The 288,358-nt window shown below is 41.0% G+C and overlaps 1 long non-coding RNA gene across 4 annotated transcripts; it reads left to right on the forward strand.

Moving 5' to 3' along the window:
- Positions 1-51,270: 51,270 nt before the first annotated feature.
- Positions 51,271-211,968, forward strand: LOC311525696. 4 transcript variants are annotated; one of them, XR_014712837.1, is made up of 6 exons: positions 51,271-51,380; positions 63,438-63,522; positions 97,669-97,778; positions 201,374-201,408; positions 210,369-210,475; positions 211,346-211,968. It is a non-coding gene; the product is annotated as an uncharacterized lncRNA (long non-coding RNA). The 4 variants fall into 4 exon arrangements; XR_014712838.1 differs by lacking the exons at positions 201,374-201,408; positions 210,369-210,475; positions 211,346-211,968 and adding an exon at positions 176,416-176,628; XR_014712839.1 differs by lacking the exons at positions 201,374-201,408; positions 210,369-210,475; positions 211,346-211,968 and adding an exon at positions 137,361-137,490.
- Positions 211,969-288,358: the final 76,390 nt, after the last annotated feature.

The raw sequence follows: 288,358 nt of genomic DNA on the forward strand, positions 1-288,358 counted from the left end.
GATGGACTCAAACCGCATGGGATGGGATCCTGCCCCCCACGGCACAGTATGTCTGTGTCTATATATATTTTTATATATATATATGGATTGAAGGGTAGGTGTGCATGATAGAATGGCTTTCAATAGGGCTTTACATGAGTGCAGGGGTCAGCTCACAAAGTCATTTGTAGTATCAGGTCTTATTTGTGTAACAAAAGTCAGCAACTAAAATGATCAGAGATGCAATGGTGTTATTTTAATATTTTTAAAATCTATTACCCGTATCCTGATCGTGCAATCTCCTTTTCCCAGGGAACTCCCATTGACTTTGGTGAAAACTCTGCATGAAGGTCCTAATCCAAAGCCCACTGGGAGTTTTTCCACTGACTTTGATAGGCTTTGGATCAGACTCTGGAAGGGAAGGTGGGGCTTGTGGGATTGTTCCTATAATGGATATTTTATTCTGTGTGGAGAGGAAGAGGGGGTTGTAAACATTTAACTTACTTAGAGTTTGAGCTTGGGTTGATTCAAGGTTTAGGACATTTCTTATTTTAACCAAAAACCTTTATCTTTGTCCTTATCTTTCTTTTTAATACTTGGATGTTTTTATTGAAGTTTTCCTCCACTTGGCTGATAGAACTTCTCATGTCTTTTTGCCCTTTTTTCCTCAGTAAATTTTTGATGCTGTTCTATAATCCTGCCTCTTCTTGCATTTCAAAGTAGCTGGCCAGGTGCACAGGTGGGGATAAACTGCCTCACTAAAAAGTGTGAATTAACTCACAATTTATTCTCTGATCTGGTCCTGTGCAGTGCAGGGGCACACTGCCTCTCACTCAGCTTGTAGTTACAATCTAGCCCCGTGAAGTCAGTGGAGCTACATGTGGGCCCAATCCTGCACTGGAATCCACTAGTGTGCACACTTCCACTTGTGTGGAGTCTGGGATCTCCAGGGACTCAAGAATCTTCACCAGCAGATTGAGATGCAGTCAGGGCTAATATGAGTCAGGGCTTCCAGGGTCAGTCAAATTTTATTTGGTCTAAAGACTTTTTATTTTCCCTATTTACTAGAAATACTAAGACAATCAATATTTATTAGTGTCCCTCAGACACAACCACCCTCCTTACACCTGCTTATTTGTCTTATTACCCTGTTCACTATTTCCTTTACATGTATGAAAATCCTCCAGTCCTCACTGAGTTTTAGGAAAGTTTTGGGTGCTGTGAGCATGCCAGATTGGATCTTTCAGTTCTGAGTTTCAAAATGCTTTGAAATCAATGAGCAGTGCCAGTAAGATTTGGCCCCAAATTTTTAGAGCTATACCACTATTTATAAACAAACAAAAACACAGTTAATGTGTTACTACTGTTCTTACTTATTTTGTATTAAGATGCATATATTTCCACAGGTATATTTACGTACATATGTATGTATATGCCCTTTACTCTTTACATACCTGTATACTACAGTATGTCTGTTCCCAGAATCTGAAAACTATATTTAGTACCGAACTGTAAAAGAAGAGGTCTGCATTTCCTTTGATCTCATACTTTGCTCACATAAGATAAAAAAACATAAAAGCCAAAGACAGACAAACAGGAAAAAGGTAAGCCAATTAAATGTAAAATAAAAGGATCAAAACTCTTCAACACTGGAATCCGGAGAATGTTCAAGAAGTATAAAACAAAAATATAGGCAGAAATGGCCTTTGTGAATGAGAATGTGATGCATAGGAGAAGAGTAATATTAAAACACAATTTTGGTGAAAACACCGAGAAATAAAATAGAATGGTGACTACTGCTCCCTCTTTTGTGAATATACAAAGATGTCTGTGTACAGATATAGTCACTGATTATAATTAGTTGAAGATTTTATTTCCATCTTTTAAATGCAAATTAATGGTTTCTATGACAAAAAGAGTCCTTGACACCTCTTGAAGAAGGATTCAAGTAAAATGAATAATCAGTTGAGATGAGCAGCCAAAAGTTATAATGAAAAGATAGGACCCTCTTTCCAATAAAGCAGACTAACACTGTTGAAAGATAACACTAATTTCAAAAGACCCAATTCATTATGAATAGGTAAAAAAAATCTAATCATTTTCTAGTGAAATATAATGCTTGGGTGCACATGGTTGGAGTCTGGGTTTTCCAATGCTAGCTGCTCACTTCTCAATTATTACAGAGGACTTAATATTGATTAGTAAGTGCTGTACAAAAATCTAAATTATTGTAACATTGGAACTAATTCTGTAATCATGTCTTTCAAATACTATCATGTGCTTAAAAATGGACAAAAACCTGTGATTTAATTGCTTTTCTAGGAAGATAATTATCTTCATGGACAAGTTTAACTCATGTCTGATGCTCATTTGAATGAAGTATTTACAAAGCTTATTTTCTTATTTTGTTCTCTCTCTCGTATCTGGGGCGTGATTTATCTTTGTTTTTCTTTTTCTCATTTATCTGAATTTTTACCCCCTTTTTGTTTCACAGATGTTGCAGGCATTGTTGAACAAACCTCAGGTTCCAAAATGCACTGACTTAACTTCTTGTGCAGTTCTTGTTGGTTTCAATAGGGTATAAGTGAGTGCAGAAGTCAACCCTGTATGTTCTGAGGTTTGGATTGAAATGCTTAACTCAGTTTATTTCAAGGGCTTGATCTTGCAAAGTACTGAGCATCACTGACTTCCATGAAAGGTGAGGGCACTTGTTTGAGGAGGTGTTCAACAGTTTAGAGGGTTATTCCCCAAAACCTCATGAGCTTGTGCTTTCTTGAGAGTTTTTCAGTACTTCTGGGATTATGATAGGTTGAAAATACCACAAGACCATCCTTCCTATTAGTATTTAGGTATTGCTGCTTCTAGTCATGGCAAAAACCAAGAAGTGTGCAGCTAATATAAAAGAGAATCCAAAATGTTCAAGTTCATTCTTAATGTGTTTGATTTCTAGTTTCAGTCTTGGAAATGAAACAATGGCTCTACTTGGAAATGGTAATTATGTTGTTTCAAAAGGCTTTCCCTTTGCCAAGTCCAGTATTATTCAGTGGCTGCTCTGCATATTCACTGGCATAAGGTTTGTCAAAATACTTGGTCCCCTGGACTTTTTTGTCCCCCAACAGAGGGCAATCAAGGAGACACTCTTAATCGGGGAATCAAGACATATTGCTTTTGACAATGGTTTTGAATGTGACTATTCAGCTGGTAGTGCTGAACTGCGATTGTCAAGAGCCATAAAACTCTGTGTGTTAATATCATAGTTCAGTGAACCATTGCAGCTGTTACATATTTATATATTTTTTTAAAATACTACATTGTGTAACAGATCCACCTTTCTCTCTCCTAGAACATTTAGGGAAATAAGTATTGTTTCTCTTGACTGTATGTAATGATAAATTGCGTCACTGCCAAGGGATATTCCAGTGTTGAACACTGTGCCTTTTTATTGTCTACAAACATATGGGAGGCAACTAGTCAGTTGCTGAAAAATACAAAGGTTTAAATGCATTACTAGACTTAAACTAGTGCCCAAGAGAATGAAGTACAGTAGGCAGCAGACTGAATTATACTGTGCTGCTGATGTCTGTGTATTCCACCTTTGAAGGTCTGTGACATTCGTGACTGAGGGAGTCATTGCTTGATCAAACCACTCTAAGTTATTTTTCAAGTGAGATTTTTGTGTCCTACAATAATTTCAGCACAGCCCAAGCCAGTTCCATACTGTGAACACTCCAGTATATATACTGGAAAGACGTTGGGGTAAGACTGTGCTGCAGCTCTTACTGAACTCAAAGCCCAAGCTGGTGGTGGGGGTGGAGGGGGAAGTTCTGAAGTACTTGGCTGATCTTGGGTTGCTCTGAGGATTAGAAAAGCCCCAGCGAGACTGTAAATTATGGCAGCCTCCAAGCTGCAGTATGGCCCAGAAGCTCCACAGGCCTTTGCCGTGCAACCAACATCCTCCTCCAACTCTAAACCTGCACCTGGCATGCCCCCTGTGACTGGGCTTGTGAGGGAGTCCTCAAAACCAATCTTTTGGCTGACTTCCACCATGCCTGGGCCAGACAAATCCTTCCCTTTCTGGATATTGGATTTTTTAGGGTTCTTTATGAGGATGCAGCTCTTTTAGTGAGTGAGTGAGATAGATACCCTAGTTGCCTTCTCACCACAGGACAATGACATGAGATATAATGTAGTTTGGTTTGGTGTACCTGAAATACTGTTAGCATTTACATTTAATTTGTTTCATGACACATGCATAATAGTCACCCCAGTAGCAAATTTACAGTATGATGCAAACTGGGTTGGCCAAATTAACACACAGGTGTATTGAGTATCACTGTAAAGCAGTGCATTATATAAAACAATACCTGATTCAGTGGGCTACCCACATGCTTAAAATTAGGCACATACTTAAATACTTTGCTGAATTGTAGCCAAAGCCCCTTGATGGGACAGTGCCTGTAGATGGTTGGAGACAGCTCTTAGAACCAATTTGGGTATGGTTGCTGGTTCTTGGGTACACCAAATCCTTCCATAATTTTTATAAATTGAAAAAGAAATGACTCTTGAGAGCAGCAATGGCAACTGATACAATTATACTGATGAACTAGGAAAGCGAAACTGTGATGCGGTGATTTATGGACTCCTGCTTTCCTGGGATATTACAAAATGTGAGAAAAATCCCTTTATGACTATTAATCAGATTTTCTATGATAGCCATTTCTGGAGATGTATTCTGTATAAATGGTATCTGGGATGGCCCGATCTCTGCATGTCTGTCATGTTTGTTCATTTGACCTATTTGTTTTGGGAGTTACGGTGAATAATGAATTTTGGTGCAGGGTTTTCTTTTTTCTAACCTGCCTCTATTATCTTCTCTCCTATACTCTTTTGTTATAAATCAGGCATCAGATATTTATATAGTTGTTTTATTTATGTAATGTGTTCTCTCAGTACCCTATTTTCCACACTAGGAAAGATACATTTGCATTTTCGTGTTAAGAGAATTCAATGAAAGTAAAGTCAAAGAATGCAGATGTCTCTGTGGATGTAGCCCTTACTTTATTCATATCAGTCTAAAAGTTGTAAAGAATTTACAGTCATGTTGAATCTTTTTATTCACCTGTTATCTCATGTCTTGAATAAATTGTGAGCTCTGAAACAGGGACTGTCTTGAGTAGACTTATGTGTGTCTAGCACAATGGGGCTCTGATCATTGTTCAGAGTGTCCAGGAGTAGTCATGATCATCATCATAATAATAGTTCATAATTAGACCATTTTCTTCACGTTAGCATCTTTTTTCAAGTCCCATTGAGAATTCCTGGCCAGATGTCACAGGCTGTGATAAGAGGCATTGTGAGAATAATTTTCAGACTAACATCTGAAGAAACTGGGAACATTAGGGCAAGATGATGAGAAGGAGAAACCCACTTGCAAACCCGAACAAGGAGGAAGCAGTGGAAAGTATAGGTAAGTGTGGCTACCACATAGTAAAAATTATACACCTAGTTACTGGAAAACCTATTCATATTACACAGGATGAACAAACATGATGTGTCAGCAGTCACTCTCTGTCAGGGCAAGCCCTTTGCAGAGGATAGCATTGGTGGAATAGCTTCAGTACAAATAAAACAAGGTGAGGGATTATAAAGTACAAGCTGTGCTCTTGATCCAAGAAGATGAGAAACAACTAAGGGTACAAAATTTTGTCTGATCCTTTGTTTAACATTTAATGCTCTGTCATAAGATGGGAAAGTAAAAAATGAGACTTAGTTTAGGTTACATTTCCCTAGAATCCTTACTTAGGTCCCAGACCAGGAAAAATTCCTAATGACTTCAAGGAAAATTTTGCCTGGAAGACTGAGTCCTTTGTCTATGCTCTGATACTGTGTGTCTATCACTGGTGTCTCCCCGAAAATAACTAATGAGTGTGGTGGAGTATGTTTTACAGGAGATGAATTATTTGCTCGACAAGAGGGGGAGGGCAAAACTTGATGTTTCATTATGAATCAGGTCAGTTTCACTGGGTTTCCACTGAGATTAATTTGGAGTAATGGAGCTATCATGAAATTGAAATTCAAAGTGAGCTTCCCAGGTGGCTCTTTGCAAGATCCAAATCTAGCATGTTGCAAAGAGAAATGTATGAGTTTTGCACAGTTTTAGGGTTTTGAAGTTAATTTCAAAGTGTAGTCCCTTAACCAGATTATAATGCTGCTCTTTGTTTGTGCATTTACTTTTCTAAATTTTGGATTAGAGACTAGCTGGGCAGGCTAATTTATTTATTGGCATAAAGTTGTAAATACGAGCCATATGATTTGTCATTCTTGTTCCATTATATTTTGGGGTTAAAAAAACAAACAGATCTGTTTTGTAAAGTCTTGCCTTGTTTTTCCATTTCAGCCACACGGTGAATTCTAAAGACTTCAATCTTTTTATGTACAATTTAGGAAAAGGCAAATGCAGTTGGAAAATGAGAACACTTTGCCAATGTGTGTGAGATAAACATGAACAACAGTAAGTTAGCTCATTCATATAATGACACACCAATTTGTGTTTAGATACGAAGACACTCTGGTGTTGGAAAGGTCTCAAATAGATTGGTAAACTGATGATGAATCCTGAAAATGTATGATCCAATATTTGCATTTCACCTCCACACCTAACACAGAATGATATCAGAATTCAATAAAATCCACAGCAAAGTTGTAGTACCTCAAACTTGACTATAAAGGAGGCTTCTTATGTGCAATTTCACAATCACTCAATAGGTAAATTGAACATATTTGATTTAGTTGTGCCATTTTTAAATTGTGTTACCTGACAAATTTAGTACAGAATACATAATTAGATCATGCTAGGGTATTTATGATAACGAATGTTGCATTTGGAATACTTGAAGTCTCACGTTAGACAGGTATTTAATTTTTTATGGCTGTTTCTGACAGGTAACATTTTTTATCTTGCACATAAATCTGTCCAGGAATTCTATTTCTGCTCTCAGCTCATATATAGTATATTACAAGTTGATTTTTAACTTGAGGAGTTGAGCAAGTATTTTATTTTACAAACACATGAGGGAGTTTTAAAAAAAAATTCTGTCTAATTAGTTTCCTTATCATGCAACTTCATGTACAGTATAAGACAAGCCTATGGGCATACAAAATTATGGTTTTTTTCCAAACATCATTTTTTTCAAGAAACAAGAGACTTTTGAAGTACAAAGAAAAACTGTTTGTAATGTTTATTTAGGATTAATGGAGTAAAAATGAGTGAAATGGAAAAATCTGCCAGGTTTGATCGGATGAGTTTGACTTGGGTCTGTGTCTTTGAAATACCTTAGGCATATCATTTTCCAGTTTAATTTCAGTAGGTAGGAGAGAAGCTAAGAGCATGTGAAGACGACTATAAAGAGAGAGAGAATATAAGGGTCTAAACCTGATATGTTCAGAACACCTTTCTTTCTCAGGAGGTGGTCTGCACCTCCTGGAGTTGGGCCCCTTGGTAATGATCCTAAGTCGTACTAAACATCTCCTACTCACTTCAACACTCCTGTGACTCACAACTCCTGTTGATTTCTGTTGGTACTGTGGGTGCTCAGCACACCCCTGGACCATGCCTTTCTGGCCCAATTTTCAAAGTTGCTGAGTACTTGCAAGCACAACTGAAGTTCACAAGAATCAGGAGAGAAGCTCACAACACAGTGTTTATTACTAGATCTGCAGTGAAGATAATTCCCAACAGTTGGATTCATGGAGCCAAATTCTGCTCCCAGCTACACTTGCATAACCCTTTTTGGATATTGGTCTCCACCTTCCAGTCAGCAAAAGTGCATAAATGTAAGAAAATAATTTTCAGTCATTTTGCAGAAAGCCATTTTAAAATATCATGTAAAGCTTGGAGCCAATCTTTGAGGTGGTTGCTGTAACTGGGAACAAAAATGAGAAAGGAGGTCATACAGAGAGAAGCTGATCATTACATGTCCTTCTAGCTAGGAATGGCTTGACATGGTACCTTTGGATTCAACAACATAGCTCCTTATTCAGTCACAGGTGGGCAGTTCAGAACAGTGGAAGGTGATCCTTCCCTGCAACGGTTTAGTGTTCTGCCTCTATAGAGCTCCCATCCCTTGTAGGCCCAGGAATCAAGGGCCTGATCCAAAGTCCAGTACAGTCAATGGAAAGACTCCCATTGACCTAAGATTGGCTTTGGGTCAGGCCTCCAGGGAGAAAGGAAAGGGCTGACCTAGTAGCGAGAATTTTAATAAACTTCTCTTCCTTCAAAATGTTATAGAAGGCACACAAGTTTACCATTGGGAGTTTGAAGAGTACGCATACAGGTACATGGAAGAGTAGGATATCTAAAAATAAGTCTGAGAAGGAGAAGATTATATTTATTATAAAGCAATTGGGAAATGCTGTGTGTCTGTGAATCAGATACGAAATCTTTTTTCTTATCTGTGGTACAAATAGCTGGAGAAACACTGGGACTTCCTTCCCTGTGCGTTTTGCAGTCCAACCTGTAAATGGAAAAGTCTCTCAAACCCATGAAACAGTAACAAAACAGTGATATTACCTTTATAGACTAAAATGTCTTCATTATGTTTCACTAAATCAAATTAAAGCTTTTTTAACATGGCTTTAAAAAAAACCACCCAAACCAAAGGCAAAAAAACAATTAGCACAACTTCTCTGGGACCTTGAGCACAGATACTGTACTCTCCAAGATCCCATGCTGTCAGAATTTACTGCCCTTATAGTCTGAAACATGAATATTTTATTCTAAATACTTTGGTTAAAATCTGTATCTCACGGTATGGTAGAATTTAATGAACATGTTTTTCCCAATAATTTTATATCTTTTAGTGCTTTAGTGAAAAGGTGGTGGCACTTAATTCTCAGATGTGTCAAGTAAATGTATTGTGCTGATTATTTAAATTGTACTTTGAATCACTAGTGCCATATCTCTGCAGTTAATTAACAACTCCTGCATCTTAGTTTTTTCATAGAACAGTTCTCCTAGATTTTGTTTCTGAATTTTATAACTCTTCCACTCACCATTTCTTCAAGTTTCTAAGAATTGCTAAAAAAATTCAGAGGCAAACAATAGTGCGGAATGGTGACAGCAGACAGCAAATGGGTGGTGAAGGGGAGGTATAATGGGAATAGTTTCAAGGATAACTTAGCCATTAGCTGATGGAAAAATTGGCCTTCAAAAATATTTAGATGCTGAGGTGGGGATTACCATTTCATCCTAGTGCATAAGAAATAAGAAGTCCCATTTATTACTGGTAGGAATTATGGAGGACACCTTGCATGGTACACTGAGAATTCAAAGCTATAGCTGACAAAACCTCTCTGGGGAAGTAGTAGTTGCCCCTCACGTTTCTTTTAAACTTTTAAGGTGTCAGACCCGCTCCTGCAAAGCTGTAAGAATGAGAGTAATTTTACTGAGATGAGTAGTCCTATTTAAATCACTGGGGCTACTCACATAAATAAAGATACCGTTGTGCTTGAATCTTTGCAGAATCGGTCCCTCAGTTTGCGAGACTAAATCAGGGAAGTTCAGACTGCTTTGATTAAGTAACTTTAAATAACTGAATCCAAATGGAGCCTTCATTAATGGTATGTGGTGGTCTCTTAGGAGAGAATGAGTGAAATCTTGACCAAATTGTAGTCAATGGCAAAATTCCCATTGCCTTCAGTGGGGCACGGTTTTCATCCAGCATTTTTTGTGAGGCATTGGGTTGGTAGGCAGAGTGCCATTTGTCAAAACTTAGGGCGAGTTCATAGCTTGTGCTGCATAGCCTGCCTACCCTGAGGTACAGCATAGTGGGAAGAACACCTTCCAGTGCCCTCCCATGCAGGGTAGTGAAGTTGGCAGCAGGGATGGGGAGTGGGTGCAGCTTTGACATACCGATGAGCCTGCACAGAGGAGGAAATCTGGAGTAGCTCCTGCCTGGAGCCAGGTGGGAGCCAGCTCCCAGCTGGGACATCACTAATCACAGTTCAGTCTCTGGAGAAGTGCAGCTACCTGATATTTTTCCTCAGGGATCTTGGTAATGCAACCTCCATCCTAGAAAGAAGAACTGAGGAAAAAAACCCTAATTTCCAGTTAAATAAAAACCAGTTTGAAACAAAATACCCTGTTAAAGTAAACAAAAAAACCCAACTTAGACAAAACTAAATGCATCTCTATTATTCAAAGTCTATTATTCAATGTCCCAGAGGACATAGCAGGTAAGAAACAGAAGTCCAAACAGCTGCCTCAGCAGCTCAGAAAGTAAACAGCACATTCAACAAAACAAACTCAGCCAAAAATTTCAGCAGGTTGGACAGAGTGTTGGGCTCCTTTATTATTTAGAAAGATAACAGTCAATGTCGTGGTCACAAAATGTATATTGGAAATTGCTGAGAGGATAGGCAGGGACAGAATTGTTCTAACCCTCACATGCTCATCTCTCCAACCAAGACTCCCACTGTCCCTTGAGGCCTGATTCTGATCTCACACTTATTTTACACCAATGGAAGGACTCTATTAACTGAGTTACCTCTTATTCACATCGGTGTAACTGAGAGCAGAGTCCAGCATTGATTGCTTCTCCCTCATCTTGGAGAGGAAGGACTCACTAGGACTTAGGAGGTCTGGGTTCAAGTCTCAACTCAGCCACAGGCTTCCTGTGTGATCTTGGGCAGGTCACTTATGGTCCAACCAAAAGCACATTCAAATAAATGGAAAAACACCAATTGACTCCAGCAGGCTTTGGATCAGCCCCTCAGTTTATCTGGGCTTCAGTTCCCCTCTGCATAAAAAGGACGGTTGATAATACATCCTTTCCTCTACCCCCTGTCTGTCTTCTCAATTTAAATAATAAGCACGTAGGCCAGGGACTGTCTTTGTGTTTTTACTGTGCCCCCTAGACCAATATAAGCTCAGTGGGACTGGCGCAGAAGTCCGCCACAGCAGCTATGTCCCCCTAACATGCAGAGAGAATAGCTGGAGCAGGCGCCAACTCTGCCAGCATTATGCCAGCAAAGAGTTATTCTCCACTAGCAGAATGCTCTGCTAACTCTGACTTTCTCTGCTGGCCACTTAAGCCAGAATTAGGGCCCTTTCCATCATTCATGCAGCACATAGGAGCCTGAAGGAAAATAAGAATCCGGTATATTAATGGTGTCACTTGGGACCACACAAGTTGTTTGGACTGGTAAAACCTTTGAAAATTGGAGTACATTTTGTGCCAATAGCATGTGGTGATAGTAGCCACACAGCCCAAAATATTATGGACAAACTGTGGGCCATTGCTCAGAACAGTGAGAATTTGCTCATTTGAATGCTCAGCATATCTAATAATCAATCGAATTATTTTGGTACCTAAATGTGGACGTAGAGTCTAAATTCAGACCCTTATTTTTGAAAGTTTTCATAGAATCATCTAAATGTAGGGCTGGAAGGGACCTCGAGAAGTCAACAACTTCAGCCCCCTGTGATGAGGCAGGACCACGTAAAACTGGACCATCACTGACAGGTGTTTGTCCAACGTTTAAAGCTCTCCAGTGTTGGGGAATTCACAACCTCCCTTAGAAGCCTATTCCAGAGCTTCACTACTTCTGTAGTTAGAAAGATTTCCTAATATCTGACCTAAATCTCTGTTGCTTCAGATTAAGTCCATTACTTCTTGTCCTACATTCAGTGGACATGGAGAACAATTGATCACCATCCTCTTTATAGCAGCCGTCAACATTTGTGAAGATTGTTATCAGGTCCCTCATCAGTTTTCTTTTTTCAAGGTTAAATATGGCCAGTTTTTTCTAACCTTTCCTCATAAGTCAGGTGTCATGCTGACTTGTGTGGGACACAGCTAAGAGCACCAATCTCAGGTCAGACTGTGAAAATACAGGGCATGTACCCCAAACTGGTGGTATATTCTATCATAAGATTTCATCAAGCCAGTAGTAAATGTGTGCTTCCAAAATATAATACTAGTTAGTATGAAGACAATCCCCTTCAGGCCCTCTAGTCCCTCATGTACCACACAGACAAACCAGACTTCTGGGACAAATGATTATTAAAACCAGAAATCACATATATTAAGTTTTTCCAGTTCCATGGAACCAGACGCACACCCCAGGTTGAAAATATATTTCAGATCTTACCCACAGTGGTAGCCACAGTGGTAGCCAATCCTTTAGTAACTAAAAACTAAAAGTTTATTCATATAGAAAAAAAGGAAGAGAGTTATTAAGAGGTTAAAATGAAATCATAAACATTACAGATGATTTCAGAGTTGGTAGATCAGGATAATAGCAGTGATGTTAAATCTGCTAGTTTGCAATGAGTCTCTCTGGATCATTAAAAAAGATTGGGGGTCATCAATCCTTTGTTCAAAGCTTCCCTTTGTTAGAAATCATAGTCTGGAGATGTGGAGCAGGAATGAAGACAAAGAATGATGTCAAAGTATGCGATTTATACCCCTTAGTCCAGATGCAGGGAAAGTTACTGGCACAAACATGGAGTCCTTGGTCACATGTGCCTTGCTAAATCATGAGGCATTCATTGCCTCCATGCTGCCTGAAGAAACCTTGGGAGGGGTCCCTGGATTGTCCTTAATGGGCCATCAAGCTGGCTGGCTAGCCTTGATGTAAATCTGTTTTGGGGGTGTCACCCAGAGATACATCAGGTTTGAGATAAAAACACATAGCAAAGTTTCATAATATCATATACAATGACAATACAAGCATATAAACAGGATAATCATACTTTGCACACTATAACTTTTCCATTAATATCTTACACAACATATCTTGTACAAGATTTATCACAATTGTGCATCCGTGGTGATACATGTAAACATGGTCACCTTTCTTTTATATAGCATCACATCAGATGTTCTAAATCTTTTATCATTTTTGTTGCTCTCCTCTGAGCTCTCCAATTTGTCCACATCTTTCCTAAATTATGCAACCCAGAATTGGACACACTACTCCAGCTGAGGCTAATACACCCCAGAAATGATATTAGCCTTTTTCACAGCTGCCTCACATTATTGACTCAGACTCAATTTATAATCCACTATAACCACCAGATTGTTTACAGCGGTACTACCACCTGGCTAGTTATTCCCCATTTGGTAGTTGTACATTTGATTTTTCCTTCCTAAGTGAAATACTTTTCACTTGTCTTTATTGAATTTCATCCTGTTGTATTCAGACCAATTTTAAAATTTGTCAATATCATTTTGAATTCTAACCATGTCCGCCAAAGTGCTTGTAACCTTAATAATTGTTATGCAACTCAGTCAGCCCCTGACAAAACTCACATGGCAAAAAAATTCAATCATAATACCAAAAAGTAGGCCTGGCAACAACCAAAGAAAACCATAGAAGTATACGTGACAGACTTCCCCGGGGTGCAGTCAGGAACTGGGGTACTCCTGGCAAACCAATCTGGGTCCCCTCTCACACTGTGAGGTTGTGACAAGCTGCAGACCACTCCTGGTCCTGCACTTACACAAACCTTTACACAGGTGGGGACGCACCCAACTGCAGTTACACAAAGGCTTCTCCTCAACCACTCATGAGCTAACAATAAAGAGATTCCAACCAGCTCATCCCCGCAGCGCCACAATCTAGGACTCCAGAGCTGTACTGCCTTGCCCTGGTCAAAAATCTGGCCAGTATAAGTTTGTTACTCAGTCCGCCATTCCCTCAAAGTGGAGAGGACAATGCACCAGTTTTTGTCCCTGAGCAGATTCCCCAAGCATTTCTAGAAAAACACACTGTTTTAGGTAAAAAATACAAAACAGATTTATTAACTACAGAAAGTTAGATTTTACATGATTATAAGTAGTAAGTATACAGATCAAAGCAAATTACCTAAGAAATAAAACAAAATGCAATCTAAGCTTTATAAACTAGATAGGATTTGAATCAAGTTGTCTCTCACCCTGTTACCTAGTACAAGCAGGTTAAAATCATGAGTGGTATAGAGAAAGTAAATAAGGACGTGTTATTTATTCCTTATCATAATACAAGAACAAGGGGCCACCAAATGAAAATAATAGGTAGCAGATTTAAAACAAACACAAGAAAGTATTTTTTCACACAACGCACTGTCAACCTCTGGAACTCCTTGCCAGAGGGTTTTGTAAAGACCAATACTATAATGGGGTTCAAAAGAGAGCTAGATAGATTCATGGAGGATAGGTCCATCAATAGCTATTAGCCAGGATGGGCAGGAATGGTGTCCCTAGCCTCTGTTTGCCGGAAGCTGGGATTGCGTGACAGGGCATGGATCGCTTGATGATAACCTATCTGTTCATTCCCTTTGGGGCACCTGCCATTGGCTACTGTCAGAGGACAGGATACTGGGCTTGATGGACCTTTGGTCTGACCCAGTATGGCTGTTCTTATGTACCTATGTTACAGCTTTTGCATACATGGGCAGGAATTCTTCTGTCCTGTCTGGGACCCCCTTCCCCAGTTCAGTCTTTGTTGCTCAAATGTTGACAGGTATTGTGTTATAGGGCGAGTGAGACCCAGTGATGATGTCGCTTCACCCTTTTACATCTTCTTCCAGCTTGCTGGGAAGATCTTTTGCTGTGACATGAGTCAAACAGTCTCCACTGCTGTGTGCTAACTCTGAGAGGTTTCCATTGTTCACAGTTCCTGAGCTAATCCTTGTGAGTGTTTGTATTCTCCTCAATGGTCCATCAACACTGTTCGATCTTTTTATTGTTGTACCTGAAAGACTGCTTCACAACATGTTTCAGTGGCACATACATAATAAAACTTCGTAACTTCATATGCAATGACAGCACATACAACTTAACAGGTCATTAATGTTTAACCAATTAAAACTTTTAAAATGATACCTCACAAGGCATACTTTGTGCAAAACATATCATAATTATATCACCATGGTTACTATGGGGTACAAAGTGTCACTTTGGGGCACAGAGTATCACATCACAGAAGAATCAGAGGAACATGTGAGCAAACACAAGAGGGGGCCGTGCCATATTCTGTTTTCATAATTGAGTGGTGGCCTCATCTGCAGAATTCCAGATGAAATATGGATAGTTTTAGGGCTATAAATGCATGTGAATGAATGAGAATCCAGTTTTGCTGACTATCTGATCTTCCTTGAGGAAGGAAGGAGAAGGTTTCCTAGCTATTTATTGTTATTGTCTGTTAATATGTAAGCCATCCACATGCTATTATGGTCTGAAGTTCAAAAGTGAGATCTGGATCTATACTTCCAAATTTTCTGGGATGGTCAGATCTGGGGTTCAGAATTTCTACCTATCCCAGGTAGAGGGGCAATCTGTGGCATCTAAGTCAAGACCAAAACTTTTCAAAAGTTCATTGTGTTTGGAGCCAATGTTTTGGCTCTGGTATTGCTCTGGTTCAGAAGTTGTGTTAAGTACTCAGAAGTTCAGGTGCTTAGTTGAACTTATCTATACATCTTGAATCAGCAAACATAAGGTTGGAAATCTTGCAAGTGTGAGTTCGCTCATGAAATACCTAAGATTGTCACTGCCTCTCCCATCTGAAAAAGAAAAATAAACAGGCATACAAGAGAGATTAAAATATAATATTCTCTCTCTTTCATCTTTTTTTTTTTAAAATCCGGGTTCACCCTGCCACAAAACAAATACAGAAACAAAAGCTGAAGGTCCAGATTCTTTGTGCTGGAAAAACGCCATCCATTGTCTTCAGTGGAGTTAAACCAAAGCTTCATTGAGGACCAAATTATTTGCTGGTGAAACTCTATTCATTGACTTCCGTGTATGTCTACTAGCAAGGAATTTGGCCCTAAGTACAGATTTGGTTTATGAGGTAGATAATATGTACGGTCAGTTTTTATTTTATCTGATCTGGTTAGACCCCGTCCCCAATACTAATCTTATTAAAGTGTGCAACCACAACTACGAATATTGTTTTCTGCTCAATAATTTACGTTACTTCCATGCTTCTAATCTTACTTTTATGGTTGTATGGCATTTTGTTTTGTTTGTTTTTTAACTTTATATATACGTTTATCCAAGAAAACAGGAACAGTCATCTTAGTTTTTTCTCCTCAGCCTCTTGTATAGTTCAATTACAAATGTAGACATTTAACACTGAGTTAAAAAATAGTATTAGCCAATGTCTGCTCTAGTGCCTTTTATTATTATTTTTCTGTTTTAATTTTAAACCGTCCCTTTGAACAGCTGGAGGCTAATAGGAGCACAACTGACAAGAATTCAATTATCTCATTTAACTAGAGACCAGTGGTTGAATTGCTGGAAGCGTTATGTAGTAGCATTACAGTCCCTAAGCCTTAAACACTTCAAGATGAAATATGAGTAATCCTGTGCTATTTCCACTCTGTCTTAGATCTCTAGCTACAGTATTTTTCTTACAGCTTTCCTACTTATACCCATACTATTGGGGGAGGAAGAAGGAAAGAAAGATACAAATAAAGTAAAATAAGAACTTCTATCCCAAGTGGACTCTCCTCTGCCAAAGAAAGTCAAAGAGCAAAATATTTACATGCCTTAATCCTTGTGTATGTCTTGGTGTGCACATAGGATTCAACCTGAGTTTGGGGCAAAGGTGGCTGTCTGACACCGTTGCTATATTTGGGACTGCCAGGAGCCACTTTGCTGCCAAGTGTAAATTAAAGCAGCCTCAGCTTGCTTTGACTTACATTGTCAGGTAATTATCAGTGGTTCAGTATCAAACTGGGAGGACATATCTAGTGGGGTCCTTCAGGGGCCAGTCCTGGATCTGAGTACTATTCAGTATTTTCATTAATGACTTGGATAACTGAGTGGAGAGGGTGCTTATAAAATTAGCAGATGACACCAAGATGGGGAGGGGTTGCAAGCACTTTGGAGGACAGGATTAGAATAAAAATGACCTTGATAAATTCCAGAATTGCTCTGAATTCAATAAAGAGCATATTCAACAAAGTGCAAAGTACTTCACTCAGGAAGGAATTACCAAATGGGAAATAACTGGATAGGTGGTAGTACTGCAAAAAAAGATCTGGGGACTATAGTGGATTACAAATTGAATAAGAGTAAAAAATATGATGCAGCTGCAAAAAACGACAAATATCATTCTGGGGTCTGTTAGCAGGACTGCCGTATATAAGACAAGGGAGGTAACTGTCCTGCTCTACTTGGCACTGGTGAGGCCTCAGCTGGAATACTGTGCCTAGTTCTGGGGACCACGCTTTAGGAAAGATGTGAACAAATTGGAAAAAGTCCAGAGGAGAGCAAAAGAAGTGATAAAAGGGTTAGAAAACCTGACCTACAAGGAAAGGTAAAAAGAAACTGGCTATGTGTAGAGAAAAGAAAACTGAGGGTGGACCTGATCACACTCCTTTTTATAACAGCCCTTAAAGTAATTTGAAGACTTATCAATTTATCAAGTTATCAATTATTCTCCATGTATTGTGAATATAGAACAAGAAGTAATGGGCTTAATCTGCAGCAAGAGAGATTTAGGTTAGATATTAGGAAAAACTCTCTAACTATAAGGGTAGTTGAGTGCTAATTATGCTCAATCACCAGTCGAAATTCTTGATCTCGTGTTGTAGAATTAATCAATCCAGGTGAATGAATAGAGTATATTTACTAGAGCTGATTGGAAACTGGAAAAAAAATTTGGATGCATTTTTTCTTTTGAGATTTTGTATTCTTTGAAAAGATACTTTAAATTTCCATACCCAAATTCAGGGGAAGGTTTGGGAGTCAAGAGTGGAGCTAAAACACTGAGATTCTATCAGACTAGCTCCCACTGTCTAATCAAGGGATTACTCTATCGAAGTAACACTCCACTGCTAAATATAATTTTTCATCCAGGTCCCATTGGGCCAGTCTAGAACCTGAGTTTAAAGTTTTAAAATAACATTTAATGCTTGGTCTTTATTTGAACATTCCTCTAGCAAAAAATAAAAAGTCAACTCCAGATAACACAAAACCATACTGTACCCTATCACATTCCAGTGAGATAGTCTAGGAAGCTGGCAGTGCTGATAAAAAGTTACGCCTTCTCCTTACTTAAAAGAGGTGAACTATCTGTATAAATCTTTAGATGTGAAGGGTCACAAGGAGATGAGTTCTCCAGTGTCTCCGATTAAATACAATAAATTAGTGGAACTACACTGCTGAGCTTTAATCTTGCCATCTAAGAAAAGTTTAGGACTTGTGTGAGACTATGAAATGTAAATGAATTGCAGCCTCTGACAACCTTGAATCTTAGTTAAAAAAAATACGGTAGAGGAAAGCTTCAAATAAAGTTCCAAGAAGGCACAGGTGGAATTATGTGATTCACGTTCATATTAGAGGCAAGGTAATCTGCAGGAATTTCCTTGTATTGATAAACAAGAATAACGATCCCAGTCACAGCAGGTTGGTATATCAGAGGTATGCATGTGACTAGTTAATGACTGAAGTGCCTATATGTATGGAGACCCCCATACTCAAATACTGTGAAAGGGAGACCCTTACCACCAGCTAAAGTTCTGATTAATAAGGATGAGGGAAGAGAAGTGAGCAGCCCTGGTGCCCCCAGAACAGGTCCAAACATAGATTGGAACCAGAGCTTAGGTTGGCTGAGGGAGCAGTCCAAGTGCACAACCAGCCTGGCAGAGAGATCCAGACTCAATGGCGGGAGCCCTGGCAAGAACAGATGCCTGGTGATGCAGTGGAGACTGGCACGCATCTCTCCAAATTCACACCACACCCAAGCATCAGTGACCCTGGCAACAGGAAAAAGGTACCCTATTTTGGATTTAAGGGCTTGAGTCTGGAGTGTATTTTGGGCTATTTATAATTATATATATATATATATACATATATAAAAATATACAAACCATTACCTATATCTAGAAATATATACATATATATAAAACCTTATTATTGTGACGCGCGTGTTTCTCTGATTGCAAATGTTCCTGCCAGCATTACTCCTGAACTGGTGCATCTTAAACACCATCCCTTATTCTAGTCTTATACAGAGAGTTGAAAATTTAGTGTGGTCTGTTTCCAAGACAATACTAATCCCACTTCAAATCTAAAGGTTTCAGGTATAATTGAAATATCAAATTATTGTGTTTTATTTGTGATAGGCTAATGATTATATACATACACACACAGACACATTTGTGCACACTATTTATTTCTGTGTAAATTCCTGTCTTCCCAAAAGTAGGGGATGGAGAGAGAGATTTGGGCCTAATGGGAAGCAAGTGGGGTTTTTTCCACCCGGAGAAACATGCATTGGAAACTGGCAATAGTTCAGCACACCAGGATGGCTGCCCTATGTATGTATATAGGCACAATCTCACTATACCTCATATATACCTCACTACAGGACTGATGCTCAAGCATGCCTTGACTCAGGGGGGGTTGGGAGATGCAATGTGTTTTCTGGAGATGTATGTGTCTGTACCACTGTTCTCCATTGGAAGGAATCCAACCTAATCTAATATTTGTGACTGTCTTGCCTTCTATTGGAAAGTGTCTGGAGGGAGAATACAGGTGTGTGTTTAATACCCCCTGCCCTGTTTCTACCACCATCAATTAATGGACAGTGTCCTTCAACTCATATCACAAAGACCTATGTGGTCACCCTGGGTAGCTGTACATATGGCTACACATGTGTAAAGTACACTCACACGCTGAGAGAAAAGTACTTAAAGCTTAGACACTAGAAATCAATTAATAAGGACATGAACACTCTCTTTTTACATATAAAAGTGCAATATTTAGAGACATCTGAAGAAACATTCTGGTGCAGTCTCCCCAAATACCAATATATCCTTCATAACAACATCATCAGTCTCCAGTACAGCAGTGCTATGCCCTTGTATATTTTCAACAAAGAACACTTAGCTGTTCCTACTTCTGATCTTTAATATTGGTCTATTGGTTAATTTCATTTTTATTTCCTTTGGTTTTTAATTGCAGCATGTCCATCTCAGCTTTATGTGGCTGGGAATGCTATGAATGAGCAAAAGAGCACATAGTAATGCCCCCAAGCTGCGAACCCCTTCCAGGGAGGTTACATTTTCTTTGGAATCACTGTAGGCACCCAACAAGACAATGTGAATACGTGCATGCCAAAATACCGTTTAGCAGAGCACTGGAGACTAGCTAATTAGAGGTACTTGTACAGCCCACAAAGATAATGAGGCTCCGCCTCTACTAGGGTTGCCAACTTTCTAGTCTCACAAAACTGAACACCATGACCCCGCCCCTTCCCTGAGGCCCCACCCCCACTCACTACATTCCTCCTCCCTCTGTGACTCACTCTCCCCAACCCTCACTCACTTTCACTGGGGTGGGGCGGGGGTTCGGGTGTAGGAGGGGGTGAGGGCTCTGGCTGAGGGAGCGGGCTCTGGGGTGGGGTTGGGGATGAGGGGATTGGGGTGTAGGAGGGGGCTACAGGTTGAGGCAGGGATTTGGAGTGCAGGAGGGAGCTCTGGGTTTGGGGGGAGCTCAGGGCTGGGGTAGGAGGTTTGGGTGTGGGGTTACCTAGGCAGTGGGGTGTGGGGTTGCCTAGGACCCAGAAGCAGCCAGCAGGTCCGGGTCCTAGGCGGGAGGGATGGGGACAGGAGGCTCCACGTGCTGCTCTCACCTGCAGGCTCCTCCCCACAGCTCCTATTGGCTTGTTCCTGGCTAATGGGAGTGCGGAGCCAGTGCTCAGGGCAGGGGGCAGCATGCAGAGCCCCTTGGCCCCCCTGCCTAGGATCCAGACCTGCTGGCTGCTTCCGGGGCACATGCAGCATGATGTGAAGACAAGCAGGTAGCCTGCCTTAGCCCCCCTGCCTTAGCTGCGACACTGACCGAGAGCTGCCCGAGGTAACCCCAACTCCCTACCCCAGCCCTGAGCACCCCCAAACCCAGAGCCCCCTCCTGCACCCCAAACCCGTCATCCCCAACCCCAACGGACTTTCAATGACCCGGTCGGCAGTGCTGACTGAAGCCACCAGGGTCCCTTTTCAACTGCGTGTTCTGGTCAAAAACCAGACACCTGGTTACCCTAGCCTCTACGTCCATAGATGGGACAAACAGTGGAGCAGAAAGGACCTTACTACTTATGGAGGCATAAACCTGTCAGAGGACTTATTTTCTTTTGAGATTCACTCATCTACATACTGGTTCTTTTATTTCTTCTGATTGTCATTCCTCTCTCATAGTCCATGCCATCTTCTGACAGGATAGCATTCCCATTACACGTTGAGCTTAAAGAGGAAGGCAGAGCTGCTCACCCTACCTACCAGTACAATTCTGTAAGGTTTTCCAATGTGCTGCAGGATTTTTCCATTTTATTCCTAGCAACCTCCTCCAAGCAGGTGCTAAGTGGGCTCAAAAACTTTTTGTCCTGCCCCACTGTTGATTTATAGCATGTTCATCTTGGATTTCACATGGCTCCCTAATGAATATACATGCTGTGAATGAAAAGAGAACCAACTTTTGATTGCCAGTGATAAACATCTAGGTCAGGGATCGGCAATCTTTGGTACGTGACCTGCCAGGGTAAGCCCTCTGGCAGTTCGGGCCAGTTTGTTTACCTGCCACGTCCACAGGTTTGGCCAACTGCAGCTCCCACTGGCCGCGGTTAGCTGTTCCAGGCCAATGGGGACTGCGGGAAGTGGCACAGACCGAGGGATGTGCTGGCCACCGCTTCCCGCAACCCCCATTGGCCTGGTGAGGTGAACCGCGGCCAGTGGGAGCTGCAATTGGCTGAACCTGTGGACACGGCAGGTAAACAAACCAGCCCAGCCCGCCAGGGGGATTACCCTGGTGGGACACTTGCCAAAGGTTGCCGATCCCTAATCTAGGCCAAAGCTTTGAAAAATAGGTGCCCAAAGTTAGCTCCAAAATCCATAATTAGGTGCTGAGGTGTCACAAGCCCCACTGACCCCAGTGGGAGCTGGAGATACTTAATGCATTTTAAATCAGGCAACATTACTTACATTGTGAGCTCTTGGTGACAGGGACTATTTTTTTGTTCTGTTTCTGTTCAGTGCCTAACACAATGGGCCCTGGTATACGATTGGGATTTGTAGGTGCAGCCTCAATACAAGTAAATAATAATTATTAATAACAACAATGATAATATTGTAGGTGACTAAATACAGACTCAGGAGCCTAACTTTGAGCACCTAGATTTGAAAAGGCTGGCCCTAGGTCCTAATTCTACAGCACTATGGAAATGAATAGGGTTCAAAGTGAGTAGCAGCTACAGAATTGTGCCCCCCCAAAAGTAAAAGTTAGATGATCTTATTAACAAGAGAGAGTAGGAGTAGAAGTGTGTTTGGTTGATATTTCTCACCAATCTATACCAGCCAGCACAATATTCCTGTCAGGATATACATTGCAAGGACAGTGCCAATAAATCTAGATTGGCTCTCAGCCAAGAAAAGTTATCACTGAGCTCAAAGATCTTGGCTTCTCCTCAGGAAATAAAAAAGCCTCATTCTTGTACATTTCTAGCTGCACAGTTTACATTAAATTAAAATATATGTTTCATCCGTTTAGTAGACTGAATCATAAAAGCTGTATACTGCTGCACTTGCTCTTTGCTATGCATTTCAATAACAGGTTTGTGACTAGACCAGAATTTTAACTGCACTTCAAATATTTTTTTTTAATTCATTACAGATATTTTATTTATTTTTTTAAAGTTGGGGTAAATAGTGTATAAGCTTTTAATAATTTCTGTGAAAGAGGATTAAAGAGGAAAATATTGAAATTATATGTTTTCAGATTGGGAAGCATAATCATTTTGCCAGGACATGATTCAAATAACTGTCTAAATATTTGGAACATCTTCAAATAAAAATCTATCCAACCTGCTTTTGACATTCAAATTAATTTGAGCAGAAAATGTGACATTCAGTTCAAAAGAAGGTGTTAAACCACAGAGTACTATGCTTTTCTCTACCTGGAATTATGATTTATCATTCAGACAGACTTTTGAATGTTGGTGCATTTTACCAGCTGCTTAGCTAGTCAGTCTAAGCCATTGAAACAGAATGACAATAAGAACTGTGCAAGGCTGTTTACACTGATGGTGAAATCTGCAAAACAAAATAGATACAAGAACAAAATATGCAAATGGCAAACTTTTTTCACCTCAATGTCTTTCCCAATAGAAAATGCAGTGTCTGTAGCAGGAAATCCATCATTTATTCAATGAAAGACTCAAAGATTAAAAATTGTTAAATTCATGCAGTTTGCACTTGTGTAAAGCAGGATGTTGTCCCTTTAAGAATCTTAAGTATAAAGGATCATCCTTTCTGGTGACATCATTTCGCTGCACATGTGGAACAAACATAGGTTCTAAAGATTCCATGGCCCGACACCAGCCTTTACAGTTATCATAGGGGAGAGATTTTCTGCTATAAAACTTGAGCTACCTACCATATGAGCCAAAGGCAAATCTGTCAACCACATAGTTTACGTATGACCTGAGATGGATGAAGCAGGGGGGCAATGACTAGAGCAGAAGTGATAATGATTTCATGGCAATTCAGACCAATTATGACATAAAGAATATTTTAAATCCTGTGTTGTGGCTATAAAGGAAGCAAAGAAATGTTCCTTTGTCTTCACTATAGCATCTGTGCCATCTTGCACTGTGGAACTGTTCCAGGTGGTAGGTAGCCTGGTTAATCTGAGTTGTTCGCATTTAATTATGGTGTCAAGGTAATCTTGCTGGTAGGAATTTACATATTACTTTGATGGTAAACTCACTCACTCACTACTAGAATGACTTATCTGCATCTGTACAGACAGAGTAATGACACAAGGGGACAAATGCTGTGTGTTTTCTGCTTCGGTCACAGCTGGTATTAGCATATGTTGGGAGTTCATCACATTTTAAAGATGATCTGATCCAGCCACATGGCACTCAGCAGAAGATGTGACAAGGGGGAAGCAAAAGTGACTTTTAATCACCTATACACTTCTCTGGTCCTGGGGTCCACCCCAACCCTTAGGATAAGCTAGAGCAGACTCCAGGGATTCTGATAGCCAAGATGACCCCCTTTCCTTGGCCATGCTTCCCAGGTCAGGGCCTAGGAGTAGGAGGTAGCACAACAACTGCTGCATCACCCAGGGATTCCCTAAAAGAGAGACCCTTCATCAGCTAGCTAAGTTTCCTTTCTAGCCAGTGTGAGAGCCAGGATCTGTTCATAAAGCTCCAGCTGTTTTGAAGACTCTGGTTTCATGGATACACCTGGTCAGAAACTGAAAAAATATTATCAGCAAAAAAATTCAAAAGAAAACAAATTTGCAGTTTTTGAAAACTCATTCCCCACCCTCCTGCCCCAAAAAATGACACATTTGTGTTGTCAGTTTCTCCAAAAACTAGAAAAATGAGAAAGAAATGAACATTTTCTATGAAACTTTCCATTCCTCCTCCCCACCAGTAAAAAAAAAAAGCCATTTTTAATGGGAAATAATTCTTTGTTGAAAACTTTTGACCAGCTCTACTTTGCTATTTCCCTTTTGGTGTTTTCTGCCATTGTTTAGCTCTGCTTAGACTTGTACATTCCCCCTGCTCCACGTCCTGTTTTGTACATACCAGAGCAGTGTGCAGAGTTCTAGCACAAAATCTACCTGTGATAAATCTGACTAGGCAAAAATTGCAGAGGATTTTTTTTTCATGATATTTTTGGTTAGCAAATGCAGGAATTCTGACTTATGGGGAACTCACATTTCAGAACAGGACTATCTAATGGGAAAGAAATTCTGTTAACATCAAAACTCAGTAACTCCTAGCCACCCCATCCTGGAGAAGTGAGATGAAGCTAAGTATATATTAAAGATTACATAATAAAACCTGCTGCCATCAAACCCCAGAAACTTATTACTCACCTCCACTATTAGTAGGGATTTAGAGTTAAGACTTCACGCCATAAAAAGCTCAGATTTATTTAGCTTACTTGAGTCTTAAAGCTTGAGTGGGCTCCAATTTGGAGGATGTAAATTTTGCTTCCTTTTAAACGTAAATAATGATTCAATTTTTAACACTTGTCATAACCTTTCCACTCCTTGTGCATACAAAGTGCTGAAGTACACATACTCAGTAATGTTTCTAGTAGGATGCAGTTACTGCACAGCAACCTCAAGAGAGCTGTCCCTGTGATGGCAAATGCTTCCCTTGCACATTTCTGTCCATTTATAAATGAGATGTGAAAACAATTCCTGCTCATCTGCACGTTCCCAAAGAGACTCCCTTGTTAGTAAGCAATGGAATGAATGTGTGCTCAAGCCAGTGTTTCAAGGCAGTTTCCAGTACATTGGAAACGTGTTTGTAGGGATGGATGCCACTATTTAGAGAGTTTTAATGTAGAGATGCAAAAAATAAGGTATATAGAGAGCAGCTAATGTTTGATTCACATCACCCTTCTTAAACAAGGCAAAGGGGCCCCCTCCAACATAGGTAATGCTTGCTGGGAGACTAACATTGCCGGCCATTGGATGTCACTGTTGCTCTGCTCAACTCCTGCTTCTTAGCATATGCACAGCGTGCCTCAAGTGGCACATGACCAGGATTCATCACTGAATTTGGTCCACTGGTTAGATTGTTGGCGTCCCCGGCCCAGGCTGGGTACTGATGGGGAGTGCGACATAAACTCTGATCCATGCCCCCCAACTCCTGCTGAAAGAACATTTTCCTAGTGAAAATAGTGTTTCTTAAAGAAGGCAAAAGAGAGAGAAATTGGCAGTTGCAGTTTTTGTTTGAGCTGATCCAGGAAGAATGTGTCAGGTTCATCCCTTATGTACCTTGAAGCCAATTGCTTAAAGTAGCTTGAAACAGGACGGAGAGCTCTCACTGCATCAGCCCTGGAGGGGGGAGCTGTCCCCCATGCCATGGAGAAAAGGGGAAGCCCTCCATGATCCTTCAGCAGAAGAGTAGGGGGGGAGCTGTGCTTCTTCTCCATTCCCCGTTACTTTAATCCCTCCCTGTAGGATCCTGGCCTGACAGCTTGTTAAATATATATATGACAGGATCATTGCACAGGTGACATGGCTACAGACAGGGGTTGAAGTAAGGGGGAATGGAGATTGGAGGAAGCAGAGGGAGAGTTCTACCTCCTCCAGGACTGGTACAGGGAGGGTTCCCCTTCCTGTTACAATTTATTTTACTCTACTGGGAATTGATCCCTTCTGCCTGTTGCTGGCATCCCAGATGGCTATTGGGTTTACCCTTTTCCCAAAAGTGTTTGATGTTTGTGCATCTAGGCTCACTGGCTTTTCTTTCAGACTGGTTAAATGTTGTGCCGTGTGATTTTTCTGTGGCACTCTGATGCCTTCTATAGGTGCCTTGCAATCTGATCAAAGCATATAAACCAACAATAAGAGTCATGGGCATGTTAAAAAGAAAGCATGCCAGCAAAGAGTATCTCCTTTTTTTAAGGGCTTGTGTGTGTAGATTTACATCCCAAAAATTAGAGCTATAAGCAAATGCAATAGGTATAGACAAATCTGGGCTCTTAATACAGTTGGCTACATTTTCCTTACACTTTACAGTGGTGGCACTTCATTGAAATCAGCTTAGTTTCCCAATATATCTGAAAGGAGAACTTAGCCTATTATCCCACTACATCTTATTTGAAAAACGAATTCAAATTAGTTTGGAGAATTGTGTCTCTCAGGTAGGTTGGTAAATGAATATGTATGAGAAGGTGTCTAGTAGATCATTGTTAGGCCTGGTTTTATTTAACACCTTAATAATCTGGAACAGAAGGTAAACAGCATACTAAATAAATTCACAGATGATATTAAATGTTGGAAGAGCTGTGAATACGTGTGAGGTCAGATAATAAGAAAGAAAAGTAGAGAGGTTAGAAATATGACAGGAAATAAAGAGTCAGCCTGAAAGCATGCAGGCAAATATATTTGAGAAGCAGATATTTAATGGGAAGGAAGACAGCAATACTTTAAAGGAACTGGGAAGAGAGTCGATAGCATATTAAGTATTGAATTTAAAATGCAGAATGGAGGAAAAAAACTAATGGGCTTTTGGGAATTATACACAGAGTCATCAGGTCATAAATCAGGCAAATAATAGTCTTTTCTATAGCAATGAAGAAACCACCCCTACAATGCTTCCTTAACATTGCTAACTCTTGCAATTTTATGGCAAGTCTCACAATACTCTGGGTTATCCCCTTAAAGACACAGCTCTTAGAGTCAAATGATCACATGAGAATCTCAATTTTCATTAAAAATTAAGATTCTAGCTCCCTTAATTGCAGAGAAAAACTTGAAAATATGAATCCTAAAGGCTCAAAATCTAGAGGCTAATAAAAAGAACCCCAAGCTTTATATGTTTTAAGCTAGTCTCGTGATTTTTTGGATCCTGATATGTGAATTTTGAACATGTAGGATTGGCAGTACTGCTTCCTTCAGTTCTGGTCATCTCAACAATTGAAAGCTGTTGACAAATTGGAGGCAAGTCAGAAAAGATCAACAAAAATAATTAGGGAACTAGAAAGGTGAATTTCAGAAGAAAGAATTAAATAAGAGTAGTTAGCCCAAATTATGACTGTGGAGGAATATAATAACTATTTACAAGTATTTGAGAGGAATACACTTCAGAAAGGATGATAAAATGTCTAAAATGTCCAAGGTGGTAACTCAGAGTAATGGGATGACATTAAGCAATAGTTAATTTAGATGTAATAACAAGAAAACTTCTTTATCAAGAGGGAATGGTGAGTGGAGTAGACTCCCCAGGGATGCAATGGAATGACTGGCACTTAAAACTCAACCCTGAAGAGTATACTACTGGAAATAATCTGGCACGAACATGGAGATAGATGAGATGATGTCCTTTCTATTCCTAATTCTTGACTATGATGCTCTGAAGCTTTTGAGGTTCACACCTTACAAGTTGTCTTTCCTTTTTAGTGTCACACTGGTGTTTTTTCTAAAAAAGAAAGAACAAACCTTAAAATGAATATTATTGTTGAGGAATATAATGATACGTGAGAGGCCAGTAATCCAGTGCCAACAGGAGCTTATATATTAGAGCCATTCTTGGAAATATGTATTAAGAAATAGCCTTTAAAAACAGATGGATCCAGAAGTTAGAAAAGAGAGAGCTATCATAGTAAACTTACAAATTCAACTAGGCTTTCCAAAACTACATAATTAATTGGGAGAAAAGTGGCAATTCAAAAACAGTCTGGTAGAGAGACCAGATAATTGAAAACTGACATCTTGAGTCAATGGTGCAGCTCTACTGAGTGTTACTATCAGTATTTGATCTCAAAAAAGAAGGAAATAGAACTGCTGCTTTCTTTTATAATAAGAGAAGGTGGAGCTGAGGTGGGAGATGAAGGCTTATCCTTTTTTTTTGTAGAATTGTAGCTTTCACTGGCCTTGGTGTTTGGCATTATTTGTGTGTGCGTGTGTGTGTGTGTGTGTGTATGTATGTCCGTGTGTGTGGGCAGAAGAATGAAGGAAACTGTCTAACAGCTGAAGTTGAAGTCACCTGCTGTGATGGGGCTAATTCTGCTACCAGGAAAGTGGTACTGACTGTTGCTTAAGAGATGAACAAAATAGAAGATTGGGAAAAGAATGATACTCCAGATTCTGCAAACTGAAGAAGAAGGAGTCTGTGTGCTTCCCTACTCCCAAATTAATGATGATCACCATCTGAAACATCAAAGCAACACAAAGTATTGTGTCTGTAGGCAGGAGAGTAGGGAAGATGGGGTTTACCTTAGGGTATATAAGGTAGGAGCTGGACCAGAAAGCTTGTATATTCAGTTTTCCGATAGATTTAGAGTTATGATCTCTGAATATGTATAATACAAATATTAGCTCCCAACAGAAATTAGACTGGATGATAATCTATGGGCCACGAGTGTCTGTAGAAAAGACACACTTTGGTATATTTTTTATTAATGTGTTTTTGTGTTTATAACTTTTCTGTCTGACCAAATTTGGACAAGCAGTTACCTATATGCGTGATCATGTTTGAAAAGACCGGTTTCTAACTGAGATGGATGGTGTCTTTATCTGATTTAATCTGGAGCATCTTTGCTTTTGACCATGCTTATATGGTTATATATATATATATATGGTTTGTCATGCTTCATGAAGGGGTTTTGTCTCTCTCATGGCAAACACAATTGCAATTAATGTGTCAAGTAGCCTGTTGCAATGGTGTATGCATGTGTAAACAACAAAGATCCCACAGGTAAAGGAATGCATGCTGGATGTGGAGTGGTTAGGAAGGACATTTTGGTTGCACCAATGAGGATTGCACTCAGAGTTTAAGCACGTTTAACTTTCTGCACATTTGTAGTTCTGTTGAAGTCGGTGGGCTTATGCTTAAAGTTAAGCACATGCTTAAGTGCTTTATTGGGTTGGAGACAGGGATATTAATGAGTTGGAGCCATTTTATTGATTATTTATGGTTGTGTCAGATTCAGAAATTAAGGTGGCAAGACAGTGTCTAAAGGAATGACCTGAAGGGTTTATTCTTCTCAGAAAGGTTACAGAAGAGGGAGAAAGGAAAAAAAACCAAAACACCCAAGTAACTCCACAAAGAAGGATTAAAATTAATGACTGGTGCAAGCCCCCAGATTGAGATCTGATGTCAAACATCTCAAAAATTAGAGGGTTTCAGCCTGGAGTTTTGGTGCAGCCAAATGGGAGCCATTTGCAATATTCAGATTTTGCAATTGTCTTGAGCTTATCTGTAATGAGTATACTGAGGGAGAGGAAATGCAATGCAAAAACATTACCTACAGCCTACAGAAGTCAATGGGAGGCTCTTGATGCCAGTTGTATTGGGCTCATAAAGGTTCAAAGTGAGGGTGATCCAGTTAAATTAAATATTAGGGGGAGTTGAACAGTTGAAGGGAGTAGATTTAAAAAAAAGTGTTATACATACAAGATCAGCTTAAGATTGGCCTGTGTATATTATTAAAGCATCATGTCAATGCACAGTATCAGTGAAGGAGTAGGAAATGTTATTAAACTACAAGGACCTTTCTGCTGCTTTTACTGCTTTGCCAATCATAGGATTCACATAGGTACTCAGGCCAGGCTGAGGGCTAGATATTATTTAACAAACATTGGGGCAATAATGTTTCATGGTCACATATAGATACATCCCAGCCATCCGCTGACCACACATTTGTGGTATAGAGTGTAAAACTCTTAAGGGACAAAATCTGATCTTATTTATTGCTAAGACTTTGTCCCATTGTTTTTACCTTCAGATGAAGAGACCACTTCTTGGTTAGTGAAAGGATAGCATCGTCTGGCTCAGCCAATAAAGAGCATGTCTAAGATTACATTCTTCAGAAGGTAATGAGTTACATACACCCAAGCTAATAAATTAAAATCTATTCACCTGTTTTTTTTTGGCCAGCACTGGATACTCCGTACCCATTCCTCTCAGTGCTCAGCACAGACCTCTCTGGCAGTGTGGCATTCAAAGAAGATGATGCTGATGCATGAAACAAACAAATTGCTGGCTGTTGGGTCAGAAATTGCAACAACTCCTGATGAAAAATTGCTAGATCTATTTTATTTCAAAGCAACACAATACAGAGAATATCCAGTCTGAAACTTTAATATGAATAACCCATTCCTATTGATAATAAAATGATTTTTCTCCGTCTACATTCTTTAAAATCCAAATAACAGCATGCAAATTGAAATATGCACCTGGATCAGAATGCTGTCAGATAACAACTCTCACTCTTGAGGACTATTTGTAAGCATAGAGAAACATCCAGAAAGTCGTAATAAATTGCTGTGGTACGCTGTTCTGGCAGCTGTTAATAAATCAATATGAAGGGGAGTTCTGAAGGGCAAAATGTTGCTGTCAGTGGGTGTCCGATTTAATTTTGCTCAGAATTAATATTTGGGATATGATAAGTGAGCTGGCAGGAACAGATTTCATGATTAATTCTGTAGAGTCAAAAATGCTTTGATGGCACTTTAATAGCAGCTTCACTGATCTAAAAGTCTCTGAAACTAGCTCATATGCTTGAGTTCCCAACTCATATTATAATACCCTTTTTTGTTTGTTTATAAATAATAAATGAAATGTTAAAATAAATGTTAAAAAATGTAGGTTCAAATACTGCTCTCAGTTACACCCGTGGAAATACGATGTTGACTTTAATGGAGTTAATCTAGATTTACACGGGTGTAACTGACAGCAGAATTTGGTCCGGGTTTATGAACATTGCACCCCTATGGAGAACAACTAGGCCCAGATCTGCAGTGGAAGTTAGGAGCTTAAGTAACTTTGTGGGTCTGGACCCTAGTGACTTAGTGACTTGTATGCCTAATTCTTTCCGCACTCATCCCAGGGTAAATGAGGAGTCTATGGAGTTACGCTGGGGAAAGTGAGAGGGGAATCAGGGCCGATGTTTTGTTATTAAATAATATTTGAAGATGAATTTGTGAAAGATGCCTAGTTAAAGTAGAACTTGGAATGTATAGGATCCCTGTTGTTTTTAAATCAACCATGATATTCATAAATTAGCACTTGTACTTAGTAGGGGAGACATTTCATCCATGGAGTTGGACGACTTTGTAAACATAGTGGACAACACCACCATCCTGTCTGTCACTCAGGCCCATAACCTACATGTCATCTTAGAATTGAACCTCTCTCTAGGATCCAACATCCAGCTATGTTTAAATCTTGCTGATTCTTTCTTCACAACTGTAAGATAGAGCCTTTCTTATCCATTCACACAGCTAAAACTCTCATCCAGGCTGTAATCATCTTGCATCTAAATTACTGCAACATCCTTTTCTCTGGCCTTGACAAATGCAAACTAGCCCCACTCATATCCATTCAGAATACTCCTTCAAAGAACATTTTTCTAGCTCACCGCACTGACCATGTCTTGTCTCTTTGTATCCCTCCACTGCTTCCCCCTTCTCTGTCACATCAAACATAAACTGCTTGTTTTCACTTTCAAGTCCTGTCATCATGATCAATCCCCACACTACCTACTCTCACTATCTATTGATGCTTGCCTTCGAACATGATGCCAGCCTCCACTTCCCACTTGTTAAATTTTCAAACAAGCACCTTTGTGTTTTCTCCCATGCTGTCCCACACGCTTGGGAGAAACTTTCTGGTAAACATCTGAAAAGCCATCTCATTATCCACCTTCAATCCCCCCTCAAAACTTTTCTTTGCCATGATGCCTACAAAACAAACTTGACAACAGTTAGGCAGCTGGTGTGCTGAGGCCACTGCCTGTCATGCTGACAATACTGTATCATTGTTTGCTTGTATTCCCCTGTCAGTTTGTGTGTTTCTATCTGCTGTCTCTAGTTTTATATTTAGATTATAAGCTCCTTGGGGTAGGGACCATCTCTGTTTTTTGTGCAGCACCTAACACAATGGGGTTCTGCTCCATGATTAGGGCTTCTAGGTGCTATGGTAATATAAATAATAGTAAGGACTTACAACAGCCTTGTTAAATTCATGCCTTGGCACCAGGGGTGAAAGTAAAATGTGTCTCTTACCAGTGGGGGGGCAGCTTCCCCCCCTCCCCCTGGAAGGGGTGGGGCCTCGCGCAGAAGGGGTGGGGCTGGGAGTCAGCATCCCCCAGCCAGCCCGCCTGTGTTGCCTGGGGCTCCAGCAGTGATTTAAAGGGCCAGGGGCTCCAGCCGCTGCAGCAGTAGCCACAGTGGCCAGAGCCCCAGGCCCTTTAAAATCACCGGCCCCAGGGTAGCTCCTCCTTTTGCCCCCCTTGGCAGCAGCCCTGCCAATAGGGACCTGGCAGGGCCACCGATGGCATAACTGAGTGTTTTGAACACAGATATGGTGATTATTGTCATCAGTGGCACCTGATACCAAACGAAGTCTGACTGTGCCAAGTCAGATCACTTACATCATGCACAAGTGGGCAGAAAGCTGAACATATTTCTCAAAAAAGCATGATTCACACCCGGTCTATTTAGGCATGATGTTGGATAGAACTCTCACATATCATGACCATCTTACAAAGACAGCGACTAAGGTCAAAATACACAACAGCCTGCTCAGGAAACTGACTGGAATGACATTCAGCAGTTGAGTATTGCTCTCCACTTTGGGCTTGCTCATCTCACACAAAAATGATTGATATACAACTTAATTCCACCTTGCGTATTATTTCAGGCACACTTAAATCTACTCCTCTTCCATCTCATCCAGTTCTCTGCAATATTGCTCTGGCCAGTGTTCACAGAGAGGAAAGCGTAGCAAAGCTCCTGACAAAATTGTGTGATATGCTACATCCACTGTTAAAGACTTGTTTAATCTACCACATGGTTATCTGCCTTCATGTTGCCCATTGTGGATAAGTTTACTGGGTGAGGAATTTATGGTAGAGGATATGTGGTGAGCTTCATGGTTTGCAGAAAAAGTGACAAATAATTATCTTGTCTTGGACCTCACTCAGTGTCAACCTGGGTTTGATTACCTCAAAGGTAATGGAGCCTTCTGAACTGGTTTCGTATCGGACATGGAATTTGTGTTGCACTGGAGTTTCAGTGGTGTTTTAGAGATAATCCACTATGTCAACATGGGCACCCACAAACCACAACACATATTGTTGAGGATTGCAACATGACTGAACTTCCTGGAGGTCTTCGTGCCTTGAACATTGAGAGGAGCAGAGCAAGCTGAGTCCAATCTCACTTCCCCGATGCCTCTGTGTTCCTCTCTCCCTGCACTTCCTTCCTCTCCCTCTTTATCCTTCTGGACTGATCAGATGTCTCTTTTTCCGACCCAGCCTGATGATCTAAGTAGCTGCGTCAGCTTTCTCCGGAGAAACTAGTTGGTGTCGTAGAGATCAGAGTGCAGGTTCACCTGTTTGCTACCAGCACTCTGGCCCAAGCAATGGTGTAAAGGGTGGCATACACTGGTCAGAATATGGAAGTAAAGCAGTCAGATTTATTTGGCATACCTATAGAATTCTGAGCTCTTGAGATAGACAACATTAAAGAACTTTGGAAAAATAAAAATGAATCAATGGATTGTGTGTGTGTGTGTGATGTATGTACACATGAATATTTCAAAAAGGGAGAGAGAACACATTTATATACACACATTTATGCAATCCAGATGAAAATGCATGCAGATGTGTAAAACATAAAAAAGGATTAACTTCAGCAATGAAAATTATCCTCTTCATGTTTATGCATTTTTAAAATTTAGAATATTCATAAGAAACCCTGAAAAGTAGCCATCTTGGTTGCTGTATTTCCAAGAGGTTAGACTTCTTCTAATTAATGACCTAGGAGTGTTCGATGCATAGATTGCACTCTGTGTACTTGATTTGTGTCCTGAAAGTTTGAGGTATATGGTAGATGAGCAAAATGATTTTGAGAACATTTTGCTATTAAAATGTTATGTTCATTTTATCATGAAATGAACCAGTTTGATGGATTTGATATAATTTAACTCCCCTAGCTCATATCTATTAAAATTACTATTAAGGACCCAATTGTGCCTGACCCAGCATGGATTGGGGAGATGACATCTGCAGAAGCAATCTCTTGAAAGGAGGAGCAGGGTGAAGGCAGTGTCCTTCCTCTGCCATCCTCACTCACCAGCAGAGCTGGCCCCTGGCAGAGGGGAATACATACTGCAGGTTTTCAAAGACCATGGCTATGATTCCACTTCCTTTATGTTTCCAGAGCCGTGAGCCAGAGTCTCTGCTCGTGTAAATTAACAAAACTCCATTGGGTTAAATGGAAACTAAGTTGACTTATACTATTTAAGAATCTGGCCATTTTTCTCTGCCTCAGACCAGTGTTTCCACCAGCTCCCTCTAGGGTGGTGAAAGTCAGTTCCATTCCTAACATAGCCAGTTGCCAAAGATCCACAATCTGGCCCTGTAACTACAAAGACATCAGCAGTTTAGATCCTTCTGAATCACAGCCAAACAGAAGACTTCCACTATTCATCTTGCTTCATAAAACCATTAAGTAAGAACAATATAAAACAAGCAGCTGTATTGTCAGGCACCCAATCCCCAGCTGTCAGTCATGGAAAATGCATCATTAATTTCTGAGAGGTTTCTTTCTTGTATCTTTCAATGAGTGAAAAGGTGAAAATGAAAAATACATTCTCTTACATAACTGGGCCATTTTGATTATAAAACTAACCATAATTTTCTCCATGTTGCCACAGAAACAGGCTGTAGTACTCTGACTCATTCCATGAAATTAATGCAATCTTTTAATTTGAGACTGTTTGTTCGATGCAGGAACTTCAGAAGCAGCACTTTGATGTCTTTCTGTTGCCAAGGAAAAGCCTTTAATTAGGTCACCTAAACTTCATTTTCTTTCAGACTGTTCACTTTTACCGTTCCCTTTTTCTTCTGCTTCCTTTGATGTTTCAAATTATATGCCAGTGATATTTAAGTTTATTTATTATGCATTGGCATTAAACTTTTGCTATTAACATTTATTCATACCCCTGAAAATTGATTAGTTAATTAAGTATAGAAGGCCTCTTATGGAAAGCTATTCATTCATCTTTCATTTAGTATTCTACATACACACTGTGCAATACATACATATTTTTCAGCAATAATAGCTGTTACTTATATGGAATGGATTTTAAAACCTCCCATGTAGTGGCATTTAAAATTAAACTTTTCTTTTGTGCTATTAAGCCCATCTGTAAATTAAAATAAATTTTGACTAATTGAGTAAAAGCGATCAGCTTCCCAGAACTAAAGCTGCAAACTTCAATGTAGAAGCTTCAGACTAAATCTGGGTGAATGTTGTAATGATCATTAGTGTCACTAAACTGAGTGAATACAATTGCACTGTCTCTACAAACTGTTTGGGAGCATTCCGAGAGACAGGGTTTTGTTGACATGCATGTTTGAGGGAAGCTAGTATTCACCTGAGTAGATTTGTTCACATGTGGATACACATATTTGAGCTGGAAATGATACAAGTTACTGGCATCCAGTAAGGGAGCAGAAATAATACCAAGTGACCAGTCACATAGTTCTAATGATGAAATTCAGCCTGTACAGAAGGACAGCCCAAGGTTTATGCACCAACCACATCTCATTTAAATGCTCAAAGTAGGACTTTAGTGCATAGGCTTTGTGCAGGTGCCTTGCACTGGGTTCAGATTTACCCACAATGAATATGGGTTGAATTCTTGCAATTAGTAGTTTGTGAGCCACCCAGTGACTGAAGTTTATTTGCCTAAAGTATTAGCCAAACCGTTGAATTTTGTACCTGCTGCAAAGCATGCTGAAGTCAGTGGGAGTATATCCATGGACCGCTGTGGGATTTGGATCAGACCCTGTGTGAGCAAATTTATAAAAAAAACACTGTCTGTTCATGGGCAATGCATAAACAAAAGAAAGAACTAAATTCATCAGATAGATTGCTTACGGTGAATACTGTGAGTGCATAGGTGCTGGAACTAAGGGTGCGGGGCATACTGCCGCACCCCCTAGCTTGAAGTGGGGTCCATTATATATAGGATTCACAGTTCACTTCAATGGCTCTCAGCACTACCACTGTAACAATTGTTCCAGCATCACTGTGTGAGCACTTCCTGCGGGCCAAACCTTTCACTTTTCCAGCTATTCGTCCAGCGAACCAACCTCTCCGTTCTAGACCTGGCTGTGTGTCTCTGTGTCTGAGTGCACAATGTTTTGAGGTTGATTTTGCTGTGAGTTGCCACCCATACCAACATTTTCAGGCCTGTCTTTTTTGTGTTTGTCCTAGTTACTAACAGGAAATTTGCCTCATTAAATAAATAAATAAAATATAATTTTATTTCAGATCAGAACCACAAAATGAGCTATTTTCTTTTCTTTTATGATCAGGGGTGCTTGCTTTGTCACTCCAATTTTATATTGCATAGTTTTTTTTGCATCATGATACCATGATTGGAATGTGGTGGAGGTTTGTCCTGCATTTCGGTTTGTCAATGAGCATTTTGAGAAAGAGACCTGTTTTTTTTTTAAAAAGATGCTCAATTTTCACCATGGAGTCATGAAAGACCTTTTCATATTCCCATTCCTTCGCTCCCTCTTCCAGAGTGTCAATGTTCCCTGCAGAATATTCCTCATTGCTTCATAGATTTGAATAGCCCAGACAGATGGAAAGCTGGTGGCACTTATCATGAAATAAAAATGGAACAAAGAATAAGATCACAACATCATGTACTCTTGTGGAATAAGAGTTTTAGTTAGTGTGTAACTAGATGCAAGCAAAAAGAATTGAAGTGTTGTGTGTCTGTGGGAGTTACAGAGAAAGCAAGAAGAGTAAAGGCAGAAAGTATGATCATCAGCAAAGTGCTGAGGATGGTACTTCTATAGGAAATGTTTTTTAGTTTCTGAAAGCTACAGAGCTACAAAGGAGAGGAAAGGAGAATCCAATTAAAGAAAAAAAAAAGACACATTTTTTTATCCCAATAGGGTTCATGAGCCACCCTTGGGGAACTTTTGTTGACTGTACCTGACACTTGTTGCATAATTTGGTGCATTCTAAAAAGTGTGCTCTCCTCTGTCATTTTTATAGGACTCTTAGGGATCTGTGGCAGGAACGATTTAGTGGTACCCACTTTAAAAGGGGAACTCGGACAGAAGCAAGGAAATAAATACGAATTTGGTATCCAGTGTTAACAATTCTGTCCAGTACATCACTTGTGGATTTTGAAAAAGCTTGACAAGAGTTGTCCTTGCTTTTCTTCTCTAACATGCTTTGGTGATACTGCACAAATGCAGTCCAGTCATAGAAATATGGCTTTCTAAGTCCTAGAGTAAATTTTTGAAAAACATTCAATCTTGATTTAAAAATTGCCAATAATGGAGAATCCACTATGATCTTTGGTAAAAGTGCCAATGGTTAATTACCATCACTGATAAAAAATGTACATCTTATGTCCAGCCTAAGTTTGTCTAGCTTCGACTTCCAGCCACTGGATTGTATTTCCTTGTACCTAGCTGACCAAGAGATCCAGATCGTTCTGTATCAGTGACCTTTCTTCTTCATTATTTACCACTCCCCCAATTTTTGTATCATCTGCAAACTTTCTCAGTCACGATTTTGTTTTTTTCCAGGTCATTGATAAAAAAGAAAAGAAAAGCATAGAGCCAAGAACTGATCCCTGTGAGATCCCCCTAGAAAGACACCCGCTCAGTGATGAGTCCTCATTTACAACCATATTGTGAGGCCTATCAGGCAGCCAGTTTTTAATTCATGTAATGTGGGCAATGTTAATTTTATATCATTCTAGTTTTTTTTATCAAAATATAATGTGATACCAAGTCAAATACTTTACAGAAGTCTATTATATCAACATATTACTTTTATCAACCAAAGTTGTAATCTCATCAAAAAGTGATATAGTTAGTTTGACAGATTCTATTTTCCATAAACTCTTAATTGGCATACATGCATTACCTTTGTTTAATTCTTTATTATCTGAGATTGGTATCAGGCACTCCATTATCTTGCCCAGGACTGATGTCAGACTGACAGACCTATAATTAACTGGGTCATCCTGTTTACCCCTTTACCCACAACCTTAGCTTTCTTCCAGTCTTCTGGAACTTCCCCTGTGTTCCAAGACTTATTGAACATCAACATTAATGGCCCAGCGAGCTCCTTAGCCAGCTCTTTAAAAAGTCTTGAATGAAAGTTTTCTGGACCCACTGAGTTAAAAATGTCTAATCTTAGTAGCTGCTGTTTAGCATCCTTCTAAGATATTAGTGGAATGGAAAGAGTATTAGCACAAGCCACATGGTATTGATTCTGGTTTTTGGATGGCACGTGGTTAGGCGAGTTAGTAAAAAACATTCTGGTTTATTTGCTTAGAGGATGTGGCTGCAACAGGGAGAAGCTCTATTCATTGCTCTCTGGTGCAGTGAGGGGTTGGGAGCCACTTACTAAGTTGTCCCCATCATGGAAGAACAGCTAGGATATTATGAAATCTACCAGGAGTCCCTCCCTCCCATATACCTCCCTAACAAACGCTGAATGGAAGAGCGATTCACCCAACATAGACACCAGAGAGAGGTAGTGGACCAGTAGTCCTTCACTGTAAGAATGGGGTTTGTGTGGAAGCAAGAGACCCTGTAGTAGGTCAGATATTTGGATACTCATCCCAACTGTGAGTCTTTTAAGATTCCTGCATCGCTATTTTTGTAGAGAGCCTGGTTTTATGTGCAAGTTAGCTATACACAGACTGGATGACTAATAGGGCTGGATTGTCCATTGCCATGCACTTTGTGCAGTCATTTACATGTTTGCAAGGTGGGTGTAAATTGCTACCATTCAGATTTGTGCAGCGTCTTGTACCCACTTCATAGTTACTTGTCACAGGTGTGAGTAACTGTACCAGTATAAAGACAGTGGAAAATCTGGTCCATCCTTTTGCTATGGTGAAGCTGGCTTGCAGGGTGCTGTTACCTATGGTATGGTTAAGGTAAGACTGGTTTCATCAAGCTTATTCTTGCAGTTTGGCTATCTTAATGCTGGAATTTGCACTTTAAATGTTATTCCCATTGTAGTCATAATATAAGTTCAGAAGAATCCAAAATACATTGGATGTACCGATGGGGTCATGGTGGGAGACAAGGCTACATGCTAAAAAACCAACAGCAATAACTGTTAGTTCATATTTGCTTCACTTGCTACTGATAAGCTTAAGCAATTGGTATCTCATCACTAATAAATCACTGACAGCAAAGCATCAGTGCATCCGCACAACATAATAGTTCTTTCATCTTTCATGGAGCTTCTGTCGTCTAATTGACACCTTTAGTCTGCAGTTTTTAGAAAACGTGTTGCTCTTAATAAATGTTAACTAAGCATTAACCTGTCATTGATCTACAAGTGTGAACCAAGAGTGAAGCTGGCATGCTGTGTGGCATTTTAGACCTACATTTTGTGGCAAGACCCTCTGATTTTTGCAGCTGTACATTGCAGCAAATTGGGGAATATAGGAGCAATGTTTCCTGATTACAAAATAATTCGATAACGTACACAGCTTGTAAGTAGGAGATACAGTGCAGAGCAATTGGAGGGGCTTTCAGGAGGAGGTAGCTATGGGTTTTGCCCTGAGGTTTGCTGGAAAAGCGTTGCTGGTATAGCTACACTAGCAAACCCTCCTAGTGCAAACATAGCCTCTACTGGCAAAAATGTACTTTTGCCATTAGAGCATATACTGGCTCCCCAAACAAAATAAATAAGTTATACGAGTACAGCAGAAGAGCATCTGCGGCTTATAGTGGATCACAAACTAACTATGAGTCAAAAATGTCATTCTGTTCCAACAAAAAAAGCGAATATCATTTTGGATATATTAGCAGGAGTGTTGTGAACAAGACACAAGAAATAATTCTTCCACTCTCCTCAGCACTGATAAGGCCTCAGCTGAAGTATTGTGTCCAGTTCTGAGCACCACACTTCTGGAAAGATGTGGACAAATTGGAGAAAGTCCAGAGGAGAGCTACAAAAATCATTAAAGGACTAGGAAACATGACCTATGAGGAAAGATTGAAAATACTGGATTTGTTTAGTCTGGAGAAGAGAAGACTAAGGCTAAGATGATAAGAGTCATCAAGTACGTAAAAGGTTGTTATAAAGAGGAGTGTGGTAAATTGTTCTTCTTAACCACTGAGGATAGGACAAGAAGTAATGAGCTTAGATTGCAGCAAGGGAGAATGAGGTTAAACATTAAGAAAAACTTCCTAACCATAAGAGTAGTTAAGCACTAGAACAAATTACAGAGCAAGGCTGTGGAATCTCCCTCACTGTAGGTTTTTAAAAACAAACACCTGTCAGGGACGGTCTAGATAATACTTAGTCCTGCCTCAGTGCAGGGGACTGGATTAGATGACCTCTCAGGGTCCCTTCCAGTCCTACATGTCTATGATACTAGCAAAAGCATTTTTTTGACATAACTGCATCTCCTTTACAAAAATGTCATAAAAACTAAATCACACCCCGAAAGGACATGATGTTACTGACAAAAACTTGTAGGGTATATATACCAGGCCTGCTTCCCAGTGGCTCCATTGCTGTCATCAGTGCAGGAATTGGCCCGGGGGAGAGGAAAGAAGGAATAGTGTTTTAAACCCACACTTATATTGCTCCTTTGCTGGGGCAGCCAGCAAGCTTACTCTCCATGGTGTAAATTAGAGCAGTCTTCTGGGCTGATCCACCTTACCCTCAGGGGCCCATACCTCTCTCTTATCCTTATTTGGTCATTTACATTGCAGAGAATGGGACCGACGGTGAAGTGTAATATAGAAGGAAATAAGCTGTCTGCAGCTATTAAAAGTGTCCTGTTTTTCGCAAAGATTCATTCCACTTAACCACAAAAGAAAGGCTTTTAATTAGACTTTTGAATCCCATTAGGAAAAACAAATACCAATACTTAACTGCTCATATATGACATGATGGAAAATTGCTAACATAATTAGATTTTTAATAGTGTTAATGACTCTTGTATCTTATTAATAAGAAGTAAAGCTAATTCAATGCTATATGATGAAAAATTGCTACTGCCTGGTCTCCTATGGTTAAATCTAATACCAATCATGGCTATTTCTATAGTAAAAGATTTCAGTGTTAATTATGTCAGTTCATGAAGTCACATAGCACTTTAGTATTTTATATCATCCCAGCGTAATGGACATTTGACTTGAATATTTCCAACTGATTCCAGTTATCAGGCAGACTTTGGAGCACAGCAACTACTTTGGTTCCTGGGAGTATAAATTCTCCAGCAGAAATCAAGATACAGGTAAAAACAGAAGCCATGTTATAAAATTCTAATGGAGTCTACTGGAAGTTCTGTAAGGTGAGTCCAGGTGATGTAACAAGCAGACAAGAGACACATCTGGATTTAAGAGGGTCCATTAGTTGGAATAAGCTTTGGAAAAGCAGCCAACATTTTTGGAGCATATCAAAATCAAACAGGAACTCTGAATCTTTTGAGATTTGCCAACCACTAGTTTTGAATATTCTCGAGAAAATGTGTATGGAAATCACCTTGATCATATACTTCTAAATAAGTAGTAAGCTGTATCTCAAATTCCTTCACTCAAGGCCCTGAGAGGTACATAAGAAGGATGAGCAAAATAACTTTGCCATTGATTTTAGTGGGTTCTGGATCAGGCCCTCTGTGCTTTATCACTCATGAATATTCATACCACACTGGTTAAACTCCCGAGGTCCTGTCCCGTGCTCTATACAAAACCTGGGAAGGATTTTTTTAAGCAACATATCTCCTTTGGTTGTTCCAGGGTCTTAGTCAATAACCTGGAAGGAATACGAATATGTCCATAACATTCTGTAACACATTTATTTCCTCTGAAAGAAGATACAGGACACATGAAGTCGTCCAACGGTTATTACACACAGGGTCCACAGTCAGTCTTTACATACCATCACCCAACAATACATGCATTATTTTGTTTTGTAAAGTGGCAGTCCAGTGCAGCTGCAGCGATGGTCAGTAACTGTTTTTTCGTTTGTGTGTCAGGTTTTTGTTTGTTTGTTTGTTTGGGTTTTGTTACTCAGGTTTCTTTCCAGTCTAGCATCTCTCTTGTTCTAGCACCTATCGTCACTTCGACTGTATTTCTTTGTGAAGGAAATTGCATACTGGCCCTTAGGCTGCATTTCATTCTGGCATTCAATAATAATGAACAGTGTAAAGATCTGTAATCAAAAGGTAAACATTCCAGCATTGTGTACAAATAACTCCTCAGATATTTATCCTGAAAGACAGCAAGGTTAACATTACAGCAGGGAATGCTAGGGAAAACCTACCTGGTGGTAAGCAGACTCCTTTCTTTTGTTTTGTTTTGAACTGTGTCCTGAACATATTCAGTTCATTAATCTCTCAGCATAAAGTTAAAGCAGAAGTGAGGATGTTTTAACATGACAGTTCTCTAAAATATATTCACCTATTCAACCACTTCTCATCTGATTCCCAATTAAGCAGTGGGCATCTGAGTATTCGAAGGCTTTGTCTAAACATAGAAGTCATACTACTTTAGTTATGTTGGCGCAGTTAAAGTGGTATGGTGATGCCCCTAGAGTTGATGCAGTTGTAGTAAATCTCTATCCCAGGTTTGTTGACTTTGTCAGAAGTTTTTGAACATTTTCTATAGATCTGCATGAACTCAAGCCATGATTTCTTCCCTCCTCCTGCTCAATTCTAGTCAGGATTGGCATGCAACATCGTGCTGTCCACACCGGTGCTTTTGTCAGTGAAACTTATGTTGGTCAGCGGTGTGAAAAAAACCACACCGCTGACTGACAAAAGTGCTAGTGTAGACAAAGCCTAGGTCTCCTCACCTGTAGAGTAAGTGGGTAGGGAGTGGGATAGTGGTGGGGAGTGAGTTGAACTTTGCTCCACCCTCCTCCACAATATGCCAGACATCATATCTGAGCCTGTGTGGGGATGCTATAAATTGCTGAAGGTACAGGCCTAGAGCAAGTGGGGAAAGGGTGAGAATTGTGCATGGTGCTTCCCAAGGCTACTCCTGGGGTGGGGCAGTTTACACATCACCCCTTGCTCAGACTGGTGCCTAAAGGCACAGTCTTGCCAATAAAATCTTATTCTAATATGTTATTAGTGGCTTTTCTTTAAGGACTATTCTTTCAACAATGTTTCCTTTGCTTCATGAACTACCTGTTTTATTTTCTGTAAAGCACTGAGATACCATGGAGACAAGCACCTAGTACACATCAGACAGGCAGGCAGATCCGTCTATGGTAACTGCTTTACATAACACATCCAGCAGAAGCAAAGCAAAAGCTGTCAAAATAGCCAGTTAATTGAGGCCAATCAATTGTCTCAGGCAGTGGATATAGATGATTCTGTTATAAGAACAGAGGGATAAACTGGGAGTCTCTGAGAAATCAGAAATGACATGCTACCTGATGTATTGCCATGTGCCCTTTTGAAAATCAGAGAGATCGCTTGCCAAGATTTACTATTTGGTGGTTTAATTATTTTCCATTTCTCTAGCATGAGATGTTCTGAAAAACATTAGGTTTATCTGTTTCCTCTAGGTCAGATTTTACCCCATTACTCACCATGAGTATCACCTGTGCAATGAAGAAAATGGACTTTTTGGCATAAGTAAGTCTGGCAGAATCAGGCCCTTTATTTTTAGCTTGTCTTATACGGTGAAAAACCACTGAGATGAAAACATTTAATTCACGTGAAAACCTGTTGGTGACAGCAAAGTTACACTTAAGCAGCTGGTTTCAGAGTAGCAGTAAGCAGCATGCACTGACATATACAGGCAGCAACATGCTGATTTCAGCCTTGAACATTCACATGGAAGGATGGACACAGTTTAACAGATTTTCATTAAATTGCTTAATTACACTGATAACAAAAAGCACCTGGTTTCTTCCATTTATAAAGTAATAGTCTAACCCAATATCACCTCAGAAGTAAAACAATGGTGAGAAGAAATTGCAGGTGCCTGGAGAAAACAAATTGTGTTTCTTTCAAATAGGGGCAAAAATTCCTATGGATTAAAGAAGTAGGTAAAACCCTATATATTGTACTAATTAACTATGAACTCCCTTGCCAAATGCACCAGTTTGTGAATAAAAGGCCATATCAATACATGAGATGAGTCAGGGCAGGTGTGGGTATAGAATATCATCCAATGCTTCCAGCTAGAACAAACTCACTTGTTCCTTGAAGTTCATCTCAGTAAAGGATGGTTCTGGTTTCCCTTTGATCCCTGCATTACCCCAACTTTGACATAGCCCTAAAAGATCTGAGATGGCATCATCTAGAATGGAAGGATTCAGATCAGTTTGACTCTGTCTAGGCAGGATCTGGTAGAAGGGGTCTGACTGCAAGCTGTTTTTGACCATTTTATGAAAACGGAACAAACAGCCTTATTCCTGGTCTCTTCCCTGTGCCCTCTTGTGCTAGGTATTAGTGAACTAGGACCTTATGTATATCAGTAGGAGCTATTTTGTGGAAGATCCAGGCTAATGAGAGATTATGTGGTGGATTAGAAGTGGGACATAGCTGTATTGAAATGAGAAAATGGGTCATCATTATAGCAGTGCACTCTTTCCACGTTAACCACAACCCAAAACTTGAGTCAGATTCCAGGGTAAAATCCTGACCCCTCACTAAAGTCAATGGGAATTTTGCCACTGACTTCAGTGGCACCAGGATTTAACGCAAGAATAGACCTGGTCAGGATTTTTTTGGTGCAGCGTTTTTTCATTGGAAAAATGCTGATTCAATTAAACAAACTTTTTGGAGGGTAAGGGTCTGTTCTGATACACTCTTTGACTCAATGTTTTTGACTCAAAAATGCTTAGAAATTTTCAGATGTTTTGTTTCAACATTTTCAAAATAATTCTTGTTTTCTGGTTCAAATCAACTTTTCATTTAGAAATGTAAGCTAATTATAGTGAAAAACAAAAATTCAAAATTGAAACAGAATGTTTCAAAATTGTCAAAACAAAACATTTCAATTGATCGGAGCCAATTGTTTTTTTTCTTCAAATATTTGATTTATGAAAAATTTTGATTTTGACTTTGGTCCTGATGTGGGATGGGAATGTTTTTCAAAACCATGAAAATTTTCACAGGTGGGAAAACTTTCCTACCGCCCTCTGTTGCAGATCCTTTTGGAGAAATTGAACCACATTATAGGCTGTTTTGAACAAACCTGCAGACTATTTCGAGTGAGCCTGGGATGACTTTCAAGAGAATGTAGGAAAGTTTATGGTATTGTTTGGAAAGTATAGTAGCCAGTGGTAGCTGGCAGTTTTGCTCAAACCCAGAGAATCAAAGCAAAACCAAGGAAAAAGATTAGTACCACACCCCTGAATGGATACAGCTGAGTCTGATGCAGCACTACCTGTGGAGAATGTTGGGGATCTTGGCATTATTTTTATGAAATATGGGATTCACTTTCCCTATTTAATCTTGTTCTGCTTATTACCTCAAGGAGTAAACTTTATTCCCAAGACATTTGCTGGGAATGGGGAATGCTTAGTAGACTAGTTTGTGTTTTGTAGCCATGGCTGCGTTGCATGAGTGGACTACCAAAACTCATTAACATTTGAACAGATCTCCTTGGACAATACAATGGATGAGCTAAGCAATGGATTACCTGGTGGGGGACTTTGATCACCTGATGAGGCTGATCAGGTAGTCACCTGACAAAGGAATCCAAAAGTTATTTAAAAACAACAACAACACAGGTCTCTCACCAGCCATTTTAGAGAGAGATGAAGGAAGTTGGCTCCAGGAGAAAAAAGACATTCCATGTTTGAGTGAAGCCATGGGCTGCTGGGGAATGGGGGCTGGGCACTGTAGAAGACCCTGACCAGAGACTACTTAAGGGTAGCGAGGAAATGGAAGTCGAGAATGGCATGTAGGTGTTATTGTTTTGCCTAGACCTGTATATAGCCTGTTCTCTCTAAAGAGTAATTGTGTTACAAACCTTTCCAAAGCCTGTGTCTGTATGCTTCAATTAGTACATGTCCCTGAAGACATAAACTATAAACCAGAGTGCCCACAAGGAAAGAGTGTGCTTAAACAACTGGGGAGTCTGGCACAGGTGGCACTAATCTTAGGGTTTAGGCCAGGGATTGGCAACCTTTGGCCTGCGGCCCGCCAGGGTAAGGACTTGTGATACAACTGTTTCCTGAAAATTGCATCATAAGTCGAAAACGTCGTAACTCGAATTTCCCATAGGAACAAAGTCAGATTCCGCATCATAAAGTCGAAACTGACATTGTAAAGTCGAAACACGATGACAATTTATAAACATTGTAAGTGCCATTCATCGTAACTCAAATGTCGTAAATTTGAGGACTATCTGTATTTGGTAAACCAGGGCACTGCGCTCGTGTGAGGATGAACTAGCTTGATATACCAGGTTTCTATATATTCTGATTTTTATGAGCTACCCTGTACCACAGGGACTCAGTGCATAGTAATAGTGTTGTGGTGGTTGCTATCTCAGGAAGGAAATGTGAAACAAAAATAACCAATTTACTGCTCCTTTGCTGCAAGGGGTAGAAATTTTGAATTTTGGAAACTTTTGACTGACATGTTTTATTCTTCCTTCATTTGTCTGATTTTGTTTAGACTGTAAACTGTTGAGGGAAGTGTTCTGTCTTATAAGACTGTAAACTCCATGGCTGCCTAATGGGCTGGAAAGTAGAACTGATCAGAAAATGGTAAATATTAAAAGCCCCACTTTTTAAATTGTTATTGCAGAAATGTTCTGGGTTTTTGGGAACAAAAAGCCAAAATTCTGGGTGTTTTCAAGATTAATTTCTGCTAAAAATTCAGATAAATCAAACTTTTTTTCAATTTCTTGTTGCCTAAATTTTCACAGGATTAATTTTGACCGGCTCTGTTAGATCGTTCAAATCAAATGATAATAACATAAATAATGATTATAGCAGATTCAGTGAATAGTTGCCTTGATGTTTTCTATTGCCTCAGTTTTGAGTTCTTGCAGAATGGAATTACATGTCTTAGTTGCTTTTCATTTTTGCAAGGGCACTGTCTGAACAGTTACAATTCTGAGTCTTTGCTGCCTGTGTTAGCTATTTTAGCCCTTTTTAAAGCACCCTATAGGAAAGGTTCGTTACCAAATTTGTCAAGCACTTTCTATCTAACAAGCTTTTCTTTTTACTGGATTTCTTGAGAGTGCTGAGGGTGACTTTTTTTGGTGATTGATTAAGGACCTTTTAAAAAAAGCACAAAGTCTCTTTCTGTCTCATTATTTACACTTGAGAAGTGGTTATTGTTTTTCCCCCCACACAGTTTGAGGCGGATGAACTGCTATTTTACTATCAGTTCAGCTTTTGTAATTACAATGGGATTTAGTAGTTATGGTGGGGTGAGGCTCAGGGCAATGAGACTAAGGGCCTGTCTATATGTACAAAGAAAAGGAGTACTTGTGGCACCTTAGAGACTAAGCAATTTATCTGAGCATGAGCTTTCGTGAGCTACAGCTCACTTCATTGGATGCATACCGTGGAAACTGCAGAAGACATTATATACACACAGAGACCATGAAACAATACCCCCTCCCACCCCACTGTCCTGCTGGTAATAGCTTATCTAAAGTGATCATCAAGTTGGGTCATTTCCAGCACAAATCCAGGTTTTCTCACCCTCCGCCCCCCCCCCCCAAACTCACTCTCCTGCTGGTAATAGCCCATCCAAAGTGACCACTCTCTTCACAATGTGTATGATAATCAAGGTGGGTCATTTCCAGCACAAATCCAGGTTCTCTCACTCCCTCACCCCCCTCCAAAAACCACACACACAAACTCACTCTCCTGCTGGTAATAGCTTACCAAAAGTGACCACTCCCCCTACAATGTGCATGATAATCAAGGTGGGCCATTTCCAGCACAAATCCAGGTTTTCTCACCCCCCCACCCCCATACACACACAAACTCACTTTCCTGCTGGTAATAGCTCATCCAAAGTGACCAGTCTCCCTGCAAGGTGCATGGTAATCAAGGTGGGTCATTTCCAGCACAGATGCATCCGATGAAGTGAGCTGTAGCTCACGAAAGCTCATGCTCAAATAAATCGGTTAGTCTCTAAGGTGCCACAAGTACTCCTTTTCTTTTTGCAAAGACAGACTAATACGGCTGTTACTCTGAAACCTGTCTACATGTACAGTTCTGCAGTGGTGCAGCTGCAGTGTGTCTGGTAAAGATGCTCTATGCCAATGGGAGAGAGCTTTCCCATCGGCATAATAAAACCACCTCTGCTAGTGGCAGTGACACCGTTTATGTCGGTGTAACTTATGTCGCTCGGGGGGTGGCTTATTCATACCCCTGAGCGAAATAAGTTCTGCCAACATAAGCTGTAGTATGTACATAGCCTTATAGCGGGAGAAGGGAAGTAAACAGATCTGTTAGATTTCAGAGTAACAGCCGTGTTAGTCTGTATTCGCAAAAAGAAAAGGAGGACTTGTGGCACCTTAGAGACTAACCAATTTATTTGAGCATGAGCTTTCGTGAGCTACAGCTCAAGTTTGGCTTAGGTGCTTAAAAGTACCACTTTTACCAAGACATACCGCTGTTAGCTCATATAGATGAGGCAGCTTTCTCGGAATGAGGCTGACTGATGGAAGGAGCTGAAGACATTAAACAGAGGTGAACATAGATGGTTGACTGGAATTTGTATGACTAGCAAATCCAGCTGGCCATGTCTAATACCATGATGCTATACCTCTTCACATCCTCTTTTGATGTGACACTAGACTACATAACAGAATGCAACATAATCTAGCTGATTGCATCAGGAATAGGAAAAATCAACATTTTCTGTCTATCAGTTTGGATAGCAAATCCCTTATCAGCTCTTACAGTGTTTGTAAGCAGGTTACAAGGGTAAGTGTCCATAGTTTGCCAGTTCAACATGTCTCTGCTGATAACACCAACTAGCATATTGTTAGCTCTGTGTAAGAGAAATAACTTACTAGCAGTTTTCTCTCTACATTAGAGCACTGCATCTTAAGCTTGAGGTAGAAATGCAAACGAAACACAGATTGGTTATAGGTACATAAGGAAGGTTTATACACAGTAGCCCAAATTCAGATGAAATGGTTTAACTCCCTGGGGCAAGTTTTGGCCTCTGCTATGACCCCTTTATAAAGGCCCCTTAGGGAATTCCCCCCAGGTCAGGGGGAACATAGGGCAGGGAATGCCACCCATCAGAGTTCTGCCTGTTTATCCAATAAGGGAACAGGAAACACGCCATGTAATTTAGGTGACTGTGACAGATAGGTGTTCATCTGTCAGTCTGTCATATGTGATAGGGAGCAAAATAAAGTTATGAGGGAACTTTAAGAAAATGCAGATCCAGTCTTTCTCAAGACAGACAACAAATTGGAGTTAGGACGACACCTCCAGTAGGACAGTTAGCATGAAAAGCATGCCTTAGTTATGAATCAGGTTCAGACAACCTTGGAGGGGTGATGTCCATTTGGAAATAAGATGCAAGCGAGAATTTCTGTGTGTCCCCAACTTCAAAAGAACTCTTTAAATTGTGTTCCAGGAAAAACAGGAATGATAACAGTTTATCCAAAGCAGCAAGTACAATCCTGAATGAATAGGGAAATATACAATAGACATGACTTTGGAGGTGGTCATATTCTGTTCTAAGGGTGCATATGAGGGAGGCAATAGCTTGTAAGTGAGTGGAAAGTGTTATATTAAAGAACCTGAGAATATAACTGAGGAACCCCAGAGAGCAAGAGATGAGAGATCAACTAAAAGCAATGAATATGGCATTAGTCTGGGGATCAGAAGACTCGGGTCCTGTTCCTGTCTCTGCTGCTGACCTGCTGTGCAATCTTAGCAAATGTCTCAGTTTCCTCAGGACATAAACTGGCAAGGATACTTGTCCTGATTTGTGAAACACTTTGAAACCTTCAGATGCAGAGGTTATAATGGAGTAGGGTGACCAGATGTCCCAATTTTATAGGGACAGTCCCGATGGGACTTTATCTTATATAGGCGCCTATTACACCCCACCCCCTGTCCCGATTTTTCACACTTGCTGTCTGGTCACTCTGTAATGGAGGGTGGGTTTCTAACATGTTGTCCTGCCTGTAGATCAGCTGTGAAAAGAAGAAGCGAAGGAAAAGATGGACATACTTCAAAAGTGTAAAACATTTCTTGTGTCTTGTAATGACAGAGTCTGCATGTTTGGGTTAGCTTTTTCAGCGTTTCAGAGCACAGAGGTTATGTAGACTGTTGCATTTTGTTGTTCTAATCCAATTGTTTCTTCTTTGTCTTTAATAAATCTCGTTTTACTGTAACGCAGATAGTTTAGATTGTTTGGAAATTTCACATTGACCTACCCTGGGAAGTGAAACTGTACCGGGAGACTTTGGCAAACCAATAAAGTGCCTGAAACCACTATGGCTTATTGCTACAAGCAGCCAAGTCAGCAGGCTGTAAATTAAGCAAGTCAGCAGGCTTAGCTTAACCAAGGCAGGAGGGGAGGGGCGGGTTGGGTGACACAGAGAGGGCAGCTTGACCCTGCATCCTTCCTGATAAGAATTGTGTTGAAGTTGCTGATACATGCGTCTTAGAAGAGCAGCATGTGCCCCAGGAATGTCTATTGGGGCCTCAAGGCTGCAAACTCTGGAAAAACCCACACCTGGTTAATCGATAATCAGAAGGAACCTCTCGCTTGACCATTGAAACTGCTTACTTACCAAGTTTGCTTTAGGGGACATGTCATTCTATTACTAATGTATAAACAAGGGGGAAAAGTTTGAGGTAGTGGGACTCTTCAGGACTGGACTCTCTCTCTGGATGCATCTTGTGTTTCCCACCGGCAGCTGTGCCACTAGAGAGCCACACTCAGCTTTGGTAATTATCAAGGGTTGGGGGTGTTTTACTAACCTGTTGCGGATGTGTGTATAGGTGCTTGAGACTAAGTAAAGTTTAGCTTTAAGAGAAAGCACTCTTGTGTTGTCCTGTTTGTGCCAGCCATCTATCGGTCGGACAGCCATGTCTCCCCTGATTTACTTCCTGACACCACCTCACACAGGGTAAAAGTTACCAAGAGCTTTGGGTTGGAAGAACCCCAGGTAACAAAATCTTTGAAAACTTGGCCCTGTTAGTCTCTAGCACAATCAGGATGCAACAAAAAGCAACTGTCTCTGTACTGCACCAGCATCCATCAGATAAAATGTCGGAACCCCCATCAGTTACACAGCATAAAAGAAATAAAGTAATTGCATTAGAATGTTGTCACAGGAAAATGAATGTCTCTGCCTCTCAAAAGCATGAATGTGGTAGTTGGACATTGTCCTGTAAACATTCTGTTTCTTCAGCATTATCACTTAAACACATATTATGCAGTGTGCTTATTAAAGCTTTATTATAGGCATTTTAAAGCATTAGCACATTTTCTGAAGTCAAACTTGGCATGTTATTTGTATGGGGCATTTTGGATATGTATAGCTTTCCCTCCCATTCCCCTCTCCCTCCTTTATCAAAGGTTTATAAATGAACAGAGCATTTAGTGGGATTTGCAGTCCTCATTAAATGAATGTGATCCTGGATTTATCTTGCCCTATGGGTAAAAGCTTCTTATTCTCTTCATTCCTCTGCAGAGTTGTTCAGATGGAACACATGACAGAAGAAACTGCCACATTGGCAGAATCTGATTCCAAAGGGAGTGAATGTTTCTAATGGCTAGAGCAGGGGCTGGGAATTAGAACTAGTTTGCTGCTTGGCACAGCTAGGCACCCGAAGAGCGAGGGCAGCAAAAGTGGCTCTTAGTCACTTCCTGTGTCCTGATCAAAGGCCTTGCCATGGGCCAGACTGATTCCCTATGCAATTTAGAGCAGCTTAAAGGCTGCTCTAACAAGTTCTGGCTTACCAATGAATTTCGTCAGAGTGAAGTGTGCTCCAGTGCTATCTTCTCCAGTATCTGGGATGCCTGCTTTCACCCCCTATCCTCAGGGGCTACCTGCAACAGCTTTACACCAGCTAAGAACTCCCCCACACTGGAGGAATCTCCAGCTGCCCATTTAGTGGATGTTTAAGATCTCCTTGCATCACTTTGAGTTGACCCATGGATTCTAAACCTGATTCTGCTACTGACTGACTGTGTGACCTTCAGGAAATCACTTAATCTCTCTGTAGCTCAGTTTACCCATCAATAAAATGCATTCAGTGGTGTATTTAGCTGTAAGACTGTTATGACTTTTCTGTGCATTGCACCTTAAATCCCAATGCACTCTACTGTCTACAGAGACAGGCAGCCATTTCATGTTCTGTTCAATGCAGACTAGTACAGAAAGAAAAATCACATGCTCTGCTTTCTCATGGAGAATAAACATGATCTTTTTGGTTGGTTTATTTTCTTAATCTAAAATGAAGGCTCTTCCTGTCTGAAAGTATACGCTTAGTTAATGTTTATGGAGAAACAAAACTGTTAGTAAAATAATGAGCTAGACACATTTTATCAATTAAAAAACACCACACAGGGCTAGTAAAAGCTTTTTTAAAGCTATCTAATTTCCTCAGATGAAGGGTGCCATATACCAGTAAATGCACTGTGTTATTGTTGGAGAATGTGTATTCAGGAAGGATTCTTTGCTTTTAGTACAGTTTTCACACCATGTCACTCATACTGGCCTTATTGATGAAGAATATAAGAGCCAGTTCTGATGGTGGAAACAATTACTATTTAATGCAGCATTCCATGACAAAGCTTTGAGCTAGGAGTTCTAAGTGATATACGAGGCCATCTTTGATAAAAAGCCCATTGAATATTTATTTGTCTCCTCAGCAATATCAACTAGCAATTGTTCTGAGAAAAAATGCTGGAAATATGCAAGAAAGTGTGAGTTTTTCTTTGTAAGGTCTCTGATGCTCGCATGATGGACAGTAAACTCAGCTACATTATTTCTCCTTTGTCTGAACCAGTGTGTACCTCAGCCCTCACAGAATCTGATTGTTCATGCTTATAATGGTTTTATTTTTCAAACTTAAATTTAACCTCCTCCCTATTGTCCTCCACTTTCTGCTTATTTTCTTCCAGTGTTTCAAAATTACTCCATTGGTTTGCATCAGCGTATTCTGCCATTTCTTGATCCCTTGACTCCACTTGTATTTGTTCCTTCAAAAATTCTCATAATTAGCAATGTCCTATTTTAATCTTTATTTAAACTTGTGACATTTTCCCCATCCCTTTTGCCTTGAAATGCTTAAAAAAAACCCACTGAGACAGAGGAAATAAGCAAGCTTCTCATTGTGTTTTTTATCTATTCTGTAAATTAATTTTTCTTTCTAACCCTGGCTAAGCTTACTTTAGTTTTTCTCCATTTTCATATTTTGGAATGGTAACTGGGAAAACTCTCAAAGGTTTTCATTCTCCCCTGCTTGTTATTGGTTTTTATCTTTCATCTTCTCATTTTTCTCTCCCCTTCCTTATTTTCCCCTTTGTGTACATCTCTCTCTCTCTCCACATTGTTTTTCTCTATTTCACTCTCTTCTTGCTCTCACTTTGTGTCTCTGCTTCTTCCATCTTCGTTTCCCTCTCTCTATTTTCAGCCTTTTTCTCTTCCTTTCCATACCTTCTCTCTTTCTCTCGCTCCTACCCACCACCATACTGATTTCCTGTTTCTCCCTCCCTGCTCCTTTTTTGTTGTCAGCCCCCTGCCAAATATTCTCTTGCAGTCCTCAGACAGTCTGTTTTTTCCCCCTCCCCTCCTGTCTGACTGACACTAAAGCAGCTGTGCATGAGACAGTGCCTTCTATAGGGAAGGAGGAAGCACTGTATCTGGAACAAAGGATTCTGTGATCAGGCAAACTGTTCAAAGAGAGCATGGCCACAGGAAAAGGGGGCTGAGTGTTTGAAAAACCGTACATGCTATGGCTCTCCCCTAACTACATATGGCTGGAACAGGCTCAAACAGTGCACAAGGCAAAGTATCTCATGGCTTCTTAGCGTTGATGTGCACATGGAGCAGCATGTATGTATAGTACCAAAGCTTTGCAGCTGAAAAAAGGCCAGAAATAAGGCCTGAAAAATGTAAGTATCAGGCCGGCAGTGTCACAGTAGCAGGAAGACGAGAAAGCAAGAACATTGAGTGATTCACACATAGGAAGTTGCGGGGTGGCGGAACCTACAGACCAGTATTGCAGGTGGAAAGGCAGACTGAAGCCAGCTGACCCAGGCACTTCCCAACAGGAGGTCACACACATAGCAATTTGATGCTGTGGGATATGTGCTTCTGAATGTGTGTGCAGTTAGTAAACACTTCACCATTACCATGTGGCTGGGATTGTCCATGGCAGACACACTGTGCTGTTCCCACATCACTTGCCTCACTATACCCCTAAGGCAGTTATTGTCCAGCCTGTGGATTTTCATCTGTGTTCTACTATTGTGACATGCCATTTACATCGCAAGGCAGATATTAGCAGTCTTGCTTCCTCTTTCCAGCCAGACACATTCCATCTGCTGTGTGCGAGTGCTCAAAAACAGTTTGCAATCTGTGTCCGGTCACACTGTACTTTGTGCAGGAGAGCGCCTTCCATTTTGTGGTCTTGCGTATAGTTGAGGGAATGTAAAATATCAAGTCTAGGAACTATGGATATCTTCATAGGACATTCCTGGTCACTTCTCCCTTGGCTTGGTTTGCATTTGTTTGCATTGCTTTTTTGAATAGATGCATGACTGTATGTGGCATCCCCTTTGAAGGGGAGTCTTGGGTACAAATTGCACTCCATTGTTCTTGCTCAGTGTTAGTGCATTTCTTCACTTTGTGAATGATTTTTATCAATATCTGGGAGGACTGGGATCTAATGTTCCTGCACGGTAAAACTTATGGATCCAGATCCTAAGCCATGGCCAATTGTGCTCAGTGCAGCTCAGGAGAAGAGTGTGCAAAGATGTTCTTTTAGCCACATTCCATTTATCCTGAGACCCTCAGCCTACAGGGGTATAAACTCTACCTTTCCTCTACCCCAAGTGACCATTCCAATAGCTAGGAAACCCCAAGGTTTCCATACCCTCTGTGTTCCCATAGGCAGGGAGGAGAACATGGTGAGAGTAGCTATAGCAATTCCAAATCACTCGAGGATTCCCCTTGTAGAAGAAATAGTCAGATGGCCAAATAAGCCAGCTTTAGGGCTCAGGAAGAGGGGAGAGGAAGTGAGTTGCCCCTGGGGCAGAGTATTGTATGACTAAGAAACTGCTAACTTCAGTAGGAGTTGCAGCTGTCTAAGACCCTTATCACCACAGTTTCTAAGCACTAAGGGCAGATGTTGGCCCTGTAAGCCTAGGATCATTGATTTCTTTCCCCCTTAACTGTCTCCTCTGGTTCAAGAAAAAAAGAGAAATATGTCATTCTAACTAGTGCAGCATGTATCCCAGCTTGATACAATATCAATGGACCAGATAGGCCTACATCAAATACTGCCTTTTAATACCCTTATCAGCGTTTTTAGTACCTTTCTTTTGTTCTACCAACGCAATACATGGGGTTGTATAGAATATTTGGGTTGTTTTAAAAAAAGATATTCAATGGCATTTAATGTTGATTCACAACGCCACAATTGGTATCTGGTATTAATAATGATGTCCTGGAGGCACGCATTAAAGCTGCATTAAGTAAATCATTTCTTTAGATGGCATTACACTCAGATTTCCAATGTGGAGGCAAGATATTAATTAAGATAAGTTCTTGAGAATCATATGCAAGCCTTGGTTCCCATTAACAGAAACGCAGGCAATGCCGGCACTGAGCTGAGCTTGGAGGTCTTTGCTCTGCTGGTGCCTGTGCTTTGCTGTGTGCCCAGGTGGAGAACAGCAGAGCTTTGTTTCACTCTGGGTGCCGGAGGAAAGAAGCTGAGTGTTATGCTGCGATTTGTCATGGCTGGAATATTTTAAAAAGTATTAATCAACTTTCCCAAACTTGGCCCTTAAGCTCATTACTGTGGAATTGATAAATGATTGTAAAGATGTCAAAGAGATGCCCAGAACACCCACTGATTGAACATTCTCCATCCTCATTAAAGTAAGCTCTTACAGCCCAACTACTGTAATCATGTGATAAAATGCTCAAATTAGGGCCATTTAATAAAAAAAACCCCACATTGTGAGGAACTTTGTTAAGGATCTTTTTAGCATGTTTTCACATCCACACTAAGGGCGTTGGAAATAATTTAATCATTGCCTGATTATAAGAATGTTAGAAATAATGGGATCATTGCCTTATCACATGTGGGCTAATTTGGAGGCTCATTATTTATTTGGCAAGCATCAAGCATCAAATCAATTTAGTCTTGATACTTGAGAACAGGAAATTCAAGATGAAAGTTGAAATGAAGATTAAGAAGTAAGATTAAACCTATTTATTTCTAAGAAGAGCAGAGTCTCTACTCCCATGGTTATTAAGTGCAAAAGGGCAGGCATATATGCAAACAGAAGAAAAGGAAATACACAGAATTACACAGCAAAAGCTACTGCATAATTGAGGGATTATATGTTTTTGGAGAAAAGATATCTATGAATTGTGATCATGGACTGAGTGCTGTTCTGTTTTAAGTTGCTAGTTATTATTATAACTTCTGCTTGTGGTAAAGACTCTACCTACAGTTACAGTATGGTTCAGGTTTCCATATATGTGACAGTTTTCACATGCCTATACTTCGGTGAAAATGCCTCCTCTTTGGTTGGGTTGCAAGTTAAATTATTTTAATTTTTACTTTTGTGTAGAAACAGTTTGAGAAAAGTCCATTATTTCTTTCTTGAGTTATGGGAAAATAAGCTTATCCACTAAAACAATTAAGGCTGGGGTTTTCAAAGCAGTCAACAGGAGCTGGCCACCCAACTCTCCTTTAATTTCAAATGCATTTGAGTCCTTAACTCCTGTAAACTCCTTTAAAAATCCCAATCTATCTTCCTTTTTTGTATGTGCCTGCACAAGTTAATAGCAAACTATACAAGATGAAGTTTCCCAGGTAGCTAGATCTCACTGATTCTAGTCTCCAGATCAATCTGTAAAAAATACATATTATAAATAAATAAAAGATTAAATGGTGGAGTTGTAAACAACTGAAAAATGGACTATGCACATATACAGTACAAAAGGTCCAATAAGGTTTAAGCTATGCTTGGCATGAGTAATTAAGCACGAGGGAGGCCTCATTTCTTGGAAGACAGGGAAGTAACTAGGTCAGCAGACTGAAAATGGAATGTTTGTGATAAAATAAATAAATCGGTCACAAAGCTAAAAGACAGAATGACTGAGCTAGCTAAGATAAGAGGGAGAACACCCTGGGAACCGTTTACTAAGAGCAAGATAATAATGGACCAGAGAATTCATGAGTTTAAAGATGAGGTAAAGAGTAAAGTCAAACATGGACAGCATGTGGACAGAGCATGCTGTACAGGGATTGGTTCCCGCAAAGTAACTAAGCCAATTCCCAAACAAGTATATGTAATTTAATGTGTAAATGTATATAAGGAGAAGGGGGGTTCTGTGTAATTTTGAATGTGTGATATGCCCTGTACCCACTCCCTATGCTTGAGCCTGATCAACTCAGTTGTAGGTTGATTGTATGCCAATAAAGAAACCTCAGTGGTGAGTTTGGAGTTGAGATGAGTTGTTGGGAACCAAAAGGATAAGTTTCCAGAGGCTACTGAGTAGATAAGATCTCAGAAGCCATCTCAACATATGATACTCCAGATCCTCAGGTGGTGAAATCAGCCTAGCACCATTGATTTTGATGGAGCTATCGGAATTTCTACTAACTGTACATGGCCCATGATGTTTTTAATAGGGCTATAGAATAGAGTAAATCACAGTAAAATTATTTATTTTAATTATGTAGCTGTGTTTTTGTGCTGCAGTTTTAATGAGGAATTCCCCTGCAGCATGTGGTTTTAACTATGCAGACTGTGGGAACAGATGGTAAAAGCTATCTTTTGGGCCATGATCTTGCAAAAAATGTATGTATCTATATTCCGCATAGAAAAATTTTGAAATTCATTTTTTTTTAACCAGTGCTATTGATTTGGTAGCATTTTAACCTGCTTGGCCCTTAGTTTACACCCATGTAAATTAAAGTGGTGAATCCATTCCAATTTTCTCCCTGATTGTTTCTCCCTTTAAGTTTGTTCACCTGCATTCCACCGATCACCTCCTACTGAGCCATTTGAGGATGCACAGTCCCTCTTAGGACATCATCAGATGGAGTGAGTCTCAGACGTAAGATTTTACATAGCAGCCTTTGAAGCACCCTTGTGCAATACGGAACATCCTGTATGGATGCAGAGCCACAGAGTATTTGAATTTCTTCTGTGGGCTGTGCAGCTCCACAAATTTCTTGGCTTCTCCCTCTCCAAAAGGTTGGATCTTCACTTTCTCTCTCCCCAAACTGCCCAGTTTTCCCCTGCCCTTTAGACATTCCCAATACTCTCCTTTCTGCAGCTCTCTTGTATTATCAGAGTTTCAGGAGACAGTGTACTGTCGGAATTATTTGGAATGGAATGAGTCCCCTGCATATTTTATGCTTACTAAATTAATCCTATTTAATGCACGCTGTCAGACAACATCACTATTATTTGTTTACATAACTTGAGGGATTTATTTTGCATTAGTTTAACCTTGCAGAAAATGTGAAGTGTATTTGTGCCACTGCCCTTCGTTGCCTGGAATCAGATTTGCTCCAGTGTTCATCAGTTTGTGATTGATTCATCTTCTAGTGGCTAGTCTGAGGAGTGGATACAAGACCTGTAACCACCAATGACTAGGAGTTTAGAAGTGAAGTTTGGGAGGTTTTTTTCTGTTATTATACGAGAACAGTGACCAGGGTGTCTATTACATATAATTAGGGACAGTATTTTTTCAGTTTGTTTGTTTTTTCTCCCAAATCAGATGAAATAAATAATACAAAAACAATTCTTATTTTTAATCTGAAAAATAAGCCTGTTTCTTTAAAAATAAGGTATAGTATTTGTACTGTGGTAGCACCTTGCGGTGTCAATGCTGGGATCCTCCATTTGAATGAATTGTAGTCCTAGGCATGCTCCATTTTTATTGTAAAAAATCAGAAGCAGTCATGTTCAACTGACACAACTGTAGTCAGTTGCCTATAGCTTCCTCACACACATCCATTTGGGCTGAGGCTGTGTGTGTAAAGCTTAATTTAATTTTCACATTTTTAACAAAAACGATTCACTTGTATCCATTTCCCATAAGGTTAAATTGACCAGTAATTTCCTTTGTGTTGTTTTCTGAGATAAAATCTAAATCCTCCTGCTCTTCAGAACTCAAGCACCTGCATTTTGGGTGCTCAATTTAACAGCCCACATGATATATATTTAAATGATTAATAAATTTATTTCTGACTTCGATAAAGGCGCACTCACAATTAAAGTGGAGCAGCTACCAAGCTTGGGCAGTTACTTTTAAGACCTCCTTCTCTTCCATCTAAGTGGCCCCACTTCTTGAATGCAGGCCTTCGCTGGTGACACTATCAAAGCCAGGTATATTGGAGACAAAGAGTAGAGCTTGACATCTTCTGCAGAAGTTAGTAGAGTTGAGAGCTTCCTCAGGAGATCTACTGCCTGTTATCTCTTCCAGAGACCAGGAAGTAGAAACAAGGCAGAAACATGTTTCATTCATGGGAGAATTCCCAAATTTGGAGATAGGAAATAGGATTGCCTACACTGGGTCAGGCATACTGGTAGGAGGAGGGTTATAAATTGTATCAAGGAAGTTGAACATCCATGGGGGGAGAAGCCACTTAATTCAATACCTTTATATGATGGTTGGAGGTATAGGGTGACAGAGCTGCCAAACTGAAGGCTTCTTCTCATGCTGAAGGTAGGAGTACCTGATAACAGTGTGGAACTGCAGTTAGTGACCAAGGCTCTCCTTTTTTGGTGCTTCCATAGAATGAATGAGCCTCTAGGCCTGCAACCCCAAAAAGGGGTAAGTAGCCACTTTTCCGCTCAGCATCTCCCCTACCCACCTTCTCCTCTCTCCAGCCTAGATGCTTTGACAACATATTTCCACTAGTTTAGGGGCCCCCTGGCTACCAGATGTTAAGGGTGCAGCTAGGATATATAATTATATGGTAAGGAAGAATAACTTCCCTGAGATGTAAAGGGAAACAGTTTAGGAGCTTCTACAGGAATTGTTATCGCCTGTACAATAAGCACAATATCTGTGTCTCATCAGTGAAGTGACGTCAGTTGTCCTTTTCTGATCCCGAGACAAACACCAGGTCAGTTCCCAATTCTAGATCTCAAATAGGGAGCTGAGGCACACAGAGATTAAGTAGCTTGTCCAAGGTCATACAAAGGAGATTGATGGCAAACCCAGGATTTGGGTCCAGATCCCCTGCAGCCTGAGCTGATGATTTAACTACACAGCCAGACTTCTTCCTTCAACATTTTGCAGCCAAGTTCCACTGCACACAGGGAGAGAGGAGAGACAGTGCTTATCTCCCTTGGTCTGTACTTTCAAGCCATCCACTTTTCCATCCTTCACCTGGTCCCTGCTTCCCCCCCTCGATAGGTTACAGATCCATGGAGGACATGTGGTGGGGTCCAGAAGCATTGGGGGGACATTACCACAGAAGCATTTGACACCCCAACTTTCTGTGCAGTTGTAGAAAGAGTCACACCCAGATTCTTCCTCATACATAGATCTCAGAGACATGATTTCTTCCCCTCCTCCTGTATTATGGTTATAGACATGTTTTCATAGAGCTACAGTAAATAAGGCTAAATTAATGCATAAAGAACTTCATTGCAGAACATAAGGAAATAGCATTCTTTTCACTGTAGGGAAAAAGATGCAAATCTGTGTTATGTTTTACATGGAAACAGCATGTGACTTTTAAAAGTTTGTAGAAAAACATATATACCAGGGCAGAGCCTCTGTCAGTATAAGTTGTCATAACTCTGTTGAAATCAATGGAGCCATGTCAGTTTACTCCAGCTGGGGCTCTGCCGCATCAAGCTCCATGATGTGAAAAAATAATTAGGAATGTTAGGTCTTTTAAAAAAAAAGTATGACAGCAGGTTTTTTTAAAGCCATTTCAGTGCTTTCTTGGTAGGATTTACAACATTTGAAACTTGGGTTCCAACAATTTCTTTTTCTTAGAAATGGCCTTTGGTAGCAGAGATATTACAGGTTCTCAAGCTTAGCACAATTTCGTTTCTCCCACTTGTCATAAAAGATTAATGAAGCTTCTGCTCATCAGTACAGCACTTAGGAGCTAGGTTACCATTGCTCTAATATCCAAAGGTGCATTGCACTGTGGTTTTGAATTTCCTTTTTATGTTTCATTTCCCTGCCTTTTCAATTTCACTTTCTAACTGTCTGAGTTAATTTTCATTACTTCCATTTGTCTCTTCTAGTTAAAATCTCAATTTTTATTGCTGTCTTCTACCCCAATCCACTGGAGCATTGTTTAACAACAAAGTGGGTAGCATGCTTGTGTTCATCCATCTGAATAGCAGACCAATGTAGAATGGGGTTGTTGCTCTTTTATAACCTAAACCATTAACTGGACACTTTCCTTTTTTCCCCCTTGTACCATTGCTTTTATATACTTTATTGGTTTTGCTGAGAGAGTTTGACTCTCTCCATGTTCATTTGAGTTTCCAGGCTTTTTTATTTCAGTCAAAATACATTAACTACATATAAAGATATCAGTATCTCTAACCATATACTAACACTACGTAATACCTGGGGACCAGTAATCTGAGATTCTGAGCATCCTCTAACTACGATGTCTTTAATGGAAGTTGAAGACACTTATTTCCTCACAGGATCAGTCTGTTGCTTGCAGCAGAATGTAGGTATAGAAATATTAAAAAATATGTTCATTATACTATATATAACTATATCAAATACTAATATATATATAGTTCATTATCACCTTGATTCAGCAAATAAGCACAGGAGAAGTCATGCGGATTCCAGTGGGACTTCTCACATGCTTAAAATTAGGCACTTGCTTGAGTACTTAGCTGAATCGGGGCTTAAGATAAGTGCATAATTCTACTCTGATTACTCCTGTCTAAATCCAGTCACTCTATTTGGTCCCAAATAAACAATTTCATCTACTTCCTTGTTCAGTCACACAGCTCCAAGAAATAGAACTCTTATTTCCAGCAACTTCTTAGAGCCATCCTAAATTTAATGTATCAAGTAACTCCAACATATATATTGTACCATTCTGCTGTTTTATGCTGGGAGTGCTTCAAGCACTCTAGCTTCCAAAATAATGGCAACAAGGGGAAGGAAATTCAGACACAAGCATTTAAAAAAATCTGTTGATTTGGGTCAATCACTGGCCAAATAGTTATCATCAGTGGGTGGGCAGTGCTTTGGTGATTGGTTGGTAATACATATTGTTGGGAAGGGGGTTGTTTTATAAACATGCTCAATTATGTTTGGATGGTTATTATAGAAATTATTGCATACTTTTAAAAATATTAAGTAACTGAGGTTGAGGAAAATTTAAAAGATGTATGAAAATATATGGCTTGATTAAATCATGTCTAATGGATATTTAAAATAAACGGAGTAGGATATATTTGCACAAATATTTAGTATGCATAATCAAAGCAAGGAGAGAATTTGTTTTAATTTATATAAGGGAGGATAACTGGGGATGAAATAAAGTAAAGGAAAATTTATGGTGGCATTAGGATAAATTTCCTAATAGTGAGATCTAGCAAACGAGGATGATCAGCGAAGGGAAGTGAATGGAACTCCTGTTGATTGAAATATTTAAAAGATGACTAAGAAAATGTATATATCAAGAGCGAACAGCCCTGCACTGGCAGGCAGATGGACTGATAAGGCCTTTTCAGTTGTAACACCTATGGTTTGGCTTGACATTTTTCTGACTTTATTTTTTCTGATTTGTGTTTTCCAGGCAGTACAACTCTTCAGGAAGTGCATTCGTAATACACAATAATGATGGAGGCGAGCAAAAGTTTGGAATCCTATTCTTCTGTGTAGTAAGTAAACACAGAGATAGTACTTAGTTCAGTTAAATGTTTATAGATATGGTTATAGCTGATACAGTATCTGTCTGATTCCTGCCACTTCTTGACCATCTACTTGTCTCTTTCTGATATGATCACCAAAAGAATCTGAAATCCTGCTTTTAAAGGAACATCTCTTGTTGATGTTGTGAAGATGGGGGAGTTGTGTGTATGAGGAGGAAAACAAGATCAGGCACAGGAGATGGAGCTGTTAGCATTTGATGATAGTAGATGGCACCAGGGGAAAGGGAAGCTTTTCAAGGAATGATGTTACAAATAAGCAACCCATAAACTGATCATCACAAACTTTGATACAGAGTTTCCGGGGCATCGGGGGGTCCTTTTTTATAGTTTGAAGGACCTATCCCCACATAGCTTCATTATAGGTGAGACTTTTTAGGGGAGTTTTCCACACGAATAGGGGTATAGGTCATCTCCCTTCATCACCCTTAGTGGTAAATCTAATATTTAAAAAAAACCCAAAACCTGATATTGTTTTCAATTCCTAGCTTTGTCACATCATGGCCATGTGACTGGTCACTCCAACATTGGCACATAAGCAGTAAAAGATGGGTTTACTATGTGTCCTTGGAAACTATGGGTTTCATCACAAGCCTAGAAAATTGATTAGAAGAAAATGAAGGAAACATTCAATGCTATACCTTGGTTGTGATTGTCAAACTCTGTGGGAATCTGCTCAACCACTGGATTTATTACTATGAAGCCTGAAGTAAATGGTCAGCAGATAATGGCCAAGTGGCTGCATGGCAGGCTCTTCTGATATGCATTTCCTTTATGTTCTATTTATATCTTATAATTAAAAAATAAGCAACTCAGAGCCATCTAGATATCCCCAGAGCTGGCCAGTGTCATCACATGCTTTTACTGCTGTTTCCTCCACACCCACTGCCCAACCTTTCATATTGTGGGTTACAACCATTGTTGCATTTGTCTTAATTTAGGCCCCCACTCACACTAGCTCACCGTACGGAGCTCGGTGCAGAATGGGGCCTTAGGTTTTAAGCTTTTCGAGGCAAAAACTGTCTTCTTACTCTGTGTAAAGCATCCAACACAATAGTCCCTGGTCCCAATAGACCCCCCAAGCATAATTGTAATACTGATGTTAATAATTAAATAAGGATAAGGTCAATGCCTCTTTCAAGACATTCATTTTTACACCCTGTAGTAGCTTTCCCTATATTTCTTATCTTCCTGCACAAGAGACATTCTATCCTGATTTTTTTATCTGATTTTCTATAATGTTTTTTAAGGTCAACTGCATCTAAAAATACTTCTAAAAAATGTTACTGTGAGCTTTGGGATGTTGAGAACACATTTCTCTGTTCAGTTTTTTAACAAGGAATAAGAAACAGGGTATATTCCATTTCCAAGCTAAAAGGAGTAAGTGGTTATATTTAGTTTAACTAGTTAAAAAAGTTCATGGTTTATTTTCTGGTGTCTGGAGCTGGCATTTGGAAACTTCAGTTGAACGGAATTAAAATGGCACATTAAACAACTGACAAAAAAGCTAGGAATCTCCTGTTTTCATTCACTTCTCTTTGCTTTCTTAGAGCACTGTTCAGTTTCATTAGGTAGGTGTTTTCTGTCTTGATCTGTTTGGCCACAAGAGCATGTAGAGTTCTGGGGAATGACCTGTCTCATACCATAACAAGCTTGATCCTGTTACCTTTTCTCAGTTTGTCAATGGGAGTTTTGCCTGAGTGAGAACAACAATATCTGGCCTAGACTGGGTAATTATTTACACCATAACCTTGACTCTACAGCGGAGTTTCCTTCCACAATTCCAGGTTTTTTCTTGAAATATTTTCTTTGTACAAATTGAGTGGTTTTAAATCACCACATTGTTCTTCAACATTAATATTTTTCAAGCGATTTTTCAGCCCTCTGCAAATGGAATTTAGCCTCACTCAACTTCCAAATGTGCTAGGGCTAGAAGAAAGGCTTTTCAAAAGAGAATATACTGTACTTAGTGAGACAAGTTAAAATTTCACATTGGACTGTTTGCATGGCAGCAGGAGAGCCATTTAAAGTGCTTTTGATACTTCATTTCCTTATTATGCTTCATTTGATGCCAGTTTGTGTTTGCTTCATCTCTGGGATTATTTTAAATTCCTCTTCTCTCTCCCCTTTTTTGTTTCATTCTGTTTACCAGCTGAACGTGTTTCATTGTAAATAGTACATTCTTGCACTCATGTCAATGACTCTTGAATTTTCAAAGTGCCTATTAGAAGTTGCTTTCAGCTGAAGAGGTCACAACAATATCACAGATGCACAGATTGCTACCCGATTAATACAATTATCAACTCTCAGAAATTATAAGCTGAGTGTTTGCATTTGAATACAGCTTTTATTTTAATGCACACTTTCAAAAGCATATTTTAAGGAAGCAAGTTTGAATAGAAAATGTTCCCAAGAAATGAGTTATATCTTTTGTGCAGATCAAAGCAGCAAAAAACATTTAACAATTTGTCTGTCTTTAATGAAATCTAATGGCTTTTTTGTATTTCTCTAAACATAATAACTTTACACAAGTCTATTATTTGTTTTTAATGCTGCAAACGCCAGTGTTATATTACTTAGTTGTTCTTAAGACTCTTAAAACAAAGATTTTGTTTATGCTACATACACAAACAATTATGTTTGACAATTTGGACATAAACTTGAATTGCCAGCCTTTTCAGCATTCTCACCAATAAAAACATTAAGCATGTCTATTAAGCTCTGCCACAAAAGCATGCTGTCTCTCTTTGCAGCTCATTTTCTGCAGACTGTTTAGCTCTGTGCTTTTTTTAAAAAAACATGTTCTGATTAGTTTGTCCCGTAAACTGACCCTATAAAACCAAACCAAACCAGAACTTCCTTTCTGAGATCAATGAGAGAAATAGAGTTGGCCTGGAACTGGAGCTCTGTACAAGAGGGCTAACGACTTAGTGTTCTACAGGGCACAATGGGCCATGTCTAAAACTAATTTGAAGTCAGTGCTGTTGGATCTGGACCCTCATGTTTGAAAAGGCCTAGCTGACTCAAAAATGCCCCCGACCGCATCTCAGAAGCAGTGATGGGGATTTTATCAGACTGACAGAGAGTTAGCTAACTAGTCCCTGGTGAGGCCCAAGGGAGAGGGCTTATGCTCTCTGGTGCCTTTCCCTTCCTCATGCCTCAGAGTGCACATAAGAGTGTGCTTTAAGGAAGGGGAATGGCTTTTCTACCTCCTTTTGGCAAGCTGCGAGGTGGTTGGGGATGCTGATTGGCTCTCACATACCCTCCTCCTCTGTTTAAAACTATTGTGTGTCAGGAAACCATCTTGACTATTGTAGGGTGACCAGGTGTCCGGTTTTCGACTGGAACACCTGGTCAAAAAGGGATCCTGGTGGCTCCGGTCAGCACCACAGACTGGGCCATTGACTGTCCGGTTGGCGGCCCCGCGCAGCAGGGCTGGCAGGCTCCCTGCTAGCCTCCGCGTCATGTGGCTACCGGGAAACAGCTGGCATGTCCCCGCTCTGGCTCCTAACCATAGGGGCAGGCAGGGGGCTCTGCACGCTGCCCCTACACCAAGCACCGCCCCCACAGCTCCCATTGGCTGGGAATTACTTGAGGTAAGCGCCACCTGCACCCCTGACCCCCCAGCCCTGATCCCCTCCTGCCCCCTGAACCCCTCAATCCCAGCCCAGAGCACCCTCCTACACCCCAAACCCCTCACCCCCAGTCCCATCCCAGAGTCTGCACTCCCACATCCTGAACCCCTAATTTCTGGCCCCACCCCAGAACCCACACCCCCAGCCCAAAGACCATACCTCCTCCCACACCCCAAGCCCCTGCCTCAGCCCAGAGTCCCCCCATACTCTGAACCACTCGGCTCCACCCCCCGGGCCAAGAGCCCCCTCCTGCACCTGAAACCCCTCATCCCTGGTTCCAGCCGGATCCCTCACCCACTCTCATATCCCAACCCCCTGCCTCAGCCTGAAGCCCCCTCCTGCACCCTGAACTCCTCATTTCTAGCCCCACCCTGGAGCCCGCACCCTGAGCTGGAGCACTCACCCCTTCCCACACACCTCAACCCTCCCGAGTCAGCCTGGTGAAAATGAATGAGTGAGTGAGGGTGGGGAGAGTGAGCAACTGCGGGGTGGGGGGGAATGAAGTGAGCGGGGGTGGGGCCTCAGAGAAGGGGTGGGGCATGGGCGGGGCCTCAGTGGAGGGGCAGGGCAAGATTATTCCGTTTTGTGTGAGTAGACAGTTGGCAACCCTACTCTACTGCTGCCCTGCCCTGCCTTCCCTCTATGTGTTTGGAGTATTGCCAATCTGTGTTTCCAGGATGCTGCTGCTCTGACCAGATCCCCTGTTCTGGGATCAGGAAGGATTTTTTTCTTCTCTGGGCCAAACTGGCAAGCTGTTCAGGAGATTTTTGCCTTCCTGGAGGTTCAACTGAATGTCAAACAGAGTCAGAATAAGAATTTTGAATGTTAGGAATAGGCAATGTTAATGGCAACTTGTAGCCAACATCCAAAAAGACTGAAAGGGCCTGCTCCCAGAGGCAAATGCAAATAAGAGACCCAGGATATTGCTGGTGGATCTTTTAGCCTGTAGGGAGCAGTGGAGACCCTAAGTCTTCAGAGACTGAGATGCTCCTTTTGATACCCTCATTCCACTTTGCAGAGGGAAGGGTGAGAGGATTCAGTGATGGGCTGAGTCCCAGGAGTTAGGTTGAAGAGAGCCAATCCTGATTAATTAGTTATATGGTATGAGGCCATTTATTCATGCACCTGAACCTATACAAAGCCTAGTATTTATGGGGTAGGGGTTAGCTTGCTAAGTGGCCCATCTCTTTAAAATCCATCCCTGTTATTGTGTTTCATTCACCTGCATGCCCTGATTAATAGGGAGGAATACAAAACTAAAGTCCTTAAAGAGTTATGCCTAGGCTGCAAAAATGGTTCAATTGAACCAAATATGTGAAGGATTTTACAGATGTATTTGGAGTCTGTTTAAGTAAGGATTTATTAAGACTTGAGTTTAGTAAACAATTATCAGTGCTTAGTGTCAGACGAAGAAGAGACACAATGGAATATATCAATCTGGTTCTCTCTCATAGCATATTGATATACGTATTAGATAATATAAGAGACTATCGGGTGGGGAGAGTGTGTATACATACATAGATAGCATTACACTGGGAAATGTGGCTATAGAAACATAAACAGATTCTGAGGCCAGAACAAAAACAAAGCTTGAGTGATTTGTGAGTTAGATATTTTTCTTCATTGCAAAAGAATTTTAAAAATCAGGACATTTTATCTAAGCTTTCATGCAACATATACATGGTATTATCTCAACTCACTTATTTTCACCCAGGGTATCTAGATGCAAGATTCAGTGTGGTAATGGAAAATGTGCAAAGGGTAAGCAGCTGATGCTACTGTAAATGTTACTGAGCTAATTTTGCCTGCAACGGTATTGATTTAATTTTTCTCATTTAGCTGATAGCATGATTCAGCTTAAAGTGAGATATTTAAAGTCTTCAACAGGTGAAGCGAATAGAAGTAAAAAAGAAAGACAAGAAGAAAGAAGACTTCTCTTCCCTCATGAGTATAACAGGAATTTGGGACTCATTTTCATTCTCATCATGGGAATATTTTAAAATAGTTTGGAAATTAAAAATGAGGAATCAGGGAAACACTTTAGTTTACATGTCTCTACTTAGGGGCAACATCCTACTCAACTTACTCATGCAAATAATCCTCATGCAAATAATACTCACAAAGAGAGTCCCCCAAAAGTCAAAGGGACTCTTTGTGTGAGCAAAGATAACTGTCATAAAAACAGTAATCCAGATTTGGCCCAAAGTGCTTGTTATGGTCCCTGGGCAGGCTGTCCCCTCTGAGAGTCTTCCCAGCCCTTTGAGTGCTCCCCTTTCAAGTCACTGACCTGTGCCTTCACTTCTCTTTGGAGTGAGATCTTGGATCCAGGTGCTCTCTGACTGGGTCTCTGGGCTACACCCCTGTTGGTATTAACCATGACTACTTCAGTAGGTCTAACAATGTTTGGCACCTGCAAGACTTTTCCTCTGGGAGACTGTGACAGCATCCATTTGCAGTGATATAGAAAGAACTTTGTCAAAGCAAAGCATGATTTAATCTGCCAATAGATGCACGGAGTTTAGAGATTTGGATTTAAAATAACAAAGGCCTATACTCATATTCCCTTACCTAAACTTAATCTCTCTAACCATAGATTGGGAGGTCTGGCTTATTCCCTATCTGTGAGTTGGGAGAACCAGCTTACTCTGCTTGCAACGTTCTCCCTCGGTCTTGAGTCTTCTCAACGTGTCTGCTTTTTTCACTGACACACAAGGCCACCTCTCTCAGCTCACTCTGAAAACCCCTCCTTTTCTGCCAGGGGCACCTTTGTAACCAGTCAGGGTCTTTTGGTCTCAGGCTTAGCCTTGGGAACAGTAAAACATCGTTTCCTGGATAGAGCCAACAAGATGACTCTCCCCAAGTTGATGACCCAACCCTGATTTGAAGGTGTGTACCTGAAGCTCTTATCTCTACAATTGTTTTACCTTTTTGCTCAGTTCTTTAACAGCCCCCTTTACAGCCTCCTTTTGATTTACCTCTGTGCATTGTTAGGCAGCAATCCAAAATGTGAACAGGGAAACCGAATCTCATATAATATTAGTAAAAATGCAACATTTCCCCAGTTTGACACAGTGTTATCCTCTTACTAGCAAAAGAAACCTCAGTAGCAGCTGATACATTGACTTTAATGGTCTTTGGATCAGGCTCCTAGATCTTAAATGGCAACATCTAGATGAAAGACTCCAAATGACCCATGAATGGTGATGCCAATTTTAAACAATTTTTATATTCTTTATTTGTACCACTTTTGAATTTGCTTTCTTCAGACAACAGAGAAGTTGACTGACCAGAATGTTTGATAGTACAATGAATATTACATAATATTTCTTAAACCAAATTTTGAACTGTAGGTATTTGCACTAGAAATCAGTTATTAAGAATTTTGCTCATCCAGCCAGAGCAAGAGATAAAATATAATATATTTATCCAATCAAAACAGGCAAACGTGCGGGGAAAAGTTAGGTTTCCAGTTACTGGAAGCGGCTTTCTCTTTTGGACTCTTTCTCATGGGGAAAGCATGGGATAAGTCTGGGGACTTGGGGGAAATCCAGCCAAAACTGGGCTACTTCTCTTTTAAACTCACCCCCAGCACCGCTGTTCATAGTGACATAAAGGCTTTGCTTTCCTCTAGACCAATGAATGCCTAGAAATTATTAAAATGGGAATGACTAGTGCTCTTGCTTCTTTTAATTGTTGTTGCAGTAGCATTTGCCCCAACACCGGCGGTTGGGAGGACACCACATCACTTATCTGCTTGGAGTTCTTGAAAACTAGAGAAGAATTAATCTTAAAAGGTTCTGCACATGAAAAGTCAGTGAGAATAAGTTTTTCTTTACCATTTCCTATGGGGTTCTGCCAAACATGCCAAAATATTTCTAGTTCAGTATGTCCACTAAGTGTGTTTACTTCTAAGCACTTTGTGTTGGGCAGGACTCTCCCAGCATCTAATACATAAAACAATGGTAACAAAATGGATCAATGAATCAAACTTGAAGATCACGTGCTTGCTTCCTCTATGTGCTGTTTCAGATGGACTCCTTAATGTTTTTAGATATGATACAAAATGTTTCAATAACATCTTAAACATCTGTTTCAAGCAAACCCTTTGTTTCTACTACACACTAATCCTAGTTTAAAAAACACACCGACCTATGAGCCTCATAAAACTTTGCATTTTTAGCCAGTGAGCAAAGCCGGATAACAATAAGCCATAACTTCCAAAGAGTAGCTTAAATGTACAGAAGGGCAGAACATCATTTGCTGACTCTCTGTTTTTATTAAATAGAAAATTTCAACAATCATTCAAACACTGATGAAATTTCATCTGCCAGTCGGCTCCACTGGCTAAACCAGTGGAGTAAAAACATAGAGCAAATTGAATTTAATATGTTTATGCAGACATTTGGTCTGAAAATGGAGGGGAGAGGAGGTTTGTATTTAGAACTACAGCATCATCTTATTTATTTATAGAAAAAAATTGCAATCTCCTGATTCATTGAAAAGTGAAAGTGAATCAGGCAGATGGAATTTCAAAACGATTCTTGCCAGCTGTCTGGAACTGGACTGAGTATTGTATCCTCAGCTCTCAGTAATAACGACATTGGATGAAGGAGAAAACAAGTGACAAATGAGAGCAAAAGAAACAAATGACTTTGATAGGAAAGGAGACAATGATCTCCCTAAGTGCTTCATTGCTGCCTAATGCATGTAAAGCAGAATGCACTTTGGGACTGATCCAAAGTTTATCAAAGACAATGGAAAAAATCCCACTGATTTCAGTGCTGTCCCACATAGCACAAAACATACGTCCCCTCTGAAGTTCTGACATTCCAAAGGTCCATATCATGCTTCCACAGAGTCCACAACACAGTACAGCAGTAAAGAGAACGTTATAGGGTAGACCTTTTCTCCCTCTAAGACAACGAGTTAGTGTATGGCAAGCTGCCATGTAAATCTATAGCTTGGTAGCATGCTGAACACTAACTGTCTATATGGATCCTGCTGTCACGCACTCCATTTCAAATGGGAGTAGGTCAGCGTACACTAAGGAACTTTTAGTGCATAGTAGCAAGGTCCACATGAACAGTAACGTGGCATACTAGTACACTGTAGATTTACACCCCAGCTTGTCACGCACTTAAGTTGCTGTCTAGTCATAAGAATTTTTCCTCGCATCACCTTAAAGAAAACAGTCTGTGGATAGAGAATATATCACATATATAACAGCTGCTAATATGCAGCCTGTAGAGCAATTTTGAGGGGCTTATCTTTTTGGTATTTTGGTTAAAAACCAGGAGAAATAATGTGAATACAAATTTAGGGCTCCTCGGGATTTGCGGGCCTCAAGCATTGGTGTCACTTTGACCTCTCCTGTTCTCTGCCTGAGGCATACAATAGTTTAATCTCCAGAGGACCGAAATGCTTTAGGAACTGTCTCTAGTGCATTAGTCGGCACTATGGGGTGTAAATTCTAGTGCACTAGAGTTGCATTAACTGTCCTGGTGTGTACCCTTCTAGCTCACATTTCCTAGTGCATATTAATGTAATACTGTTTGAAACTATACTACTTTAACAAGCACTAGGGAACTTTCAATACATACCAGCAGGGTCCACAAAGTCCAGTTAGTGTACTCCTCTAGTGCTATGAGAATTTAATTCCTTTATTGATAAGACTTCAGATAACAAGAGTTAATTAGTTTATTAAACTAAAAATAGATCCACACAATACAGAAAGGTTAATATATTACCAATCTGGAAAACAGTCTTGCAGCAGTTACATCTCCACTCTGTTCCGAATTTGGGTTGTCTTTTGCTCATATTAATATTCTCCTTGTTCATTATAGATAGAAGATTCCACAGATTTTACAGACATTACACATCTTTCTTATCTAGGTTTTTAAATAACTTTCCTGATGTCAGTAGACCGTAGGAAGAGCCTCACTAACTGTACGTAGCAGACGATTCATATTTGGCAAACCTCAACAGAACACACATCTTGTTTCTAACAAAATCTACACATACAAAGAACAGAGGTCACAACAGCTAACTGCTAGTAGATTTCCACAATAAACTTTTGCATGAATACAAGGCATTCTGGGAGTAAAGTTTATATAGTTATATCGTTTATACTACTTAGTCTATCCCAGAATGCTTTGTATTTAGGCTAACTGTGACAACTAATGCACCATGTAGACAAGCCCTTCGTTTAACTAAAGTCATTGGGCTGAATATAGGGATGTCTGGGTGACATTTAATGACCTGTGATATACAAGAAGTCAGACTAGATGATTTAATGGCCATAAACTATGAAACCTACGAAAATCTTTTACTTCTAGAAACAAAATGTATTGAAGGATCAGGGTTTAAAGCAGAGGTGTTTGTTTCAAAATGGACAGTTCTGTATAGATTTTGATAATTTATCTAAGAAGCTAACATATATGTTAATGAATGTCAATTTGTTCAAGTTTACCAGTTGCACCTTCAGCGCATATATGATCACGATGTTTCATTCAGGGTTTGCATGATGAGTCAGACAAGTCCACTGGAACTTCAGTTCCAGTGACAATGTATGGCCGGGGTGCACGATCAAGGTGGCCACTCAGGGAACCAACATTCAGGGGTGCCATATCATCACTTTGGGGGCGCCAAAGCTCTGTTTTTTGCTTGTACCTTTTGGGTGGTGGCGGTGGTGGGCACCTCTGAAAACATCTTCTGCCATGGGTGACAAAACACCTAGGACTGGCCGTGGACATGGCAGAAGCTCAAGTTTCTCCTGAGCTGTGAAGACAGTGATTGATATTCTGTGACCTGGCCTTTTATTTGCAACTTGTCTGGTAGTCAGGAATGAAATTATGGTGGGATGGAGTTTAAGGGAGCAGGGATGTCACATACAAGGAAGAGACTACCTGTGGATTAGGACCCACTTTCCTCAAATTTCTCAAGTGCTGAGATAGCCCATGCCCATTTTTCCCTCTGTTAAGCATACAGAAACAAGGAATAGTGTAAATAAACCACATTGTCATTATTTGCTCTGTTTATGGAAGGGCTATTCATGCATGTTCCCCTTTTGTCAGCTAGACATAGTGTTCCAAAAGGGAGAGTTTATCCCACTGGCTACATGTGTAACACATTTTGGAATCTCCAGTTCTTTTCTCTGCAGTACGAACGTGGACACCGGTTATGTTTCAGGGAAGTGGTTCTTTGGAAGTGAATCAAAATAAGCTGAATTAAGGCCAGTTTAATTCTGAATGAGAGAGTCCACACAAAGGTTTAATGTAGTTTAATCTACTTTAAATTCACACCTCCAGTTAATTCAAATGAATTTCTTTGAGTGTGATTATTCAGACAAGCCCTCAGATAATGAGGATTTTAAATAATCTGAAGAGGGGACATGCCACTGTTAGATCAAAGGACAGAACAAGTTTACAGTTAACTGGATTCCTGTTAAATAAGGTTTTATTGTATGCACGCATGTCAAGTCAGGCCTACGCTATAACAGCTGGTAGGAGGAAAGGAAGGGGGAGAGCTGCGAAACCATTAACTTACACCCTTTTGCAAGTATATGTGAAATTGACCAATGGTGAGATTACCCCATTTCCAACATCACAAGCAGCTGTTAGTGGAAATTCCATATACACAGCAAAACCAGGAATCTGCGGGCAGATTTGGCCTTGATAGAAACATCTCATTGTTTCTGGTGGAAAAGTAGATTTTCAAAATAAAATGAATTTTCCTGCCTGAAAAATGATTTTTAAAAGTTTTCTTTATTAATATTCAAGCTAAGTGCACTAGCAAAGATCTGGTTCACCTAAAATTAGCTTGCCCTAAGATGAGAGAGAGAGAAATAGATTGTTGACCTACTTCATGGCATATTTGAGTTTTCCTAAATATTTACTATGGAGATGCCTAGATAATATGGTGATCTCAGACACACTGGAAATAGACAGATAGCATGCACTGTTCCTCAGATGGTATTGAGTTTTTGGTCAGTATCATTGTGAAAGCAAGAGATGTACTATAGCAGAAATAGTTGTATGTTGTTCAAACTCAGACTGTGCTGAGATTACAGGATTCAAAGAGGTTTGGGAATTGAGCCTTTGGCTATTAATGAGAACAGTGAGATATATAACACAAACAAGGAACAATGTGTGATCAGCTTGATGGACAAAATTGTGTTGTAGTTCATTATACAGAGAATTGGAATCCCTTACCAGACAATATAGACAAGAGAGACAGTACCCAAAAAACCCCACCATGACCATTTTTCCAGCATCCGAATTCCCAGCTAACTAGCTCTTCTTACTGTGCATATATTATGACTGAGATTTTGGAAGCTGCCTATGGGTTTGGATACTTAATATCCATTAAAAGTAATTGGACTTGAGTGCCCACCTTTGTTAGGTGGCTTTAAAAGGCTCAGTTTATATATACATTCATACCCCCATTATATACTGAATTATAGATATAAACACACATATGTTTCATATCATCACATTGTTGTTTGATTTATTCATATATATGCCCTCTAAAAATAGTCAAGCGGAGCTGATGAAATATCTTTACAACATTTTCAGTACAGGGCAAACTTATGTATTTTTCACCTGGAGATAATTTTCCTCCTGAATCTGTAATGTGTACATCTCCAATGAATGGGAGATTGAAAGTCAAAATCAAAATACAGCTTGCTGAGCTGCTTGCACTGAAATGATTACTTAAATCATTTCTTGATATGTGCATATTGCAGTTTGCATATGTGTACTTGCGTCTGCATTCCTATAATTGTTCTGTGTCTGTGTGGGCTTGTACAAGTACATGTATCTGTGAATACATATATGTGGGTGTGGAGTAGGGTTTATATTCCATTTCTTTCATTTCACTGTCTTTCCGTAACCTGTAATTTTTTAATCATTAAAGTTAAAATATTTTCTCCTTGTCTTCTAGCTAACATGAAGTTACTGTTTATCAGAGAGTGAATTACATCTTTAATGTAGTACAGAATAAGGGTGGTGTTGAGAGAATTGAAGGAGGAAAGGAGAATGTTTAGAGCAGATGTTTTGGTTTCCCAGAATTTCAGGGAGATATGCTTTCCATTTAATTTTTTTTTTCATGTTATAATCCATTTAAAAGACAAGGATTAGAGTAAATTATATGTATTTTTTAAAATGCCTTCACACTAAGGGAATTTATGCTGTCAAAAAAAGCAAATAAGCATTATTAAAATATGTTAACATAGTGCTTTCCAAAGTACCAGGTTTTATATAGTATCTATCCCTTAAGGGCCTTCAGGAAAAATCACCGTTCTGTTGACAAGCTTGTGTTCATTAACTATCCTATAGCACTTTTTGGTAGCCCCAGTGTCCTGGACAAATTCCAACTCAGGTAATTATATTCTGTTCTTAAATTCCAGCCCCCTTGCAGTTTCATTTGGATGTGATATTCATTATCACTTCCTCCCCTAAACTGCTGTATACAGTTTTGCACAGCACTCAGTCAACCATGGTTCATTTCTGTTTACAAATGCAGGTAATAAATTTCTTTGGGATGAAAGGTGGTATCGAATGCAAGGCATTTTTGTTATTGTTATCAGTGGTGGATTAACCACAGATTCTTAACTCTTCGGTATCTAGGTCGCTTCATAGCAGGGAATATTCAGATGTGCTTCTGCTGTGCAATAATTTCTTCCAATAGTGAGTAGCTCAACTGAATGATCTCAGCCATCAGCACAAAAAAAAAAAATCTTTCCTTTGACTTTACTTGGCACTGGATCAGGCCTTACAGGCAGGGAAGGGCCATCTCCTTAAACTTCAACTTTGTATGGAGTGAGCCTTCCCTAAATCTGTAGGGCCACCGAACTCATTGCTCTCTGTCTCCCTACCCCCTTGTGCCTGCTCGTGGAAGCACAATAGTTTCCCTTCCAGCAATGCCTGACACTGTGGGACTGGGCTGCCAGCACTAGGGAGAGCTACACTGGGCAGTGCTGGCCAACCACACAAGCAGAGAGCATGTACCTGGCTTTACAGAGATGCAGCTTAATCCTCAATGCTGGGGGCAATCCCACTGGGTGGTGGAGGAGGGGAGAGAGCTCCAGAAGGGAAAGAGCAGAGCAGAGAACTAGAGCGGAGTGCCACCGTGTGTAGCAGGGAGAAAAATTGCTGACCTTTTTCCTTATTAAATAATCCTCTGAAGAAATATATAACCTAGTGAGGTATTACACTATTACATATTACCTAGTGAGGTATTACATTGAATTCAAAAGGTCTAAGCAGTGTGGCATCAATTTCTTATATAAAGCATGTGTTTGTTTCCTGATTAATTTGCCCAATTTCAGGCACTGTTTTCTACAATATATTATTTATTATTAATATTGCCATAGTAACAGGAAATCACACCCAGGATCAGATGCCATTCTGTACAAATGCAAAGGCATACAACTATCTCTGTCCCAAAGAACTTACACCCTACACAGACAAGACAAGGGTGGAGGAAGAGCTAAAATGCACAGGCAAAGTGATCAGGGAGCATAATGGGCAGGGTGAGTGAGCATGGGCAAAAGAGGAAGGATTGTCCAATGGTTAGGGCACTAATTCAACTTGGTTGATGTCAGTTCAATCCTCTGCTTTGCCACAGACTCCCTGTGTGATCTTGTGCAAGTATTAAATAAAGGTATTTAAGCATTGCTCTACTTGGAATTACAAGGCCTACGTGACGGAGTAAGGCCTCGTCTACACTAAAAAATTAGATCAACCTAGCTATGACAATTAGGGCTGTGAAAATGTCATGCCCTGAGCACTGTAGTTAAGTTTACCCCCAGTATAGACATGGCTAGGTTGATGTGAGAATTCTTCCATCATCCTTGCTACCGCCTCTTGAAGAGATGGATTAACTAAATCAATGGAAACACCCCTTCCGGAGATGTAGGAAGCCTCTTCCTTACAGTGCTATGGCAGCACAGCTGCAGTGCTGAAGCTGTGCTGCGGGTAGTGTCTGTAATGCAGACATGCCCTGAGGCATTTAAGAGCTGAAGGATATGTCTACATGATGATAAAATACCTGTAGCACCGAGTTGCAGAGCCTGGGTCGGCTGACTATGTCTCACGGGGCTCAGGCGGCAGGGCTAAAACTTGCAGTGTAGGTGTTCAGGCTCGGGCTAGAGCTCACGCTCTGAGATTCTTCCCCCTTGCGGAGTCTCAGACCTCAGGCTTTAGCCTGAGCCCAAATGTCTGCACTGCAATTTTATAGCCCTGCCTCTTGAGCCCCAGGAGCCTGTCAGCTGACCCAGGCTACCTGCGGCCATTCCAAGGATCTTTTATCATAGTGTAGATGTACCCAAAGTTTCATTGAAAGTCAATGGGACTTAAGCTCCTAAGTATCTAACTCACTTTTGAAAATGGTCATCTGAGTCACTTAGGCCTTGTAATGCTGAGAGGAGCGATGTCTAAATACCTTTAAAAAATCTTGGCCTTAGTCTCTCCGTGCCTCAGTTCCCATTGTAAAATGGAGATCATAGCACTTCTCTTCCTGGCAGGGGTGTTGTGAGGATAAATGCATCAAAGTATGTGAAGCACTCAGATATTACTGTAATGGGAGTCATATGTTACTGAAGACAGTTGATGGGGTGCAGTGATAAGAGAGGAGTGGAATGAAGAGGGACCAACCACTAGCGGGCCTCTGTGTTGGCTCAGGTTTTTCCCACACAGAGCCAGTTGTAGGATTAGGACCAAAGGTTCTTATTTACTGGTGTGAAGATAGAGAGAATGTATGAGGATATAACTTATTGCTGTCTTTTAATATTTGAGAGGAAAATATTTCTTGTATTTCTGAAAAATATATTCCACAGAGATCCATAATAATGTAACACATCCAAATACAACTCTTTCATATGCAAGACTGGCTATTATTCTTAATTAGGTGTTTATAATCCATTTAACGTTTGTATTGGAAGTCTTTTGTGGTGTCTTTGAGTGTCATGGCAGAACTTGTAGAGAGGTTTGTAGCTATAATGATTTCACATTGAAATGATAAATGAACTATGACTAGAAATCTAAATTATGCATAAAAACAAAACCTTCTTCAGGGAGGAAAAACTATCTCCTTACAACTTTGCATACCTCACTCAGAAAATGGTATAACTACCTCTAAAATATATTACGCTTTTTACTTATCAAGGGTCTAAACTTTGTATTTTTGTTGTTATTGCTGCTGATTGAATTCACTTTTCCAGACTTCAGATGTAATTTGCTAGAACAACAAAGTGACAGTGAATTCTGTTTTAACAAGTCCTCACCATCTTCCAGAATACCAGTGAATCAGCAATATAATCTTACTGTGTTGACAACTACCTTAGTTAGAAGTACGTATTTAGAAATTGGTGCACGGTTGAAATAAACATTCAGTTTCCAATGGGCAACCTAGTAAAATTATTTCAATTATTGTAATTTATCCAAAACTATGTGTGGGGTTGAGTTTTCACTTTGACGTCACATGAATTGAAATCTCTATCATGGTGCTACATAGCACATATTCAGGGATGTGGTATTAGCATGTAGATTAGGTGAATGTGTTTCAGCAACATTTCAGTAAAACAAAAGATAGGTAAAACTCTCAACTTCTTTGTCTTTGACAAATACAATGAGAACCTGTAAATGGTCAAAAACATACCCATAAGGAGTTCTGTAGTGAAGTGGCACGTCTCTCATACACATTCATATCAGGGAGAGGTATTATTGTTTGATTTATTTTAGGATGTGTCATGTGAAAAAGCACAATGCTACTGCTTCTAATGCCTCACTAATTAGGAATAGTGATGTTGGGGAGGGACTCTTTGTGGACTATGAAGCTCTTCATTGTCCATTATAAAGAGAAGGAGAGGAAGGAAATAAATAAGACTGGCATTCAAGAAGCATGGGGCAATGGGCTAGATAATAGGAAAGGATTGTCAGGACCTAGATGTTATGAGTGGTGGTCTATAAACACAAAAGTGATGCCCATAAAGGGCCAGATTCTGATTTCATTAACTCTGATCTAACACCAGAGTAATTATATTGGAAATACTCCAGATTTAGACTGGTAAATGAGATTAGAATCTATCCCCAAAACTCATATATTCTTTGATTTTATCCAAAGCCATGAATCCTTCTCATTTAAGGAAGTTTTGTTAAGGTAAAATAAGATTGAAAATTGCTAACACCAATTGAGGTGCATCAGAATTAACTCCTCCTGGCCTCTGCAACACATAATTCTAAAATGCATAGGCCTTTTACTTTGTGCATTAAAGGAGTTTCACGTGCACAAAATCTACTTCATTCATGTATTACAGAAGCTCATTATCAGCTCCCCAAACAGTAAGATATCCTTTGCATTTAAGATCAGCATCTCCTTCAAGCTTTTCTGTCAAAATGAAAACAACCCTAAGCAAGATGCTATGGATCAATAGCTTAACAAACTGGCAATAGAAACAAGAGTTTATGGCTCATCAGAACTCTACAAATGGCTTGCTTTAGGGATCTGACCAGCATAGAGATGTATTTCAGAGTCCGAATATTAAAGAATGCAACATGTTGGAGCCAGGTAAATAGTGTAACAAAATTTTTGTGAATGTTCATATTTTTCAATGAATTTACTTTGATCCTATCTGAGCAGTTTTTGTGTTTTCTTTATACAAATGTTAGTGTGATCAAATTTTACGAACAGGAATGCTCACCACAGAAACCAAATGTTAAGTCTGCACTTTTGAATACTCCTGAAAAGCAAATTCCAGCACTGATTTCCACCAGCGTGTGCACTAGAAACATGATTACAAGAGGAACAATCATCCATTCAGGAAAAAGAAAGAAAATAACATGATCAATCCCAATTTCAGTTCTTTATTGTAAGCAACACAGTTCAAATTTCAAATTTCAATTAAAAAGCCCTACAGAGTAAATGAAATTCACAAAAAAATGTATGGTCAAGATTTTCATTTGCAACCAGTAGCTTAGAATGGAAAACCCAGACCCTTCATCATGCTGGTTCAAGACACTGAATAAGTGAAAAGGCCAGAAAGGAGGACACCTGTGTCCAATATAAAAAAGAACTGAATAATATTTTATACCTTTATATCTCTTTTTGGTAAGCACCAGGATTCTGCTGTGGGAGTCTTTCCATTGACTTCATTAAGTTTGGGATCTGTCCCTTATATGGTCCCAACTCCCAGTGTGTTCAAGAGAAGACACTCTCATCACTGAGGGCAAAATTAAGCCCCAAGTATGCTGGTTGCCACTATAAAGTTAGCATTTGACAACAGGTGCCAAAAAGTAGAATAAGATTACCACCACTTTTTTCCTATATGTAGATTAGATAACAGGGATCAATTTTTGGTAATGTTTAATAAAGGTCTTTGAACCAGACCAGTATTACAGCGTGTGCAGTGGGCTGATGTGCTTCACCTTTGGGCGGTCCACTCAGTATGCGATAAAATCTAATGATAAAATGCACAGAAAGCTTTTATAAAATAGACAATTTGTTCTTCTCAAGCTTACAGAGATGAAAAATTATCATTCATGCAAATGCTGGACCTCTCTACACTGAACCAGCACAGAAGGTGTATGCTAGGATTTACTTTTCTAATTAGGAAAACATGACTGATGTGGACAATTAAGATAATAAAATAGTTTTACAAGATAATTAATCTTTTCTTTCCGATCCAACCTGCCCCATCCCCATCTTGATCATGTTATTTACCTCAGACTTAAGAGTGTGTTACAATGTAATTGGAGCCATATGCCATGACTGTCTGCTAGGATGAGAGATCAGGCAATTTGCATCTCATATATCCAGAAATTAAAAATGAAGGACTGACCACTTGATACCATTGAAGTTCTTGAAATAAAGCCTGCTGAGCTCAATTTGTCGTGGCTGCTAAATTATTCTGCTCACCAGTTTGAATGCAGGATGAAATTCATATTAGAACATGGCCTTGTAGTGAAAGCAGTAGAGAATGAATGCAAATATTTTGGTAACCCTTTGTTTGTACACTAGAAACTTAAAGGGTCCCTTTTGAATGAGAGAAACTTAATGTTAATAGTTAGTGGTATTGTGTTCGGCACTGTGAAAACACAGTGGTATTGTGTTCGGCACTGCTCTGTTTTTCCATGAATTAATTGAGTTGGCCTCTATGTCTTCTTCTGTTTCACTTCTGGGAAGATGATCAGAACTGTGCACTATATTCTAGATGCAACTTTGCTATTCCCCTATTTACAGCTAAAATAATTGCCATCTATTCCACAATGGTGCATGTGTGTGTATATAAACACCAACAAGAACAGAAAAACAAATTAATGGTGAAATAGCAATCAAAGAATATTTTAGCCAATTACAGGAAAGGAGAAATAGTGTTTTCAAAAGGCAGATTGATAGAATACCTTGCCTCTTTAAATCTAGTTTAGAAACTACACACCATCTAAGCTTTGTGAGCCTTGTTAAAAAATAACCTTCCAGGTCCATTTTGCATGTTCCTCATTTCTTGTTGAGATTAGTTTTGACTTGGGTGCCTACCCCTAGGCACCCACATTTAAAAATGTTGGACTATGTGATTTCTGCCGAACTACTTCAGTCTCTCAGGGTATCCATGTTTAATATTCACAGGAGCAATCCATAATTAACACTTCAAAAATAGTATTCAGCACACCTCTTTCTGGAAAAAAAGGTGATCTTTCCTCCCATTACTCAAACTCTCTCTGCCTCACTTTCCATTTTCTCAGAAGGAAACTCGTTGCACAGATATACCATACTAGCCTATTCCCCCTCTGAGATCTTTTGTAAAGCATTCATTTTTTTCTCCCTTCCTATTATGTTGATTAAGTGAGCATCTTAAGTCCTCTGTATGTCTAATGCATTAAAAGCATGGGAGTCAATCCTTTAATCATAAATGCTTAAAGGCAGAAGCCCATTCTGTCTACTCCAGATAGGTTATCAACTTTACTTTCTTAAATATTTTCTATTTTAGAATCTGAATTCCCAAAGAGAGTTATCATAGGCATGAGATCTGGCTGAGAGTGGCTCTTACACAGTAGCATATGAATAAATTAATTCCCTATCTATTACACATCCATTTCTTCCATATATGCCTTATGCTTTCAACAAGGAGGAAAGCATAAATTTGCTGCTGAACCAGTCTCAGGAAGCTCAATAGCATTCGCTGCTTGGATATAAAACAACACAGTTCATTCAGGTCAGATCATTTGAAAGTTCCATGAAATCAACCTACAGCAGAGTACATCCTTCTCTGCATTAAACAATGTGTCTTGCAACTGATAATCAACAGTCAGAATAGGTCTCAAAGAAGGAGGACAAAAGAGTGACATGTTGTGACACTTATTTCCTTATATATGAATACCTATATGTTACATGAGTTAATTTGTATTTATAAAAGGGCTTTCTTTCAAGTGAAAGACTTAAACTATATCAGGCTAAAATGTATTTTTACATGTGTTTTTCATATGATTGTAGACACTTATCATATTTACTAACAATCAAAGCTATTTCAATGTTAGCAACTGACAAGAAAAGAAAGGGGAATGAATTAGAAGGGGCCACCCCTTCTACTAAGGCTGATTTTGACCTGGATAGTGAGGGAATGGAGGTATTTGGATGTGAACAAAAATCTGGTGATGGCAGAGGGAGAATGCTGGAAGCAAGAATGGCTCTTGAAGGACTAGAGAAAAAAAGAAGGATGAGGCTTTATAGTGTCATTGAAAGGGTGTCTTGGGAAGAATGAAGGAAGAGGCGGGAGGGTACAATCCAGGTAAGTCATCTGGGGCCTGGTCCAAAGCCCACTGAAATGCATGGAAGTGTTCTTACTGACAGCTGTGGACTTTGGATCAGTCATGGAAGAGCTGAAATCAGAATCTCTGCCTCAGTTTGCAGAGAGCAAAGGTCTCACGATCTTCTCAGTCCTTCAGTTGATCTGACATTTTTCTTGATTCTCACTATCTCTTCCTGGTCAGATTTCATATGAGAATTATTTTCTGGTGTTCAGAATCTCATGGAATTTTAGCTTTTCTTTTTTTATTAGGGTATCAGAGTTTGAGGGAACATCAGCACTGCAGCCTGATGCCCCGGGTATGTACTCAGGCAAGCTATGGAGCTGTGGCCACTTTGCTATTTGTAGGCACTAGCTCAAGCAGAATGAGTGCATATATATGTACCTCAATTGCTGAATTACATCTCCCAGCTGCTGTGTAGATGTACCTTAAGTGTTTGTTTGAGCTTCTTATGCCCTTTCTTTCTCTTCATAACATCCAAAGCAATACCTCGCACAGAGCACTAGGATGATTTAGACTACTACTGCTTGACAATAATAAAATCTTGCCCCCCTACCATATTACCAGTTTTTACACAGAGCTCTACACTGATTCCTATGGGATATTCAGATTAAAAATCAGTCTCACTAAATGGCCCTTTTCTAGGGGTTCTGTTACACAGGAAAAAAGTGACTTTCAAGGTTTGGGATTGGGCAGCTGGACCTTGGTGTCATGTTCATGCTGCTTAGTGATGGAAAGCTGTAATTAACCAATCAGCGCACTTTGAAATTAATAAATGATAAGCACCATGCATCATTCATTCAAATTAATATTAATTGTTTGTACTCCTATTTATTATTCTGAGATTTGCAGAGCCACCCTCTGCAAAAATGATCATGCTTCCATGCTTATGTCTCTCCATCCCCAGCTCAGGATAGATAATAGGCTTTCTGCACATTAGAAATGGCTTTTTATTCCTGTCAAAGTTAATCTTACTGTAGCTAAAAATGGATTACCCACCATGGAGCCTCCCCATTGCCAGTTGGGAGCCAGTGCTCATCTGGCAAAATTCTCACTTTTGTCCCCTCTTCTTTTTACTGATCTCTGGAGTCCTTTTTCTAATTTTGAATAGCACCACGCAAATTTCAATTAACATTTTCTTTAAGACAATTGTTATCCTTTGCTTAGTGTTTGTGATTTTTCCATTCTAACAAGGTACAGGCAAGATAGCTGTCAATCAGACTAGGAGAGCCCTCTTGTCATATAATGATGTTATTGGACTTTTGCTGTAGGTCATAACTGATATCTACATGTGGACATAAGTTAGGCTGTGGCTTAGGTTCCATGTGACTTAAAGAGTAGAGTGGGGGCCTGAAGACTGAATTCTGAGTCTCAGGAAAGGGAATTTCTCTCCAAGAAGAGGATTAAGGGCCAAACCTGTTGCCACTGAAATTAATGGCCAGGAATTGCCTTTGGGTTTTTTGGAAGCTGAGATGCTGCCTTGTGAGCCCAAAGCCGTTCTAATGGCTGTTTGAATCTTTAGGCATGTGCTAAATATAAGAATATTTTAAACAATTCTCATACTACTGTGTCTCTTAAAGTCTGTACTGGCCCAACACTTTGTGAAAACATGGTAAGGCCCTCCAAAATAAATAGCAGCTAAATCTGAAAATCTTTGTTCCAGTTAAGTTTATGGAGAAAAGGTTCCAGTACTGATGTCCCTGGGAAATTGCAACCTTACTGAAGTACTTGTCAGCAGGCATTTCCACTTGATCAGTTATGCAACCTAAACACTTTTAGTTTACTATAATGTACCTAATACCAAGGCAGAACCATCGTGAATCATTGTTAACAGTGATGATACTCCAGCACTGAGCAGAGATTAGATACCACATATTTTCATTTATTATTATTTACCAAAGATTGTTTTGCAAATATTGCTCACAAATCATTGCCAAATAGGAACATGAGAATTCCCCTACCAGATGAGACCAGTGATCCATCAAGTCTGGGTACCTGTCTCTAATGGATGCCAGCTCCTGATGCTTCAGAGTAGGTGGCAAGGACCTCCATAATGGTTAATCAGGGAGAAGTCCACACAAATATAATCTCTGAGGCCTGGTCCCACATTCCTCACTTAGGCAAAAATCCGACAAAAGTCAGAGGGAGATTTTTCCTAAATCGAGAGTGGTGGATCAGGTCGCTAATGGATACAAGTTTTACATTTGATGCATTAAAAGCAGCAGCTGTAGCCTACTAACAAAGAAATTGTGATGGCCCTTGGGTGGCTACAGTACAGAGGTTGAGTGCAGTCAGCCTTCTCTTGCCCAGCTTTGTGGAAAGGGCACACAAGGGCAACACCATACAGCAATCTCTTGGGAGTACATGAACTGCTGTGTCTCTGAAAAGAGGGTGGGGCTATAGCCCCAGCCCTATTTCCACACCAACACATTCTGTGCAGCTGGCACATCGGGGTAGTACTCTGCACACATTAAAATGACCTGGGGATTACAGTGGATGAGAAGCTGGATATGAGTCAGCAGTGTGCCCTTGTTGCCAAAAAGGCTAACGGCATATTGGGCTGCATTAGTAGGAGCATTGCCAGCAGATCAAGGGAAGTCATTATTCCCCTCTATTCGGCACTGCTGAGGCCACATCTGGAGTATTGCATCCAGTTTTGGGCTACACTGCAGAAAGGATGTGGATATATTGGAGAGAGTCCAGCGGAGGGCAACGAAAATGATTAGGGTGCTGGAGCACATGACTTATGAGGAGAGGCTGAGGGAGCTGGGGTAATTTAGTCTGCAGAAGAGTGAGGGGGGATTTGATAGCAGCCTTCAACTACCCGAAGGGGGGTTCCAAAGAGGATGGAGCTAGGCTATTCTCAGTGGTGGCAGATGACAGAACAAGAAGCAATGGTCTCAAGTTGCAGTGGGGGAGGTCTAGGTTGGATATTAGGAAAAACTATTTCACTAGGAGGGTGGTGAAGCACTGGATTGGGTTACCTAGGGAGGTGGTGGAATCTCCATCCTTAGGGGTTTTTAAGGCCTGGCTTGACAAAGCCCTGGCTGAGATGATTTAGTTGGGGTTGGTCCCGCTTTAAGCAGGGGATGGACTAGCTGACCTCCTGAGATCTCTTCCAACCCTGATCTTCTATGTTTCTATGAAGCCTTAGTTACAATTTTCTCAGTGCTCCTCTGGAGGCAGTGTGGCTCCATACAGCCCCACCTACAAAGGCCTGTGAGTTAAATAACACCCTCCAGCCCTTTGTGTTTTCCCACTGTCTGGTTTCTAATGCAACATTTTGTGCAATCATAAATTATGATGAAAATCAAAGAGGATTGTTTTATTTATGTTAGATTAAGGCAAGAAAAGTTTTCCTCCTGGAGGAAAGTGTCCATGCAGAAGTATACATTATTTATAAAAGAACAAAAACTTTCAGAATGGTCTGGTCATTTAGCCTCAAAGTATATAGCAGTAACACATTTGTCAAAGGTTATTGTTTAAAACTTTGTATGTTCCTGGTATTCTTTGGATGAACAGTAGATGAGGGGTAATGTTTTCAAAATTATCAGCTTTCAACCCAATCTGCCAAAGTGACTTCGGGGTCTAAATCCCATTTTGAAAAGTGACCTAGGGTGTGTCTATACTGCAATCAGAGGTCTTACTGCAGCACTTGTAGACATAAACAAGATGGCTTTAATCCAGCTAGCTGGAATAACACTAGCAATGAAGCCACAGCAGCACCACTGGCAGGATATGTCCTCAAGCAGCTATCTTCACTACTATTGTCATTTGAGCTAGCTAGATCAAAACTAGCCTGGGTATTTCTGTCACACGTGCAGTCATACCTCTGATTTCAATGTAGACATATAAGTAGGCCTTAGACTATGTCTACACCACCTTGCAGTTCAGACTATGGGGATGTGAATAGTAATGTGCACCACAGTGCTGATCTGTAACTCCTCCATCTGGATGCTGTAGATGCAAACTAAAAGGCTCCTAGTTCACATTAATAAAGGACTACTAAGAACCTTCTAATTCAGTATCCACTCGGGGGAAGTTACTTCACAGCACTTGGTGCGTATTGCTATTCACACATCAATAGTCTGACCTGTGTGGCAGTGTAGATAGGCATTATGTCTCACTGAAAGTCAAGGGGCACTTTTGAAAATTTTACCTGAGACATTGTTCTCTCTTTCTCTCAATAAAACATAAATCAGAGTCTACCGCTAATAGTATTCAAAGTATCTTTGCACTATGAATAATATACACAATATTATTTCTATAATTGATTTATTCTAATCCTCTTTCAGCCACTCAAGAAATATTTTATATAACAATAGGAAATAAATACTAAAGGACTGGTGAGTGAAGAATATAGTCTTATTCACAAAACACAGGCATATATTATACATAAAATACAAGATTTGATAGAGGTGACTTACACAATAAGGCACAATGAATACAAAAACATGCATTGTGAAAACAAACTGCCATACATCATTTAGCTCAAAATCAGATGCGTTACTGCAGGAATGTTGTATGATTATTATTACTGTTGAGAATTAAACTACTCAGGTATATTTCTCACTAGGACCAGAGACTCTTAAAGGAACTATCTTTACTTCTGTTTGAGTGATTATATATACAGAGACACAGGTAGATCAATGAATTTAGAGTGCAGTTAGATTAAAAGTTTCGTAGCCCAATGGTTCCATTGTAGGATCCTGTGATGTTTCTCAGGGGTCTGTACAACTGCAGATACTTACCAAAATGGCCGCAGTGAAGATAGCCACATTTGTTAACTGACGGCACAGAGTGTATAGTCCATGTTAATAAATTAAATAACTCCCAAGCAAGAGAAAATGAGAAAGATGCAGAAGAAACATAAACACTTGAGTCTGCTCCTTCCATAAACTTACAGAAAGATTTGGTCAGGGTGTAAGAATATTGCAACATTATTCCTTATATAAGAGAAGTTGCTGAGCTGTGCTGCTTGACATTTATGGCCACAGTGATAGGTGTTTTTCTTCCACATGATGGTATACTCAAGTCAAAGTAAATAAATTGAAAAAAGTGTAATATTAAATCATGGGTGTCACAGAGAAATATACAAGAAGAACATCGCAAACCAGGCTGACTAAATCCCCTTAAATATTCTCAAGAAATGGTCTTATTGCTGATTTAGGAGGAGGACTAGACAAGTTCAGCATTTTTACTGCAATGATGCACTAGTTGGAGTGTAATTAATTAACTATATCTAGTGACCCTGAGAGGCATCTAAACGTCTTGTCTCATATTTACAAATAATAGCTTGGCACCTCTTGTAGTAGAGATCACTTGTAAATTTCTAGATTGTGTGTGTATGTATTGCAATTTTTTCTCCTCATGCTCACTGATCTGCTTTTAAGGGATACAGGGCACTAATATGGATGTTATATATAGACCAAATTAGGATTAAATTTATAGCAGCACTCTTGGCTGCCCTTGCTGAATTGGCCTCCAGGACTTGCAAAACCGAGGAAGCACAAACAACCTCCCTAGCTGACCAAGACACGGAGGTTGTTCCTTTCTCTTCCCAATAAATGCTTTGGAACTTAAAAATCATTAGTTAGACAGCTACCAGAAAAGCAGAAAGGATTTTACTCTTAATGTTTCAGGAAGACACTTCTCAATGTGTGTCATTCTCTGGCATCTCACTACAATGGCAGCCTCTGATTTGGCCTCCACTGGATCAATTTTACTAAAACAAACTACTTTTGGGGACAGGGGGAGGGAAGAGTGCATGATTTTGCACTTAATCAGTGGTTAAATACAGATATAAGTGTATGATCTGATCAACCAGAAGGACTCAATAAATAATAAGGGTGTCATCTGAGTCACTATTGATTTATTCACCATTTACTTTGGAGTTACTCTGGATCCACTCCAATTGTAGTTAGACTCTTTTTCTTTTAATCTTGTTTTTCTCAGCTGGAGAAAACCTTTATCAACTGCCATAAAACTTTTATCTAGTCCAAAAGATGCAGCTTGTTAAAAATCATAGCATAAATTGTATTTTCTTGAGCATTAAGCTCAGAGATTAATGTGACGGAAAATCAATAATGTGCTTGGTATGCAGCCTCATCATTTATTGATTTACATGTCATTTGTCTCCATAGAAAATGCAATTATTGCTTAAATACAATACAGTATTTTGCTAATAGGATACAAATGTCACCATTGAGTATAAAGGTCATACTTGCATGTAAATGGTTGTCAGCCCAATCTTTCACTTGTTGCTGCCACTATTTGAACAGGTTATTAACAAATAGGGGTCCCAGTCCTGCTTCTGCTGAATGAAGTTAATGGGAGCTTTGCCTTTGACTTATGGGATCAGGCACAAACCTCGGTTCTGATCCTCTGCTATGATCTGGCTGCTTTGTGCTGCACTGTGTGTGTGTGTGTGTGTGTGTGTGTGTGTGTATGGGCAGGTGAAGAAGTAAGATTGGAAGGATTTCTGGATAATGAAAGGGAGATTAAGTATACTCTTACAGACCTAAACATATGGTTTGAAAATGTACAACCTTAAATGTTCAAAGTCCATGCTTAAATACCTGACAGGAGGCTAACGCAAGAGTGCCTCAAAAGGAAATTTAGTTCTACTACGTTGCTCTGAGCCTCTCATGCTGATTGCTCCCCTGAAACTTGTTCCATGTTTCCTGTAATTTATTGCAGTTCCTACCTTAGATAAGGAACCTTTTCAAATTGGCAGTACGTGAGGTTATATTGTGGGAGAGCAGTCGAGGAGCACAGAAAAGAAAGGAAAAAATATGTTTATGAACCCTTTTTTCATTTTTAGGTGCCAAGATCTTAAAACAAGTCTTTACAATGTGTTCCCAGGAGGAAAAGAAAAATATATCACAAAGAATCTAAGAAAGGTTGGAAGTTGGTCCTGTTTGAGACTTTGAACCCAGTTCCACATGAACTGTAAATAAAATCTGATCACTTTATCACATTAGAATCACATGAACTCCATTAGCTAGAGTCCTTCATGTTTTTCCTAAGTAATGTTAGGTTTCAGAGTAGCAGCTGTGTTAGTCTGTATCCGCAAAAAGAACAGGAGTACTTGTGGCACCTTAGAGACTAACAAATTTATTTGAGCATAAGCTTTCGTGAGCTACAGCTCACTTCATTGGATGCATTCAGTGGAAAATACAGTGCTTCATTGGATGCATTCAGTGGAAAATACTGTATTTTCTACTGAATGCATCCGATGAAGTGAGCTGTAGCTCACGAAAGCTTATGCTCAAGTAAATTTGTTAGTCTCTAAGGTGCCACAAGTCCTCCTTTTCTTTCTAAGTAATGTCAGTAATTTTCTGACCGCTAGATAGTCCACTAGATAGTCAGTAGAAGGGTTTTTTAGTACAAATCTAGCATAATTCTCAGACAAAATATTCCTGTTCACATCCATCAAGAAAACCATCTTAGATCTCCGCTAGAAATAAACATGTATGAACATGGTTGTGTTTAGCACAGTTCTGACTACAGCTGGCCAAACATTTTTGGCCAAACTTTTTTTGATGAAAAATGCAGATTTGTTGACACTGAAAGATTTTGCGAATATGTGTCATTTTTGTTGAATTGTTTTAGTGAGAACAAAAACAGTGAAAAAATCAAAATGTTTCATTTAGACATTATCAGAATGAAACATTTTGATTCAAAATGACATTTTGTTTCAAAATTAACTGAAATTTTATTTTAGAAGTTTTAAAAATGTGCAGTCAAAATGAAATATTTCATTTCAGGTTGAAGAAACATTGTGTTTGTCTCATATTGATTCTTTTCCCCTGACTACTTCGTTCACGGACAATTCCAAAAAGTTTCATTTTGGGGCAATGCCACCCTATTTATTTTTTTAACAAAAAAATAAAAAAAATTCAGAACTGCCAGTGAACCAAAAATAGTTATTTGTCCAGTTTTAGTTCTGATCTCAGTTAGCAACACTGGAATTTGAACCGAACTATTACACTGGAAGATGTTACACATTGTAGTGTTCAGACTCTTTCTAAAATGTCATGGCAGGGATCCCACAGACTTGATCATTGCTGCAGCTGTGTGAGTAGGCAGAAACTGGAACTTTTTTTTATCACAGAGTGTTACAACAGAAATTTATAATAGGGATTATTACTGTTTTTCTGTTATCCTGGGCTTTGTGATTTCTGATGCCACTACGTAACTGCCCAAGAAAATGACAAGAGGTGTGCAACAGCTTCAGAAAAAATCCCAAAACCACATTGGAAGCCAAATGGTTCCATACTTTGTTATGAAAGTGAAACCCTGGGAAGTCCACCCAGGCAAAACTTAGTTAGTTTAAGGTTCTAACATGGAAACAAAATTAAATTTATAAACCGCTCAGCTGCAGTATTTTGCTGTATCTAAATAGGCATTAACTTATAGAAACTGAGATTTATGCTTTCATTTTAGGTTTGTTGTGAAACTTTGTGGCAAAGGTGGTATAGTGTAAGTGATATGAGAGGTCTTCTGGGTCAGTGATTGGCTGAGCATCCCTCCACATAATCAAGAAAGACAGCTGTGCTGCTAGTGGACAACTTCTCAGAGAGACAGCAAATTCCAGTTTTCAGAAATACACCTCTCCCACACCTTTAGTAAAGAAACTTTATAAGATATTCCAAACAAAATTGTTAAAACTGTGCAGACATCAAGACATAGGAAACATCAGATATTGAGAGAGAGATTTTGTTTCAATTTTTTGTCTTTGGCAAAATTTCTATGTTTAATTCATTGTTTGTAGGTTACTCAGAGATCATCAGAGAACAACTGATAAGTGCTAAATATATTATATTATTAATAATAATGTATTAATAACTTTGCTTTAGGACTTATGCTATTGGTGGGAATTTTCAGATAGAGATGATGGCAATTCAGAAGTATATTATTTTAGTCATAAACAAAAAAGCTTTCTTATTATTTATAAGGTGAAATTGTTACAAGTGATGTAAAATGCATGCATCATAGTTCTATCTATTGTGGTTATAAATATGTGTTTGACAGCCTATTTTCCTGAAATTTGCCATTTATCATCAAGCAATTAATAACCCCCCAAAATTCCATTTTACAGAAGTAAAAAATTTGCAAAGAAAAAAATTGCATGAAAACTATTATTTACAATTTGATGCCATTTCTCATAACAACAGCTTGAACTAGGTGAAAATACATTAATTCTACTAGTCAGCTCAAAAATCACCTTCTAAATTTACTTTTTAAAAGGTACTGTTTGCACAGGTAAATGATCTACAATTTATTTCTCTTTTGGGTCACTTTTACATATATTATCTGCTTGATTGTCCTTAGGTGGTGGATTATTTTTAAAAGAAACATTTATGTAAATTAGTAGGTCCATAAATGACTGCATGGTTCCAAATTAGTCTACACTAAATACCATTTTATGGAATAATTTTGATCAGAAAGTGAATGCATTTACATATATAATCTTACACTAAATGCTATTATTTGGCATAAATTGATTGGAAAGAGCATGTATTTACATATAATCTTTAATAAATGAATTGAAACCAGTTCATTTTAACCCTTTGAACTCTCTGAGGAAGTGTACTGAATCTTAGTAACATGCACATTATGACTGAGGATCAATACATTTGTCCTGAGTACCTTGAGTCCCCTAGCCTCCCCAGCCTTTGATCCAAGATATATTTTACAACAGTTCCTTAGCATTGCCAAACCCATGTGCTCAAAAATCATGAGACAGGCATAAAAAAAATCATGAGTTTTGCTAAAATTATGAGATTTCAAACAGGAACAGTATTGGGGGGGACCCGAAAGACTAACCATTTTAGCCCTAGAGGGGTTTGTATTTATTTTGATTTAAAAACCAGCAGTGTATTTTCACTCCCATGACCAGTGCTAACCAACGCCACCCCCCCCTCCCCAAAATGTCACATGTTGCCAGAAGATTACAACCCTCATTCATCTCTGCCCCTTTCTCAAAGCTTCAGTGGATAGATAGCCCAGAGTTGCTGACCTATTTCAAAGCAAGGGTCGGGGGAGGTAAATCCCCAAAGGCAAGAGCCCTTCATTTAAAACTCCCTGCCAGTAGCACCTCACTTTAAATCCAGGGGGACACAGCTCAAGTGCTGATTCTAACTATAGCAGTATTCTAGAGAGCAAGAAGCGGTTCCAACCCCATTTGGGCTGTATAAGCTTTAAAAACGAACTCTTTAAACTCCACCAAGAAACCAATAGGCAGCTCATGTAGCTCCTTAAGCACGGATGTAGTGTGCTCCTGGCAAGGAAGCCTCCTTTGTAGGTGTAGTGCTGTATCATGTACTGGTTTCCATTTCCAGATAAATTCCAGTGCACAGTAGTGTAAAGCTGAAGTGAGAAAAGTAAAATCCTTAAAGATGTTTCCTACGGATGAGTGGATTTTCTTCTTTGTGTCCTCCTGTTTTGCCTGGACAGATGTAACTATGCTGTTTGTCTCCGGACCATTTCAATTTCAGTTGTATAAATCTAATCAAAACAAAAAGGAATTCAGGGGGAGCCTGAACTTTATTTCAGATATATTTTTTTAATTACATAAAGCACCTGAAGGCTAAGCTTGACAAAAAGAAACTCAAATCACAATCAGAAGCATATGCATGGATAGTAATGCCAGGGAAAAGAATTGGTCCTGATCCTGCAACTTGTATGTGAATGGACTGCTGAATTGCATGGAGGCCCAGTGACTTTGCTGATTATGTGCGGGCTCAGCAATCTGTCTGTATGCAGAAATTTGCAGGATTGAGGTAACTGTGTGTTATATTTTGCTACACTGTTTAGCACTGGAAATAGAGAGAATAAAGGGAAATACGTTTCTAGTCCAAATGATTATTCTTGTTTGTTCTTTGAAACTGTGGCTGCTTGATTGTAGTTTGTAGGGAGAATTTCCTGACCATTAAAGACACAGTATGAGCCTGACCAGGTCCCCCAGTATACCTTCCCTTGGATATTGCCACGTCTTTCTCTCTCTCTCTCTCTCTGCTGAGAGGGGATATGCTTTGTTGCTCTCTCTCTCTTTGCTGCTGTTGGGAATGGGATTTTGGTTTTTTGTGGCAGTTGTAGGGTTAGTTTCAGGATTTCTTTTGCTTTAGCAGGCTTTTGTCTGCCCTCTGGGCTGACATGGCCAGGCCAAGGCAACAGAGACTTTAGTTTTTTTTGTGGATACTGTAGATTTAACCTGTTGTTGTAATGGTTTGTGGATTTTGCCTCCAGACTTTGCCCCTGTGGAGGAATGAGTTCTAGTGTGGGGAAGGTGATTCGGTTTAAAAATGTGAGATCTGCCTCCTGCATGAGCAAGACTGTTATTGCATTTGTTGCCATGCTTAACCTTCTTTGAGCAGGTGGTTGTGAAGGGGATTGTTATGCACGGTGGCTTTGTCCCTGTAGTGCCCCTCTGATCACATGCTGTTAAAGTCACTATCTTTAATGTCCACCTCCTTTTTAGGAAATGAGCCACTGGTTAGTGACCTGGCAAGTTATGGTAAAATCACTAGCCCTATTAGGAGAATTCCGTTGGCCTGTAAATTCCCAGAGGTTTGTCGTGTCTTATCCTTTCATAGGCAGGTTTGTATGATACTAAAAAATGCGTCCAAAATTTTAAAAGTTGCCCTGAAATACAGGATTGGGGAGTGTGACTACACTGTGTTTGTTTCCGCTGAGGACCTGGCTTGTCTGTGTTGTGGGAGTCTGACATGTCTAGTCTAGCAGTGCCCTCAGAAGAGGCTGGGAATGGTGACCCTGCATCTGGGAATGTTGGGGGTTCTGAGAGTAAAGTACAGAGAGGGGTGACTGTGGCAGAGACTGGGTCCCAACTGGTTCCAGATGTCTCTGGGGATGCTGGTTTTGGAGGATTAGTGCCTCTTTACTACCTGGGGGAGATGGCATTACTGATTCTGTGGATCCTAATTCTGCCATCTCTCGGCTTGAGCCTGCTTACAGAATGGAGGCTGAGCCTGTTGCTGTAGAATCCGTGACCTTGGCTGAGGATTCTGGCTTGCTGGCAAAGCCCCAAAGACAAAAGCGGTCATTGAATTCAAAGGGGACTCCAATTACTGAGGAAGCTGTGAAGTGGCTTAGTTTGGTTAGAGCAATAGGGAAGCACTCTGTTGAGGGTGTTGCTGAGGGCGGGTCTCTAGCTGAGGTCATGGAAAATTCCCCCTGGGAATTCTTGCTAGTAGTTTTGCCCCCTTGGTTCCAGCAGCCCCCTCCCTCTGGTCTCTCTGAGGTTCTCTCTCCACTACCCTCTCCTTTTAGGTTGGTAGTGACTCTGAGTCTGAGAGCATGGGGGGATGATCAATTCACATATTTCTTTGGTCTTGAACTCCCTGGGGGGGAATATGACCCAGAGACTATTGGTAGGTTTCTAGATAAGGCTAACGGGAAATGTGGAGTAGAGATGGCAGATTGCTTTCCTGACCTTAATCTGTTTTTGCTGTCTGCTCAGTGTATTGTGAGATATGTCTGTGTGTCTGAGTTTGACAAAGAAAAGTGCTACAGATTGAAAAAAACTGATGGCCAAAGTTTGTGTCTCTTTGACCAATGGAAATGTTGGGGATTAATGGATATAGGAGAAGTTGGTGTTTTTGTTTGAGGTTTTGGGCTTTTCTCTGTATCTGTCTTTTTATTGTGTCAAGTATCAGGGGGGTAGCTGTGTTAGTTTATATTCACAAAAACAACAAGGAGTCCAGTGGCACCTTAAAGACTAACAGATTTATTTGGGCATAAGCTTTTGTGGGTAAAAAACCACTTTTCCAGATGCATGATGAAGAAGTGGTTTTTTACCCATGAAAGCTTATGCCCAAATAAATCTGTTAGTCTTTAAGATGTCACTGGACTCCTTGTTATCTTTTTATTGTTTATTCTGAGTACTGGTCTGATGGATAATTCTGTATGTGGCTCTCTGAATCTGAATGGGTGTAGAGATATTAAAAATGTATGGTTCTTTCATGAATACATGTCCCAGAAAAAGGTGGACATCCTGATCTAGTATGGAGAAGACAGTTTCTGGTGGCAGACTCTCTCCATCCAGCACGGTGAAGTGTATACAAGCCCTTCACTGTGAAGAGAATGAGTGATCTCCAATGGACAATTCTTCATAGGGCTATTGCTACAAATGTCTCTGTGTATCATTTTGACTCCAGGGTGTCCATGTTGATGTCGTGTCCTTTTTGTGACATGGAAGAGGCTGTCATATGCTTCTTACTTGTTCCAGGTTATAGCCACTATTTGTTTTACTTCAGAGTACTTTTTAGTTATTGTCCCTTGATTTTTTTCCTACTGTGTTTATTTTTACTGTTAAGTATAGATTTACAAATAGATCTATGGTATGCCTGGCAAACTCTATTTTGGGTCAAGCAAAGATAGCAATTTAAAAAAAGTAGAACAATGTAAATTATTTGGTACTGGTGTTGCTGATTTAGTGGTTTTTAGTGGTTTTATGACTTCATTTGAAGTTTAGATATGATATGCTTTTTATATCAATGTATTCAATGGTAGGCTATTGGAAATGAGCTTTGAACTGTTTGGGATGGGAAACTGTTTTAGAATTTGTAATTTAGTTTCTTGTTTTTACTGTGTTTCTATACAGATTTCATTAAAATGTTTTAAAAGTCTCTCTTTCTCAGGTTTTATACTGCTGCCTGTACCATGGTGACTGAACACGTTCCATGTAGCTTCAATAGCACAGTCACTAGTGGACTTTGTGAAATCTCTGGCACATCTCCATTTTTGGAAGGTAGGACTATTTATTTTACTGTATTTGTTTGTTTGTTTTTTTAATTTTTATAGTGGTTTAGAGGTAAAAGGGGGAGTCAGTGTTGGATATGTCATTCTTATGCTGCAAAGGCTTCAAAAACCCTTTGTATATTTAGAACTTATATTTATGTATCCTTCTTCCTTCAAAGAATTTACACATTCCAAAAGATTTAAAATAAAAAGAAATAATTACTTAGATCCTCAGTTAATGGGGATTTGAGCCATCGAGGCTCAAACTGTTCATAACTTAGCCTAAACCACTGGGAAATGTTACTGATTTCATGGTTCATTCCAAATTCAAGACAGATTGAATGAATTGCTCATGAACAGTGGTTAGAACAGATTAAAGTAGGAGAAGCTCATGGATTTTGGCATGGTATGCTGTTGAGTCCTATTCTCCTGTGGCAATGTGATATTGTATCATCTGACAAAGATAGGGTAGAACATGGAAAAAGAGATGTGAAGTAATGTATTTTAAGGAGTTCATGTTCCCATGTAGGCCCAAAAGTAGCTGAGCTAAATTATGAATGTGAGTGTGTGTGAGAGATTGGGTATATTGGACATTGGTGAGGGTGTTTGGATCTGAGAAAGAGTATATCCTTGGTGCTTCCCACATCCAAACATTTCTTTCTTCTGTACATACTGTTAAATTTTATCAGGATGCAGGGTTGTAACAGATGTGTACATGCTTGCGGGGGATAAAGAGCAGGAGAGGTGGTTAAGAATCAAGCACCATAAAGGCTGTGATTCAGCAAGACACTTAGGCACATGTGTAGCTTTAAACATGTGAGTTGTCCCACTAAAGTAAAACAGTGCTTGCACATCACAGTGTCAAAATTCTGTTAATCTACCACTCTTAGAGTAAGTCCACATGCACTTTCCCATTTTCTCAAAACTCATCCTTCATTACAACAAAAAGCAATGACAGGTTTTTTTTAATAATGGAGTTCACAGTTCCATTTATTGCTGAGTTATTGCTTAGCAAAGAGAAAAGGAGTACTTGTGGCACCTTAGAGACTAACCAATTTATTTGAGCATGAGCTTTCGTGAGCTACAGCTCACTTCATCGGCATGCATCCGATGAAGTGAGCTGTAGCTCACGAAAGCTCATGCTCAAATAAATTGGTTAGTCTCTAAGGTGCCACAAGTACTCCTTTTCTTTTTGCGAATACAGACTAACACGGCTGTTACTCTGAAACCTGCTTAGCAAAGAGTATATCAAGTTATTTTACTGGTAATACGAGGTAAGTTTCATTTTCCTTGAATAAAATTGTTGGTTTGAAGTGTCTTAAATTCTTCTAACATTTAATGAATTGCCCTAATGCGTCAGAATGGACTTCACTGGAACTATTCACACTTAAAATTATGCACCTGCTTAAGTACCTGCCTGAATTGAGGCCAGAATTCTGAAGTATTAGATCAAAATCTTAAAAATACTCTTTATCTCCTAATACCAAACTAGGTTCTTCCCTCCCTTAAGTTATTATAGGAAACAATATTCAACTTCTGTCACCTCCCATTCCCAGCATATCACTCAAGCCACCACAGCATATACACTTCTGTCCTCACATCAACTGATATAATAAATACTCTTGTAATATCTATTAAACAACATTTATTGAAACAATTTGTATTGGTTACTTACTCTGGGCTCGATCCCAACTCCCACGTAATTCAATGGGAATGGAGAGCACTCAGCACTACTTAGGACAGCTCAGCAGCTTGCAGAATTGAGCCCTCCGTCTCCATTGTTTTCGTCGTCTTTCACTCCATTTTCCCCCATTCTTCCTACAGCTGCCTGTTTGTTTTCCTTGGTCATTTAGCTTTCTCAGTTTTCCTCTTATTAACTTTTATTCTCCTCTTCCCCAATGTAATCTCTTTCTATTCATTTCTCTTCCTCCTTTTCCTTGTTCGCTCGCTCCATTTATTCACCTCTTTCTGCAACAATTGTCCCTTCCTCCTCCTCTTGTTTCTAGTCTATTATCAGGAGGTGCCATGATTCCAAATAGTGAACATCAAAAAGAGAGAAAGCCAAGCATGAAAGAGGCAATGAAGAATCGGCCAGTTGTTAGAGCAGTAATCTTGGCTGTCAGGGAGGAAGTCAATGCCAATGACAAATTGCCAATACATGACAATTTAAAATGTAATAAATGAAGTTAACAAAGCTGCTCTACAGCATTGTAGATTTTTAATTATAGCTGGCATCATATCATTCACTGCAATGTCATGTTTGCAGCTGACAATATTTGATGGAGATGACAGCCAGCACAATCAGCAACCTAGGAGAATGCAATTTTTAAATGACATGGGTAAATATATTCCATTTGTTTATTTTATGTACAATGGAGCAAAGCTTAGAAATTTGGCGTGTATAAACAAGAGTTTGCAGAAGTGATACTGTGCCCTACAGTACACAGTCAGAATAAAAAGTCTGTTTTAGAGTCATAGGGTATGCCTACACAGCAAAGAAAAACCCATGGCTGGCCTGTACCAGCCAATTCGGGCTTGTGGGGATTGGGCTGTGGGGCAGTTTAATTGCCATGTAGACTTCCAGGCTTCAGCTGGAGCCCAAGCTCTGGGACCCTACCACCCTTCAGGGTCCTAGAGCCCAAGTGCCAGCCGAGCCCAGACATGTACATGGCAATGAAACAGCCTTGCTGGCCAAGCTCCACAAGCCCAAGTCGACTAGAATGGGCCAACCACAGGTGTATACATATCCAGACGTTTTAAGGCCAGAAGAGACCACCAGATCATCTTGTCTTACCTTGGATATATCACATGCCTCCAACACCACCCAATATCCACACACTAAACCAAAAATCAAAATTAACCCAAAGTAATTCAGCCGTCAACCTATGTGATACAGCCTACTTCTTTGAAGAAGTATAATTGTGGCAGTTCAGTCAAAATAATTATCCTCTTGTTGCCATTTTGCCAGGGATTAAGTCTGCTAAAATTGAACTATCAGGGTTTGTGACTAACTTCCCTGAGGTGCAACCTGGAACTGGGGTACCTCTGGCATACCAATCTGGGCCAAACTGCAGACCACTCCTGCTCCCGCAGGCACACAAACCTTTACACAGGTAGGGACACACCCAGTTGCAGTTATATAAACTTCTACTCAGCCACTCATGAACTAACAATAGAGAGATTCCAGCCAGATCACCCTCCCCACCCCCTGCTTCACAGCCTAGAACCCCAGAGCTGTACTGTTTTGCCCTGGTCAGAAGCCTGGCTTGTATAGGTTTGTTATTCAGTCCACCTTTCCCTCAAAGTGGAGAGGATAATATACCAGTTTTTGTCCCTGAGCAGATTCCCCAAGCACTTCTAGCAAAACACACTGTTTTAGGTAAAAAATACAAAACAAATGTATTAACTATAGAAAGATAGATTTTAAGTGATTATAAGTAGTGAGCGTGGAGATCAAAGCAGATTACCAAAGAAATAAAACAAAATGCAATGTAAGCTTTATAAACTAGATAGGATTTGAATCAAGCAGTGTCTCATCCTGTAAACTAGTACAAGCAGCTTATAGCTTTTGCATACACAAGGTGGACTTCTTCTGTCCCACCTGGGACCCCCTTCCCCAGTTCAGTCTTTGTTCCTCAGGTGTTGTGTTGTAGGGGGAGTGAGGTCCAGTGGTGATGTCACTTCCCGCTTTTATAGCTTCTTCCCATGTGGATGGAACTTCTTTGTTTCAAGCCAAACCCCCAGCACAGTTTGTGGAAAAGTACAAGCAAGAAGATGGAGTTCAGTATCACATGATCTAGTCCATAGGTGAGCAAACTACGGTCCGCGGGCCACATCTGGCCCATGGGACCCTCCTGCCTGGCCCCTGAGCTCCTGGTCCGGGAGGCAGCTCCTCCCCTGCTGTTCCCCCACCCCGCAGCCTCAGCTCACTTTGCCGCCGATGCAATGTTCTGGGCGGCGGGGCAGCAAGCTCTTGGGGGAGTTGGATGGGGGAGGGGGCCGGGCCAAGCCATGCCTTGCTTTTTGGGGCGGCACAGCCTCTCTTCACCAGCCCTCCTTACAATTTTGGAAACCCGATGTGGCCCTCAGGCCAAAAAGTTTGCTCGTCCTTGATCTAGTCCCATGCCTTTGCATGCTTCAATGAGTCCTAGCAGCCATTACTGAAGCATCCACAGGAAAGATCATGAGGTGAAGATAAGCTTTTCCCGTGGCCCACTGTTTTTGTTGATGGGCCATTCAATTATGATTGACGGGTCAATCCTGGAGCCTCTGACAGTCAATCGTTATCTCCAGTCACAAAAAGTCTGGCAGCTCAGCGGGGCTAAGACAGGCTCCTTGCCTGCTCTGGCTCCGTGCCACTCCTTGAAGCAGCCAGCACCTCCCTGCACACTGTTCCTGCCTGCAAGCATCGTCCCTGCAGCTCCCATTGGCTGGGAACGGGAAACTGTGGTGAATGGGAGCTGCAGGGGCTGCCTTAGCCCTGCTGTGCCACTGCCCAGGAGCTGCCCGAGGTAAGTGCCACCCAGTGGGAGCCCACACCCAGCCCTGAGCCCCCTCCTGGAGTCAGTACCCCATATCCCTTCCTGCACCCCCAAACCCCTGCCCCAGCCTTGAGCCCCATCCCAGAGTCAGGATCCCATACCCCCTCCTGCACCCTGAACCCTCTCATGCACCTCAGTGCCCTGCCCCAGCCCGGAGCCCCCTCCGGCACCCAAACTCCCTCCCTGAACTTGCACCCCTCATCCCCTCCCTGCACCCCAACCCCCTGCCCCAGGCTCAGCCTGGAGCTCTTTCCCACACTCCGAACCTCTCGGCCCCAGCCCAGAGCTCACACCCCTTCCTGCACCCCAACCCCCTGCCCCAGCCCTGTGAAAGTGAGTGTTACTAAAAATACATAAATGAAAAAATGAACAGCCAATGCAAAAAGCTGAATCTAAAACTTTTCTTAATGTCGCTGTGTATTAGCACAATTTTGAGGCTTCAATCAATTGCTGCTGCAACCAGTGGAAGCTAGGAGAACCAGACACTGTGTCCCCAGCAGTGATCAGTTCCCCTAGTATAACACTCATTTTTGTTACCAGTTTGGCTATGGTACTCAACTCTGATCTGTCTCTACCGCCCCAAAGGGCATGATTCTTAACTGTTGGCAGTTGTGTAGTCATTTGCATTTGTGTAAAGTGGGTACAAAATCAGACTTCTCCACTAACATACACTGGTGATAACAGTTTGTGCCCACTTTGTCCATCTGTAAAGGGCTTTGATAACTACATTCTGCTGATATTTCTCCATCTTAAAGTAGTATGAATATTATAACTGATTCTCCTCTTTGTTACACAATCTTTACCCCATTGGAGCCAATGGAATTACAGTGGGGAAAACCTGGTGTTGCAGAGTGGAAAATCAGGTCCCACATATAGAGGGGACATGCATAGGACACCACCTAATTTGACTCCAACCAAATGTACTCATTTTTCTAATTCTTTTGGAGCCTAGCATAAACTTGGTTTAAAAATTGTTACCTCCTGCTCTAGATTAAATATATGTGAGATACATTTTAAGGAAAAACTATGAGTCAAGTACAACTCTTCAATTTCTTAACATTTAACATAAATAATTGCTACACTATGAAGATTTAAACGGGGATTGCCACTCTTACAATTAATTCTTTTTGTTTCATCCTCCTTAATAATTGAAAATAGGCTTTTAATATAGAATACTTTGAAATTGGGTGAGAAGATAGAATTGGAAATGAATTTAATTAACTACAAACTGCCCAAATCAATCAGAGTTTGACAGTGCCTTTGTAATTTACAGAGTTCATAATACTTGGGATTTGCAATAGTGCACATGCCATAATTGCACAGTGATCATGCTAAGAGTGCACAAAATTTAGCACTGTGCAATGAAGTTGTGTTGGGAGAAATTGTCTTTGCTCTCACACAAAGGCTGTATTGAGGCATGAGGATGTATTTATCCATTAATCAAACAAAGAACTGCAAATTAGGGCATTTCTCCAAGTTTGGCAAGACTTTCAGATGCTAATAGCTGGAGAGAAAAACTATCTTTGAACTGAATGTCGAAGCAATCTTGTAATTATGTGGGTAAGATTGGTGAGGTAATATATTTTATTAGACCAACTTCTGTTGGTGAGAGAGACAAGCTTCTGAGCTTAAACAGAGCTCTTTTTCAGGTTTGGGAAACTTAATCAGAGTTTCATAGCTAAATACAACGTAAAACAGATTGTATAGCATAAGCAGTTAACGCCTATTTCACGGGACAATTCACCTTGCAGTTGATCATAAAAGACATTACCTCTCCCACCTGCTCTGTCCAAGCAATCTGGCATTTCAAATGGTGGTGTTATTGGTACATCAGCTATGATGTTCGTAACATGGAAACCATAATCTCATAAGAAGATCAAGGCAAATGAAATCCCATACAAAACTGTTTTACAAAATCTCTGTAGAATTCTACAAAGATTATATGGAGAGGAAAGTGTCTGCAGAACACTTCTATCAGGCCTATTGAACCAGCCGTGTAGCTCTGTATATTTCCCACTGGAAAATATATTGTCCAATGTGGGAAATAACAGAGAAATTCCTCCTTTATCTCTCCCCAAACAGCCAAAGCCTGCAAATTCAGGCGTGGTTGGGAGGAGACCTGGTGTTGCAGGGATACCCGGGCTACAAAGTGACAGCAGACATGCCCTGCTAGGCTGGGCTCTGCAGTATGTAGGGAGGTACAGCTCCTCATACAGCCCTTAAAAATCTTGTTAACAGTGTTGCCAGTGCATGTGGGGCCTATCCATGTCCATAGAGGTGTGGGCAGGATTTTGCTTGTCAAGGTTCCTTCCCCACTCTGAACTCTAGGGTACAGATGTGGGGACCTGCATGAAAACCTCCTAAGCTTACTTTTACCAGCCTAGGTTAAAACTTCCCCAAGGTACAAACTATTTTACCTTTTGCCCTTGGACTTTCGCTGCCACCACCAAACATCTAACCAGGTTTTTTATTAGGAAAGAGCCGTTTGGAAACGTCTTTCCCCCCAAAATCCTCCCAAATCTTACCCCCTTTTTTCTGGAGAAGGTTTGATAAAAATCCTCACCAATTTGCATAGGTGACCACAGACCCAAACCCTTGGATCTTAAGAACAATAAAACAAAACAATCAGTTTCTTAAAAGAAGAATTTTTATAGAAGAAAAAGTAAAAAAGAATCACCTCTGTAAAATCAGGATGGTAAATACCTTACAGGGTAATTAGATTCAAAACATAGAGAATCCCTCTAGGCAAAACTTTAAGTTACAAAAAACACAAAAACAGGAATATCCATTCCATTCAGCACAGCTTATTTTCTCAGCCATTTAAAGAAATCATAATCTAATTCATATCTAGCTAGATTACTTACTAAGTTCTAAGACTCCATTCCTGTTCTGTCCCCGGCAAAAGCATCACACAGACAGACCCAGACCCTTTGTTTTCCCCCCCTCCAGCTTTGAAAGTATCTTGTCTCCTCATTGGTCATTGTGGTCAGGTGCCAGCGAGGTTATCCTAGCTTCTTAACCCTTTACAGGTGAAAGGGTTTTTCCTCTGGCCAGGAGGGATTTTAAAGGTGTTTACCCTTCCCTTTATATTTATGACATTGCTCACAGAGATAAAATTGTTCATATGTAGGCCATGGTTCACCAAAGCACTTAAATATATGATTGACAGCACATGAGTGTTCCTATTGGCAGGACTATTCATGTGCTCAGAATTACAGACATGTAAGCAGGGTCTGAAGGCGCTCTCCCCTGACATCTAGAGAAGAACTGGATGGGAGGGGGAAAAACTTCAACAGCAGACCCAAGTGATAAATTCTGGCTGTTCTGAGTTAAACTTCACTTTAGTGTTGAATGCAGGGGCAATGAAATGTTGTTATCCTTATTGTATGAGTAAAGGGCAGCAGAACTGTACTTAGCATACCCTGATAGAGGGGATCACTCTAAACTAAATCTCACTTGCCAAGCAAGGGTTTTAGATGGCAAATCCCATGCAACTCAGAGGGGATTTAAACAAAATGATATTTCTGGGCTGCAGTTGGCAAGGAATTAAACTGCAAATATATTATTTCTCTAACCTTGTAATTTTAATTAGGGTCATTCTCTCACCCAATAGTAGTTCTTAAGACCCTAGAGGATGTTACTTAACCTCCTAGGAAGACAATATTTGTAACTGCCATTCAAAGAGGGCCTGGAGGATATAGAGGTAGAAAAAAATGTGATTCCGCATAAAGAAGTGAAGACAAAAATTGTCACCTCTTCCTCTCTCCTCCCACCATGCTCACACACACACACACACACACACACACACACACAAGTTTGCCTCTGCTTGGGTACCTGATGTATAGGTATGTCATAAATATAAAGGGAAGGGTAAACCCCTTTGAAATCCCTCCTGGCCAGGGGAAAGCTCCTCTCACCTGTAAAGGGTTAAGAAGCTAAAGGTAACCTCGCTGGCACCTGACCAAAATGACCAATGAGGAGACAAGATACTTTCAAAAGCTGGGAGGAGGGAGAGGAAAAGGGTCTGTCTGTAGTCGTCTTGGCCGGGGACAGAACAGGAATGGAGTCTTAGAACTTTTAGTAAGTAATCTAGCTAGGTATGTGTTAGATTATGATTTCTTTAAATGGCTGAGAAAAGCATTGTGCTGAATAGAATAACTATTTCTGTCTGTGTATCTTTTTTGTAACTTAAGCTTTTGCCTAGAGGGGTTCTCTATGTTTTTGAATCTAATTACCCTGTAAGATATCTACCATCCTGATTTTACAGGGGGGATTTCTTTATTTCTATTTACTTCTATTTTTTATTAAAAGTCTTCTTGTAAAAAACTGACTGCTTTTTCATTGTTCTTAGATCCAAGGGTTTGGGTCTGTGGTCACCTATGCAAATTGGTGAGGCTTTTTATCCAACATTTCCCAGGAAAGGGGGGGTGCAAGTGTTGGGAGGATTGTTCATTGTTCTTAAGATCCAAGGGTCTGGGTCTGTAGTCACCTAGGCAAATTGGTGAGGCTTTTTACCAAACCTTGTCCAGGAAGTGGGGTGCAAGGTTTTGGGAAGTATTTTGGGGGGACAGACGTGTCCAAACAGCTCTTCCCCAGTAACCAGTAATTGTTTGGTGGTGGTAGCGGCCATTCCAAGGATAACGGGTGTAATATTTTGTACCTTGGGGAAGTTTTGACCTAAGCTGGTAAAGATAAGCTTAGGAGGTTTTTCATGCAGGTCCCCACATCTGTACCCTAGAGTTCAGAGTGGGGGAGGAACCTTGACATGGTGGCACAGTGGTGGGATTAACCTGAAATCATTTTGAGATCCAGTTGAGATTTTTTGAACTAGAAATACAGATTTTAAAAAGGAATTTTTAGGAAGTCCAGAAGGCAGCTTTGAAACTGAAAGCAGCTTGGTTTCTCTCTGCTTTGTGGCCAAGCAGAGACAAAAGGGGATTATCTTGTGAATTGCAGGTTTTCTTGCCTGGAGGCAGGGTACTTAACTCCTGCAGGGAAATTCACAGTCTTCCAACCCAGAGGTTTTTTTTTTTTTCTTTTCTTCCTAAAAGTAAATAGGGGGTGTGTGCTCTACCCATTTGCCTGGAGACAAAAGTGGCAGGGTTTTTTTAGGATTTTGATTTTTTTTTTTTGTTTTACAAGGAGCACAGGTTTGAAAAGAAATTTTTTCTTCTTTGGGCTGGGTAAGCAGGTTTCCAAGTAGTTGGAGGGTTTTTGCTTTAATTTGGGCCCAGAGCAGAGACAAGGGAATTGTCTTTTTCTGTAGGCTGACAATCACTATCAGAGAATAGTTATTCTATTCAGCACAATGCTTTTCTCAGCCATTTAAAGAAATCATAATCTAACAGATACCTAGCTAGATTACTTACTAAAAGTTCTAAGACTCCATTCCTGTTCTGTCCCCGGCCAAGACGACTACAGACAGACCCTTTTCCTCTCCCTCCTCCCAGCTTTTGAAAGTATCTTGTCTCCTCATTGGTCATTTTGGTCAGGTGCCAGCGAGGTTACCTTTAGCTTCTTAACCCTTTACAGGTGAGAGGAGCTTTCCCCTGGCCAGGAGGGATTTCAAAGGGGTTTACCCTTCCCTTTATATTTATGACAAGGTATATTTGTTTTGTTGGGGCAATGACAATGAACTTCCCCTTACTGTGGCTGATCATCCATGCCAGTCCAGATGAAGGTCTCCATTTTCTACTCACCCCATCAACATATAGCAGTTACTTACCTCTGTCTATCCAGATATCTAGCTAGGGTTTTTTTCCACAGTACCCAACAATGTGTAGTTTAAGTCCTGCACAAAGTTAAGGAGTATAAAAACACGTAACCCAAAGCAAGTGAGATTCTATAAAGTGTCCAAGCACCACAAATGCCAACATAAGAGATAAGTGGTTACTCCTGAACCCACATCTGTCACATTATGCAACAGAAGTGAATAGCCAGCAGGCCTGTTGCGGATATTACAATAGTGAAAATACTGAAGATAAAGATCCAGCTCCTCAGCTAGTATAAATCAGCCTAGCTCTGACAAAGCCTCTGATTTTACAACAGTTGAGCATCAGCAATAATGGGTCAGGTCTTCAGCCGGTGTACACCTTTGGGGACCTGTCTAAATTATGCCAACTCCCCAGGGCTGTCCTATTTGCAGTGCTGCCTGGAATTGCTGCAGTGCTGAGTGCTGAAGTCCCACCTCTAACATCCCTCCCTACTCCTGTGTCGACCCCTCCGCCCCCTCGATGCCAGGCTTGCTAGGGGATCCTCAGAAGGCAGCCTTATTGCGGTCTTCACTGTGCCCTTGCTCGGAAATTCTACCCCAGCCAGGACTGGGGCTTTTAGAGCATCCCCCTATTGCCTCTCTGGCCCTTTTTCTGTGCTGTACAGGGGCTAGAGTGGGAGTAAGGATCTTACTCCAGTGTCCAATTCAAAGCCTACTGAAGTCAATGTGAGACTACCATTGACTTCCATAAGCTTTTCTTTGGGGGCTAGAGTGCAGAATGCAGTGTATAAAAGCTGATGAGGAAACCTGTGAGATGAGACAACAATGATTAAGGGATTTAATTTGTTTCGGTATCAATGGAATAAGATTTACAGACTGACTGATTTAGGGGAAGCACAGGAATGTTTCCTTACTGTTTCTTTGAGCAAATGACTACATGACACCAAAAACTTTTGAAGTTTATTCCTATGAAACCAAGTCAGGCATGATAAATAGGACACAAGTGAATGAACGTGGTAGGGCCAAGAATTCCATAACAGCATCAAATATGACAAGTACCTGAGGGTATGTAAAAAGAAAAAAAAAGGTAATGCAGAACACTTGAACTTCAAAAAGCAAAGAATAGAGAGAAAAGCAGATTGACTTAAAGAAAATGGATTGAAATCAACTTTTGACCAAAATTGTGGAAGGTATTTAAGCAACAGGGGGATATAATCTATGTTCATTCCAGCAGAATCTAAATGTCAAAAATAATCATGGAAGACAAAGTGTTTCAAAGAAAAAGGAAAAACTCTGTTATGAACAGACACACGGAGAAACAGAGAGCACTTAGTGTAAAGGATGTAGCAAATGAGGAAATTGGGTAGTTTAAACAAAAAAGATAAAGCAAGAGAAAATTGAGGAAAAATGTGTATCAGCTACCTTCCTACATTACAACTAAGATTTTAAAGTATGTACACAGCAGACAAACATTACAAATAGGAGACAAGAAAATTGCAGGGATGGTAAACAATGATTTTTATGTTTCTATGCTTCCACCACCAATGAAATGTGTGACACTGGTCTCACTCAGAAATGAGATTCACAGGAACAGAAAAAGATGAGACATACAACTGAAAGACTGAATATTCCAAAAATAACTTGATCAAATATTTGTTTGATTGCTTGTATAATGGAGAAAATTTGTGCTAGAATGGAAAATTAGGGCAAAACTGTGGGTAGTCTACATGCATAAAGCTATCTTTTACTATGATAACAGGTTAGACTTACCCTGTATGTATTGGGAACTGTTGGAGTTGTTTTTAATTTTGTAAATTGAATTTATTGCTCTTGAAGGTGCTGGGGTGGTACTCTGGAGAGCAAAACCTCCCTGTAGAGAGCAAGTATAACCCAAGTAACGACAGTTTCTCCCTCACTACTGCTCTTATTAGTACTGGTACAGGAGCACCGACATGCTCCATCTGAGATCAGGGCCCCAGCGTAATAGGTGCAGTATATCTATCTATCTATCTATCTCTATCTATCTATCTAGTGACTTTGCTCAGGTTGATACACAGGCTCAGCTGGGAACAGAAACTGAGGAGCTCCAGCTCCCATGCACATGTCAGTAATGTGAAAGGGCAGCCCTACCTTCCATCAGCCATGAATGCTGAGGTGAGCAGAGAGGAGAGCTGGCCCTTCAACCCCAGAAACCTGGTGGGCTACAGGACTAAGCAGGAAATCCCACTCCTGACATCCTGCTACCAGCCCGCCTCTTGTTAGAGGAGTGGAATGCCATGGCAGAGCAGGTTGTCAGCCCTGCCTAAGGATTGGTCAGGATTCCCCCAGAATTTTTTCCACATATTTCACAAATGTTTATGCACAACCGACCCCCACTTCATGTCATCCCCCCTCACACACACGCCACCTCCCCTCTCCCTGCCTGCTCCCCTGTATGGGCACTCCCTGCAGCTTCCATGCTTGTAGCAGGCCTTGAGGCTGTTGCAAAGCAAGTCCTGCAGGCAGAGTAGAGGGGACACAGGCTGCTGGAATTGAGGTGGGGCCAGGCAGGGCCCTGTAGGGGAGCCCTGGTGCAGGAGCTGACCCCAAGGCAATGGTAAGGAGGAGCAGTGCTGTCTGCCCCAATGCCCACTCAGGTTTGCCCTGCAGCCATCTGTCATGATGGGGGTGGGAGGGCAGCAGGGCCAAAAGTGAGCGAATGGCATTGTGCCCTGGTGCATGGGGGTTGTGGTGCCAATCAGGTTTTGCACCACCCACCCTCACCAGCCTCCCCATCTGAGTGATGGTGGAGGGGCCACAGTGCTAAACCTGAGAGGGCAGTGGGGCAGCCAGTGCTGCTTTTCTTTGCCATTGCCATGGGGCCAGCTCCTGCACCAGGCTTCCCCCCGACTTGGGGACCTGCTGGGTCTCACCCTGCTTCCAGCAGCCTGAGCTCTGGGTGCCCCTACCAATGGTATGCACTGTGAATAACATGTGTATGGCTGTGGACATAACCAATGTTGGTTGCAGGCCCACTGATTCACTCTGGGCCAATCAGCTGCTGCAGGGGCAATGCTGGGACAAAGCCAAAGAGTCTGGATGGAGCACACGTGTAATTGCTGCAGATATGAATTCAGCTAGAACTTGGGGATAGAAGATAAGCCCTGTCAAGGTTCCTCCCCCACTCTGAACTCTAGGGTACAGATGTGGGGACCTGCATGAAAAACCTCCTAAGCTTATCTTTACCAGCTTAGGTCAAAACTTCCCCAAGGTACAAAATATTACCCCCGTTATCCTTGGACTGGCCGCTACCACCACCAAACTAATACTGGTTACTGGGGAAGAGCTGTTTGGACGCGTCCTTCCCCCCAAAATATTTCCCAAAACCTTGCACCCCACTTCCTGGACAAGGTTTGGTAAAAAGCCTCACCAATTTGCATAGGTGACCACAGACCCAAACCCTTGGATCTGAAAACAATGAAAAAGCATTCAGTGTTTTACAAGAAGACTTTTAATAAAAAATAGAAGTAAATAGAAATAAAGAAATCCCCCCTGTAAAATCAGGATGGTAGATATCTTACAGGGTAATTAGATTCAAAAACATAGAGAACCCCTCTAGGCAAAACCTTAAGTTACAAAAAAGATACACAGACAGAAATAGTTATTCTATTCAGCACAATTCTTTTCTCAGCCATTTAAAGAAATCATAATCTAACACATACCTAGCTAGATTACTTACTAAAAGTTCTAAGACTCCATTCCTGTTCTGTCCCCGGCCAAGACGACTACAGACAGACCCAGACCCTTTGTTTCTCTCCCTCCTCCCAGCTTTTGAAAGTATCTTGTCTCCTCATTGGTCATTTTGGTCAGGTGCCAGCGAGGTTACCTTTAGCTTCTTAACCCTTTACAGGTGAGAGGAGCTTTCCCCTGGCCAGGAGGGATTTCAAAGGGGTTTACCCTTCCCTTTATATTTATGACACGCCCCCCAAATCTCAGCTAGGGTGAAACACTGGCTGGGATTTCTTCCTGGAGCTCTAGGAAAACAGAGTTAATAAGACACATGCATCTCTAAATATACTACCAAGTACATAAAGACTAACAATATTTTCCACATCTCAAGGACGATTTTAACCAGTTGATTCTGGGAAACTTTCACGGGAGAGTGCATCAGCCACTTTGTTAGAAGCTCCTGAGATGTGTTGGATGTCGAAATCAAAATCTTGGAGAGCTAAACTCCACCGAAGAAGTTTTTTGTTAGTTTCTTTGACGGTGTGAAGCCACTTTAGTGCAGCATGGTCGGTTTGCAGGTGGAAACGCCGTCCCCAAACATATGGGCGTAGCTTTTCCAGAGCGTAGACAATGGCATAACATTCTTTTTCAGTGACTGACCAGTTGCTTTCCCTCTCAGACAGTTTTTTGCTGAGAAACACTACAGGGTGGAATTCTTGATCAGGTCCTTTCTGCATTAAAACTGCTCCCACACCACGCTCGGATGCATCTGTGGTTACTAGGAACGGTTTGTCAAAGTCTGGGGCCCTTAGTACAGGGTCAGACATGAGTGTCGCTTTAAGCTTGTTAAAGGCCTTCTGACACTTTCCGGTCCACTGAACAGCATTTGGCTGTTTCTTTTTGGTTAGGTCTGTCAGTGGGGCAGCGATTTGGCTGTAGTGCGGTACAAATCGTCTGTAATAACCGGCCAAGCCTAAGAAGGATTGAACCTGTTTCTTTGACTTTGGGACAGGCCACTTTTGGATAGCATCCACTTTGGCCTGTAGGGGGCTGATAGTTCCTTGACCCACCTGGTGTCCAAGGTAAGTCACTCTGTTTAGGCCTATTTGACACTTCTTAGCCTTAACAGTTAGTCCTGCCTCCCTTATGCGCTCAAGGACTTTTTGTAGATGTTCCAGGTGGTCTGCCCAGGAATCCGAAAATATGGCCACATCGTCAAGGTAGGTGACTGCATATTCTCCTAATCCCGCTAGGAGACCATCTACAAGTCTTTGGAAAGTGGCAGGTGCATTTCGCAGCCCGAAAGGGAGTACATTAAATTCATACAGCCCGAGATGTGTGATGAAGGCTGACCTTTCCTTGGCAGATTCATCTAGCGGTACCTGCCAGTACCCCTTGGTTAAGTCCAAGGTAGAGATGAACTGGGCCCGTCCCAGTTTCTCTAATAGTTCATCAGTGCGTGGCATTGGATAGTTGTCTGGGCGAGTTACAGCATTTAGCTTACGGTAGTCCACGCAAAAACGTATTTCCCCATCTGGTTTGGGAACTAGAACCACTGGAGATGCCCATGCACTTTCAGAGGGGCGGATTACACCCATCTGTAACATATCCTGGATCTCCCGTTCTATAGCAGTTTTAGCTTGAGGAGACACCCGGTAAGGGTGGACCCTAATTGGGTGAGCATTACCTGTGTCAATGGAGTGGTATGCCCGTTCAGTCAGTCCTGGGGTGGCTGAGAACGTTGGCGCGTAGCTAGTGCACAGCTCCTGGATCTGCTGTCGCTGCATACGCCCAAGGGTCATGGAGAGGTTCACCTCTTCCACACCACCAGCACATTTCCCTTCGTAGTAAACACCTTCAGGCCACTCAGCGTCGTCTCCTCCCTGGGCTGTAAACTGACAAACCTTTAATTCTCTGGAATAAAAGGGCTTTAGAGAATTAATATGGTACACCTTAGGCTTTCGGTTGGAGGTGGGGAATGCTATGAGATAATTAACAGCTCCCAGGCGCTCCTGGACCGTGAATGGCCCTTCCCACGATGCTTCCATTTTATGGGCCTGGAGCGCCTTTAAGACCATGACCTGGTCTCCTACTTTGAAGGAACGCTCTCTGGCATGTTTATCATACCAGGCTTTTTGCTCTTTTTGAGCATCCTGTAAGTTTTCTCTAGCAAGGGCTAAAGAGGTTCAGAGGGTGTTTTGTAGGTTGGTTACAAAGTCCAGAATGTTAGTTCCTGGAGAAGGTGTAAATCCCTCCCATTGCTGCTTCACCAACTGCAATGGCCCCTTAACCTCACGGCCATATACAAGTTCAAATGGGGAAAACCCTAAACTGGGATGTGGTACAGCTCTGTAGGCAAAGAGCAACTGCTGCAATACTAGGTCCCAATCATTGGAGTGCTCATTTACGAATTTACGTATCATGGCCCCCAAAGTTCCATTAAACTTCTCCACCATGCCATTTGTTTGATGGTGGTAAGGAGTGGCAACCAAGTGATTTACCCCATGAGCTTCCCAAAGGTTTTTCATAGTTCCTGCCAGGAAATTAGTCCCTGCATCTGTGAGGATGTCGGAGGGCCAACCTACCCTGGCAAAAATGTCTGCTAGTGCCTGGCACACACTTTTAGCCCTGGTGTTGCTTAGAGCTACTGCTTCCGGCCATCGGGTGGCAAAATCCATGAAAGTCAGTATGTACTGCTTTCCTCTGGGTGTCTTTTTCGGAAAAGGACCCAGAATATCCACAGCTACTCGCTGAAATGGAACTTCAGTGATGGGGAGTGGCTGGAGAGGAGCTTTGACCTGGTCTTGGGGTTTTCCCACTCTTTGGCACACCTCACAAGACTGGACATAGGTAGAAACATCCTTGCCCATTCCCTCCCAGTGGAATGACCCCCCCAAACGGTCTTTGGTCCTGTTCACCCCAGCATGGCCACTAGGGTGATCATGGGCTAAGCTCAAGAGCTTGGCCCGGTATTTAGTTGGAACTACCAACTGTCTCTGAGGATGCCAGTCTTCCTGGTGTCCCCCAGAAAGAGTTTCCTTGTATAAAAGTCCTCTTTCTACAACAAACCTGGATCGATTAGAAGAGCTGAGGGGCGGTGGGTTGCTCCGTGCCGCCGTCCACGCTCTCTGGAGGCTTTCATCTGCTTCCTGTTCGGTCTGGAACTGTTCCCTTGATGCTGGAGACATCAGTTCCTCATTGGATTGGGGACATAGGCTTGGTCCCTCTGGAAGCGATATAGGGGATGGAGCTGTTTCTGTTGACTGTGAACCGCTCTCCGCTGGTGCACTATGTTGGGATTCAGGCTCCGGCTGAGCCTCTTGTGTAGGGTTATCGGCTGCTGCCAGTTCAGGTTCGGTGGGGCCCTCTGGTGTTGAGGTTGCAAGTACTGGATTCAGTGCTGGCACGGGGTCTGGTGTTGGTTGTTTGGCTGGTTCCGGTTCTGGGACTGGTTCCGTCTGGGTCCCTGGGACTGGATCCACTACTGCTGTTGCAGACATTGGCCTGGGGTCCGGGTCCATCACCTCTGACCGGGCCCTGATAGAAGTTTCCGGAACAGAGCTAGGCCTCATGGCTTGTTTAGCCTGGCTGCGGGTGACCGTTCCCACCCTCTTGGCCTGCTTCACGTGATTGGCCAAGTCTTCCCCCAACAGCATGGGGATGGGATAATCATCATAGACTGCAAAAGTCCACATTCCTGACCAGCCCTTGTACTGGACAGGCAACTTGGCTGTAGGCAAATTGAAAGAGTTGGACTTGAAGGGTTGAATCGTCACTTGGATCTCTGGGTTGATTAAATTGGGGTCCACTAAGGAAGCATGGATAGCTGACACTTGTGCTCCGGTGTCCCTCCACGCGGTGACCTTCTTCCCGCCCACACTCACAGTTTCCCTCCGCTCCAAGGGTATCTGGGAGGTATCTGGGCCTGTGGACCTCTGGTGTGATTCCGGTGCAATGAACTGTAATCTGTTGGGGTTCTTGGGGCAGTTGGCCTTTACATGCCCCAGCTCGTTACATTTAAAACATCGTCCAGCTGACGGGTCACCGGGGCGAGGTGGGTTGCTGGAGAACGGGGTGGTGTGACGATAAGGGGTCTGGAGGGTTCTTTGGGAGGTAGGTGGGGCTTTGGGCGGCCCCCGGTAATAGGGTGTGGTCTGGGGTGGTCCCTTCTGGTCTCCGCTCCAACTGCGACCAGTTTTCTTCTTCTCTGCCACCTCCACCCATCTGGCTCCAATCTCTCCTGCCTCGATTACAGTTTTGGGTTTCCCATCTAGGATGTATCTTTCTATTTCCTCAGGAACACCCTCTAAGAATTGTTCCATTTGCATTAGGAAGGGCAAATTTACTGGAGATTCAACACTTGCTCCTGATATCCAGGCATCCCAATGTTTCACAATGTGGTAGGCATGTCAGGTAAATGACATGTCTGGTTTCCACCTTAGGGCTCGGAACCTCCGACGAGACTGCTCGGGTGTTATCCCCATTCTGACTCTCGCCTGGGATTTAAACAGTTCATACTTGTTCATATGTTCTTTAGGCATTTCAGCTGCCACCTCAGCTAAGGGTCCACTGAGCTGCGGCCTCAGCTCTACCATGTATTGGTCAGTAGAGATGTTGTACCCAAGGCAGGCCCTTTCGAAGTTTTCTAAAAAGGCCTCAGTATCATCACCTGCCTTGTAGGTGGGGAACTTTCTGGGATGGGAAGTGGTACCTGGAGAAGGATTGCTAGGGTTTGTTGGTATATTCTGCTGGGCCTTTATCCTCTCCATCTCCTCCACATGCTTCCTTGCCTCCATTTCCCTCTTGTGGGCAGCCTCCTGTACCTCCTTCTCCAGCCGCATGAGTTCTATCTGTCTTTCATGTTCCCTTTGTTTTTCCTCAGCCTGAAATTTGGCTAATTCCAGCTGTAGTCGAGCCGAAGATTTGGCCATTCTAACCTCTCTGTTTTTAACTAACTTTACACCCGAGGTTTAGAAATAAACAAACAAAACTTGGCTGTAAAATTTTGCTGTGCTGGAATAGAATACCTATTCTCTGATAGTGATTGTCAGCCTACAGAAAAAGACAATTCCCTTGTCTCTGCTCTGGGCCCAAATTAAAGCAAAAAACCTCCAACTACTTGGAAACCTGCTTACCCAGCCCAAAGAAAAAAAAAATTCTTTTCAAACCTGTGCTCCTTGTAAAACAAAAAAAAAATCAAAATCCTAAAAAAAACCCTGCCACTTTTGTCTCCAGGCAAATGGGTAGAGCACACACCCCCTATTTACTTTTAGGAAGAAAAGAAAAAAAAAAACCTCTGGGTTGGAAGACTGTGAATTTCCCTGCAGGAGTTAAGTACCCTGCCTCCAGGCAAAGAAAACCTGCAATTCACAAGATAATCCCCTTTTGTCTCTGCTTGGCCACAAAGCAGAGAGAAACCAAGCTGCTTTCAGTTTCAAAGCTGCTTTCTGGACTTCCTAAAAATTCCTTTTTAAAATCTGTATTTCTAGTTCAAAAAATCTCAACTGGATCTCAAAATGATTTCAGGTTAATCCCACCACTGTGCCACCATGTCAAGGTTCCTCCCCCACTCTGAACTCTAGGGTACAGATGTGGGGACCTGCATGAAAAACCTCCTAAGCTTATCTTTACCAGCTTAGGTCAAAACTTCCCCAAGGTACAAAATATTACCCCCGTTATCCTTGGACTGGCCGCTACCACCACCAAACTAATACTGGTTACTGGGGAAGAGCTGTTTGGATGCGTCCTTCCCCTCAAAATATTTCCCAAAACCTTGCACTCCACTTCCTGGACAAGGTTTGGTAAAAAGCCTCACCAATTTGCATAGGTGACCACAGACCCAAACCCTTGGATCTGAAAACAATGAAAAAGCATTCAGTGTTTTACAAGAAGACTTTTAATAAAAAATAGAAGTAAATAGAAATAAAGAAATCCCCCCTGTAAAATCAGGATGGTAGATATCTTACAGGGTAATTAGATTCAAAAACATAGAGAACCCCTCTAGGCAAAACCTTAAGTTACAAAAAAGATACACAGACAGAAATAGTTATTCTATTCAGCACAATTCTTTTCTCAGCCATTTAAAGAAATCATAATGTAACACATACCTAGCTAGATTACTTACTAAAAGTTCTAAGACTCCATTCCTGTTCTGTCCCCGGCCAAGACGACTACAGACAGACCCAGACCCTTTGTTTCTCTCCCTCCTCCCAGCTTTTGAAAGTATCTTGTCTCCTCATTGGTCATTTTGGTCAGGTGCCAGCGAGGTTACCTTTAGCTTCTTAACCCTTTACAGGTGAGAGGAGCTTTCCCCTGGCCAGGAGGGATTTCAAAGGGGTTTACCCTTCCCTTTATATTTATGACAAGCCCACTGATGATTGTTTCATATTGCAGATGCCATGCCAGTGCTTGCTGAGTATGCTGGCACTTCAGTAATACAGACCAGCATGAGTGTTGACAGCAGTTTGGTTAGTTTTACTCAGAGCAAATGTAGTGGTATTGATAGTGTGAATGAAACCCATACCCACGCGGTGTGGTGCTCTGTGCCCCTCTGATGGTGGCTAGGCTTCATGCAAAGGAAGGTTGATGAACCTGCTGCAGGTTTGCCTAACATACAAGAATTTTTTAGCTCAGGCAGTAGAGATTCATGCTTCAAGATCCAGAAATCCCTGGTTTAACCCATTCAGAGACAGGCATTACATGAACACCTGTGCAGTGTTGATAGTGGACATGTAGTGTGTTACAGGCATGCCAGGAGTTGCAACGATGGTTGCAAGGCCAAAATTTTCTTGTGTAAATTTAAAGTTTAAATTACCCAGGCAATATTAGTGATATGGACACCTGCCCTTTAGAAACTGGAAAGAAAGTGCCTACTTATTTCAAACAGGTCATCAAACAGCTGTCGATTTCCAGGGCCAGATTTAAAGCAATGATCTAGGAGCAAAAAGGCCTTTTATCTCATCGTTTTATTTTTCCATCTCAGCACCTAACTGAATTAAAATAAGCCAATTTGGCAACTTTCTTTCTTTTAATTATTACTATTCTTAAAGATAAGTTTGCTGACCAAGCAGGTTCAGCAAAGTTCTCTAGAATATAATCATCAAAGACTAATTGGCTATTTTAAAAGTGAGAAGTTAGAAGTGAAAGATAACATTTGTGAGTGAAATCCTGGTTTCAATGAAGACAGTGGCAAAACTCCTACTGGCCAGGATTCTACCTGTGGAAAAGCAGAGGTGGAACTGATTCAGGTATCTTAGTTGTCACATGTATGAAAGGCTCAAAGAACAAATGCTGGCCCTGAAAGCATAGTCTTGAATATACTATAGTTTCTGAGAACAGGGACAGTTCAGAGAATTTGTAATGGGATTAGAGAGCATTTCATTCCTGATTTGAGTCTAGTTTCTGTGTCAGGAGGAATCAATGGTAGAATTGGGCCCCATGTGCACAGAGGCAAAGGAACTGGATGAAAAAAAAAAGTGCAGAGACCTACAAACAATGTCAGAATTCCTGATTTTTCATGAGCCCATGAATTTCTCCTGGGATCATTGGACATATGGATAAGATCATTGAAGGATTGTGCTGTAACCACTAATGGTACCATTCTTGTTACTGTGCCACTGTAACCCACACACCTTCTGGGTCTGGTGTTCTGTCCCATCTAGTGGCACCGAGACCACTTAAAGAGAGAAGTAAAATGAGTCCGCTCTACAGAGTTCAATTCTTGAGGGGGCCATTTAGGGATCTGGGGCAAAAATTGGGGACTGGTCCTGCTTTGAGCAGGGGGTTGGACTAGATGATCTCCTAAGGTCCCTTCCAATCCTGATGTTCTATGATTCTACGATTCATGCACTAAGCTCCGGAGGTCCCCGGTTCCATCCCACACACTGACAACCAGGGTCTGTAGGTGTTACACCAGCACTAGTGCTGCACTGATGCTGAGTGGCACGGTGGTGGACAACAAGGTGTTTGTTTTATGCATCATGAGTGCAATCCCTCATGAAAATAGTTCCCAAAAGAGCCTGAGAGCAGCAGTCCCTGAATCTATCAGGCTATGTGCAGAGAGCATGTTCAGTGATGTCACAAAATGGACACAACATTATGGAACACTGCAAAACCTTCCCATAATGCTTACTGAACATATTCAGAAATAGATTCTAACTTCATTTAAATATTAGCCTTCTACACCAAGCAACAGCAGAAGTGCTCAAAGAAAAGGGAGTCCCTGCTGAGTTTCAAACATCAGATGATTTTCCAAAAGCCGTCTTAAAAATGTCTGGTTACATTTTTTAAAATTATTTCTTCACAATGGGAAATTAACTTGTCTCCACTTTTCCATAACTCCATTACTTTGCTCACACTCCCTGGAAATCATCCTTCAGCAAAGGTAAAACAGAGGACATTTAAGTCCAAAAACCCCAAATGTTATAATTTATGATCATTTGAAAAGGGGTCTCCTTTGTAAACTGTGTAGGGTCTGAGTACCTCCCAAGGATTGCAATAGAACGTCTTTTGCAATCTTTAACTAAAGCAAGCACAATTAGTCCTTGCTGTGTGCATGAATGAGTTAGAGAATTCTCCTCCCACAATTGAACAGTTCTGACCTTTAAAAAGTACAGTGGTTGCTTTTGAAAAGGAACATTAATGCCTCATTGCTCATAACTGACAGAGGTTCACCTGACCTAAAATTAGAGCTATAATGTTTGCTGAAATCTGTATCACATTGCTTTTTAACATGTACAAATATATTAATCAAAAATGACTTTATAGTATGAGTCCTCAGAATTGTAAGCAATGAGACGCATGGCAGAAAAAAATTATATATATTTTGAAATATATGCCAGTTTTTCTCTCCCAAACTTCTCCCCTTGTGGGATGCTAATCTGAAACAATTACTGTGCAAATGCTTCCTCTAATATAGCTCAACCAGCATCACACTAGGGTTGCTGCTTTCTTAATGAAAACAGCATACAGCTATATTTTGCATACTTTAGAGGAGTCTTTTCCTTACTGTTTTAGAAAGCAATTGTGGGATGTCTTGCAAAGCTTTGCTTACTTAGATTCTTCAGTTGACCTTGCTACTGCCTCTCAGAGAGATACTCCTAAGGGAATTCTGCACCAAAAAATGAAAAATTATGAACACTATATTTTAAAATTGTGCACATTTTATTTGTCAATAAATAAATCTGGGTCCAGCATGGCGGTGGGGAGCCACTGGCTGCATTGAGATGGAGATCAGCCTGATGCCATCACTTCCCCGGGATTAGGGACTCAGCATTGAGGCAGCACCTGGCTCTGACACATTGCAAGGGCTGGGCCTGCCCCAGAAACACCCCGGGGCCTTGCCCCTCTGTGCCAGGTGCACCAGGTGTGGGTGGGCAGGCTCAGCCCAGCTGGATCCAAGTGTGCAGGGACTTAGTGTGTATGGGGTGAGAGGTTACTGTGTGGGGGCAATCTGGGTGTGGGCAGTTCAGTGGGAGATGTGGATGCACAGGGGCTTGTTGGGGGTTCTGGGTGCAGGGGCAATGAGACTCTGCAGGGGACCCTGGTGAAGGCGGTTGGGTCTCAGCAGAGTGCATCTGGGTGTGGGGAGATGGGGCTTGGCCGTGTGTGGGGGCATCTGGGTGTGGAGGGCTCAGTGGAGGTTCTGGGTACTGGAGGAGTGGGGCTTGATGGGGTGGGGGTCCAGATGCAGCTGGTTGGGGCTCATTGGGGTGGGAGTCTGAGTGTGGGGGGCTCATAGGAGGGGTCCACATGTAGTGGGGTAGGGCTTGTCAGAGTGAGTGTTTGATGGGCCTTCTTAACAGGGGAGCTCCAACTGCTGCCAAGGGGCCGCCGCATGCCAGGCTCACGCTTCCTCCTGCGATTCCCCTAGCCCCTTTTCTTCTCCATCCCCCACCCCTCACTCCCACATTCCTCTCCCCCTATCCTATTCCACTCCCCTTCCTTCCCCACTACCTCTCCCCCCCACCCCTCACCGCCCCTTCCCTCATTTTCCCTACCCCCGTTTACCCTGCCCCACCGTGAGTACTCACTATTGCACAGAAAACAGGAAGGCTCCCAGCACACAGAAGGGGCGCACGACTGACACTAGCCTGGAGGGGGCGTTCAGCTGCAGAGTCTGCAGAGCTAAAACACAGCCTCCTTCAGCTGAGCAGTTCTGTGCTCGCAGAAATGACGGGGGGCGGGGGGGAAGTGGCACATAACCCCATGTGCCCTCTCATGCCTCGTCTCTGGGAGGGGCATTTCCCCCAAAAAACTGCGCCCGTGGTCGTCCCCCCTGCCATTTTCTGCAGGGGAGCTCAGGAATTCTACCGGGGGGGGGGTGTTTTCTGTGGGCACGCAGTCCCACAGAATCCCCCCAGGAGTAGAGAAATGAGTTTGCTACAGCAACAGAAGACCCTCTTCTGCTTTCATAATAAGTGTCAACATTGAAAGTGCTATAGTGATTCTAGTGTAGATGCACCTTTAGTATTACCTGCTGTCAGGTCTAATACAGATGCATAATGCATCATTTGAAATTTGTTATGGGCAGCTAAGTACATAAAAAATCACAAATAAGAAATTTTATCTTTTCATCTGAGATCAGCCACAGGTCACACCAAGGTCATCTGAGCTAACCAATTCTACTGATATTTAGCCAAGAAAATATCCTTAAATATGGTTATGTGGAAGTCAAATGCAAGCTTGTCCTTAATGCAAATGTTCATACTGACACTGAGAAGATACTGTTTTTGGTCATGGGGCCACTGTAAATTGTACTACTAGGGCACGTTGAATTGTGGGCTTATATAGACTGTTACTGGCAAAACAGCTCTATATGGAAAGTGACCTCATCCACACGCTCCCAGAAATTATACCAGTACGTCAACAGCCCTCTGACAGGAGAGTGTGTTTTTATGATTATTAATATAATCTGTTTACCACTTTTACAGTGTTTTAAGGTTTGGTGAAATTACTTCACTCCATTGCAGAGGCTGAACATTTACATAGTTATGAATAAAAGTGGTTAGGGTAAAAGCCTTTCCCGATCGATCACAGGCTCCTCACGTTGATTAAAACAATAAAACTCAAATGTTATATCATGTAAAAGTCAGAGCTGAATGAACGGGAGGGAGTGCACCTCAGGCACAAATGCTTAATAGTTGCATTTCCACACACACACACACACACAACCACTTGCAGCATGTAGCCATCTTTATAGGTCATTGTTTTCACCCATATTTATCTTATATGTTAGAGTATTTTGCTTTATTCTTGGGGGTCTTTCATTTCAACCATAGAAAATGTGAAGAGAAAAAGAAAATAAAACAATCAAATGTATTTTTTCCAGGTGTGTACAAGTAAATGGTAGTTCTTTGTACTAAGAGAAGGAGTACTTGTGGCACCTTAGAGACTAACCAATTTATCTGAGCATGAGCTGTCGTGAGCTACAGCTCACTTCATCGGATGCATACTGTGGAAACTGCAGAAGACATTATATGCACAGAGACCATGAAACAATACCTCCTCCCACCCCACTCTCCTGCTGGTAATAGCTTATCTAAAGTGTTCTTCAAGTTGGGCCATTTCCAGCACAAATCCAGGTTTTCTCACCCTCTGCCCCCCCCCCCCCCACACACACACAAACTCACTCTCCTGCTGATAATAGCCCATCCAAAGTGACCACTCTCTTTAAAATGTGTATGATAATCAAGGTGGGCCATTTCCAGCACAAATCCAGGTTTTCTCACCCCCTCAACCCCCTCCAAAAACCACACACACAAACTCACTCTCCTGCTGGTAATAGCTCATCCAAAGAGACCACTCTCCCTACAATGTGCATGATAATCAAGGTGGGCCATTTCCAGCACAAATACAGGTTTTCTCACCCCCCACCCCCATACACACACAAACTCACTTGATAATCAAGGTGGGCCATTTCCAGCACAAATACGGTTTTCTCACCCCCCCACTCCCATACACACACAAACTCACTCTCCTGCTGGTAATAGCTCATCCAAAGTGACCACTCTCCCTACAATGTGCATGATAATCAAGGTGGGCCATTTCCAGCACAAATCCAGGTTTTCTCACCCCCCCTCCCCCGCCATGTACATTGGTCAAACTGGACAATCTCTACGTAAAAGAATAAATGGACACAAATCAGATGTCAAGAATTATAACATTCATAAACCAGTCGGAGAACACTTCAGTCTCTCTGGTCACGCAATCACAGACATGAAGGTCGCTATCTTACAACAAAAAACTTCAAATCCAGACTCCAGCGAGAAACTGCTGAATTGGAATTCATTTGCAAATTGGATTCTATTAATTTAGGCTTAAATAGAGACTGAGAGTGTCTTAGTCATTGTGCAAGGTAGCCTATTTCCCCTTGTTTTTTTCTACCCCCCCTACCCCCCGACGTTCTGGTTAAACTTGGATTTATGCTGGAAATGGCCCACCTTGATTATCATGCACATTGTAAGGAGAGTGGTCAGTTTGGATGAGCTATTGCCAGCAGGAGAGTGAGTTTGTGTGTGTGGAAAAAGGGGGGGTGGGGGCTGAGAAAACCTGGATTTGTGCTGGAAATGGCCCACCTTGATTATCATGCACATTGTAGGGAGAGTGGTCACTTTGGATGAGCTATTACCAGCAGGAGAGTGAGTTTGTGTGTGGGGGGGCGGAGAGTGAAAAAACCTGGATTTGTGCTGGAAATGGCCCAACTTGATGAACACTTTAGATAAGCTATTACCAGCAGGAGAGTGGGGTGGGAGGAGGTATTGTTTCATGGTCTCTGTGCATATAATGTCTTCTGCAGTTTCCACAGTATGCATCCGATGAAGTGAGCTGTAGCACACAAAAGCTCATGCTCAAATAAATTGGTTAGTCTCTAAGGTGCCACAAGTACTCCTTTTTCTTTTTGCGAATACAGACTAACACGGCTGTTACTCTGAAACAGTTCTTTGTACTGTAGATCAGGGCTTCTCACCCTTTTTCTTTCCGAGGCCTCCCCAACATGCTGTAAAAACTCCAAGGCCCACCCGTGTCACAACAACTGTTTTCCTGCATGTAAAAGCCAGGGCCCGTAGCAAGCAGGGTAATTGCCTAGGGACCTGCAAAGCTCAGTTGCTCAGGCTTTTGGATGCAGAAGAACAGTTGTTTTCTGTGGCCTTTGTTCTTTGGATTCGGCGCCCCTGGCAGTGGGGCTTCAGATCCTCCAGGGTGGTGGGGCTTCAGTCCTCATTGGGTGGCGGTGCTCTGGGGCTTCAGCCCCCGTGGGGCTCCAGGGTTGTGGGGCTTTGGACTTGTTGGACCCCCTAAAACTTGTGGGGGGGCACAGATCCTTGGTTGAGAACCACTGCTGTAGATCTCTATGTTGTGAGAATACATCAGAACAGCAAAACTATTTTTTTTCAAATTATAGATCACCCTATTTACATCTCTGTCTAATCTCATATTCTCCTTTAAATTATAAATTTCCCAAATGGCATGGTCTAAGCTAGGGGAACTGTTGGAATGTATTTAAGTGATTTTATTAGCTTTAGTGCAGGATTGGAAAACAATTTGGATGTGTTGGAGATATATGTGTATTCAGTGGTACCTCCCTCAGGATTTATCTGTTTTAATGAACACAGAGAGAGAGAGAGAGAGAGAGGTAGTTTATGTGATGTAGATTTTAGTAGAGGCAGTGAGTTTCTGCAGTTAAAAGATCTGAGTCGTCATTATTTATTATTATTTGTATTGTAGTGGTGCCCAGTAGCTCCACTGAACTAGATACTGTACAAACTAAACAAAGAAATTATCCCTGCCTTTGTATTTTTTGTCTTGCTTTTCTATCACATAAGGGAATCAAAGACAAGGCTCAGGCAGCATAGATCAGAATCCATTCTTCTCTTCTTTGTTATGGCAAACACTCTGGGGTATGATAGAAGATAATATTTCAATGTACGTACTTAACCACATCAACCCATGGGTTTCTGACATGAAGAATTATGTGTTATTGGGCATGTGGCTCATTTTGATTTTTGGGGGTCATTTTATTTTTGAGTGGGAAGGTCTATCACCCTAGTAAACTTCAGGATCTTGGAGCAACAGGTATTGTAGCCACAAAATAACATTTTCTTTGAGACTGAAAATGAAGCGCACAGGTTAAGAGATGGTTTCTTGTGCTGAATGGACTTGTTCAGGTCTATAATTATGTAGTTCAAATTTGAGGATTTAATTTAATAATTTTGGGCTTGCCTAATAATAATAATAACAGTGAAGATTTGTTGCTCATAAAAGAAATTATGAAAGGGGCTCTTCAGTAACAACAGTACTACTGATGCATTAGTTATTTCTTTTATAAGGGTCCAAATATGCAGTCAAATATTGTATAGAGGGGAAATGTTAATAGAAGAGGTGTAACTATAGTATCCTATCATTGCTTGGAATAATAAAAGAAGCCATCCTCTTTAAACAGGGCTGGATGTAATATAACAAGCGTACAAATACCTCTGTATAATATGAAGATTGAATTACTGTAGCACTTAGGTGGGTTGGTTTGTTTGTTTTTTAAATAAAATTGCCTCGGGGAGATGTCAGCTTTAAGATGTATTTCAGTCCCAAGACTTCCTTAATCTTGATTTACAAAAATTATATATACAATTGAAGCCAAGGAGTCCAGATCACTTACATTATCACATACTATGTCAGTATCAATGTCTTCATGATATTTTCACTACTGGTTTGCTGAAGCAGCTGCAAAGCTTTAAATGCATTTTTTTTTAAATTGGCTTCTAGGTAGATAAAATTAGTTATACATCTAAAACTGCTACTGATGTATAAATCATTAATTAGATTACAATTTAAGAGGAGATGCTAGCTAACTTTATGAGATACTGTGCTGTTTTATAGTTGAATACTTCAAGTAAAACCAAAATAAGATTTGAACTGGACCAGCGGAAATGATGAATTCTCTCAAGAGTTATGAGTTGGGATATAGGGTAATTTTGACGTGCTTGGAGAGTATATTATCATCTCCGATAATTAATGCAAATCAAGCTAGCTATTTGAAAACTATATCTATAAAAGGCTAACCCTCTATTCTTAACAGATGAGAAGCATATTTTAAAGGTCCTTGTTAATACTAAAAGGAAATAGATTATTTTTAAAAAATCTCTGTGCTTTTCCATAATTTTCAGCCAGGGAAAAGTAAGTGGGACCTGTGAGGACTCAGATGAGGGCCACTGTGAGTGTATTGCGGTTATAACATCTGATCAGGTCTAGAGATGCCGTACCGAGTTATAGATGTGATGGGAAAAGTTGGGGATTGGATAAGCAACTCAGGAGGCAGCATCAAATAGCTGGAGAGTAAGAGAGCCGATCTAGTCTCACATTCAGACAAAACACCAGGATTCTGCATTTATGCCAATGCAACAATCCATTCCCACTCAACTAAACAGAAAGTGCAACTGTGTCTGTTTCAGTAAACACACAGGCCTTTTCTTCGCCTGCAGTTACTTTACCTGTTTTAAATAATAGTCCAAATGCCTTCAGCACTGTACACTCTAATGTGGACCAGCCTCACACATCTTCAAATCACACTGTAAATAAATAAATGCCATCTTAATGTGCAGCAGGATTTTGTTGAGGCACTTGCAACATTTCTGGCTCCACATTTCCCCCTTTCCCTGGGCTACACTTACTAGGTACAACTGACCACAAAGTAAAGAAATTATAAGTTAATTAATATTCAGGGTAATACTTTAAATCATAGCTAATATTTGAGCAATAAATATAAGTGACAAATTCCTTGCTCCCTTACGCCCTGTGAAACCCACTGAAGTTAATAGAGTTGCACAGAGTTTGTGAGGGAAGATTTTGGTTCATAGTTTTCTCTGAATTGTATTAAAAAAAACCCAAGCCCTAATAACTGTTCTCTAATGCTTTCTCTCAAGTGGTGAAATTTGATCTGTAACTGTCTATACAAAATGGGAGTCTTTCCATAATGGCTTAGATTAGAAGCTAAACTTTCCAAAATTAGAAGCTGCAAAATGTTAGAAGAAGTGAAGCCAACAGTATGTCTTCCCATCTCAAAGGAAGGTGTAGTGTACCATAAAGATACAGATGGAAAAGGAGGTGTTGCTGAAATTATTGTATTGCTTCCGAAAGATTAAGCAATTTTAACAAGAATCCCTATCTGCTCATGAGACACACTAAAACTCCATCTTGGAACAAGCTTCTTTTATTTTTTTTTTATGTCTTTTGCTTCATATTTAAAGACATGCTATCTGCTTAAGAGCCTTTGGAATGGTGTCCAAAGCATGAAGAGGCATATGAATGTTTAGCATTTCTGGCATGTAAATACCTTGCAATGCCGGCTACAAAAGTTCCATGTGAACATCCGTTCTCACTTTTAGGTGACATTGTAAATAAGAAGCAGGCAGTATTATATCCCTAAATGTAAACAAACTTGTTTCTCTTAGCAATTGGCTGAACAAGAAGTAGGACTGAGTGAACTTGTAGGCGCTAAAGTTTTACATTGTTTTGTTTTTGAGTGCAGTTATGTAACAAAAAAAATCTACATTTCTAAGTTGCAGTGTCATGATAAAAAGATTGCACATGGTACTTGTGTGAGGTGAACTGAAAAATACTAGTACTTTTGTTTATCATTTTTACAGTGCAAATATTTATAATAAAAATAACATAAAGTGAGTATTGTATTCGGTGTTGTCATTGAAATCAATATATTTGAAAATGTAGAAAAACATCCAAAATAATTAATAAATTTCAATTGGTGTTCTATTGTTTAACAGTGCAATTAAAACTGTGATTAATCATGCTTACTTTTTAAATTACGATTCATTTTTTTTAGTTAATCATATGAGTTAACTGTAGTTAATCGGCAGTCCTAATTATAAGTTTATAGATAAGCAGGACACATGTTGCAATTTGTTTGCTTGCTTATGATGTTCGATATGACAAGAGCTAATCACAGTAAAAGTCTTAACAGCATCTCAGCAAAATTGAAAACTTTCAGTAGCTTTGTAGAAGATCACCAGAGAGCAAGTTCCTGAGTTTTACAGCAAAAATATATTTTCCCACCAAAATGATATTGTTCTCTGAGAAAACCATGTCACGAGAATGGTAGGACAACTATTAAAATATGTTACTTCTATGTGAACTACAGGGCATAAAAAAGAAATATTTTTCAGCCATGAAATTCATGTAGCTCTAATTGTAAGTATAGTGTTGTATAGTGTTTAGACTGAGCTAACTGTTGCCCTTGGAAACGTGTATAGAGTTCTCATTGACTGCAGTTAGATATTTCTTTTGAATTCTCTTGAATGGGATCTCAATTCTTTGAACTACAATATGGATAAAATGTATCTATAGCCTGCTCAATAATGACGGATTAATGCAGTCCGTCCTCTGATAATTTGCTTGTCACACTAAACGTTTTGAAAATGTCTCTTTCACTGTCAGGGATTGATTGTAGTAATCATAACCTACCAGGTGGCATGAAAAAGACACAATAATAACTGGCGTTTATGTTATTACTCTACCAATACAACCCACTCATTGTTCTACAAAAATTAAACCGTAATTTGGATTATCAATACAGTTATTTTTGCTTTAGTTAAGAGATTGATTCCTTTAATATTGCAGAATGGAAAAAATAAATTTCTTGCAGATCAATATACAATAGTAGTCTCTCTTCCCTTGCTTCAGACTGTCCTGATAAATACAATTTTAGACTGCATATCTAACAGATCCTGCAGATTAGATAGCAACGCGGAGGCACTATTATATGCTGAATATTACAATTTTCTTTTGGTATTTTCTGAGCTTTACAATATATAACAGCCACTATATTGTATTACAGTTGTTTAATAGGTATCAATTAATTTGTTCACTAAAAGGAAGAAGATAGCCTTATTGATGTAGTTATAACGTGTTCCACTGAGGTTAATCCCGAGTAGTTTAAGAAGGAGCTTCAAAACATCCCATGTTGGGAATCAGACTAAATGAAAGAGGGATAAGCAATAGTAACTGAATTCCAGCAATGAAGACTTGACTCTGAGAAATCAATGGGAATTTCAGGTGCTTATCACCTCTAAAGCTTAAGTCTTGGAAGTGCATAATTGGAATGCCATCTCAACCTAAGGCCGAATCAGTTCATGTCATTTTATCAGTGACTTTACCAAATGCACCAGGAAAAACATTTTGGTTTCCCTATTATGGACCAAATTTTCAGAGGACTCAACTCAACCTTTTATTTTCTGTTTTATGTGCTGGCTTCCGAATGGTAAGAATCATTTCAGCTTTTTTAAAGGGTTCATTGTGACCAGCAATGACTTTACCAAATATAGGCTGCGTAAATACAGAGTAAGCAGGTAGCATATGGTCCAAATAGTAAATAGCTCCTATTCTCTTTTAAAATGTATGAAGATGATGGCAGAGGTAGCCACAAAGTTTATGTAAGCTACTCCACCTTCAGAACTCCAGCTATGGCACAGCTCTCTGGGTTCAAGTTCTTAAGTCAAATTGCTTTTTTCTCTGATTCCATGACATCCTGACCTCATGTCTACTGTGTGTGACTCTGTACATATCTTTCATGCATCCTAGACACATTCAAAAGTGCTTTTATGTTTGGTCTGTCAGTCAGATGATATGTATCATTGAAAGCCATTACCTCAACAGGTGTTCAATCAGATGGATCTAATGTCTAACTGGAGTTGCTTTGTCTGAGATTCTCTGGCTAACAAAAGGGGAGCCATTATTACTTACATGTGAAAGGAACTTGTGCTGTGCACAGTAAGTAGGCCAACTTGTTTAAGAACTCCACCAATGTGCCTGAAGTGGATTTTTAGTACAACCCAGTAGACATTAGAAAGGTCCTCTGCTCTGTCCCTTTTGTTTAACCCTTTTGCAATAAATCTCTTTTCAGATATGCATGTGGATTAGGTTATTAGCTTAATTTCTTTGACCCTCTGTTACAATCCCTTGCCTTTGGTTTACTGGGAAAGTGAGGCATAATCATAATACCAAAGATATGTCTACGAGGGATTATTTTATTTTGTTTTTAATGTGGTGTTGTGGTTTTTTGAAGAGTCCTTTATACTTGGGAATTGGAACTTATTGAGGCTGGCAAAAATGGCACCTCTAGTTATGAATAGCTCCCATGTGTACCAATAATTCCCTGATGTAACTTGACATACAACAAGGTCTACTCCCTTTACTTTTCAACTCTGACTGATAAAATTCAAGGATGGATGATGGGAGCTGTTCACCAGAGATTCAAACTACACAGCCTCTCTACCACTCTTTGCCCATTAGGGCCATGACCAAATCCTTCCTCCTTTCAATCAAAACTGCTACTGCTCCATTGCTGTATCTCGCCCCAATTCCCAGTTCAATGCTGCCTTAGAGGCTTCTGCAGTTCCAGAGACTGGAGAGGAACATTCATAAAAAGATGTATTGGGAAAGGTCAGACTGTACATTTCCTGAGCATTATGTTCATTCTGAAGAATAATGGTTTCATTTAGATTACTGAGGTTTTGCAGTCTTATCACTTATTTTAAAATATGAATTTGACAGGGAAGAGCCATTTGTCAGAGTATGGTAAATATGTTTATTTCCATTCTCCTAAGGATTTGAGGGATTGAAAAGCTGTACTGCTTTTGCTGTGGCTTTTCTATTGAATTTTAATTATAAAATTAAAACAAATACAAATTGATAATACATACCCCACAAAACAAACCCTCCACTCCAAATTAGGTTTGGGGTTCTTCTATATATCTTATAATCGCAGCAAGTTAGGCAAAGACAGATAGAAATTTGAATGAAATGTTTCATCTTGCATAACAATGCAAATTAGAGTCTAGTCCAATATAAATAATTCTAACCAACTTTCCATGCCTTGGTCTATTAACCAATATTGGGTTTATATATTATAATCCATAAACTGCTTCCACATATCTAAATTTCCTTTCTTTCTAAAGGGATCATTCTTATAGATTTGTTTTAGCCAAGCTCTCACAGTTCTGAAAAAACAAAGGCCAGCATTGCATCTGATTTAATTCCATTGACTTTGGTGAAGTTTATGAGTTAAATCCTGGCTCCTACTGAAGTTATTGGTAGTTTTGCCATTGACTTCAGTGGGGCCAGAATTTTATCCGATCTATTTCAGGGTTTTATATATAGCCTATGAGCATCATATGTAAGGTTCTGATTCAGTAAAGCACTTAAGCATGTGCTTAACTTTTAGCATGTGCTTAAGTCCATCTCCATTAGAGCAGTGTGAATAATTGATTTTTCATTTCTCTGGCCATATCAAAAAATCAAAAAGAAATTCCTTTTGAGTTGACTAAAACAAATTTTTTTTGAAATTTTGGGGGAACCAAAAGTAAAAAATCCATTCTTTTCAGGGCAAACAAAAAAGCTTTGTTTTGTTTAAGCTTTATTAAACATTTTCTAAAATTTAAATTGAAGCAATTTTCAAAACAGTCATTTTCTAATTGAAAAACTGAAATATTTAAAAAATGTTGAAGTGAAATATTTTTTTTCTTTTTTCTTTCTTTGAGGTTTTTTACTGAAACAGTTGTGGGTGGATTTGACACAAATTTGCAAAATGTTTTTGTGAGACCAAATTGGCATTTTTCTGATGGAAAAAATGTCGCCTCCCTCTAATCCCCGTTCAGTGATGCATAAATCCCATTGATGTTCAGAATCTCAGCCATGTTGATTTTAAAATGGTTTGTTTGTGTGATATTTGCCTTCTCTCCCTTTCAGCTAACACATCAAGGCAATGAGCAAATATTTTCATTGTCCCTCTATAACATGTCTATCTTCCAGACTTCTTTTGACAACACTGCTAAAACTCTTGTCCAAGCGCTCATCATCTCCTACCTTGATTAGTGCAACTTGTACCTCCCTAACATTTGTATTACCTCACTCTGGTCCAGTCAAAACACTACCCTCTATATTATTTTCCTTGCCTGTCATTCTGACTTTCACTACATGCCATCTTAAATCCCATTACTGTTTCCCCTATTTTCAGCGCATCAAATTCTAGCTTCTTGTCCTCGTCTTCGAAGCCCTTCAGTACCCTGCCCTGTCCTATTTATCCATGCTTCTATTATATTGATACCACTGCTCTTTCCACCCTGCCAGCTTGTACACTTCTGCAAACATCTTCATGGAATCATAGAGACCTCAATAGGTCATCTAGTCCAGTGCCCTGCACTGAGGCACGACTAAGTATTATCTAAACCATCTCTAGCAGTTGTTTGTCTAACCTGTTCTTAAAAACCTCCAATGATGGGGATCCCACAGCTTCTCTAGGTAATTTGTCCCAGTGTTTAACTCTACTTACAGTTAGGAAGTTTTTCCTAATGTTTAACCTAAATCTCCCTCGCTGCAATTTAAGCACATTACTTCTTGTCCTGTCCTCAGTGGATAAGTAGAACAGTGTATCACCCTCCTCTTTATATCAGCCTTTTATGTACTTGAAGACTGTTATCATGTCCCCTGCTCAGTCTTCTAGTCTCCAGACTAAACAAACCCAATGTTTCCAATCTTTTCTCGTTGGTCATGTTTTCTAGATCTTTAATCATTTTTATTGCTCTCCTCTGGACTTTCTCCAGTTTGTCCACATCTTTCCTGAAGCGTGGTGCCCATAACTGGACACAATACTCCAGTTAATGCCTTATCAGTGCTGAGTAGAATGGAAGAACATCCCTCGGCCCACACCGCTTCCCGCAGCCCCCATTGGCCTGGAACGGTGAACCACGGCCAGTGGGAGCTGCGATCGGCTGAACCTGTGGACGCTGCAGGTAAACAAACTGTCCCAGCCCGCCAGCGGATTTCCCTGTTGGGCTGCATGCCAAAGGTTGCCAATCCCTGCTCTATGCCATTATCCATGCCTTCTTTCATGTTGGCCATATGAATGGACGGTCCTCTCTGAACCAATCTATAAACTCACTCTCTTCTCAAGACCTACTATTACTGCACTGTCTACAAGAAACTACCAGATTTGCAGCCTGTGCTTACAGATAACTAAATAACTATGCAAAGTGCAAATAAATGGAGAATCAAGCCTGGAGATTCAGAAAATCACTGTCTCCTGTCTTTTGGTACCTGGTAGTATTTGGCATATATTCAGTCCTTGAAGGCGACTTTTAAAAGAAAAATCATGGGTAGCCCTGAAAATCAGGGAGGGGTAGGAAGTATGAAAGAGGTCATAGAGATTTGCTTATTTGAAGACTGACACACTTGAAACCTCGATATTCAGATTGCTTGGCACTTTATTTTATTCTGTTGTCTTCTAATCAGGGTTTTATACCCTGCCCATCACCATAGAATTTGGACATTTATTTGAGATTTGCAAAACACTTCACAAAATTAAGTGGGCTTTGTTACACCCAAATTCTGGATGGTATTTTATGGTTAGATCAACTGTGATACACAAAGTGACTTGCCTAAAGCATCACAGAGATCAATGACAGAACTAGAAGTAAAATCCAGGAGTCCTGACTCCGAGCTCCTGCACTAACCATTAGATGACATATTGTCTATAAATATATGATTAAAAGAGTATTATAGTGCATGTCTCTACTGAAGAAAAAAAACCCTCCTGGAAACCATTTAAGAACTCCATGGTGACATTTTTTTTTAAATTACAAGTCAAGATGAATTACCTGAAATCTTTATCAGATCTGTTTTCATTCCTAAAACCATGACTTGTCCAAAATAAAATATTTAGTGGACTGAAAAATGAAGCCTTGTTTGTCTCAGTCTTGTGTATGGGAAACCTACAAACTATGATCAAGTAGAAAAACACAGTTGCCCAATCTGACATTAAACCCAGGGTGAAGTTCTAGAATGCTACCAGGTGCCACTTAATCTACCATTCTAATTACAAAAAGGCTACAGTGCTATATGTATTTAGTGTCTTCTCTCTCTTTCTTCCTTCCTCCATCTTCAGCTTCTCACCATAACAAAGATGAGACCAACCTAGGATCAAAGAATAAGAGGCACATGTGCTTATGACCAAAACAATTTTCTATCCCAAAATTCAATCAAGGTTCTTTTAATCAGGACATAAATCTTTCAGACACACAGCACAAAACTTACAGCAAACCTGACTGCCACTGCTTTTTTTCCCAGTCATTCTGCAATTACAGCCTATCAGTGAGCGGTGACTGGGAAAGAGGCAACAAAGAAGAGGAGAGAGCCTGTAAAAGCAGTTTTAAACATGATGAGCTTGGTATTTTTTGCTTGTCTCAGTCTGTGATTTCAATCCTTTAGGGGATGCAATGAAATGGAATTGGGCAATGCCAATCAATCAAGTTAAATTCACTTTTAAGGGGTATTCTATGCAGGCAACATTAAGAACTGAATCCTTTCTACTTGCAAAAAGGGGTCCGCAGTTTGTTTTTATTTAATGAAAGCAGAAAAACAGTAAAATGTCAGTCAATAAAAAGAGTGTTATAAATTCCCTCTCTTTTAGGTGAGCCAGAGAGAAAGTGTATTGGGGAGGCATTGATCTATTCTCGATCAATCTTTGCAATAAAGCCATGCATTTTTTCAAACTAGCAGGTAGGTGGGTTTGTCTGTGAATGTGAGCATAAAATACCAAACTGCAATCTACATCTACATCTATTTAGGGCTGGAATTTTTGACACCCCAGCACCAGCTCCAGCTGTTCTAACCAGCACATTGGGACAGCTCCACCAATTCCCTTACCCCTCTTTATATGCTTTCAATTCATCTGATCCACATTGTGAGTAATGAATGGTTGTGACAGCATCTTCTTACCCTAGCACATCCAGGCTAAAGGTCTGGTAACTCATAAGTGGAAGTTCATTAGTCCCCCTTACTGGCCTGAATAAATGTACAGTCCAAGCCACAATCCAGTTGAAAATAGTATTTCCTTTCATTTATTCTAGTAGTACTTGTCAGTAATTTCGTGTTGTGATTCCCCTCATACTTTGCTTTCACTAGGAAGCTCTGATCAACTTTCACTATAGCCTTCATGATTTTAAATACTTCCATCAAGTTTCCTCCAACTCTTTTCTAAAAGAAGTCCTGTTGGTGTAATACAATGATTTCCTCTCTATAGGTATACACAGGTTTCATCTGCTCTGGTGGTTCCTGTACATGGTACTGATTAGATTTCTTGGCTTCTCTGTGGCCTAGTTTTCAGCAGCTGTTTGAAGTTTACCCATCATTATGAATTCAAATAGGATAAGAAGAAATGTCTAGGTTTGCAAAGCAGCATTATGAAGTCATATGGGCCAACAGCTGTCACTTATACCTTGGAGATGCTCACATTAATTTTTGCTGTGCAACTCACGGCTGTTTTAAATATTTTACTTTTCACAGATCAATGGAATACTGTCCCCAATTTTCTTTGCAGCATCAAGCAGATAATTCATCTCCGTCCATTAACAGTGGAGTGCACTGATGTCCTAAGACTTTAGAGAGTTTTATAGGAATAATATAAGCTCATCCTTTTCCCCCCTGCAAAGCAATAAACACTTTTTGCACTGTAAAGTGTGATAATAGCCAAGAAACATAATGCCAAGGACACTAGAGGCAGAATCAATATCAGTGCCATCTAAGTGAATATCTCAGTCATTAGTATGTGCCCAGTTTCGTGCACTGTTTTGACTAGGGATTTAAAAAAGGCATAGGTGCCTATTTGGAAATAATTATGGCCCAATATGTGCAGTATATGTCTGCTGTTCAACGTTTTGTGTTGGTACACATAATGGGGCCCCTCAAAGAGACTTCTTTGTGATAGCTATCTAGCCATACCCTCCTGAATGGGCACTTCTGTTTTGCTTTGTAAGAGGGAATCCATGAGAGCTGCTGGGCATCCACAAATACTACTTTTCTATTACATGTTCTTTTGTAGCTGAGATGTTTCCATATTTGGAACATAAGAGGAGATTAAGTTGTTGGGCAGGCATTAGCTATTTTTCTTCCAGAATTCTCCGGATTTCACACATCAGGCACACTCACCAAATCAGCTACTCTCCAGAACTGCTTGTACCTCTGAATGAAGGATATCACCATGGTCAGGGTAAAGTGTACTTTTACCACCAGGTATGTTGAGACACACAGGCCCATTGGAGGGTTCACTATTCTTTACAAGCAACTCCTGTCTCAGACCTGACAAACTCACTATCCAGAAAGGGTAGCATGATGGGGTTCATCTGGCCTTCACAACCCATGCTGAAGGCCCTGCTGCTCTACTACATCCTGCCCCAGGAAACAGCTTTCTGAGAGGAAAAGAGCAGTGAGTATTAGACCTGTAGGCCTTGCCTAAAAAAGCATCTCAGGAGCATCCATTTGGGGCTGATGATCAGCAACAGTCAATCAAAGCGCAACAGGCTGAAATAAAAGTTTCTGTCTGCCACTAGCAAGGCAGTACCTGGATGGAGCCTGGAGAGTGAGGAGAAATGCTCTGTAGGCCATACCCAGAAGAACTAGGTGAGGGCATATTGATGGCCACAAACAGCAACAGGAGTTTATGAGGAATCCTGCTGATTTAATTTGGGAGAGAGAATTAAAGCCCCAGAAAGGTAAGAAACCATTTTATTTATAATTGGCCTTGAGGGTCAAGAAAGTTCTTCTCTTTTAATCTGTTGTATCCTGGAAGGGGTTTGAACTGTGTGACCTGGCTGGAGGGTTGAGCCACAGAAGACCCACAGAGCTGGGATGACAGCCTGCAGGAGGTGCTAGGAACTGAAAAGAGAAGCAGCACCACACCTGGATTCCGGGGTTGCTCAAAGAGGTGAGTGCAACAGATAGCATGTGAGGCCTCTGATGGAAGCTTATAACTTATTCAGATATTTAGAATCACTGTGAGATGTGTGTATGGATAATATTTAAGTTGAAATATGATATTTGATATTATATTAAATATGGTAAATGATAATATATTAATAACTATGCCCTGATGGTACTGGAGTGAAAGTTAGTCCCTGGGGAATCCTATGTCTCAGTGATGGCCCATTCAAGTGGAGGGAGTTGTTACCCTTCACTGGCTAGCTGGTTATGTAATGTATTGCACAAACTATCTACCTTTGTACCAACCCAGAAAAGTCAATGTAAGACCCAGAAAAGTCAATGTAAAACCATCAAAGACAAACTAAGAATACCCACTTCCGCAGGTGGGTATTCTTACAACTACAGTACCCACCTGCGGAAGTGAAGAAACAGATTGATAGAGCCAGAAGAGTTCCCAGAAGTCACCTACTACAGGACAGGCCTAAACAAAGAAAATAACAGAACGCCACTAGCCGTCACCTTCAGCCCCAAGCTAAAGCCCCTCCAATGCATTATTAAGGATCTACAATCTATCCTGAAGGATGACCCAACACTCTCACAAATCTTGAGAGACAGGCCAGTTCTTGCCTACAGACAGCCCCCCAATCTGAAGCAAATACTCACCAGCAACCACATACCACACAACAGAACCACTAACCCAGGAACCTATCCTTGCAACAAAGCCCGTTGCCAACTGTGCCCACATATCTATTCAGGGGACACCATCACAGGGCCTAATAACATCAGCCACACTATCAGAGGCTCGTTCATCTGCACATCCACCAATGTGATATATGCCATCATGTGCCAGCAATGCCCCTCTGCCATGTACATTGGTCAAACTGGACAGTCTCTACATAAAAGAATAAATGGACAGAAATCAGATGTCAAGAATTATAACATTCATAAATCAGTTGGAGAACACTTCAGTCTCTCTGGTCACATGATTACAGACATGAAAGTTGCGATATTACAACAAAAAAACTTCAAAACCAGACTCTAACGAGAGACTGTTGAATTGGAATTCATTTGCAAATTGGATACAATTAACTTAGGCTTGAATAGAGACTGGGAGTGGCTAAGTCATTATGCAAGGTAATCTATTTCCCCTTGTTTTTTCCTACCCCCCCCAGACGTTCTTGTTAAACCCTGGATTTGAATGGCCCAACTTGATTATCATACACATTATAAGGAGAGTGATCACTTTAGATAAACTATTACCAACAGGAGAGTGGGTTTGTGTGTTGCGGGGGGGGGGGTGGAAGGGGAGGGTAGAAAACCTGGATTTGTGCTGGAAATGGCCCACCTTGATTATCATACACATTGTGAGGATAGTGATCACTTTAGATAAGCTATTATCAGCAGGAGAGTGGGGTGAAGGGAGAGAAAACCTTTTGTAGTGGTAAACACCCATTTTTTCATGCTTTGTGTGTATAAAAAGATCTTCTATACTTTCCACAGTATGCATCCGATGAAGTGAGCTGTAGCTCACGAAAGCTTACGCTCAAATAAATTGGTTAGTCACTAAGGTGCCACGAGTACTCCTTTTCTTTTTGCTTCTATTTGAATCTCTATTCTTTCTTAAATAAATTTCTTTTTCTTTTGTTATAATTAAACTCAAGTATTGTGTGTGATACAGGAGCAGCAGGCTAAGGTAAAGCTAGTAAAATGGGGTACCCTGTATCTTTGAGGATAAAGTATCTGGGATTTCTGTTGCTATCTACTGACTGGGGGCTTGATACCGCAAGGGGACACTTTGAAGGGACTTGCAGGCTGGAATACATCTAATGTCAACCTGCAAAGGCAGGGCTGGCATAACTCAGAGAAGAGTGCTTAAGTGGCTGACAGTCTGGTTGTTTAGGGAAGTAACACCAGCTGGCACATGCAAGACCCTCCTCATGCTGAAGGCAGATGGCAACCAGATGATCCACAGCCTTGGGTGCTCTGAGGAGCATCACGCATGCTTTATCATAGGTGGACTTCCCTGGGAGGAAGAAAGTGGGTCTGAATGTAGTGTTCAATACTAGAAAGAGATCCTCTTTATTTGGTGATTCAGTTCCAAGTGCCTCTGCATAATAAAACCTGGGTTTCTGTAGCAGGACTCATGCCTGGGAAGCTAAATCACTAAAAGGTAAGTCCCCAATACCACATCTTCCTTTCCCAACAGAAACTGAACACTTAAACAATGTTTATATAATGCCCAGCTCCAAATACTAACAGCCAACCAACTGACTACATTTGCCAACAATGTTAAATGAATCCTAGGTGCTCTGCACTTTGCTTGAATTTGCAGATTCCCCTTGAAATATTAGTATTACTATTGTTGGATGGTTCTGAAAAATTGGAAAATAAAATGCCAAAAAACTTCAGTGAATCAAAACTGTTGACAAAGGATGTTTCAAATTGAACAGGAGCTATTGAGGCTAGATTCAGAAAATGCCTGGAAGAGGAAGGTGAGATGGCGGTAGTGCCAATGTCACCTCCCTTATAACCTTTAGCCTAGTGGTTAGAGCACTCACCATAAATAACATGGCAAATAGTTGAAGACATAACAAATATCAAGTATCTTGTAAATCAACCATTGACTGAAATACATTGTAGGGCATAATACACTGACCATGTAAATGGTTTGCTACTGTTAGCTCACCCTGCTCTGGTTGTATGAACCCAAGTTTTTCCATGTATTGTCCAACACCGAAGAAGAAAATATGGAGTGACAACATAAAACAATTGTTTTGCTTCCAATATGGGTTGGGGGCAGATTAGTGGTCAGGGTTTCCCCTCAGCCTTAGGATTTCCACAGGACCTCCCAACTACTCACAGTCATCCGTGGCAGTGCCTGCAACCTGGATTGTAATTACAGTAGAGTGTTTCCTAGCCTGTTCCTGGGCTCAAGCTTCTAAATGAAACTGAAGCCCTCATCTATATCCCTGACGTGGTAATTTTCAGATGCAGTCACCTGATGCTGCTTAGCTGGGTTTGATTATTCCCATCACCTGCTTTCTGGAATCCTTTCACCAGAACAGGGCTGGCTGTTCACTGCCTACCCTGCCCAGCCCTTAAGGAACAGGCCACACTGTTGCAGAGGAGAAGGGGTGGGGGAGGAGGTCAGGAGATCAGGTCCCAGCAACTATACTCGGACCAAGTTAAAGATGTAGAGTGCTGAGGGCAGCCCTCCCCTAGGTGGTGTGGATAACAGAAGGATAATCGGCAGTGAATGAGTTACTGCTGGACAGTTCCTAGATGTTACTTAATAAATGTGTGGCCTAGTTAAACCACATTCCTAGTCTTCTGGCCTCCTCCCTGCGGTGTCTGGGACAAAATTCTAACTTCACCATCATTAAGGAATGTAATGTTGTTTTGAGCAACATATTAAGAACAGCTTTTCTTGGTGCATGTTACTTGTATCTTCTTTTTTTGTGAGGACAGTGGTTATGGAGAAAAGAAAGTTGGGGGCAGAGGCAGTCAGAAACTGTTATATTTGCACTTTTTGATGTCAGAAGATGCTGCTTATGGAGTTCTGCTGTTGCAAACATTTTCTTTTACTTTTATTTCATGGTGATGAAAATGAAATATTATTTCACCTTGAAAGCTTTATTTCTGAAATGGGATTTCAACCAAAGTGCATTTGTCCAGAAACTACCAAACCTTGAGATGAATAAAAGGTTTGACAGCTGAAAGTTGATAAGCTCTGGAGTCCTATTTTCCTGCATTCGTCCCTACTGTCTTCTGTTGTATGAGCAGGTTAAACAGGGAATGGTTATTATTATTACACTGATAATGTGGTCCTCAGAGTCACAAATAACGGAATATATATGTATATATATATATATATATATATATTGTTTGGAAGGGCTTAAATACAGTTATAAAAAATGCACTACCAGTCAGCCTACAAGGCTACTTGGACCATTTCAAATTATCTCAAAAATATATTTTTAATGACTTTCTCTAGCTTGGAAGGAAAAGAAATTGATAAAATGTCTCTTCCATCTGACAAGTTCTTATAGCAGCCCCTACAGCAGAAAACAAAACTTTAAAGAAATATACTATGTTTTATAATTTATTAACTTAGGGCTTGCTTACAGTGTATACTAAATCTTTAGTGTAACCTATGCTTTAGTAATACCAACAGTTATGCAAAATTTGTCTGTTTTAATACTAGCAGTTCTTCCAGTCTATTTAACTGTAAGGAGTGAAAACTGGCTTGTCGTTTACTGGCTTGGTTGTAAAGTCAAGCAATAGTTAAGAAGTGCCAGAATTAAGGTTTCTCCATCAACCTTACTTCAGCCCCCTCCTGGATATAAATTACGATAGTCTTCAATTAGATGATCACATACTATATTTTTCCCCACAGACGCTAGAGCGTCTCAGAATAACAATTGTAAGAATTTTTTAACATGGTCAACCAATCTATTTTTTCTAGGGCTGTAGATTAATCATAGTTAACTCATGTGATTAACTAAAAAAATTGTTATTAAAAGAATTAATTGTGCTCAGTCGCAGTTTTAATCGTACTGTTAAACAATAGAATACCAACTGAAATATTAAATATTTTTGGGTGTTTTTCTGTATTTTCAGATATATTGATTTCAATTACAACACAGAATACAAAGTGCTCACTTTATACTACTTTTGATTACAAATATTTGCACTATAAAAATGATGAACAAAAGAAATAGTATTTTTCAATTCACCTAATACAAATGCTGTAGTGCAATCTCTTTATTATGCAAGTTGAACTTACAAATGTAAATTTATGTAGAAAAAATAACTGCATTCAAAAATACAACAATGTAAAACTTTAAAAGCCTACAAGTACACTCAGTCCTACTTCTTGTTCAGCCAATTGCTCAGATAAACAAGTTTGTTTACAGTCGCAGGAGATAATGCTGCCTGCTTCTTGTTTACAATGTCACCTGAAAATGAGAACAGGTGTTTGCATAGCATTGATGTAGATGGCATCACAAGATATTTACATGTCAGATGCACTAAAGATTCGTATGTCCCTTCATGCTTCAACCACCATTCCAGGGGACATGCATCCATGCTGATGATGGGTTCTGCTCAATAACAGTCTGAAGCAGTGCAGAACGATGTATGTTCTTTTTCATTATCTGAGTCAGATGCCACCAACAGAGGGTTGATTTTCTTTTTTGGTGGTTTGGGTCCTGTAGTTTCCACATCAGAGTGTTTCTCTCTTAAGACTTCTGAAAGCATGCTCTACATTCGTCCCTCTCAGATTTTGGAAGGCACTTCAGATTGTTAAACCGTGGGTCGAGTGCTGTAGATATCTTTAGAAATCTGATATTGGAACCTACTTTGTGTTTTGTCAAATCTGCAATGGAAGTGTTCTTAAATCAAACAACATATGCTGGGTCGTCATCCGATACTACCATAACACAAAATATATGGCAGAACATGGGTAAAATCATGGAGCAGGAGACGTACAATTCTCCTCCAAGCAGTTCAGTCACAAATTTAATTAACACATTTTTTTTAAACAAGCATCATCAGCATGGAAGTATGTCCTCTAGAATGGTGGTCAAAGCATGAAGAGGCATATGAATGTTTAGCATATCTGGTATGCAAATACCTTGCAATGCCGGCTACAAAAGTCCCATGCAAACGCCTGTTCTCATTTTCAGTTGACATTGTGAACTAGAAGCAGGCAGCATTATCTCTTGCAAATGTAAACAAGCTTGTTTATCTAAGCAATTGTCTGAACAAGAAGTAGGACTGAGTGTACTTGTAGGCCTTAAAGTTTTACATTGTTTTATTTTTGAATGCAGTTATTTTTTCTACATAAATTTTGTAAGTTCAACTTTCATGATAAAGAGATTGCACTACAGTATTTGTATTAGGTGAATTGAAAAATACTATTTCTTTTGTTTTTTACAGTGCAAATATTTGTAATCAAAAATAAATATAAAGTGAGCACTGCACACTTAGTATTCTATGTTATAATTGAAAATATATTTGAAAATGTAGAAAACATCCAAAAATATTTAAATAAATGGTATTCTATTATTGTTTAACAGCGCAATTAATCATACTCAATTTTTTTAATTGCTTGACAGCCCTAATTTTTTCCTAACTTCATTCTCAGAAATGGCTGAACCAATTTTGCTGAAACTTAAAAAAAAAAATTATTAACTACAGGTTAAGCATAGGCATCATCTCCATCTATAATGTAAGGAGAAGAGGAGGCCTAGAGTATTCATGGAGTTGGCTCAGGATTAGTGGGCTGAATTGTACCAGAGACAAGTTGCTATAGTAGATAAGCTGTTGTGCTCCAGGAGATTCTAGAAGACAGTCCCTATACCGGAGACACGGTCTGCCAGTATCTAGTGGTGCCTCAGATGGGTATGCGGTGCGGAGGGAAAGGTTGGCTTCTTGAATGCTTCCTTCATTCAACCACACAGTAGCTGGGGCAGTCTGACCCTTAGGTTAAAGGAGTCCACGGCTACATGTTAAGTATTTCTGGGATGGCATTTTAAGACTGAAGCCTACATTTTTATTTTCAGAATTGTGGTGGTGATCAGTAGTACTTCCATTATTTGAGAGACACTGGCTTATACAGAAATGGAAAAGTAGAGTTCTCAGCTTCTATGACATGTGGCTTGTGAGATGAAGGTCAGTGGGAGATTAAGGCAGTTAGCTAGCAGAAGAAGGCAGGGAGGGAGGTGTGGGTTTTTTTCTTTCTTAATTTTCAGGTACTCTATAAGGAAGAACCCACAATGAGAGGAAAATGACCAACACGCTGCTAGCTCTTCCTCTGCCTCCACTTGTGGGGGGTCCCTGCCAGACAGGCATCCTGACTGTGGGTCTTCCACCCAGTCCTTAGTCTTGACTTGCTGGGAATGCAGCCTGCGTATTTCTGCTGATGAAAGCCTGGCAGGAGGAACCACCCAGTATGAGAGGTGGCTGCTGGTGTCCCTCAGGAAATAAGAAAGAGAGCTCCAGGAGGCGATGGCTCATCTGTGTAGTGTCCAGTAGCATGAGGACTTCAACATGATGGATGTAAAAACATCTAGAAGTGAGGATGCTAATTAACCACAGACGACTACATTGGTACCAGAGGACGGAAGAGATTGGCTGTTGGCTAGCTTAGTCAGTAGGCAGTGCTCCACCACCCACCCAGATTCCTCGTCCATGATGATCAAGGAGCAGTATGCTGTGCCGGCCAAAGGAAGTGAGGAGCAGACTCCAGTGGTTGAAGATGAGGAGCTGCCTGCTCCCAAGGTTGGAAGGCTCTCAGCCACCACATCCAAGAAGAGGCAGAGTAACGTGCTTGGCAGGGGATTTTCTTTGGAATGTGTTGGAATTCCCATCTGGCTGACCTGACATGATGTCTTGGTAGGTGTGCTGTCTGCCTGGAGCCTGCATCAGAAGTGTTATGGAGAGGTTGCCAGGCCAATCCATCCCTTTTACCCCTACCCCATCCACATGGGCACTAATAATACTGCCAGGTGTGACCCTGAGCAGATCAGCAGTCATTACAGGGCTCTGAGAGTGAAGGTGAAAAAGCCCAGGGAGCAGGTTGTGTTCTCATCCATCCTCCAGGTTGAGGGTACGGCCCAGGCAGGGACATGCTCTTCCTGGAAATGAATGCATGGCTACGCAAATGATGTTGACAGAAGGGCTTCAGCTTCCTCAACCACAGGATGCTGTTCTAGGAAGAACTGCTGGGATGAGATAGGGTCCACCTGATCAAGAAGGGGAAGAACATCTGCACATATTGACACCCCAGTCTAGTGAGGAGGGCTTTAAACTAGATTCAAAGGGGGTAGGTGACAGAAGCCCAGAGGTAAGCATACCTTAACAGAGGGCTAGATGTTGGGGGATGGGTGGGGAGACATGGAAAATTACAGTGGGGTCACAGGAGCAACATGAGGGAAATTAGTATAGGAATCTGCTCAACACCTTAGATGTCTATACACAAATGCAAGGAGTATTGGGAATAAACTAGAAGAACTGGAAGTATTAGTGCATAAGATAAATTATTACTTAATTGGCATCAAAGAAATTTGGTGGGGTAATTCTCATGGTTGGAATATTGCTACAGAAGGGTACATTTTGATCAGGCAGGGGAAAAAACAGATGGTGTAGCATTGTACATCATGAATATTTACACTTGTTCTGAGGCTCAGATGGAGGTGAGAGGCAGACCAGTTGAAAGTTTTTGGGTAAAGATAAAAAGGATAAAAAAACAAGGGGACATGTCATGATAGAGGTCTACTATAGACCACCAGATAGAACAAATACCAGAAATATGCAAAACATAAGATCTGGTAGTAATGTGGGAGTTTAACTACCCAGACATCCATGGTAAAAATAATATGGTAAAACACAAAATTTCCAATAAGTGATTGGAATGTGTTGAGGACAAATTTTTGTTTCAGAAAGCGGAGGAAGTAACCAGGGGAACAAACATTTTAGACTCAATTCTGACCGACAGGGAGGAATTGGTTGTGATATTGAAGGTGGAAAGCAATTTGGTGAAAGCATGAAAGTGATCATGAAATGATAGATTTCATGACTGTAAGGAAAGAAAGGAGTCAGCAGCAGAATAAGGACAATGCACTTCAAAAAAGCAGAGTTCATCAAACTCAGAACTGGTAGGTAAGATACCCGGGAAGAAAATCTAAGGGATAAAGTAGGTCAGGAGAGCTGGCAGTTTCTCAAGGAGACAATATTAAAAACAACCGAAAACTATTTTGATGGGAAGAAATGATAGTAAGAATAATAAGAGGCCAATGTGGCTGCATCTGGAGATCTTTAATGACCTGAAAATCAAAAAGGAATCCTACGAAAAGCAGAAACATGAAATACAAGAGAATTGCAAAAGCGTGTAGGGACAAAATCAGAAAGTCTTAGGCACAAAATGAGTTCCACCAAGCAAGGGACATAAAAGGCAATAAGAAGAGGTTCTTTACATTAGGAGAAAGATGAAGGAAAATGTAGGTCCTCTACTTAATGGGGAAGGAGAGAGTACAACTGATGGCATCAAAAAAGCTGAGGTGTTTAATGTCTATTTTGCTTCAGTCTTCATAAAAAGGTTACTGGTGTCCAGATACTCAACACAATTAATATTAAGAAGAGGGAAGGAACACAAGCCAAAATAGGGAAAGAACGTGTTAAAGAATATTTAGATAAGTTAGATTTATTCAAGTCCAAAGTTACTGGAACAAATGATTAAACAATCAATTTGTAAGCACCCAGAGGATAATAGGCTTATAAGGAATTGTCAGCATGGATTTGTTAAGAATAAATCATTCCAAACCAACCTAATTTCCTCCTTTAAGTGGGTTACTGGCCTGGTGAATAGGATGGAAGCAGTAGATGTGATATATCTTGATTTTAGTAAGTCTTTTGATGCAGTCCCACATAAAGTTATCATAAGCAAATTAGGCAAATACATCTAGTTGTATTTATTATAAGGTGGGTACACAACTGGTTGAAAGACTGTACTTAGAGAGTAGTTTTCAATGGTGCACTGTCAAACAGAGAGAGTTTATCTAGTGGGGCCTCACAAGGGTCAGTCCTGGGTCTGGTATGATTCAATTGGATAATGGAGTGGAGAAGATGCTTCTAAAATTTGCAGATTACACCAAGGTGGGGAGGGGTTGCAAGCACTTTGGAGGACAGGATTAGAATTCAAAAGGATCTTGACAAATTGGTCTGAATTCAATAAGATGAAATTCAATAAAGATAAGTGCAAAGTACTTCACTGAGGAAGTCAAAATCAAATGCACAGCTATGAAATGGGGAATAACTAGCTAGGTAGTAGTTGTGATGTAAAGGATCTGGGAGTTTTAGTGGATCACAAATTGAATCTGAGTCAACAATGTGATGAAGCTGTGAAAAAGGCTAATACCATTCTGGAGTGTATTAACAGTAATGTATGTAAGACATGTGCGGTAATTGTCCCTCTATATTCGGCATTGGTGAGGCTTCAGCTGGAGTAAAACATCCAGTTTGGAGCACCACACTTCAGGAAAGGTTTGGACAAATTGGAGAGACTCCAGAGGACAGCAAAAAAATGATAAAATGTTTAGAAAACCTGATCTATGAAGTAAGGTCAAAAAAACCGGGTACGTATGGTTTTGAGAAGAGAAGACTGATTGGGACCTCATAACAGTCTTCAAATTTGTTAAAGACTATTATAAAGGGTACGGTGATCAATTGTTCTCTATATCTGATGAATGTAGGATAAGTAATGGGCTTAACGTGCAGCTATGGAGATTTAGGTTAGATATTAGGTAAAACTTTCTCACTGTAAGGAGAGTTAAGCTCTGGAATATGTTTTTAAAGAAGGTTGTGGAATCCCTGTTGTTGGAGGTTTTTTAAGAACAGGTTAGACAAACACTTATCAGGGATGGTCTAAGTTTTTCCAATCCTGCCTCAGTGCAGGGGCTGGACTTGGTGACTTCAAGGTTCCTTCCAGACTTATGTTTCTGTGAAGAGCTTTTGAAGAACTAAAGGATGTGAAAAATTTACCAGGAATAAGTCTCTGGGGAACAAGAATAAGTCAAGCCCAGCAAATCATCAACACTGGGATAATAGAAAGGACCTAGAAGATGGGTAAGGCCACATATGAAGGCCTCTGTTTTGCAAATACTTATATATGTGCTTAACTTCATACACATGAGTATTCCATTCCAACAGCTGAGATTGGATGACAGAGGATGCATCATTTGACAAATTGCCCTGTTCTGTTCATTGACTCTGAAGCACCTGGCATTGTCCACTGACGGAAGATAGGATTTTGAGCTAGATAGACCATTGGTCTGAATCAGTATGCCATTATTATGTTCTTAAATCAGCACCTCAAGGGTAAACTACAAAGTCCATCACCCCATGACAGCTACCTCCCAAATCCCAAACCAACCCCAAAAGCACGGGGTTTAAAAATATTCAGAGTCCCTCTCGTTAGATCACAAGACCCCAGGCAGTCCTCAGACCACAGCCACCACTCGGAAGCTCACTGGTGCCACTGGGAAGTATGGCTTCTGGACCCTAGCTCACCATAGGCAGTGCCCGTGAAGCTCCCAATTGGAGGAGACATCCAGCCTCTCAGATTAGCTCAGATTCGCTATTTAAGCCAGAAAGCACAGGAAGTTGTCTGAGCAACTAGGTGGATCCCTAGCTGGCTGCTGCATCAGACCTTGCCTTCTCACCTGACTCCTAATTCTTGCCTTGTTCCTGATCCTGGCTACTACACCCACCCCTGGCACTGCCTCTGCCTCTGACCCCCAGCTCTGGTTCCTTGCTTCCAACTCCTGCTCCAACCACTAGGCCTGAAACCCTATGCCTTGGTCCATGACATCTTGCCATAAATGTTCACTTTCTCAGTATTCCTCCCCAAAATCACAAGGTGTCTCATCCTCATGCATAGAAGAGAGAAATCCTCAATTTTGTGGCTTTGTTATGTGAACGTATGGAGTCTACTGGAAAGAACAAATTAAGCTGTTCACTGAATTTGATTTCAGTTAATTCAGATTGTTTGTTCATCATTTCACTGTGTATGAATAGACACCAGGCACTGGCATACAGCTGAATCAGTTACCTTGTTTAAATTGAATGCTATTGTTGATACTTTATGATACGAGACAAAATTTCCCCTGAAAGGAATTCTCTTCCCCAGGAGAATCACTAGCAATGGCAAACCAACTCAGTAAATCCTGGAGAAGTTTATCACCCATATCAAAGGAAGAAAGTCATACAGACCTTCAGAAGCTCAATATATTTCCTTTCTAGTTTAGGAAGCAAATGTCTCATCTCTATTATAGAAATAATTATGGATATAGACTGTAGAATAGCTGTTCTATAATTGTTGTGTGTGATTCTCTAGGATGTCCAGATCAACTCCAAACTACTCTCACTAGCTCTCCTTTCTGGAAAAATGTCAAAAAACAAAATGTTAAAAACATTTTAAGTGAGATTTACATTGAATTTAAAATCAATGTGCAAGCCAAAATAAGTAGAGAGGAGTGAAAAAGAGAATGTAATGAGGTTCTAAAGTGCAAAGCATAATGGTTATCAGCCACTAAGTTTAGATCAAATAATAATTATATTTTGAAGAGGAGATAGAATAATTGTTCTCTTTAGGAAATTAAAGCAAGATATAAATACAAATCTGAAAAGAACTTGTACTTAACCAATCTGTTCTGCCCACTAGAAATAACTCCCAGGACCCAAAGGAATATTTCGTAGGACTCAATCCTGAATGAGTATTGGACTCATGTCAGAGGTTTAGAGACAGTCAGAGGTTTAGAGACAGCCAGAGCATGGAGTTGTGTCCCTAGCCATCTTGGCTAACAGGTCCTATCCTCCGTGAACTTACCTAATCCTTTTGTGAACCCAGTTTTACTTTGGGTCTTCCCAACCACACTGGTGATGAGATCCACAGGTTGACTGTGCATTGTGAGAAGATGTCCTTGTGTTTGTTTTAAATCTGCTGCCTATTAATTTCATTGGGTGATCTCTGATTCGTGTGTTATGTGAAGGGATACATAACTCTTCCTAATTTACTTTCTACCCACCTTTTTGATTGTATAGATCTCTATCCTCTTCCCCCCTTAGTCATCTCTTTTCTAAGAGGAACAGTTCCAGTTTTTTTAAACTCTCCTCATCTGAAAGCAGTTCCATACCCTGAATCATTTTTGTTGCCCTTCTCTGCACTTTTTCCAATTCTAATATATCTTTTTTTTTTTGAGCTGGGAAGACCAAAACTGCAGTATTCCAGAGTTGGGCATATTATGGATTTATAGAGTGGCACTATGATATTTTCTGTCATATTATCTAGCGCTTTCCTAATGGTTCCTAACATTCTGCTAGCTTTTTTAACTGCTGGTGGACATTGAACAGATATTTTCAAAGAACTATCCACAGTGACCCCAAAAACTTTTCCTTGAGTGGTACAAGCTAATTTAGACCCCTTCATTTTGTATGTATAGTTGTATTATTTTTTCCAGTGTGCATTACTTAGTACTTATCAACATTGAATCTCATCTGCAATTTTATTACCAGTCACCCAGTTTTGTGAGATCTCTTTGTAACTCTTCACAGTCAGCTTTGGATTTAACTATCTTGAGTAATTTTGAATTACTTTGCCAACTCATTGTTTACCACCTTTTCCAGATTATTTATGAATATGTTGAACAGCACAGGTCCCAGTACAGATTGGTGGGGACCCTGGCTACTTATCTCTCTCCAGTTTGAAAACTGACTCTTTATTCCCACCCGTTGTTTCCTGTTTTTTAGCCAGTTACTGATACATGAGAGGACCTATTTTGCTTAAGGACCTTTGGTAAGGGACCTTGTCAAAAGCTTTCTGAAAGTCCAAGTACACTATACCAACTAGATCACTCTTTTCCACATGTTTGTTGACGTAGTTGGGTGTTCAGCTATGGCCCCTGCATCTCATAGTCTACTTAATTGTGGCTGTGAAGATGGAATATCATTCTCATGACCTGGGAATATACTTGTTTGATCAGGAAATCCTGGCACCACCAAGACTGAGTCCAACAAAGCCACTTTTCAGAACAGAACCATACTTTAAGCAATCCCTTAAAAATATGTGTATGCAGTTTTGTTCAACCTGTAGTTAAAGTTACTGGGTGGGATTTTCAAAATAGTTTAAGAGATTTAGGATCACATGCCTGTTTGAGTTTCAATGAGGCTTGTGCTCCTAAGTCACATAGGTGCTTTTTAATGGCCCTCCTCCCACCACTTCTATTAGACAACTGATTTTGCTGGTCCCTTATGTGATCATATAAACTATGTTTCATGTTACATATGAAACACATATGAAATCATGATGATTTGGAGAAGATTTGCATGATTTTTTCCTGCAATCAACATATTGAAAGTGATACAGAACTCCTAGGAGAATAAGGAGAATAAGAACCTCTAGGGGAATATTGTGATTGCTGTGCTCTAGGAAGCTGCTGCTTCTCAGATTGCTCAGCGCCTGGGTTAAAATCAGTCCACAGATAATATGATAAGCACATCACCTAATGTGATTCAGAATGAGCAATTTTCATATTAATGGCTTTCTCACTGTATTAATGAAAACACAATTCACCATTATAATGGGGATATCACTTAAATTACACCAAAATTGCTAACGTGAAGGGAGGCTGTTAATAAAGTAAAACTGTTGTACGTGCTAATGACAATCCTATTGTATTAATGATTTTTATATTAGCAACTGTTGTATTACATTAGCAACAATTGAACCAACTCACTGATGTTATAGTAAAGTCATTTATGTTCTACAACTTGTCTCTGGTATGAGATGGATTTGAGAGCAAACTCTTTTTCTCAGGGGTTTCTAGGGGGATAACAAGGGTTGAAAGCCAACACGGGACTAGAAAGCAGTAAACTTAGGTTCTAGTCTTAGCTTTGTTGCTGATCTGCCATGTGATTTGTTTTTTTTGTTTTTTTTTTTTTTGTGGTGAGTCACTTGAGTTACTTGTGCTTCAGCTTTCCCTTCTGCTAAATAGGAATGATACTAACCAACCATATTTATAAAGGTTTATGCAGGATAATGTTGTATCTTGCTTTAAAGATAGGAAGCCACATATTTCTGATTCACTTAAACTATAACAATGGAGTTATGCCCCCTAATCCCATAGAACCCCAAGAGGATTTGTGTGCTAACTCCCACTGGCATTCATCTGTGCCTACATCCCAGCCTACATTACATGCCTTCTTCTGAAGTTCTTACTCAGAAAAACTCCCAGTGATACCTGAGTAAGGACTTAAAGATTTGGTCCTTTATGTGGGGAAGCATTACTGTAGTTGGGAAATGCTGTTGGTATTGTAGCTGTCTACCAAATGGTGGAGTACACTGTGATTTTAGCATGCTATTGATCTACTGATTATGTATAACTGACATTAATATTAATAGGTATTTAATATATCAAGCGTGAAACAGTCTTACAAAGAGGGGGGGAACACTAAAAAAATTACTAAAATTACGCCATCCTTTATAGAAATGTTCTTTTCTCTAATCAATAGGGCACAAGCAGTTTCAATACAAAGAGGGAGAGAAGAAGTTGTAGGCATCATGCAGTTTGACATCATTAACTTGTTATAAGAAGATACGCTTGTTCAATTGTTGTAGCACTCGTGCTATACATTTACATTTCCTGGAACTTCTCTAATAATGTGTAACTTGTTTTTCTGGGAGGGATTCATGTACAAGACTTTCAAAAGTGACCAATGACTTTGGGTGCCTCATTTTAGACAGTCCAGTCTGAAGTTAAAACCTAAACATTGGGACACCCACAGTCATGAATCACATTTGCAGATCTTTGCACAAGAGTGCAACCATACACCCAGTGCACTTAACATGGGATTTACAATAAATTAGACTGGTTCAAATTATCAAAATGTTGATGAAATTTAGTCATTGAATTTTTATTTTTCAATAGGGGAAAAAAGGGAATAACATTTGGGAAAATTACCTTCCATTAGAGCAGGATTGGATCCCAAAACTTGATCATAAAGCAGTAGATTAATAGATTTTAAGAGCAGAATGTACTGTGCTATATTGGTTCTTATTCCACACTCCTCCTCATAACATCTAGGTATCTGAGCACCTTCCAGAGTGCATTAAGCAACATGATTAACACCTGTTGTGTTTGTTCTCTCATCCTCTCCACAGGGAGATAAGTGTGTGTAGTGGAGTGTTTTGTTTTGTAATTATGGAAGAGAGGGCCAGCAGAAGGTCTATGCACTACTGAAGTCTTGGTTAAGCTGTCAAAATGGATTGTGAGACCGAGATTACTAAAGTGGAAAAAGGGGGTTAGGTGCCTAACACTGTTTTGTGTCCTGTTGGTTCAGGATAGTTATTTTAGGATTGTGTCTAACGCGTATTCTGAGGTGGAGAGTTTTGCCTGGTCCCTTAGGGCCATTCTGGCAAGTTAATAAAGAAGCAGTTATTGAAACTGGCCCTGATGTGCTGTGCTCCCTACATACTATGAGTGGTTGTAACAAACATCCATTGGAATTGAATAGAAATTGGGCCTATCTCTTAGGTACTGTTGAAAATCCCACTCTCAGTGTGACTCAACTGATGCATAGAGCTTTGTGAGGACATTCTACACAAGTGTAAATTCACCAGTATGCATTCAAATCATCCTCTGAAACATGCAAAGCTGTAAATAGTAACAGTTGTGACATGTTCAGTATACAGAAAAATAGTGAATATAAGTGTTATGCTATATGAATCGCTAAGTTTTTCAAATAACTTTCTCATAACTACTGAACAAATGTGACCTCGGTGTATTCCATAGCTTAGTTTTCAAGAAAATGTGTAATATTTTTTTCTTATGTTATTTTGAAACCTCAGAAGTTAATTACTGGAGATAGTTGGATTATTTTTCTTGCTTATCTTTATTCTGTTGGGACTACACATAATTTGCATGTAGCACCATAATATGAGTCCACTTCAGATACAGTCAATTATATAAGTCTATCAACAGATATTTTATTATGGGAACAATGGAGACAGAAGGCTTGTGCTTTGTGATGAATGTAGATTAGGAAGCGGTCACCCTGACATACCTAATTAGTTTTAGAATTTTAAATTAATAGGTAGTATGCCCTGAAGGCATCCATACATTTAGGCTGAGACTGCAGGATATCTGGTCCAGCTCCCATCTGCTTTTGTGAGCAATGGCATGGCTTGATGCACTGCTTATATAGTGGCATAAAATACTATGGCACAACTAAGTCACTGTAAAAACAAAATTTGCATAATACTTTTGTCATCCTGCATATATTTCTTTTTGGAAACATTTGTGCTAGTAAATAATTATGCAAATTCCTAATAAATGGGTGGTTCAAACTGATATATCTCAGGTGCCCTATGAGACCTAAATAGATCTTTAAACCAAGATCTCAGTAAACAATTGATGCAGAAAATCTAAGAGTATGAAATGAATAGCATATACTGTTATACTCACATACTACTTAATGTTATCAATTTGAACCAAAAGACATTTTTACTGCCAAGCACTGAATTCAAGGTTCTGTTCTTGTGCTCAGACAGCTGGTAAATAACAGGAATATGCAAATCAGGTACCAAAAAATGTGATTCAGTCCAAACCTTTACACCAAACTCGAAAGAAATCCAAACCAAACTTTTTCTGAGGAATTTGGCTAATAGCTCTAATTTGGCTAATATCTGCAATGCATCTGCATTTCATGGTTTTGGCTGCTACTAGGACAGACAGATTATGAGGAAAGTTATTTTAAGAGATACCAAGATAATGAATGTGGTATAAAAACTTAGATTGAGGTTTGCTTTAAGTTTTTGAGCTTGTTAACTGAAGAATGCCAATCTCATGCACACTGACTCATGCGAACTTTGAAAAATCCCATATAAAATGAAATAAGCAAGTTTCACTGAGCTGTCTTTATTATCATGGTGGTTTTGATTCAGACACACCAGGAGCTACTGCAAATCTCGCACCCAGCGAGACTTTTTACTGATTACCTATGACTGATTTCTTTTATTTTCACTTACACCGATGTAGATATTCATTAAAACACCTTTAGTTGGGAAAACATAACTGTGAGTGCAGGTCAGCACAGCACCAAACAAACCTTTGATTCCAAACCTAGAAGCTTGGACAGGCTTACTGAGGTCTACAAACCATGTGAGCTGGGCTGACTTTCAATCTAACTTCAGTTAGGTTACCAGTTCAAGTGGAAAGCGTGTAACTGGGTGAAATTATGGAATTATGCTGTTTTTTTCCAAAACCCATTGAAGTCAGTGGAAAGTCCCATTAACTTTAGTGGGATTCAGCTTAACCCAATGATCCTAACTAACTTATTTATTTATAATTGGTGAAAAACATTTTAATTCACTTTGAGAGTAATGCAAAGGAGCCTGTTTTAGTATATCAAAAGCCGAGGAATCTACAGATTGAAGCATCCACATAGTATTACTCATTCGATTGTGCTTTCCCTTAATATTGTCAATCAGTGGCTGTTATTACTCTAAATGGAATGTGTGCCAGACAATATGGTTCCCAGACATCCAGCCTTTTTTGTGGAGATAATGTCAATGGAATAAAATGTCACTGAATAATGGTTTCCTAATGCTACATAAATGCCAAGGCAAAACCAATGTATTTATTTTATAATCATCTATTTTCTGGAAAATAAATGTTGGCGTGAATCCAAAATGTTTATTTCCAAAGTAGAAGACATTGATCCTGTGACAACCTCCGGTTATGAGGACTTTACTTCCATTATTATGCCAGATGATTGGTGGGTTGCACGTTGATTTGTTTTGTTCAATGGGAGCTGGTACAGTTGAGTGAATTTCATACGGTACTAATTTTGTTGAATTCTGATCTATCCTTCATTGCCTTTATTAACCTTCTGTCCTTCTCTGTGACAATTTCAAAACAACACCTTCTTGTTTACAAAATTGTCATTGGCCTTAATGCACACTTATGTTTACCTCTTCCACTGCAGATTCACCCTGCTCCTCCATTGTTAGCCCCTTCATCTCATCTTCATGACTTGCCTTGGTGTGAGGGGAAAAGGTCTTTCTTTCACTTTTTTGTTGCATCTATTTGAAACTCTACAGTGCCACTTTAGCTTTACATTTTCCTACTTACCATTGAGGTACTGGCAATAATATAGCACAGGGATCCCATAGAAAATCCATTATACCCCATAATCCATGTTAAATTCCCTAGACCAGAGTATGTGTGCTGTAGCAAAGAGGAGTGAGGAACTAGGAAATATATTCATTTATTTGTCCCTTTAGTAAAAAACATATCCTCATAACCACAACCAAGGATTGAGATGGAATCACCTGGTAAACAACTTTCTATAAAATGGCGCCGGAGATGCTTATACCTTGTTCCTGAAACATACTCCAAGTATATGAAAGTACAGCCCAGTGTTAAGTTTATGTGGTTTGAAAGGATGGGTAGCAGGAGAACACTAGAGACTGCATAAGAGTTTACACAGCTGTATCCTCCCCAGGGAATCATATTTGAAAACACATCACACTTTCTGTCATCTGGTCCAAAACCAACACATTTATTCTTCAGGAGGATTTTTTTTTGCAAGTCCCAGGGATAAAGCATCCTTAGTAGAGATGAATTAAGAGGAGAGCATTAACTCCACCAGAGGCAGGTAAATAATTCCAATTCTCCTTCCAAAATGGTGGTGAAATTTTAATAAGAGACTTCTGCAAGTTCCCAAGGACCTCTTCCACCACATCAGTGCTGTTCAGAGAGGTATAAAATTGACTTTAAACCTCCACCAATTCACCCTTCTTCTATTCTTCTTCTATCCTTCATTGGAACTAGTCTACTTTAGTGATGCATACCTTCCATATTTTCAGAACTGTGGGTCAAATTAAGCTTTCAGCTACAGGATTGTAAATCTAGATAAGGTCTATTGACGCCACTGAATTTCTCCAGATTTACACCAGTGTCACCACAGAATTTGAACTCTTGTATTTATTTATATTTTATGTAACAGATGAAAAGTCAAAGATTAGGAAGGCTCCACAATTACACAGTGTGTGCGAGAATGAAAAACATACACCATAGTGCAAGAACTAAACAACACCGTGAAGCTATCATTTTAAGAGTCAGCTTTTACCATCTTTCAACTTGCCCCATTTTCTTTCATTACTTGTACCTTTCTGCCTGTTGGAGATGTAGAGCACCGAACTCTGTTGCATCTCCCTAGGAACTCTTTTTGTCATTCTTTGTATAAAGGATGCTATGTATATAGTGCCTTAATTACGATTTATTTGGTACTAGCTCACAGTACCCCTGCATACAAATAGCTCCCCAAATCTGGGGAAGTTGGGTCCTAATTCTCAGATGGTATAGATTGGGGTAACTGTATTGACTTCAGCTGAACCAATTTAATTTATATGTGCAGACAATCTGGTCCTTGATCTTCAGAGCTAATTTCTCTCATTATAATGAGTCAAACCAAAACCCTTCCTTCAAATACCTTCAAGCTTTAAGGAAATTCAGATCTAGGCCCCTGATCCAGGAGAGCATATGCTTAACTTTAAGCACATGAGTAATGACATCCCTCTTCATCAAAGCAAATGAGCATGTATTTAATTTTAAGTGTTTAAATCCCATTGAAAATTAAATTAAGCATATGCATACAGGCTCTGCTGACTAGGGATGGGATTATATACATGATTAAATGCTATGTTGAATTGGTAACTATATTAATTTCACAGTTCAGGGTCATCTCTAGTCCTAATAAAGAAACAAAGTTTACCATCTGGTCTTGCAGGAGGATAGCTAAAACTGTGCTATTTCCTCCTTTCCCCTGTAATCTCAAATTCTCCTATCTGTCTATTTAAACCATTTTTCACCACCATTTCTAATCCGTGGCCCTGTGAATCAAAACCAGTATTTCAGCTATTTCTAAAGACAAAATACAAAGGAGAAATTCACTAGCCCATTCATGAAAATAAAATAATTTTTTTCATTAAAAAATGTTACAATATTTATATTAAAATTAGCTTCTTTCACTCCCCAGTGAAAACAAAGCTTTTATACAAGTGAAATAATCACGGGACTATCTCTTCAACCAAGATGGCTAGTGGGAGTATTTTATAGGAGGAGCTTGGAATTGGCCAGATATTTAAATTAAATAAAGACAACCACAGGGAGAAAATACTGGATAATAAAGGCTCCTTTTTTCTCGTGGAGAAAGGCATAACAAGAGCCAATAGCTGAGAATTAATGCCATACAAATTGAAATGAGAAATGAGGCCCACGTTGTTAACTGTGATAGTTATTAACTAGTGGAACAAACTATCAAAGGAAGTGGTGGATTGTCCAGCTCTTGGGGTCCTCAGATTAAGACTAGATGCCTTTCTGGAACAAATGCATTAGGGCAAACACAAGGTACTGGACTCACTACACAAGTAACTAGATAAATTTCTGTGGTGTGTGGTATACAGGAGGTCAGACTAGACAATTTAATGGTCCATTCTGGCCTTAAAATCTACGAAAGTGGGATTTACAAATTTGCCTGAACTGGCAAGGTGTCTAACTCCCACTGAAATTACAGGGATAAACATCTAACTCTTCGGCAACTTTGTAAATCCCACTTAATACCTATCTGCATCTTTCGGTGACTCGATACATTCAAAAATCTGACACCTAAGTCACCCTGGTCCACTAAGGTACTTAGGCACGTGCATCTTAGGTTTAGGCTTCACTGCCATCCACAACTCCTGTTGAACCCTGTAGGAACCTAAACCTACTTGGCGCTTAAGTTTTCAAGGTTCAAGTTTCCATGGTGCTTATGTTTCTGAATCTGAGCATGTGCACTACTACCTGCCTTTAGTTGTCTCGGTGCCTATCTCCCACCTAAGATCCAGAGTGATTCATGAACCAGGGGAAGATAGGTATTCAGCCACCTAAGTCATGTCCAGGGCCCAATTTGGTGGCTGTGTTCAGAGTCTGCCTTCTGGATCAGATCCCATTCAAAATCCAGCCAGAGGAGGTGGTTGTGCCACCCACCTTATAGGCCAGTGATTAGAGCATTCACTTGGAAGGTGGGAGATCCAGGTTCAATTCTGTCTTCTTTGCTGGAGGGGGAGAAATGATTTGAGCAGGCTGCCCATTGCTTGGGGTGGGGGGTGGAGGTCTAACCAGTTAGCGATGGGATATTCTGATGAGGCGCTCTCTCAGTCTTTCCCGTTGAAGCTGTTCCACTGTGGATAAATAATGAAAGAGTGATTGGAGCAGGGAGAATAAGACCCTGGGTCTCCCACCTCCCAGCTGGGTGCCCTAACCACCAGACTATAGAGTCAGTCTCACCCTGTCTCAACTCTGGCTGGCTGCATGGAGCAAGGCAGGCATCTAATTCATTCCTGCAAGAAACTACTTAGGTGCCAGAATCACCTGATTCCACATGGTGTGTTCCCATTCATGTTCACTAAGCAGAGATAGGTGCCTCCCTGCAGCCCAAATTTAGGTGTCTATCTCCAAGAGCGGGGTGGGGCTTAGCAAACATCCCTCCTCAGCATCTCCCATTGGCTAGTTTAGGTGGCTCCTTGCCTACCATACATTTTTTGTGGATCGCATTCTAAGGCACCTGTCCCTCCCTACTCATTACATAGGGGGCCTAGACACCTACCTCAGGCTTTGTGGATTGCAATGTTGTTCCTGTGATTTTTCTAAGTGCCTAAAAATTAGGTACCATGTTGCTCAGTGTTGGAATGCCTAAGTCCCTTTGTGGATCTTGGCCTTTGTAACTAAAGATATTTCTAACCTTTTTATATAGCAAAACAATCATAGCTCTGTGTTTTCTATACTGATATATAAAAGCCCAATGACAAAATAGTCTGAAGTCAGAGTATTTTTTTCAATATTTGCCAGAAAGTTTTTGGCCATATCTATACAATACAGAAAATAAATTCTATTTTATACCCATTATAAATAATACAGAACTGCAAGGAAAGATTTATAATAAAAATGAGATATCCTAAAGTATAACAGTACTGTTTGATATAGCAATGATATTGCAGCACTAAGAAAAAATGGACTACATTTTTAACATCATTGCGGTAAGTATACATTTTTCATTTCAGTCACAGTTTCTTCCTGTTCCAAACATGCTATACAATCTGAAAGGATCTGGGGAATTAATTAGGTGCATTTCATTCCTCCTTTGCCTTATCCCCTCAATTCTTGTAGTTTAGGGAGCTGAACACACCAATGACTGATAAGCCATGAGAGTCCTATTTACTTTGCAGAAGGTTCTGCAAATCCTATTGAGATGCTGGCCTGTGTTTAAATTTTCTTCACTCAGTCCTTGAGATGGTAGCATTTGACTGTAGCCCTTGAAAGCAAAAGTAGCATTACACTTAGAAAAACAAATGGAAGTAGATTAATAAGAACAACAACCTTGGCAACTTAATAGCAACAAGCCTCTTGTATAGCCAAGTTTACTAATATTTCCTGTTTAATTAGCAGTACATCAGAAGAGACACAAACCATTAATTATGATTGGCAGTAAGAATTTTACCCATTCCACTTACTATAAATAATAATTATAATGAGGTATATTTGAGAAACTACCAGAGCCTTCATTTCTTAAACTGTGTAGCTTTAGCTGGCTTCTAGCTCACACAGAGATAGTGCAAAATGCAACATGGTACCATGACTCGAGGACACAATCTATCTATAAGTGGGTCAAATTCATCCTTTGGATCTTTGGATTTTAATGGTCCAATCCAATTCTCATTAAAGCCAAAGGAAAGACTCCCATTGACTTTCCGTGGAAGTTGGATTGTCCCCGTGTGCTTAAACTAGTTAGCTGTGTGAAAATGGAATTCCTTTTGCAATAATTTTCACTTCTGTCATTTTAGTTTTGGAAATCAGTGGGTGCAAAAAATAAACCAAATGCTTTTTTGGGGAGACCACAAAAATGGCAGCTTCGAGCCATCATTAATCTGAAAAAGAATGAGCACATGTGTGCATCCCAACTGTGTTTTTGTTATGATATTGTATTTTATGCATGCAGCATATTCCCTCTTTCATTGCTCCACAGGCAAGCTATCTAGCATATTTCCCTTGTAGGGTGGGTACACTGCACTACCAAAGAGGCAAATAAATTTGAAAACACATACCCCCATGACTTCCATGGGCTCCCCATCCAATTCAATTGACCATGGAAAAGGCTCTTATGTCTTTTCCTGCAGCATATATTGTCTCCTCCACTATGCCAAAACCTTAGTTATGTGCATCATAGGAAGTATATATTAACTGAAGATACGCATAACATCTGGGCTGATTGTGAAGAATCAAAAGGCAAATTAAATCTCTGAAAGAGTTCTCTCTGGAGACTCCTTGCTTTAGGTGAAATTACATTCCTTGAAGATTCATCTAAAACCTTCCCTGCTCCTCCCCCTCCCCGGACTTTATTGCCGCAGTTTTGAAATGCTAGGAGCTTTCTTAACCAATGCAGAGGCATTAATATATTCACTTTCATCATCACAATGAAACATGACAAATTTTTCAATATTGTTAGATTCAGATTAGGTTGTTACTGTAGACACAGTATTAGAAGAATGATTTGTAAGCAATTGACTGGCTTTTCACAATTTCTGACATTACATATGCAAAATAGGTTGCCTGATAAATGTGCAAACAAAAGTGTGTATGAAGTGTATATTAATGCTCTGCAAGTTACAAGAGGCATTTCTCTAGCAAAGTTTGATCTTCATTCTCATTGTGCCAATTGACAGTTTCTCCCACAAACAAAGCTCAGAACCTGAAAAAACACCCCTCTCTTCTTATTGATCTTTCCATTGAGCATGAAGAAGCATTTTTATCCAGTGGCCCATTAATGTGGCAAGCACTTAGACATTTATGTAGGAAAGAGTAATGATGTGATCTGATGTGCTTTATAATCACCTATTCGATTTTCCACATTTGAAATAGTGGTCCTCCATTTCCTTCTCCTACCTCAAGTAAGGCTGAGACTAATTATGCCTTCCTAATTTCCTTAGTTTTATTACATTTAAATAGCATACTTCAAGTGTTCAATGTTATTGGTTACCAGTGTGCATAAATTTTAGGCAACAGTAAAAGTACTGGTACTTTATAGGGCTGAGATAGCCTACAAAGACTGAAATCTGAATTGCTCTGCTATTGTATTGCATTCTCAGTAACTTTCAAATTATAGTGCTCACTGATAATTTCTAGTAAGTGGTCACACATCTTTAAAAATCTGCTACTGTGCTTGAGACATTTTTTTTTTTGAGTATTTCAAGATTTGCAGTAAGATGCATCTAGATACAATGTTTTAGCTGTAGGTCTCTGCTTATCATTCCATCTTTAGGGTTACCATGGCTAAATAATATGACTTTCCCTATGCAATGCAAAGAAACATAGTGAGGGTCCAAGTAGGAAATAATTTATTATGGGTTTTGCAAACAACTCTGAGGAGATAGGCACCCAACTCCCATTTAATGTTAGTGGAATTTGGACACCTAAGATTTTAGCTTCCAATGGAAATCCCAGCCTTAGTTTCTGAATAAAAAAGATCTTACAAATTTGACAAAATATGCATTCAGTCAACTACTGCTCTGAGCACATCATAGGTGTATGACACAAGAACAATGGTAAGAAAAGCAATTGCCCCGAGTTTTGAGACCGTATTAATTATGATGAGCTTATCTTTTGGGTTCCGTTAGGTACAAATACTATATCTTGTCTCACTAGCTTTTGCAAAGGGGCGATTTAGTAGTTATAGTCAAAGCCTGATATAAAGAAAACTGCAGTTGTGTTTTACAATAAAAAGTGGACAATACCAAATCTCCTCTTAGATGTTATCCTCCTTTTAAGGCTGGATCTAAATGGGAACGCCTTTTAATTTCAATGGTATTTGGATCAGGTCCTTACTAATGTAGGGTGAAATTCACCCTGTACAGCAAGCCAGCAAATAAATAATAATAATAAACAAAGCATACACACCACTTAATCTAGAGAAGTCCCACTTAATCTAGAGAAATAATGTTCGATTGGGACTAAAGTATCCCATAGGCCTTGTGCTAACCCCTGCTGTAGTTGGTAATTTCACCTGACATGAATGAGGGCCTGATCCAAAAGCCTCTGAAGTCATGGGTAGCGCCGCTCCAAAATTTCCCAGTGGCAGTGGTGGATTTAGAGTTAGTGGGGCCCTGTGCGCAGCTTCTTTTTTGTCCCCCCACCTCCCGCAGGACCCAGCCAAGAAAAAGAACATTCTCTCTTACTCTCCCAAATTTTTCATTCTTTTTTTTCCATCCTCCTCCTATATTATAAGCAATGGGAAGTAAATGAAAATGAAGTGAGGTACCTTGATTGGGGCCGGGGGTTTGCTGATTTGATTCAATCAAAACATTGTGTGGGAACATGTTGGTTTTTTGTCAGATCATCCAACAGAAATCAGGCAGATATCCCTGACTCCTCAACAACCTGCCAGGCACGCTACTGCAGAGCTGAAAGCCTGGCAGCCTTTGGAGCCTCAGCCACAGCTGGAATTCCGAGGGCTTCCAGAACAGGTCTCTAAGCAGCACAAGGACCCCGATCAATTTCATTTGGAAAAGTCAAAAACAAAATATTTTGATTTTTTTAAATGACATTTCAGAATTTCCATTCTGTGAGAAATGTCAGAATGCTGATCTTTCATTCTGAGGCAGAATTATTTTATTTATTTAATTTTGGAATTTCCCATGGAACAGGAATTCCAGTTTCTCACCAGCCCTAATCGTGTGGTTCTGCCTGTGATTGGGTGTACCACTAGTTGATTGCACACTTTTCAAAACTTGCATTTCTAAAATTAATAACTTTAAATCACATCAAGACCTGAAAATCAAGTCAAGTTTGAAATAAATGGATTCAGTAATGTTAATGCTTTAAATGTTTAAATCTGGCACTTGGGAGGAAGTAGGGACTGGAAACATGCCTGCCCCTTGCATGGTGACCATAGGTGAGAAGATTCCTTAATCAACTCTCCCACTTCAACACTTGTACCATGGGCCAAAAGCAATCGGGTTCTGTATTGTAGCACATAAAAACAAAGAGGTAAAGCCATACTTCTGTATTTAACCGTAACATTTGCATTTCCTGACTGTCAGGTGTGTTACTGTCCCACCTTACCATAGTACTAACATGTTTTTACATTTTTTTTATTAAAAATATCAGATTAAATCATCTTTTCAGATTCAAATGTTTGTAAATAGCTGAGCGGATCATTAATTCTCCTAAAAATGCCCAGCCGTTATGAATTAAAATTGCATCAAATGTTTTTTAAAAGATCTATGCACTTCACCCTCCCCCAATTTTTATTTTATAATAGCAGTAACAACCTCAGCACAAGGTGTTTCCTTAGGGTTTATGACCAGTTGAAGTTAATGGCCCTGAGCTGCACTTTGGGATATCAGCTCCTCCCAGTTGGTCATTAATTCCCAGGAAATGTCTTGTGCCTTAAATTATCATTGCTTAATTAGGTCATTATGAAATTGCATGTTTATGTCAGTATCACAGGAGACCAGAGATGGGCAGGCGGCTGCAAAGATCAGCAGTGTCATAGCAAAATGACCCTAATTTAAACAAGTTTGAAAGTTGTAGGGAATTGGTCTAGCTGATATTTTCTTCTTAGACTCTGTGGGCCTAATTCACTATTGTATTCCTCCACTTTTATACTGGATTAAAGTTAAAAAGGGGGAAAAGTGGGAGTCAGTGGAGTTACACAGTATAAAACTGAAGTAATGCAGTGATAAATCAGGTCCTAAGGGCTGTACCTTCTGCCTTTTACCAGAGAACCATACTTTTCCCGTCACCTTTCCCACTGGATTTAAGAATAATACGGTCCCTGAGACAGCACAAAATGGCCCTTTATTATATTTAGTGTGCTTAACAAACGTTTTCTTGACTTTGAAAGAGCCTTTTCATGACAAGATGGATGCAGAACTGATAGAGTCATAATTAACCTGTGGAACTATTGCCACAACAGTTAAGCAGAATTCACAGAAAATTAGCCATGTATATGAATAATGAAGCTAGCCACCGCTAAATTAGAAATTTCTGATGTTGGTGGGCAAAAACCAACAACTAACTTCCTGGAGTTAGTCTGAAACTTCCATTATGGGGAGGCGGTTCCATAATTGTCAGTTATGTGTTTTCTTGCTCCTTCTTCTGAAGCATCTGGTACCTATTGTGACAGGATCCCCAGGGTGCAACCTGGGACTGTGGGTCTGCTATGCCCCCTTAACTCTCCAGCCTGGGCTGTCTCTTACAATGTTTTGCTAGTGACAAGCAGCAAACCCCTCCAGGCTCTGTTATCACTCAGCACAGCAGAATGTGGAGCTCCACAACCAGATAGATTGCATGAATGCTCCCAGAGTCACACATGAATCACACAGAGAAAGGCACCAGCCAAATCCCCCCATTTCCCAGCACTGTATCTCAGGAATATACCATCTTACACTGCTTAAGACAAGCTGTGCAAATTTATTAATAGTTTCACCACTTCATCAATGAAAAGTGGATATACACTAGCCTTTGCAAACCTGAGCAGATTTGCCACACACTTCATACAAACTCACTGGTAAAGATAAACAGTAAAATATGTTTACTGACTACAAAAGATAGATTTTAAGTGATTATAAGTAATAGGAAAAAAGTCAGAGTTAGTTACCAAAAGAAAAGAAAATATAAGCACACAGTCTAAACTCTCAACCTTATTAGACTGGGCAACATCTAGGTTAGGCAGTTTTTCTCACTCTACTGGATATTGTAGTCCTTAATATACAGGTTTGTCTCTTAAACCTGGGCCAGTGCCCTCTGTTGGAGCCTTCAGTCTTCTTCTGAGTGTCTTTGTTGCTTGCAGCATTGGTAGAGGTAGGAGAAAGGCCAAGCAATGGGTCCCTATGTTCTGTTTTATACCCTTAGTCCAAGTGCTTGGAGAATACAAATCCAGGCATGTCTGGTGGGCACTGCTGAGTCACCAGGCAAGGTTGAGCAATTCCCCTGGTGTGGCCTTATGCAGGTGAGTCATTGAATTGTAACTCCTCTGCTGGACAATGGCTGGTCATGTCTGCTGTTCAGCACCCACCCGGGCACTGATTACCTCCCTTATCATTGTCTCTGGAGAGCTAGTATCTGGACACCGCCCAAACCCACAGCATATTTTAGTGACAACCATACAACACAATTCTCATAACTTCATATGTAATAATGATATACATATTTAGATAGAACAATGACTTTCAGCAGATCATAACCTTTCCCCTGATACGTCACACAGCCTGCTTTATTTGCATTATCACAATTATATATAAATGAGGAATATGAGGGTTACAGGGTGCTCCCCCAAGGTATAGAATGTCACACCTGTCACCGCTGGAGACAAGATACTGGACTAGATGGGACAATGGCTAGCTTCCAACCACCAACCCATATGAACATGTCACTACATACATGATTCCTTAATGAGTAGTACCTTATTTTGTTTTGTGTTCTCAGAGTGGCTAGTACAGTAATCCGCCAATCAAACTCTGACTGTTTCAGCAATCAGGTCAATTAATTTTTCCCTCATGATGGTGTTAATCCCTTTCCTCTTACGACCCATTTTATTACAGAATCAGAATTGCTAGCAGCCTGCAATATGTTAAAAATCAAGACATTTCAAGCCATGTTTACAAGATGGTCTGATATATGCAGGAATTGTATTAACATGTGTTACACAAGAACCAGTCATGCATGGTCCAGTGGTTATAGCACAAGATTGGAAGTTAGGTGGGGCCACCTCCTCAGCTGGTGTAAACTATTTCTCAGTGCTATGCTGATTTTTACCAGCTCAGACTCTGAGCCCAGGAACTGTGAAGCATATTCATGATATCTCACTGACTTGCTTTATGACTTTGGTCAAGTCATTTAACTCTGTGCCAGTATCATACATTTCAAATGTGGTTGAAGGTGAAGTTCAAAAGCTTTAGAGGTTCAGTACTATTTGGGATAAAACCAAAATTAATGACTTCTTTCCTTAAATCATTATTATTGTTATTATTACTCACCTACCTCTTGGGGTTTTAAGCTTAATGCATTACTCTGGTTGAGGGCTCAGGTGGGATACAAGGTACTAAAGCGCTGCGAAGTGCTAATATTGTTATTACACAATTAATTATAGATTTTAATGCAAGTTATCTCTTAGGCTTAAGTCCAGTTTTGACATATTTAAATCAATAAAAAGGTTAAAATACACTCGTTAGTGTTAAGGGCCAAATTTATATCCAATCCAGCTCCACACTGTGTGAGCCTTTCATTCAGTGGCAGCAGGATCCACTAAGTAGTGCCTTACTCTGCAAATATTCTGGTTGATTTCAATAATTCCACTGATAGAGTAAGGTACTGCTCAATTGGTGAAATTCACCAATGTGACGAGAGTCAGCAAAGGGCTTAAGTATCACTTACGTCCCACTAAAGTGTTCAAAATAGGGATTGAATTAGGTTTAAGTGATACATAGGCCTAGTGAATGTTAGGATACAGATATTCAGGCCTGTCTGTAAAGGCCTATACTCTAAGAATTTAGGTGTATTCTTATCACTTAGCTAGTTATGGAGGTATAAAAGAAAGAATCAAAATCACTGTCTGCCGGTGTAAGGCCCTTCTCTTACTGTGACAGTCTGAGGTCCTGTTCTTAGGCTTAGGCCTTTGGCTAAGCAGCAGAGGCAGCCATAAGCTGGGAAGCGAACAGTCACATCCTCACATTCCAAACTAGTCACATTGAAATAAGGTGCTGTTGGGCTTTTAGGAATACAATCCTGTCCTGATAATGCCTATCACCTCCAGAGAAAGGAAAGATCCTAGAGGATGTAAAAGGAAGTTTAGTTTGATAGTTTTCTGTTTGGTAAGAACTCACTTATCAATAGACACAGCAGGGAAACCCTTATGTCTTTATAGATGTAGTTGTGAAATCCTCACTTCTGTATTGTTTTGTCATTATAGTTCCCACTTTGCTATTGTTTATTTGCATGGTCTCTGTCTGGTTCTGTGATTGTTTCTGTCTGCTGTACAATTAATTTTGCTGGGTGTAAACTAATTAAGGTGGTGGGATATAATTGGTTAAATAATCATGTTGCAATATGTTAGGATTCATTAGTTAAATTTCAGTAAAATGATAAGTAAAGGTATAGCTAAGCAGAACTCAAGTTTTACTATATAGTCTGCAGTCAGGAAGTGAGGGGGAAATAGGAACAGGGAATGGGCGTGGGGAAATTGGAATCATGTTTTGCTAAGGGGGGGGATGGGAACAGGGACACAGGTAAGGCTCTGTGATGTCAGAGCTGGGAAGGGGGACGCTGAGGAAGAAAACTGGAATCATGCTTGCTGGAAGTTCACCCCAATAAACATCGAATTGTTTGCACCTTTGGACTTTGGGTATTGTTGCTCTCTGTTCATGCGAGAAGGACCGGGGAAGTAAGCGGGTGAAGGAATAAGCCCCCTAACAGTGAATTTCACCCACATGGAGTAAGAATGTCAAAGTGTGAACCTAAACATCGGGGCTGAGGTTCCCCCATGCCCAAAGTATGCCTAATTGCCATTAAACTCAGTGGAAACTAGGCATACAGATCCCCTTGGCAGCTTTGGAAAACTCAGCCTTGCTGTATAATACTTTACCCAAGACTCACACTGGACCCAAACAAAATCTTTTTGGAGATTCATTCCTCCTCCTCCTCTCATTTTTATATCTGCACATGCTGACCTCATCTGGTAGCAAAGGTCAAAGTGCCCTACCACTTTGAGAAAGGCTGTTTTTTGAGCAGCTCTTGAGCTGGGATAGATTGTTAAAGCCCCATTGACTTTAATGGGGCTATTACAATATACACAAGCTGAGGGTCTACCTCCTTGTACTTGAGACCCAGGCTGAAGTAGCAAGGACTGGAAAAAAGAACCTTTTATAACAAAATTTCCAGTTCAGTGATTAGGCCAAAGTGTTTCAGATAAGCACTGCGACTGCTGGTTGTTCCTCTTCTTAGTACTGAACCTCTGACCCTTTTGAACTTCTCCTATCACTGTAATTGAAAAGCATGTGTGACAGGGTCGGGCCAGATGGCTACAGGAGAGTGATAGAAGGCAGATATATTAGCCCCAGATTAAGCAGGTCCCTTTCCCCTGGGTAAGGTAACAGGGGGAGTTCCAGAAAATCAGGAACTTGCTGGAACCAATTAAGGCAGGCAGGCTAATTGGGACACCTGGAACCAATTAAAAAGCTGCTAGAATCAATTAAGACAGGCAGGCTAATCAGGGCACCTGGTTTACAAAGGACCTCACTTCAGTCAGTGAGGGGCACCTAAGGAGCTGAGAGTGAGAGGGTGTGATGCTGGAGGACTGAGGAGTACAAACACTATCTGGCATCAGGAACAGGGCCAGCTCCAGGCACCAGTGTTCCAAGCAGGTGCTTGGGGTGGCAGTTCGAAAGGGGCGGCAGTTCCTCTGGCCATGGCGGCAATTTGGCAGCAGCTTCTCTGCGCCCCCCGCTGAGGTGGCAAATCGGCGACAGCTTCTCCCCTTTGCAGCTGCATGGCAATTTGGCAGCAGCGTCTCCCCTTTGCCGTCACGGCGGCAGTTTTTTTCACTGCTTGGGGCGGCCAAAGCTGTAGAGCCGGCCCTGATCAGGAAGAAGGCCTTTTGGTGAGGATAACGAAGATGTTGGGAGGAGGCCATGGGGAAGTAGCCCAGGGAGTTGTAGCTGTCACACAGCTGTTACAAGAAACACTGTAGACAGCTGTGAACCACAGGGCTCTAGGCTGGAACCCGGCGTAGAAGGCGGGCCTGGGTTCCCCCTATCCCCCCAACTCCCTCTTGGATACAGGTGGAGTTGTCCTGGACTGTGAGTCCCACCAGAGGGGAAGGTCCCTGGCCTGTCCCCCGACCCACTCAGTGGATCAGCAGATACTGTGGGGATTGTTCTCCTTCCATTTCCTCATGCTGGCCAGTGATGAGGTTAGCTGAGTGAATGGCAGGTTTGAGCCACTAGCAAAAGTGGCCAAACTGAGGGCTGCCATAAATATCTGAGGCGAGCAAGTCCGTCAATAAGTGTGGGACCCACCAAGGCAGAGGAGGAACTTTGTCACACATGATATCAGCAATACTCGTGCAATCCCGAAAATACTAGGAAAAGCTCTATCCTGCTCAATGTACACAATATATAGTATCTTTTATTGATTTAAATAAAGGATTTGGGCTAAATTCTAACCTTGTTTAACGTAAGTAATCCCACTAACTGCAGAGTGGACTCTTCAAGAGCTTGGCTCTATATGTGTCAAAGTTATGTGATCAGTTTTAATAGGTAGAGGTACAATTTGAATATATGGCATGTAGTGCTTGAGTAAATGTGGAGAACAGTGGTTGGATTCAGTTGTGAAAAAAACACTCAAGTGTATAGGGCTGATATTTTCAAAGGGACCGAAGGTAAAAATTTCAAAAATGACTAAGTGACTTAGGAATTACTGATTGTCTGTGGGTGTTAGGGCCAGATTATTAAAGGTTTTTAGGAACCAAAAGATAGACACCTCGCAGGATTTTCAAAAACACTTAAGCAGGCCAGATACCTAACTCCCATTGATTTAAATCAATGCCCTAAACTGCTAAGGGATTTTTCAAAAACCCCACTAGGAGGTCATCTGCATTTTAGGCACCTAGGCACCTTTTTAGGCACCTTTGAGGATCTGGACCCTATATGCCTTTGAAAATATGGCCCTTGCCTGTAGTACAGATATACCTTTGAGAGCAAGCCGCCCAGCCTGGGTAGACAGACTTATCCTAGCAGAGCTCGAGTTAGTATGCTAAAAATAACAGTGTGGATGCTGCAGCTCGGGCTGGAGCTCAGGATCTGAAGCCCACCCAACTCCCTAGGCCTGAGCCACAGCATCTACACTGTTGTTGTTAACACACTAGCTCAAATCCCATGTGCACTAGCCTGAGTCTCTCTACCCAGCCTGGGCTGGCTCCAGCTGCCATTTGATTTTGAAGACTAAGTTCCATTGACTTTCAATGAGACTTAGGCGCCCAAGTAATTTAGTTGCTTTTGAAAATGTCCCCTCTAGTTCCGTGACTTTGAAAATCCAAATCTGTATCATTAGCCCTAGACATATTCAGATGAAACAATGGGAGGGAAGAAAAAGCCTTAATAAAACATTTTGGAACCATCTAAATGGGTCAGTTCAGGTTTGGATCCAAAAATGGTCAAATATGTATAGGAACATGTTTTCTGAACTGGTTCAGCCATCGCTTCCTGAAACATAAGGCTATATCTATGTGTGTTAAAACTGACATCACAAGAGGAGTAGAGGGTCGGTTTTAAAAGGTCAGGATGATAATGGTACCTCCAGTTTTGTTTTCCTTTCAGGTTCATTGTGACTAAATAAATCCTGTTCCATTCCTGTTTGTTAGTTTAATGTTTTCCATATCTCCATTTCCCCTAAAACCACACTCATAGCTATTAGTGGATTGTTGTTTTCCAGAACTATAACAATTAACATACCAAAATGCCTCAGCTTCAGAAAAGGCACAGTCCTTTCCATTGAATTCAATGGAAGTTGGATCAGACTCGCAGAAGATTTTTTGTTTTTAGTTTGGAGTTAGGGTTTTGTTCAGATGTTCAAATAGGCACCCCAAAGTCTGGCTGCTTTTCTGTACCTCATCCAAAAAATAATTGTATCCCAACCTAAGTCTGCAAAATTTGTCAATACACCCCATGACCACAGGTGCTGTCATGAAATTTCAAGTGTATCCTGGGTCTGATATGATTGGGCAGGTGGCAGATGTTTTGGCTATTGAATATTTCTGGATGGTTTTAAATCAATCAAATATTTCATAAGCACCAGAAAGTATGATTAGGGAAATAGCTGGACCAGCTGGTAAATACAAGCCTAAAATATTCTGTCAGCGCTGCTGGTAATAATAATAAAAACCTAGTACTAACATTCAAATCTGGGTGAGCATTGTTAGATGGGGGAAACTGAAGCATCGAGTGGTAAATGACTTGCCCAAGGTTATATACAGTAAGTCAGTGGAAGAGCTGAGAACTGAATCAATTCTGACTCCTAGTCCAATGGCCTGTTCATTGAACCATGATGCCTCCTTCTATCCAGTCTCTTTTCCTTCTGTTTTGTGTTACTGTTCTTCCTTTATGGATTGTTTTGATGGGACCAGCAAGTGTGGTAGTTCTGCCCCTCCAGAACTTATTCCCCAGATGTTTCCAGTAAAAAATCATCAATATATCTATCTACTAGAGGTCCTCAATCTGCTAAGGCTTTGGCAATAGAGGCTGACTGGACGGGGAGGGGAGAGGCCTGTAGCTTTTCATTCAAACTCTAATAGCGGCTGTGAAGAGTGGTTACAAAGAAGTGCATGGGCATACCTCTCTTGGTGTGCTGCAATGTTCTGGCATAGAATGCCACAGCGGTGAGGGGCTTCTGTCAAGGCAGCGAAAGGGCTCACGATCCATATGTTTGTGCACTAAGTACCCCTAGTACCTTGAACTTCTGATGTAGAGGGGCTGGGGTGGGGCGGGGGGGGGGGGGGGGGAGAGAAGAGGCTGCACAAGCAATGAGTTATTTTCTTTGCTTCTGGATTCTTCAAATACTGGGAATTCTCAGGTTAACATTTTTATTAAATGTCATTTCTACTTTAAATTCACACTATGTTTTACAAACATAGCTTGAGAGCATTCCTCCCCCTAAAAGCTTGAAATCTGAGTTAGACACAACAAACAGACAAGAGAGGGCACAGAACAATGGTTTTAGACACAAAGTTGCAGAGAGGAAATTGTAATGGATGTGCCTTGCCAAACACTGCCTGCAAGCTATCTTAAAACAAAAAGTGGGTTCTCAAGGAGAATTTAATATTGGTTAAGATACAGAACAACTTTCCATTATTACTAAAGGAAGAGATGACCACATGTGACTGGGACCAAAAGCTTTTTCTATTGAAGAGTGGATATGAGTATAATTTGAATCAATGCACTGGAATCTTTTCAATGTATATCTGTGATTGACATGTTTTTTCTTGAATAATTGTTGATACACTGTTAAAATTGGTGTTACAGTTTATTCTTATTCTGGTATAGCGTAATTATTTTGACTATAATGGAAGAAATCCTGTCAGATTTTTCTGGATGGAGAGCCACCGTTTTATCTCCCCTTTCTCTTATTAATTTCCATTAGGCTGTTTTGATGATGATGTTTCAGGGTGGTTAAAGGATTTTTTTACCTCTCTCAAGTAGACTTACACCAGCAATGCTGTAAATAACAGTGAAGGGATATTTTGTTTTGCTTCATTTTGAACTTTATGAATGGTCTGCAGTGGTGCCCAATGTGAATTTCAGTGGGATTTGGGCTCCTAATTCCCACAGGCTCTTTTGAAAATTCCAGCTAGTACATTTAGTGGTAGTGGCCTTATGTGCTATATAGTTTTTTGTTTTTTTTCTTAAAATGATACCAACATACTGTTTGGTTCAGTTTCACCAGTAGAAATGAGCCCAGCTTTGGAGAGGACATGGCATCAGTGTTGTTGTATTTTTTATACTGGTTTGTCTACTCTTAGGGTTTTTTTTTTATATGCAGAGATTTTTTTTCTAAATGACAACACTAGGGCAAATTATTTTTGTGTGTGCAGGCCAGGAAAAGTGCAGATGATTTTTTTTTAGATTCCGTCAGCTCCTGCACCAATGAACTTAAACATCTATTAGGATAGCACACAGCACAGCAGAACAGTACCCCAGTATCCATCCTGACTACACTCCACTTCCCTTTGGAGAACTGGAAGTTGCTTAGACTACAGTATTGTGGCTGTGTGGTGAGGTCCACCAGGAAGTGAATTGAGGCCATTTAACTTAGGAACTTTCAAAGTCTTCTAATGATTTCCTTTTACTCCACACAAGGCTGGCTTCCAGTTCAGGCCTCAGAGCCAGCTCAACATTTTAAATGTAGTACCATATCCCCCCCTCCCGCTCCCCATGTCTCCGTAGAGGTGAAAAGGCCAAAGACTAGTTCATTGAGCTGTACTTCAGTGGATTTCAGCCTGCAGGCAAGGCCTCATTGAAAGTAAGCAAAGAGTTCTGATGGGATACATAAGTGTCCTCTGATTTGAGGACTTCAATAGCTCAGACATAGGTGAGAGATTTATTGCAGGAGTGGGTGGGTGAGATTCTGTGGCCTGCATTGTGCAGGAGGTCACAGATGATCATAATGGTCCCTTCTGACCTTAAGATCTATGAGTCTATGAGTATGTGGAGAAAACATTTAAAACCCAACTCTGCTGTCACAAGCACCAATGTAAATTGGGAATAATTGTATCAGTGTAAAGATGGGAATCACAGGCCCAAAGTGTATATGAGTCAACTCTTCTCCATGTCCACTGAAGGTAGCACAATTAGTAATTAGTTTAATCTGCAGCAGGGGAGATTTAGATTAGCCATTAGGAAAAACTATCTAACTATAAGGATAGTTAAACTCTGGAACAGGCTTCCAAGGGAGGTTGTAGAATCCCGTCTTGGAGGTTTTTAATAACAGGTTGTATAAGCACCTGTCAGGGATGGTCTAGTTTAATTTAGCCCTGCTTTAGTGTGGGGGACTGATCTTGGTGACCTCTTGAGGTCCCTTCCACTCCTTGATTGATATTATTCTATGAGCTCAGGACCTGGGAATATTCAAATACAGGATATATTATAGCTGTCAACTTGTGAGTGATGGATCAAAGGATGTGTTCAGCAACAATCTGCTGACAAGTCTATCTCTATAGGAAGGAATTACAAGTAAAGAACATTAGTTTTTTCCTTCTCTCCCGCAGTTATGTACTTTCAGTCCATTGTAATAAAAAGTAACCTTTCTTCTAATAGGACTGTCATTTTGTATCTAATTCTTCCCTTTTTTAATGTCATGCTTGTTGTTTTCTCCTTCAGCGTGATAAAAGCAAAGTAACACACTTTCACTAATTACATTGCTGTGTTCATGTTTCTTGGTCATATCGCCTCCAAACATCAGTTCCTCGCATTTTAAGAAACAGAATTCATTCCACACTTTACTTCCTAATTTGTTACAAGTCCTAGGGCTGCAGGATTTATAATGTGACAAACAAAGCACCCACTCCAACCCCCCCATAGTGTGTTAATTAAAGAATGCTAAAGGGAGGTAAGAGATTATTGTTAAGGTTCAATTGATTCCATTTTGGGTGGTCCACAGACACTGAATACTTATGATCCTTCATAAACAAACGTACATGAATGCAATAAACTTGGCAATTATTTAGAGAACACATTGAGTGTAATTAAGAAAAGAAAATGTGATTTAGCATTTTGCATAATATCTATTCATAAAATGCCATTTCCTGTAACAAAAAAAAACCCATTCATTTTGAAGGAAAATGCAGATTTTATACCATTACATCTGCATTTTTTTCTAAAGTGGTTGTGTATATATATGTCTTTAGTTCAGGTACTGGCAGCTGTTCTATTACCAACTACTATTTATGGGCTTATATAACCTGGATGAAATAGGTTCATACTAAAGCTGAAACATAGCACACAAGGACACTAGAGTGACTAACAATTATTTTTTCCTCTGTTGAAGTTTAAAACCTAGTGTCAATGTTTGTACTAGTAAGTTATGTGACTGTTAAAAATCAAACATACTTTTTTCTCCATTCATTTTATTTTACATGTTTTTGTCCGGAAAGTATCCATGCTCCTCATTTCTGTACTTTGATTTATTTCAGCAGATGCAAAACTAAGAGAATTTTTAGTGAGACTCTGGCCCTACCCTCAATTATAGTCGGAACCGAGTTGAAATGTTCAGTATTGCCATATGTATATTGTTGTATTTATATTGATGTTCTCATTATATTGCTTCTTTGTTTTCTCTATGCATGCACCTGTAGATCACCATTTTTTGGAGTATTATTTCTCTCAGACAGAGGACTTTAGCCATAATCCTGCTTCCAGTGAAGTCAGTGGGAGTTTATTTATTGACTTCATTTGGAGCACTTTTGGGCCCTTTGTTGAGGTTGTAAAGACAAACTATTTGCTTGTTGAATTAGATAGAGCTTCCAGCAACAGAGGATCTGACTCTATATATTCAGGTGCAGGGTGTGGCTTTTAAAACATGACCCATGTTGTGGGGCATACCGAGGGGCTTTGCTGACCAGAAAGGAATTCTTGATAGCTCAGCCAGAATTGTTCCTCTGAAGGCAGAAGAGTTAATCCTACAGCAGCCATTCCATCTTCCTTTGAAAAGATGCAATTCCCATCCATGACTGGCCATTTGTAGCTTCATTGTCACTCTGTCTCTCCTTGCTCCCTTTAGGAGGCTAGCTCTACTGATGACTGTCAGGAAGCAGTGCCTCCCTTCCACAGTGGGACTGTGCTCAGCCTCAGCACAAAGGCAGAAGCTGCAGGGAAAAAATCCTTGCTCTCCACTCTACCCACAACAGATCTGCTCAGGGCCAGGCACAAACTGGCTCTCCGTGTTTATCTCTGGGATTATAGCTCAGTGTGTATATGTATTGAATAAGCCATAAATGCCTATATAAAATATTGGTTTAAAAGTGAAATGTTAATGTGTTTCAGATGCCTTTGTGTTGTTTCTATTCAGGGCTGACAGCTCTGCATTCATTTAAATGCAGATGGACTGTGGAATGAAGATCTTCACATGTATTGTGCTGCATTCTCTTGGTCTAACCTTCTGTCGCTTCTGATTACAAGGATGGCCTTGAACAAAGTGAACTAATCACAGCTGAATTTACAGCCATGCTGACTGAAGAAATAACACCAAGAAAACTTACATGAATGACCCCCTTTTATTTCAAGGAGGCACTAACATTCCAGTTTGATTTCTAAGGCTAGTGTCCGTCACATTTATGGAATCAAGGAGAGACTCACAGAATCTTTTTACTTTGAAGATTCTTTTTTCAATCCCCTTATCTGATTCTTTCCTTCCTTTTGAGCCTGATTCAACAAAGTATTTAAACATGTGCCTATCTTTAAGCACATGAGTTGTCTTATTGCTTGTATTTTACTGAATCGGGGTCTTTATCCTGTGTGGGCATTCTCTCTAATACCCAACTTCTTGTCACATTTTTCTGAGTCCCACAAACCTCCCGGCACCTTATGCTTTCTCTCTTCTAATGGTCCTGCTTCACATTCTGCAGCTTGTACAGCCCTTATGATGGAAAACTTCTAATCTATCAACATACTCGTGACATGGAGCTGCTGTCTACACCATGAAGGAGTGGTGTGTAGCCGACTGCAGAATCTGTGCAGTACAGCAGTGGAACATAAAGGCAGATCACTATCTGCAGGGGAAAAATAGTGGTAGATATTTGAAACAATGCGATAAATAATGAGCCAAACCCTAATGACCTTACACATTTTTTATTCTTCACTCGATAGTCTTTTTGCTAAGAAATGTCTAAGGATAAATTGAGTGAGGATCTTAGTTTGATCCATTATTTATTTTAGATAGTTATATGGAATATTTTTGAAATAAATTGGTTAGGAGAAATGCTTAGTTGACAGAAGCTGCAAACAAAACCCAAAGAAGAGAACATTTCAGACTGATGCTGAGGTGAATTCACACTCCTCTGCCTTTTCCCTTAGAGTCAATGTCAGCCTCAATTTTCAATGTCCTGATTTCTCTCAGTTTGTGTTATAACCATAACATTATTTCCATGTGGTTTATAACTTTTTATTTAAGACAAAAAATAATACTTACTTCAGTATCACCTGCCATTTCAGATATCACCTATATTTCAAAAAGTGAGTTTAGTTGCCTATATAATATGCTCACATCATCAAGTTAAAAGGGGTAAATTAAAATCTCCCAGAAAGCTAAACCTCTGTCTCCTGGAGGATTTGTATATCATTCCATGATAGTACCCTAAAGGAAAAACTACTTCTGCATGCTAGAGACCTTTCAGGGGAATGTAAGACAAACTGCACTATAAAGAAGATTAAAGATTTTGACTGGAAGGTTGGTGGCTAGAAAACAGTTCTGAACCTATTGGATCATTTTGTTTGAACCACTGAACTATGGTAATTAGAGTTACTGGGAAAGAGCATTCATATTTTAAGAGACCAAATTGCTGACTCTACTATGCTGTTTGCAATATGCACTGCTGATTTTTCCTTGGTTCAACAACATGCATCATCTCCTTAAGCAATGATGCTTTTTAATCTCATCTAAGGGTAAATACTGATGAAGCAAGTGATAGGTGAAGTTACCCTAATTTGCACATTGCGCTCCAAGAAATGAGCTTTATAAAACATAACACCGTGTCAACTATCTCCCTGTAAAATATCTGGCGTTAACAAAGCAATTAATTAAATTAATAAAAAGCATAGCTAAACATCACCCCAAATTTTCTCTGTTGTGTTTTTGGTTATTTGCGATGGGGGTTGAATTAATGACATGTTTTTTTTTCACGTATCCTCCCATTGATCTTCTTCTAACTTGGCCCATTTGAGCTGGTAGAGACCATAGTTTTAATGTCACTCGGCTAAGCGTTGTTTCCAGAACATGCTACTATCAGCCAAGCAACGTTTTCTGATTCTAAATTCTTCCTCTTTATGAGAGATAGCTTTATGGGCCTGAAACATCAGTGCCCCATGGTCATTTTAGGTTACCTTTGTCAGATCAAAATGGTTGAAAAGCAGCTGGAAGGCCTCGCATGGGGAATATAACTGAGGTACGGCTTACCCTAGCAAGCACAAGGCTGAGTGTGCTGGCTCTGAGTCCCTCTCCACTCACACATACAAGAGGTGAGCTAAAGGAGGGAGGAACCATCACTGGGCCTCAACTCAGCACAAAGAAGACACAGCTACCTCTTTCCAATCTCAATGCCACACTCAGCACCAGTGCAGGAATGAATCACACCCAATATTTCCAAGGAAGACAACACCCAAGATGGATCTACCTACAATGTGGACATAAGTAAGTCAGGCAAAATATCTTACTTTGCCACAGGACTCTGTAAAAAATCCTTTATTTGGAGGTGCAAGACATTTGCTGAATCACACTTGTGGAGCTCATCTTCAGCTTCATTAATCTAGAGCCTGGAAACCTTGAATTTCTAGCTGTCCTTCAGAAAAGGAGTTTCTCTTGTACAGGAACTCAATATTAATCAATGGAGTCTCCTCTGCAGAGCACAAAGTCCCATTTAGGACACGTCAAATTTGTAGGCTCCAAAACTGTATGCCATTCTACTTTACTATGCTTTAAAAGAGGGGGGGGAAACAACACATTTGTTTTGGATTTTTCTTTTGGGAATTCTCTCTTTAGTGAATATATAACAGCATGGAAGGCCTAGAGGTCCATTTTTCTCATTAAAAGACACATTAAATGTCTTTAAAAACCACATTGGAAATTGTAGCATAGCAGGTGATGTGACGGTAGTAAATTGTCTGTATCATGATCACATTGGGTGTTGCAGTTTACCTGTGTAAACTAAAGTGACCTGTCTTCAGCACTGGTTCTCAGTATTTTTCCATCTGGGAACTACAAACAACCTGTTGCTCTTGCTGCATTGCACTCCAATCTCCTTTGTGGCACAAAAGGTTGTGTGATTTGTGTCAAGGCAAGAAGCCACAGACTTCTTAGCTGCTGAAGTGGGGCGTACTGGTGCTGGTGGAGTGTGATGAGTGCTGACTGGGAGTGGATCCTGGCTTGGGTTAGTGGGGGGAGGTTGGTATTAGTATGTATGCTTCCTGATCCTCAGCAGCACAGTGCTCAGTTGCTTCTTAATGCATTGCTTCTCCCAGAGCTGGACACTGTACAGGTAGAAAGGGAACAGGAAGAAGGGAACGATGAGGAGCTGCTCAGTGACTAAGTATGTGAAAGGTCAGAACAGAGGTAGCAGCAGAGAATGGGTAATGAGCACTTTTTTCCCTCTTCTGATCATGCTACTGCTGGATCCTAGCAACAAGTGATTTTGCAACTTCTCCCTGCCACCCAATCAGTTTGATGGTACCCAGTGGGCACACCCTTCTGACTATGCAGCAGGTTACGACCCCTCCCCAGGTGAGATGCCCTGGTCTGCAGCATATCAAAATTTATTTGTGCAGATACTGTTAGGACTTGAGATACCATGAGCTGCAGAGCTATGCAGCACAGCCAAATGCAGCTTTAAAATGTATACCTGATTAATATTTGCACTTTTTGAAACAGGGAAATGCTTTAGAGGAAAAGGTAGTTTTTTGTAGCGATGTTATTATAATTTCATATATAGGCACTGTTCTGCAATAGCCAAAAATATTATTTCCTTCTTGAAAGCAGCTTGTTGTTAACTATTCTTTTATTACTTGGATTGCAGTAGCACTGAGAGACTTAATCTGAGATCACGGCCTCTTTATGCTAGGCACTGTACTTCTAGATCAGGGATCTGCAACCTTTGGCCCGCGGCCCACCAGGGTAAGCCCCCTGGAGGGACGGGCTGGTTTGTTTACCTGCTGTGTCTGCAGGTTCGGCCGATCGCAGCTCCCACTGGCCGTGGTTGCAATTTCCCCTCTCCCAAAGTAGCCTATATTGGGCCAGTGCAGCCTCAAGAGTGGGCAGTGCAGGCTGGAGAGGGAGTATATATGGCCCTGTCTCTGTTCTTATGCAGTGCCTATTATCATGTTGTCTCTATACCTTTTAATTAGTGAACACAAAAAGATCTCTGGACCTCTTTCTCCTTTCTCCATTCCATAGGGATTTAAAAAATAATCCATGTTTTTCATGGGGTTACAAAGAGAAGGACAGATTGAAGAAGTGGGGTTTACACTTTGTTCTGAAAATATTGAGATTCATGGCCTTTCTCTTCTCTTCTAGAATTGAGTTCTCTATTCATGGACCAGTCACCAAGAAAACGGTGTGCTGCTCAAAAGTCTCACTCTAAAGCTGCTAGTTTCATTGTACTGGACTGTAGCTGTCATGGGAAGTCATGATCACACAGGGTGAGGCAGTCTCTCGGGTAACTTGAACCAAGCCTAATGGAGGCTTCTGAACATGAGGGAGGATCAAAACCTTGAATTTGACCCAATATTCCATGGGAAGCCAGTGAAGAGAGCAGGACATTGGTGTGGTGGGCCTCTCAATGGCTAGAGTTGCTTCAGTATTTTGAAGCAATTCATAGTGCCATCCCACCGGGATATGGAGCTGGTTGTCATTTGCTCATTGGTGACATTTTAAGTCAGTGCTGCCTTGCCAACTCCCATAGCAGTTTCAGATACATGTCAAACAAGATGGAGGAGAGGATAGTTCCTTGTGGAATCCCATAGGTAAGCATATCCCACACAGCCAGTGGATTGAACAACACAGCATATCCTGTCTAGTAGACGACTGGGCCAGGATGCTATCTAGCACTGACTGAGCACTAAAGCAGGCAGGTAATGGTAACAGTGCCTGTCCTCCTTTAGGGTGAGTTTGTCTATAGGGCTCAGAGATTCTTAACTGCCACAGGGAAAGGGAGTTCATACCTCCTGTGCCTACGTGATGGCTGCCAGGTTAGCTTTGGAGGTAAAAGCATCTGTCTCCACAGCTTTAGGTAAAATCCAGTTTGTGTAGCTGGTGACTGTAACAGATTCACATTCTCTGTGGATGAGAGTGGGACATGAAACACACATTGACCAGAGGTTATACCAGTTTCACTCAATATGATCTAATGGGAGTTTTATCTGGAGGACTGCTACCCCGTATTCGTCTCTATCAGTTTCTTAGCATTTTTGAAGCTGTATCTGCTACAATCAACCAAATAAAGTCTATTCCAAATTTCCACAAGACTTTGCAAGTGCCTGCAGGAATTTTCATGAATATTTAGGTGAAGGTAATTCAATATGATTGAAAATGCCAGATAATTTATGTTTGTTATTCTCACCACTACCCTCAGAAGAAACAGGTAAGCCTTCTACCTGGTCTGCTGGCTCCTCATTGGTCCATATCACCTTCTGGCCCCTCTAGGCCTCTGGAAACTAAGTCTTGTTGGTAGCCCCAGCTGAGTGTGTGTGTGTTGGGGGCGGGGTTGGGGGCGGGGGAGAGAATGACAGGGTGCTTATGTCTCCAGAAGAAGGCAGACAAGGTCTGATAGACTGTAACTCCTCCCTAAGGTAACTCCACTAGTTTCAGTGGCATTCTGCCTGGGATGGACTTCTCCAAGAGGGCTAAAACTTTCAGTCCTTATTCAAGGTCACATTGACTTCAGTAGAAGTGTGGCCTGGTTATACGGAGTGAGGATAAGAGGATATATCATGTTTCAGAGTAGCAGCCGTACAGCAGTAGTCTGTATCCGCAAAAAGAAAAGGAGGACTTGTGGCACCTTAGAGACTAACAAATTTATTTGAGCATAAGCTTTCGTGAGCTACAGCTTACTTCATCAGATGCATTCAGTGGCACCGATGAAGTGAGCTGTAGCTCACAAAAGCTTATGCTCAAATAAATTTGTTAGTCTCTAAGGTGCCACAAAGTCCTCCTTTTCTTTTTGAGGATATATCATGTCCTCCCATGTCTAAAATTTCAGAAGGGCCAACGTTAGGTAGAGAGCTCTGCTGACATGGAGCTGTGTTGTTGCATGGAATTATCCAGTTAATGGGAGTTTATGGGGCTCAGATCTGCCTCACTCTTGACAGAGTTAATGAGGTCTGTGGTCCTCCAGGGAAATCCCACCTATCTTGGATCATCCAGGAAAGGCTGGAGTATTTGTGCAAAGTCCAGGATCTCAGTGCTTCTCCTCAGTGCAGAAGGGCATGCACCTGGGCTCTTTAGCTGCACCTGAATCTCAGTTAAAGTACATGGAAACAGATTTGGTGCTCTCACTGCACCAGCCAAGGAGGAAGGAGACCTGGAGAGTGCTGTTCCCCAGGCCAAAGGGAGGTGAGAGCTCTCTCTTTGCAAGCAGCAGAGGAGGAGCTGGCCTCCCTGTTACTTTAAGCCCTGCTTGACCCACAAACCTGTCTCAGGAAGGGGTTGGTAGAGCATTGGGAGAGGGGACTCCACATCAAAATGTCCACAGTATGTTACATGGATAAATTCCTGAAGGTGAGCAGCAATCCAATGCTGTATAGAGCAGCACTTCCTGGTCCCCTGCCCCAATCAGCCATTTCCCTCCAACCCCTTCCCTGCTACATACCATGCTTGGAGTATGAGGGATGTGGAGGCAGACAGTAGATTATTGAATGAACCCAACTGCCCACATGCCTTTCCTTTGAAATTTTGGTAAAAATCCTAATCCTTTTATATCCTATTCAGCAAATCAGCAGACTAAGGACTGCAAGCTTTGCACCAGGGTACTAATTATATCAGCTTATACTTTATAAAACAGAGCTCAGGTACAGGTGAGAACATGCTGCAAGAAAATCTCAGACACACATGACTAGCAAAGTAGACAAGCTGACACTTGGAAAAGAAATCGACAAGTCACAGCTTCTTGGGCAGAAAAAGTGTGGGAGAGAGTGTGCACAAAGACTTTTTTCTTATTGTTGTTATTATTTCACAAGTATCACATCTGATTCAATTGTTTCTGTAACATTATAAATAATGCACATAAAGTAACAAAACAGTGGCCACAGTGTAAACATGACCCTGAGTGAGCTTTGCCTATTCTAGTGTCGGTGTGAATTTTCATCTGATTCTTTCTATTTTACTTAGTTTAATCTATTTTTGGGGTTTATATTGCCTCTCATCCCCATAGCAGTGGAGTGTCTTCCACATAAAATCAATAGAAATAGCAAAGTTCCAAAGTCCCCATGGAGTCTTGGCTCTTACCCTTTTGGGGGTCACAACTCTGCTTGTTTTAATTTAGTTTAGATGAGTGTTTTGGTTGATTGGTTTGTTAGTTACAGGTTTTTCTATTTATTTATGTATTTTTAGGGGTGTGTGGGGAATTTGGGTAGATGTGGAATGCATGGGTGTCAGGTTATGCTGCTCTCTGATGTGATCATGCATTTCCTGTTCCAATAATATGCTATATGAAGGATCTGAGGGGAGAATTTGGACAATGTTTTTTGTCAAAGGTAGGCAAAAGGCAGCAGTAATCTTGTATGTGCAACTCATTATATTTCATGGAGTGAAGTTCAATGTAAATCTCAAGCTGAATTCCAATATTCCTTTGGTTTTGGCCAGCCCTAAATTGCCCTCTATTTGCTACATTTATTTAATTAAACCTATAAGGAGTGGCTCATCAGTCTTCCCTGGCATTCACAACATGAATTGCTAAGATGAAGGATAGGTAGATAAATGTCAATGGAGCAAAGAGAAAGCAATCGAAGAACTCTTTGCTCATCTTCCTTTGTCAGAAAGGAAATGTTTCTTTCTAAAAATAATAGAAGAAGCCAAAACTGTGTTTGAGTTGATACTTAAATCCCAGCCTTTTCATTTCTTGGAGTTCAATCACAAGAAGATTACTCATTTGTATAATTAAAGTAAAATGTGGACATTGATGTAATATGTCCTTCTAGGGGACTGACAGTGCCTATGATTAGAAGTTGGCAGCAGGCCACATGTAAAATGAATGCAGGTAAGCTTAGGTGTTTTTTTCTTCCTTGTCTACTTCTCAGAAATGCCTCAAATTGACACTAATTTGATAGTTTCAACTCCCAAAGCCCCAGCAGATAGTGAGGGTGGAATGTAAAATAAATTCTCCTTGGTGTCAGTCAGTAACTTTTTCTTTTCTTTATGATACAAAAGGTGATTGACGGGAATAGAAGCACTGCTCAGTGCTACAATGGTGTCTAAACTGCAAGCTAGATTGATAGGCAACCATTGGATTTTTTTTCTCTTTAATTTTGAAAAGCAATGATAATGAGCAAGATGCAAAGAAGAGTTCCTTGATAGATTTGTTTAATAACAGTTTTTCTTACCTGAATGATAAAGAGTACCATAGTAATATACATTCAAAATGTTAACCCATTAACCAAAGTTTCTTTCGTTCTCTCAGTCTCACACACACAGATTTATAATCTGGCCCCATAGGTTGAAAAAAAATAGCTGACAGTGAGGTATAGGATTCCTAAACCTGCAGACTCTAAGTTCAGCCACTACCCACTCTACTGATATTAATGTGTCAGTGTTTGTACAAGGGTTTGAAGGGATGAGGTTTGATTTGCCTCCACCAGCACAGGGTGTGTGTGCAACTTGCAATCACTCCATTGCTCAGTGGGAGAGTGGGGCATGCTGCCCCTCAAGGAGGATTCTCCACTGGGAGCAGTATTTTGGAGGGCAGCTTTAACTTTCAGCTGTTTCTCTACAGAAGCCTCACTTTGATCAGCACATTCCTCGGGCACTCTGGCCGTGCTCCCTTCTCCAGTCAGTGGTACCTTTGTAACAGTAACCACATTTGAGTCAGGAAGAGATGCCACATGAAGATGAATAACATCTGCCATGTAGGATGCACACTTAGCAATAAAATAATTTGTCTAACCTCAAGAAATGCTGAGGAAAACATACAAAGGGCAGGTTGTCCACTCTGACCTCCAACCTAGGTGTCTATTTGTATGATTTATTAATTGATCAGTTTGCAGTGATTATTTTTGCTCATGCTGTTGAATATTGTTATCTTCTCCCTCTCCTGAAAAAATAAATAAAACAAATACTTCCTTCAGAAACTCAGCAACATTAACAACCTCCTTATAAATGCCATCCATGCCACCAAACTAGTGACAACTCTGTATACACCAACAACCCTCACCAAACAACAGAATTGCTGACTGCCTGAAATATTTACATGACATTAGACACCTCTCATGCACCCCAAACTCATCCTTTTCATCCTCACCCATAACAATCTTACATTCAACAACGAACACTTTCGCCAAACTGTAGGAACAGCCATGGGTACTCGGATGGCTCCCCAATATGCCAACCTAGAGGTCCCTCTCGAGAAAGAATTTCTGGAAGAAAGCCCCATGAAACCAACAATATTCCGAGAGATGACCTAAACTCCCTCATAGTTTTCCACGACAACTTCAACAATCATGGCCATTCCATCACCCTCTCTTTAGGACACTCCCACAACAGCACCAACTTCCTGGAGACCTCAAGATTTGGCTGTTTAATTCTGAAATATGTGTGTTATTCAGTGGCTTGTGCATTACCTCCTTGCTCATGGTTATCACTACTTTAGCTTCCTAATGTTCTGCCAAATCTTGAGGTCCTCACTCAAGTCTCACTCAGTCAATATTCATGCAAAGCTTTTGTTGACTTCAGTAAGACTTTGCCTGGGCAGGGGCCTCAAGATACATTAATTTACTTCAAAGAATTGCCTTTACTCATGCGAACTAGGGTGGAGGATGAGAGTGTAACAAACCCCCTACTCTTTGCACCACACACACAATGATCAGCTACAATCACAGCCCATCCTAGTGCCCTGCTTAGCTACAAGTCTCCATAATGTGAGAAGGATGAGTCTGGGCTCCTGCCCTATCCCCAGTCTGCAGCAGCCAGCAAGCCAGGCACACGGAGGAGCCTGGTGAACTCTTAGAAGGGGTGTAGCAGCAGATGCACGTCCCTGTGATGGTGAGCACAATGCCTTCCAGTGCTTCTGTCCCTTATGCAGTAGCGTTCAGAAAAGGCACAGATGAGTCCTTGTTGTACAGTGTGCTGCAGAGCAGATTGTCTACCTCAGTGGTTCTCAAACTAGGGCTGCTGCTTGTTCAAGGAAAGCCCCTAGAGGGCTGGGCCTGTTTGTTTACTGGCTGCATCCACAGGTTTGGCAAATCGCGAGTCCCACTGGCCGTGGTTCACCGCTTCAGGCCAATGGGGGCTGCGGGAAGCGGCGCGGGCCAAGGAATGTGCTGGCCGCCCTTCCTACAGCCCCCATTGGCCTGGAGCGGCGAACCGCAGCCAGTGGGAGCCGTGATTGGCTGAACCCGCGGATGCAGCAGGTAAACAAACTGACCCGGCCTGCCAGAGGCTTTCCCTGAACTAGCGGCAGCCCTAGTTTGAGAACCACTGATCTACCTCATTGCTGTCTGCATTATTTATTGTTTATCATTATACTGTAGGTGAATATGTCCACATGAAAAATAGTTGCAAGTATATTAATTAGAAAGCTGAATTCACATCCAGCAAGTAACTGTGAATAGAGGAAAAAGGATCCACATTTTCTAGTATACAGAGTCTTTGTTTCACTCCAGGGAAGATTTGAGACAGAGTCCAGCTAAAGCATGAAGGGCACACCCCACAGGCTTTACTCCGGCAAAGTTCCTGTTGAAATCCAATGGAGGGTTGTTGGGTCAGTCATTTTATAAGGTAGTCCAGCAGGGAGTGTGCTGGTGCATGCTTTCCTCCACTGCTTCTGAGGGCCCGAGTACTACCAGCAGCCCTTTTATCTCAACCTGAGAAGTCTTCCCCCAAGACCTCCCTGAGCTGCCAGTCTTTTACTAGGACCTCCTCAGGATCTGGAAGGAAGCTAATCTCAGCAAGCAGGTCAGTAGTGGCCACTGAGGGGGAGGACCTCCTCACAGAACCCCTGCTACACAACCTCCATCCCCATCTGCCGTGGCAGAGTCCTCCTTGGTGCACCGAACTTGGAGATCGCCTGGACTATAATTGGAGGGACTGGGTGGACCCTGTGGCACTCGGCCAGCACCTGGGGCTGTCCACCTTCCACATCCCTGTTATGTTCTTCAGGAAGAGAGAGTAGCCTTGCCTCCTACTTCTCTCACTTTCCTTGAATGGGCTCTGTGGGATGGTGCACCCACTGACACCTGTCTCTCCAGAACCCATCATGAGGCCCCCTACCCCACAAGCCTCCCCACCTATCCCCAACATGCCACCTGAGCTGGTTGCATGATATCCATCCAGTCCGACGCTGAACCATGCCCAGAGAACATTTGTATGTGCCAATGCTTGACACCATCCACTTCCTTGTGTCCTGCCCCAACAGCAAGTGGCGGGACCTGTTGCTACCTAAGGAGGGTGAGGAACTCCCGTAGGCCAATCTCTACTCCATTATGGTTCCATGGGTGTGCATCGAAGTGGTTCACAAAATCCCCTGACACATGTCTCTTTTGTAGGAGGAGGGAGACTGGCACACATTTGTCTAGGGCAGTGGTGCGCAACCTGCAGGCTGCACACAGCCCGTCAGGGTAATCCACTGCCAAGCCATGAGACAGTTTGTTTACATTGACCGTCCACAGGCATGGCCGCCACAGCTCCCAGTGGCCAGAAATGGTGAACCGTGGCCACTGAGAGCTGCAGGCATCCGTTCAAATGTAAATGGTCTGGTGGCCTGCCAGCAGATTACCCTGATGGACCGTGTGCAGCCCACGGGCCACAGGTTGCCCATCACTGATGTGAGGTGTGTCAGGTTGCAGTCCCTCTTTCAGCACTGCCAGAACCGCTTTCTGGGTTCCAGCTGCCCTTTTCCCTGCACCTCCTGAGCTATTCACACCCTATCCATAGCCTCACAAAATTGTGGAACATCCTTGTCAACCTTATCCTGACACTGGCAAAACAGTCTTCTATCACACCAGGAGGAGGAAGCTGCATGAGGGGTACTCTGCAACTGTGGGGTCTACTTCTGTTCCCTTGTTTGGTCACTTCTTCAAGCAAAGTTCCTCTGGGCATTGTCTACTGACTGTCTTTGAAGAGCAGTAAGTGCTGTCCTGGATTCTCTTTTTAGTGTCCCCTTCCTGTTCCTTGATTTTCAACCTATGATACAGGAGGCCAGGGAGCAGTGGGAGAGTGCTAGATAGATAAGCTCAAGGCTAATTAAGGCGTGGTTCCCTGTAGACGAGGGAAGGTGGCTGCAGGTTAATTGGAGCACCTGCAGTCAAGTAAGGCTTAGCTTAGCTTAGCTTGGAGGTGTGTTGAGAGATTTGGAAGACCTGAGAATTGGAGTAAGGGAGACTTGCTCCCCCCCAGCATCTAAGGACTGAGGGTAACCCCACCTAAGGGGGATGAGGGTAAGAAACCCACAGGGATTGAGAGGGGCTGGGACTCAGAGCGAGGAGCAAACCCAGACCCTTTGCCTGCTTCCCTCCTCTAACACCTTCCTGGTCTAGTAGAGGGGCCCTTGGTACCCAAGAGCAGGGGCAAAGGGTGGCATCTTAGCTCCCCACCATGAAAAGCGCAGGACCCACCAGACTAAAATTGTCCATCTTGCCACAAACCTTAGACTTCAATCCCATTGCCATTTTCTTCTTTGTTGTCCCCCATAATCAACTAGAGCCTGGACTTGGTGAACTTTCCTTCCCTTAGTTGATGAGGAAGGCCTTTAGGTTTGGGTAGGCCGATACCTGCCTGTTTCCAGGACTTCAGATAGTACAAACCTTCCAAATTCTCCAAAAAATGAGTCAGGGGTACTACAGACAACAGTCTTTTTCACTATACCTCCCGGATCCATGCCTAGAGCAACTCCACCCTGTCCAGAGGCAAGGTCCTGTGGGAAAAATGTATGTGCTGATGTAATCAAAGGCTATATCATAATGTATATGCAGAAGGGTACCAGCACTGGAGGGAGATGAGACACTTTGCCAGTGGGTTTCACAAATATTTGCTGACAGCGGGGGAATGATGAAACATTAGAATCTTGGATTCCATTCCAAGCTCTGGAGTGGAGTGTGCTCTGTTGGACAAAGACTCTTCTGCCCACTCTCCGAAAGCTTGGCTGCTTCTTCCCTGTTCTGTTCAACCCACCCATCTCAGTCCTGTTTCTTCTTTATCACAGACTTCTTGTCCCAGTCCCATTTTTCTCACCTAACCAGTCCCAGTCTCTGCTCTTCAGGCTTCTTATTCCAGTCCCAGACTCCTTACCCAGCACATCCTAGTCTCACCCTTGAGACTTTTTGCTCCCAGATCCAGTCTTTCCCACACTCCAAGGTTCCAGTCTCCTTTCCAAGCCATTCTCAGACACCCTCCCCACACAACCCCACCTGCCTAGCACCTTGTCCTCAATCTATGTGCCCAGCTAGTTCCAGTCCCCTCTGGGCTTCTTCTCCAATCTGTTCCTCTCTACCCCTGGCCTACAGACACCTCCACTTCCCTCACTGGATCCCAGTCTTCCCTGAGCTTCTTCTCCAAATCTATTTGCCCAGCCAGTCCCAGTTCTTTCCTCTGCATCTCTGCTTCTCGGCAGGTTTGTCTGCCCTTCTTCCCACATCCTTCCATTCAGCCTGCTGATTCACAGTTCCAGTCTTTTTTCCCAGCCTACCCCCACGCCAACTCACAGTCCAAGTTTCTCTCCCTACCCTGGCTCCTTGTTCCAATGGGCACCCCAGACAACCCCCAACACAACTTGTTCCCTGATTCAAATCAGGGAGGTTGCACCTCCACATTGCCTATGACCAGCCTGCAGATACCTAGCATGGTAAATATCAGCCTAAACAGTTGAGGTGTGTTAAAATTAAAAGCAACTGAAAACAGTCTTATAAAGGGACGTGTTGGATAATGTAAATAATAGCCCCTCCTATATTATGTGTGTATAGAAATATATACAGCCATATATATTAACATACAGTTTTCTCACCTTCTGAATTCTTAGGGCTTGAGAAAGCAGAGCTGGAATTATTTCTGCTGTATTTGTTTCAGCTGCTGAGAAGGGGCTCAGTTCATCTTTTCAGTTTCAAATCTTCTGTTAGTTGATCAGGGAGTGGTGTGTGAACCTCAGTCACAGAGGAAACTGACTCTTCTGCTTCCCTGGAACAAAGGTGAGTGCCACACTTACACTGAGAGAGTTACTCAAAGGAGACTGAAGAACTATAGCAACAGAAAGGAGAAAACAAAAGACTTCAACTCCTCTTTGCCCCCACCCCTCCCCAGCAGCTCTGTCTCTCAAAGATGAAGGAAGGAATCATGCTCTGATGCCACCAGACCATCTGCCATCAAAGCAAAATAAAGAAACAAAGTGAGATTAAAAAAACAAGCACAAAAACTTCAGGCTGGCTATATTGTGCTGGCTGGGCCTCTTATTTTGCTCCATGTGAACAGTGTTCAGAGATGTTTGCAAAGGGAAAATTTTGGTAGTGTTTGTCCAAATACCTCTGAGGCAGGATTTTTCTACTGGTCACTATTAGGCCCATGCAGGTTATTGGCTAGGCTGGTCCCCCAAGTTCTCACAAATGGCATTTCATCTTCATTCAGTCTGCAATGGAAGTGGCAAGGGTTTCACCAACAAAATTCTCCTGATCTGGGGAAATCTGACAGAGACAGAAACACTTATGGCTCATGCTGCCACTCTGCAACTATGACCCTCCATTCCCTGGACACCTGACTCCAGACAGCCATCTTTCTTCTTCAAGTAGTGTCCCTATGGGAGCTCTACTTAAGGTGCACTTTAGCAGTGTCCGTTCAGGCCGTGCATGTTCTCTACATATCATTGTTCTTGATGCCATGTTTTTATAAAGGGCTGCATGGGCGAACCATCCTTAGTTCCTTCTCAGCTGCCTCAGCCTCAGACAAAGTTTTAGTGTGCCCACCCTGAGCATGTCTCAGCTAGATTATTTCTGTCTAGTTTCTAGTTTTGGTTTAGTTTAGCTAAGTTTGGTACGTTAGAGGATTTTTTTTCTCCTTTCTCCTGCCTCTGAGGAGGCTTGCCTCCTTTGGAAGGGGTTTAAATGGTGCCTCATTTGCCAGGAGGTCATCATTGCATCCCACCGTAAAAAGATTGGTGACCACAACTTCTGTTGCTTTCCGGAACCTGTGCTCTCAAACTATCAAAATGTTTGATATTAATATATCAGCACAACCTAATTCATAAAGAGGCATCAGGAAAATCATTGATCTGCCCAGCCAGCTGGGTGCAAATCCTACCAATGTTGGATCTTGTTGTGTTTTAAATTCACTTCAGCCGTCAGGGTAAAGCCAATAGTGTCAGAAGTCGTACTCTTGTACTGGCGAACTCTAGAGTCAATATTTTAAATGGTGTCCATTAATTTTCTGCCCCTCATTTTCTGGGTGTCCAATTTAAGACAGATAGGCCTGACTTTTCAGAGATGCTGAGCACTTGAACCTTTCATGGTCTTCAGCTGGAGTTCTGAGTATTCAACATCTCAGGAAATCAGGCCCAAAGCGTTTCAAGTTGGGCACTCAGAATCAGTAGATGCTTTTGGAAAGTTTTGGGTCACTCGTCAAGTGAAACAGCAGGGATGTTTCTGGACTGATCAGTGGATCACAGGAAGTTGCATCAAGTTTTCTTTCAAGACAAAGAAGCTCCAAAAGCTTACTCATTCTCTGTGCAGTACCTCTTTCCAGAGAGTCTCAAAATACTTTACAAGCATTAATTAATGAAATCACGAAGCTAGAATTGGGCATCTAATTGATTCTCTCTGCCTGATTCAATAGAAGGATCTGAATCAACATCTCTTCACTCCCAGGTGAGTGCCATCAACACCAGGCTCTAGAGTCACTCATGCTTTCTCTGTGGTCCAATAAATAGTTAAGTATTTATATAAAATAGAACAGTTACAACAAGAGAGACTGAGAACAGAGTAGCCTAAAACCTAATGGTTAGAGCACTCACCTGGCAGAAGGGAGATTACAGTTCTACTCCCTGCTCTAGAGTGGGGCTTCAAACCTGGGTCTCCCATATCCCATGTAAATGTCCTAACGACTGGCCTAAAGATTATAAAGGGCTCGCTTCTGCTTGCTCCAGCCAGGGAACACACCATGAATTCATTGGATGAGCAACTCCTACTTGTAGGTGAATGGCTTATACAACGGAGTAGATGGTTGGCAAGGCCTATTACAGTAGCCAGGGTAAAACTACATGTCTTAGAATACAATTAGGAATCATTCACCTCTGCATAATGAGCAAATACATAGATATGAAGAATAAAGAAAATTATGATCTTAAACCTGCTGAAACCTGCTGCTCAGCAATTTTCCTTTGAAGACCTTTCCAAGAAAACAAAACAAAAAAAGAAACAGGGTAATAGGCATACAAAAAAAACCAAAAACCACCCCACAGCCAGTTACTAAGCAGAGCACACAAACAGCTTAATAGCTTTTTTTTTTTTTGGAAAAGATAACCTTCTCCATTGGATACTGCAAGAGTTTTAGAAAATTGTTTGTTCATAGTGCAGAGCCAAGACTGGCTATTTGCCAGACACTCTAAGGTTGTTGATAAGCTCTGATATTGTCTTTTATTAAACTTAGAGAGAGAGATTATGTTGTATTTTACTGGTGATAATAGCAGGCAGCCATAGAGAAGGTGCTGAAAAATCAAAGGTTCAAACCTATGAATGACGACTGGATTCATCTATTGGGTGATTGAATACGAGTTCAGTTGGAAAAATCAGGTTAACCTGCTATCATTAGCTTTCCATTAATGTGGCATGGTTTGATTTATTATACCACCTAAAGAGCAGCTATTCAGAAGCGGATAACTCTAACAGTTAATGGCCAGATTAACTCATGGTGCTCCAGAGACATTACAATTTAAACCTCATCACACCATCCTGGCCCCTTGCAGCATGGAAGGATTTATTCAAAGGGAGGGCTTGTGTTGATGATGCTGTTGTCCAAACCAGTTCTCTGTTAAGGGAGGTAGCTTTGGTTTATGTCTGGGGCCCCATAGAATCATTTCTGTCAACGTTGTACAGGGGATGGGCTGAATCACCTACCCTTGCCCAGCACTAGCTTCTCTTTTGGGCAGCACTGCCTCCCTACATGGAGTGGAATCCTGGTTGCATTGAAACCAAAGGGAGTTTTGCAATTGATTTCAGTGGATCCAGGATTTCACAAATGTCCTCACATAGAGGGGAGGTTGAGGCTGCTTTCTGCTGTTGCAAAAATGCTCCTTCCCTCCTGCAGATATTCAGCTTCAGAGGGGTCCTTCACTAAGATTTAGGCTCTCAGAAGTCACCACAAACCCAGGGTGTAAGTAGTTCCAAATGATTAGTCCCCATTCATGCTTTGCAAATATTGAAAAATGTTTTATTTTGGCTTCAGACCTAAACACGATGTTTCTCCAACATTCTGTTTCCCTTTTTTTCAGAGACTTGAGAGCAAATCCCTTGTTTTTCTGCATTTTTTTGAATTTCCTGTCTAAAATGAAGAAAGTCCCAGGAAGCTACCACTTTTTCTTGGGTGATCTGAGCTATTATACAGATGTTTTAGATAGTCATAAAATAATGATGCATAATGAGTGTGTTTAGCATTTCATGCATGTGAAGGATCCCAATCGCTCAAAGGCAGAATTGTTCTTGATTTTCTAGGTCTTTCACACTCTAGGAATAGCCACGCTATTACAAAGCTGTCAGACAACCTATGTAATTGTAAAAACCCACTTACAGAATGTTTCTCCATGGACAGTCTCTTTTTTATATTATTTATTATTAATTTCAATAAAGAAACAATGACAAATACAAAAGAGTAAATGACTTATAGGCTGTATACATTACCAAATATCACATTTCATGGGATAGCCAATAAAAGTAGGTAATTATGCAACTTTACAAATTGTCAAAGCTACAAGTCCAGCCAAAAGAAAATCAGACAATATTACACAGCTATAACATGCTAGAGTGGAGGTAATAATGACAATTATAAAAAAAGACATACTCAAATGCAAAAAAGAGAAGAGGCTTAGAGGAATGGGAGGGGAAGGGAGTGAAAGTAGAGGTCAGGTGAAATGGAAGTCTGGCATTATTTGACCTATTTCAGCATTCTTTATCCAAATGTATCAATGGGTCCAAATTTCCTCCAATTCATATAATTGTGCTCTACTTTGAAAAGCTACATATTCTCTTTTAAAATAAAATGTTCTTCTGTATTAAAAGGAAACACACAAGGCCAAATGAAAATTTGTTCTCTTTTTTGCTAAGAAACATTTTCCCCGGATTTAATCTATTTCCTTACTTTACGGTAAAAAACTAGTATCTTGTAGGGAGTCTATTAGTATCATCTTTTCCTGGACCAAACTTTTAAATCTCCATCTGTAATGGGTTTCAAACTGTGCAGCAGATTGGCTATTATAATATTTGAAGTGTACTAAGTATAATTTAGACAGTTGTTGTGCTTGTGTCTATAGAAATACATTAGGTTGGTAGTGTAATATCCCTTGGTTTATGAAAAAGTCACTCTACTATAAACTGAAAAATATTGAGTTTCAGTGCAGTGTTTGAAAGACCAGACACAATTGGTTATATGGATCAGTAAATATACAACTCAAAGGCCTGATTCTATATTCTTCATTTACCCCAAATGCCATTTTAAGTGACTGGCCATCTTAAGTGCATGATATATGCAGGATTGGATGCAAAATTATCTACCTTCCCTCCTTTTTTTGTGTGTTTGAAAGCTACCTCTTAGCTTTAAAAAGACTATTTAGTTCACTAGCTTCCAAATACAGCCCATTATTTTCTTGAGAAACCACACATATATCAAAAACTGACAGATGTACGTACCTGCTTGTGAGCTTTTATTTTTATGAAAATATGCTATAAAATTACCTTTTATATATAATGTATATGACAAGAGCCTAAAATTGATTGTAAATGAAGAGGGACAGAGAAAAGGACAAATAAAATGAGCAAATTAGAACTAATCTTGAGCCAAAACCCCAGAACTGAACACCCTAAGAATAAATCTAATGTAGATTCCCATTTAAATTTACCTAATGTTATCATAAGCCAAGCTAAACACTGGATTTGCACACATCCAATCTTGGAGGTATTCAAAACTGAGCGCCAGAACCAAATTTTACAAGTTGAACATCTCTTTAAAAGAAATTTCAAAAGTGAGATATAGGGTCCTTGAAACCATGAACCAGTACTTTCTAAGTAGTTGGCTTGACTACTCAAAGGCCCTTAAAGCACAAGTGATGATTTGAAGAACAAGGACTATGATGTAAACAATGCTGGCCTACTTCAAGTGAGGCACTATTTTCAGTAAATCAGGCAGTGGAATTAAAAGGAAACCCCCACCATGCTACATTTTACTTCAGTTTTCAACAGATCTCCAACTCTGGAAGCTTAAAGTACTGTCAAATCCATTCTACATCAGCAAATAAATCAGTAAACTACTGGTGCCTGCCGGAAATCATGTAGAGTTAGTTAATTATCCTCTGACTTGAAATGGAGACAGTGCAGTAGATCAGAGCACAGAAGAACAGTTGGGGGTATCCTAACTAGACGTTAATAGGACTCTGTTACTTGTTTCATGCACTATACTTGCCTACTTACATACCTCTCATATTAATTGAGAAGCAGGAAGGTGGTGTACAAGTGAAAGAAAAACAATATAAAAAAACAAATGCATTATGCAGTTATAATCATCACCATCATCCTGAACAAACCAACAACAACAACCAGAAACCACTAGAGTGGGAGGGATCAGACTGCTCCCGTAGATGAAGGGAAAGATCTAGTAGCATGCACAATTAATATATGCAGCAATAGTCTTTCATGTAATAGTATCCACTTGGAAGCAGTGACACAGACAGAATAGATATGTAGAAGTGGTTCTGTCTGTTATCATGCTATATGCCAGTCATGGGGCAAATATCAAAAGGTGAGCAGCTTAGTTCTGTTTGCCCATGAGCTGGGAAGTTTACATTTTTATTGTAGACAGGTCAGGTAGCACTGCCTATTACCAAGGTTGCCTGACAGTTCCCATTATAAGACACTGTTTTCAGTTGCTTATAACTATACCAAAGTTTAATCATTTGGGCTGATTGTGTCCATGCCAGCCTCAGGCTGAATATTTTGGAAATTTCAGATAAAACAGTTCTTCTGTGTTTGAGAATAGGGCTAGCAAAATTACTTCGTTTTACCCATTTTACTATTTTTGAGACCTTTTCTTTGATTCACACAGTATTTTTAGTTCCCTGATTGCCAATTAGTGGCAACTTTGGTAGCTATTTTGTGATGTAGGCCTCTAAGGAATGGCCTGAGACTACCAGTTTATTTCATATTTGCATCAGTAGCCATCAGATGATAGTGATTTTAATTCACTACTGAACTCTTCTAGATTCAAAGCAACAACCTGTGACTGAATGTATCCATATGTCATGGCCTATTGCTATTGTGGGGCATACAATCCCCCAGAACGAACACTTCTTAACTCCTAAGGCTCCACTGAATCTGATATTACTTAAATCAGAAATTAGTCTGTTAAATGAGTGGAATGAAACAGATTTCAATTAAGGGCTGGGAGGAAATGGTTGAATTACTTGTGCATGTTTTTCTCAGATAAATGTAGCCCTTTTCCTGTTAATGAATAATGTGCAGATGAATCCTGTTATTTTTTAATTTACAGTTGTTCATAAATAATTGGCGTGAGTATATTTGAGTATTTGGCATTTTGGTAAACTGATCTCTATGGCTGGGATTTCCAAAGGAGCCAAGGGATTTAGGCATTTTTGGACTTGATTAGGCTTCTTTGAAAATCTCAGCCTATGGGTTCTAGTTGCTTGTGCCACATGATAGGTCACTTAACTCACATAGGATGTTTCCATTTTCTGATGTATGGATGGGCCTTCTTTATAAAGAAGAGCCCCATGTGCTGTTTGGAACTTACTCATTCTTAGTGTATCTGGCAGTCATGATGCTGGCAAACTGGGTGCCAGCTCATGACAAGGCCCCAGGCCTCACTGAACACTGGCAGATGCATAGCTGGCAACCAGTCTGGCTCATCTGTTTGTTAGTATTGTCAAGATAGATATTAGAGTTGTAAGAATGTTTTTGGTGCTTAGATCTTATGAACAGCTTGTAGGATGCTGCATCTATTAGTCTCACTTATCTGTATCTCATGTTATAAAGCAATAGCAAAGGTTTGCATTGTAAACCTCTGTAACTGTGTAACTCATAAAACAGGAAAGAAGCCTTCTCTAATGCAAATACTGGCTATCTACAGAAGATGTTAGGGCCTGCCCAATTAGAAGGCCTTTGAAACCAAATGAGACATCAAAAAACCAAAGACTTTGTTAACTGCACTCCTCACCCCCTCCAAGAAGAGGAGACCTGCACATGACCTGCACATCAGTTTGGGCTCTGGGGACAGGAGGATAAAAAATCCCAGAAAAGGAGAAACTTGGCCTTTTGCTGCTTGGATTCTAAAGGGTCAAGAAACGCTAAGCAAAAGCAAAAGACCCCCAACCGTTAGACCTGAGTTACCCCTAAAGGATATATGGAATTTGTTTACTGTAGAAGTTTATGTTATCTTTTAGAATTGAAGACTGTAACTCATTCTGGTGTATATGTTATCTGCTTTAGCCTTGTAAATAACTATTTTATGTTCTTTTCCTAGTGAATAAATCTTTAGTTAGCTTATTACAGGATTTGCTACAAGTGTTGTCTTTGGTGATAGATCTAGGGTACAATTTATCTGGGATGAGTGACTGCTCCTTTGGGACTGGGAGAAACCTGAATATTGTTGTGATTTTTTGGTGTAAGAGACCATCTGTCACAAAGAGAAGCTTGCCAGAGTGGCAAAATAGACCAGAGTGCCCAAGGGGCCTGTCTGTGACTCCAAGTTAAAGCTGTTCTGGTGCTTTAGGAATTCATACTTGTTACTTGGTTGGTGAAATGTAATTAGAGAACATACAACCAGTTTGGGGTTTGTGCCACTCCGGACAGCATGACAGTAGTGAATAATGACAAGAGCTTTTCATTAGTGGCCATGTAAAGTACAGCCAGTGAGAAATATTTGTAGGGCAGAAGCAGTCAAAGCAGGGACTGTGGCACTGGGAGGTGGGGGGAAGGGTCAAATGGGGCCCAGCCAGGGCCATCCCTCCCCCAGCACTGCCCTGGACCCAAACTGTACAGGGGAGAACCCCACACACCTTCTGGGGGCACTTCAACCAGAGTGTTGTCTCCCTTTACCCCCCGCTATGTGGGCTTGGGAAAAAGCTGTAGAGAGGAGCCAGCCAGAGATTCCAGCAGGGAGGGGGTAAAAGCAGCCAAAGCAAGGACTGTGGCACTGGGTGTGTGGGGGGAATAGTGCCTAGCCAGGGCCACCTTATCCTCCACCACCTCCTGGGACCCAAACTGTGCAGGAGATACCCTCCTTCCCCCGCACGTGCACACTCTCTCTCTCTGGGGGCACTAGGATCCAAGCGGTGTCTCCCCTCCTCCCCCACCATGTGGGCTTGGGAGAAAGCTGCAGAGAGAAGTCTGCCAGAAACTCCAACAGAAGCAAAGTCCTCTGGTCCCTTGGAAAGTTTTCTACAGTTTTGACTGGACTTCCTCTGCCCTTTGCTCCAAGCCTCTCCTCCATTAGAGTCTCTTTACCTCAGCGTCTCTCCTCTGCTCTGTCTCCCTCACTCCCTTTCCCCTCAGTACCCCCTCTTCTTTCCCTTTGGCTGATCCCCTCCAAACTGAACCCACCCACATATCAGAAAACGAACTGTAGAACTAACATGCCATTTGCTGACATCCCATTGTTCATTCTGCTTGTGTGTTCTACTCCTCTCCCCACCCTGTGTCTGCCTTGTCCATTTAGACCAGTGGTGGGCAACCTGCGGCCCACAGACCGCATGTGACCCATCAGGGTAAGCTGATTGCAGGCTGCAAGACATTTTGCAGATGTTGACTGTCCGCAGGCCCGCACCACTTCCTGCATCTCCCTTTGGCTGGGAATGGTGAACCGCGGCCACTGGGAACTGCAGGAAGCAGTGAAAATGTAAACAAATGGTCTGGCAGCCCGCCAGAGGCTTGCCCTGACTGGCTGGGTGTGGCCCGTGGGCCACAGTTTGCCCACCACTGGCCTAAGACCTTCCTAAAACCTGACCCTCTTTCTCCATTTTAACTCACCATACTACAGACCCTACAGGAGGATGGATCAGGTCAAACACTGGAAGAGGAGAACCAGGAGGTCTCCTGCCCAGCAGCTGGACTTCCACATGGAAGTAAGGAAGTAAAATAGGTAAAATCGGGACAATTTTGTGGCTTGTACTAAGAAACTGCACAGGGACCCAGCCAATGTAGTGTGGCTCCTGCAAATACAACAGAGCAGCATGGAGGCATAAATCCTCCCTACAGAATAACTCTGGTCTTCACTAATCTGGAGTGTCCTTTCCCCAGAGATTCCGAAGGCACTCAGGATTGAAAGGCCTTGACTTCTGTGAACTTCATAGGGGCCTCAAACCATTATGCCACGAGGGGAGGCTTGATAGGTGCTGGAGATCTTCATATCATTTTCCTTCCCTGTGGATCCTCTCAGTAGGTCAGATCATGATATTAATGGGGGACAGGTTTGTTTTTGTTTTGTTTTTTCTCACAGGTTTTTCTGCCGGTGGGATAGGGAAGGAGGGGTCTAGCTTCAAACTGAAGTATTGTGTATGTCCTAAAAATACTTTATTTACAAAGAATTTTGCCTTCAACTTGCAAATAGTAGTTAGTATTTGCAAACTTTATAATAATTCATTATCTGTATACTTATCAATTTACATTTCATACATAATGCTATAAGTATTTACTTTCTGCAAGTTACTCATTTTGGATACTACTTTCTAAACTAGTTAGTGTTCCTGTTCATAGTCAGTTTCACTTTCAATTTCCCAGGGACTAGCACAAGGCAGTGTGACTGGGTTTCCAGCACAGCTGGGGAGTTCTTATTTATTTATTTTTAATTGGAAAAAAAGATATGGAAATGTTTCTGTTTCTATTGGCTTGCAAAACTCTTTAAACAACTTACAGTTTGGGCCTAACTACATTACATTGATCTGACTGAACTTATAAGGAGGGACAATGTTCTGTGCAGCGCGTTTAACAATATATGGGAACAGTAAGCGTAAGTTGCTTTTTATAACATAGACAATTAAAAGTCATTGATCATGTCACCTGCAGAGAATCTGGTTGCCTTGTATAGAAGAGGGGTGGTCCCCCACAAAAGTTATTGGTGCAAGTCTTCAGTGAGGAAAGCATGATGAGTTTGTCCGGCTGCGTTTAAGGCTTGTCTGCATGCTGAAGAACAGCACAGCACAGCGCATCCTTGCAGCTCTTATCTAGAGAGTGGTGTGGTGCACTGGTGAAGGGCTTTGTCTTTATTCACAACACATTCCTGTGCCGTGGCAGGGGAGGAAACGGCACAATTGTCTGTCAGTTTGTCCTCTCCCACCATCTGCAGAATAAACTGAATGCTAACTCACCGTTAGAGAGGGGGAGAGATAAAAAGACAGGGATGCTCTCTGGCTCATTCATACATTAGGTTTCTCTGCAAAGGCAGAAGGCAGAAGGAACAGCATCAGCAACCTTGCAAGCAGTGACTGTAACTGTTCCCATTAATATGGTCCGAGATACTTTGAGGAGCCAATTTATTACTTTGCATGTAACACTTGAGCTTTGCTGAAAACTGGAAGTGCTAAGCGCACCTTTGCTTCTAATTTATTTATAAAGACTTGCATCTTTCACAGAACGAACCTTTTCAAGCAAGAATCACCCAAGGCAGGTAAGAAATGTATACATCTATGACACCTTTATAAAGTGATGTACATTAACGATGATTACTTTTTGATTCAATGCCTGGCTGTTATTGAACACTTAGAAGTACTGTGGGTGCTTATGTCATGCTACGTTTGAATAAGTTAATTTCTAAGAAAATCTGCAATATACTTTGCAGATGATTTAAATCTTTGCTCAGCACTAAAGATCATGATTATTTTTTATCTTAAAACTTAAACTTCCCAGTTAAGGAACTTGAGCTCAGAATGTGACTTGAGATGCATTGCTTAATGTCTATGTTCAGTATCTATGGCTTTACTTATGACCGTGTTTATAATCATTAATTTCTTAGGTACGGTACCCTAATGTAAAATATAATGGCCGAGTGGTTAACTTTTTTAACCCCTACTCCACTGCAACCAATAATGGTTCACTGAACCATGATAGTTTTGAGAGTTTAGTCATACTCATCCCATTTGCAGAAATGTGTGTTCTCATCATGTACACATGACAGAAGTGACTTTTATTATGCACAATGAGCTGTTACGTTAGTGTCATCGACTGCAGGTGGGCAGTTTTTAAAAATATTGAATTAAAAGTTAAGATTTTATATATGGTATCTTTGAAATATTTCAAACAAGAAGTAACTTGGCTATAATTGGCAATCAGTTAGATGATTATGCTGTTAGTAGTTAGGTTAAATGGTAACTTTTTTTTTTGCACAGACTTTAACAAACTTCCAATAAATGAATAATATTGAGCATTTTATACTTCGAAGCTAAGAGTAAATGAGTGAAAAAATTGGCAAAGGTTTTGACTTTCTGAAGTTTAGAAGGATGATAATTTCTAATACTTTAGCTACTGGCTGGATATATCCTTGGATGTCACACCATTCTGGGAATTCTTTGTGCTTAAGATAAAAAAAAGTTCAAATGAATCACTGTTGTATGACAAGAAAAGACAGCTAAGGAAACTGGAAGAGGATGGTTAGTAAAAACTGCTCTAGGGACATTGAACATTAAATTTAAATGTCACTTATTCCAGTAAGTGTCTAAATAAGTCTTTTCTCAGTTACTTGCTGCCAATCTGTAACTTTCCCATTTCCAGCACTTCCTAGTAACACACCTTTCACTTAAGTGCTGTTCCTGTCTAATTACTTCACTCAAGACTCTCAGACATACCCATCTAAAGATATTGTGGTAACACTTTTATGGTTCTGGTTTAACTTTGACACGCCATTAATAATGAAGACAGGATTAAAGCAAACTCTAGTAGCGCACATGTTTGGGGATTGTATCCAGCACTGAGTTACTGTAAGATCATAAGGAATCTTGCATAGAAGAATTTTCTGATACATATGCTGTCTTTTGACTCTCTTTTTTTTACTAGCTTTAGTTTCGTAACTGTGTTTCGCTCCATGGGCAGTCTGCATAGTGTACCATAGGGCTTCACAGAAGGTAGGCTGTGAAGCTTTTGGGATTGGATGGATGCCAATAACTTTCTCCAGCATGCTGTCACATGACCTAAAGGAATGTCCTATTAGAGAGAGCAAACTTGGAAGCTGTATTGAGAGATTTCAACAAAGTTGAGAGAAAGGTATGAGCAGAGTAACTGTAGTGATTGGAATAAATCAGGGGCCCAATCCTTCTCCCATTTACGTTACTGGGAAAAACTCTAATTGGTTTCTGTGGGAGCAGATTTCAGCCCACAGTACAAACAAAAGGTGGTTTAAAAAGATAAAGTTTGCAAGTTGACAAGGGTTTCCTTCCCACTCCGCCGAGCTCTGTGTGGGAGGCAGCGATAACGGTGCTGCCAACACTTGAACGAGCACCTTTAGCTGGTGCAAGTTGGTGTAGCTCCATTGACTTCAGTGAAACTATGCCAATTCACCCCAGCTGAGGATCTGTTCCCCTTGTGCAGAGTGTGTGGATGAGGGTTTGCACATGTGGATGGGGTGCTAATGTTCCCAGTAGCGCTGAACGCCTCAGTGGGATTGTATTGGGGCAGGTTAGGGGTATACTCATGGGATCAGGACCCTTGTATCTGTGAGGAATACAGGCTAAATGAGGAGCAAGGCAAGGACTGGTGCCATAAGTGCACTCTTAAAGAGCCTCTGGACACATGTCTGATTCTCAGTTACTCTGGTCCTGCACTTGGGGTGGGGATGGAGAGGGAGCACAGGAGGCCTTTGCACATCCCAGGACAGAGGCTAAGGTAGTGTAAATTGTCCTAGATCCATTTAAATTGACGGATATAGCCCCATACCATGTGGGGCCATTCAGGATGCTATAGCCTATGCAGGAGGGTATAACGGGCTATGCTACTCCTGGAAGTGCTGTTCAAATTTGTACTCTGCTTCCCATGGCTCCCTGTGACCTTTGAGAAGCAGATCATAGCCAAAGTACTGTGTACTTTGGCTCTTCCCCTCAACAAATCCCTGATCGATCCCCAGTGCTGGGTGCATGGCTAATGCACAACCATTATGGCAGCTCTGTACTGGCCAAGAAGCCCCATGAGTAGGGGGTATTTTCAGGGGGCCATTTCTGCCCACTTTACAGCACTCTGGGAGCATAAAGGCATCTTAAAGGATCTTTAGTGTGACTAAAAATCAGTGTGCCATCTCCTGCCCTACCATGTTACAGCAGAAATAATGCTTCCTGTCCGTCTCCAGGATAATACACTTTCCTCAGCCACCCCAGCCTGGTTCAGGCTCTAGGAGCTCCACTTCCATCTGTCTCATTGTGGCATTTTTTCTGCAAAGTGCTGTGATACACTGGTTAGTCAGCAAGGACTTGGCCCTTACAAATTCCTGTCACTTCAAGGTTGGCACAGAGCAACCTGAGTACAAATTTCTTCCCCTTCCCTATATACAGAAAGTCCAAAGGATTTGTCCTTTTTAGTTGAATGTATTCTCCTTTTAGAAGCAATAGTTTTCCTTACCAATACGTAGCAACATATGAAGAGAAAACCGGATTACTTTGAATGTGCTGGTGATACTGAGGGTTTCTCGTTATGATTATAAGCATATCTGTTTCCTAGTCTCTTGTTTGGAAGGTAGGCAAGTTGTGTGAGATTTTGCAAACTATTTTACAAACATGTCTCTGTTACAGTTTGCTGTTCAATGTCACCTGATTGTCTGTCTGCAGTGCTACTCTGGGCTGTGTAACTCATATACACACAGAATTCTGCAATCAAAATATCTGTCCCTTCATTTCCAGGTTATAGGAAGGAAAATAACAAAAGCTTTGACTTTCCAGTTAGCTTTGCACTCCAGTTGAAATTTGAAGCTCCTTAGGAATGGTCAGCCAGTCAGAATGTTTGATTGGAAAGAGTGCCACTTTTTTTCATTCAAATAGGGTGACCAGACAGCAAATGTGAAAAATCGGGTAATAGGAGCCTATATAAGAAAAAGGCCCCAAAATCGGGACTGTCCCTATAAAATCGGGACATCTAGTCACCTTACACTCAAAAGACTTCTCTCTCAAAGAGTAGATCTGCTACTTCATCCCGGAATGTATAGTTTATTGAAGACGAATACAATCTTGTATTGAATTGTTTATTAAAGACAAATACAATCAATTCCCTTCTGTCAATTATATTTTTCATCAACAATACTCTTCACATATTTGATTTAAAAAAAACTGTGAAAGGGCAAGCTTGCTCTGCTCATGTGTAAGAGTAGTCCTGTATAAAGATGATAGGACATCTCCTGAAAGAAAGCAAACTAGATTTAGAGGGGTATTTAAATTCAAGTAACTTAAACCTAAAAGGCTCTCTTAAGCAGCCTACTTTAACTGCCTCTCTTGTTAGCTGCGTTCCCTGCTGCTCCCTGTTATTTCAGTGCCTCAGTATGTAATGAAACCAATCTAGACACCAACAGACTCAGTGGGCCAAATGTAAAGTGATGTAAGTTGCATGCTTGTAAACAGGTGCATGACTAAATGAGTCAAACTGATTGAGTCTTAGTACAACGGAATGGTGAAGTGGCCAGAAGATGCAAATATATTAGTTTAGACTATCTCAGATTCACTATAAATTTAGCTTCACAGCTGTAGTTGATCTCAAATGGTTAAAATACAAGTCTTCTGGTTGGTCCTCAGTATACTTTTAGTCTCAGAGTGAACCCTAAGGAACTCTAACAGTCACCATAAGCAGCAGAACTGAACTCGGCAAAGGAATTATGTATATTCCAAGTCAATTTAAGTCTTGTTACACCAGAAGAGGTGAGATTTTTGTGCACTATTAAAAAGAGGCTGTCTTATTACTCTTGATGTTTTCAGAAATAAAGTTTTAAAGCAGAAAGGTGAAATAGTGAACAGCAACGGTTGTGTGTGCACTAACTAGTTTTCATACTGACTTTCATTATACAGTCAGTAAATATGGATCTGTAGCACATTCCTTACTCTTGCTATTAAGCGTTCACTCCATACACTGTGATGGTACTGAAGAAGCTGTTGCAGTGAATGTTGTGAACATATATTAAGCATTGCCAACCTGAAGCAATGGGGAAATGAGTCAGGCACCCCCCAAAATCATAAGATTGGCATAAAAATAAGGATTTTTTCGGAAGTTTTGACTTTTATTTAGTTTGTCTCTCTTTGTTTTCTTTTTTTCTTTGGGGGTGCACTTGAGTCACATTTGCAAGCTTTCCTCCACAGTCATGAGGGCAAGAAACTTTTTCTAAAAGAAAGATTTTTTTCACCTAATCACATAACTTTATGAGCTGTGGATTTTAGAAAAGTACCATATTAAATATCAAAAGAGTTGGCAACATTGTGGATTAAAAAAAATAATACATAAGACTCAGAAATCTTACCAGGTTTAGTCACATAACTGGTGCAATGAGGCTGTTGTCCTTATTGCATGTTTGGAGTCCACAAAGACTTCTCTGTTACATGCTTCTATAAATTAAAGGAAAATAAGCCACAAAAACTTTAAACTCTTATCTGATCCCAAGGGATAGAGCAAAAGTTGTTGGGGGGATATTTGGCAATTCAGAGTTTTGAGTGCAGCCTCTACTGCAGAGAAAGGGATTTGTAGCCATGAAAAGGATGTACACCTTATACTAATGCAGTGTAGCTGTAACCATGTTGGTCCCAGAATATTAGAGAGACAAGCTGGGTGAGATAATATCTTTTATTGGACCAACTTCTGTTGGTGAGAGAAAGTAGCTTTCAAGCCACGCAGAGCTGAAGAAGAGCTCTTTGTGGCACAAAAGCTTGTCTCTCCAACAGAAGTTAAGTCTTCTACATGCACCTTCTCAAAGGAAATGAAAGACCCTTGGGGCAGCCAGGTAGAATCCCCTTTTCCACTCTGTTCCTATCCATACTCCAGGCTCCACTGAGAAGCCATACTGACATTGGAGAGCTGCTTGTGGCTTCATAATTCTCTTCTGTCTGAATGTGGAGTAGATGCCACCACATGGGAGTTAATGCTGTTATGACTTTGTTGGGAAATGAAATGCAGAGAGAGCCAGCAAGGCACTGAATATTCCTCAACCCCCACTGACTCCAGTGCAAATTAAAAACACACACAGGAGGAAATTAGCACTTTGTAGGATAAGATGCACAGTTTCCTAGATGAGACTAATACATAGGGTGGCCACATCCCAGCTACTCCCCGTTCCAGTGTGACACAGAGATCTGAATATGGATTTTGACTCCAGAGAGCTTCTGTGGGATCTGAGCTCATGGATGACAACTCTGTATTGGCTCATCTCTCCGATCTCTGCCACTGGTGAAGGTTTGGTTCAGAAATTAAAGTTTGCTGTTTTGATTCTATCCATGCCACAGAGTGGAAGGATTACTTGACTTTGCTTTCTTACAGCACTAATAAATGCACATGCCCCAATATGAGAGAGATGAGTCAGAGGAACTTAAAATACAAATATTTGCAAAAAAAAATTAAACTCTGTGTGTTCAGAGATGATGGCAATGAGTGTGGTATAAAAATGACAGATGGCACCCAATGTTGTCATTATATTAATGGGTTGATTTAATCCCAAACACAAGGCAATTAAGACACAGTTACATCAGATGGGGATCTAAGCATAGCTCTACTGAAGCCAATTTTCACTACCCGAGTATCTGATCCTGAAAGGGACGGATAAAATGTAATAATTATTTATTGTTTTCATTGGTGCCAATGAAAAAGGTATCAGTTTGTTTATGCCCTGATATCCCCAATGCAGCACTATCTGAGCCTCTCCCACGTATGATCAACTGGTCACCTAGAGTTGCATGCATGTCTTTACAGAATTTAAGTCATTCTGCAACCAATACAATGTCAGTGAATAAAGAGGCTTTTTTTTCTGTCATGAACTTTCTTTATTTAATTAAAGGGTTCCTGACATTTTAGAAATTCTTTTCAAATTAACTTTCCTTTAATCTGCACAGGGAAATATTACTGGCTTTAAGGTTGTTCTGAGACTGAGACAGACTCCAATTAATTAGTTGCTACTGACAGATAGATATGCTGTAAATAAAACCCATAGGGTTCCTATATGAAGATTAATTCATTTCAAACAAAGGAGATATAGAATCACTATTTCTCTGTGTTTGCATGTACGTGTGTGCACACACGCACATGTAAATATATAGAACTCAAATACCAGCTAGTCATTTAGGGAAAGTAAAAATTACTAGTTGCAATTAAACTGCATTTTAATACTGCAGTACATGTCTGAACAGCTTGATACTATTATAACATGCATGACGATAAACAATTGGCTTTGTATCATGATTAATCTAAATAAGGAATTACACCTTTCTCTAGTCTTCTGAATGGGAGTATTTCTGCTTTATTATAAAAATTTTAGGGCCAGATCCTCAGCTCTGTTGGGACCCCTTTGAACTGCTCTGACCTGCGTGGTTTCTCTCTGTGTGCACTGAATGCCCAGGTAATGCAGAACTGATGTAGTGGGTCTTCAACGCTCCTCCTAGCTCCTGGTGTAGGAAGCATGGCCTAGGAAAGGGGCGTGTGCCCAGCTTCAGTGAGTCTGAGCTGCTGGAATGGTCTTTTGGGGGCCACAGTCACCCAGGCACAATTTTAGCGCTGATTTAAATTGAGTTGGAGGCTGAATTGGCCCTCAGATGGCCCCAGGATCAGGGGCATGGGTGGAAGTAGGTATGGAATGAAGGTCACATTACGGCATTTTTATACCTCTATCTTCGTCCCCACCAGATGGGCACTATGCCTTTAGTTTGTAAATTGGAACTATTTGAAATAACTATACAGGTTAAACAATAATATTAGCTAAACTGTTATTTAAATTAGGATCAGATTAAATTGATACCATATATAAAGCTATTTTGTTGGATGTTCTAATAAGCAGCTCATCTCCAATTCACACCATAAACTTCTAAAACACAAACTTTTGTGTACACTTCTCTTATAATGCACTAAACAGATGGAGGCTCATCTTCATTCCCACCCCCCCTTTTTAATACTCATCACAACTTATAAATGATGATTTTCTTCCAGTAAAAAAATGTGGTGAGTCCAGATGTTCAAACAAAATGACTCCCAACAGGCCTGCAATACAGGTTAATTCAAGAATGGATATGTCTAAATACACAGAACAAAACTTAACATAATTTTAAATGAGGATGTAGGGTGTAAAATGCAGTAAAAGGAGAAAAAAAGAGCTAGAAACAATAATGAATTGCTTTCTGGTGTTGGTTTAAAGTCTGAGGACCATATTCTGTGCCTTCTGTACAACACGTTATTGTTCTGAGTGAATCACACATTGTATAATGTAGGTGATAAAAGTAATCGAACAGCAAATTATTAATATGACCAAATCCTTCTATGAAACATTAATTTTGTTCACTTCTTTCAAAAAGAAAGTTTATTCAAGATTTCCCAAGATTGTATGTAAATACTTTCCAGTTGAATGTTTTGGAGTCTGAAGCAATTTCATCAAATTTATTCTGGTAGCAGTCAACAATGACTATGGCTAACAGCAGAAACTGGGATTTAACATCCTTAACTTGATTGGTTTGATACGTCATTGGGATTTTGGTTCCAAAGTGCCTACATTTGTTTTGAAAATGAGATTTAGGCTCCTGAATCAGGTACATATTGCAATACTGAGCACACCAATGCCAAAATACCTTTACAAATCTGGACCTTACTGCTGACAACTCACTAGCCTGGCACGTTATCTTTGTCAACTCCATACAGTTTGGTACCAAAATATTCTATTGAAGACTTGATCCTCATTCCAGCTGGAGCCTAGTTTAGTCTTTATAAATCAGCTTCACACAATATTGCTATTAATTAGCTGAATCACCTCTACTGTCTGAGAGCCTAATCCTGGGAGCCATTGTGTCCTTGTTTTAGGACCCTCAATTCCCATTTAATTCTATGGGAGTTTGTGTTGCTTAGCATCTTGCAGGTTTAGGCCCTAAGCCCTGGTCTACACTAGGAGTTGAGGTCGAATTTAGCAGCGTTAAATCTATTTAACCCTGCACCCGTCCACACCACAAAGCCCTTTTTTTCGACTTAAAGGGCTCTTGAAATCGATTTCCTTACTCCACCCCCGACAAGGAGATTAGCGTTGAAATCGGATTTGCCCGGTCAAATTTGGAGTACTGTGGACGCAATTAGATGGTACTGGCCTCCGGGAGCTATCCCAGAGTGCTCCATTGTGACTGCTCTAGACAGCACTCTCAACTCAGATGCACTGACCAGGTAGACAGGAAAAGGCCTGCAAACTTTTGAATTTCAATTTCCTGTTTGGCCAGCGTGGCAAGCTGCAGGTGAGTGCAGAGCTCATCAGCAGAGGTGACCATGCAGAGCTCATCAGCAGAGGTGACCATAATGGAGTCCCAGAATCGCAAAAGAGCTCCAGCATGGACCGAACTGGAGGTACGGGATCTGATCGCTGTATGGGGAGAGGAATCCGTGCTATCAGAACTCAATTCCAGTTTTTGAAATGCCAAAACATTTGTCAAAATCTCCCAGGGCATGAAGGACAGAGGCCATAACAGGGACCCGAAGCAGTGCCGTGTGAAACTTAAGAAGCTGAGGCAAGCCTACCAGAAAACCAGAGAGGCAAACGGCCACTACAGGTCAGAGCCCCAAACATGCCACTTCTATGATGAGCTGCATGCCATTTTAGGGGGTTCAGCCACCACTACCACAGCCATGTTGTTTCACTCCTTCAATGGAAATGGAGGCAACACGGAAGCAGGTTTTGGGGACGAGGAAGGTGATGATGATGAAGTTGTAGACAGTTCACAGTAAGCAAGCGGAGAAACCGGTTTTCCCAGCAGCCAGGAACTGTTTTTCACCCTGGACCTGGAGCCAGTACCCCCCAAACCCACCCAAGGCTGCCTCCCGGACCCACCAGGTGGAGAAAGGACCTCTGGTGAGTGTACCTTTTAAAATAGTATACATGGTTTAAAAGCAAGCATGTTTAATGATTAATTTGCCCTGGCGTTTGCGGCTCTCCTGGATGTACTCCCAAAGCCTTTGCAAAAGGTTTCTGGGGAGGGCAGCCTTATTCCGTCCACCATGGTAGGACACTTTACCACACCAGGCCAGTAGCATGTACTCGGGAATCATTGTAGAACAAAGCATTGCAGTGTATGTTTGCTGGCATTCAAACAACATCTGTTCTTTATCTCTCTGTGTTATCGTCAGGAGAGTGATATCATTCATGGTCACCTGGTTGAAATAGGGTGTTTTTCTTAAGGGGACATTCAGAGGTGCCCGTTCCTGCTGGGCTGTTTGCCTGTGGCTGAACAGAAATGTTCTCTGCTGTTAGCCACGGGGAGGGGGGAGGGGCTAGCCACGTTGTGGGGGGAGGCAAAATGCGACCTTGGAACGAAAGCACATGTGCTATGTATGTAATGTTAACAGCAAGGTAAAGAGTGTAGCCATTGTTCTAGAAAATGTGTCTTTTTAAATACCACTGCCTCTTTTTTTTTCTCCACCAGCTTCATGTGTTTCAATGATCACAGGATCTTCTCCTTCCCAGAGGCTAGTGAAGATTAGAAGGTGAAAAAAATGCACTCACGATGAAATGTTCTCTGAGCTCTTGCTGTCCTCCCACACTGACAGAACACAGACAAATGCGTGGAGGCAGACAATGTCAGAGTGCAGGAAAGCACAAAATGACCGGGAGGAGAGGTGGCGGGAGGAGGAGAGTAAGTGGTGGTCTGAAGAGAGGTCTGAAGCTGAAAGGTGGTGGCAGCGTGATGAGAGGAGGCAGGGTTCAATGCTGAGGCTGCTGGAGGATCAAACTAATATGCTCCAGCATGTGGTTGAGCTGCAGGAAAGGCAGCAGGAGCACAGACCGCCGCTACAGCCCCTGTGTAACCAACCGTCCTCCTCCCCAAGTTCCATAGCCTCCTCACCCAGATGCCCAAGAATGCTGTGGGGGGGCCTCCGGCCCTCCAGCCACTCCACCCCAGAGGATTGCCCAAGCAACAGAAGGCTGGCATTCAATAAGTTTTAAAGTTTTAAACTTTTAAAGTGCTGTGTGGCCTTGTCCTTCCCTCCTCCACCACCCCTCCCGGTGCTTCTCTCCTCCACCACCCCTCCTGGGCTACCTTGGTAGTTATCCCCCTATTTGTGTTATGAATATTATGAATTAATAAATAATGCATGAATGTGAAGTAACAATGACTTCATTGCCTCTACAAGCAGTGATCGAAGGGAGGAGGGAAGGGTGGTTAGCTTACAGGGAAGTAGAGTGAACCAAGGGGCGGGGGGTTTCATCAAGGAGAAACAAACAGAACTTTCACACCGTAGACTGGCCAGTCATGAAACTGGTTTTCAAAGATTCTCTGATGCGCACCGCGCCCTCCTGTGCTCTTCTAATCTCCCTGGTTTCTGGCTGTGCATAACCAGCAGCCAGGCAATTTGTCTCAACCTCCCACCCTGCCATAAACATCTCATTAAGGGTTAGGCTGGGTCCCCAAGGATAACTATAGGCATTTCAACATCCCCAACGGTTATTTTCTGGTCTGGGAATAAAGTCCCTTCCTGCAGCTTTTGAAACAGACCAGAGTTTCTGAAGATGTGAGCGTCATGTACCTTTCCCGGCCATCCCATGTCGATGTTGGTGAAACATCCCTTGTGATCCACCAGTGATTGCAGCACTATTGAAAAGTACCCCTTGCGGTTCATGTACTCGCCGACTTGGTGCTCCGGTGCCAAGATAGGGATATGGGTTCCATCTATGACCCCACCACAGTTAGGGAATCCCATTGCAGCAAAGCCATCCACTATGACCTGCACATTTCCCAGGGTCACTGCCCTTGATATCAGCAGATCTTTGATTGCGTTGGCTACTTGCACCACAGCAAGCCCCCACAGTAGATTTTTCCACTCCAAATTGATTCTCGACTGACCGGTAGCTGTCTGGCGTTGCAAGCTTCCACAGGCCTATTGCCAATCGCTTCTCAACTGTGAGGGCTGCTCTCATCTTGGTATTCATGCGCTTCAGGGCAGGGGAAAGCAAGTCACAAAGTTCCATGAAAGTGCCCTTATGCATGCGAAAGTTTCGCAGCCACTGGGAATCGTCCAGACCTGCAACACTATGAGGTCCTGCCAGGCTGTTCTTGTTTCCCGAGCCCAGAATCGGTGTTCCACCACATGAACCTGCCCCATTAGCACCATGATGCCCACATTGCCAGGGCCCGTGCTTTGAGAGAAGTCTGTGTCCATGTGCTCATCACTCATTACTGCGCTGACGTTGACTACTCACCTGGTTTCGCTTTGCCAGTTTCTGGTGCTGCATATACTGCTGGATAATGCGCCATCTCCACTTGCATAATGCTATAACCATCTCCACTTGCATAATAATTCCTTTTCCTTTACTATAAAACTGTAAATAATAGCTCAATTTTTATTTTTTGGTACAGCCAATCAAGGTTTTCTGAGACACACAATATTCTGAAGGTCTTTCATTTTTGATATCTTTTTTATAATGTTTGAATGTCTGCTATCGTTGCATCACAGAAGTCCTAGTACCTTTATTTTGTTTTCATGAGGCCCATAGGAGGCAACGAGACTTAGTCATGCTGAAGGAAACTAAGAGATCTCACGGGCATTACAGCCAAGAACGGTAAAACCAATCAGGAAAAAGTAATTGTTATCCCAAATCTTTAAACTGGCCCAATTCTGTAATGCTCAATTATATCTTCTGTGAGATTGAGTTGCCCTGGGGATGTGGAGGAGACGAACCACTCAAAAGGAGATAGCTGGAGGGACGAGGGAGAGTGTGGTGAGCAGTAACATTTGTATTTAACCAGTCCCTCTCTCGTTTTCATTATCTATCATGCAAGGAGCCATGGCCATGTATCCACCTACCCCTCTCTTACATAACGGCCAACATCCACTAATAAGGAAGAGTAGGTTGCATTAATTGTCATATTAGTCTATGAAAACACATGCTGGTTATTTTTTAAAGAGTTTTATGTGGTATCAAACCCCAATGAAAGAAAGTGAATGTATTTATTGGGAGCCTTGTGTGTATACAAGTATACTTCCATGCCATATCTTCAGTATTATTCCTATTGTTAGGTTTCAGAGTAACAGCCGTGTTAGTCTGTATTCGCAAAAAGAAAAGGAGTACTTGTGGCACCTTAGAGACTAACCAATTTATTAGAGCATAAGCTTTCGTGAGCTACAGCTCACTTCCTCAGATGCATATCATGGAAACTGCAGCAGGCTTTATATATACACAGAGAATATGAAACAATACCTACTCCCACCCCACTGTCCTGCTGGTAATAGCTTATCTCAAGTGATCATCAGGTGGGCCATTTCCAGCACAAATCCAGGTTTTCTCACCCTCCACCCCCCCACACAAATTCACTCTCCTGCTGGTGATAGCCCATCCAAAGTGACAACTCTTTACACAATGTGCATGACAATCAAGTTGGGCTATTTCCTGCACAAATCCAGGTTTTCTCACATCCCCCCCACCCCCATACACACACAAACTCACTCTCCTGCTGGTAATAGCTCATCCAAACTGACCACTCTTCAAGTTTAAATCCAAGTTAAACCAGAACATCTGGGGGGGGGTAGGAAAAAACAAGAGGAAACAGGCTACCTTGCATAATGACTTAGCCACTCCCAGTCTCTATTTAAGCCTAAATTAATAGTATCCAATTTGCAAATGAATTCCAATTCAGCAGTTTCTCGCTGGAGTCTGGATTTGAAGTTTTTTTGTTTTAAGATAGCGACCTTCATGTCTGTGATTGCGTGACCAGAGAGATTGAAGTGTTCTCCGACTGGTTTATGAATGTTATAATTCTTGACATCTGCTATTGTTGTTAGTTATAGTTCTAAGAAGATCTGAGGGCAAGAAGTGTCTGTTCAACACACACCCTTGTGTGCGCTCTCAGAAAAAATGTAGAAAGTTAAGACATTTTCAACAACTGGTGATCTGATATGAACCACTGACATCTTAAAGCTGTATGTGAGGGATCCAAAAACTCATTCACATGGTTTCCTGTGAAAGAGGTTTGCTCTCTGATCTAAGGAAACAACTTTTAAAAATGCCAACATATGTCCAAGAAGTTCCCAAAGTAAATTTAAACTCTAATAGTCTGAAATGAGAAATCTGATTAATAAGGATGTTTTTGAACAGAGCAAGAAAGGAGAAATATTTGCTTTGAATTTATGGCAAGGGAGAATGTCTGGGGAATGTGGATTTGGATAAACTACGATAGAAGTCAAGGAAACAAAAGGTGACTTTGAAATATTTTTACGACTAGGCTATTTTTAGCATGCACAAATCACTCTCTGATTCCAAATAAGTCTGAGTAATGTTTGCAGGTTGCGAGAAGCAATCAGAAAAGGTGGTGAAGGTGAAATGTGCATCTTTGATGCAGGAAATTCATCTGCCATTTGCAATTCAGGGTCACATCCTGTGAGTTCTGTTACGTCCTAAGTTTTTCTTGGGAGCTCAAACAGCACTTGTAGCAAAAACATGTTTTTATCTACATTTGCTTATAAAAGTAAGCTTCCTCTCTATGGGAAGAGAGGACCAGGGTGGATTGATATAAATCATGATTTAAATCACTGAGAGAAATACTTTGATTTTAATCAACTTTTTTCTATTTGTACTTCACTTATCTTCTAAAGAGAGCTGCATTCTCATTGGTTAATATAACCATTAAAACATGCTGACTTACAGCTAAATAGAGCCTTTACATTAGATTTGGTCTGTCTTTTTGCTATCTAGGAAGGTACACTATAACTATCTACATTTATTTACTCAATTATATAACTTAATATTTCCAGATTCTTATTAAATGTACATTTTTAGTATGTTCAGAAAATGGTGAATGGTATATTGCTTATTTACTAAACTTTTTCTCACGATTTGGCAAGCTGCATTATAATTGTAACAAACTGGAATTTAATTAACACACAAAACAGCATATAAAATGTATTTTTATTAAACAAAACTAACCCTTAATATGGTACTTGACCTACTGTGCCATGTTTATAGAGTTTGACTTCAAAAGTTTGATGTGTTTCCCCTGATTCTTTCTCTATATCAAAGCAGCCTTTTAATGAAAAGTTTTGATAGAGGTTTACAGATTCACCATATTCATTTTTTATTTAAGTGTTTTGAGAGTTTCTAAGTTTAGGCCTTTACATATTCTACATTAAATTTGAATTTTATTTTAAACAGGGTTATTTCTTAAACAGTAAATTTACTATCATTTAAACAACAAAATAAAACAAATTTTTTTTTTTAAATCACCAATTTCTTTATCCACCCTGCTAACATTCCTGTTGTCTTCACCTCAAGATTGGACAAGTGTAATGTGTCTATGTGTTGGGACCACCCTAAGTGAAACCAGTGCAGAAAGAGGCTATGTTTGCAGTAAATATTGTTATAATTTTATGTACCTACCTTAGGTACTTCTATGGCCCATTATCATAGTGCCTGAGCCCATCATGATATTTAATATATTTATTCTCAGAACAGTCCCCATAATGTAAGGAAAACTGATCCACAGAGGCATTAAGAGACTTGCCAAAGGTCCCACAGGAAGTCTTTTGTGGAGCAGGAAATTGAATCTGGGTCTTCAGGGTCACAGGCTAGTGCTGTAATCGCTGGTCCAGCCTTCTCCTCAGTAGCAACAATCCTTTACCACTGAAATTCACCATTTCATGTGATTAAAATAACCTGAAAGGCTGCATAACAGCACTATTGCTGAATTGTATGGGACACAATCAAACCCTCAGCAAACACTGATGGCCATTGAGGGATGGAAAACCACAATCATCTCAAAAATGTACATAAATAGGGAACGGGGGGGGTCCTTCATTGGATCTGTTGTGCATGTGATGGCTGGAAGGGGGATCATGTGCTAAAATAGTAATTTCAGGCACAAGTGGTAGGAATGCTGAAGGTGACACATGGTATGTGATCTATATGTACCAAGAAATCTCAGCCTTGCAAGTGCCCTTCAATAAATTCAGCTCCACAAAGCGGTGATGATGAGACTGCAACAAGAAAAAAAAATCCATTAATCCATGAATCCATCCATTGATGCTGAAATTTGTATTGTTTGCAGCCTGACTTACAATGGCAAAAACCATGTGCAGTCACTACAGTTCATGTATTAGCCAATGGTTAGGTAAGACACTACCTTGGATTGGATTACTTGTCAGCGAAGCTATATAAGCTCCAGTATTCAAATATTAAATGCATAGTGAGAAAATATTGTTAAATGTCTTCAGAGACTACAGGGTAGGACACAGGGACAAGCCCAATAGGACTAGTTTCTGAATACACCTATTTACAAATGCAGTAACCTGCTTGTCTGCCAAAACTCCAGCGGGAAGTGCGTGAACTAGACATTTCCCCTTCCTACCTCTGTTATTTCTCGATTTATATTAATAGTTAAATGTGTAAACATCTGAATAACTAAACAAGTACCTGCCAATTTACAGTATCAGTAGACAAGAGATGCAAAATGTTGAGAATTTATCAATGTGAGAAGACTATCAGTACAATAAGGAAATATCACCTGTAACTGGAAGCAAAAGAGCTGTCAATCAGTGCAAGTACTGGAAGGCATACGTGTTTGGGAATTCCACAGGACACTAGCTTTTTGTATGATGTAGCAGGGGAGCTTCTGCTATGTTCTAGATGTGCAGTGGGTCAATAAGGAACACTTTATTAGAAGTGCTCCCTACCTAGGCTGATGCCTCAGCTTTGTATTTTCCACTCAAAAATGTTTACATATTTTGCTGTACAGAAGCAATTTGATTTAAAAAAATAAGGTCCTAGTTACGGGATCTCTAAAGACTCCCTACAGCTTTGCACCACAAATACCCATTTTCTGTGAAACATGCTGTCAGTGATTACATCCATCATCCATATCCTTGGTTTGATTTAAAAAGTAATTCCTGCTTTCCACAAAGGATGGTAAGAAATAGTGCTGCCTAGAATAAGGCATACATGAGAAAAGATAGTAATTTCATTTAGCAATCTATTTATCACGTCTGTCACTTTCATCATAATTATAATCTAATTTCTGTAGAACAAGCAACTTCAGAAGAACAATACTGTAACTTGTTAGATTGTGCCATTTGGGAAAAAATGTTTAAATGGCTAACATGAGTTATGACTTGTGTATGAGTGTACTGCTCCTGGGTTCTAAGATTTAATGTGACTAGCCTTTCAGAAATTGAAAGCTATATTTCAAAGGCTCAAAATATGGGCTCTGTGTGTGTGTGTGTGTGTGTATGCGAGAGAGTGAGATTCGTGATCAGATTATTAACGTAATGAGCTATGCTCACCAGTGTGATTGGTGAAGACACAGTGTAATAGTTTTCTGTTGATGAATGGTTTCTCCATGCCAATACCATATTTACCTAGACATAGGAAATATCAAGGAGTTGTGTACTGACCAATTGCTAAGCTGAATTTCATATTCTTCCGATGAATCCAATAAATTAACTGAATTTTATGGCAGCTATTCTCTTAGATAGGGCAGACTTGAACAAAAGATGATTTTCCAATAAAGCTAGTTCGCCTTTGGACACTTAACTACACAACTAGTGTTATCTAATATGAGTAGACAATTTTTTTTATATGAAAGTAGTGAATAAATTACAGAAGCTGGGGCATTTCTAACACTGCCTACAACTGTAGCAAGACCTTAACAGACATACTGAAATAGCTGGGGCTTGTTCCTGATCCAGCATGCTGATGTAGATGGAACATGTTCCTAGTACAAGTGAGGCAGGTAGGAATTTAGGAATTGCTATACTGATGCACCACAGTGATTCATCTAATTCACTATCCTGCTTTGACCAAGTCTGATAGAGTCAGATAGTTCTACGGAAGATGCACTGCACCCTGTAATGGACAACTGTGGAACTACCTGCCTTTAGGGGAAATTTTGTTCCTAATTCCCAGCAGTTAGTAATTCTTTCATGTACACTAATGCAACCTCATTGATCTCACTGGAACTCTGGATTGACCCTCAGTTCCATTATGAATTACTAGTTATGCAGCTGGGGCATCTGACATCCTATCGAAATATTCATGGCTTCCAGCTAAAAACATCAAATTATTAATGATTGTCAAAGCCCAGTGAATTCCACAGCTCACTGCCCCCAAATTCTGCAGCAAAGCCTTTCCTGTGGCAGTCTGCAAAATCTATGGCAGTTCCAGGTGACTTTTTTTAATTATGGAGATTTTTACTGAATTAAACATGAAGATGAATAATGTATTACTCCTGGGGAAATTCTGCACCAAAAAAATAAAAATTCTGTGCACAATATTTTCAGATTCTGCAAAATTCTGCATATTTTATTTGTCAAAATAACACTATATAATCACACCAGTTTCAATTTTTGGTCATGTATTTCAAAATACCTGTCAGCAAGTATGACTGTAACAATACAGACAACAAAAAAAGATTCAGAAAATGTTTTTTTGACAAATAGATTCCTTACTAGGCATACTAATACAGAACTCTAATTTAAACTACAATACAGAACCATTTTTCCTGCACTCCCCAGAAGCGGTGCAAAGGCTTGGAGGATTCAGGGATAATGGAGGAACTGAGGGAGAGGGAAATAATTGCTGGGAAGGAGCCTGGGTGTGAACTTGGAGGGTTGTTGGATATGGGACAGGTTTATTTGGAGGGTGTGGAGGGCCTGTTAGGGAGCTTCCCCCATGCAGACCCTGGCTGACCCCTAGACTCTCCCATTCAGTCAGGCACATGTGTCCCTCCATCCCCACTCAGACACCCACTCCCCACATCCCCATGTGGTCCTGAACCCGCTCCCCCATCCCCATGTGTCTCTGTGCCCCCACTCAGCCACCCCCTATCCTTATGTGGCCCTGCACCCTCTCCCCCATCCCTACGTGTCCCTGCATGCCCTCCCCCATCACCATGTGGCCCTGCACCTGCACTCCCATTTAGCCCCTGCCCCAGTCTGTCCTCCCCCATTAGCCCTTATGACCCCCTGTCTGACCCCCCAACACCCCACACTGTCTGTCTCTTCATGTCCCCTGTCTCCCAACCTGGCCCTACAGGCGCTGTGAAGAAGACTCTGCAGACTCTTTCTCTTCCCTAGCTGGCTGGGAGCAGCTGCTATGTTCTGTCACCACAATGCCCTCTGGTGGGCAAAAGGCAGACCTGCAGAAGTTATTTTCTGCTGGAAGCTGCTGCAGTGTTCCATCGCCACAGAACCCTTTCATGGGGAAAAAGGCAGAACTCCACCAACTTTTCAGCAGAAGCTTTTTTCTGTGTAAAAAGTTAAAAATATGCATGCCCAGTGGCACAGAATTCCCCCAGGAGTAAATAATGCAATCTGTAAAGCATCTTTTTTGTTTATTTTTATATTAAAAACAATTACTTTTACCTTGTCCCTAAATTTTCAGATTTCAGAGTGCCACAGATTTTTCTGTTGACATTGTAGAAGTGGTTGGAGGAAGATGAAGGTTCTGGTAACTAAGTAGGGAACATCTGGACCTTTTGACACATAGGAAGACAATTCAGGGCTCTGGGATGAGCATATTGGCTGGATATTTTTGCTAAACGTATCAGTAGTAAATAGTTAAACTTTGAAATGTAAAGATGACTTAAATATAAAGTTTAAAAACCCCACTGAAATAAATGGAACTGTTAATGTCTCTTCACTGAGCTATAGTTTCAGGCAATCTGCAGACTCAGGTGGACATTACTGGTTACACTCTGTTTACATTTAGAAAGTTTTCTGAAGTGGCCACATTCTTTCCCTGCAACACTAACTTGCATACATAACTGGTGTAGAAATTTGGGCCCTCTCATCTGAGGACTTGCTGTTCCTAACCAAAATAGGTTTAAAACTAACCAAAAACTGATTGTAAATAAAATGCTTTGGTTATTGTATGATAGTACTGGAGGTAATATTAGTTTTTCTTTCAGACAAAAACATAAATTGTCCACTGAATGACAAGGAACAGCACCCTTTCCTGATCCTTATCACTAAATATAGACATTTCAACTGGAAGTTAGACTGGTTAGTTTGTCTGTAATAGCTGGGTTTAAACCAGAGTTGTTTGTATTGATGAGTTCAGCAGCTACTAAAAATTACTCCAGTGTGTTGGCTGTTTTGAGAGCCTATGTGAAATAAGTTGGGACACCTTTGTTGGAAGTCTCAGGTGAGACACAGGTCAGGGAGGCCAAATGACCTCCTTCACCCTTCTATAGGGTCCCTTTAGGTCAGACTTGTGATTCATTAGCATGGCAGTGGGGAAGCCTATACCACCAATCTTGTATCACACAGCATGCCATTCTGTGCTAGGTCAGATCCTGCAATCCTTTTGAGCAAATTTTTTTGATGAGTGTTTTTTTTTTTGCCACAATACACACTATGGGGATCTCTGAGTGAAACTTCATCCCTTTCCTGAGAGCTAGACCAAGGCCTAGGCACCACATTAGTCCTATTTAAACATTAGAATTTCACCTTTTGTGAATAATCAATAGAGTTGACTCATAATTTTCTGTCAAAAGTCCCCCCCCCATAGAAAATGGTTTTTTGACAAAACCAATATTGTCATCAAAATCTTTCCATTTTGGTCAAATATTTTCAGTTTTTGGTGAAAACCCCCCAAAACTTTTAAAACTATTGTTATTAAAAAAGGGATTGTCCATCTCCATGGGTGTTAGTTTGACAACTATGCCCATTTGTGGTCCCTGCTAAGTGTCCCCTACTGGCACCTTATGACACATGATTCCTTGCTGCTTTTCATTTTTGTCACCCATAATTAGTTCATCCCCATTTCTTTCTGGTCCTTCCCCTCTGAGGGAAGCAAATATGCTGGCAACTATTGCTCATCAACATTCACTGCTCAGTGTCCCCTTCTGGTTCCCTCATTCTAACCCTATGACTTTCAGCTACATCCCTGTTTGTGTGTGGTGAGTGGGTTTTTTTTTTTTGTTTTTTTGTTTTTATCCCCTGTATTTAATAAAATCCTGTTCCTGCTACTCCTCATACTTCCACCAATCCGAGGATACAAAGAAGCTGACAGCTATGCTCATCTGGGTTTCTCTGCTTGGTGTTCCTCGCTTGCACTGTCCTACTATGCCTCTCATATTGCACCGTCCCCTCCATGCTACCTGATTCTTTTTCCTCTTGTCTACTCACTTGTCTAACCCTAATTTCTCTGTGGTCCCTCTCCTCCATTTGAAGCAGCAACTCTTGTTTCCCCATTGTGGGACCTTTTTCAAGGGCCTTTGTTTTTTCCCAAAGGAGGCTAAACCAGCTGGCCATTTTTGCAAACATTTGATTCTTTCTTATTTAAAGAACAACAACAAATCAATCACAGAGGAAGCCAGAAGCTGATTATGTTTGTGCTCCCTGGCAGTGGTTAACATTGAAACAAGGGAAAGATTGAAACACTTAAACCTTATGTGGTGCCTAAAAGACCTCATGCATAACCACCAAACACTCACACTCTTATTTATCTTGTTAAGAAGGAAAACGAATAGGAGCTATAAACAAAGAAAAGTGTGCGTGTGTGTGATAGTTTTCCATAAAGAGCCACACAGAGAATTAACTCAGGAGAGTGCAATAACTGAACAACAGTGGCTATCTGTCACTGTGGAATTAATTACTTATTAATTATTACCCAGAATTTCTAATATTTTATCTTGTATTCAAAGTTTATTTTTTCTAAGGCCTAATTACTTTTTTCTCTCCATTAGTTTAATTAACTGAGCTGTTGGATTTTCTTTGACAGGAAAAAACCTATTCCCTGAGATTTATTCCACTGTGTCCCTGGGTCCTGTGAAAGTGCATGGGAAGGGACAAGGTGCCAGCTGCTAAAGCAGTGCTTCCACTCCTCTGAGTGCAAGGCAAGTGCACCTGTGTGTGTGTCACCTCCCAAAAGGACTGAGAAGGAAGGGGCCACAGAGATTTGTGTCCACAGAAGGAGGAGCACTTTGCACTTTCCTATAAGAGATGGCAAAGCAGCTGTGCTCTTCAGGAGCACTGTACAGTGTCTGAAGCATAATGCCTCCTATCCATCCCTTTGGGATGCTATAGATCTACCTGCCTCATACTCTGGGCTGGACTTTAATGGCACAATCAGGCCATTAATCTTAGAATCATAGAATTATAGAATATCAGGGTTGGAAGGGACCTCAGGAGGTCACCTAGTTCAACCCCCTGCTCAAAGCAGGACCAATCCCCAACTAAATCACCCCAGGCAGGACTTTGTCAAGCCTGACCTTAAAAACCTGTAAGGAAGGAGATTCCACCACCTCTGTAGATAGCCCATTCCAGTGCTTCACCACCCTCCTAGACCACTCTCCTAGACCAAATTGCAATTTTATTTACACAAGTGTAAATGGAAATACTCCAGATTCATTTACATGTGTAATAAATCCAATCCATTTAATCAGGGCCAGATTAACTTTTTGTGGGCCCGGCGCCAAACATATGTGTGGGCCCCCATGAGAGCAATGGAGCTTGGTGCGGGCAGATTGGTCCCCAGAGCTAGGGGCTGGCCAAGGAAAATGGGGCATGGTGAGGGCAGCCCTGCTCCACCCAGCCCAGTGTGAGGGCACTGTTTATAAACTGTCAGACACTGGCCTACCGGACACTGGCCTGCCAGTGTGCCCCTTCCTTTGTCTTTGATAGTAACAAAAGGGGGGAAAATCACCACAAAAATGAATATAAACAAATGTAGCTCGTCATTTTACTCATAGGTCAGGTCATTCTGGTTACCTCCTGCCACCTTGACACAGTCTCATGACACTTAAATGTAAGTGCTTCCTTTATAAATTAATAAGTACACTTGCTAATTTTTGTTCTTATGTGTGAAGACAAAAGTCCATTAAATGTTTTAATCCCATCAAACAAATTCACATCTTGAATTGTTGATAGGGTTTTTGACAATGACTGATTTGGTTGCCCTTCTTTCATTAGTTACAGGAAGGATTGGAGGTTTTCAGGAGAATAATTTCATAAACATCAATCTTTACCTTTTAATCTACTGCTTTTCATTAAACATGCTTGGCCAGTATATCTGATTAGCAGTAGTCCTTCAAGTGAGTATTCAGGCAGAAATGAACATTGTTTTTACATGGAAAGGGACCTTCCAAACAGTGGCTTCATTCAGAAGTGCAAGACTTGATTTTTTTTCCCCATTGGTGATAGGAAAAGAGCAAGGAGTGGTGTGAGGGTGAGAGTGTAACAGAGAGGATGGGCAAACAAAATCTTCTGAAAGTGATTATTTTCTGGCAGAAAAAAGATGAGGTCCTGGTCCTGACTGGAGCTTCTAGGCCGCATTGGAATATAAATGTTCAATAATAACTCAAGCTGAGTTTGAGTCAGCTGGCTGGTCACATCAGAACTACGTCACCTCAAAGCTCCTGGGTGGCTCTGAGCTTAATTCCATTTGGTTAGCAGGATTTTAGAGAAAGTATTAGCTCTATTCCTTAAAATAGATAGGAATTTTCTGTACTTTCTTCAGAGTAAGTTCCCAAACCTGTTTTAATAGTATTTCCAATTTCACGTTATTTAAGTATTACCTGGTAATATGGAGTCCTCTGGTGATTCCGAGCCAACTTCTCCATTCCTGACCTATGTGTAGGGGGCATAGCTATGGGAAAGATGACATGGTCCAACTTCCTTATGGCTGGCCAATCCCCAACTGCCATAATATCATCCTAAGAGGGATGGAAGATAGCCTAAAATAGAATGGATTTGGGGCTGCAGTAAACTACACTGAGGACTGGACTGGCATCACCATAGCTCCAGAATCACAGCAATGCAAAATTTCTTTGCAGTTACCATGCTGCCAGTCACTTTTGCTTGTCCATCTTTTTAAAATATATAAAAATGAAGTATCCCAAGAGCAGGATGTATGTGTATATACATACATACATCCTGCTCTTGGGATACTTCATTTTGAAGTGTAGAATATAATTCATCGGTTATCCAGCCACTTGGCATGAGCATTTTCTTTTATTTCAAAACATTTTGGTAATTTGCTATAACTATGCTTTCTGTGTTTTTGTCTTTTCGCTGTACTGTTGTTACTGACTTGAGAAATGCACAGTTCACAGAAAGAAAAGACAGATTAGCACAGTGCAAACAACCATGTGGGTAAAATTTATTTAAGTGTATTATTTCCAATTAAACAAAGCACTTAAGCATGTGCTTAACTTTAAGTATCTGTGTAAATGGGACTTTAGCACATGCTTAAATGCTTTGCTGAATCAAGACTGGGGTTTACAAAATATTTTTACCACTTTCCTATGATTTTTACTGAGACCTGTATATTCCCTTTGACACAGAGTAAAGTTAAAATGCTACAAATGAAAAGAAAAAAAAATTTGGAGTGGAGGACACCAGACTGGCAAATACACATTCATTAAAAACAGATTAGCTAAAACCAGACTCTGATAATCCTGTAATCAAAACTTGATACACAAACCTGTGAAAATGCTAAGTGAGTGCTGTAAATAAATAGATGATTAATTTATTTTTTTCTTCAAAATGCTGTGTCTTAGTGAGAAATTATATTTCTCATAAAAGATGATTTTCTTATTATTTTAACTGTCTCCTTTGCACCTGCACTGTATGTAGAAAATACAGAGATAATTGATAGTATGAAGATACAGTTAGTCCCCTGAGACAGAGAACCTCAGAATGCAAATCACACGTGTGTTAGCAAATATTGCTACAACCAGCAGATATTAATGCTTGTGGATGAAACATTCCTTTACCCCTCTAAATGGCTAAAATATTATGGGGGTAATCATGGATTTGCCTGTGCTACCTGAATGCCCAGGTAGAATACACATTGATATTTTATATCACAGTGGGAATCTTTTTATTCCTCCTGCTTAATAAATTTGACTGAGCTTCTCAAACATCTGAGGTGGAATGAAGAGGGAGGGAGGTGTGTCTTGTCTGAAAAATTTGCAAAGATTCATTACTAGGGATTACATTTAATGAAATATAATCCAGAGCATGAAGCTATGTGATTGGTGTGCTTAATATGTACAAATTAAATCTCCTTCTGGAAATATACTAATAAAAACAATGAATTAAACATCAGGGTCCAGATATTTTGGTTTATTAATACAGTGTAACCCTATGTAGTGAACTCCAATTTGCTGAACACAGATGTTGCCAATAAAATAATTAGTATAGAAAATGTGTATCCACCAGAATATCAACTGTATTAAATATTGAAGTTTAACAAAGTTTTAATATCTTATTAAAAGTTAGGTAAAAGGATTTGTGAAATGTTAGCCAATTTTATGGCATTTCACATGATTAAACTCTGGAGAATGAAACTCACTGTACAGCAACAGTGCATGTAAAAGTGTACATTGAGGAAGAACATGCCTTCACCTTCATTGTATTATGTTTATTCATTTGAATTTTTTTTCAAGAAACTACCCTTTACATTCAGGAATCCTCAGTCGAAGGGGGAACTGTGAGAGGACACTCTGGCATCTCCAAAATCTGTCGGAGCAACAAAAGCATCTTGGAATAGTGGACCACATCTTAACAGAAAGATAGTCTTGTAGGTCTAGTTGTGGTCACACAGACCACATCTCCTCCCAGTCATGGGCACACAGACCAGTTCCCCTCCAATATAACATCCCTGTGGCAACTGTAGCAATTGCTGACATGGAAGAGTGATATTAGGAAAGTGCTGAGTGTATTTTTAAGAGTCTGTTATGCAACAAGATTGTTGCATCCTTTTGGAAGGAAGTTAAGCTCCTTGCTAATTGCTGAGCTTTGTGAGTGGTGCAACTCAAAGAGAACAGCCTGTGGGATGCTTGTGGTAAAGGTAGCAATATGCCACTGTTGCATCTCTGAGGTTACCTATATTGACCTTATGCTGTCTTGGGGAATTTGGTCTTGATTCTGGCTCCTTTAGGTCATGAAAAGGATCGAGCATGAGGGCCACTGATTTTTTTTAATCATCATTTTGTCTTCCATTCTTACCTGTTCTGCTTCTCTCTTTCCTCCTCATCCCTGGCAGATACTTCTCTGCTGCCTGGACCTCTTCCCCTTTCTTCTCTGAATATATGTCCTGTTTTCTGATCCTCTTCTGCCCCTGAATATGTTTCCCAGCCACATAGTCCCCTTTCTCCTGGGCATGCTGCCAAGGCACTTGGTCCTCTGTTCTCTGGGACACATTACCTGAATGGTTTATTCCCTTCTCCCCGGGATATTCCTTTCTTCATGGTGGCTAGCACTTCCCATTCACTTTAGCTTCTACTGTCTGAGGTCACCTCCTGTTTTCTCCTCTTTCCTTCTTATGCAGCAGCAAATCCCAGCAGAACCACATCAGCTGACTCTGCTTTGTTTCCAACTACCTTTTACAGATCTCCAGTGTCTTTGCAATGAAGAGCCAGGATGTCTATAAGAGAAACTAAAACACATAAAAGGGGCTTAAGAGGCTCTATGAACTCATGAAACACCAGTATGTGTTTTCAGATCAACATCTGGAAAACACTGCGCTGGCCTCTTCTGTCTTAACCCATCTATGAATCAATTCCTAATAATCTTTTCATCTCACACATTTCACTGGTCAGTCAGCCTGTCTGTACAGAGCAGACTCTATTAATCAATAGATGTTGGTGACTTTGCCTATATTTAAGGTGATGAGGCTATTGCCGAAGTAGAAATAATTATGAATGGTGACAAGTGCGTGTGTTGGGATGGGACATAGAATGTGATATTTTTGAGAGGATATATTATATTAACATAACTCTTTTAAAACTCTGGCAGATTTGCAGGCCAAAGTGATGGGATCCAAACAAGTTCTTGTTAACATTGTGAGGGACAATGTCACAAAGGCCCAGTGTATTTAGCCAGAAGTATTGCCCAGGGAAGGGGTTATCAGTGTAGGGATGCTACAAGTATGAGCATTAGCATTAGCAAGCATTAAAAGAGGAAGATGAGGAAAGTTATAGATGATAGGAGGATGCAGATGTAAAGTTTAAAAAAGATGTAGAAGGAAATAGATGGCTAGAGAGAAGCCTTAGAAGAAAAGATGCGTTAGAATACATTAAACAGAGAGAAGAGGGATGACTCTGTGGGAAGCTGGGGGTGGAAGGTTGGGAGTACAGAGGCAAGACCTAAATTATGATAGAGAAGGAAAGAGATAAACATTATTTAGGAATCATGCTACAAAATGTGATCTTCTTGCACTGAAATAGACATTTTTCTTATTCCGAGCAACGTTTCATCTACTTTATTTTAATTTTAGAATATGGTTTTCATCTTGGGAAACATTTGAACTTTGAGTCTGATTCTAAGGCATAAATCTCATCCATATGACTTTTAGACTCTAAGCTATCACTCCTCTGAAGCTTTTATCAGCAAGTTGTAATGCTAATTTGGTCATCTTATATATCATGGATGACAATGAATGGCTATGGAGAGGTAGTTTCAAAAAAAATGTGCCAAACCCGAGACTGCTTAGGGGAAAATGAAATAGAAAGAATTAACTTAGATCCAGTCAAGGTAAAGCCATAGCCCAAACCTCGCCATTTGGCTAGGTGGTCTGGAGTGCACAGAAACAGCTGCAATGAATTGGCCCTAAAACAGCACATTCAACTCTGAGAAATCCCAGGACAGAGATTTAGGAAAGTAAAAATGTATTGCTGGCAGGAATACTCATCAACTTGGAATTAAGATGCATTATTATAAGTACGGAAAATAAGCCTCTGAAAGAAAGCACCTGAGGTATTTCAGCCTTGTACTGTGTCTGTTTACCAGGACAAGAAATTATCAGATGAAATTCCATAAATTGTCCAGGTGCCAACTCTATTGCAGCATTTTGAATAAACCTAGTCCGTTTCCAAATACTTTCTTTTAAGCTTTTGTTTCCATTACTGCTTCCTAGTCTTAGTAGCATCAGTATTTTCAGCAGCTAGTAATAGGTGAAACAACTGGAATCCCCCTTCAAGGCGAGTGACTCTGTCTGAGCTTCATATTACAGACAATGGGTTAGTTTGCTAATTTTTGATAATTCCATCTCATTTTGCATGCTATTAGCAAATTTGGATTGAAAGTTAAGGGTCACTCATCAGTATTACATATGTTTTACAGACGCTTCCTGATTTTAAAGATAGAAAAAAACATTTGATTTATATTTTTATGGTAGTTTTGGTTTTTTAAAAATATCTTGATACTTTAACGATGGAGGAAAATTAACCTCCGAAAACATTGTTAAAAGCTTGACTAATTCCTGTGCTTCCGTGTTCCCAGCAGCATTCTTGGTTTAACTGGGTTAGCAGAAGCAAACGTGTAGCCTACAAGGTGGGCAGGAGGAAAGGTAGGTGTAAGGATAGACACATCATCAGATTGCTGCTTGCACCTCTAGCTGTTCTGGAGTTCTCAGAAATGGTATGGATTAGTTTATCATATCAGGTTTCAGAGTAACAGCCGTGTTAGTCTGTATTCGCAAAAAGAAAAGGAGTACTTGTGGCACTTTAGAGACGAACCAATTTATTTGAGCATGAGCTTTCGTGAGCTACAGCTCACTTCATCGGATGCATACTGTGGAAACTGCAGCAGACTTTATATACACACAGAGAATATGAAACAATATCTCCTCCCACCCCACTGTCCTGCTGGTAATAGCTTATCTAAAGTGATCATCAAGTTGGGCCATTTCCAGCACAAATCCAGGTTTTCTCACCCTCCACCCCCCACAAAAATTCACTCTCCTGCTGGTGATAGCCCATCCAAAGTGACAACTCTCTACACAATGTGCATGATAATCAAGTTGGGCCATTTCCTGCACAAATCCAGGTTCTCTCACCCCCTCACCCCCCTCCCAAAAACCACACACACAAACTCACTATCCTGCTGGTAATAGCTCATCCAAAGTGACCACTCTCCCTACAATGTGCATGATAATCAAGGTGGGCCATTTCCAGCACAAATCCAGGTTTTCTCACCCCCCCACCCCCATACACACACAAACTCACTCTCCTGCTGGTAATAGCTCATCCAAACTGACCACTCTCCAAGTTTAAATCCAAGTTAAACCAGAACATCTGGGGGGGGGGGTAGGAAAAAACAAGGGGAAATAGGCTACCTTGCATAATGACTTAGCCACTCCCAGTCTCTATTTAAGCCTAAATTAATAGTATCCAATTTGCAAATGAATTCCAATTCAGCAGTTTCTCGCTGGAGTCTGGATTTGAAGTTTTTTTGTTTTAAGATAGCGACCTTCATGTCTGTGATTGCGTGACCAGAGAGATTGAAGTGGTCTCCGACTGGTTTATGAATGCAACTACAGCATTTGCTCAAGAAACTTCCTGAAAAAGCACAAGATCAAATCCGCACAGACACACCCCTGGAACCCCGACCTGGGATATTCTATCTACTACCCAAAATCCATAAACCTGGAAATCCTGGGCGCCCCATCATCTCAGGCACTGGCACCCTGACAGCAGGATTGTCTGGCTATGTAGACTCCCTCCTCAGGCCCTACGCTACCAGCACTCCCAGCTACCTTCGAGACACCACTGACTTCCTGAGGAAACTTCAATCCATCGGTGATCTTCCTGATAACACCATCCTGGCCACTATGGATGTAGAAGCCCTCTACACCAACATTCCACACAAAGATGGACTACAAGCCGTCAAGAACACTATCCCCGATAATGTCATGGCTAACCTGGTGGTTGAACTTTGTGACTTTGTCCTTACCCATAACTATTTTACATTTGGGGACAATGTATACCTTCAGATCAGCGGCACTGCTATGGGTACCCGCATGGCCCCACAGTATGCCAACATTTTTATGGCTGATTTAGAACAACGCTTCCTCAGCTCTCTGGAGTCTGGATTTGAAGTTTTTTTGTTTTAAGATAGCGACCTTCATGTCTGTGATTGCGTGACCAGAGAGATTGAAGTGTTCTCCAACTGGTTTATGAATGTTATAATTCTTGACATCTGATTTGTGTCCATTTATTCTTTTACGTACAGACTGTCCAGTTTGACCAATGTAAATGGCAGAGGGGCATTGCTGGCACATGATGGCATATATCACATTGGTGGATGTGCAGGTGAACGAGCCTCTGATAGTGTAGCTGATGTTATTAGGCCCTGTGATGGTGTCCCCTGAATAGATATGTGGGCACAGTTGGCAACGGGCTTTGTTGCAAGGATAAGTTCCTGGGTTAGTGGTTCTGTTGTGTGGTATGTGGTTGTTGGTGAGTATTTGCTTCAGGTTGCGGGGCTGTCTGTAGGCAAGGACTGGCCTGTCTCCCAAGATTTGTGAGAGTGTTGGGTCATCCTTTAGGATAGGTTGTAGATCCTTAATAATGCGTTGGAGGGGTTTTAGTTGGGGGCTGAAGGTGACGGCTTGTGGCGTTCTGTTATTTTCTTTGTTAGGCCTGTCCTGTAGTAGGTAACTTCTGGGAACTCTTCTGGCTCTATCAATCTGTTTCTTTACTTCCACTGGTGGGTATTGTAGTTGTAAGAAAGCTTGACAGAGATCTTGTAGGTGTTTGTCTCTGTCTGAGGGGTTGGAGCAAATGTGGTTGTATCGCAGAGCTTGGCTGTAGACGATGGATCGTGTGGTGTGGTCAGGGTGAAAGCTGGAGGCATGCAGGTAGGAATAGCAGTCAGTAGGTTTCCGGTATAGGGTGGTGTTTATGTGACCATTGTTTATTAGCACTGTAGTGTCCAGGAAGTGGATCTCTTGTGTGGACTGGACCAGGCTGAGGTTGATGGTGGGATGGAAATTGTTGAAATCATGGTGGAATTCCTCAAGGGCTTCTTTTCCATGGGTCCAGATGATGAAGATGTCATCAATATAGCGCAAGTAGAGTAGGGGCTTTAGGGGATGAGAGCTGAGGAAGCGTTGTTCTAAATCAGCCATAAAAATGTTGGCATACTGTGGGGCCATGCGGGTACCCATAGCAGTGCCGCTGATCTGAAGGTATACATTGTCCCCAAATGTAAAATAGTTATGGGTAAGGACAAAGTCACAAAGTTCAACCACCAGGTTAGCCATGACATTATCGGGGATAGTGTTCTTGACGGCTTGTAGTCCATCTTTGTGTGGAATGTTGGTGTAGAGGGCTTCTACATCCATAGTGGCCAGGATGGTGTTATCAGGAAGATCACCGATGGATTGAAGTTTCCTCAGGAAGTCAGTGGTGTCTCGAAGGTAGCTGGGAGTGCTGGTAGCGTAGGGCCTGAGGAGGGAGTCTACATAGCCAGACAATCCTGCTGTCAGGGTGCCAGTGCCTGAGATGATGGGGCGCCCAGGATTTCCAGGTTTATGGATTTTGGGTAGTAGATAGAATATCCCAGGTCGGGGTTCCAGGGGTGTGTCTGTGCGGATTTGATCTTGTGCTTTTTCAGGAAGTTTCTTGAGCAAATGCTGTAGTTGCATTCATAAACCAGTCGGAGACCACTTCAATCTCTCTGGTCACGCAATCACAGACATGAAGGTCGCTATCTTAAAACAAAAAAACTTCAAATCCAGACTCCAGCGAGAAACTGCTGAATTGGAATTCATTTGCAAATTGGATACTATTAATTTAGGCTTAAATAGAGACTGGGAGTGGCTAAGTCATTATGCAAGGTAGCCTATTTCCCCTTGTTTTTTCCTACCCCCCCCCAGATGTTCTGGTTTAACTTGGATTTAAACTTGGAGAGTGGTCAGTTTGGATGAGCTATTACCAGCAGGAGAGTGAGTTTGTGTGTGTATGGGGGTGGGGGGGTGAGAAAACCTGGATTTGTGCTGGAAATGGCCCACCTTGATTATCATGCACATTGTAGGGAGAGTGGTCACTTTGGATGAGCTATTACCAGCAGGATAGTGAGTTTGTGTGTGTGGTTTTTGGGAGGGGGGTGAGGGGGTGAGAGAACCTGGATTTGTGCAGGAAATGGCCCAACTTGATTATCATGCACATTGTGTAGAGAGTTGTCACTTTGGATGGGCTATCACCAGCAGGAGAGTGAATTTGTGTGGGGGGTGGAGGGTGAGAAAACCTGGATTTGTGCTGGAAATGGCCCAACTTGATGATCACTTTAGATAAGCTATTACCAGCAGGACAGTGGGGTGGGAGGAGATATTGTTTCATATTCTCTGTGTGTATATAAAGTCTGCTGCAGTTTCCACGGTATGCATCCGATGAAGTGAGCTGTAGCTCACGAAAGCTCATGCTCAAATAAATTGGTTAGTCTCTAAGGTGCCACAAGTACTCCTTTTCTTTTATCGTATCAATATCCTTGCTGAACAGCCCAATTAGCTTAAAATATTCCAGAAGGGATTCCTTCCCCTGTCTCTCTTTTCTGCCCCACTGAGCTTCAAATTTTCCAGTGTAAGGAAGGAAATACAGAATGGTCTGAAATAGGTTTTTGATTTGTGGAAATTACGGTGACTTAGATGTATTTAATGCTTCAGACTTCCACAAGGCCTTCTACTGGCCAAGTTATTACATTAATTTTGTTTTTTTAAATGATGTTCTCACACTGCTGTATTCTGCAATAGGCTGTAAAATGCAATGGCTGGAACTCTGTGTACAGCACACAAGGGTGTGTCTGGATTCCTCCCTGCTGCAATGGTCTCTAGTCCCCACCAAAAGCCAGAACAGCCAGGAACTCCTTTATATTACTCTTTCCTACTGCTATATGCTGCCTTATTAATCCCCTTTATTCGGCACTGGTGAGGCCACATCTGGAGTACTGCGTTCAGTTTTGGGGCCCCCACTACAGAAAGGATGTGGACAAATTTGAAAGAGTCCAGCAGAGGGCAATGAAAATGTTTAGGGGGCTGGGGCACATGACTTATGAGGAGAGGCTGAGGGAACTGGGCTTATTTAGTTTGCAGAAGAGAAGAGTGAGGGGGGATTTGATAGCAGCCTTCAACTAGCTGAAGTGGGGTTTCAAAGAGGATGGAGCTTGGCTGTTCTCAGTGGTGACAGAAGACAAAACAAGAAGCAATGATCTCAAGTTGCAGTCGGGGAGGTCTAGGTTGGATATTAGGAAAAACTATTTCACTAAGAGGGTGGTGAAGCACTGGAATGGGTTACAGAGTGAGGAGGTGGAATCTCCATCCTGAGAGGTTTTTAAGGCCCAGCTTGACAATGCCCTGGCTGGGATGATTTAGTTGGGGTTGGTCCTGCTTTGAGCAGGGGGTTGGACTAGATGACCTCCTGAGGTCCCTTCCATTCCTCATCTTCTATCATTCTATGGTTCAACCTGCTCTGTAGCAGCTGAGAATCCCAGTATCTTACCAAGCTACTTTCCTCTTACCTGACGGTATGCACCCTCCTATCCCCAGTACGACCCCTTTACCATGGCTTGCAAAGGGGTTTGTGCATGGCAGACCACAGTTGTCCTACACAGTGCCTGTATCAGGGAAATTTACCCAGCCCCAGCTGGCTGAGAGACTTCTGTGGCTCACCCATGCCACAGCAGCAGCGTACAGGAGCGATAGTGGAAGGGAGAATCCCTCCCCTTGTCTATAAGGTAGTCAAGCATAATTCTGACTCCTTTTATGTTAAATTTTGAAGCATGTTGTATATAGCACTCCATTTATAATTACCTCGAGCCTACTTCCACTTTTCAATGACCTCTTATAGGAATATTTATTTCCCAGCATGCCTTTCTGGTATTGACCTTTTAAATCTGGCAGAACCAAGCAGCTGTAGCCCTACAGTAGATATTCTGTGGTTGACTGTGGCTTTTTGCCTCTCCCTGTATTCCAGTTGGTTAATACTGAACTCCTGTTGTGAATTCCACCCCCTTCACTCCCCCCCGCCCTGAGGAGATGGCACATTCTCACAAGAATCAACAGAACCTCTTTGCCTCATGTGACAGTTTGGTCAGTCCTAATAAAACCATTTTGAGGCGCAAAAGGGCACTATCCTTCCCAAGTTTTTGTGCAAAATGAATGGGAGATCTGAATGTGGAACAAGGGTAGACTTTGAAACTTCTGGGGCAAAGGAAGGTAAGGTGAAATACTGCCACACTTGAATTACAGTCTGAAGTTTAAGATTCAAGCCTGTTTCTAGCCACAGTTTAAAATAATCCTAATATTGTACTATCCTGCCAGCAACCAAGCATGCCCCCTATCTCCCCAGAAATCAATTTTTTTGTAAAACGAGCCCTCCCTTTTAATGTATCTTCTCTAAATTGTCATATGTCTAAGCTAGGACTTGTTCTAACTGCACTTCTTGTGGGAGGAGGAAAAGGTGATGAAAACACTTGTTGCTCTTTGAGAGGAGATCTGTAACATTCTACCCTTTTGATACCTTGTTTGCAGCCCAACAGTAGTATTCACTGTCTTTCCCATAAGGTCATTATGATGTTTAATCAGGTACTTGCTTCATATTTTGCATAAAAGTCAATGGCAAGAATCTCCTAGTCAGTTGTTTGTGGAACACTTTACAGATTCCGGAGCTCAGTGTTCCTCTGAATAACATTACTCAGGTTTGATGGCCATTCAGAAGTTTTAGGAAAGGTTTTCCTTGCTAATTACAAACGGAGATGGTTGTGTTTTAAAATATAAATAAATAAATAAATAGAAACCCACACAGCTCATTAAATAGATCTGCTGACATTTAAGATGCTACTTCTAATTGTCCCTTCATTTTCAAAGCAGCAATCTTAACTTCTAAATATACACAGGTTAGGGATTTAGAGCCCAGTCCTGCAGATCATTCAAGTAGTCCTGCTGCATTACTCCAATCTAACATTGGTGCAACTCCGTGTAAATGAATGGAGTCATATTGTCTCCATGCACAGTTGTTTCTAGGACAGAGTTACTTACTACTTTCAGTAATGACAACAAAGCAACACAGATGTGTGGAAGTCAGTCCACTGAACACATTCTCCTGTAATATCTCTACATTTAGCATCCATTATCAAGTTGTCTGTCTTTTTTCCTCCAAGGCATTGTACATTGGTCAGCTGATGGAAGCTACTTAGAAATCCTTTTTATTTATGCATATTCTGAAGGTAACTTGTACTTTATATAATTGGGATTGCATGAGCACCACTGTATGCTTAAATGTAGGAGAAATACAGATCTTGGACCTTGTCATAAATATAAAGGGAAGGGTAAACCCCTTTGAAATCCCTCCTGGCCAGGGGAAAGCTCCTCTCACCTGTAAAGGGTTAAGAAGCTAAAGGTAACCTCGCTGGCACCTGACCAAAATGACCAATGAGGAGACAAGATACTTTCAAAAGCTGGGAGGAGGGAGAGAAACAAAGGGTCTGGGTTTGTTGGTATGCTGGCTTCTGCCGTGGATAGACCAGGAATGGAGTCTTAGAACTTTTAGTAAGTAATCTAGCTAGGTATGTGTTAGATTATGATTTCTTTAAATGGCTGAGAAAAGAATTGTGCTGAATAGAATAACTATTTCTGTCTGTGTATCTTTTTTGTAACTTAAGGTTTTGCCTAGAGGGGTTCTCTATGTTTTTGAATCTAATTACCCTGTAAGATATCTACCATCCTGATTTTACAGGGGGGATTTCTTCATTTCTATTTACTTCTATTTTTATTAAAAGTCTTCTTGTAAAACACTGAATGCTTTTTCATTGTTCTCAGATCCAAGGGTTTGGGTCTGTGGTCACCTATGCAAATTGGTGAGGCTTTTTATCCAACATTTCCCAGGAAAGGGGGGGGTGCAAGTGTTGGGAGGATTGTTCATTGTTCTTAAGATCCAAGGGTCTGGGTCTGTAGTCACCTAAGCAAACTGGTGAGGCTTTTTACCAAACCTTGTCCAGGAAGTGGGGTGCAAGGTTTTGGGAAGTATTTTTTGGGGGGAAGGACGTGTCCAAACAGCTCTTCCCCAGTAACCAGTATTACTTTGGTGGTGGTAGCGGCCAGTCCAAGGACAACGGGTGGAATATTTTGTACCTTGGGGAAGTTTTGACCTAAGCTGGTAAAGATAAGCTTAGGAGGTTTTTCATGCAGGTCCCCACATCTGTACCCTAGAGTTCAGAGTGGGGGAGGAACCTTGACAGACCTTCAAGCTGCTCTCTGTGGGTGGACCATTGTGTTCCTGCAGAGAGAAACTGCTTTCCCTGGAGCTCCAGAAGGGTGAAGAGGTGGTCCACAGGACCTTGCAGGATTAGGGCCATGGAGAATAGTTGGTAATAATAATACCGACCTCTTTTATAGCACTTTTCATCAGTAGGTCTCAAATTGCTCTACAAAGGAAGTCAGTAGCATTATCTTCTATTTTACTGACGTGAAAACTGAGTCACAGAGAGCGAAAGTGACTTGCCTAAGGTGACCTGGAAGGCCAGTGGCAGAGCCAGGAATAGAACCCAGCTCTCTTGAGTTCCACTCTAGTGCTTTAACCACTAGATCAATATGCAAAGGTCTAACAGAATTAAGAATGGCAGAGAATGCAGTGACTGGCTGGCACAGCACCCAAAGCCAGTTATCAAGGAGGGATGAAATGCCACTTGTTTAGGCACAATGACAGCTGCACAGTTAGCTAGAAGGCAGCCTTCCCATACAATATTTTTATTACTATTTTTAAAGTTCTTTTTCTTCTAAATGAAGACAGATGTCTCTTAAAGGCAGAACTGAACCAATTGTCAGTGGGGATCTACAAAGGTGAGTTTTAGTGAATTTTTAGTGAAATTGTGCTCTCATAAGGTGCTCTCCACATATTGAGCTGTAACAAACAGGCAAAGATGATGACATTGTTTTTAAAATTGCTGCTTCAGCTCTAGTGAGACATTATAGTTTAGCTAATAAGTGCTAGGAATAATGTTTTGCATAAATATTCCACAATATTGAGCAGATTTTGTATCTATAATTAGAGCTTTGATTTACACACAGACAGAATTAATTAGGGAGTAATAATTGTACTGTAATTCTTCTATTATAATCCAAGATGAATGATCCAGTCCCCTGTTAAAATCAAAGGTGTGCACATTATTTTATTAGCTTTCCTTAAAACATAATAAAATAATCCAATTGGGGAATGTTTTACATGTTCTTATAAGCTATGATGGGCATGCTTTATTTCTTATAATCCATATACTATTGTTCACCTAAGTGTGGGTAGAGAATTTGGCAAAATCAAGACCACCAAAACTTTTGAATGTGGGTGTTGTTTTGATTCACCTGTAGAGTGACCAAGGAAATCCTCACTAGCCTATGGGAGGCTATTATTTTCAATGCACTGTTTTCAATGCTCAAAGGGCTACATTCACCCATCTACTGGGTCCACATGAAGTCTAAGAAGCATGTACATCTGACTTAAATGTTCAGAACATAAGTGGTATATAGGCCCTACATTTGCCCGCTGTAGAAGGGTGAATTTCACCCACAGTGAACAGGAATTTTGCCAGCACGTTCTGGCTAAGGAGAACAAGGAAAAACTGAAACAAAATTTGACAGAACTAAATAGAAAATGAAGGGGAACCCTTTTTGATGAAACAAAAAACAACAGCATGATAATCATGGACATGACAGGTCCCATTAAACTACTTGTAAGAGTCAGGGTCTCCCCCTCCCCCATGTTCCTGGCCAAAATTTAATGGCCTGCCTAAATTTCCCCTTGCAGATTCAAATTATTACAATTACTTTCCTCACTTCCTTCCCTTCTGGAAGTATTGTATAATGTTGCTATGCCTTGTTACTCATCAGTTGTGTACCACCAGGGAATTTGTGGGCACTTAACTGGATAGTAGAAGTGAATCCTAGATATAGGAGATGAGATTAATTTGGAGTAAAACTTCAAATAAACTTGGGTAATTCTGGTTTTGGAGAAGCATTTGGAAGATGGAAAATAATCTTTTGTCCATCTAGTTGAATAGCTTATATTAGCTTATATAATAATTAGCCTATAACAGCTTCTGTTAATTAATGATACAAAGTTTGGTTATATTCAAAATATGGCTGTATTTGAAATTCAGGCATATGAAACTCAGAGGAAAAAAAAAGTACAACGAAAAATGGTAAAATTGCATGAAACTTTAACCACACTGATATTCTATGTATACCCTCTCATGCATGCACACACAGCTCTAAAAGCCAAATTCTGACTTTGATCCTATAAACTGTGATCAGGGCAAGGCGTGGAGTGCTAATGGCTGAGTGGAAGATGCTTTTGCCACTCATTCTGCACAGTGCAGGATGGCGTTGGGAAGGCTGGGTTTTGTTAGAAGACAGTAGGGAGGGGTCAGCATGTTCAGCAACAAGCCTGATTCCTATTTCAAAAAAGCATGATGCACACCTCAGCAGGTGTTGAGAGGGTAGGGTGGGTGAAGGGGAAACTGACCAAATTAAAGTGCCGCTGGATAAAACAACTTGCCAAAGGAGAGTTAGAGCTATATCTTGCCCTCTGACTACATGGGTGCACTGGGAGGGTGGAGAGACGTTCTCTGTGACTTCCCAGTACAGTCATGCAAGATGGGGCAGAACTTTGCCAAAGGTTGGCATGATTCAGGAATAAAGGTGTTTATATAAATGTAAGAGATTATTACGTCATATAGTAAATGTAAGGCACAAGGACTGGAGGGAAGGAGTGGTTCATACAGGAGTCTTATCTGATCTGTTCTTCAGTGCTCACTCTTAAGGGTAACTGGAATGAGTTCCTGATCACTGTCAGACACCTCTTCTGTCCTTTCCCTATAGGCTGTTGCCTCTCCAATCCAATGTTGCACAAGGTAGTAAACAAATTAAAATCCATGCATTGACATTTCACATATAGGAATGCACCTTTGCCAGTTTTTTTCAACTTCATTGAATCTGTTCTTTACAATCACTTATTAGTGAAGTAACATAGAACTACTGCCATAATTAATATCAATTCAGTTATCTGGGAGACACAATTCAAAGTGATCATTATTTGAGTAACTTTGATTTTTCTTCTCTGCCTTCTGGCGGCTTTAGTAAAAAGCTGTTTAAATTTCTGTGCTTGAAGATGATTGTGCCTTGGGTGGAATTGAGTGAATCTTTGTTACTAACATTTGCCAGCTTCTGTTTAAACAGAACAATCACTTAATCGTTCATTCCTGACTCCCTCACCATCCAGTGCCAGGAAGCTCAATGCGACATTCTAGGCCTTGATCCAGTATCTTAATATTGGAACTTTAGATCTCTGGAGGGTCTCTGCCATTCACCATAGGACAAAAAGTAGAATAATACCTCAGAGAGGAAAAAAAACTAGAACAGTATAAAAATGTCCAGGTCTAGCCATCTGACCATGCACCCCTCTTCAGGGGTGATGAGTGCAATGCATTTTAATGTGATGGTACATTGGTACAAAAAATAGATACATAGTCCTCATTCATATTCAGAGCAGTTTGCTTAGCAGAAGCCCCATTTTCAAAGTCTGGTACCTAAACTGAACACACAATTACACATGCATTCCTTACCCTTTGAAAAACTGAATTTGCATGTGATAGATATTTGCATGCAGTTACCCATTTCATGCAGCTATTTTGGGAAGTGCACATGTAGTGTGTGGATGCAAGTTCTGCAACGGAAGCAAACATAGTCCAAACCTTTCAAAATCTGCCTTAGGTGTCCATCCTTTCCTTCTTCTACCCACTTTTCTCTTCACCTAGCCACATTATTGTTTTCCTAAACTACAGACACTGCGATAAAAGGGTTGCCATGCACTAATATGCTGGTCACCATTACAATCTTGACAATTGCTACTTGCAAGTAATTCATATTACTGTGACGTGTACGGTCAGCTAAGCATATGGATATACTGGGTGCTCCTTGCTAATTCTAACAAGGCTAGAGGCCAAATTGTAAGGACATTAATGGTGAGCACTCTAGTTCTACATTTTTTGCACACCCAAGATTTCCATTCAGCTGAAAAGAGGCATTATCCAAACACTACTGAAGTAAATAGGCTTTGATTTAGGACCTAGATGTCTTGGGTGGGAGCAAGGAATGCAGGAGCAAGCACTTTATTTTGTAATTATGTACTTATCCTTATTAATGATGCACCTTTTCAAAGGGTGCTGCAGCAGTCATACTCCCTGTAATTCACAATTCAGCCATTTACATTTTAAAAAAAAATATGCCAATGAGAGGCACTTCCATTTAATCACATATCCATTACTTGATACATTTGGAGGTAGCATGCTGCTTGTCTGGTAATGGAACCCATGTCCCAGTCCCTTCATTGCAATGGTGAAGGGTGCCATATGAGAATTATTCTATGGGTCAAATGTTTTCCAGTTTGACTTTAATAGAAAAATCGCTAGCAAGTACTTGAGGTATGATTGTGTGAGCCTCTAAGAATGCATGCGTGTGGTTTCTGTACTTCACCCTTAATTCAGGTTTTGAGAACAGAATGTAGTACTAGAAATATGGATGTAATTTACTAGTTGCTTCAAAACAGTGATGAAAATGCATGTGGTATAAGAGCGATATATTGGGCAAGTCAGTCATAAATAATAAAGAACACCTCTGAAGGTCAAACAGATTGCACTTGGCATCAAATAGTTGATGAAATTGTGAAAGCTGTTTAAGTTTGTATTTAAGAATGGATATAAAATTATTTTCCTAAAATATAATTAACCATACCTACTTATGGGATTCCTTTTTATTTCTTAAAAGTGAATTTAGTGCTGACGTAAAGTGTCAGACTGACAGCACTGAAAATAGTCATGTTCCATCCCCAGATATACTGCCAACCTCCTCACATTCCACAAATGCTATGCCTGAGGAATAGAGGAGAGGACTATATCAACTGTCCTTGGCTTCTGTGCTGAGAATGCTAACAATGGCCAAGATTTTCTAAAACAATTAGTGAGTAATGCACCCACCCTCAGGAAATAAGATAGCTTTAAAGGTGTCTTAAGATGGACAACCAAAAATTGAGGCAACCATCATCACTAGTTACTTTTGAGAACCAGTTAATGTTTGTTTTTATGGCAGAGGACTCAGGACACAAGAAACAAACCTGATTTTTGAGGAGCTCCAAATGAATGTATTGTATTTGATGTGTTTAGATCTGGGGTTTTGTTTCAGCCCATTCCAAAATGGGACTGCTCCCATGGTTGGAAATAGCCACACGGTTAAAGGCCAGACTTTTAGGGGTACTTTGGCACCTAAAGATGCAGATAGACACCAAGTGGGTTTTCAAAAGCACCTAGCCACCTAACTGTCGCATCTTTAGGTTCCTAAATACCTTTCAAAATCTGGCCTGAAGTGCTTCTCAGGATCAGGGACTGCAGGCTCAGCATTTTGTGAGCACTCCATAGCGAGAGACAGTCTCTACTCTGAAAAGAGCTTACAAACTAAATAATGTAGTTAACTACCCTCTAGGGACGTCTGTCCCAAAGAGTAACCCCATGCTCCAGCAGCCAGTGTTGCTTCATTTCTTCAGATAGGCTGGGCTGTCAATCTGGCATATTTTATAAGAAGTTAATGCAGATATTAATTTCACTCTAGACACGAGATAGCTAAATAGTAAAGATTTTAGGTTACTACTGTTGTGAGTTTAATTAAGTCCAGTGACATAACGCTGAAAGGGCAGAGCTCTCAGGGTAAAGTATATATCCTTGTGACCTTTGTCTACTTTTTGATTATTTTAATGAGTCTAAACTGAAAAAAATCTTTCCTAGATGAGCACCTTCTAAGAATCCATCCCCTTGCATAGCCAATGTTGTGTTTCACTGTGTGCGCTATACATTATATCAAATTTAAAAAAATCAAGTTTTATTGATTCACCAACACTTTTTGCTGTGCAGTAAAATATATTTTCAGTCATTATATGGAAGACAAAATGTAGCTACAGGCATAAATATAATGCTTCACTGACATGGAAATGCTAATACACTTATGGAACTTAGGCATAATTGAACCATTACATAGCAGAATGGGCCAGATTCTTAGGCCTTGTTATGTTCCCTTTGCATCTTCAGGGAGCGTTAAAGGGCCATAATCCAGCTGCGAATCACAAGCGCAGGATTCACCTGGAGTAGGGAAACTCCCTGTTGGCACAGCTATACTCTGATTGCGCCCTTCCGATACAGGATATGTGTGTTGGGCATGGTGGAACTATGCTATATCACATCAATCCTCCACTGGTGTAAGACCCATAAAAGAACCTGTACCAGTGGCATACATTAGTGCTCCGTGGCAATATGTCTAAGTGGCATCAGTCTGGGTTAAATATTCATTGACTCCTGGATGCCCTCATGGTTCATAGTTTTCAAACAGGGCTCTGGCAGAGTACAGAATCTACCCCAATATGTATATAGCAATAATCATGCAGTGATATGGCAAATGCATGGTTTAGTGCCATCATCTGATCTAGGAGCTGGATAAACTCTACTTTTTTACAGAAAGTAATTACTCAGTAATTGGAAGGTAAATTATTAGCTCATACTTCACTTACCTGGTATTTTATGGAGTAATGGAAAATTGGTTAAATTATTTATTTAAATGTATATTTAGACTAATCTTTTCAGGCCACAGAGGCTTGGCTCCACACAGGGTTTAGAAGCCTGAGTTAGATGCCTACGCTCCATATATAAGTGCATGGGGAAAAAAAAAGCTTTTGAGAGATGCCGATGAGAGAGATGCATCCTAAATCCTGCCCCTCTGTGACATTCCCCAGGGTGCAACCTGGACTGCTGTGCCCCCTTAGCTCTCCAGCCTGGGATGCCCTTTACATTGTTGTGCTGATGAAGAGCAGCCCCTCCAAGTTCTGCTCACTGACAGCCACCAGCATGCAGAGTCACTCCCAGCTGAGTAAATGAATGCTATGCCCAGCCATTCGTAAATTACATACAGGGTGACACCCATATATCCCTCAGCCATAGCCTTGGTCTCCAGAAATGTGTGTCTTGTACTGCTCAGTAGCCCACTGGACAGTACAAGCTCATAGACAGTTTGTCATTCCAACAATGTGCAATGATTACACACCAGGCTAAGTAGAGATTCCTAAGCACTTCAACCAAAACACACTGGTTTAGATAAAATAAAACAAGTTTATTAACTAGAGAAAGATAGATTGTAAATAATTACAAGTGATAAGGCATAGAATCAGAATTGGTTACAAAAGACATAAAAGGATAGCCAGTTAAGTAAGTGATAGCCCACTTGACTTTGTTGATACCTGTCTGGTGTTGCCAGTCTGTCTTTGTCTTTGAAATATAGTTTGTGGGTATTATCCAGACTTACAACATATTTCAGTAGCAATCATGCAGTAAAATCTCATAGCTTTACACATAGTGTTGTACACTATCTTAACAGAACAATGATATTCAGCAGATTATGAGTTTTCAAATGATACCCTGCACAAGGCATACTTTGTACAAAATATAACACAACTATATAAAAGTGGGGAATGTGGTATCACACCCTCTCACAGAGCTTGGCTCCTAATTCTGAGCTTCAGGGATATACCTCTCTTTGCTTGTGACCCACTGCTGGGAACCTGTCCTGGAAGCGAGGTGGTTTAGGTACGTAAGCCATTTCTTGCAAAAAAAGCTTAGACACACACCTAACTCCGCATGAAAGGGAGTCCAGCCTCCCTTATAATCGTTAGCCCAGTGACCATCAGACAGAAGGGGGAATTGAACCTAGGTCTACCATATCCCCAGTGAATATCCTTAGCACTGGGCTAAAGATTAGTTTGGAGGGCATGGGGGGTGGTCATGAAGCAGAAGCAGCAGTAGTATCAGAAGGTAATGGGTGGAAGTTTTGTGAATTGTAATAGTGCCTGAATATGGAACTTAGCTACTTAAATTCCTTTTCTGGATCTGAGCCAGACTTTCCACTACTCTGTTTTGTAAAGCACCTAACATACTGGAGCCCTGTCCTTGGTTGGTCCTTAGGCAATGCTCTTAAAAACATGATAAATAATAGTATGATGTCATATTCCTAATATTTTTTGGAGAGAGGAATTGGAGGTTTGGGAAATTTTTGAAGATGAAAATGATCAATGAAACATGTGAAAACTTTGATCCTATTTTACAACTAGGAAATTGAGGCTTAGAGGAACTATATTACATTCACAATGAGATATGGCAAGTTAGGGTCAGTAAGATTTGAATTTCTGCCTCAGTGTGCCAAGGCCCATGCTCAAGCCACTAGACCATGGTGCCTGCCAGGCCAGCTGTGTTATGCCTCTGACTCCATTTCCTTACTTGTAAAATGAAAACAATGATATCTACCTGTATCAGTTCTTATCTGAGACTTCCTCACCATGCTATTGGAATACATGTGGCCTAGGCTCTTGTGAAGTTTACTTAGATAAGGTATATGAAGTGCTTCACATGGGGTTCATCATTAAAAGTCTGCATTTATCCATTTATCACACAGTGATATGTGAGAGAATGCTGAATGTCCCCACATTTAAACCATAACCATGACAACATCAGAGATATTCCTGTGTTGGGACATGTGGGCTTTTAAATAGCAACCAATGAACATGCAGGAATATTATAGACAGTGGTCCAGCTGAGTTGAGAATACAGCACTGCCTGGTACTTAAGATAGTACTCATTCCTTTAGTCTGTGCAGCTTTTCAGTAGCTTCATCTGCAAAGGCACACAGCACCTCACACATTTTCAAAATTCACAAGTGTGAATGTTGGAGAGAAAAGGGGTGGGGATGGGGTAGTTCTCCTAAGATTGGCACTCATCCAAGTGATGAAATAGTATAAAATTGTGCCAGTCCTACAGGTTTGCAAACTGAGAAACAGGCAAAAAGAAAAGGAGTACTTGTGGCACCTTAGAGACTAACCAATTTATTAGAGCATAAGCTTTCGTGAGCTACAGCTCACTTCCTCAGATGCATATCATGGAAACTGCAGCAGGCTTTATATATACACAGAGAATATGAAACAATACCTCCTCCCACCCCACTGTCCTGCTGGTAATAGCTTATCTAAAGTGATCATCAGGTGGGCCATTTCCAGCACAAATCCAGGTTTTCTCACCCTCCACCCCCCCACACAAATTCACTCTCCTGCTGGTGATAGCCCATCCAAAGTGACAACTCTTTACACAATGTGCATGACAATCAAGTTGGGCTATTTCCTGCATTGAAAATCCTTTCACAATGAGTAATTAACCCAGGTCTAATTGCTCATCATCTCTCTTGGATAAGTTAAAATGTGACTATGTGGGAACTGAAATTCTGCAGCACTTGACATGATGTAATGAATGAGATGTCCAACTCCATTAAGGAACTTTATTTCTTCTAAGAAATAAGGAAATTAGAGGAGAAATTGATAAACTTTCTGCTGCAGTGTGTATTTGGTAAGCAAACTCTATTGCAACTGAAATGGGACATACAGTTTATTGTACACCTTAATTCCTGAGGAGCTAAAAAAAAATCTTAAATCTCCTAAACAATAGTTGTCAAAGTGCCTTCTTCCGTAACATAACCTGACAGTGTCCAAAGTTATGAAGACAGACGAAGCTTGAGCTGAGACCAAATTTTCTGAACTTTCTTTGGCCTTATACAAGCTTTTTCAGAAGTAAATAACCCAAACTGTTCATGCTTAGAAAAACAAAAGCTCTTCTCAGCATTAATTCTAAAGCTAAGTTCTTTGGCATAAAACAAGCCTTTTGTGATTTACTGTACCAATAAAAGATGCTCACCTCATAGGCTTACTCTAATCACAATTCTCCAGAGGATTTGACAAAGCTCGATCTATTTCTGAGCTTTCCCAGACCACAGGTTTCACAGCCTTTTGGTTATCATCCATGAAGTGTTCCAGTTTGGCTTTAGATCTCAAAATTGTAAAAAAGTCTTTTTGGTGTTTACTTTGAGTTGGTTTAAGAACTATATTGTTATGAAAATAAAATTGTCTGAATTTTCAGACTCAGTTGATCCTTCAAGATTTTGTACATGCAAAACTTGCCTGTAGTTCTCATAATTGGGTTGCTTAGGTATGTATTTGTGTTTCTTTACTGAATTTGATTCTGCAGTAGTATGTTTTTATCTGTGCAATTAACAGAGCACAGATGCAGGCCCAGTTTTTGCGAGTGTATATTGGAGACTCGGTTTTAAAAATTTGGCCTGCAAAATTTATCAGAATGTTCAAATGCATCTGTTCTTAGCTTTAAAGGCTCTGAACCTTTTTACAGTATATCCAATTTCAAAGATGAGCACCCTGGTTATTTATAGTGTATGTGGAGCAGCTATGATAACTCTTCTATTGGAAAGATCCTAATAGATCTGCAGAAAATGTCAAGATGAACAATTGTGGAGGAGAGAGAGCTAGGAGACCTTTTTCTGGGCTCAAATTTGTTCTGTGTCTTCAGTTAACAAAGTGTGTGCGTGCGTGAGTGAAAGCATAACAACAAATATGCGCAAAAATTCTCATAAATCTTATCCTGACCAAAAAAAAAAAGTTTCTTCCATTCAAATGTGTTTGTGCCAATCAGATTTGTTGTGTTTCAGCTATGGTTATGATATTGGCAACCTGCTGCTTTTTAGTGGATTAATCACCTTGTCATTAAAATCCCTCAAGATTGCATGCCAATATCTGCAATTAAAACCACCCCGTAAAGACTGCAGCAAACCATAAAAACTAAGAATGTTCACAGTAAATCAATAAACTTCCCTAGCTAGATAATAAAGCAATTTAGGTACTTGTATGAATATCCAGTCATCTGTACACCACCAATTTACTGTATCCTCACAATAATGCCATGAGGTAAAGATATTTTACAGCCACGTAACGAGGCATAGAGGTCTTGCCCAGGCTTGCCCAGGGTCACACAAAAGTCTGTGGCAGAGCTAGGAACTAAAGCCATATCTCTTGCATCTCAGTCTTATGTGTTAGCCCCCCCCCCCCGCGGCAAGATGATTCCACCTTATCCATTGCTGCAGGCTAAACTAAAGTACTTTATCTTTGTAGTATTTGGAGTTGTGATTATTCAGTGGGATTTTGGCAGTGGAGATTGCATTATGGATATCCACCTGAGAAATGAAAATTCTCTTAATTTCTAATTTTTTTTTTATTTTAATTTGTCTAAGTAATTTTGTCAGCTGTTGAGTAACATACATTTATTTAGCAATTCTCTTAAATGGCATACTGTTTAGTAACTGCTATAGATTCATCTAATGTCCAGGTAGTGTAAATGCATATAATATAATATAATATATTGTCATAACAATATAAAAAGGAAGTAGGAAGTGTGAGAAATCTCTCAAAAGGCTGTTTGGTTAATTTATAGAATCATTTTGTCGACCTAAGGAAATTTCGATAAGGTTTGAATAGCTACCCATTTTGGGGGTGATTATCCAGACAACTGCATGGACTTGATCCTTCAAAAGGATCCATGCAGTGTAAAGGCTGATGCGGATCCGCTTGTAGGATCAGGCATAAACCTTCAGCATCTTGGAAGTTCTTCCACCAATAATATAAACTCCTGAAAATATGGACTAACAATGGGAATGTTGATAGACCAGTAAGGAAAATGTTGCTGTTAGAGCAAAAATTGCATAGCTGCAATTTATTGGTTGCAGAAGGCTAACGCTTCAGTTTTAACTTTCTAGAGGAATTTACAATATTATTTAAAGTGTCCTAATGTATGTGCTTTGCAGGCAAATAGAAGAACACAATAAAATAGGTACCATTAATAAAGAAGGGCAGATTAGATGCTGCAAAATACAAATCTGCGAGTAGTGAAATTTAATAGGTGTCTTGTTAGTTCCACTTTCTTTCTTCCTCTATCTGATGATGCTTCAGTGAGGGGAGAAGTGGGATTTAAAGGCCTCACTGAAGAAGGGTGTTCTAGCAAGGAACTTGAAGAATGTACAGAGGTGTGTCAGGTTCAGGTGGGAAGGCATTCTTGGCTTAAGCACCTACCTGGAAGAATTTTTAATGAATCTGTAAATTCAGGGGTTGTACCGTACGATTGGAGAATTGCTAACATAGTTCCTATTTTTAAGAAAGGGAAAAAAAGTGATCTGGGTAATTATAGGCCTGTTAGTTTGACATCTGTAGTATGCAAGGTCTTGGAAAAAAATTTGAAGGAGAAAGTAGTTAAGGACATTAGGGTCAATGGTAAATGGGACAAAATACAACATGGTTTTACAAAAGGTAGATTGTGCCAAACCAACCTGATCTCCTTCTTTGAGAAAGATTTCAGAGTAACAGCCGTGGTAGTCTGTCTTTGCAAAAAAGAAAAGGAGTACTTGTGACACCTTAGAGACTAACCAATTTATTTGAGCATGAGCTTTCGTGAGCTACAACTCACTTCATTGGTATGCATCCGATGAAGTGAGCTGTAGCTCACGAAAGCACATGCTCAAATAAATTGGTTAGTCTCTAAGGTGCCACAAGTACTCCTTTTCTTTGAGAAAGTAACAGATTTTTTAGACAAAGGAAATGCAGTGGATCTAATTTACCTAGATTTTAGTAAGGCATTTGATACTGTGCCACATGGGGAATTATTAGTTAAATTGGATAAGATGGGGATCAATAGGAAAATTGAAAGCTGGATAAGGAATTGGTTAAAGGGGAGACTACAACGGGTCCTTCTGAAAGGTGAACTGTCAGGCTGGAGGGAGGTTACCAGTGGAGTTCCTCAGGGATTGGTTTTGGGACCAATCTTATTTAATCTTTTTATTACTGACCTTGGCACAAAAAGTGGGAGTGTGCTAATAAAGTTTGCGGATGATACAAAGCTGGGAAGTATTGCCAATTTAGAGAAAGACAGGGATACCCTACAGGAGGATCTGGATGACCTTGTAAACTGGAGTAATAGTAATAGGATGAAATTTAATAGTGAGAAGTGTAAGGTCATGCAATTAGGGATTAATAACAAGAATTTTAGTTATAAACTAGGGACGCATCAATTAGAAGTAATGGAGGAGGAAAAGGACCTTGGAGTATTGGTTGATCATAGGATGACTATGAGCCACCAATGTGATATGGCTGTGAAAAAAGCTAATGCGGTCTTGGGATGCATCAGGAGAGGTATTTCCAGTAGAGATAAGGAGGTTTTAGTACCGTTATACAAGGCACTGGTGAAACCTCACCTGGAATACTGTGTGCAGTTCTGGTCTCCCATGTTTAAGAAGGATGAATTCAAACTGGAACAGGTACAGAGAAGGGCTACTAGGATGATCTGAGGAATGGAAAACTTGTCTTATGAAAGGAGACTCAGGGAGTTTGGCTTGTTTAGCCTAACTAAAAGAAGGTTGAAGGGAGATATGATTGCTCTCTATAAATATATCAGAGGGATAATTACCAGAGAGGGAGAGGAATTATTTAAGCTCAGTACCAATGTGGACACAAGAACAAATGGATATAAACTGGCCACTAGGAAATTTAGACTAGAAATTAGACGAAGGTTTTTAACCATCAGGAGAGTGAAGTTTTGGAATAGCCTTCCAGGGGAAGCAATGGGGGCAAAAGATCTATCTGGCTTTAAGATTAAACTTGATAAGTTTATGGAGGAGATGGTATGATGGGATAACATGGTTTTGGTAATTAAATATTCATGGTAAATAGGTCCAATGGCCTGTGATGGGCTATTAGATGGGGTGAGATCCGAGTTACCCAGGAAAGAATTTTCTGTAGTATCTGGCTGATGAATCTTGCCCATATGCTCAGGGTTTAGCTGATCGCCATATTTGGGGTCGGGAAGGAATTTTCCTCAAGAGCAGATTGGAAGAGGCCCTGGAGGTTTTTCGCCTTCCTCTGTAGCATGGGGCACGGGTCACTTGCTGAAGGATTCTCTGCTCCTTGAAGTCTTTACGATTTGAGGACTTCAATAGCACAGATATAGGTGTGAGGGTTTTTTTTTGTAGGAGTGGTGGGTGAAATTCTGTGGCCTGCATTGTGCAGGAGGTCAGACTAGATGATCATAATGGTCCCTTCTGACCTAAATATTTATGAATCTATGAATCTAAGGCACAGAGGCTGGGATTTTCAAAGGAGCCCAAGGGAATTAACAACCAGCTACCATAGAATTTCAATGGTATTTGAATGCCCTACTCCTTTAGGTTTTGAAAATCCCAGCCAGAGACATCAGTGGGAGAAATGCACAGAAGCGGAAGAGTCAGCCAAATTATACAGGGGTTTAAAAACTAAATTTTAAAATCATTAGCCAAAGAGCAGACATTAAAGAGTTCCCTTTCTTCCATGGACAGAAAGAAGGGCCATTTTTCTGTTTCTGAGGTTAATGAAAAAGATACAAAGACCCTGAAATCACACTTTCTCTGGTTTAAGGTTTAAATTGATCCAAACCCGATATGAGCTTGTCAACTGAAAAGAAAACATTACTGCAGCTTACTCAGAAGTATGATACCAGTTTTGAATGGTGTCCAGAAACTTGCCACTCACTTAAATAATAAAAGTAAAGGAGACAGAGAAAAAGGGTTGCTTGGCATCTATTTTGTGTGTGTCTGGAAGCAGATCACTTTCTTTACTTAGACGCACTGTTTCAAGCTACAGTGAAACACACACATCACCCCTCCATGTTACATAATTCCAAGCTTTGCTGGAGAAAAGGTCTTATTTAACTGAAGTCCTCATGGCTGGAAGGTTTTGGATATCATCAGAGACCTTTTGGACATTAGGGTAATATAAAGTGCCCTGAGATCCATCTTTTCCTTCTACAGACTGTGCTGTTCCTGTGATTTCTGCAAACAGGAACAAAATATATAGTTCAAGTTGATCCATGTCCCATTTTTAGCTATAGCAATGAAAGAAGGAAGCCATTTGCAATCCATACTAGTGGCCTGTTTCTGCAGGTGGTATGAAGAGTATTTTGAGGGCTAAGGAGCCAACTCATCTCTGCATCCAAGCTGAGATTGGTACAAGCTGTAATTGGGGTAATTAAGATGATTTTGCACCTTGCTTATATAGGGATAGTTGGGAGATTGTTCTGACCTGTGCTAGGGGCTGAACAATCTTGAGTGCTGTTCCAGCATCTGACAACGGCTGGTGAACAGTGCCACAACCATCCCCCAGCTCTCTTGGGTACTGGAGGACTGGCTATCCACTGGGAGAATGCCCTCTTGGATCATGAATTAGTGGCTTTGTGTTCCACCAGCCTAAAGTGGTAGCAATGCCCCAATTAATTTGCCTCCATGGTTACCCTTATGAAGGCAGCTTACAAAGTTAAATCAAAATGCTGTATATGCAAACACTTGTCTGGCTTCTCTAAATTGCACAGAAATATTGAAGTTAGATTCACTTATCTTGTCTAGCTTACTGCAGCATGTCTGTCCTGAATTAGCTCTCAGCCAAGGAGACCAACATTAATTTGTTGACAGGTGCGAGGGTGTCAGTTTATGATGAAGTACCTACTATACTGTGTTGATCAAAAGATTACAGCTTTCATTTATAAATACAAAGGAATGAATATATTGATGGCATTGTAGCTTGCTTACCATCTCTTGATTTCATACTGCATACTGGCTGTATGTTTTAGATGTTTGTTTTCCTCATCACTCAGAAGGAGATAAACTAGCAAATGCAAGGCTGGATTCAAGTGGGCATGTAGCACTAGTCTTTTGTATTCATAAGAAGAGCTATTTTGTGCATTCACTTATTCCCTATGGATTCTATCCACTCCCTTAATATAAATATTATCCCAACATATATATGTAGTTTGTGTACCTACATGTATACATATGCTGGGATAAATACAATATTGGAAACATAATTGATGGCATGGCAAGAATGAGAAGGGGAACCCTAATGCATTTTGACGGCTGTGCTCTGTTACATAGTAACTTTGGAATGAAATAAGGACTTGTGTTAACATGACCCTAGGAAAAATAAATAGATCTGACAGCAGCCACCTTACCTATAAAGAAAGAGAGAAAAGCAGCAACATACACTATGTATACCTCTTACTAATGATATTTTGCACTTTTAAACTGCCTTTCCTTCAGAGTGCAAATAACTTCCTCCAAGGTGCAAATAACTTACAAATAGAGCTGGAGAATAACTGATTTTTCAGTTTGGTGGCCATTTGGGATGACATTTACTGGCAAATATTGGATAAACTCCCTTAAGTAGAAAGCATTGTGCACCCTCGAGGTCTATGCTGCCTACATGCAGCTCTCTCGCTTTGCATAGAATGCAAGAAGCAGTGTGGAAAATCATTGCATTTTGAGAATGAACTCTGGTGTCCTACATTCACACTGTACCAGCTTTTCGATAAATATGTGCTGAAAATGGAAACTCTGTTCACTTTGGAGATGTTGTCCTCTTTTTCTTCTTCCCTGACCTCTGTGTGTGCATATAAAATTAAACTCAGTGCAGTTTCCAAAGGACAGATGTGTCCACTATAACCACCAGAATTTGGCAATCACCATACCCACATTGGGTTCAGTCAAGCTATTATGATTTACACTAGCTGAGGATCTGGCCCTAGCTGTCAGTCTGAGCACAGAGGCCCAGAAGAAGAGGATTGTGAAATTCAGTAACATCATTTTGATGGGCTTTGTTTTAGTTTCAGTCTCCTGGAAAATGAAAAGGTTTGTGAGCCATGTAATTCCTCCACCTCCCTTTAGGATTTTAAGATGAAATTCATTCTGATAGTATGTCTACATAATACCCTCTGCACAATACAAGATCCTCAGCAAGGCTGCACCTGTGGACCGAACGGGAGGTACGGGATCTGATCGCTATATGGGGAGAAGAATCCGTGCTATCAGAACTCCGTTCCAATTTTCAAAATGCCAAAACATTTGTCAAAATCTCCCAGGGCATGAAGGACAGAGGCCATAACAGGGACCCGAAGCAGTGCTGCATGAAACTTAAGGAGCTGAGGCAAGCCTACCAGAAAACCAGAGAGGCAAACGGCCGCTCCAGGTCAGAGCCCCAAACATGCCACTTCTATGATGAGCTGCATGCCATTTTAGTGGTTCAGCCACCACTACCCCAGCCGTGTTGTTTCACTCCTTCAATGGAGATGGAGGCAACATGGAAGCAGGTTTTGGGGACGAAGAAGATGATGATGATGAGGTTGTAGATAGCTCACAGCAAGCAAGCAGAGAAATCGGTATTCCCAGCAGCCAGAAACTGTATTTCACCCTGGACCTGGAGCCAGTACCCCCTGAACCCACCCAAGGCTGCCTCCTGGACCCGCCAGGCAGAGAAGGGACCTCTGGTGAGTGTACCTTTTAAAATAGTATACATGGTTTAAAAGCAAGCATGTTTAATGATTAATTTGCCCTGGCGATTGCGGCTCTCCTGGATGTACTCCCAAAGCCTTTGCAAAAGGTTTCTGGGGAGGGCAGCCTTATTCCGTCCACCATTGTCGGACACTTTACCACACCAGGCCAGTAGCACGTACTCGGGAATCATTGTAGAATAAACCATTGCAGTGTATATTTGCTGGCATTCAAACAACATCCGTTCTTTATCTCTCTGTGTTATCCTCAGGAGAGTGATATCATTCATGGTAACCTGGTTGAAATAGGGTGCTTTTCTTAAGGGGACATTCAGAGGTGCCCGTTCCCGCTGGGCTGTTTGCCTGTAGCTGAACAGAAATGTTCCCCGCTATTAGACAGGGGGAGGGGGAAGGGATGAGGGGCTAGCCACGTGATGGGGGGAGACAAAATTCGACCTTGGAATGAAAGCACATGTGTTATGTATGCAATGTTAACAGCAAGGTTTACTGTGAAGGAGTGTACCCATAGTTCTATAAAATGTGTCTTTTTAAATACCACATTCCCTTTTTTTTTCTCCACCAGCTGCATGGGTTTCAAGGATCACAGGATCTTCTCCTTCCCAGAGGCTAGCGAAGATTAGAATGCGAAAAAAACGCACTTGCGATGAAATGTTCTCTGAGCACATGCTGTCCTCCCACACAGACGAATGCATGGAGGCAGACAATGTCAGAGTGCAGGAAAGCACAAAATTACCGGGAGGAGAGGTGGCGGGCTGAAGAGAGGGCTGAAGCTGAAAGGTGGTGGCAGTGTGATGAGAGGAGGCAGGATTCAATGCTGAGGCTTCTGGAGGATCAAACTAGTACACTCCAGCGTATGGTTGAGCTGCAGGAAAGGCAGCTGGAGCACAGACCGCCGCTACAGCCCCTGTGTAACCAACCACCCTCCTCCCCAAGTTCCATAGCCTCCTCACCCAGATGCCCAAGAACACGGTGGGGGGCCTCTGGCCACCCAGCCACTCCACCCCAGAGGATTGCCCAAGCAACAGAAGGCTGGCATTCAATAAGTTTTAAAATTTTAAACTTTTAAAGTGCTGTGTGGCCTTGTCCCTCCCTCCTCCACCACCTCTCCCGGTGCTTCTCTCCTCCACGACCCCTCCTGGGCTACCTTGGTAGTTATCCCCCTATTTGTGTGATGAATTAATAAAGAATGCATGAATGTGAAGCAATAATGACTTTATTGCCTCTGCAAGCGGTGATCGAAGGGAGGAGGGGAGGGTGGTTAGCTTACAGGGAAGTAGACTGAACCAAGGGGTAGGGGGTTTCATCAAGGAGAAACAAACAGAACTTTCACACTGTAGCCTGGCCAGTCATGAACCTAGTTTTCAAAACTTCTCTGATGCGCACCGTGCCCTCCTGTGCTCTTTTAACCGCCCTGGTTTCTGGTTTGCGTAACCAGCAGCCAGGTGATTTGCCTCAACCTCCCACCCTGCCATAAATGTCTCCCCCTTACTCTCACAGATATTGTGGAGCGCACAGCAAGCAGTAATAACAGTGGGAATGTTGGTTTTGCTGAGGTCTAACCGAGTCAGTAAACTACACCAGCGCACTTTTAAACGTCCAAATGCACATTCTACCACCATTCTGCACTTGCTCAGCCTGTAGTTGAACAATTCCTGACTACTGTCCAGGCTGCCTGTGTATGGCTTCATGAGCCATGGCATTAAGGGGTAGGCTGGGTCCCCAAGGATAACTGTAGGCATTTCAACATCCCCAATGGTTATTTTCTGGTCTGGGAATAAAGTCCCTTCTTGCAGCTTTTGAAACAGACCAGAGTTCCTGAAGATGCGAGCGTCATGTACCTTTCCCGGCCATCCCATGTTGATGTTGGTGAAACGTCCCTTGTGATCCACCAGTTCTTGCAGCACTATTGAAAAGTACCCCTTGTGGTTTATGTACTCGCCGGCTTGGTGCTCCGGTGCCAAGATAGGGATATGGTTCCGTCTATGACCCCACCACAGTTAGGTAATCCCATTGCAGCAAAGCCATCCACTATGACCTGCATATTTCCCAGGGTCACTACCCTTGAGATCAGCAGATCTTTGATTGAGTTGGCTACTTGCATCACAGCAGCCCCCACAGTAGATTTGCCCACTCCAAATTTATTTCCGACTGACCGGTAGCTGTCTGGTGTTGCAAGCTTCCACAGGGCTATTGCCACTTGCTTCTCAACTGTGAGGGCTGCTCTCATCTTGGTATTCTTGCGCCTAAGGGCAGGGGAAAACAAGTCACAAAGTTCCATGAAAGTGTCCTTACGCATGCGAAAGTTTCGCAGCCACTGGGAATCGTCCCAGACCTGCAACACTATGCGGTCCCACCAGTCTGTGCTTGTTTCCGGAGCCCAGAATCAGCGTTCCACGGCATGAACCTGCCCCATTAGTACCATGATGCCCACATTGCCAGGGCCCGTGCTTTGAGAGAAGTCTGTGTCCATATCCTCATCACTCTCGTCATTGCGCTGACATCGCCTACTCGCCAGGTTTCGCTTTTCCAGGTTCTGGTGCTGCATATACTGCTGGATAATGCGTGTGGTGTTTAATGTGCTCCTAATTGCCAAAGTGATCTGAGTGTGCTCCATGCTTGCCGTGGTATGGTGTCTACACAGAAAAAAGGCGCAGAACGATTGTCTGCCATTGCCCTGATGGAGGGAGGGGCGACTGACGACATGGCTTACAGGGTTGGCTTACAGGGAATTAAAATCAACAAAGGAGGTCGCTTTGCGAGAAACAGAATGGCCCCCTCAAGGATAGAACTCAAAACCTCAAGGATAGAACTCAAAACTGGGTTTAACAGGCCATTGATTTCACGGAGGGAGGAGAAAAAGAATACAAAACAAATCTGGTCTATTTCTTGTTTTGATCCACTTCATCTATCTTTATACTTCTTGTTGGCAGCAGACTGTGCAGTACAACTGCTAGGCTTCGTCATCTCCTGGGTGCTTGGCAGAAGACGGTGCAGTATGACTGCTCGCCATCGTCTTCTGCTGGCTGCTGATTAAAAGACAGTGCACTGCCAGTCGGACTGAATCGCCATGTGTCAAGGTTCCTTACCCACTCTGAACTCTAGGGTACAGATGTGGGGACCTGCATGAAAACCTCCTAAGCTTACTTTTACCAGCTTTGGTTAAAACTTCCCCAAGGTACAAATTAATTTTACCCTTTGCCCTTGGAATTTCCACTGCCACCACCAAACTTTAACTGGGTTTACTGGGAAAACGTAGTTTGGACACGTCTTTCCCCCCAAATCCTCCCAAACCTTGCACCCCACTTCCTGGCGAAGGTTTGGTAAAAATCCTCACCAATTTGCATAGGTGACCACAGACCCAAACCCTTGGATCTTAGAACAATGAAAAAGCATTCAGTTTTCTTACAAGAAGACTTTTTAATAGAAGTTAAGGAATCACCTCTGTAAAATCAGGATGGTAGATACCTTACAGGGTAATTAGATTCAAAACATAGAGAATCCCTCTAGGCAAAACCTTAAGTTACAAAAAAGACACACAGACAGCAATAGTCATTCTATTCAGCACAGTTCTTTTCTCAGCCATTTAAAGAAATCACAATCTAACACATACCTAGCTAGATTACTTACTAAAAGTTCTAAGACTCCATTCCTGTTCTACCCCCGGCAAAAGCAGCATATAGACAGACACAGACCCTTTGTTTCTCTCCCTCCTCCCAGCTTTTGAAAGTATCTTGTCTCCTCATTGGTCATTTTGGTCAGGTGCCAGTGAGGTTTAGCTTCTTAACCCTTTACAGGTGAGAGTATTTTTCCTCTGGCCAGGAGGGATTTTAAAGGGGTTTACCCTTCCCTTTATATTTATGACACCATGAGACGAAACTTAAAAGGGAAATGACCTGGCTGAGTCACTCCCATGTTTGCCCAGGCGCCCCTGACCTCATCGAGGTCAGTTAAAAGAGCACCCAGGACTACGTCGATGATGGCTACCAGTCATACTGCACTGTCTGCTGCCAAAAGGCAATAAACTTCTGCACCCAGGAGACATACGGTGAAGGTTAGCTGAGTGGGCTCCATGCCTGCCGTGGTATGGTGTCTGCACAGGTAACTCAAGAAAAAAGGCACAGAACAATTGTCTGCCCTTGCTTTCATGGAAGGAGGGAGGGAAGGGGGGCCTGACGATATGTACCCAGAACCACCCGCGACAATGTTTTAGCCCCATCAGGCATTGGGATTTCTACCCAGAATTCAAATGGGCGGCAGAGACTGCGGGAACTGTGGGATAGCTACCCACAGTGCAACACTCCGGAAGTCGACGGTTGCCTCGGTACTGTGGACACACTCCGCTGACTACATGCACTTAGAGCATTTGTGTGGGGACACACACAATCGACTGTATAAAAATGCTTTCTACAAAACCGACTTCTATAAATTCAACCTAATTTCATTGTGTAGTCATACCTTAGAAAGACGTATTCGGGGGGGGGGGGGAGTAGTGGGGAATGGGCCAAATTATCTGTGATCACACCAATCCAATAGACCTAATGCCTCATGTAAGTGGTATGAAAGGCAGAAGCCATTATTCCTGACAGATGGGAGTGGAAGTTGTGCTTTGTGTTGGTAGATTTCAAACCTCCAGCCCCCATGTCCTCCACACTTGAGCCTTAGAGCTTAGACATAACTTTAACTTTTCAGAAGAATAAATAATAAAAAAATGAGACTGGAATCTGTGGCGCCTTCAATGCCAAGATGTTCCTCTCTGTGTGATTATATAGTAACCCCTCAGGATAATGATTCCCTAACCACTGTGGTACATTTTATTTACACTCCACAGTTATGATTTTGTGTTAAATGTACACTCATCTTGCCACTGATACATTTGAACTCCTACTCAGGGGATTTCAGAGGTTGTTGTTATGCAGTATAACCTCTATTGACATATTTTTTTCTACAGACTATTGATTTTCCAGTTATTGTTATGTCATCCCACATGTGTTTTTCAGAGATCTAGCGTGTGATCCAATTCCCATTGAAGTCATTAGAAGAACACCTATTAACTTCAAAGGGGAGTTGGATTGGGTCAGTAATGAATGTTGTCATTTTCTTCTGAGCAAAATATCATTTAGACCCAGACATATTAACCTAGATCTTGCTTGTCCTACCCATGTAGTCTGAGGATGCCATGGCTGAAGCCAGATAGACATATTTAAGGGAAAAGCAGGAAAGTAGGTGTTACTGTTGTTATCCCAGAAGGGTTGAGAATAGAGAATGACACTTTATGGGACAGTGAAACTAACACTCACACTGGCATATGGTTTTTATTGTGCCTGCCTTTTTTTTCTTTTTCAAAATTTGATGATAACCTAATTTACCCTGGTGGAGGGAGGGGAGCTATTTTGTAAGATGGACTCATGCTAGCTCCTGTTGGTAACCTGCTGGAAGGGAAGCCATTGCAGAAGGGATTAGCTGGGCTGAAAGCATAGAAGTTCTGTGATGATTCTGACCAAAGTTAGGTTGTCCACTAAGAGTTACACCAGATTGGGGATGCTTTAGGAAGAATGGGACCCAACTAGGGCTGCCTGACAAGAGGAGGTCAGACTAGACCACTGCCATCTTGAGGCAAGTGGGATCAGTGTAACTACTGTGATGACAATACTTTAGATAGATGGATAAACTTACTCTGAGAAAGTTACAGGGTAATAACACTTGTCAATAAATGATTCATCCATAACCCCTCATAATACCAGCAAAGCATTATATAACATACTGTCTTTGTTTCTATACACTTCTCAAGTGTGAAAGATCTCTGTCCCATAACTTGAGGGCCAAAGCATGCTCACCTTACCTGTACAAATAATTACACTGTAGTTCTTACCTCCAGTTATATTAGATACTCATGTAGCTGGAAACTTCTTCCCCAAGTAAATTCACACTTTCATAACACTTACTTGATAAACTCACTGCAAAGAATTATTTTGAATGTTTGGCTCTCTCTCTATGCATACGTATTACTGACATTACAATTATAAAATACCATTTCTTTACACTGTAAAAGTATATTTGCCTCCTGAGAGGTCTTATACAGCATTGGATTATGGCTAACACTAACTCTTCCATAAAGCATGTGCTTTATAGGGTAATAAAATATACTGGAGCTGTTTTAGAAAAGGAAAGAAAAACATTTTTATGGTTAGCAAGTGCTTATCGAGTGTGATTATTATTACTTTGTTTCATACTATATGCTGCAACAAGTCTCAAAATGACAAGTACAAATGTGGAGGAAAATGCATACGTTCCATATGTGCGTGCATGTATGTATGTATACACACAACATACATCACACCACATGGGTTGCTAATTTTTAAAACAATCTCAGAGTCATATGAAAGCCTTTAACTTGGGAGGTCACAGGCAAAACAAAATTCCTGTTGATTAGAGCTGGTAAGGAAAACAAATTGTCAAAACTTTTTGGACAAAAAATAGCTTTTTGCAGAAGTTGAAATTTTTTCCAAAAAATCAGTTTTCCTCAAAATGTTTCAGGTTTTTGGCAAAAAGATTTCATTTGCATTGAAATTGGTCATGAGGGCAAAAAATTCCAGACAAGCTCTAATGTTGAATAGCTTTTCCCTCTCTTATGCCTGTAATAGCAGAATAAAGCAGTTTGGCTAAAAAATGGGAGCCACTGTATGCCTGCAGTCTATTCATAATTCCAAATGTGCACGCAGGTATAAAATGGGGTTATAACAGTATCTAAAAAGGATCCATTTCCTACCTGCTACATGTCTACAGCCACCATAACTCTCTACTGATGAAAAGTATCAATCAAAGAGCTCAGTCTATTTAGTTTGATAAAGAGATGATTAAGAGGTGATTTCATCACAGTCTACAAGAACCTACATGGGGAACAAGTATTTGATAATGGGCTCTTCAGTCTAGTAGACTATCAAGTCAACTAGAACGAGGGTGGTCTAGCCTAGTGGTCAGAACAGACATTGGGAAGAAAGGACTGGATGTCTGGACTGGAGTCAGTAGTTGGAAGCTGGAGCCAAAGGTCAAACCAGAAGCCAGGAGCTAGATACAAGAGCTGAGGGTCAAGCTGGAGATGGTAGTCAGAAGCTGGAGCCAGAGGTCAGGAACTGGAGCGAGCAGTGTAGCAGGCAAGGAGGGGTAATAGCTCATCTTAAGTGATCACTCTCCTTATGATATGTATGTATGATAACACCCATTTTTTCAGGTTCTGTGTGTATATAAATCTCCTCACTGTATTTTCCACTGAATGCATCAGATGACGTGAGCTGTAGCTCACAAAAGCTTATGCTCAAATAAATTGGTTAGTCTCTAAGGTGCCACAAGTCCTCCTTTTCTTTCTCCATCTCAGTTGACAGATTCACTGAGTTTCTCTTGCATTCACAGCAGCTGAATTCAAATGGCCCTGGCCCTGGCCCATTCAAATATAGAAAGGACAATCTGTTTGCAGACAATTCCTGAACAATGAAAGGAACAAGATGTCTTTAATATGTTATCCTTTATGAAATATTTACCTTGGTCTAACTGTGAGGTGGAAAGTGAGAAAATTTGAAAGCTATTCAAGTTCTGCATCTTTGTCCATGGGGCTCCATTGTGCTGGATGCTGTAGAGACAGAGTAAAAGACTGTCCCTGCCCCAAAGACCTGACAGTCTAAATATTTCAGCTGTGTCCCTTCTCTTCTCAGAGACAGCACATTGTGATATCATCAGCTTTTCTAGCAGCTATTAATTGGTATATGAAGTATATTTATATATTTACGCTTTATATATGTCATCGCAGTGTCTTGCTGGAAACAATTGTGTTTATTGCTGAGTTGATATTCTGGCAAATTTGATTATTCCTGATGATGATTTCCTCTCTTACAGTTACATTTTAGCAAAATAATGTCTATTTCTTTTTGTGAGTAGAGCAAGAGAAAGGAAATGGAAAGCCATTCCACAAGCTAATTGACTAAGAATGATATAATGCAGAATATGGTAATTTTAAACAAAAGATGCCATGCTGGAGAGTTAACTTTATACTGTCAAGGCTGATTCCCCACTTTTACACTTGGAGTGCAGAGGGTGGGGGCCTGCAAGGATTCTAAAAATTAATACTGGCCACTCCAGAATTGTATTAAACTCCCAAGGTTATAGCTTCTCTCTGACCTTGGATGGGTAGATGCTGCTACCATCCAAGTGCAAAAACAACAACAACCACCCTTTGGACCCAGGAAAGTGCATCTGGGAATTCTTCCCTGTGGGGTACCCTCAAGCCCTTTCACCCTTACTCCGGGGAAGAGCTGAGAAAGAAGACAAAGGAAATCAGCTGTTTCCACCAGCTAATTAAACAACATATGCACAACCCTCTTAGGACACAAAAACCCAATCCCATTATTTAAAAAGGTAAATTTTATTAAAAACAAAAAGAAAGAAAATACATCTGGAATTTCGGCTATTGCTAGATTTAAAAAGAGCAAATATAGTAATTAAGCATCAAGAATGGTTTTCTTGAGATCCAGCTTAATGGTTACAAGCAAAACAAAAGCATTTGGGGGTTAGCACAGAGGAGTCCACAAGCCATAAAGAAATAAAAGAGATAAACCTAGTCATGTCTTCTTAGACATTTCCTGATTTACTTACATATCTGGGGGTTTCAAATGAGTAGTTTCTAGGTATGATCGGGTGATTTTCATACCTGGCCCACAGCTTTTTGCAGCATAGCTCCAGCCCTGTCTCTTCTCTGTCCTTTCTCTCTGGAGAAGAACAACAGACAGACAAAGGGGAGGTCTTTTTTCAATTTTAAAAAGTTCTAGCCTTCCCATTGGCTCTTTTGGCCAGGTGCCCACTCACTTCCTTTTAGCTATGAATGCAGCAAGTAGAGAACAGCTACCAAGAGGGATTTTATAGCTAACTGGCTGGCTGGGTGTACATAAAAGGGAGCTACCATTACCCCCCCCTCCCCCTTCATTTATCACATATACTATCACCCATGGAAATACCTGCACCAACATTACAGAAATTCATTGCGTAAGCATATTACTTTTCTAGTGTGATAAAAGACTTTTAATATATGAATTCAATATCCAGCAGCCCCATTCATCTATCCAAAAGATGTGCAGCTTTCCCTAGGGTTTAAATCTGAATGTTTCACATAAGTACCTGAGAGGGTTATCATTTTTCAAAACATTTTAAATTGATTTCTTAAAATTTGATGAAACAAAATGTGGTGCAAGTTAACTAATAATCTCCCGCTGTAACAGGAGTACAGTTGGTTCACCCTTTAATTCAGGATCTTGATCCTCAACAGTTTCTCTTTTTGTTCAAGATTGTGAACACCAAATATGAAAATATCGGAGTATCAGCATCTATGCTTTTAAAAAAGTTACTTTTAAAATAAACATTTTGTGTCAGTTGCTTAGAGAGACACAAAAAAGTAAGTGAATAAATATTTAATAGTTAGTTACATCTTCTTACTGAAATAAGTCATGCAGACTACTAGGATTAAAAAATCTTCAAAGAGTCCAAAAGTAACTACTGGGTTATTTATGCAATATTTTAAAATCAGCTACTGGATTTTTAAATGATTAAATATAAATTAAATGACAATCAAACTACTGTGTTGTAGGAATCTGCAACAAATTTACCAAATTTCTTAATACTGCATCACTTTATTAAATCTTGAGATTAATTAAGGAGTAAACTTATGCTTTAAAACTCTTTAAGATCCTTTGAAACAACATATGTAAGGACTTAAATGAGAATACATACCAAAACAAAATAGTTAGCAGGGGTTTCCTTCTTTATGTAGCTGCCAAGATCTGAGTTCAATGTTTCTTTCCTTCTACTGCAGTTGAAATTTATTAAACCCAAAAGCGGTGTAAAGAATGTAGCTCCCTTCCCTGCTTTAGGTGCTTGTGATGTCCATCATGTGTTACAGAAGAATATCCATAGACCCCTGTTTCCAGAATATCCAAATGTTCCTTCTTCAGTAAAGAGCTAAAAAAGCTTCTGCTGTTGAGCTCTGTAGAAATCACCACTAGATTCCCTTCTTACAGCATGATATGGGCCAGATCCTGATCCAAAGCCTATTCAAAGACTTCTATTGATTTCAGTGGCCCTTGAATGTAATAGAAACCAGCGGTAAATCAATCCAGAACTACCCTCCATATCTGCAGATCACCACTGCCATCTCTAAGTTTCCTAGGTCTGCGGTCAGCTTCTGTCGCTGAGTTCTCATCCTTTTCCTGGAACTCAGCCATCCCAACAAATTGCATGGCTAGGGTCCCATCAGTGACAATGAATTTGGATAATCCAACCTCCCGCTATATTTCATTAATTTGGAATTGTGATGAGAAAGAGACATAGGGCTGAATCCAAAGTCCAGTGAAATCAATGAGTCCTTCCATTGACTTCAGTGGGCTTTGGATCAGGCCCATACATCTAATATTAAAGTTGTTCAAAATGTGTTGGTTGGGACTCTCATAGGTCCATGCAAACATTTTCTCTGGCTTTCACCTGAGCAGATTCACACCCAGAACATCCACTCTGAGAAATAAAGGTGATGAGGGCAAGCAGGATAAGAACCTGAACAGATTAGGTTTCGGAGTGGTAGCTACGTTAGTCTGTATTAGCAAAACCAGCGAGGAATACTTGTGGCACCTTACAGACTAACAAATTTGTTTGGGCATAAGCTTTCATGGGCTAAAACGCACTTCATCACATGCATCTGATGAAGTGGGTTTTAGCCCACAAAAGCTTATGCCCAAATAAATTAGTTCATCTATAAGGTGCCACAAGTACTCCTTTTTGGTTTGGCTGAACAGATTAGGTTAGCACTCAAGTAAAAGTGCTCATTCCAAACTCTTGAGTTTCACCTGGTTTTAACACAAACCATAACCAGCTAAGATTTGCTCAAAAATGGGTCCATGTTTCTTTTGATGGTTTTCAAATCTTGCGAAAGATCTGGACAATCTGAAGTTTGATACTAAACCTGAAACCCGGAGTCTTTCATATGTGTTCTTTCCACCATGACCCACATCTCTAATACAGTATTTGACACCATGAAGGGTTTCAGAGGCAAAAAATGTATCTTCTGTAAACTAAAAATGTAGATAATCAAAAGTAAGATAGAATGACAGGCTTTTAGAAAAGGAAACCTCTTTATAACTGAAAGGGGAAAATCTTCACAGTGTTGTAGCCATGCTTGGTCCCAGAATATGAGAGACAAGTGTGTGTGTGTGAGGGGGTGAAGTAGTATCACTTATTGGACCAACTTCAGTGGATGGAAGTTATACGTTTTCGAGCTACACAGAGCCCTTCTTCAGGTCTGGGAAAGGAAATCAGAATTTCTGAGATTCTGGGGAGTGTTCCTTCCCCAGACCTGAGGAAGAGCTTTGTGGAGCTCAAAAGCTTGTCTCTTTCACTAACAGAAGTTGGTCCAATAACAGATATTAACTCACCTACCTTGTCTCTCTGAAAGGGAAAAAATCACTTAGGTCAATGTAGTATTTTCAGTTTATTGCAAATTTCTTGTCCATGTTCTGCTTATCTGGAGAGAACGTTAATTATTGAAAGGATCACCTTTTGTTATACTGCTGCTAACTCTTCTAGTCAAAGAAAACTGAATGCCATAAAGATAAAAATAGATAAATAATCCCACTTCTGGAGGGGCAGTAGAAAGAAAAACTTCTGTATTGAAGTTGCATTTGTTCCTTATTTTTCATCACTTCTGTTTTCCATCATCCCTTCTCTTCTTTCTTGACTAGTAGGCTTGTGAAAACTTCATTGCTGTGGAACATAGTCTTCAGTTTCCTTTCCCTGTCTCCAAAATGTTATTTGGGTATCATTTGTGACAGTAAATCTGAGTAGGGTTAGGGCATAACAGGGGAAGTGGTACAGCTGAAGTAGCAAGAGTTCAACACTGGGGTGGAGAGAGTTTTCTTTTAGGTCCTTGATTCCTGTGCTAATGGGATAGGCTGAGGCAATTCAGAAAAAGATGTTAGAGAAAATCTTGAAAGTCAACAGATATCAGTTCCAAAGGCATTGTCTGTTATATCTCAGGACTTCACTTTCTGTTGGCTAATGCCAGATTAGTGGCATAGTATGGTATAAATATCCATGCTCTAGTTAAGGAGGAGATATTTCTCGCAGGATCTCCAGGTGAATATTGTGCTTCCAACAGACATCTCTGCTGATGGATTGATAGGACTTTAGGGTAATCTCTTGTCCTCCCTAGCAGATAGTATGGTTCCCTCTTCCATGATTTCATCCTAAAAAATTTACTGGTTGGCTGCTGATCTGCAACAGATGAAAGAAGATTACTGGATTACCAGCAGTGAGAAGTCTTGGTTTGAAGATGACTGAGACAAAAGGTTTCTTAAGATCTTATTCCATGTCTGTGAAACCTCCTGAGATATCAATCTGCCTCTCTCTCCATGTGACGATGTCACAAATCCATTCAGCGGAGACACCTGAGCTGAATATCCCTTAGTATGTAGAGGAGAGAGCACTGCTGGCAGGGAATTCTCCCCAAGGGTCCCTCGGCTATGGATTTCACTCTTGATCTGAAGTACTCTGACTTAGTAGACTTTGAGGGCCTGCTGCAAAGCCCCTCTCTTTGTATAGGCAAAACAATTGATGGTAGAAAAGTGAATGTTTGTGGGTGAGGGCATTTTATCTGGGGTGTTTGGGTTTTGTGGAAACTGAGATGAGGATTTTTTTCATTTTGTGGAATAGCTTCTTTGTGTGGAATAAGGCTGCTATTTGGCTACTGTCTGTCTTAATTGGATTACATTTTTAATGTTCTGTCAAGTGCACCTAGAAGCTGGGGTAGAGAGAAAAGATGGTCCAGTGCTTAAGGCACTTGCCTCAGACTTAAGGGACCTGGGTTTAAGTCTCTGCTCCACCACATTGATGGCTGGGAGGCAGTCCAATACTATTGTAATACAGTCATATAAATACCTTAGATAGAGTTATTTTTATGTTGAAATTGAAATAAATAAAACTGTCATCTTGGAACAGTGTAAGCACCACAAAAATAAACATTTCACTATATATACGTACTATGGCTGGCCTTGATATTGTCTGTAAGGTTTATTATTATGTATCAAACTCCATTACCAATATTTTATCCCCGTATTTATTGTGGCCATCTATTATGTTAGCGGACGTTGTCCTGTTGAATTATTAACTAATCGTAAGCATTGATATGCCAAGGCATTCCCTTAAGGACTTGTAGCAATCATTGTTTCTTTTAAATAATTTACTAATATAATGGAATGGTTGCCCTATGTTTAAAGGGAGCTACAATGGGTCCATTTTTATGTAGAACTTCAATCAAGAGAGACACAGAGAGATTAATTTTATGTGTCATGTAGATCTCAGTCTTGTAACACTGCATCTTTTATCTTCACTAACCTCCACTACCCCAGCTACTTCAAGAAGCATATGAGTCTACAAAAAATTGAAGCTCAAGTCCTTCCATTTCTCAGACACCAATCTTCAGGTTATCCAAACATTGTGTTATCATTTTTCAGGTATAAGCTTGTCCACACCATTCTGCATAGCAAATTGGATTGGACAATATATGTAATAATTTGCCTGCATCCAAGGATATTTCCAAGGAGAGATACTCCTACTTCTGCTTACTGGATGGGCCCTTCGATAATTCTTGAAGGTCCTGATACAACTCATATTTAAATGAGTCTTTCCATTGACAATAATAGCATTCAGATCTTGATTTAGGTGAATTTTACAGCTCATTGTGACTGACATCCTTGTAAACTCCCATTAATCTCTGAATAAGCAGAGGTGAGTGAGAATAAGATCTTTGCTATGCTGCTTCATGCCTGATATCTAGGATAGGGCTGAAATTGTCTGGTGGTTAAAGCCCAAGAATAGGTGGCAGGAGATTTGGGTTGTACTCTTAACTCTATTACAGAATTTCTGTGTGACCTTGGAAAAATAATTTAATCTCTCTGCACCTCAGATTTCTCATCTGTAAAATGGGGATAATAATACTTCCCTGTCTGAAAAACATTATAGGCTAAATTCATTTATGTCTATAAGGAACTCCAAATACATAGTTAAGAGCACCATAGAAGTTACTATAAATAAATCACAATGTTTTTGTTTTCAGTTCTCATGTACATTAAATCCTTGAACTCTCCTGGGGCTTGTATCAATACATTTCATATAGGCCACCCTACAGACACCAGAAGATGGTGATTTTCAGTCACGATGCAACTGATGTGGATTTGAATCAGTGACCTGAAGGGTGAATTCATCCAGTTACCTATTCCTTTGTTTCCCATTATTTTAGGTAGTTTGATTTTTCACTCTTCTTTCCACACCACAATCACTATGCAGAGATTTCAGTTAAATACTAATGTGGTTATGAAAAAAGAAAAGGAGTACTTGTGGCACCTTAGATACTAACCAATTTATTTGACCATAAGGTTTCGTGAGCTACAGCTCACTTCATCAGATGCATACTGTGAAGTGAGCTGTAGCTCACGAAAGCTTATGCTCAAATAAATTGGTTAGTCTCTAAGGTGCCACAAGTACTCCTTTTCTTTTTGCGAATACAGACTAACACGGCTGTTACTCTAAATGTGGTTATGAGAAAATTCGTTACAATGCAGACACTATTGGACTGGGTTATTTATGTATAACTATCAGAGGGGTAGCCGTGTTAATCTGTATCCACAAAAGCAATGAGGAGTCTGGTGGCACCTTAAAGACTAACCGATTTATTTGGGCATAGGCTTTTGTGGGTAAAAAAACACTTCTCCAGATGCATGGAGTGAAAATTACAGATACAAGCATAAATATACTGGCACATGAAGAGAAGGAAATTACCTTACAAGTGGAGAACCAGGGATCCCAAGGCCAATTCAATCAGGGAGGATGTGGTCCACTCCCAATAATTGATGAGGAGGTGTAAATACCAAGAGAGGGCAAATTGCTCTTGTAGTGAGCCAGCCACTCCCAGTCCCTGTTCAAGCCCAAATTAATTGTGTTAAGTTTGCAAATGCATTGTAGCTCTGCAGTTTCTCTTTGAAGTTTATTTTTGAAGTTTTTTTGTTGCAGGATGACTACTTTTAAATCTGTTATTGAATGTCCAGGGAGATTGAAGTGTTCTCCTACTGGCTTTTGTATGTTTCCATTCCTGATGTCTGATTTGTGTCCATTTGTTCTTTTACATAGAGACTGTCTGGTTTGGCCAATGTACATGGCAGAGGGGCATTGCTGGCACATGATGGCATACATCACATTAGTAGATGTGCAGGTGAATGAGCTTCTGATGGTGTGGCTGATGTGGTTGGGTCCTCTGATGGTGTCGCTGGATAGATATGGGGACAGAGCAACAGGGTTTGTTACAAGGATTAGTTCCTGGGTTAGTGTTTCTGTGGTGTGGTGTGTAGTTGCTGGTGAGTATTTGCTTCAGGTTGGGGGGCTGTCTGTAACTGAGGACTGGCCTGCCTCCCAAGGTCTGTGAAAGGGAGGGATCATTTTCCAGGATAGGCTGTAGATTGTTGATGATGTGCTGGAGAGGTTTTAGCTGGGGGCTGTATGTGATGGCCAGTGATGTTCTGTTATTTTCCTTGTTGGGCCTGTCCTGTAGTTGGTGACTTCTGGGTACCTGTCTCGCTCTGTCCATCTGTTTCCTCACTTCCCCAGGTGGGTATTGTAGTTTTAAGAATGCTTGATAAAGATCTTGTAGGTGTTTGTCTCTATCTGAGGGATTGGAGCAAATACACTTGTATCTTAGGGCTTGGCTGTAGACAATGGATCGTGTGATTTGTCCTGGATGGAAACTGGAGGCATGGAGGTAAGAAAAGCAGTCAGTAGGTTTCCGGTATAGGGTGGTGTTTATGTGACCATCACTTATTTGCACTGTAGTGTCCAGGAAGTGGATCTCTTGTGTGGACTAGGCCAGGCTGAGATTGATGATGGGATGGAAATTGTTGAAATCCATGTGGAATTCTTTAAGGGCCTCCTTCCCATGGGTCCATATGATGAAGATGTCATCAATGTAGTGCAAGCAGAGGAGGGGTACTAGGGGGCGAGAGCTGAGGAAGCATTGTTCTAAGTCAGCCATAAAAATGTTGGCATACTGTGGGGCCATGTGGGTACCAATAGCAGTGCCACTGACTTGAAGTTGTCCCCAGATCTGAAATGTTTGTGGGTGAGGACAAAGTTACAAAGCTCAGCCACCAGGAGTGCTGTGGCCTCATCAGGGATACTGTTCCTGACAGCTTACATTCCATCCTTGTGTGGAATATTGGTATAAAAAGCTTCTACATCCATGGTGGCCAGGATGGTGTTTTCAGGAAGATCACCAGTGCATTGTAGTTTCCTCAGGCAGTTGGTGGTGTCTCAAAGATAGCTAGGAGTCCTGGTAGCGTACAGTCTGAGGAGAGAGTCCAAATAGCCAGATAATCCTGCTGTCAGGGTGCCAATGCCTGAGATGATGGGGCGTCCAGGATTTCCAGGTTTATTGGTCTTGGATAGCAGATAGAATACCCCTGGTCAGGTTATGTTTAACTGTGTTTTAAAATAGTATCATATTAATGTATGTACCTTTCTTTATCCGACTGATACTTTGTTGCTTACACAACCAAGTGTGCTTTGATTCCAGAATGTAACCATTGGGGGGTTGGGCAGGTGGGAAACCTTATCATATTCACTAGTTACCTGCAAACTTTTTTTCTAACTCGTCATTTCACAAAGTGTGTTAAATTGGACAGAATAATATGACCGTGTAGGTGTGTGTGGTCATCCCTCACTGTCAGTCTCCAAGGGTGGCCACACCTCTTTGCTGTCATGCACCCGGAATGGCAAGGGGGAAATTAGCTGGCTATAGGGCTCAGGCAGTTACCTGCAGGGAGGGTAGAGCAGCGAACAGTTCAGGGGCCCAGGCCCTTAGGCAGGGCAGGGCACTTTGCAATCTAGTGCTCCAGCCCTCAGGCAAGGGAGAGTACCAAGTAGTCAAGGGGCCCACCCAAGGGGCGGCGCACCATTCACAGTCTAGGGCACTCAGGCGAGGGGTGCAAATGGAGCACAGGCCTCCTGATCTCAGGAGGGGGAGTACTCCCAACCCAGGTATGGGGTGGCAGGGGGGACATAGCCCCGACCAACCCCACTGCATCCCAGCCAAGGGTCCTAACAGCAGCAGAGTGGTCTGCCACTGGGTCAGCAGGGAATACACTCATTACTCGCTGACCACATCTCTGGTGGCAGCACAGCTAGACAGTAGTCTGGTTCTCCTGGGCTGCTTCCCATATTCCCCTGCTTCCAAAGCTTGTCCTCCGTTTCCCTGGGGTATACTGCGAGCTGCAGTCCCAGCAACTCCTCAGCATCAGGTGTGTCTGGCCATTTGGGTACCTCGAGGCCTTCCTTGGGACAGCAGAAGCCTTCTGCGGGCTCTTGCATCAGCAGGTGGAGAACACCAGTCTCCTTTGACAGCTGCCTCCCAACTGAGTTATGGGGCTCACCTTTTATACTTCCTATTCCTGTCCTGCCCCTCTGCTTCCAGCATGAAGAGCGTGGCCTTCCTGGTTCCACCCACTAGGGGCTTCTGGCCATCCCTCACTGTCAAATCTCTGAGGGCAGCCATGCTTCTTTGCTACAGACCATAATAATAATGGCATTTTTTTGGTCAACTACACTTATGTCTCTGGCCCTCCGCACACCTGACAAAATACAACTATAAGCATAACAATCATGGGCAATGTTCCCTCTAATTTTTGACAGGCCGTGTGTGCAAAACATTGCTTCTGTGGAAATTCGTGTGCTCCTGTGCAAATTTTTGTGAGCGTGGTGTTTCGCCGTGTGCGCGGGGTTTAGGATCTGTGTGCGCGTACACATGCACACAGCTTAGAGGGAACAGTGATCATGGGATAGGTAGTTAGTTAACTGTTATTATTGCAACAGGACCTGAGGCAACACACCCTTTTTTCATAGTCTCCTCCTATACCAAACTTCAGATGATAATTATATATTTTTTTTAAAATGCACTTGCTGGACAGTAGGTAACCAAAGCACATTGGGGATATCACCAAGTCTAGCAGGTTGCAGCCCTGCCCTACCATATATTCTCCTATAGCTGTAGCCCATTAACTATTTGTGGATATCCCCAAACAAGACCTTACAGTATTTACACATGGTAATGAAACCATCCTGACCTGCACACCCCGTCCATGGCTCCCTGAAATCAAGAGAAAAGCTCCCATTGACTTCAGTGGGGATAGAATTTTGCCCTAGATTTTCAGGGGCAGTGGCAGGTATTAGTGTGTAATCCTTAGCTGTGAATTAAAGGAATAAAGTTAATTATGTATATCAGGGAAAAAAAGAAGTCTGTTAGTGTGCCTCAGTTGTACTAGTGTCCCTCTACTTGAAATTTGGTTCACTACAAACAGCAGTAAATATAATTATGCTATTCCTTATGGTAGTGATTTTCCAAAACATGCACATCTGCTACTTTGGAGTGATCTGCCAGCTCTGGGGAAATATCACTTAGCAAAACATGTAGTGCATACCGAGCAATTTCCAGCAAAGTTGTTTGCTAAACTAAATCCAACATGCTGTGACTAAGAAAGCTGTAATGAGAAAACCCTAGCAGCAGTAAGAACTGATGTATCTTGGGAGATGGCAGATATTGTTCTACATTAGAGTGCGGGCCATTCCAGTGGGGAGAGATTTTAAAAAATAAAATAAAAAACAGCCAAGAGATTTTGGGTAGGTAAGGCCAGAAAATATGCTACAGGAGATGCCATAAATGGCAATATTTGGTTAACTGTACAATCTACAATCATATAATACCAGCTGTGCCAACACTGGATGCTAAGAACTGCCACGTTCTTCAAAATAACAGCAAAGCTAATTCCTGATGCATTTAATCATTACCAGAAACATAATAAAACCTTAACTATTTGATTTGTCTTATAGGTATAACTGTACACCACTTCCTATTTTGTGTAGCATCAAGGCTGAGCTTTACTGTTCTCATCTGATCTCTGAAGATTTGGGATTCTGATTCTTTTTTTTAACTATTTCAAATCTACAGTGTAATTTAATGACTTCAATGGGCTCTGCCCTTGCTTAAAATTAAGCATACGCTAAAGATCTTTGTTGTAATGGGGCCAGAGTTCTCAGCACCTTGCCGGATTGAGACTTAATGCTAAAGCAGCTCCAGGAATAGTGTGTAACTGGGTGTTTGTAGGTCACAGAACACTGATAAACCCATTAATCCTAGTGAAAGTCTATTCTTTCCTGAGTACGTGGCATTCAGAAATAAGTAATGTTTCCCATTTGCTATGTATTATATCTATAGCATTAGAGCCAGTATTTCAGTAAGTATTATGGATGGGCAATATCCCCTCCATAGTTAAGGATGCAGCCAGCTTCTGTATAAGCCCTATTTTAGCTCCTCTCTAACTTTGGCTTGGAAAGTATGTTTGACCTAAAAATTGCCATATTTACACCAAAGTCAAAAGAGAAAGTTTCTACAAAATCTGAAAAGCACTGTTCAAACTTTGTTTGGGTTATGAAGTGAGCTGTAGCTCACAAAAGCTTATGCTCAAATAAATTGGTTAGTCTCTAAGGTGCCATTAGTACTCCTTTTCTTTTTGTGAATATAGACTAACACGGCTGCTACTCTGAAACGTAGCATTAACGGTTACCTTGATTTGAAATGTTGACATTTGTCTAACATTTGTCTCCTGCTTGTTCATGAACAGCTTATTAATTCTCCATCCAACTTTCGATATAATTACATCTCCTTGAAAACTCATGTGCCAGTTGCCAATGAAAAAAACAGGTGGTAATAATTAAGAAGAGGTCACAGTGTTGTATGGGGAATTTGTGGCCAAATGCTCCTATCATTGATTTCAATTGGAGTTATGGGCACAGTCCTGTTTCTATTGATACCAAGAACTTTTATTTTTGCCATTGAAGATCAATGAGATTATGTCTCCACAAGGAAATTGATTGTCAAGGACATAAAAAAACTGGCCCTTCCTATATTATACACAGAGACACATCGTTCTTAACGTTAACAAGGAAATACATATTTCATACAACATAGAACCCTTCATTTTCACCTAGAATAAGTTATTTTTCTACAGTGAACTCAGAATATAAAATTTTTTTCAAGTTAACGATACATGTACATCTTCCAATGCAAATTCATATTTTCTAATGTTATCATTTATTGACATGCTATTAATTTTTTCCTGTTGAATTACATATAAAACATGCGCAAGAAACAGCAACTAGAAGTACTTTGCCAGAAACAAATCTACTCTCAATTGATAAATATATATGCTGATAACAGTTTTCAAGTACCTAAAAGGTTGTTACAAGGAGGAGGGAGAAAAATTGTTGTTCTTAACCTCTAAAGATAGCGCAAGAATCAATGGCTTAAATTGCAGCAAGGAAGGTTTAGGTTGGACATTAGGAAAAACTTCCTGTCAGGGTGGTTAAACACTTGGAATAAATTGCCTTGGGAGACTGTAGAATCTTCAGCTTTGGAGATTTTTAAGAGCAGGTTAGACAAACACTTCTCAGGAATGGTCTAGACTAGTGTTTCCCAAACTTGGGACACCGCTTGTGCAGGGAAAGCCCCTGGCGGGCCGGGCCGGTTTGTTTACCTGCCGCAACCGCAGGTTCAGCCGATCGCGGCTCCCACTGGCTGCAGTTCACTGTGCCCGGCCAATGGGGGCTGCAGGAAGTGGCGCGGGCCGAGGTACATAGTAGCTGCCGCTTCCCGCAGTCCCCATTGGCTGGGCACAGCGAATCGCAGCCAGTGGGAGCCGCGATCGGCCGAACCTGCAGACGCAGCAGGTAAACAAACTGGCTAGGCCCGCCAGGGGCTTTCCCTGCACAAGCGGTATCCCAAGTTTAGTAAACACGGCTCTAGATAATATAGTCCTGCCATAAGTGCAGGGGACTGGACTGGATGACCTCTCGAGGTCCCTTCCAGGCCTATGATTCTATGATTTGTTCACATCTATTGTATTTCACATTTAACAGTAGTCCTTAAAATAAAATATTTAGATGTAAACATCAAGATAACAAGGATAATGTATTAAAAAGAGCAATTCATAGACCATAGTTAAAGACTGTGTTTCTTTAGTAAGAATATGTCTTTACTATCAGTAGGATTTTCAGAAGCATTCAGCAGTGGCATAACTCTGTTCCTATTGAAGTCCAGGGTAAAACCCCCACAGACTTTAATAAATGTTAATCTGATGCTAAACCCATTTGAAAATCCCATTAAGGCACTTGGGGAAATCCCAGCTCTACTGAGTTTTCCTATTGATTTCCATGGGGCTGGAATTTCACCCAATAATTTTATCAAGAGCACACCTTTATAGCTCTAGATTTGATTTCCTTGCTTTTTCATTCCTTTCTTCTAATTTTTTTTTTTTTGGTGGGGGAGGGTTGGAATTCTAGAGTTTGCAATGGCACTGCCATCATCAGATTGGGGGGGAAAGCTGAAATGGAAAGTAGCATTATCTGATGAATATTAGACAAAGGGCCTGAGATTCAGGACTCCCGAGTTCTTTTTCCATGGTGTTGTTGAATCGCTGTGGATCTGTCCGTTTCAGTTTACTCATCTGTTTACCCTATTACTTTCCTATCTTGAAGACTTAATTATTTATTGTTTATTTATAATTTATATAATTATTTATTAAATGATTTGAGACTTTTGCATGAATATTACAACAAGTGTAAAGTGGTGTTAATACTAATGGCAATGTTGTAACTGTAACAATGTCAGAAGCAGGGTAGTTTCCTTTTACTAGAACAGGAGTTAAAACCTGAAGCCATTCAGATTTATCATAACCAAGACCCCTCCCAATATGGTAAGTTGTTTCATGTGGATGGATTCATGTATTGATACACAGGGTTGTTGTCTGGCACAGGTATCTGCCCAGGCAAAACAATCTTCATGATCAAGGTCTAGCACAGTAATATTGTTACCAGGGGAGGGAAAAAAACCTCTACTTCCCTGTTGATGTGAGATGATGGAAGGAATGTTACATCCTAGCCATACCTTGTGGACTTGTTCCATGATTAGATATCATGCCAGTCATAAAACTTCCACTTTTTTTTTCTCCATATGGCAGTTCAAGACACATTAAATAGCCTTTTTAGTGCAGGGACTGACAAAAACCCTAATACAACAGCAAGATTGTTATACAATGACAGTGACAATTCAACACAATACAAACTGATGGCCTTATATCAATGTGTCTGCTGTGTAAGAGGGGAAAATGCTTTTTTCCCTTAATGAAGCTGCCATTTGGTTAAATTCTTTCAGTTTCACCTCACGTTAATCATTGTGATGTGTATGAACAGTGTACCTTTCAAAGCAAACAAAATCCTATGACCAGAGAACCAAAGGGAAAAGGATTTCATCAGGAACTTTTGCAAAATCAGGATCAAATTCTGATCTCCATTGTACCGGTGTAAATTTCAGTGCAATAACTCCAGATTAATAACAGTGTGAGTGAGAACAGCATTTGGCCCAAAGAACAGAGAAAATAATTTGTTCTTAGGGTCCATCACTGAGTTGCATACTACACCATACTCCAGGCTCCTGATAAGCCTTAGAAGACATTTTTGCCAGAACACCTATTGGCCTCTGCAGCACCACTGATTTTAAGATGGGGATAGTTAGTTATATCTAGGGACACTGCACTGGCTTAAATCAACAGATTATCTTGTTCTGCTAAAGTAGCTATATTTAATTAATGTATTTTATTTTTCTTTATTGCTTCATCGATAAAAGACTACTGTATCTACTGGCTGTGCTGTGTAATGTGATTATGCTGTATGTGGCCTGATCAGTATACTGATGTTATGAAAATACTAATGCAGCTTCATCTGGGGATGTTGAGGTTGTTAAAGGTGGTAGAAAGTCATAGGGCTTCATCTTAAGGCCACTGAAGTCTGTGGAAAGACTAACACTGATTTCAGTGGGCTTTGAATCAGGTCCGGAATGACCACTGATCGGGGAATGAGAAAAACACAAACTCTAAACACAGCTCTACCATAAGCCGCCAACAGGGCTTTTTTTTTTTTTTTAAAGCAAGTCACTTAAACTCTGTTCCTTTTCCATTTTTTAAAAGGAATTAAGAAAATTAATTATTTAAAATTTCTATATAAACTGCGCTTATACAACACTGTAATTGTAAATGCTCATGTCATAAATATAAAGGGAAGGGTAATCACCTTTAAAATCCCTCCTGGCCAGAGGAAAATTCCTCTCACCTGTAAAGGGTTAAGAAACTAAAGGTAACCTCGCTGGCACCTGACCAAAATGACCAATGAGGAGACAAGATACCTTCAAAAGCTGGGAGGAGGGAGAAAAACAAAGGGTCTGTGTCTGTCTATATGCTGCTTTTGCCGGGGGTAGAACAGGAATGGAGTCTTAGAACTTTTAGTAAGTAATCTAGCTAGGAATGTGTTAGATTATGATTTCTTTAAATGGCTGAGAAAAGAACTGTGCTGAATAGAATGATTATTTCTGTGTATCTTTTTTGTAACTTAAGGTTTTGCCTAGAGGGATTCTCTATGTTTTGAATCTAATTACTCTGTAAGGTATTTACCATCCTGATTTTTTAGAGGTAATTCTTTTTTACTTCTATTAAAAGTCTTCTTGTAAGAAAACTGAATGCTTTTTCATTGTTCTCAGATCCAAGGGTTTGGGTCTGTGGTCACCTATGCAAATTGGTGAGGATTTTTACCAAATGTTCCCCAGGAAGTGGGGTGCAAGGGTTGGGAGGATTTTGTGGGGGGAAAGAAGTTTTCAAACAACATTTTCTCAGGAACCCAGATGAAGTTTGGTGGTGGCAGTGGAAGTCCAAGGGCAAAGGGTAAAATAGTTTGTACCTTGGGGAATTTTTAACCTAAGCTGGTAAAAGTAAGCTTAAGAGGTTTTCATGCAGGTTCCCACATCTGTACCCTAGAGTTCAGAGTGGGGAAGGAACCTTGACAGCTCATATAAGTGACAAATATTTTTTATATATGTTAAAATTTTTCATGGGATTTTTTAGTGCATCAGGGGCCAAAATTACTTTTAGTATTTCAGTTCCTGGAAATCTGATGAAAAATCCACATTACTTTGCCCATAAATGATTTTGCATTAGAACAAAAAACTACTAAAGAAAAAGCCAATGAAATACAGATACTGATATATTCCATACTATTTGGCTCTGGAGAACCTTAATATATAGTGCTTGCTTTAATTTGATAAGAAATAGCCCAGCACAGTAAACTTTTATCTGGCCTCTAGGGAGAAGTTAAGACATCTCATTAAAGAATCAGGGCAGGTCTCTGTAAAAGCCTTTCTTTGTTGAGAAAAGATTAAAAAGAGAAAATTAGTAAAATACAAACCACCAAAACAAAAGAGGTCTGTATCCAGCGCATCACAAATTAATGTCTAAAGCTTCTAAATAAGATCTCACTGCTGGAACTCAACTTCTTCTTCCCATCCTCTCTGCAGCAGCTTCCTCTTAACTCAGAAATAAACTGATTTGTTATGGATAGCACCCACAACATGCTAGGTGCTGTCCAAATGCACAGGAAGATATCCCTGACCCAGCAAAGTTTACAATCTAAGGCCCTGAATCCTACGAAGCAAAACATTCAACAAAAAGAAGGTTAAGAGGTGACTTGATCATGGTCTATATGTACCTACATGGGAAGAAGCTTTCTGATATTAGAGGGATCTTTAATGTTGCACACAAAGGCACAGCAAGATTCAATGTATGGATGTGCATGTTAGACAAATTTGGACTACAAATAAGGTGACTATTTTAACTGATGGTAGATTAAGCATTTGCACAACTTTCTTAGGGGTGTGTTAGATTCTCCATCACTTGAAGGCTTTAACTCAAGACTAGCTGCCTTTCTAAAAGATAGGCTATAGCTGAGGCCCTTCATTTTTGTTTTTTATTTTTATTTGCTTTAATGTCCTGGGAATTCACTGGTGTTAATTAAAAGAGGGTGACAGTCAGTAAAAAACAAAGGGCAGCAGGTGAAGGGTTCCGTGTACTCCTGGGGACCGAGGCTGGCAGATAGGGAAGCTTACCTGGTTCTCAGGGGGATGTGTGTGTGCGTGTGCGCACAGGGAGAGGAGGAAGGGGGAGTACTCATCAACTAGCCTTTAGGAAGCCTTTGGCACCATGCAGTAGTTGGGCGGTCTCAACTGCTGGCAGGGCCGGTGCAACCACTAGGCAAACTAGGCCGTCACCTAGGGCGCCAAGTGGTTGGGGGCAGAGGTGAGCTGAGGCAGGGGGGAGGAACGGGGTGGTGGGGAGCTGCCTCGGGGGGGCAGCGGTGGGGAGCTGCTGCATGCAGCTCCCCAGGCTGAGGGGAGGGAGAAGGCGGTGGGGAGCTGCCGCGGGGGGGGCTCCCCAGGCCAAGGTGAGGAGTGGTGGTGGCGGGGAGCTGCCGCGGGGGGGGGGGGGGGGGCGCCTCAGGACAAGGGGTAGGGGGTGGGGAGCTGCCCCAGGGTTCCGGGTGTGGGGGCGGGCGCAACGTGGAAGTTTCGCCTAGGGCGCGAAACATCCTTGCACCGGCCCTGACTGCTGGGACGTGGCTCCCTGACCTCCTCACAAAGAAAGTGGACAGGGCTGTGCTGTAAGGCAGTTGTCAGGAGGGATGCAGAAGGCTGCTGTCTATGAGTAATGATCCTGCCTCCTGGACTGAGCACCCAGCTGACCCTGGCCCTGGGCTCACACTGCAGGGCCAGGGTCAAAAAGGGGCTGAATCCTGCAAGGGATGCAGCCTTCCACTCCCTGCAGGCCTGTCAGGTGAAGCTATCAAGGGGTATCAGCTGCTAGGACCTGGCTCCCTGCCCCTCTCTCTCAGAAACATTCCTGGGTCCTGAAAAAAACAACAACAAAATTTGGATGAAAACCAGTAAAGTCTAGATAACAGCTTTTCAAAAACCTAGAATATTTTGGAAAAAAATGGTAAATACTGAGAATGAAGGTTCTCAGCTATAGCTCAAACAGGAATTATGGGCTTGATTCTGGAGTCACATGATGAAATTCTCTGGAGCTTCTGAACTCCTGTGTTTTCCAGGGAGTCAGACCAGAGGATCATAATAGTACCTGCTGACCTTAAAATCTATGAAAGATTAAAACAGCAGGAGCAGGGCCTAAGAGCCCTATCATGCAGCTCTTAGGAAAATAAATAACTTTACCTTAGGCTACATCTACATTTGGAGCTGACGATGTGATTCCCTGCTTGAGTAGACATACTCATGCTAACTCTGATTGAGCTAGAATGCTAAAAATAGAAATATAGCTGTGGTAGCACATGCAGCAGTGAACAGGCTAGCTGCCCCGAGTACATACCCCCGGGGTCCAAGTGGGTTTGTACTGAGGGTGTCTAGCCAGTGTCACCTCTCACCACTCCTATGCTCCCCGGACTATACATCTATTTTTAGCATACTAATTTGATGATAGCACGAGTACGTCTGCTTGAGCTGGGAATCACACCCCTAGCTTCAAGTTAGACGTAGCCTCAGAGCGGTCAGACTGACTATACAATGCACAGTTTCACACAAAATCTGACTATCCATGCAAATGCTCATGTAGCCAAATTCCTATCTTCCCCAAGCCCCTCCCTCACACAAATAGCAATTAAAAAAAAAAGACAGCAAATAGAGTCTAGAACTCTGACAATGTAAAACTATGGCTTTATGCCTGACTGCATCTGTATCCTGGAATAACTAGAAGTAATTATTGAAACTAACTGCTTGTTAATAATAATTACACTCATTCCAGTGGCAGCAAGAACAAACAACAATTATCTATAATTTTTCATTTGCAAAACACTCTTAGGGCTTGTCTACACAGAACCAGACTGCAGTCTATGGGGGTGTAATTTGTAGAACGCTGGGCTCTAACTGCCCCATGTGGACCCTGCTGGGGCAAACTAACCGGTTCCTAGTTTGTGTTGATGTCGTCTCGTATCAAGCAGGACTACATTAATACCTGCTAGATGTCTTTTAGTTTGTGCCACCAGGGCCTGTGTTAGAGCACAACATGTTAGAGTGCTCAACAATTCATACCCCTGAAGACTATACTGCAGCACCATGGAGACAAGCCCCTATTATGCTAAGATAATCGTTTCTGTTTAAGAACAAACAAACAAAACCAATTGCCTCACTTTCTCTTGCAAAAAGCTTCTCTCTATAAGGTTACTGTCATAAATATAAAGGGAAGGGTAAACCCCTTTGAAATCCCTCCTGGCCAGGGGAAAGCTCCTCTCACCTGTAAAGGGTTAAGAAGCTAAAGGTAACCTCGCTGGCACCTGACCAAAATGACCAATGAGGAGACAAGATACTTTCAAAAGCTGGGAGGAGGGAGAGAAACAAAGGGTCTGTGTCTGTCTATAGTCTGTCTTTGTCGGGGATAGACCAGGAATGGAGTCTTAAAACTTTTAGTAAGTTATCTAGCTAGGTATGTGTTAGATTATGATTTCTTTAAATGGCTGAGAAAAGAATTGTGCTGAATAGAATAACTATTTCTGTCTGTGTATCTTTTTTGTAACTTAAGGTTTTGCCTAGAGGGGTTCTCTATGTTTTTGAATCTAATTACCCTGTAAGATATCTACCATCCTGATTTTACAGGGGGGATTTCTTCATTTCTATTTACTTCTATTTTTATTAAAAGTCTTCTTGTAAAACACTGAATGCTTTTTCATTGTTTTCAGATCCAAGGGTTTGGGTCTGTGGTCACCTATGCAAATTGGTGAGGCTTTTTATCCAACATTTCCCAGGAAAGGGGGGGTGCAAGTGTTGGGAGGATTGTTCATTGTTCTTAAGATCCAAGGGTCTGGGTCTGTAGTCATTTAGGCAAATTGGTGAGGCTTTTTACCAAACCTTGTCCAGGAAGTGGGGTGCAAGGTTTTGGGAAATATTTTGGGGGGAAGGACGCGTCCAAACAGCTCTTCCCCAGTAACCAGTATTAGTTTGGTGGTGGTAGCGGCCAGTCCAAGGACAACGGGTGTAATATTTTGTACCTTGGGGAAGTTTTGACCTAAGCTGGTAAAGATAAGCTTAGGAGGTTTTTCATGCAGGTCCCCACATCTGTACCCTAGAGTTCAGAGTGGGGGAGGAACCTTGACAGTTACAAGTCAACAAAAGTTATGGGATTGTAGGCATCTATAGAATTGTTATCAGTACACTATAAAATACTGGAATGAGTTCACAGATGCAGTACAGTTACTGATGCATATTCTACCCCCTTCGCACCCACCACACACAACCCCTATATAGGTTTCAGAGTAACAGCCATGTTAGTCTGTGTTTGCAAAAAGAAAAGGAGTACTTGTGGCACCTTAGAGACTAACCAATTTATTTGAGCATAAGTTTTCGTGAGCTACAGCTCACTTCATCCGATGAAGTGAGCTGTAGCTCACGAAAGCTTATGCTCAGATAAATTGGTTAGTCTCTAAGGTTCCACAAGTACTCCTTTTCTTTTTGCAAACCCCTATATAATTTCCCTGCACTCTGGTTTGATTGATGGTTTCTGATTTGCATAATCAGTTTATGATTATCTAAATAACTGTACCGCATGCAAATCCCTATGCACTGATTGGCTGACAGTGATTATTAGCCATTCAAGGCACATGGATTTGCATAATACCTTTATGCTTGTTTCTCAGTAACTGTAGTGGAAATATGCTGATTATCTACTCTGGCTACCCCAATCTTCCTGCCCTGATTGGCTCCTGCATTCAAAATTCAAGCTACTTGCCAACAACAAATGTGCTACTGTAACTTCTCTCTGTAGTTAAAGCAGAAAAACTCCAAAATTGATATGAAAAAAGAAAAATCCAGAAAGTAAAAGGTGGGGCTGTTAAACTGTTTAAATAGTTTGTTTGTTTTCTAAGTTTAAAAGATTTATGGCTCACTTTTCTCTATTTTCTACTTCCTCGGTCTTCCTCAAGAGGTCAGCAAGGCTCTTGTGCCCAGATTCACTGCCATATATATATTTTCATTGACTATATTTGGAGAATCCCAGCTCCTCTCTCCCTGCTCAGTGTTACAAGGTTATGTGGACAAAAAAATCAGTTATTCTTTGGACAGCTTGGGCCTAACCAGGGGAGAGGCCAAGGGCTGGGGCAGAAGGAAATGAGAAGGACATGAAGGAGAAAGAATAAGAGGTTGATGTGGAAGGAGAGATCAAAAGGGTATTATTCACACTTGAATAAAAATTTCCTCTCTCCAGTTTGTCAGGCCATTTTTTTCTTTTTCATTTAAAATGTGAATTGTTAGTTTAAAGTTTCACTAGCATAACTTCACAATTATTCCCTGAGATATAATGTTCTGTTTCCTGCAAGCGGTTACATGCAGGAAACCCCATGAACTTCAATGCTGCTAGATTCAGGTGCAATTAATCAGGTCTTTAGATGGATTGCCCTTTTTAGTTGGAATGGAGATCTTAGTGGATCTGCTAGATTTTACTAAATCTGAATATTTTAAACCTGATTTTTCTTTCCTTTAATAAACCTCCATTGGTTTGAACCTTGTTTTAACTGTTTCATTTTATTTTTTTTAATTTCCCCTGAAAAATAATAACAAGTAGTACATGGGGTTTCAAACAAAACCCCATGTACTTCTAAATAGATAGAACTCATCATTACACAAACAGCAAAGATTTTTGTTTAGAACTAACCTTTCATTTGAAAGTAACATTCATGCTACATTTTTAAAGAGGGAAAAGCCACTGCATATATTGTAGTTTATTCCCAATCTAGACTCTAACTATGAAACATAATCACCCACCTCCCAAATTCTATGGCTACAGGCATATATGCTTATATTATGCATCTGAATGATCACATTGACTTTATTGGGAGTAGTTACATGTGTAAAGTTACGTGCATACTTAAATCAGTTTTGCTGGATCAGAGACTTCACTGGTACCCCCATACATGGAATGGTCTTGGGGTGCCTTGAAAGATCGGGAGCCTTCAACTTCAGCCCTTCAATTTCAAGCAATAACTTCTCCAGCTTCCTAATCAAAATAATTCTCATTAACATCAACATACTGATAGGGACTGAGTTGGAAGTATGGTGTCAGTTGAAATGCTCCCAGCTAAGCCAATTATCTCCCTCATTCTAGACAGAGATCCAGTTCATCAGACAGAGGAAATGTGATCTCTTGCTGCATACTAAATGCCATCAGCACTTTTTTATGATAATGAGACTGGGGGGTATAAACCCCTCATTGGACTGGAGTGGGTTAAGGAACAGCTCTGACCTAAGGAGGCTCTGGCCCTCTGCCTTTGCTGAGCATGCTCAGGTTGGAGGTGGGGTTTAAAAGCCAGCCAAGCTCAATCAGGGGTTGGCAAGCCAGGGAGGAGATCGTACCCTGGCAGCTCCAAGGGAGGACCGCAACTAAACTCACACCGAGCCAGGGAGCAGAGGAGCCACAGCACCCAGTGACTGAGACTAGCACCGGAAGCCCAGAAGGCAACATTTCCCAGGGACAGGCGGTGGCTAGATGGAGTGTGGACTGAGGTAGGAAGTGCTCCAGGGAAGGCCTTGAGGCTGATACCAAATGGAGATGGGTGAGCAGCTGAACCAGCCTCCCAGGGCCCTGGGTTGGAACCCAGTGGAGTGGGAGGGCCTGTGTTTCCCTACCCTCCTGTGAACTGTATCTACTAGGTGGGGTTGCCACCCCGTGAACTGTATCCACTAGGTGGGGTTGCCACCCCCTGGACTGTAGCCATCAGGAGTGACTGCCAGTGCAGGTGCTAACTTCTAGGCAGGAGACCCTTCCTACTCCTCCCTGATCACAGATACAAAAAGGAAATCTCTGTGCTTTCTTAAAGATGGTTTTCTCATATTAGCCCCTCTATACAATTACAACCTCCATAGGTACTTCAAAGTCTTACACAAATGCTTAAGTTTATGCTCTGTGATAAGTCAATCCAAAGATCTCAAAACATTGTACAGACATTCTCTCATGTTTCCTCACAGAACCCCTGTAAAGTAGTTAAGTGTTATTCTCCCTATTTTAAAGATACAGTGGCAAAAAGAAATTAAGAGGGTTTTGTCTGCAACCCACTTAGGGTGACAAAGTGTCTGGTTTTCAACAGGAACACCCGGATGAAAAGGGACCATGATGGCTCCAGTCAGCACCGCTGACTAGGCCATTGACTGTCAGGTTGGCGGTGCTGCGCAGCAGGGCTGGCAGGCTCCCTGCTAGCCTCCATGCAGCTCTCGGGAAGCAGCCGGCATGTCCTCCCTCCAGCTCCTAGGTGTACGGGCAGCCAGAGGGCTCCACTCACTGCCCCCGCTCCAGGCGCTGCTCCCACAGCTCCCATTGGCCAGGAACCGTGGCCAATGGGAGCTTCAGGGACGGCACCTGTGAACAGGGCAGCGTGTAGAGCTGCCTGGCTGCACCTCCACGTAGGAGCCAGAGGGGAGATATGCTGCTGCTTCTGGGAGCTGCAGGAGGTAAGCACCGCCTGGAGCCTACACCCCTGACTCCATCCCGGGTCCCAACCCCCTGCCCTTGCCCAGCCCTGATCCCCCTCCTGCCTTCTAAATTGCTTGATCCCAGCTCGGAGCACCCTCCTGCACCCCAAACCACTCATTCCGACCCCCACCCCAGAGCCCGCACCTTCAGCTGGAGCCCTCCTGCCCCATGCCCCAACCCCCTGCCCCAGATGTGGTCTCCCTCCCACCCTCTGAACTCCTCAGTCCCAACCCAGAGCACCCTCCTGCATCCCAGATCCCCTCATCCCCAGCCCCACCTCAAAGCCTGCACCCCCAGCCAGAGCCCTCACCCCCCCCCCACAGCCCAATCCCCTTCCCCAGCCCAGAGTGCACTCCAAACCCCTCAGCCCCAGCCCGGAGCCCCCTCCGAACCTCAAATCCCTCAGCCCTGGCCCCACATCAGAGCCTGCATCCCCAGCCAGAGCCTTCACCCCTCCACATGCACCCTACCGCCCCAGCCCAGAGCCTCCTCCCACACCCTGAACCCTTCATTTCTGGTCCCACCCCAGAGCCCGTACCCCTAGCCAGAGCCTTCACTCCCTTCTGCACTCCAGCCCCCTGACCCAGCTCGGTGAAAATGAGGAAGTAAGTGAGGGTGGGGAAAGTGTGTGAAAGAGGGAAGGGGGAATGGAGTGAGCCAGGGATAGGGCCTCATAGAAGGGCATGGGCGGGGCCTCGGAGGAGGGGTGGGGTAGGGCAAAGGTGTTTGGTTTTGTGCAAGTAGAAAGCTGGCAATCCTAGTCCCACTTGCACACCTAGTTTGGAGGGTACAGTGACATGGTTAGAGAGATTACTCTGCAGCCATATGCCCTTGCAAACCAATCATTTGTACTCACGTAGCAAAGGCATATGCAAAAGCAGGCTTATCAGATGTCTTTAGGCTTCAATTCAGAGAAACCAGGGCCTGTGTGGGTTACCCAGTGTCCCATACGGTGAGCACACCTGAAAATAAGTTATTTTCTCTTTTAGAGATGTCATAACAATATTTTCTACACCGCAAATAAGGAGTATCACTAGAACTGGTAACAGAGAGAGACCCAGAAAAAAATTTTCAGGTGTGCCCACTGGTGTAAGTCTGGAGTAGAGTTTGGACTAGAAGCCAGGTGATGTCAAATACAGTCCTGCACTTTCTTTCCTGTATGTTGTTTGTTTCGTTTTTGAATGGATTATGTGTCTCCAGTAGATCAGTTCATTTTTTTATTCTTCCTGTACACTAAAACGTTTCTATTGAGTATTGGGATTGCTTGTGTCAACACATAAAAAAGTTTTAATTTCTTTGATTTAATTGTTTTTTAATCATGCAAATATTTATATTTATATTTATTTTAACACATACTCTGCTGACCACCTACAATAAATTAATGGCATCCCTTTTTACTGTTACAGTATGTTCTTGTGAGTGTACTAAGGGCAAGTCTACACAACAAAATTAAGTCAATTTAACTTATATCGGCTTTACAGCCACCACAGTAGTTAAAGTGCTTTTGCATGTCCATACTACCCTCCTTGTGTCAGTGGTGCACGTCCTCACCAGAAGCGTTTGCACTGATTTAACTGTCAGTGTGACACATTGTTGGATGGCTTCTGAGAGGCACCACAATTGATGTAAGCAACGCAGTGTCTACAGTGACACTGCATCGACCAAAGAACATCGACTTAAGAGCTACACCTCTTGTGTAGGTGGAGTTATTAAGTCGGTGTAGTAGGTGTGTTATATTGGTGGGAGCTGCATTTTAGAGTAGACACTTACGGAGTTAGGCTGATGTAAGCTGCCTTACGTCGGCCTAACTCTATAGCGTAGACCAGAGCTAAGAAGTTACATTAGTTGAATTCCATAAAGAAAGAAGGGATCAAAACTAACAAAACCTGAATAATTTAAAATATGAAATATAATACGACATACGTCTGTGTTTGTTCCCTTCTCCACATTCAACATACACAATAAAACACAAGAAGTACAAGAAGTTTAGCACAAAAGATAGGACCTGACTTGCATTCCTTGCACACATTATTTAATGCAGGATCAGCTTGTAAGTAAAACTTGGAAGAGTATCCAACAATAGCTGGGTTACACTGCATGAATACTATGAGGCACACTCTGGCCTCAGCACATGCTCAACAACTACAGAAGACAAAATGAATTGTATGCACAAATGCAAGAGCAGAGCGTGATTCCAGAATAATCCCTGCGTGGTGTCTGCATATATTTACCCTGAACAAATGTGTTGCTAAAGAAAGGAAGTGATATTAGCTCTATATTATATGCAAAGTCAGAAAAGAAGTATTGACCAAATGTTGAAAAATGTTCTGTGTCTCCTCTTCAGCATGTACATTAGCTTTTCTCATTACAGCTGTTGTCTATATCTTCTTCTACCATTTTCACTCAGAAGACAGGAAAGGCTGATTTTATTTTCTAATAACATATCTGACTGGAAGCGCTGGAGTTGGGTCTCCATCACGTGCCATTTGTTTTGTAATTATCCTCCAACCATATTCTCTGCCACTCTTCTCTTTACAAAAAGAAAAGGAGGACTTGTGGCACCTTAGAGACTAACCAATTTATTTGAGCATGAGCTTTCGTGAGCTACAGTTAATAAACTCACTTCATCGGATGCATGCCGTGGAAACTGCAGCAGGCTTTATTTATACACAGAGAATATGAAAAAATACCTCCTCCCACCCCACTGTCCTGCTGGTAATAGCTTATCTAAAGTGATCATCAGGTGGGCCATTTCCAGCACAAATCCAGGTTTTCTCGCCCTCCACCCCCCCACACAAATTCACTCTCCTGCTGGATTTGTGCTGGAAATGGCCCACCTGATGATCACTTTAGATAAGCTATTACCAGCAGGACAGT

The sequence above is a fragment of the Lepidochelys olivacea genome (genome assembly GCF_965140295.1).
Source record: "Lepidochelys olivacea isolate rLepOli2 genome assembly, chromosome: 8".
Lineage (NCBI taxonomy): Eukaryota > Metazoa > Chordata > Testudines > Cheloniidae > Lepidochelys > Lepidochelys olivacea.